General features: G+C 40.1%; 6 protein-coding genes and 3 long non-coding RNA genes across 24 annotated transcripts; 4 read left to right on the forward strand and 5 right to left on the reverse strand.

Annotated features, from left to right (window-relative positions):
- Nucleotides 1-39,658: 39,658 nt before the first annotated feature.
- Nucleotides 39,659-63,165, reverse strand: LOC122876571. Of its 2 annotated transcripts, XM_044197082.1 has the most exons (6): nt 63,070-63,165; nt 45,668-45,738; nt 44,764-44,894; nt 44,071-44,143; nt 43,224-43,338; nt 39,659-40,185 (listed from the first exon to the last, which is right to left on the reverse strand). In XM_044197082.1, exons 2-6 carry the CDS (start codon nt 45,717-45,719, stop codon nt 40,146-40,148), a joined length of 411 nt encoding a protein of 136 aa, XP_044053017.1. In that variant the 5' UTR covers nt 45,720-45,738; nt 63,070-63,165; the 3' UTR covers nt 39,659-40,145. The 2 variants fall into 2 exon arrangements, 1 of the variants encoding a protein (XP_044053017.1); XR_006378095.1 differs by lacking the exons at nt 39,659-40,185; nt 44,764-44,894; nt 45,668-45,738; nt 63,070-63,165 and adding exons at nt 41,717-42,795; nt 44,399-44,635.
- Nucleotides 63,166-74,455: 11,290 nt separating this feature from the next.
- Nucleotides 74,456-75,627, forward strand: LOC122877811. Its single transcript, XR_006378355.1, has 3 exons — nt 74,456-74,581; nt 74,876-75,082; nt 75,462-75,627. It is a non-coding gene; the product is annotated as an uncharacterized LOC122877811 (long non-coding RNA).
- A 62,756-nt stretch (nt 75,628-138,383) lies between these two features.
- On the reverse strand, nt 138,384-141,056 carry LOC122871190. Its single transcript, XR_006376816.1, has 3 exons — nt 140,942-141,056; nt 140,634-140,670; nt 138,384-140,391 (listed from the first exon to the last, which is right to left on the reverse strand). It is a non-coding gene; the product is annotated as an uncharacterized LOC122871190 (long non-coding RNA).
- Nucleotides 141,057-148,567: 7,511 nt separating this feature from the next.
- Nucleotides 148,568-159,651, reverse strand: ccne1 (cyclin E1). Of its 2 annotated transcripts, none has more exons than XM_044186194.1 (12): nt 159,490-159,651; nt 158,894-158,944; nt 158,584-158,671; nt 158,025-158,087; nt 157,493-157,659; nt 156,942-157,077; nt 154,756-154,902; nt 154,485-154,580; nt 153,983-154,117; nt 150,180-150,291; nt 149,847-150,004; nt 148,568-149,639 (listed from the first exon to the last, which is right to left on the reverse strand). In XM_044186194.1, the coding sequence occupies exons 2-12, from the start codon at nt 158,905-158,907 to the stop codon at nt 149,409-149,411; spliced, it is 1,347 nt and encodes a 448-aa protein (XP_044042129.1). In that variant the 5' UTR covers nt 158,908-158,944; nt 159,490-159,651; the 3' UTR covers nt 148,568-149,408. The 2 variants fall into 2 exon arrangements, with proteins under 2 accessions (XP_044042129.1, XP_044042041.1); XM_044186106.1 differs by lacking the exon at nt 159,490-159,651 and adding an exon at nt 159,100-159,185.
- zgc:162297 (uncharacterized protein LOC555865 homolog) lies at nt 159,087-168,458 on the forward strand. 3 transcript variants are annotated; one of them, XM_044186490.1, is made up of 6 exons: nt 159,087-159,107; nt 161,144-161,226; nt 161,316-161,496; nt 162,197-162,347; nt 164,584-164,711; nt 168,155-168,458. In XM_044186490.1, exons 2-6 carry the CDS (start codon nt 161,161-161,163, stop codon nt 168,343-168,345), a joined length of 717 nt encoding a protein of 238 aa, XP_044042425.1. In that variant the 5' UTR covers nt 159,087-159,107; nt 161,144-161,160; the 3' UTR covers nt 168,346-168,458. The 3 variants fall into 3 exon arrangements, with proteins under 3 accessions (XP_044042425.1, XP_044042253.1, XP_044042337.1); XM_044186318.1 differs by lacking the exon at nt 159,087-159,107 and adding an exon at nt 159,962-160,465; XM_044186402.1 differs by lacking the exon at nt 159,087-159,107 and adding an exon at nt 159,962-160,465 and having other exon boundaries at nt 162,239-162,347.
- On the reverse strand, nt 168,447-175,620 carry si:ch211-260e23.9 (uncharacterized protein LOC555795 homolog). Of its 3 annotated transcripts, XM_044186760.1 has the most exons (5): nt 173,510-173,651; nt 173,222-173,366; nt 172,714-172,767; nt 171,097-171,202; nt 168,447-169,643 (listed from the first exon to the last, which is right to left on the reverse strand). In XM_044186760.1, exons 2-5 carry the CDS (start codon nt 173,238-173,240, stop codon nt 169,415-169,417), a joined length of 408 nt encoding a protein of 135 aa, XP_044042695.1. In that variant the 5' UTR covers nt 173,241-173,366; nt 173,510-173,651; the 3' UTR covers nt 168,447-169,414. The 3 variants fall into 3 exon arrangements, with proteins under 3 accessions (XP_044042695.1, XP_044042550.1, XP_044042625.1); XM_044186615.1 differs by lacking the exons at nt 171,097-171,202; nt 172,714-172,767 and adding an exon at nt 175,470-175,620 and having other exon boundaries at nt 173,510-173,653; XM_044186690.1 differs by lacking the exons at nt 171,097-171,202; nt 172,714-172,767; nt 173,222-173,366; nt 173,510-173,651 and adding an exon at nt 170,457-171,089.
- Nucleotides 175,621-175,654: 34 nt separating this feature from the next.
- Nucleotides 175,655-193,579, forward strand: LOC122871571 (protein C19orf12 homolog). Of its 5 annotated transcripts, XM_044187086.1 has the most exons (5): nt 175,655-175,792; nt 176,026-176,106; nt 182,094-182,123; nt 184,088-184,261; nt 193,048-193,579. In XM_044187086.1, exons 4-5 carry the CDS (start codon nt 184,102-184,104, stop codon nt 193,311-193,313), a joined length of 426 nt encoding a protein of 141 aa, XP_044043021.1. In that variant the 5' UTR covers nt 175,655-175,792; nt 176,026-176,106; nt 182,094-182,123; nt 184,088-184,101; the 3' UTR covers nt 193,314-193,579. The 5 variants fall into 5 exon arrangements, with proteins under 5 accessions (XP_044043021.1, XP_044043109.1, XP_044042996.1 ...); XM_044187174.1 differs by lacking the exons at nt 175,655-175,792; nt 176,026-176,106 and adding an exon at nt 179,794-180,152; XM_044187061.1 differs by lacking the exons at nt 175,655-175,792; nt 176,026-176,106 and adding an exon at nt 179,794-180,137 and having other exon boundaries at nt 184,041-184,261.
- Nucleotides 193,580-196,794: 3,215 nt separating this feature from the next.
- Nucleotides 196,795-206,640, forward strand: LOC122872085. The gene is made up of 2 exons (XR_006377019.1): nt 196,795-196,983; nt 201,974-206,640. It is a non-coding gene; the product is annotated as an uncharacterized LOC122872085 (long non-coding RNA).
- LOC122871833 (AP-2 complex subunit alpha-2) lies at nt 203,825-243,524 on the reverse strand. 6 transcript variants are annotated; one of them, XM_044187488.1, is made up of 23 exons: nt 243,373-243,523; nt 241,255-241,323; nt 240,438-240,580; nt 240,069-240,262; nt 238,923-239,052; nt 238,222-238,323; nt 238,009-238,117; nt 235,096-235,246; nt 234,581-234,749; nt 223,326-223,463; nt 223,046-223,228; nt 221,962-222,059; nt 219,406-219,637; nt 214,710-214,874; nt 214,312-214,398; nt 211,983-212,116; nt 211,150-211,232; nt 210,804-210,893; nt 210,084-210,207; nt 209,887-210,003; nt 208,560-208,629; nt 207,249-207,383; nt 203,825-207,163 (listed from the first exon to the last, which is right to left on the reverse strand). In XM_044187488.1, the coding sequence occupies exons 3-23, from the start codon at nt 240,486-240,488 to the stop codon at nt 207,086-207,088; spliced, it is 2,640 nt and encodes an 879-aa protein (XP_044043423.1). In that variant the 5' UTR covers nt 240,489-240,580; nt 241,255-241,323; nt 243,373-243,523; the 3' UTR covers nt 203,825-207,085. The 6 variants fall into 6 exon arrangements, with proteins under 6 accessions (XP_044043423.1, XP_044043511.1, XP_044043240.1 ...); XM_044187576.1 differs by having other exon boundaries at nt 241,251-241,323; XM_044187305.1 differs by lacking the exon at nt 243,373-243,523 and adding an exon at nt 242,596-242,835.
- Between the last annotated feature and the right edge of the window lie 269 nt (nt 243,525-243,793).

A 243,793-nucleotide genomic window follows, 5' to 3' on the forward strand; every position in this document is an offset into this window, starting at 1 on the left:
CGAACCCAAATTGATAACTGAGGGCTCTGGCTCCCATTCTACTTTTGGAGACTCTAGGAACCACAAGTAACCCTACATTCTGGGAGCGCAGTGTTCTGGTCGGATGATATGGTATTGTGAGATCTTTTAGATATGATGGTGCCTGACCATTAAGAGTGTAAGACCATTAATTTTACAGGGAGCCAGTGCAGAGAAGATAATATTGGAGAAACTCTTTTCCTAGTTCTTGTCAGTACATGTGCTGCAGCGTTCTGGATAAACTGGAGAGTCTTAAGGGACTTATTTGGGCAGCCGGATAATAAGGAATTGCAATAATCACACCTAGACGTAGCAAATGCATGCATTAGTTTTTAGGCATAATTTTGAGACAAGATGTGCCTGATTTTTACAATGTTACATAGGTGAAAGAAGGCGGTCCTTGAAGTTTGTTTCATTTGGGAATTAAAGGACAAATCCTGATCAAAGATAACTCCGAGGTTCCTTATGGTGGTGCTGGAGGCCAGGGCAATGCCATCTAGAGTAACAATGTCTTTAGATAACGTGTCTCGGTGGTGTTTAGGGCCAAGTACAATAACTTCAGCTTTGTCTGAGTTTAACATCAGAAAATTGCAGGTCATCCAGATTTGTATGTCCTTAATGCATGCCTGAAGTCTAGCTAACTGGTTAGTTTCATCTGGCTTGATAGATAGATATAATTATGTATTATCCGCATAGCAAGAAAGTTTATGGAGTGCTTCCTAATAATATTGCCTAAAGGAAGCATATATAAGGTGAATAGAATCGATCCAAGCACAGAACCTTGTGGAACTCCGTGACTAACTAGCATGCACAGAGGACTCACCATTAACATGTACAAACTGAGATCGATCTGATAGATAGGATTTAAACCAGCTTAGTGTGGTTCCTGTAATACCAATTACATGTACCAGTCTCTGTAATAACACTAAGATCTAACAAGACAAGTACAGAGACAAGTCCATTGTCTGATGCAATTAAAAAGTCATTTGTAATTTTCACCAGTGCTGTCTCTGTGCTATGATGCACTCTAAACTCTGACTGAAAATCCTCAAATAAACTATTGTTATTTAGAAAGTCACACAACTGATTGGCGACTGCTTTCTCAAGGATCTTAGAAAGAAAGGGAAGGTTAGCTATAGGCCTATAGTTGGCTAAAACCCCTGGATCAAGAGTGGGCTTTTTAAGAAGCGGTTTAATTACAGTTACTTTAAAGGATTGTGGTACATAATAAAGACAGATTGATCATATCAAAGTGTTAACTAAGGATAAAACGTCTTTAAACAGCAGCCTAGTTGGAATGGGGTCTAAGAGACAGGTTGATGGCTTAGATGAATTAATTGTCGAAGTTAGTTGAAGAAGGTCGATAGGATCAAAGCAGTCAAAATATATATCAGGTTTTACAGTTGTTTCTAAGGTTCCTGTGTTTGAAGATAAATTGGTACCGGTTGAGGGCAGGACATGATTAATTTTGTCTCTAATAGTTAAAATTTAATTATTAAAGAAACTAATGAAGAAACTCATGAAGTCGTTACTACTGAGGGCTATAGGAGTCCTCAATTCAATTAAATTTTATTTATATAGCGCCAATTCATAACAGAAGTTATCACTTCCTTGAATTTAGCCACAGCACTGTCAGATAGACATCTAGAGTAGGAGTTTTTGCCTAATGGCATGTAGTCCAGTGATAGCAGTTCAAAAGTTAGTAAATAATGGTCCAATAATGAAGGTGAGTGGCTTCATGTACACTCTGCAACGCCACCTCCTCGGCCAGTGTCTCGAGGAATGTGAGTATTAATATGACTAGGCGGAGTGGATTCATTTAGGCTAACATATTCTTCATGACCCAGCCAGGTTTCAGTAAGACAGAATAAGTCAATATGATACTCTGATATTAAATCGTTCACTATTACAGCTTTAGATGACAGAGATCTAATGTGTAAGAGTCCACATTTAATTTGCCTATTTTGTTGTGCTATTTCAGAGTTTTTGTTTAGGTTTTTATGTATAACTCCTCTTCTGTAAAACTTTTGATTTGATTAATTTAAGTGGTCAGGGGGCAGACACCGTCACTAAGGAGTTTGGGGTGGGTAACTGCTCTGGAAGCGCAGAGAAGCGTGTAGGACTGCAACTCTGTTCACACTCGACACTGCATGCGTCTAGGACTGTGGGGGCTCTCTCCGGCTCTGCAGGTAGATGATATTGAGAAAGCTGCAAGCAGCAATACCGGAACCCAATCAATCGGCCCGTTACACACAGGCACGTTTTGAACGGGCACTGTACTAGTTCCTATAATTTTGGAAACAAATCACTCTTCCTACTGTTTGTCTACATTGATAACAAAGGGAATAAAGCAAGACTGAATAAAAAGATCAGTGGTCAGTTTGTCACCACTGGGCTGAAACAGATGTGTCAACAAACACAGCAGGACGCATCACATAAATACAGTAATCTTGTTTCCCTGTTTTGATTAACAGATTACTTATTTCAAATATGTTCAATGCTGAGAATGCATGAACCAGCATTGTCTCAAGTGTATTACTTTAAATAAATCAGGTTTTCTAACACATAAATGTTATCTATTTCTGACACACGCCAACTTATTATCTTGTTTCCACTGAGTGAAGGGAGCTTTCAAAGTCATAGAGATGATTGGACGTGACATTTTAGATCATGCTTAATTTTGAAGTAATACATGTTGAGTTTGTGGAAGATAAAAGGGAAACAAATCAGAATCAATCATTTTGCAGCAAAGGAGTTCAACATCTAAATATTTGTTATACAAATTAGGACATATGGAAAATGTGGAGCTCTTAAAAATGAATGCCAGCGACCCATAGTGTTTTTGAAAACCTTTTATGCTAAATAAAATCCATGACAGTTCTGTTCCAAATTCACACTAGGCTCCTCTCTCGAAACCCATGCACACACTGTGTTTTTTAATCTATGTTGTAACAAGGGCATGCATGGCTATTTCTAAACACCTTTCAATGTCACTTGAGTGCTTTATCCAGTAGAAAATAATCAGATTAACTTTTTAATTGTGTTTCAGATAATTGTCATTCTGTTCCTCTCTTCATTGGTAAAGGGGAGGTGTACGCGACACACACGGGCTGAGACAGAGAGGAACAGGGGAGGAGAGGGGAGGAGAGGAAAGAAAGGCAAGGATGGGATAGCAGTGTAAGAGAAAGAGATGAGAGAGAGGTACGGTACAGTGTAGAAAAGATAGAAAAGTCAAAGAGCTGTGTGAGGTAAATACTGAGAGATAAAGAGATGGCAGATCTGCTATCTTGAGATACTGTACTGTACTGAGTGTACAACAACCAGAATTCCACAAGATCCTTTTATTTTGTTTCCATCTGTGGTGTTTGTGGCACTCGTTGCTGAGCTATTTCTGCACTGCATTTCCCAGAAATCACTTGTCAATCAAATCATTCCAGCGCTGTTTGACATTCTGTGTATGGCCTCTATTTCTAACATGTTTAAAACAGCATACTTATGTTCTCAAATAAATTACTGAGGGTGTGGCCCAGCCTAAGGGTGTGGCTGGGTCAAATAAAAGCTAGATGATGTTGCTTTTTCTTTTCCATCAGTTTTAAGATACTGCCAACAAAACTGAACACTTTCTGTAGCAGTTTCACATTAAAAACTTACTAGCAAAGTTACAAGCCAATATCTGTGCAAGAACTATTGGGTTTCATTTACAGTACCTTATAAGGAAAAATGGAAAAGTAGAACAACTGCAATAAATTAGTAAATGAAAATGGTCATCAATGGTTATCAAACAGAGAAGCTCAGAGCAACAGAGTGGTCAGTATAACAACAGTCATACTGACCACTCTGTTGCTCTGAGATTTTTGATACTTGGATTTTTACTATTAGATTCAATTAGATTCACTTGACTTTAGATTCAATTGGCTTTTGTCAGAGTGTACATGAAGCCACTCACTGTTTTAACCACACCTTCGACCTTGTTCTGGTATATGGCATTGAAATTGAACATTTAATAGTCTTTCCACAAAATCCTTCATTATCGGACCATTATTTAACAACTTTTGTACTGCTATTGCTGGACTACACGCCATTAGGCAAAAATTCTTACTCTAGATGTCTATCTGATATTGCTGTGGCTAGATTCAAGGAAGTGATCCCATCTGCATTTAACTCAATGTTATGTCTCAATATAACAGAGGACTCCTATGCAAATCGCAGCCCCTCCCAAATTGACCATCTAGTTGATAGCGCTGTAGGCTCACTGCGAACGACACTTGATTCTATCTTGTCCTCTAAAAAAGAAAATAATAAAACAAAGAAGGGTAGTTCCATGGTATAACCCCAGAACCCGCAAATTAAAGCAAACATCATGAAAACCTGAAAGGAAATGGCGATCCAACAACCTGGAAGAATCCCGTTTAGTCTGGCAAGATAGGCTTAAAACATATAGGAAGGCCCTCTGTAATGCCAGAGCAGCTTACTACTCATCATTAACAGAGGAAAATAAAAACAACCCCAGGTTTCTTTTCAGCACTGTAGCCAGGCTGACAGAGAATAATAGCTCTATTTAACCATGTATTCCTATAGCGCTCAGTAGTAACGACTTCATGAGCTCCTGCCTTCAACCGGTGCCGACTTGTCTTCAAACACAGGAGCCTTGGAAACAGCTGTAGAGCCTGATGTGTGTTTTGGCAGCTTTGCTCCTGTCGATCTTCTTCAGCTGACTTTGACGATTAATTCATCTAAGCCATCAACCCGTCTCTTAGACCCCATTACAACCATTCAATTCAATTCACTTTTATTTATATAGCGACAATTCATAACCTATAGAGCAGGTCTAGACTGTACTCTTCATAGTATTAATTACAGAGACTCTACAAAACCCACCATGAGCGAGCATTTGGCGACAGTGGCAAGGAAAAACTTCCTTTAAGAGGCAGAAACCTTGGACAGAACCAGACTCAATGGTGGGCGGCCATAGGGGATAGGGTTTGGGAGGCACAATGCAAAGACCACGTAGAAGTTTTTTTTATATATATAGTAGAATAGTAATTGTAGTGTTAATATTAATAAATTAGTAATAATAGGAATGACAGCTATAGGAAGAATAATGCCAGCATCAGTAACAGAGCCAATAACAACAACTGTAGCAGCAGTTGTTGAGCAGGAACACGGGAGCAGCAGGTGGCCCACAACCACAGATCCAGACTCTGCAGCTCCGGAGGCAGAAATACCTGTTGAAAGCGACAGAAGGAGAGAGGAGAGAAACAAGAAAGCACAAAACTACGGGAGAGAGAAGATATTGAGTTAGTAACATGCAGTAATGAGATAAAAATGCATACAGATGGAGAGGGAGAGAAGGAGAGAGGAAAGAGGCGCATCAAGTCTCCCAGCAGTCTAGGCCTATAGCAGCATAACTAAGGGATGGTTCAGGACTCACCCAAGCCAGCCCTAGTTATAAGCTTTATCAAAGAGGAAAGTCTTTAGCCTACTCTTAAATGTGGAGATAGTGTCTGCCTCCCGAACCCAAACTGGGACCTGATTACACAGAAGAGGAGCTTGATAACTGAAGGTTCTGGATCCCAATCTACTTTTGGAGACTCTAGGAACCACAAGTAACCCTGCAACCTGGGAGTGCAGTGTTCTAGTCAGATGATATGGTGTTATGAGATCTTTGAGATATGATGGTGCAAGACCATTAGGAGCTTTGTAGGTGAGGAGAAGGATTTTAAATTCTAAATTTTATAGGGAGCCAGTGCAGAGAAGCTAATATTGGAGAGATATGATCTCTTTTCCTAGTTTTTGTCAGTACACGTGCCGCAGCATTCTGGATAAACAGGAGGGTCTTATGGGACTTATTCAGGCAGCCGGATAATAAGGAATTGTAGTAGTCCAACCTAGAAGTAACAAATGCATGCACTAATTTTTCGGCATCATTTTGCGACAGGATGTGCCTGATTTTTGCAAAATTACATAGGTGAAAGAAGGCAGTCCTTGAAGGTTGTTTCATGTGGGAGTTAAAGGATAAGTCCTGATCAAAGATAACTCCGAGGTTCCTTATGGTGCTACTGGAAGCCAGGGCAATGCCATCTAGAGTAACTGTATCTTTAGATAATTTGTCTCAGAGATGTTTGGGACCAAGTACAATAGCTTCAGTTTTGTGAGAGTTTAACATCAGAAAGTTGCAGGTCATCCAGGTCTTCATGTCCTTAAGGCATGCCTGAAGTTTAGTTAACTGGTTCGTTTCAGTTTTAGATATAATTGGGTATCATCTGCATAGCAATGAAAGTTTATGGAGTGCTTCCTAATAATACTGCCTATATAAGGTGAATAGAATTGGTCCAAGCACAGAACCTTGTGGAACTCCGTGACTAACTTTGGCGTGCACGGAGGACTCACCATTAACATGTACAAACTGAGATCAATCTGATAGATAGGATTTAAACCTCCTGTTCTGAACTCTGAGTTGTCATGGTTTTGGTCCACTGATAAAAGATATCGTAATACCATATTATCCGACTAGAACACTGCGCTCCCACAATGCAGGGTTACTTGTGGTTCCTAGAGTCTCCAAAAGTAGAATGGGAGCCAAAGCCTTCAGTTATCAAGCTCCTCTCCTGTGGAATCAGATCCCAGTTTGGGCTCGGGGGCATGCACCATCTCCACATTTAAGAGTAAGCTAAAGACTTTCCTCTTTGATAAAGCTTATAATTAAGGCTGGCTTGGGTGAGTCCTGAACCATCCCTTAGTTATGCTGCTATAGGCCTAGACTGCCAGGAGACTTCCCATGATGCACCTCTTTCCTCTCTCCTTCTCTCCCTCTCCATCTGTATGCATTTTTATTCCATTACTGGATGTTACTAACCCAACATCTTCTCTCTCCCGTAGTTTTGTGTTATCTCGTTTTTCTCCTCTCTCTCCTTCTGTCACTTTCAGCATGTATTTCTGCCTACGGAGCTGCAGAGACTGGATCTGTGGTTGTGGGCCACTTGCTGCTCCCGTGTTCCTGCTCGACAACTGCTACTACAGTTGTTGTTATTGGCTCTGTTACTAATACTGACATTATTTTTCCTATACCTGTCATTCCTATTATTACTAATTTATTAATATTAACACTACAATTACTATTCTACTATTTAAAAAATAAAATTGTGCCTCCCTCTCCCCCCACAACCTCTCCCCCAAACCCCTCCCGTCTCTCTCTCTCTCTCTCTCTCTCTCTCTCTCTCTCTCTCTCTCTCTTTCTCTCAAAACCTAACACGGCAGCGGCGGATGCCCGCCCACCATTGAGTCTGGTTCTGATCAAGGTTTCTGCCTCTTAAAGGAAGTTTTTCCTTGCCGCTGTCGCCAAATGCTTGCTCATGGTGGGATTTGTTGGGTCTCTGTAATTAATATTATAAAGAGTACGGTCTAGACCTGCTCTATAGGAAAAGTGCAATGAGATAACTTCTGTTATGAATTGACGCTATATAAATAAAATTTAATTGAATTTAATTGAATATTACTATTATTTTTATAATATATGAGTCAAACTTATTCTCGTATTATGTCATACCTCAGAAAGTCACATACCCCTTTACCTATGGTATTGGTTTCTTCCAGAAGTTGCTGAATGAAATCGGTTTGCAGCAAGTAGGCATGCACACAGCACTCTATGGCGCATCACTGCTGGAGGAGATGTAGGCCACAGATTACAGTCCCCCCTCTCTAGTTATATCAGTGTGTGTAGGTGTGGTTACAGGTTATATGTTTGTTTATATGTTATAATTTAGTTGTGATGATGGATCTTTCAAGGGGGTGGAGCAGTTTGGAAAATAGGTTATTACTGTTCAGTCAGTTTTTATTGGCAATGGAGCATCTGTACTCATGCTGCTCCTTATGCATTGTGTTTGAAAATACAGCTATTACCATGTTGGCAGATTCCTTTCATCTGTTGCTTTATTGTATGTTCTCTAAATTAATTTGCATTGTGGATATAGTCTTTTTATGTGAAATGTGCCCCTTAAAATTTTTTGGGTGAAGCAGAAAAGATTTAGCTCTTCTTCATGAACAGTGGCAGCAGTGTTAGTGTAGCTAGTGTAGAAGTGAGTGAATGAGTGAGTGTCATTTTCAATAACCATAACAGCACAAATAATTGACATGAAAATCTCTAAATAAATATACAGTCTTTACCCTAATATAAAGTGGGAGATTACTGAGCTAGAAAAACTGATTTAGTGAAGTTTTAAAATAATCTCCCCAAAGTCATTGAATATATATGTCAAATTGCAGAAAATTGCATCATTATTTTCTTTTTCTTCTGGGGAAGAACCTCCCATGCCCCCCTCTGTAAGTGTGGCTTGCATGACGCCCCTTTATACTGATGATTTTAATGCTGTTATTATCATTATTATTATTATTATTATTATTATTATTATTATGCTGAATTTATCGAGTGTTGACATTGCAACAGTTAATTGTCTTTATAAGCCTATTTTAAATAAAGCAGTTGTTTGGGTTGAGGTAAATAATGCCCCCGGCTACTATTTGAGAATTTATGGTAAGTAAACTGTCTATAGGTCTCATCACTAACCATTTATATCAAGTGAGTATAGACAATATTAAACATATTATCACTTGATTATTCAACCTGGGTAGCCAGATAGATAGGAAACGTCCAAAATCCAGGTGTAAACACACACGAAATCCATGGAAGATCCAATCATCAAGTGATAGATGCTTGAGTCTGTTTTGAAATTAATGAAATGAAATCCAGTTCCAATGTGTAGACAGCATCTTTAAATGTAAAGTGTACTATAAATGTAATCCATCCTGTTACAAGACAGGTTATCCTTGGATATAAAAGGCCGCTGAGAGACGGCAGGAGGGAAATGAAGAGGATCTCTGGGTCCATACAGAGTCTGCATCTGGTGGAAGGAATCTTTGCAGGAGGACAAGGAGGAAGGTTTGTCGAAGAGCAGGCCGATTCATGACAGGAGGTCACCACACTCAATCACTTCATATCAACCTCACATTACACACCTAATTTACCTCCCGCTCCCCTCCCACTCCTCCTTTCCCCATTGCCCCTGAACTTCCCCTTTTCTCCTTTCCACACTGCTTTCTCTTCTTCTTCTCACCCTTCTCTTTTTCCCTCTCTTCACCTCCTCGTCTCCTCCACTGTCTTTCTGGTCAGACTGCCCTGAAAGTGGAAAGTTCAGGTTGCACTCAGAACTTTGTATTCTACTCTTAACAGGAAAACAATTTGTTTTAGGTCTTGACCCTTAGCTAAGTAATTTAATACGCCTAAAATTATCTTTTAGCTATTCATTTCACTTGACATATTTTTGAGACAGTGTTGTTTGTTTCAGTAATTGACCTTTCGCTACCTTTAGAATTCTCCACATGACGAAGTGGTATGCTGTAGTGTGAACGATACTCTGTACCTTTGGGGGGTTGTGTCTTTTTTATCGGCTTTCCAAAGCCAAAAATATAAGAGCAAAGTGTTAAGAGTGAATTAAAGTCTGTTACTTCCAAAGCCAGGGAACATGTCATTAGTTAACTACATTAGCATGTGGGATTACAGGTTACGTTACAAAATGCACAGCTGACACATCCACAGTGTGGGAGCACAAATGCGTCATTATTAGACTTTAGAGTAACATTAGCAGCTCTGTCCTGCTCTCTCTTTGGTTTAGGAAAGTTTACTCTCCAATAACCGGCATGCAAACATATCAATTAGTCTTCAACCGCTAAACCCCTTATTGTATAAGTGAAACATATTTTTTGAAAATACGAACAGTAAAGCATAAATCGAACCTCTCAGTTGCTTGTAAGAGGGTTATATGTGCTATGCTAGAATGGAAAGCTTGACAGGTGTAGCAGCAGTAACTAAGGGGATATGGGGCACAGTTGGGTCAAGTTTCTACTACTTTATTATAAGGCACAATTATAATTACCTAATGAATTATGCTAGTACTTCTTTTTCGTAGCACTCAAAAAATATCAACTCAGCAATATGGTTGGTGTAAGAAAACTTTTCAGCCTCCGGTGAAGCATATGAAAAACTGTGACTCAAGAGGGCAACTTACAACACTTTTGTTTGGTTTTTACTCCTCATGCACTACTTTTCAGACAGTATTTAGACTTAGCTTAGGTAGGTTTGTTATGCATTTGCTGCTTGCTATTATGCATGGTATGCTTTGTTTGGCTTCACTTTGTTATATTGTATTTTGAGCCATACTATGTTACTTCATATTGTTTATGATTGATTATTATCAGAGTTGGATGATTTTATGTTTCAACCACTGTGCTAAGGTTTCTGTTAGCTTGGAAATGTATGAATGGATTTGCAGGGAATTTTGTCAAAAAGGCTGGCCAAAGAACAAGGAAAAACTTGCACTATAGTGGATATGGTTTCTCACTGATTTGATTATAGAGTACAATCAAACTTGAGAGGAGGCAAACCTTCCATTATTGGCCCAACATGGGGATACTGGAGAGTTCATTTTTATATTAGATATTACCACCGTGCTACATTTTTGCAAATGTGTTACAGTGGTAGAAGGGCAGCCCTATTAACTACTGAGCTAATGCACAGCTGACTGACCACTCGGTGTTGTGAATAATAGGCTGAAGTACTGTGGCCAGAAGTGGCCAGAATATGAATAGGTATACAGGCGGGTGACAAATTAAGGGAAAGGAAAGGAAAACCTGAATATGAATGGAGAAACATAACAAATGTAGATAATTTGATACAGTGCATGAGAGTTCACTGAATGATGTATTGAGTATGAAAATTATGTGAATCATATGCTTTGGTCTTCACAGTCCCCTGATCTCAACCCAACTGAACACATACAGGAGATTTTGGAGTGACATGTTAGGCAGCACTCTCACCACCAAACGACATCAACACCAAATGAGAGAATATCTTTTGGAAGAATGCTGTTCATACCTCCATTAGCATTCCAAAATCTTAAAGAATATATGACAAGCAGCACTGAAGCTGGTTTGGAGTTTTGTGGTGGAACACCTTACAAAAAAATTTTATGTTGGTTTTTCCTTTAATTTGTAACCCATCTAGGTCCTGTGCCCTTACATTGCACATAAAATTCCTGTGACTTTGTGACCTCTGATGTCTTCTGTGTGTATCAGAGATAATCCTATATTGTCAGCCTGACGTGACTATATTGCAGCTCCTGTGTGGGTTAAACTGAAAACAATATTGAACTTTTAGGAAACAGCAGTCAAATATTGACATTTCACAAGCCCAGTGAAACCCCACAGATATTATTAAGGTATGTACTGAGAAAAGAAAAAGAGCCTTCATATATACTGCTCCTGACTGGAATATGTTTCAGCCGGACATAAAACTTCAAGTACCTTGCCGGTTTTTAAATCTATTCTCTTGAATTGAAGGCAGGATAATCTAGTTGTTAGTGTTTCTAAACTATTTATTTAGTTGGAATATTAGGGTATATTGTGTTTATCAGTGTTATCTGTTTTGTGATTATATTAATCCATTTTATGTGTTTATTTTTAAAGAGTTTTAATCTACTGTGCATCTGTTTTTATATTACTTGTTATGGTATATTCATTGCTGTTATTTTATAATCTTACTTTTGATGTGTTTTGTGATCCTTGAATATTCTTTATCTAATTCATTATAAGTCTGTGTTATACGTTTTGGAATTATGGTCTATGTGGTGGGGCTATTTTGGCCAGGGTACTGTAAATCTCAATGAGACCCTTTAAGTTTGTTTTGTGTATGTAAAAAATCTTGGACCTTATTATTGTCTTGTACCAACCTACTTGCCTTCTTGCAAACAGTGCTACTTTTAAAAACAGTCTTATGGCAGTGTGGAAAACCAACTTTGTGCTACAGGGTGAAATATCGGCCTACAGAAACATAACACAAACCATTGTCCCCATCAGTCCTCCTCTCTTCCTGCACACTGAGTATGGGAAACTTGGTAAATGTAGACAAAGGCCATATTGTGATGAGTTGACGCATTGTTTCTGAGTGGAGGACAAGAGAGAAAGAAACAATGGCACAATGAATCCCCATTTTCTCAAAGCTTAAAAAGACCCAGGAAAAGGAAAGTTCTGGGGAAAAAAGATGTTCAAATTTAAAAATGGGGCACTGCATATAGGCAATTAACACCATTCTTTTACTTTCCCTTTGAATCCTTGAAGAAAATACTGTTGAAGAAAGGATACCAACGGTAAATTTGGTGGTAGAGAGAGGTGACCTTGTTAGGTAATTAACATCTTATTCTGAGTTTAATTAGACAAACTAAATCAATTCAACCTAAGTATGAAAGGAGGGCGCCTCTGAAAACAGGAAAGGGAGAAGGAAGGTAGATTCTGTTTTAATTGTATGAAAGCATTAAAAATGCACCTGTTCGCCGGCAAATTGCCTCACTCATGGAAATCCACAGGGAGATGCAGCCCCTATTCAAAATAGCATCAAGTTGTTAAGATAGCTATTTATGTGCTTGGGTACATGGAAAAAGGAAAACAGAGGAGGGGGGAGGAAATCTAAATTATGTTACTTGTTGTTCACAGTCCCCCTTGTTAGGGATTCTAAACAATGCCTGAGAAACTTTTTAGATTTAGCGCTTTGTGTCTCTGTTGGCTTGTCTTCGCCAGCCAAACCCTGTCTTAACCCCCTTTGGTGTGCAGCGAACAGACTCAACCTCCCCACAATCATTTCCTTGATGTTTTCATCCTCTCTCTTCTCCATCTTTCTTCTCCCTCTCCTCTCTTCTCTTGAATCCCTGAGCTATTGCTTTATTTGCATCTGGTCCAAAAATAAAATAAAAAGGGCCCAGTTTCTCGTCATGATGTGTTGAATGACAGGGCAGTGACGGGAGACTGTATCTGAATCATATTCATCAGAAATTTAATTGAGATTGGGTCCAGAGGTCACAAAGTTAACGTAGCGGGGAAGCGCTGGCCTCGTAACCATGATTGATAACATGACAGTAGCAGCTTGACATTACACCAGCACTTTTACACGTGTGCATACATTTTGAGTGTGCGTGTGTATGTGTGCTGGTGTATGAAATAGAACTTGAAGGTGTACTTCTGTGATTTTAGTATTGCACTACCATAAAGTTGGGTTACTCAAAAGAGACAGATTTCTTTAAAAGAATGATCAAAATCAAAGCAGCAGGGGCCAAGCTATCCCTCCCTGCCTCCTAAATGCCTCAACTTCTTTCAAACCCCACAAATCCAATTTGTAATGCTGGCTTTCTGTTAAACATTCTAAGTCTGAAGTCGAGATTAGAGAGGTTATTTTCTAAGACTTTCATACCCCAGTAGAGCCACAAAAAACATTACACAACTGTTTTCACAGGCTGTGTAGTAGGCTACTCCTCCTGACGAGTACACTGAACTTAATTTTTTTAACCAGTGGTATGACTCAAGGTCCACTTGGTCCACTGGGCGGCTGTGGCTTAGTGGTAGAGCGGGTTGTCCACCAATCGGAAGGTCGGTTTGATCCCGGCTTCCCCCAGCGCACATGTCCTTGGGCAAGACACTGAACCCCAAATTGCTCAAGAGGGCTGTGCCTTCGGTGTGTGAGTGTGTGTGAATGATTAGTTACTTTCTTTGGACTGATGAGCAGTTAACATCACATCAATGTGATATGTAGTGTGTGAAGCGCTTTGAGTGGTTGGAAGACTAGAAAGGTATAGAAGTACAGTCACTCCAACTGATTTAGGTGTAGTCTCATCTGTTGTGTTATGTTTTCATTTATTTAAGTTTTATTATTATTCACTTTTATTCAGTCTTATTTTATTTCTTATTTTTCTGTCTTATAGATCTTCTCACAGGTGTATAGGCGCAATTGTTTTCCTGTTGATTGCATATGTCCTTCAAAAAGAGAGCTCGCGGGTATTCGAAGGCTTCTTCACGCCAAAAAGCATCAGGGGTTTTGTCTATTGGTGTGCTTAATTTGTTTTGGGGAAACAAACCCTTTGAGACTACAGTATATTAGTGATTAAGGGACACAACAAATATGTAGATTTGATTCATACTTTTTAGTTTACAGTTAGTGTTAAGGCATTAGTCAGCAACTGGAAGTTATAGTTTCCTCTTTATCATATTTACAACCATATCTATGTACCCTGAACAAATCTCAGTGTCACCACTGAGCATGTCTTCATTACTCCACAAAGGCAGCGTGTTATCACAGAGCAGACTTTAGTGTTTGCTCTCGGCTTGATACAACAGGATAAAGAAGAAAGAACCTGTTTTTCATTCAGCTGAATGCAGATAAGGACAAATACAGTAGCTAAGCAAACAAACAGCAGATGCAGAGAGTGTATTGTTGGTCTGCAGTGAAAACATGCAGTTGCTGAGGTGGCGATGCCTGCTGGTGATTGGAGCCCACTGCTGGTTTCCCACAGCCAAACCGCATGCAGCAGGTACTGAACATGCACTTGCACAACTGTAATTGGCCACAATTGATGCTCTAATAACACAACTCTCACCTCCTGGCTCTCTCATGTAGAGCCTTTTCTCTGCTTTTCAAAAAACGGACAAGCACAAAGCTAAGAGAGAGCAGGGGTAGAGACAGACAGAGACAGAGAGAAATAAAGAGAGGCCAGGCCACCATGAAAAGACAGCCAGTGAACAAAACCACTCCACCTTGCATGAGACAAGCCCAGATTGGCAGCGCTTCATCCGTCCTCAATTATACAGACTAATTAGAGTTTCACAATTTTCTTGTTTGAAGTATAAAGAAACGACAATGGAGGTCATGTGAAAAACTCTAATGCATAGCGTAATGGCGTAAAAAATCCAAGACCTTAATCCAACACTACCATGTGCCCTCTACGATAACATGGAAGAGTGTAAAGAACAGAAGACGATATAGTGGCAAAAAAAACACTAAATTATATCGCCCTCTACTCCACCCCTCTTTCCATAACTCCTCTCCTCCCTCTATCCAAGTGTTCCTCTCTTTTTTATTTCCAGCCTTTTTTTTTTAATTTTATGCCATCTGGCCCTCTCATCTCCCACCGTAAAAAAAAAGAAAACTAATTCATGTTCCGAGTCATCCACATGATGAATAGTGCAGGTCCAGGTGCTACTGGTGTAAAAAAGGAAAGAGAATGAGAGAGAAAGAGGGAGGGATGGTGAAAGAGAGATACAGACAGAGAAACATAGTCAGAGAAAAGCAAAATTACATATGTATTCTAATTATGTGTGTAAGCCATATGTAGGCCTCATTTTACAGGGTACTCTGATATTTTTTCAAGTCTTTATATGATGCTCACGTGCTCATATGTACAATGAGAGGATCACTGGTCTCTATAATCATTCCTCCTGTCCATACTGGCCTTTGTAATGCGACTACTCTGTAAAAGATGGGGAACAAAAATGCATTTTGGGGGCTCCTGGTGAACCATGTAAACATAATGTCGCTGATTAGACAAACAGAGATATTTGTTGTTGTCAGGCCCCCTCTTTCTCTACCCTCAATTCCTATCAGATTTCCTATCAGCTCTACATGCTATCTAAAGAAGGCAAAGATGCCCAAAAATAATGTTTAAAATGCTCTAAGTTCAGTCAAAGCTAATATTAGCCTTAGCTCAATATGTCACCTCAGCTCTTCATACACTCCATGACACAGTTACACAGGCTTCTAAGTATGCATCTTCCAAGCTATAAAATATAGAAATACTGGATTGAAATGTTGATTTTGCCCAAGGCAAAGATGTTCTCATCCCAGGCAGACAGTAAACACCTGTGCATTCACGAAAATACAGCTGCCAGATAACAGGTAAAAAAATAACGTTGGTATTTCCCCCATAACGTTTGAGGCCTGTGTGACCGAGTCACAGAGTGTACAGAGTACACCATAGCTTATTATGTTCACCATGTTAGTTTGGCATGTTAGCATGCTTAAGTTTTCTAATTAGCACTAAAGACAAAGTATAGCCGAGGCTGATGCCATTAGTTTTGCAGGTATTTTATCATAAACCAAAGTATTGGCCAAAAAAAAATTTGACCTGATGATGGCACTGTATGGAAAGGGATCATGAATGTTATTACAATTCATCCTGAGGGGATGATTGTGAATGTCTGTACCAAATTTTAATGGTAAATGGTGACGTCCCCCAGATAGTGATGTCCTGGCCACAAATCTACATGCCAGGAAATATCACCCAGTGTTTCCACTGGGTGTGCTAACCTAACTTGTTAAAAAACATAATTACGGAGCGCGTTGATAGCTGAATGGTTACAGTGCATTCCACAGGGCTCCATGGTCATAGCCGTTGCCGGTTCGATTCCAGCTCGTGACCTTTGTTGCATGTTATACTCCTCTCTCTTCCTGTTTGCCTCTACCTGTCACTATCCAATAAAAGGCAAAAAATTAAAAAAAATGGCAATAAATTATCAAAAGAAACATAGTTATTAAACGTAGTCACTGAAAAATATCTATTACCATTAATTCTCAAATAGTGGTCGGGGCCTTTATTTACCTCAACTACAGTGGGTAGCAGGCCTTTATTTGAAGAAAGCTTATATTAGAGACAGGCCTTTATGTCTAATTCACTCTGTTTGACAAGTATATTTGGTCATATTTTAGTATGAAACTTCCGTGTTTTCTAATGTGCTCCCGTTTGCCCTGTAAAATTTTTGTTCGCCGCTTCAAATTCAAAGCACTGCAGCGTTTCAGTGGACAGAATCCTTTTATTTCCTAACAAGGCTTTTATTGTGAAACATTTGCAGGACCGTGTTGTGGAAAATTCAGTGACTTGCATGGTCCCATACAGTACTTTAAATGTAGCTATTGCCATCTTGTGGCACTTGTACATTACTACAAAATACAGTTTGGCTGGGACATTAACACACATATACTCGCAGAGACTGAAATATGGCAATAACACAATAAAGTGTTGAAAATAGCATGATTATATTGTTGAATTTATGAAAGAGATTGACATTTTGGACATTATGCTTAGTTGGCATGCACATTATATGACAGGCCCCAGGAGTTTATCCACCCTGTTGTTTTAAAGTTAGCAAGGCTTTGTACAATAGCCGTTGGCGCTAAACTTTATTGCAGAGATCTAATAGACCTTCGCAGCGCTGCTGTAGATCAGGAGAGTTTGGTCTGCTGCGTGCTTCTGGTGAACAGATTGCTTCCAGGAGGAAAAGAGCGAAGAAAAGAGTTCAGTTGGGTGTCTGCTGGTGAGCAGGCCACACTGAGAGGGACACAGCCACACCTGTCTGCCACGGTGAAGGATTCCAGGAGAAAGAGGGTGAACAATGGTCGTTGACACCTTACCTGGTGACATCCGGGTCACAGGTCAGACTGGCCACTAGTGGCTGGGATGCTGCTTTAATGCTCTCAGGATTTTGCAATACAGAAGAGCATGCAGTCTCCTAATGAAAGTTCAGTTAAAAATCACACAAATGAATGAATTCATCTGTGGAGTCCCAACAAGGGGACTGCATTTGTAATATTGCATTTGATCCTAGAAAAAACCAGGAAGACATACCACAAGTAAAAAGCTGAAAATTAAGATGGAAGTAGAGGGGTGAGAGGAGGGTGGAGGTTAAAAATACTGCATTTCTGTTTCTTAGCACCTAGATGAGCTTTTACTCCTGTTGCCTTCAGTTTTCAGTCAGGCAAGACAGACTGCTCACTCTCTTTACCACTTCAGATCTCTGATTGTCTCACTCTCTTTCTTTATGTTTTCTCTCTTTATGTCTGTCTCTCTCTCTCTCCCTCATTCAGTTTCTTACTCTTTCCCTCCCTCCCTCCCTCCCTCCCTCTCTCTCTCACTCTCTCGCTAAAAAGTTATCTATTGAAGGGAATTTAATCCTCATAATGAATATGAGGCCAGGCAGCAATCTTCTTTACATGAAGAAATTCTAAGAGGTTATGGAATTTGTAAAATGAATAGCTTGGAGGAGGTAAATGGCTACGTGTGGCAAATGTACAGTATGTGCCTAGCTGTGGGAGTGTGTGTGCATGGGCTTTGTGGATATGTGCATATAAGTATATTTGCTACATACATGTACACATCTCGTATTTGTTCTGCAATTCAAATAGAGAGCTGAAGTGAAACCAGAACTTCTGGGTTCTGTTCCAAAAGTAAGAAAACCTCATCTAAAATTGCAAATGCAAATAATTAGAAATCCTGCTTGGAACATAAACTTGCTCTAACTGTTGTGTGGTTCACTCCACATGTTTAGATAACAACAGTCATTTAATCTTGATTAAATGATATATTTATTTGTTGTTTATTCAATATTTCTGAGGCCTTTATCGACCATCACTTCCCATGAGCCCTAGACCAGTGCGGATTAAACGGTTAAACATCACAGCTCGACAACACAGACGAGTCCATGTATGAGTTGAGGTGTTGTGGGGAGTTCAGAAATGTCTGTAAAAATGGAAGGAAAATTGACTTTAGAACAGACCGTTGTTTTGAATTTTCGTGAATGACGAAAAAGTTACAGTGATGTAAGTACCCGTGCTGCCGTGCCTAGTAAATTTTCATGGGAGCTGTAGTCTTTTGTAGGCCCACAAAGTGATCGTTGTTTAATTTTGTTAAAATCACAAAGGTTTAATGGAAAGTGCAGTAGTGGATTCTGATTTGTCTCAGGCAATGCAAAGTAAACCCCGGGAACACGCTTCACACTATCTATCTTTTTGAAAAAAGATAGATGAAAGAATGAGGACATCATCTTCTGATATAGCTAGCTAGCTAGATAGCTAGCTATATCTAGCTACAATCATGAAAAATAGCAACAGACAAAAATGATGACAAGCATGATCAACAACTTAAACAACTCTAACAACTCTTAAATTAACATATTTATTTAAACAATGTGAAAAACATTCACTGCTATCATCATACTATCAACCATTACCACAACTGTTTGCCACTCACTACTGCAAAACAAAATCCCCCCCAACTAGAAATTGGCTAACATGAAGACAATGTCAGACTGAATGAATGAAATAAAACAAAATGTCAATTCAACCTGATTATCAGGCTATGGTAGCAAGCCAGTGACAAGGGGCAGGGGGTCTCAAGTAAACATAGTTCAGTTTTGTTGCAAGTCAAAAATGTTGGGAACCACAGTCTTACCTTGTTCCACATGTTTAGGGTGGGTTACAGGAGTGATCAGGAATTTAATGCACACTTCTTTTTCATCTTTGTCAACTGACCAATGGAGTAATTTATAGTAGCTTATGGTCATTTCTTAAAAACACCACAGAAATGGGCACCAAAGATGGAAACAAAGTAAAGATCCCATGAACCCTTAGGACCACCACTTTCATTTAAGACTCAATGACAGTGACACCGCTCAGAGCGGGTGAATAAGAAGAGTAAAAGTTTAACAGTATGAGGATGAGAATATTTAAATTCCATGACATGATGTCAGTGAAATGCAGCTCACCCACAGGTAGATCCTTATAGGCAATCCCAAGTTATTTGACCAAGAAGGGAACCTTAACATTTTCACAACGTGAAAAATCCAATATCGTTTATAATTCTAAACCTTCACGACTTTACATCCCCTGCTAACATCACACTGTGTGCCATTATGCTACAACAATGGCTGGCTCTTTACCACCTGAACATTCTGGTCAATAAAACCACAGAGAGACTGTGGAGCTGCAATAGAGATGCCAGGACAGGCTGTGGCTGTAATGAACTCTTAAGACCAGGAAGTACTGGCTGTGTGTGTGTGTGTGTGTGCACGCGCATGTGTGTGTGTGTGTGTGACCATGTAATGCATGAGTTTGTATGTATGTAAGTGCATTCGTCAGTGCAGGAGTATAGACACACATGTACATTTACGTCTGACAGTGTGTCTGTCTGTATGTGTGTGTGTGTGTGATCGAGCCCAGTAGCTCATCAGTGTCAGGGCTGAAAAGGTTGTGGGATGAATGAGAGCAGAGAATCAAAGAGAGATTACACGTCTGACCATGTATCATCCTCGATATATTGAACGCAGCCTTTGTGGAGATGGGGGCCGCTTATAAAAAGTGGCATTGTGCGGCCGCTGAAAGAGCGTGTGGGCTCAACTCCATGACTAATCTGTCCCCCCGCATTATTTTATTCAATCTTCCCCCGACTTTATGTCTTCGACATTTTTGCTACACTCAGTAACTTTGAGTTGAATGGACAATTTTAAAGATTTTTAAAAGGCATTTGCTCGGGCCCGTACGCTGAGAGAACAAAAAAAGCGACTATCTCTTTGTTTCAGTGCATAATTTATGACTAAAAATGGTCCTCCGACTAATTCTAGCGGGCAGGGTAAAGTCTTGAGCACATTCTTTTTAGACTCAATATTGAAAAGAGTGTTGAATTTCTAAAGGGAAACATTTGATAATGCATAAAGGATTCCCTTTCTCTTTCTTGCCTCTATAACCCACTTCACCCTACGAACTCACTTAGACAAAAAAAAAATGCTCACACATGCATATGAACACACATTCACTGGTACAATTCACTCTCTCCATCTCTCTTCCTCTTTCTGTACACCGTGATTGATCCTAACTGGAAAAGGATGTCACATACCCATATGACTCTGAATGACAAAACTCACCAGTGTTACAACAAAGAATTGCATACAGCATGAGGAGAAGATTTAATTGCAGTGAGCACATGGAAAACCAACATGCTTTTTTTTAAGCACAGCATATCTACCCCTGCCATTTACTGAGCTCATTCTAAAACTGAGAGTGAAACACTGAAATACCAAAACCCTAGCACACTTATCTGAATCTATAGCTGAAAAGTTATGATATGATAGAGACACTATGTTACTTTATTAAACAACCATATACCACACATGGCATACAATATTCCACAGCATAGTACAACTTTAGTGTGTATTTATTTAATATTCCCCACATATGCAGAGATATATAAATATCTGTCACACCAATTTGCATGTTTCATGTCAGTGACATATAATTGCTAAACTGTTAAAGAAAGAGTCATGGGGGAGACAAAAAGTACTCATGGATAAAATGCCTGGAGTCGTTGGTCAAAACTTAACCTATAACCCTCTAGGGCTTAAGCATTGCAGGATGTTGCTTTGGTTGGTCATGTGTTAGTCTCAGCCATCTACCCTGATGCCACATGTTTGCATCACTCTCATCAGTCTGAAGCAAATTTTCAACCACTGTAGAAAAAATTAAAATGGCATTCCAGTGTATTTCCTGACTGGATTATAGAATCCTCCTATGGAAAACATTTTCACCCTAAAGTGAGACTATGTAACTTTTGAAAGAAAAAATAACACGATGCTAATCAATGAGAGGATGAAGTGTGAAAACCACACTTACAAATAAAAAGTTAATTCATATGCAATAAAATTAACCCTTGCTAAATTCAATACACTAAAGGGTTTTACTGCTACAGCTTACAAACAGTAAGGAAAAGGGGAAGAAAACAGGTTTTACAGTTTCAACTGTTCTTGGCTATGACCTAATTTTAAGCACACTGTCATCTGAAGATGAAATAAATAAATGCACTTTCAAGTATTATAAGGAAATGGAGCATAGCGTTAGTTCAGGCAGAGCGCTGAAGTTGTGTTTGCGTTAGCTGATTTGCATCAGCTGTTTCATTCATGCTTCACAATCACTGGCTCATTCACTACCTCCACCCACCCCAACCTCCTCCTCATGTGCTATATTTTTGCCATAGTTGATTTAACTAAGATACATGCTCATACATGTGTTTATTAAGAGGGATTAGTTCTCAATGCTAATTTCTGCTGAGATTATTTGAAAGCTCCCTCAAAGAGCAGAGCCTTTTCTGTCAAATCTAACTGTACAACCATTTGCTATAAGTGGTCATTTCCTTTACCTAAAGTTACCCTGTGGAGTTTTTGACCACTATAAGCACAAATGAGCAATGTTTTTGCAAGTGGGTCCCTGTTTTCTTTGTATTGCGAGCAGACGGGGACGCAATACATATTCCTGCCACAAGTGTCACGCTATTCCGCTAATCAACAATAGCTGGCAGTAACAAAGAAGAATAGCAATACACCCACAAAGGAAATGAAGAAGAAGACTGCAAGCTGGTAAACATGGATGTAAACAATGAACAGTATAACATTATTTAAATAAATTGGCATATGGTTTAAGAGGAAGAAAATGCAATCAAAGTAGATACACACAATGCATTTTGGTGAGAAACACTGAATGTATACATAACTCTTGTTTCTAAGAACACCTTTAAGCATCTCTGACTTAACTCTTAGGGCGAGAGAGTGAAATTGATTTCAGTTTAAAGAATTTCATAAATATGCAGCCTACATATAAGCAGACAAAGCTTACTTATAGGTTGTGTACCACCACTCAAATGTTTATGTTGATTTTGTCTACAAGTGAGTGCCTGAGATGCCTAAATCAGGACAGCAATTACCCATGGAATCCAACGTTCTACCATGCTTTGATACCTAAGGCAGGAAATCAGCATTACTATGCAGTTTTAGCAAAAAAGTTGTTAACTGAGTTAACCAAGTAACAAATGAAAGAGTCTTGGTCTTTTTGTTGAACAAAGTTGTTGGTGAGCTAAATCTGGTAACAATTAATGGGTTTTCTAAGCAAAGTTGTGTAGTCTACAATGATGATTACAGTGCCAAAAGGAATTGTGTATGCATATATGCTTCTGATTAAAATAACCCATGTATTAGTTTACAGACTTGAGAGTGGAGGATACGGTCAGAAATGGAAGCAAGAACCAGACAACAGTAAGTAGGGAAAAGTCTAATGGTATAGGTTCTGAGAACTAAGTTTTGTAGTTAAAAACTTGAAAAAAAAATTATAACAGAATTCAATTAAATAATGGTAATTTCACTTAGTACTTAGTTACTTGTACCAACAGAGAATTAGCTCATTGTTCTACGACACATTTACTGCTTGGTTCAGTCTTGCGCTCATCAACCCTATTTCAAACAGACAACAGTTAGCCGTTTTCAGCTCTCAAAATGTCTGATAAACCCACTGTACACTACGTGACAAGCACCAAAAAAGTAAACTACTAGCTGGTGAAGAAAGTCAACCATCTAGTAGTAGTAGCTATATTTTATTATCACAAGTGTGTGTGTGTGTACCACATTTAGGAGGACCCAAAGCCAACTTTTGTACAGTTCTAAAATAAAATCAAACCAAGCCTACAGTATTATTTTTCTGTCCAGTACATCACTGTTGATATTTAGTGCATAATTTCTTAATTGAACAAAACTGTAAACATAACATAAAAAAGTGTAAAAACTTATGAAACTTCAATAAAGATGGCAAATCACTTCAATTGTTTTCACCTGCAAAACTCTTTTTCCAAGGCAAGAGACCACTGATTAAATGGCAAAAACTTCACCACTAAGATAATCTATCACACTATCATCTTAGTTGATCTCTATCTTTCTCTTTTTCTTCCTCTCTTTACCTTATAAACATGCAAAGAGACAGACACATATAAAAACACACACACACAAAACACACCTCTTTACCTTCAAAAAGCCAGGGGAAGGCAGTCGGCATGAATAAATAGTCTAAGTGCTTATATTTCTATTCCTGCTTACCCAACTGCTAACAAGACCCAGTTCACAGTCAATGAGCTACTTCGGCATTCATGAGGATCACTGACAGTCACTTTGCATTCAACGCCAATCACAAACAGCAGAAGCAGGAGCACACGCACACTAACACACATAAAGAAATTTGATTACAAGAGGCATTCTGTGGTGCTTCAGCATTCCCCAGTGTTTTACCAAAATAAAACAGGCAATCCAGTTGGTTTGAAGCACACACATACATGAGTATAGCAACAAGCAGGAAAACATGATTACCCTCCACGCATTTAGAGGTCACTGGCATTAGGAGATTAGGTAAAGTAAGCAATCATCATTTGGATATTTGATGATGAAACTATCCTGTTAAATTGATTATAGTGGTGCACAGGGCAGGAGAGGGTGACAGCCACACCTGGCGACATATGGAGCGTGTGTGTGTATGTGTGTGCGTGTGTGTGTGAATGATTTCCTATCACATGTCATAATGGGCCATACCCGTTCTCCATTGCTCTGCTCCTCTGTCCATCCTCTGTATGCACAAGTTTTTGGTGTAAGGGTGCATTTGTGTATGTCTGTAACTTCACAATATATACCATGGAAGATAACTCTCTATTTACTTATATCAAATTCACCCTCAGTAGGGAAAACAGTATGCATATGCATGCACGCACACAAGGGAGAGAGGACTCTGTCATGTGGATAAAGAGGTGATGAGCTTGCCATAAAACATGTCACAGTGTAGCACAACAATGTGTGTGTGTGTGTTTCATGTTCTTATATCCCGGTGGGGACTTTAACCTGAATGCACTCTAACCCATGGGGACTTTTGTCACTGTGGGGACAAAAATTGTCTGTGTGTGTGTGTGTGTGTGTGTGTGTGTGTGTGTGTGTGTGTGTGTGTGCATGCGTGCGTGTGTACTTGTACTTGCTACATAGTGAGGACTGAAACATGTATTTTACTTACAGAGACATTTGTAGAAAGTAAGGACATTTTGGCCAGTCCTCACAACTTCAAAGAGCTGTTTTAAGACTTGGTTTTAAGGGTTAGGTTAGAATTAGGTTATGGTTAGGGTTAGGGTAAGGATTGGGGTTAAGCATTTAGTTGTGATGGTTAAGGTTAGGGTAAGCGGCTAGGGAATGCGTTATGTCAATGACGGTCCTCACAAAGATAGAAGTAAGTCAAGGATGTGTGTGTGTGTTTGTGTTTGCGTGTTCTTCACAGTTTATTTTTGTTTTAGTCATATGAAAGCTCATACTGGGACAGACTGATTTATTACCTTACTTCTTAGACTGATCAACTGATCACTCAACCGACTGACCAATGGATAGATTACTTAAGTAAAAGAGGCATGTTATATATTCTATTATTGGATTGTTATTACTGATACATTAATGTGTAAACAGATTTTTACTGTTGTAGCTGGTGAAGGTGGAGCTAATTTGAACTACTTGATAGACTGTTAGGTAGTTTAACCTATAGCAGTGCATTGTGTTTTATAAGCCTGTCATAGGTTTTGTATGTAAAATCATAATATGCAAATGAATTAGTAATGATAGTCAAATAAATATAGTAAGATACAAACCAACATTTGACTCTGAAATGTAGTGGCGTATAAATATAAAGTACAAGTGACTGTACTTATTTACAGCACCTGAGTTAATGTACTTAGTTACATTCCACCACTGTTAACACTATCAACATTAATTTCAACTCCTCAAAAGTGTCTGTGAGGTTCCACAAGACCTGTGAAGTGTTGGTATTTTTACTATATAATGGACTACTACTGACTCTTTGTGTAGTTTTAATTTAATACTCCTTGACACTAACCAGTGTGCATTGTTAGAAATGAACTCTCTCATAATGTCATTGTTAAGAAGGTACAAGGTACAAGGTAATATATTCATCATTTTACAACACAAGGTTGTAAAATGAAATGAGTTTGTAGTCTCTTCATGCTACATACATAACAGATACATAACAGATAATTAAATTAATATTATAATAGGGTAATATAAATAACAATAAAATAAAACAATATATGCAGTTATTTATATACATATGTACATACACATAAGCAAATAATTCTGCAGCGCATTTTTTTGAATTTGCATCTGGTGGAATGGAAACAGCAGATAGAGATAGTGATGATAATATGGTTTTCATCGTCACATACAAAGCTCAACATTTGGGAAACAGTGTCCGTCCACTTTGCCTACGTTTGAGCACCAAGCATCATCAATGTAAACACAGAGTCCTCCTCCTTTCATCTTGCAGGAGACTTGCGCTCTGTCAGCTCGGTACATGGTTGACTATACAGGTGTTGCCTCCATATTAACACTGTAAAGTGTAAATTGTTATACAGTAATTTCTTTAAAATCCCCTAATGCAATAAACAGTGAACAGACAGTAAACTATAGTAAAGGTTAGAGAATGTTTGCTTTACAACACATTTTATTAAAACCTGCATGTCACGTAGCAATCATGTAGCAAATCCAGTCATTACATACAGACAAATCCTATATTTTTGTTAAGTGTATTCCATGTCCATGAGTTTAGTTAGATGGTTGTTACATTAACATAAAATATCCTTAGCGAGCGTCTCCTGTCTGCATTCAAGCAAATTTAAGTTAGCTTTCTGAGACCATACTACAGAAAATACAAATTAAAAAGAGTGAGCCAATATAATATCTTTCTCACAAGAAATTTCGTACCATAGGAGTTGCAAGGGGGAAATGTTATTGCCTCTCCTGAATTGTTCCAGAAACCTAGAATAAAAAGAATAGAACAAGTACTATTGTTATTTCTACATGCTCAAGAGACAGTTGAGAGAACATTGGTTTTCTTTCTAACTGATTCAACAGGTTAACTGACAAAGTTGTCATGTCAAAATGCTAAATCTAGAGTTCAAATGTATATGTGTATGTGTGTATGTAGCTTTACACAGCAATAAATCCTGAAAATAGAAAGAAATAAAAAAAATGCAATTGTTGCAATTTTGAAGATAAAGATTTTACATGGAAAATATGAAAATCACAAAATATGTGAATTTAGTTAACTTAGCAACAGAGCTATTCAGCCATTTGTTATTTGTAACACAATATGGCCCTCTGTGTGTCACATTAACCTAAGCTAGTCAGTGTTAGACAACTACAAGCTCCAAGATATCGCATACAACCTGATGAAAACATTTTTAACCATTACTTATCAGAATCAGAATCAGAATCAGAAATACTTGATTGATCCCCAAGGGGAAATTCTTTTGTTACAGCTGCTCACTATCACATCAGTGCACACAGGAATAGAAGTACTATTGAAGTACTTTGATTTGCTCAAAATATAATACACTATAATACAAGCAAGATAAATTAAGTACAAAGTGAATATAAGTATGAATTAAAATAAGTGTAAAGTACAAAGTGGATTTACCAGTTGATGATAAGTATGTACGGTATAATAATACAATGTAATAATATAAGTAATAAGTGATAGTGCATGTACTGTCACTTATTAAGATGATTATGAGACAGTGGATATTGCACAGTAGTAATAGAAGTATGAATAAATATCAATAAATAGGAAATTTTAAACTGAAAAGAGTATGTTGCACAGCAGTATTAAACAGAGAATATTGCACAATTGCAGTGATGTTAATGGTCCAATGTCTTAATGACTTAGGGTCATGTAGACTGACACTTAGAGGGAGGAGTTAAAGGGTTTGATGGCCACAGGCAGGAATGACTTCCTGTGGTGCTCTGTGGTGCATTTTGGGGGGATGAGTCTTTCGCTGAAGGTACTCCTTTGTTTGACCAGCACATCATGGAGTGGGTGGGAGACACTGTCCAAGATGTCATGTAGTTTGGCCAGCATCCTCCTCTCTGACACCACTGGCAGAGTGTCCAGCTCCACCCCCACAATGTCACTGGCCTTACGGATCGGTTTGTTGAGTCTGTTAGCATCCGCTACCCTCAGCCTGCTGCCCCAGAATGCAATAGCATACAGGATAGCACTGGCCACCACAGACTCATAAAACATCCTGTGTATTGTCGGGCAGATGTTGAAGGACCTCAGCCTACTCAGGAAATAGAGGCGGCTCTGGCCCTTCCTGTAAAGAGCTTGAGTGTTCTTAACTCAGTCCAGTTTATTGTCCATATGTAGTCAAAGGTACTTGTAGTCATCAACAATGTCCACACTTACCCTCTGGATGGAAAACCTTGGTCACTGATGCCTTGGCCCTTTGTAGGTCTACAACCAGCTCCTTAGAAAATAGAGGCGGCTCTGGCCCTTCCTGTAACGAGCCACCACAGCAGAGTCAGCAGAAAACTTCTGAAGGTGGCAGGACTCTGTGTGGTAGCTGAACTCTGTGGTGTAGATGGTGAAGAGGAAGGGAGAGAGGACCCCTGAGGGGCCCCAGTGTTGCTGACCATGCTGTCCGACACACAGTGCTGCAGACGCACATGCTGTGGTCTGCCAGTCTGGTAGTTAACAATCCAGGACACGAGGGGGGCATCCACCTGCATCGCTGCCAGCTTCTCACCAAGCAGGGCTCACCGGATGGTGTTGAAAGCACTGGAAAAGTCAAAAGGCATGATCCTCTCCATGCTTGCCAGCTTGTTTAGGTGGGTGTGGATGCAGTTCAGCAGAAAGATGATGGCATCCTCAACTCCCAGCCGGGGCTGGTAGGCGAACTGAAGGGGGTCCAGGAGGGGTCTGACCATGGGCCGCAGCTGTTCCAGCACCAGTCTCTCCAGGATCTTCATTATGTGGGAGTCAGCCTGGATTGCCCTCACCTCCTCCCTTTTACCATCAGCCCTCCTCTTGGCATTCAGGATGTCTTTGATGTTCTTTGTTACCCACGGTTTGTTATTTGGATAACAATGGACCATCTTAGTTGGCACATTGCAGTCCACACAGAAGTCAATGTAGCCAGTGATGCACTCAGTGAGCCCGTTAATGTCCTCTCCATGAGGCTCACAGAGTTCATCAGCAGTTTGTCACCTCAAAACATTCCTGCAGTGTCCCATAGGCGTCCTCTGACCATCTCCTCACTGTCCTTGAGGTCGCAGGCTGCCTTTTAACCAGAGGCACATAGCAGGGTTTGTGGTGAACCAGGTTCTGGTCTGACCTACCCAGGGTGGGAGGGGGGAAGAGCTGTATGCATCCTTAACGTTAGCATACAGCAGATCCAGTGTCCTCTCCTTTCTAGTAGGACAACTCACATACTGGGTGAAATTAGTCAGTATTGTTTAAACACTGACATGGTTGAAGTCACCCGAGATTAATATGAGTGCACTCGGGTGTTGAGTCTGGAGTTGTGCTATGCCGGTGTGAATGGCGTTGTAATGTTAATGTGAATGTAAACAGCCACAACAATGGCATATGAGAATTCACGTGGCAGATAATATGGCCAGAGTCCCACAGCTAACAGTTCAATGTCCGGGCTACAGATACACCATCTGTTGTTGACCAACACAGCAAGCCCGCTGCCTTTCTGCTTACCGCTCCCGGTGTGATCCCTGTCGGCCCAAACAGTCTGAAAGCCGTCGATGGATCCCCCCTCCCCCCCGGGTAGGTCAGACCACAACCTGGTTCACCTCAAACCCTGTTATGTGCCTCTGGTTAAAAGGCAGCCTGCAACCACAAGGACAGTGAGGAGATATCCTGGTGTAGCCATGTCTCTGAGAAGCACATGAAACTACACTCACGGAACTCCGTCTGACTCGAGGCTAACGCCGTTAGCTTGTCCATTTTATTCACCAGTGAAGGCAGACATGGCTTAAATCTCTTGTTCTTAAGTCTCTTTTGTCTGAACCCCTCTCTCTTCCCTCGCCGCTTCGTTCCACCTCTGCATCCTCATTGTGTCCTCCTCCAGATCTCAGTGGGGACATCGGTTGTCCTGGGCGCCATGCCCCTCAGCTTCAGCGCGATCAGCTGTTCCCTGGTGTAAACAATGCGGGCAAACAGCTGATCTGCAACGGTGCCCTGATCAAGGAGAAGAAGTTCCATGGCGAAAAAAAGTACCTCTTAGAACTTTCTACTCTCATTTTCGTAAAAAGTGTAGTTTAAATTATACTATTTAAACTACACTCTTTACGAAAATGAGAGTTCCAAACTTGAGTAACTTGTAAGTATATACAAGTGTAAGGAAAAGTAAAGCTAAAAGTTGGAAAAAGTAAGACGACGAGACAGAGCTACGGCAACAGGCAGCATGCACGTTGGCGCATGCACACTATAACAATAGTACTATTATATTATTCTGTGTCATTTTTATTAAACTATTATTTAATACTCTAAAAAGGGACACTGTTCGTAATAAGTAATATTTTTTTTATGAAGACTTTGCTTGTAATTAAGTTTTTTTACACTGTGCTAATGCAACTTTTACTTAAAGCTCCATTAATCAAGTTTTAGCCACTAGGAGGCAAAAAACATCAAAACAAGCTGACTGGCTCAAGTTCTTTGAAGAGCTTTGAGTAGTCAGAAAGACTAGAAAGGCACTATATATATACAGTCCATTTACCGTTTACCATTCTGACATTATTCTAACTTATAAGGTTGTTATGGTGAACCTATCAGCAAACAGTTGCCTGCTTACACATCCAGCAGACATAAAGCAACATTAGCATTAATTTGGTCTTGTTATGTTTTGTTACAATAAGTGTTAAATAGCTCTACATTCCAACAGCCATCACTGAAATAGAGTGTTTGATCAGTAACACGGGTCTCCAGGTCCCTCTGCTGTGCAGTAAACAGAAAATACATTTCCTGGTATCCCTTTCCCACTTTATCCAATCAGGAGATAGAGCTCTCTGTGCGTTCACGGGCAGGCAGCAGAGGAGCTACACTTTGACTGACCACGGCTGAACAGGCAAAGCTACCTATTCCAGCGCTCCCAGGAATGGCTTACACCACCGTATGCAAAGCTGATTGTGGCAGAATAGAGCTTTATCATATTCTGGTCTAGTCTAAGTAAGCTTGTATGGTTTTGCTTTCTTAATCACTGAACTATTACTAGCCAATCAGTGCAGGTGGGTTTTCTATAAAGGCAGGTAGTTGTCCTCTCTCTCTCCCTCTCTCTCTCTCTGATGCACCCCACTTTCGGTGTGCCCACTTCCGAAGTTGTCGCAGGTATGAGATTGGTTTCTGCATTGTTTGTGCTCTAGTCCATCATGTTTTATATTGTTTATATTAGTCACTTATGATTTTGTAGATCTTCCTATCGTGGATCTCCCTCCACACGTGACCCCGGTGCGGATCACTGTTGGTTTGGTTTTAATCACAGAATAAGGACCCTAGGCTCTTCTCTCCCTCTTGCTGTTTAGCAGCTGTACTGGGGAGCTGCAGTGGCTACTCTTGCTCATGCTGCGACGCCGCTGCTGCTTTGCCTATAGTTGGTTTGTGTTATTGTTTGTTATTTTTCTGAACTGTCGCGCACTGACATAACTGTCAGTAGTCCCTTCTTAGCCAGGCCGTTTTATTGGAGTGAATGTGGATTGTGAGTGGGGCTTAAGGTCGTTGCATTTACTTTGTCCCTGATTGTAATTCACGTGCCTGTATTCCACGTAGCCTAGTTGATGTTGACGTTTGGGATGGTATAGTTTTCATTTTGTGTATTTTGTTAATTTATCCCACACCATTAGTACTACTTTGGGTAGTTTATTTGGTTATTTACCTAACTTACAACTAAGTGGCTGTTTATTTCATGCAAATAGCCTAATCCTGCTTCTGTGTAGTTATTTTGTTTATTTTGCCTGACATGTGGTTGTTCATTCCATACAATTAATATTGTTTTGGACTGTCTCTTTTGTCATTTTGTTTCTAACTTGGATGTTAAGTGTTGGATTATCTAACAATTGGTATTGTTTTGAGGAGTGTTTTGTTAGTTCTGGTGTGGTTTCCTTTTCTCGTTTTCTTTTTTTTGTTTGTTTATTACACCACTGTCAGGAGGCCCCCTTGTTGGCTGCCTTTAGTGTTCAGCATTTGGTCACTGCAGTATGGTGTCTTGTTTATTTGTTTGAGTAACCAAGTGGTTTTTGTGCCTAAACCTAACACGTACAGATTTAACGTTTGAAATAATGTACACATTCAATGTATCTGGGGTTTGCAGAGGGTTCCTTTACAAATGGCACCATTGTAGACAAAAAATGCTGATGTTCATTGTGTTTTTAAACAATTCTTATCTGCCATGTAACTTAGCTTTGCTTTCTTTTTTTTACTGCTTTCCTTCATCAGAGTCACAGATGTAATAATTTGTTAAATATTCTATAAACATAATATAGCCGCAACTTTTAAATGATTTTAAAATGGATTAGGTATTTTTTCTCTGTAGAGCCTGTAACTGGTGTTTTCTCCATTTCACACCCAGATTTTCTTTTATTTTTGCCTTGTCCCAATATTGCTTGCTTAAATTGGAGGCTAGGGGTGAGACATAAACTCCTTTCACACATGCAGTCTATCCCTGAAATGTTCAGGAACATTTTCTGCATGGGGTCATGTGTGTATGGGAACAGGGATCAATATTCAGGGAAGTCTGTACCTCCAATTTCCCACCTCAAGACCTAATTACAGTTCAGGGAAAATACTTGGCCACGTGAGCGAACCAATCACAAGACTCCGCTAATGTTCCTTTTAATGTATCAAATGTGTGTTTCTGATTCAAGTAGATCATGAAAAAAACATTACTTATCTTGCAGACTTGTTGAATATTAAATACATTACAAGAGCACCGGACAAAAGCAGCTCCTCGCCTGCCATGTTTCTGAAAATAATGAGACGACTTCCAGTATCACCGTTGCCGCGTACACATACTGTGGGTACGGAAAGTATTCAGACCCCTTTAAATTTTTCACTCTTTGTTTCATTGCAGCCATTTGCTAAAAACGAAAAGTTCATTTTATTTCTCATTAATGTACACTCAGCACCCCATCTTGACAGAAAAAAACTGAAATGTAGAAATTTTTGCAAATTTATTAAAAAAGAAAAACTGAAATATCACATGGTCATAAGCATTCAGACCCTTTGCTGTGACACTCATATTTAACTCACATGCTGTCCATTTCTTCTGATCCTCCTTGAGATGGTTCTACTCCTTCATTGGAGTCCAGCTGTCTTGATTAGGAAAGGCACACACCTGTCTAAATAAGACCTTGCAGCTCACAGTGCATGTCAAAGCAAATGAGAATCATGAGGTCGAAGGAACTGCCCAAGGAGCTCAGAGACAGAATTGTGGCAAGAAACGGATCTGGCCAAGGTTACAAAAGAATTTCTGCAGCACTCAAGGTTCCTAAGAGCACAGCGGCCTCCATAATCCTTAAATGGAAGAAGTTTGGGACGACCAGAACTCTTCCTAGACCTGGCCGTCCGGCCAAACTGAGCAATCGTGGGAGAAGAGGCTTGGTGAGAGAGGTAAAGAAGAGCCCTAAGATCACTGTGGCTGAGCTCCAGAGATGCAGTAGGGAGATAGGAGAAAGTTCCAGAAAGTCAACTACCACTGTAGACCTCCACCAGTCGGGGCTTTATGGCAGAGTGGCCCGACGGAAGCCTCTCCTCAGTGCAAGACGTATGAAAGCCTAGAGCTTGCCAAAAAACACATGACTATGAGAAATAAGATCCTCCAGTCTGATGAGACCAAGATTGAACTTTTTGGCGTTAATTCTAAGCAGTATGTGTGGAGAAAACCAGGCGCTGCTCATCACCTGCCCAATACAATCCCAACAGTGAAACATGGTGGTGGCAGCATCATGCTATGGGGGTGTTTTTCAGCTGCAGGGACAGGACGACTGGTTGCAATTGAAGGAAAGATGAATGCGGCCAAGTACAGAGATATCCTGGAAGAAAACCTCTTCCAGAGTGCTCAGGACCTCAGATTGGGCCGAAGGTTCACCTTCCAACAAGATAATGACCCTAAGCACACAGCTAAAATAACAAAGGAGTGGCTTCGGAACAACTCTGTGACCATTCTTGACTGGCCTAGCCAGAGCCCTGACCTAAACCCAACTAAGCATCTCTGGAGAGACCTGAAAATGGCTGTCCACCAACATTCACCATCCAACCTGACGGAACTGGAAAGGATCTGCAAGGAAGAATGGCAGAGGGTCCCCAAATCCAGGTGTGAAAAACTTGTTGCATCATTCCCAAGAAGACTCATGGCTGTACTAGCGCAAAAGGGTGCTTCTACTCTATACTGAGCAAAGGGTCTGAATACTTATGACCATGTGATATTTCAGTTTTTCTTTTTTAATAAATTTGCATAAATTTCTACATTTCTGTTTTTTTCTGTCGAGATGGGGTGCTGAGTGTACATTAATGAGAAATAAAATTAACTTTTTTGATTTTAGCAAATGGCTTCAATGAAACAAAGACTGAAAAATTTACAGGGGTCTGAATACTTTCCGTACCCACTGTATATCCGGCCTTCCCCCATCTTCTTCTTCTGTTGAGTTTTATGACGGTTTGCAGCCATTAGTGTTGCATTACCACCATCTGCTGGACTGTCCCTTGCCCCATCTATTACAGCATTTCCATGGCATGTGTGAAAAGGCGCAAGACTGAAATGTTTCTGAATGAAGCTGCATCAGAATCAGAATCAGAAATACTTTATTGATCTGAGGGGAAACTCTTTTAAAGATGGAGCTACGGCAACAAGCAGCATGCACATTGGTGCATGCGCATTTAATCAGCTTAATGTGTGAATAGTGAAAATCACTAGCTATACCTGAAAGGTTATCCCAGTAATTTAATGGGAACTATGTGTGAAAAAGACTAGAATGTTTTGAATATTCATTTTCAATCTAAGAATTAGAGCAGGTGATAATGAAAGTTAAAAACATATTTTTCAACTGTAATACTATTGCTTAAATATGAAGAGGTAAGTGGTTGAAGTGTGCTTTTCCTGTGGAAAGTAATAAAACATTCTCACCTACGTGTCAAAACTAGTGTTGCTATATCCGTCAGTAGCTTGAGATCTCAGTTAAAGCCCAGGAGGAGGCAGAGAGAAAACATGCTGGAAATACCCCGTGTTTAAAGTGCTAAAGTGAGGACTAAAACACAGATTTATTCAGCAGAAGCCAAAGACCAAGGGAGAGTTTTAACACATTTACACCAAAGAGCCCTCTGAGGAGAGACGCACCAGTGGGTGGTTGTGTGAGAGCTTATTTGAGTATGTAGTGTGTGTCTGTGTGTGTGTACTCCCATCTCTCTCTCCCATTTCTCTTATCCGTACACCCACCTTTTTCTTGGTTTCGAGACAATCTCCCAGGATGCCTATTCCACATTAAACAGTGCTTTGAAGACAATTGAGCTGAGACCCAGGCTGATCAAGACTCCCTTATCCCTCCCAGCACATCTATTATCAAAGCCTTCGTACCATTACCGTCATTATACACTATGTATTATTATTATTATTTTGAAAATGCAGCGCTTAGAGCAGGCGAGAGACGGAGGACCCCGTAAACAAATCTATTATTGGTGATGAATTGCATAATAACACAGGCATAATGCCGTTCTCTCACAAAACTGGTGAAGGTGCTGAACTGGAAAAAGTACCCCGTCTGTAAAATTTGAATAAACAATGGGCGAGAGAGGGAGGGTGACAAAGATGGAGTGGTCGTTAGATGGTGTGTTTTTACTTGAAAGCTAAAGACTGTAGTTTGCTCAGCGCATACTGGTGCTGTGCTGTCATCTCTTTGTTTGTTATCAGCCATCACTTACATGTCAATGTAGATTTAAAAGGAACCATCATTTAAGAATAGTACATAACTCTGGCTTCTTTGATGATATTTGTATGTGTAAGAGTTTATCTGCATCTGTATGGGAAATGGTGGAAAGTAACTAAGTACATTTACTCAAGTATTGTCCTTTGTAAGACATTTCCCCTCCAAACTTCTCAGATGGTTTCATTTAAATAATTGTTTGAGGCCCAAAGAGGTCGAAATATTTCAGCAAAAAGCAAAACAATCTCTAAGTCCAACACAATGGCTGTTTTTCTGTTCGACCACAAGTCACTTCTTCTTTTACATTGTTACTTAAGTAAGATAAGTCTTTATTGGCCACCAGAGTGGAAATTCAGGTGTTGCAGCAGCACAAGGACAGAAATAAGTACAGATAAATAGAGAAAGGTAATATATATACTGTATATATTATATTTTCCTATAGAGCTGGTCTAGACCGTACTCTTTATAATACTAATTACAGAGACCCAACAAATTCCACAATGAGCAAGCATTTGGTGACAGTGGCAAGGAAAAACATCCTTTAAGAGGCAGAAACCTTGGACAGAACCAGACTCAATGGTGGGTGCCATGTTAGGTTTTGAGGGGGGGGGGTGCACAATGCAAAGACCACGTAGAATTTTTTATTTTTTTTTTTAAATAGTAGAAGTAGAAGTAATTGTAGTGTTAATATTAATAAATTAGTAAGGAACACGGGGGCAGCAGGTGGCCCACAACCACAGATCCAGTCTCTGCAGCTCCGGAGGCAGAAATACCTGCTGAAAGCGACAGAAGGAGAGAGGAGAGAAACGAGAGAGAGAAGATGTCGAGTTAGTAACATGCAGTAATGGGATAAAAATACATACAGATTGAGAGGGAGTGAAGCAGGGAGGAAAGACGCGCATCATGGGAAGTCTAGGCCTATAGTAGCATAACTAAGGGATGGTTCAGGACTCACCCAAGCCAGCCCTAACTATAAGTTTTATCAAAGAGGAAAGTCTTAAGCCTACTCTTAAATGTGGAGATGGTGTCTGCCTCCCTAACCCAAACTGGGATATGATTCCACAGGAGAGGAGCTTCATAACTGAAGGCTCTGGCTCCCATTCTACTTTTGGAGACTCTAGGAACCACAAGTAACCCTGCATTCTGGGAGCACAGTATTCTAGGATCCCCAGGATCAAGAGTTGGCTTTTTAAGAAGCGGTTTAATTACAGCTACTTTAAAGGATTGTGGTACATAGCCTGTTAATAAAGACAGATTGATCATATCCAGTTAAGAAGTGCTAACTAAGGGTAAAATATCTTTAAGCAGCCTAGTTGGAATGGGGTCTAAGAGACAGGTTGATGGCTTAGATGAATTAATCATCAAAGTTCGTTATCATTAAAGAAGCTCATGAAGTTGTTACTACTGAGAGCTAACTGATGGTTTCAATAGAGCTATGATTCTCTGTCAACCTGGCTACAGTGCTGAAAAGAAACCTGGGGTTGTTTTTATTTCTCTCTATTAATGATGAGTAGTAAGCTCCTCTGGCATTACGGAGGGCCTTCCTATTTGTTTTAAGCCTATCTTGCCAGACTAAACGGGATTCTTTCAGGTTGTTAGAACACCAATTCCTTTCAAGTTTTCGTGATGTTTGCTTTAATTTGCAGGTTTGGGGGTTATACCATGGAACTAACCTTCTTTGTTTTATTCTGTTTTAGAGGACAAGATAGAATCAAGTGTTGTTTGCAGTGACCTTGCAACACTTTCAACTAGATGGTCAATTTGGGAGGGGCTGCGATTTGCATAGGAGTCCTCTGTTATATTGAGACATAACATTGAGTTAAATGCAGAATTCCACATAGAATTTTTAAATAGTAATAATGTAATGGTAGTGGTAATATTAATATTAATAAAATGATAATAGTATTAATAATGATAATGATAGGAAAACAAAGTATAATAATCATAGATCAAGACTGCAGCTCTGGAGGCAAAAATACCTGCTGAAAGTGACAGAAGGAGAGAGGAGAGAGATGAGATAGCACAAAACTACGGGAGAGAGTAGATGACGAGTTAGTAACATGCATTAATTGAATAAGAATGCATTCAGATGGAGAGCAAGAGGATGAGTGAGGTGCATCATGGAAAGTCTCCCGGGCGGTGTAGGCCTATAGCAGCATAACTAAAAGGGATGGTTCAGGACTCACCTGAGTCAGCCCTAACTATAAGCTTTATTAAAGAGGAAAGTCTTAAGCCTACTCTTAAATGTGGACATAGTGATCTGATTCCACAGGAGTGGAGCTTGATAACTGAAGGCTCTGGCTCCCATTCTAATCTTGGAGATTCTAGAAACCATAAGTAACCCTGCATACTGGGAGTGCAGTGTTCTAGTGGGGTAATAAAGTATTATGAGCTCTTTAAGATACGATGGTGCCTGACCATTAAGGGCTTTGTAGGTGAGGCGAAGGATTTTAAATTCTATTCTGGATTTTATAGGGAGCCAGTGCAGAGAAGCTAATACTGGAGAAATATGATCTCTTTTCCTAATTCGTGTCAGTACATGTGCTGCAGCATTCTGGGTCAACTGAAGAGTCTTAAGGGACTTATTTGGGCAGCCAGATAATAAGGAATTGCAATAATCCAGCCTAGATGCATGGACTAGTTTTTCTGCATCATTTGAGACAGGATGTGTCTGATTTTTGCAATGTTATGCAGGTGAAAAAAGGCAGTCCTTGAAGTTTGTGTCATGTGGGATTTAAAGGACAAATCCTGAAAGATAACTCACAGATTCTTTACGGTGGTGCTGGAGGCCAGGGCAATGCCATCTAGAGTAACTATGTCTTTAGATAATGTGTCTCTGAGGTGTTTGGGGTCAAGTACAATAACTTTAGTTTTTTCAGAGTTTAATGTCAGAAAATTGCAGTTCAACCAGGTTTTTAAGTCCTTAAGGCATGCTTGAAGTTTAGCTAACTGATTAGTTTCATCTGGCTTGATCAAGCGATTTAATTGGGTATCATCCACATAACAATGTAAATGGACTGTACTTGTATAGCGCCTTTCTAGTCTTCAGACTACTCAAAGCACTTCACACTACACGCTACATATCACATTCACCCCATTCACACACATTCATACACTGATGGCAGATGCTAACTGCTCATCAGTTCAACGAAACTAACTAATCATTCACACACACCAAAGGCACAGTCTTCTCTTTATTTCCTCCATCGTTGGTGCAGAGTTTTCATTGCTGTGGTCAGATCAGCTGTCACTCATTGTCTCTTTGGAATTTCTGATGATTAAGTTTGTGCTTCCAAAGGTAGTGCTCTTTTGTGTGTTCAGCTGGTGGCTATTACTGCTCATGCTAAATAACCAGTTCAGTCCACATAACCTCCTGTGCTCAGAATGCAAAGGCTTTAAAGAATTGGATTGTTGTGTTAAAGCAATTGTTGATTCAAAGTACCAAATCTAATTTACAGGACAATGTTGCAGATTACCCCACTACCAGGCGATAAATGATCCAAAATGTTCATGCTTTTCAACTTTTGTCTCATTTTCATAGTTTTGGCCATCATTCCTGTCTGTTATAGTAACATTACTCCTTAAGTTAATTGATGAGATCTCGGAACACACTAAAAAGAAGTCCGACAGGGCAAGAAGCAACAAGCAGTAAGACAATTGATACAATTATTAATAGTCATAATTCCAATAGTACCAAATCCGATAAGATTAATGGCCAAAGCTACATAAATAAGACTAAAGTTGTAAAGTTCAATTCAATTAAATTTTATTTCTATAGCGCCAATTCATGATAGAAGTTATCTCATTGCACTTTTCCTATAGAGCAGTTCTAGACCGTACTCTTTATAATAGTATTTACAGAGACCCAACAAATCCCACCATGAGCAAGCATTTGGCAACAGTGGCCATATAAGTTGTAAGCCTTACTAGCGACATGGCCATAGGGATGGCAAGGTTGGTCAGTCAGTTGCACTACCACTATATTCAAGACTGAAAAAATATGGACTGCTGTGAAATGATGTTTATTTATGGTTCCCAGACAATGAATCCTAAAAACTTTGGTTACCCCCCAACTTTTCCTCTAGCACAACCACTTTGTTGACATTTGTGATTCAGAGCGAAATGTCTCAAGACCATTGGATGGATTGCCATGAAATTTGGTACACACATTCATGCTAAGGGTGAATTGTAATAATGTTGGTGACTGACTTTTCATCTAGGCTAAAATTTAATTTTTTCCAATACCTTGGTTTATGACTAAATACCTAACGACCAGTGCTCATTAGCCAATTTTTGCATGCTAACATGTTGACAATGGAAACATTATACCTGCTAAACATCAGCATGTTAGCATTCTCATTGTGAGCATGTTTGCATGCATTTAGCACAAAGCACCACTGTTCCTAGGTGCCGCCCATAGACTGTATATACAGAGTGACGACATGACAGTTCCCCAAAAGTGAAGCCACATAAAATGTTCAACATCTGGAAACAGTGTCCATCCACTTTGACTGCGCTTGAGTACCAAGCACCATTGACGTAACCACAGAGCCCGCCTTTCCTCATCCCACCGAGCTGAAGGAGCGCAATACTCCTTCAGCTCTGTAAACGGTCTGCCCGTTGTGTGCTTGATCCGGGTTGTTGGTGGAGCAGTTCTCTGCAAAGATTTGGGCACAACAGTCTTAGATTTCCTGTTGCCTGGCCAGTCCCATTTCCTCCAGACAATACATTAGCTAGGAGCAGCCTTAAGTCCAAACTGGGCCAGCTTGGCTCCTATCCGGGCTCTTCCTCTCCTCCCGGGGTGATCACACAGCACCAGCCGTGGTGTCTGGTCCGGTTGATCTGGCTGGGTGGATCGTCTCAAGACCTGCTGCTCTTTAATCCAAACCATAAGTAATACGTGTTTCAGCAATAAATCTGAAAAAATAAGATAACAGATAAAAACAAAAGTTTGAAGGAGCTAGCCTACAGGCCACAGGATGTCTGTTGCCACAGTCAAAATCTCCGGATCCAGTTGATTTGAAAAATTTTGGCTTTAAATCAAATCCAATCAGACATCATTCAATGATGTTTCAGCAAAAAAAAGCTGGGGAAAAAATAACAATTTAAAACAAAAATGTAGCAAGTTCGATAGCCATTACAAACTGTGCTTTCAAGCCAATCAAGATTGCTGTCAGTTTATGAGTTGCTTGAAATCTCTGACGGTACATTGGTATCCTAGTCTAGTTACAATAGTAAAGTAGCCTGTGGAGTGTACAGCATGTCAGTGAAGCCTCTGTCTTGGCCCAGCTCCATTTCACATACAGAATAATGACAGCTGTTACACTGCATATATTCTCTTTCTCTTTTTCTATTACTTTTTTCTTCTTCTTATCTCTTCTTTCTCTCTCTTGTGGGTCAAAGAAGAACAAGAGAGTGAACAAATGTGTCCATGTGCCGCCCCCCCCCCTTGTGCAGACACTGTTTAGCTATGCTAATTTGAATATATTTTTGGGTCAATTGTGCGCTCACCAGCGACGGCCTCCATGCCTACCCTTTGCCGAACAATTTTAATTTTTAATATTCCATTTAATTTATATGGGCCACCACCAAGACAATCTGACAATGCCAAAAAGCCGTCTTGATTTCTTTTCTTTTATTTTTGTAGAAAGAGACATTTCTTTAACAAAAATTCCATCGCCCTGGTTTCTGCCCTTCTCTTACCTGCCTCCCTGTTCTTATCTTAAAACCATTTCACCTTAAGAAATAATCAATAAAAACAATTATGAGATCCAAGTCTAGCATCAATGCTCTCTCCTCTTCCTCTCCTCTTCCCCGTCTTTTGTTTTTTCTTTCTCTTTCCCTCTCTATCTCTTTCTCTCCCCACTCCCTGCTTTTTTCCTCGTCTCTTCTCCCACCACCCTCTCTCCTTGGTGATTCACCGGGTATAATATTTAATTATACTCTATAATTTATGCAGGTTATCAAACTCTGAGCGCATCATTTTATGTACATTGTGTAAATTGCTTTTTTCTCTCTCCCTCCCTGTCTCTCTGTCTCTTTCTGTCTTTCTTTTACAGGCATTTTTTTCCTCTTGGATGGGAGGAGGGTAAATTCTTTGCAGGCATATAGAGAGATATTGAAGCCCGGGTGTAAATGTGAAATGAATAAACAGGCTGGATCTCTTCTTCAAGGGTCTAAATGAGATCTGCACAAAATAATTTAAACTAGGCCCATTCATCAAGCCCAGCCAGGGAATGTGTGTAGCAGTGGCCTGTGTATGTTGTCCATACTGTATGTGTGCGTGTGTGTGTGTGTGTGTGTGTGTGTGTGTATTCTGTGCCCCTGGCAGAGGCCATATTAGTATCCTTCTGTAGAGAGAATGACAAAAATTAAGAATGAAAGACAACCAAACACTGTAAATACTGAAAATGAAGGTTTTATAGACAAGTTTAAAAAACATCTGGAAGTGAGCCACTTAATGCATACACTTTTGCTCTTGCTCATAATGATATACCTGCAAAGCATTAGTAAGCTCAAGAAAATACAGTATAAAAGGTTGCCAGAGCACCAGTATATCTCCATTTGTTTACAGTGCCACTCGAATAATGTCAGATTTTTCTTTAACCAAGTGTCAATATCAAAATCATGGCAGAATTAGTTGGATCTTTGTACTAACTATGAAGAAAATAATTATTGAGCCTATAAAACTCTTAAATCATGTTATTTACATTGAAAACAATTGCAATGATGTCATAAGGACAAATATAATAATCCAAAATTCTTGGCAAATTAAGCTATTCAAACTAACAGAATAATCAGATTAGACTGAAAAACATTCTAATATTAAGTGAAAACACTGATGCACAAATACTTAAAAACAGTATAATTTGCAGTGGAAATACCAAGAAGTGCCTGTAATTAGTTCTTCTGATTTCTCTGAAAATGTCACCAAAACATTAGGATTTTAGAATTGTGACTTGAAAGGATCATTCTTGATATTTTTGGAGACTGAAGACTGAATACTAAACTTAATAAGTAAGTAATAATAAACAACTTATGCCAAAACCTTGATTATATTCAACATTAGGAATGTTAATCTAGCACCATCGAGTCAAAAGTTTAATTTGTCCAATACTTTGGTTTAATATTAGCATTAACATGCTAAACTAAAGGCCAATTCATGGTTTCCACATCCACATGGCCACGATGGTCCACTTGATGTAAATTTCATCATCTGCCCAAGTCCTGCCCAAAATCTGCGACCACGCAGAAAGTGCACATGTATGTGCTGTATTCTCCAAACAATAGTCCTATTATTGAGATAGGTAGTTGTGAACACTTTTTTCTTTTTTTGACTTTTCATGTTCTACAGCCAAATACAACAAAGGAGCTCCTTTTCTTGCTGTCAGGAGGTCACAATCATGTTTTCTAGTGTGCATCTGTGGAATGTGTCTGCATGCAGATGTGCGTATGCAGACACGTAGCATCAGATGGTAGTATACATAGAAGCACATGTGCGTCTGCTGTCCACATCTGTCGTGGAGTCTGATCAAGGATAAAATAGTTACCATGGTTAACGTTGCACCTTCAGTATGTTAGCATTGTAATTATTTAGATTTATTATCTAAATATTACTTATAAATGTATAATATTATATTCTTTGCGCCTAACTACTAATAACTGCAGTAATATTAAACATGTTCATGGGAAATGAAAAGGAGATTGAGTAACACAATAAGACTAATCAAGAAGACACAAAATAAATACAAGCAACCACAACCCAAGAGGGAGAGAAAGAGAGACGGAGCAGCAGGTCCAGCAGTTGAGAGCAGAGCAGGTGAAAATGGTGTTAATATGGCAGATGTTAATAGATAAATGCAGCCAAACACTCTTTTAAATATCAAAAGAAAGAAGAGTGCAATTTGCCAACGTGTAGGCACACAATATTATATATGATATTATATTTAACTTACCCCACACACACAGACACACACACCAACTTTGTGTTAATCCCATCTGCGCTATGTTTACACATCTTCAGAGTTGGAAACTTCTCCCCACAAAAGTGGCTGCTGCAAATTCCGTGACCTGAGTAAATCCAACGGAATACATAATCAACTTCTGTTAACATGTCTCCTGCTATTATTTGGATGATCCTCCCCTTAAAACATATGCAAGAGAGAGAGAGAGATGCAACTTTCAACACTTTAATAAACACACCACATGCATTTGGGGCATATACCACACCTGCACCAGAAAAACAGGTGCCAAGGTTTTATAAATCTGCCCCTTAGTCTTGTTATCAATCAATAGTAATATGACATTTTAGAAATTTGCTTCAAAGGTATGCAAAATTCCTATGGAAACATACCAAATAATACAATACAATTACTAATTACTAAGAATTTTTTCTACTGAAAAATATCAAATAAATCACTGCCAGTAGTAACTGTAATCCCTGGAACAGTATAGCTGCGACCAGATTACTCACATGCAGTAGCATTCATTTGTTCTTTGGTTGTCTATTAAGGTTATAGTAACCTGATTCTAACTACCACATAACCTTATACTGTTGCAGTTAGTGGCAGTGGCAGGGTGGGCCTCCAGCCTGAATGGGTCTATGGGAATATACACACACATCTACACCCTACTTCTCTCTTTCACTCTCCAGTGTTTTAAATGTCATTGACCTGAGAGTAAAGCACATACCATCTCAAGTACACATCAGTCTTCCACTAGGACACATACACACACCAACACACTTATCAAGTCTCAATGGGCTTCTTCACTCCCTTGTCTCCTACCCTTCTCCCTTCTTACCTTCCTTTTCTTTCTGTAGAAGTGGATTGGTGGAGACCTCATGCAGGGAAAATCCATTAGGATGGTACTTCCACTAGAAAAAAGGTTAAAGGGACGGTTGACATCAATCAGTCAGACATTCACACCTCACATTTTACCACTTACATCAGTCACTGCTAGTTGCTGTCATATGATTGTCAGGCCTGACAGTGTGATGTAAAGTTAGAATGTTTAGGTCATGCTCAGGATGATAGTACAAGTGTTGGACTTGCATTTTTTTGTGGGTGGATGCCACATAATTTATGTATTATTTATCTGAATGGACATTACTGGACACTTTTTGACTTACCTGTGATCTCTAGGAAGCATCATGCAGAAAAACCACAGCAATGAGTACTTAGACAGTGCTCCATGATCTACGCTAACATCTGTTTTTTCTAACACACATCACCCTTTAACATATACACACTCTACAGAAAGATAATGGCAGTAATGCCAGGTGCTGGTCTTGGACTAATTTAACAGTTGGCCTACTGAGAAAATATGATAACTAACTGTTGAGTAGCTATGTGGAGGTGGGCATGGGTAGCTGTCAGCTACAGAGGGATAGGTGGGGGAGTGGCTCAGGTGAGCAGTGTCAGGGAGAGGTAATTGTCACAGCTGAAACTGGTTGATTAATTATGCTCTCCCTAAATACACAGTAGCATGCTAGACCTGAGAGACACCCGAGCCATGACAGCCAGCCAGGGAGCCTGGGCTTTCTTTGCACAGATTCGCAGACGAGGAAGCAGCTGAACCAGCGCCATAGCCGGGCCAGCAGAAGTGGTCAGGAGGAACTGCTGATGCTGGGTGAAAACCAGAAGAAAACAATAAAGCACGTTACCTACCAGCGTTGTCTCAACGTGTGTCTCAGAACCAAGGGAACTCACAGGAGCACGATTCTGCTACAAACTACAACAGAACAGATGTTATTATACGATAAACTTAGTAAACTATCTCTTTCTATGTTTCAGCACTGGTTGAAAGCATTTTTCCATCCGCATCGCTTTAATGATATATGCAGTCCTGCTGAGTAATAGGCTTTAACACATCATGCTCCCTTAATGACACAGAAACATATTAGGCATAATCAATAACAAACTTCATGTTTAGCCTTGTTATTTTTATGCACACAGCACACAGACTTAGAAATGGATTAAATAAGCCACTTAAATGGATGAAGGCAGTGTGATGGGAACATTTCTTTATCTTATATGATGCTACAATTCTTAATGAGTGATTGTGTCTCCTCAGATTTCTATCAACAGGTGTGTGTGTGTGTGTGTGTGTGTGTGTGTGTGTGTGTCGGGGGCTACCTCTCTCAGTGCAGTTGAGAATGGTAGTCCCCCCACCCTCTTATTCCCAATATACCCCCATCCTGCCTTCATAGCCACATGTCAAGTGCATAGGGAGTGGTATGTAGGGAGCTGTGTGTGTTGTGCATAAGCAGCTACAAAAAGGTGACATGCATGGTAGCAAATGCATGTACTTTAGGACTTTGAAGAGAGGAGAGGAGAAGAAGCCAGCATGTCGCTGTTGGAAATGACATCATAGCAGGGGTTAAACAGCCACCGTTTACCTTGATTTATAATCCTCCTTCTCTCCCTCCTTTTTTTCTCCATCCTCCCCATGCGGAGGGGTTAGGCCTGACTGCTGGGGAGGGGAGAGAGCAAAAAGAGAGATGGGAATCATGAGCAAAAGAATGGAAATGAATTAGACCATGAAAAATAAAGCATAAGTTAAAGGATGAATGAGTGAATCAATTCAGGAGTGCTTTTCTGTTGTCAAGCAGAAACTTTGTGACTCCAGTTTTGGCAATTTCAGGTTTAGATTATGTATTGTGTTCATACTGGAAAAGAGACAAAATTATGTATACTCAATCCACGCAGTATACAGTACATACTAAATACAGTAAATTTTTCAGCATGCTGTTGATGGACACTGTTTTCCCACAATGCAGTGCACAAAAGAAATGGAGAGGCTGCTCACAGCTGTAAAAGTTCAAACAAATTATTGGTAGTGGTGACACAGTTCCAGAGAGATTTTGGTATTTAAGTATTAAAGAAGTATTAAATCTTAAGAATGACATTTTCTTTGTGAAGAAAAATTGACAGTGACCCAAGTCGCAATTTGATTGACATGGGATGCTGCACGTATTGAATCATTTCCTGTTAGAATAAAATGGTAAAGTATGTTGTTTTTTGGTAAACTAACTGCTAAACCAGTACACTATGATTGTGGGAGAAATTCATGGGTATGAAGGAGTGTTTACGTTATGCGATGACATGACAGTTAAACTAAGAATCAGCGCTGCCTCCTTCAGACTTGGCATGCTTTATGCTGGGAGGCTTTGGATGCACAGAGGTAAAAGATAAGCTGAAGACCTTGGAGATGCTTCACCTTCATAATAAGCATGGATGAGAACTGGTCTTGGCCATCAGTCACAGACACTATCGTCAGTCACAGACACTATGTCTACCCCTCCCTTAATAGGGTGACTTCTTCAAGGCTTTGGTACCATATAAAGCTATATAGCATATAAAGTGTATGAAGAGTTTAAGTTTTTTGTATTAGTCCATGTATGCAAGCTGTGCCAAGATCTTCTCTGATATCAGATTTGTGTTGTAATAAACTCATATAAGGACAGCTGAGGTTCATAGAGTTTATTCTTCTATTCATCAATGCGAAGATTGACCAGTTTTTCCACATCAATGATGATTAGCTTGTAGTACACACTGTATATAATTAGTATGTAGTATGAATTTGGGACAAGCTGTAAGAGTCTACAGCCATGCTAGGCTCTATGAGGTTGTACTTAGGCACAGAGGTGCTTTAAGCTTAATGTCTGCATGCTAGCTGACTCATGATGACAATGTAACATGTTGCTGCAGTTATATTGTTTACTCCGTTTACCATCACAGTTTAGCGTGTTAGCATGCTAACATTTGCTAATTAGCAAAAACACAGTACAGCCGAGGCCGATGGGAATGTCAGTTTTGTAGGTATTTGTTTATAAAAGAAGGTATAATAATGAAAAGTGAAGGGATCAAAATCACAAATGTGAATATCATGGTAAATGGACTGTACCAATGCCTTTCTAGTCTTCCGACATGTGGTAACCAGGATCGCATGTTAACTTCACCATGGTTTGGTATATAAATTATGTCTCTGATGTATATTACAGCAATAATGTCATGATAGCTTCCATTTCCACTGTGCAAGTCATGTTCAATGTCATTTAATAGCATAAATAATGACAGTTTTGAGCAAACTACTCTCAAATTTATATCTAGTACAACAAATTTGAATATGGTGATATCTGTTAATAGAGGTGTAATCTTAGGGTTCGCGGCAGGACAAGGGTCAATTCGACTGATGGTCACCCCTCCAACCCAAAACTATAACTGATTTGGATATCACTGTCCACTCTCTCTCTCTGCTCTTCTATGACCCTCTTACTGCCCAAACTATGTCAGCCTGCATGGTTGTCTTTTCTCCTGAACTGAAGAATTGGAGATGGAGTAGTGAAATACCAAAGACTTGTTGTAACTTCTCAAGCTTGTACCATGCCGGCCCCTGGAAGCTTGGCAAAACGAACCAGGACACCCGACACTGAGTAATCTAGAGTAGAGACCCAGACTCTCACTCTCACCTCCTGCATGAGCCCACTCACCCTTACACATGCTGTGGTTGCCCCAGCAATCGACCTAAACAATCAAGGTCTGAGCAGTGTGGAATCATCAACTCTACCTCAACTAAATGTTGTGTTTGCCGTTACATAATCAACGTCATCAATTATGGAAATACGTCAATTTGCATAATGTGTGTCAGCAACTTTATAAAACATAGTGCTTCCGAAGAAAGTCAACAGCGCAGACACATACGGGGAGAGAGTTACAGAAAGAGTCAGGCGGGGCAAGCCAGTATGTGTGTGCAGAGACCAGAGGTGTAGGTGTGTGCGTGTGTGGGGAAAAGATAACTGAAGGGAAAAGCAAGGTGAGCAGATTAAAGTAGTGAGTAAAGAGAGTGAGCGTTGTGAGTAAACACTAAAATAAGGTGGATAATTAAGTAGAATTAAAATGGTAACATAAGAAAAAACCTACTAGAAATAGTGTAATATATTAATGTATTCTTTCAAATATTATATTTACAATAGACAAATATATTTTTTTGTTGCAGAATGCCCTGCAGTGCATACTTTGTTTCTTGTTACATTTGTTTGTTTTTAAGAAAAAATGATTGAATAAAATATTGAAATATTATTGAGACAAGTTGTTGATATTTATTTTGGGTAAATTAAGTCCACAGATTTCAGCTACCACACAGAGTCCTGCCACCTTCAGAAGTTTTCTGATGACTGCTGTGGTGGGATATATCAGCGGTGGTGATGAGACTGAGTACAGGGCTGTGGTGGGGAACTTTGTCTCATGGTGTGAGCAGAACCATCTGCAGCTCAATGCGACAAAGCTGGTTGTAGACCTACGAAGGGCCAAGGCACCAGTGACCCCGTTTTCCATCCAGAGGGTAAGTGTGGACATTGTTGAGGACTACAAGTACCTTTGACTACATATGGACAATAAACTGGTCTGGGCTAAGAACACTCAAGCTCTTTACAGGAAGGGCCAGAGCCGCCTCTATTTCCTGAGGAGGCTGAGGTCCTTCAACATCTGCCAGACAATGCTGAGGATGTTTTATGAGTCTGCAGTGGCCAGTGCTATCCTGTATGCTGTTGCATGCTGGGGCAGCAGGCTGAGGATAGCGGATGCTAACAGGCACAACAAACCGATCCGTAAGGCCAGTGACATTGTGGGGGTGGAGCTGGACTCTCTGGCGGTGGTGTTAGAGAGGAGGATGCTGGCCAAACTACATGACATCTTGGACAGTGTCAAACAAAGGAGTACCTTCAGCGAAAGACTCATCCCCCCAAAATGCACAACAGAGCGCCACAGGAAGTCATTCCTGCCTGTGGCCATCAAACTCTTCAACTCCTCCCTCTAAGTGTCAGTCTATATGACCCTAGGTCACTAAACTGGACATTGGATCATTAACATCACTGCAATAATTGTGCAATATTCTCTGTTTAATACTCCGGTGCAATATACTCTGTTTTCAGTTTAATTTACTGATATTTATTCATACTTCTATTACTACTGTGCAATATCCACCGTCTCATAATCATCCAATAAGTTACACATAACTTGACAGTGCTCATTATTGCACTATTACTTATTACTTATATTATTACATTGTATTATACCGTACATACTTATCAACTTCTAAATCCACTTTGGTACTTACACTTATTTTAGCTTTTATACTTTATATCCATTTGTACTTAATTTATCTTACCTGAATTATAGTGTATTAAATTTTGATTTGCTTAGTACTTCTATTCCTTCTATTCTCAAGTGTGCATTGATGTGATAGTGAGCAGCTTTAACGAAACAGTTTCCCCTCGGGGAACAATAAAGTATTTCTGATTCTGATTCTGATAATTGTTATATTAATCGAGTAATACAAAAAAATTGTTAGAATAATAGATAATTAGGTGTTAGATTAATCAACTAATTAAAGAAATAATCATGAGAATAATCAATAAAAAAGAATCATTAGATGCAGGCCTATTTGCCATATAGCTGCATTACAAGCTAGATCCACCATCTACCTCTGAACGTTGAACACTCCACTGTTCATGGCCTACTGAGGGCTACGATGGACCACCAAGCTTCATGTTTTCAGCTGACTGGCATGATGGACCCCTGCCTGAGCGGGAGATGGCACACTACCATGGCTACTGTCCAATCACCATATTATGTATATGGGGCGTTCCAAACTCCAAACCGACCTTTGGTATTAATAATCAGTCCTAGTGTCATGACTAATCCAGCCAACATATTATGATAATCAAATTCATAATTTATTATTAGACATGGTATATTTGTAAATATTGTTATAAAGTACCCTTTATCTGAGAGAAATTGTCATGATTCTTTGGTGTGTGTAAATCTTTTAATATCGGAGTCCCTGAAGTTCCTAAAAACTAGAAGAGCAACTTAGTGTTCATGTTTGCTGTGAATACTATGTTCACTACAATTTAGATGTTGAGATATTTCACAGGAATATTTCTTGCGCTGGTCATCAGGATTCCTCTTCTGGCCACTGGCCACCATGGATCCCTTTACGAAATTTCATAGCAATAATATCCAATAGTTGTTGAGCCATTTCAGTAAAAACCAAAAATGTAAATACCAGCACCACTGGAGGAAATGTCAGGGAATCACCAAGTAGGATTCGCGATTGTCTGTAGAATTCTATGGCAATCCATCCAATGGTTGTTGAAATATTTCTGACTGACCAACTGACATTGCAATCCCGAGAGCTACACTGTTGGCATAGACTGAAACCTTTTCTACGATTCTTTCCCAGAAATCATTTAAATAAAGGAATTGATGAATGCATGAATGTATGTTCAAAGAATGGGGAGATTACAACATAGTATAGTTGCCTGAGGGTTGACTGAAGCTCAAGCCTAAATTCCTCACATCTACCATAAAACAGTCCAGCATTCCACTACTTTTTGACACACACACATAGAGACACACACACTCAGTCACACACCCTCCCTTCACAGCGGTGGCAGCTCTTCACAAAGAAACTATTGAAGGGGCTCCTTCAGTTTAAAAGTTGAAGAGTATGTCTAATTTTGGTCAGAGTTCATTAGGCAATACAAAAGTGGGAGCTTGCAGAGAACATGAGGACAGTGGCAGAAGCGAGTGCTTCATGCCAGGACTGATAAGAGCAGACAGAAACTACAAAGGCGCCTTTCCTTCAGAAGGAAAGGATGAAGAAGGAAGAGAGGGAGGAGAGAAGCAGGAGAGAGAAAGAAATAAAGCAAATGGCAAGCAAAAGTCTTGGCCCAGAATGTTGTATGGTTTTAATACATGCATGTCAGTGTTTGTTAATGTGACCCAGCCAGCCTGCAACACACCAGTGTTCAACTTTAATATTTAGCTGTGAGAAAAAAAAAGATGATCACAAATGTAATGGGAAGCAAATGAAAATGAAATACTTTAAGTATGACTACTATATTGGGGGTATTAAATTGTCATCACTTCTAAGTGAAAGCTACATCAGAAACAGTACACGACTTTATGTCAAATGCAAATCCACACTCAAGTCAAATTACATCCCCTCATTATGAGGAAGAAATGAAGACTTTATAAAATAAAAATATAAAAGCAACAACAGCAAAGAAGAAAATTGCTTTAAGTACATGGCCTCAGAATCACCAACACTGTTGAGGAAAGAGTGTAAAGATGAATGTGGACAGTGATCTGCCCATGAGATCTGTGTTTTTGCTGTACTGGGATGTAGTGTTGCTGCTTTAGTGCAAGGCCCTGAGCTGAAAATGGATATTGGAGATTAGATCTTTCATCTGAAGAGAGCCATGTCATTTTCCTATTTTTCTCTCTTATTGATTCTGGCCACTCTCAGCTCCACATGAACAAACCCTTTCAGAGTGAGAGAGGCCAATCCAGAACTGTTCATATTCCCTACTTATAGATCTTTCTATATTATAAGAGATGTTACAGCAGATGAGGATAATATTTGATAGATAAATGTGTATATGTGTTGAGAGATGGATATGCATTATCAAATCAGATGTTTTATTCTATGGCACAACTCATATATTACCATCTATTCTACACTGCATGTACCAAGAGTCTTATGATGATATGAATGAATGAACTACTTTACACAGCCATCCACAGACTATTGTGGTAGCCAGTGGTTGTTAGATGTAAGAAATGGATGAGTTTAAATGCAGTCTTATTGCATTGATCTCTTTCTGTTTCTCAAACACACACAAGCACCCCCATCACTATATCCCTACTGCATTATTGTCATATATCAGTGATACTCCCAGATATTGTGAGGTCAACATTTAATGTGCATGCTGGCTCCAGTGTGTATGTAGCAACAGGTCTTTCAAACTAAATTACAAAATATGTTGTTTTTCGTTGCCTTGTAAAACCACCCATGTAGTGTTGTCTGAGCTGGTGCAAGACAACATAATTTGTAATGCATTCCAAAACACAAATGACCAATGCAAAATCAATTCTGACCATTTTCTAATGTGGTAGAAGTGCCAGATTTGATTAGGTTTAGACACAAAAGATAATCGGTTAAGGTTATAGGGAAAGATTGTGGTTAGGGTTTAAACAAGACTAAGGGCTCTATTTTCCTGGGCAAAGCCACAAGAAAACTTGTTATGCAGTTTTCCTCGGGCGAAAGTCTATTTTTTACGTCTGCACCTGTTTAGTTTTTTCCTGGCACCAAACGAATGTGTTTGTGTTGAGGTGGGGTTAGGCTGTGTGTAATTTTACACATGGCACAGTAGCAGCAACTCCATTAATTATTTAAATCTCCGGACACAGCGATAGGATTGGTCAGGATCTAATGGTAAATAATGTTATGTGTTTTTACTCACACGTTCCAAGTTTAATAGTCAAATCCAGTTAGATTTTAAGATTTTACTGATCACCTTTAAAGCACTTCATGGTTCAGCTCCCATGCAACATTGCTGAATTGCTGCTCCCCTTTGAGCCAGGGTTCTGCCTCAGATCCTCAGGGAGTGCTCTGCTGGCTGTTCCTGAGTCCCGGCTCAAGACTAAAGGTGACCAGGCTTTTGCAGTTAATGTCCCAGAGCTCTGGAACTTACTGCCTGAGAATCTGAGGCTTGCTGAATCATTGTCAACTTTTAAATCACTTCTCAAAATGCATCTTTTCAAAAAAGCCTTTTATTAACTCTAGCACACTGTTTTATTGCGAACATCTATATCTGTTTTATTATTAGTATTTTTCTTTATTGTTGAGGGGGTTTATTTCATTTAATTTCTGTCTTATTTTAATTGCCTGATTTTATTTGCCTCAGTTGTGAAATGTTTTAAACCTACAACCATGTAAAGCATTTGTAACTTTGTTTTTGAAAAGTGCTGTATAAATAAAGTTTATTATTATATACTACTGCTCAATAGGCATGCGTGTTAATGTAATTAGAGAAAGTAAATTTATTCTTTCATTCATGAACAGTTACTGTAGGCTAATCTGTACTCTGTACTATACCACAGAGGAGTTTCACTGAGGAAAAGGAGACATCTCCAAAGGCGGAATTACAGATGTGCAGTTGAATCTACCTCATAAAGCTAACGTGCTGTATTTGTTTGAGAAGCAACAAAAGCAACAAACAAGAAGGTGACTGAAATGCTGCAAACAGTCTGTGGTTCTATCACAGAAAGAGTAGACAACACTGAACCACTTGCAGAGATACATCAGGAATGCAGACCAACACAAGTTGGAAAGCTTTTTGCATTTTTGCACAGGGTCCTCTGCTCTTTGCACAAAACAAATTACAGTGACTTTCAATGCTGAAACAGGTTTTGGTAGAAGGTCTGTTTCTATAAGTGTGGAGCAATAATTGATGTTCCTTATACGTACAGCTCCTAACCAGAAGTTATTAATAGATAATTTTCTATCTGTTAACTTATTTGCAATGGACATCATATAAGGTGAGGTGTCCATAAACAATGCTAAATGCACTAACTTGAGAATCTCCACACTACCTTCCATTCCAAATAGACATATTGCCCAGAAGGAATGGAAGAAGAAACACACTGCGAGGTAACGCAAAAGTATTGCGAGAGAACGTAAAATTTATTGTGAGAGAACACAAAATATTGCGGCTAAACTCAACACGAACACTTCTGTTACCTGCAATTATCACTAAATCAAGTCCGGACTCGACCGTTAAGATAAGACCTGACTCATCATTAGATAGGCTCAGAGCTGCTGCTGTACAGTGAAGGCAAAAGCTTGGGGTGCTGATCAGGATTTATCCTTTAACTCCCGCATGAAACATACTTTAAGGACTGTCTTCTTTACCTATGTAACATTGCAAAAATCAGGCACATCCTGTCTCAAAATGATGCAGAAAAAATAGTCCATGCATTTGTTACTTCTAGGCTGAATTATTGCAATTCCTTATTATCAGGCTGCCCGAATAAGTCCCTTAAGACTCTCCAGTTGATCGAGAATGCTGCAGCATGTGTACTGCCAAGAACTAGGAAAAGAGATCATATTTCTCCAATATTAGCTTCTCTGCACTGGCTACTTGTAAAATCCAGAAGAGAATTTAAAATTCTCTAAAATGGTCTGGCACCATCGTATCTTAAAGAGCTCACAATACCTTATTACCCCATTAGAACACTGCGCTCCCAGAATGCAGGGTTACTTCCTAGAGTCTCCAAAAGTAGAATGGGAGCCAGAGCCTTCAGTTAGGCTGGCTTGGGTGAGTCCTGAACCATCCCTTAGTTAGGCTGCTATAGGCCTAGACTGCCGGGAGACATCCCATGATGCACTGAGCTCCTCTCCCTCTCCCGTAGTTTTGTGCTTTCTCATCTCTTGCCTCTCTCCTTCTGTTGCTTTTTGCAGGTATCCAGTCCGGATCTGTGATTGTGGGCCACCTGCTGCCCCCATTTTCCTGCTCGACAACTGCTACTACAGTTGTTGTTATTATTAGTCTTATTACTATTATCATTATTATTCCTATTATTATTACTTTATTAATATTACCACTACCATTACATTTTTTTTTTTTTTAAATGTCTCTACATCTGTTCATCTGATTGACTTCACACTTGGCAGGGGTATTGCTGAGGACCAAAGGAAGTCCAGTGTTGAGTACGAGCTCTTGAGATCTACTGGACATATTTATTAGTAGTGTGTTAGAAATACACACTGTGTAGTGTACTGAGAGGCAACCCCTATTAACTGTTACACCGCCAGAGGGTATGCTGGCACAGCTCGATCGCCATCACACAGTACATTCAAGAACAGATGAAGAAAGAGAGCATGGAGACCTGGAGATATTACATTGTAGCAAAATCTCACGTTCGCTATTAAGATGAACACTATTTTTGCTTGAAATGCCCATCCCTAATTGTCTCGAGAAATTTCACTGAACCACAAATATAAGTGTCATGGTGGTGCTAGAGGAAAAGTCAGAGGATCATCAAAATCATGGATCAGGATTCATCATCTGGGAATCATGAATTTTGTGCCAATCCACTTGTAGATATAAAGATATTTCACTGGTTAAGTGAAAATTTTAACTTGCCAGTGTCACTATATGGAAAGTCATCACCATATAGTCAGAATCACCAAAGTCATTAGGCTTTAATGTCTGGGCATCATGGATATCTGTAACAAATCTTATGGCAATCCATCCCATAGTTGTTTATATAATTCATTCTGGACCTAAGTGGTGGACTGACTGACCAACATCGTCATCCCTAGAGCAACTTCACTAGCGTGGCCACAAAATTCTATTTATGACCTGTTCAGGGTGTAGAATATTGCATATAATGCATGGATGGATGGGCTTCCATTTATTACTCATCACAGATAAAAGAGTATGTCAACAGCATTAACTTGAAAAATCTGCCCACATCTCCATTTTTTCAGCAATTCAGAATTGACTAGTAAATTGAAATGAAATGGTACTTCAGTCTGATTATCAATTCAGTCTTGTGTCTCCATTGGCTCTAGAGCATACTGTATTTACACTTTGAGGGTAGGGAAAGATATCGGTTTGGGTTAAAAAACCACTTAGTTGAGGATAAGGGGAAAATTTTGTTCATGGTTAAAAGAAACAAACCTTAACAGCTTGTACAAAAAGGGATCAAAAAGTGGTATCCGGTAGTAATGTGCGAGTCATGAGTCAATCGTTCGAAACGAATAACTCTTTTTACTGACTCGGGAGTCACAAGTCCTCATCTCCACTAACTCGTTCACTGACCCCCCTACCTGCTACTAGCTAGTGCAAACTAGTCTCTTTGTGATGGTGTAGAAAGCATTCACAATATACTTCACGTTCCTCTTGCAAAGGTAATTATTTTGTCATTAAATTAAAAAATACTTGCAACCGCTGACTTTTTAAAAGATGAACTACAACTCTAGTGTGTGTGTGCTATAGATTGTTGGGTGCTGCCTATTATTTTATTTAAATTTTGCACTATTGTTGGGCCTCGCCTAGCCTCACCACATGTGGGGGCGACTGTGGCTTAGTGGTAGAGGTGGTCGTCCACCAATTGGAAGGTCGGCGGTTCCCCCAGCCCACATGTCGAAGTGTCCTTGGGCAAGACACTGAACCCCAAATTGCTCATGAGGGCTATGCCTTCGGTGTGTGAGTGTGCGTGAATGAGTTACTTTCTTTGAACTGATGAGCATTTGGCACCTGCCATCAGTGTATAAATGTATGTGAATAGGGTGAATGTAATATGTAGTTGAAGTGCTTTGACTAGTCGGAAAAGACTAGAAAGGTGCTATATAAGTACAGCACTTACCATTTACCATGTGAGGGACAAAAGACTTCACTAAGAGACTTGAACAAAGAAAAGACAGTAGAAAGGCACCAAGCCGACACAGCCGTTAATTCACACCTAGATGCAATATTGAGACAAAATTTCGTTTGAAGCCAACATGAGATCACAATTGAATCCAAACACTGGATTCCCATTGGATGGGACGTGCAACGTGAACTTTAACTCCCTAGGAAAAGTATTAACTCGCTGGACGAGAAACAGACTGCTTTGTGTTTGCCGAAACACTTTTTTTGGATCCCAATCATTATACTTCACATAAAAATCTTTGCCTGCAGAAGGAAAACATGGATTCACCGTTTTCTTCAAGGAGTGAAAGACCGCTGGAGAGCCTCTCTTCCTCCCTGCTAAAGTCGACTGCTGCTTTCCTTTGCTGCCCCTTGAAGAAACAGTTTCGCCATTGGACCTACCGACAGTATGGACCCACGCTTCGTCAGCGTCCGAACCTGAGAGAAACTCCACCGGACAAACTGACGCATCAATCGCTAGCCAAGAATGATTTAAAGTAAGAGGCTTGTATCTGGGCAGAGATATTTCATTACTGTGTGTAATTTAATCTAAGTGTCATTGTTGTGAATTGTGCTTTGCTTATTTTGGAAAGGGACAGACCACTGCGTCCAAGTTGCTGTGTGTTTTTCTTTGTATTATGCACGTTCCATTTTGTATCGGTACCATGCCATGGGGCCATTTTAGCTTTAGCCACTGTGGGAGCTAATAACTGTGCTTTACCAGACCAAGGTCCAGTAACACAGCCGTTGGACGAAAGTCTGCTGCCAGATTACTGTGTGATAAAGGGACAGCTATTACGCTTTGCCATGGCATTTGAGATTCCTTGTGCCTTACTCTGTGTTCTTACCTCTCTCTCCACTAATCCACGCACCTTTGCATGTACATTTACACGCTTACACACATCTGAAATGGCCGAGATAACATGGTAGCTTATCCCTTTGATTGAGATTCGCGGGCCTGCCCTGCTTTGTGCATGAAGACCACCACGTGGCCCCCACCTTCCTTGCACCCCCCTCTCTATTGCCACACACACAGACACACACACACACATATTAATAATTTTATTAATATTCAACATATTAATATACAACTTCCTGGTCTGCCAGGGGCCCAAAAAGCATTCTTCCTGCACACAATCATGGCAAAAGGAGCAAAACAGTGGATAGTGGCGTCAAACTAAATGACTTGTTTCACTATCAGAATTTGATCCATTCGGTCCAATAACATTTGGAAGGTCTGGAAGAGCCGAATTATAATTGTTTTTTATCCCATTTAAGTTAGCAGAGGGCTAAACTGGAAGTTAGCCGGCTCGGCCAGCATAAGTCTCTGGTGCACATGCTCTATGGGTGCTGGGGCCGGGGGATTCACCAAGCTCTGGGTGACTGACTCGATGACTGAAGTGACGGCAGTGGCGGATGGCCGCCCTGCGTGTAAGTATAATTTAAACTACGCCCTTTTACGAAAATTAGAGTAGAAAGTGTTTTGGTACTTTTTTTCACAGTGGAACTTCTTCTCCTGCTACTCTGTTGTTTGGCCGCACTGTTTACACCAGGGAACAGCTAATCGCGCTGAAGCCGAGCAGCATGGCACCCAGGACAACCGATGTCCCCACTGAGATCTGGAGGAGGACACACCGAGGATGCAGAGGTGGAACGAAGCGGCGAGGGAAGAGAGAGGGGTGCAGACAAAAGAGATTTAAGAACAAGAGATTTAAGCCGTGTCTGCCTTCTGTCGTCATGGACAATGTGAGATCACTGGCAAATAAAATGGACGAGCTAACGGCGTTAGCCGTCAGACGGAGTTCCGTGAGCGTAGTTTGATGTGCTTTTCCGAGACATGACTACACCAGGATATCGCGGATCATAACGTTTCCATCAACGGCTTTCAGACTGTTTGGGCCGACAGGAATCACACCGGGAGCGGTAAGCGGGCTTGCTGTTCTGGTCAACAACAGATGATGTAACCCTGGTCATGTTACTATCAAGCAGAGTATCTGTAGCCCGGACATTGAACTGTTAGCTGTGGGACTCCGGCCATATTATCTGCCACATGAATTCTCACATGCCATTGTTGTGGCTGTTTACATCCCCCCCTCTACTAATCCGGCATCGGCGTGCAACGCCATTCACACCGCCATAACTCCAGACTCAATACCCGAGTGCACTCATATTAATCTTGGGTGACTTCAACCATGTCAGTGTTTCAACAAAACTGACTAATTTCAGTATGTGAGTTGTCCTACTAGAGAGGAGAGGACACTGGACCTGCTGTATGCTAACGTTAAGGACGCATACACTCTCTTCCCCCCTCCCCCCCTGGGTAGGTCAGACCACAATCTGGTTCACCACAAACCCTGCTATGTGCCTCTGGTTAAAAGGCAGCCTGCGACCACAAGGACAGTGAGGAGATGGTCAGAGGACGCCTATTGGACACTGCAGGAATGTTTTGAGGTGACAAACTGCTGATGAACTCTGTGAGCCTCATGGAGAGGACATTAACGGGCTCACTGAGTGCATCACTGGCTACATTAACTTCTGTGTGGACTGCAATGTCCCAACTAAGATGGTCCATTGTTATCCAAATAACAAAACCGTGGGTAACAAAGAACATCAAAGACATCCTGAATGCCAAGAGGAGGGCCTTTACTGATGGTAATAGGGAGGAAGTGAGGGCAATCCAGGCTGACTCCCACATAATGAAGACCCTGGAGAGACTGGTGCTGGAACAGCTGCGGCCCATGGTCAGACCCCTCCTGGACCCCCTTCAGTTCGCCTACCAGCCCCAGCTGGGAGTTGAGGATGCCATAATCTTCCTGCTGAACCGCGTCCACACCCACCTGGACAAGCTGGAGAGCACGGTGATGATCATGTTTTTTGACTTCTCCAGTGCTTTCAACACCATCCGGCCAGCTCTGCTGGGTGAGAAGCTGGCAGCGATGCAGGTGGATGCCCCCCTCATGTCCTGGATTGTTGACTACTTGACTGGCAGACCACAGCATGTGCGTCTGCAGCACTGTGTGTCGGACAGCATGGTCAGCAACACTGGGACCCCTCAGGGGACTGTCCTTTCTCCCTTCCTCTTCACCATCTACACCATGAACTTCAGCCACCGCACAGAGTCGTGCCACCTTCAGAAGTTTTCTGATGACTCTGCTGTGGTGGCTCTTTACAGGAAGGGTCAGAGCCGCCTCTATTTTCTGAGGAGGCTGAGGTCCTTCAACATCTGCTAGACAATGCTAAGGATGTTTTATGAGTCTGTGGTGGCCAGTGCTATCCTGTATGCTGTTGCATGCTGGGGCAGCAGGCTGAGGGCAGCGGACGCTAACAGACTCAACAAACTGATCGGTAAGGCCAGTGACATTGTGGGGGTAGAGCTGGACTCTCTGGTGGTGGTGTCAGAGAGGAGGATGCTGGCCAAACTACATGCCATCTTGGACAATATCTCCCACCCACTCCATGATGTGCTGGTCAAACAAAGGAGTACCTTCAGCGGAAAACTCATCCCCCCAAAAAGCACCTCAGAGTGCTACAGGAAGTCATTCCTGCCTGTGGCCATCAAACTCTTTAACTCCTCCCTCTAAGTCTATATGACCCTAAGTCATTATACTGGACATTAATCATTAACATCTCTGCAATAATTGTGCAATATTCTGTGTTAATACTGCTGTGCAATATACTCTGTTTTCAGTTTAAAATTCCCTATTTATTGATATTTATTCATTTTTCTATTACTGCTGTGCAATATCCTCCATCTCATTATAATCTTAATAAGCCTGACTTGACAGTTCATGCACTATTACTTTATAGTGTATTATTATCATCAACCGGAAAACCAACTTTGCACTTCACACTTATTTTAATTTTATACTTATACCCACTTGGTACTTAATTTATTTTCTGACCTGTATTATAGTGTATTATATTTTTTGCTTAGTACTTCTATTCCTGTGTGCACTGACGTGATAGTGAGCTGCTGTAACAAAAGAGTTTCCCCTCGGGGATCAATAAAGTATTTCTGATTCTGACCATTGAGTCTGGTTCTGTCCAAGGTTTCTGCCTGTTAAAAGGACATTTTTTCTTGCCACTGTCACCAAATGCTTGCTCATGGTGGGATTTGTTGGGTAATAATATTATAAAGAATACGGTCTAGACCTGCTCTATAGGAAAACTGCAATGAGATAACTTCTCTTAGCGCTATAGAAATAAAACTGAATTGAATTAAATTGGAAAACCCGACTCTTTTTAGTGAGTGACTCAAGTCACTCACTACAAACTCAAGTCGGTAAAAAAAGTCAAATCTCCCATCACTAGTCTCCGGTGTCAAAGACACATGCTTTGTATGGACCACCTCCCTAAGGGGCTTTACAGCACTATAACAATGTTACGGTATTTCCACCTTTGCTTTTGAGAGACAAAAGTCATAACTTAAAGAGCCACAGGAGGTTTCTTGTCAGCAAAATTTAAGTTGGCATTTGAACAGACAACCAATGCTGTAGTTTTTCTGGTGAGGACAGTGCCATTTGTTGTCGTAACACAGAGCCAGTGGAGTGATGGCCTTGTTTCACCCACCTCCATGTCACTCGGCCCTGGACAGGAGCTCCAACAGGCTGCAGGTACAAGAACCAACACAGCTTTGGGCAAATTCTTTTAGCTAGCGAGGTCCATCCCATAATGACTATCCTTAGCATAAGCTTCAGCCACCCACCCTCTTCCCCCAGACTTACCCTAGCACTGGGAGCTAATGAAAACAAATGGCTTTTCAATGGGCAGACAAACCTATTTCAAACATTCATCATCAGCCTCATAGATTTCTAAAATCCCATCAAGTCTGTCCCTGGTCTACACCTCACTTTGTCTCTAGCTTTCTCTCTTTGTCTGTCTGTCTCTCTCCCCTCTAAATGCCTCTCATAGACTGCAATCACAAACTTTGTAACTTTTCAGCATCATTTATACAAGATAGAATAATCAGTTATTCACTCACCCAATCTCCATTGACAGAAACAAGTGGACAGGACAGTATTATCTAGAGATGGCAGAATGAATGGAAACTTGCTAATTTCCATGAGCAGTGTACAGCACACCTCTGAGCTTCTACAAAACTTTCACATTTTCCACAGCAAATAAACAAACATTTGATTAGATAAGATCAGACTTAAATGATCCCTGTGAGGAAATTGGGTTTTTGCAGCACAGAGAAGAATATTCTGCAGATAAGATTTGGACTGATATAGATTATTTGAAGAAAATACAACAAATATCAAGTTAACAATGCAGGAACATAATGACAATAATACTACAGATAAATATGTGAAGACAAAGCATCTTCAGAGGTAAAGGGATATAATGTAGGTAGGTCATGTGCATGACAGAAGATCAGATTATGCATGTCTGACAGAGGTTCAGAGTAGTGTTGAGCATAGAAAATTAAGTTTGGATAGAAGCATTTTTGTTAGTCTGAAATCAGCCCTTGAACTGTTAGCCAGAAGTGGTTTTAATATCTGTCCAGCAAAAAAAAAGGAAGAGAAATGTACTGAGTCCAATCAGTATCTTCTCAGAGGCAAAAGTTGCACATACCTTTAGGGCTGAAGTGATCCTTCTGCTACTGCCGTTCTTAAGACTTACAAATTGATAAGAAAAAGTGCTGTAGCTGTTAATAATACAGTAAGATCCTTCCTCATAATAATGCAAACCACTGTGCAATGTTTTGCCATTTGATAAGGCTTCAAACTCTGGATCTATGGATCTATTTCTTCAGCTGGACATCCTGGATCAGTACCTGAAAAAACATGCCCCCTAAGTGTGTCACGCCCACTAAGGCAAGACTATTTTTCACCTTTTAAATGTTGATTTATATACAGGTACATGCAGGCCTCAATTACTTGTAGTGGGTATAATATTAGCATACTAAAAGTTACATTATATAAACAAAACTTGTAGACATTGTAGATTTTACACAAGGTTCAATTAATTGTTCATTAGGAGTACTACTCAGCCTGTAACAGTTGTATGATGTAACAGTTGTATAATGTCTTCTGTGGCTCTAGGTAAATTCTGAGAAAATAACCCTGATGATGTTGTCAGGCTTGAGACTTCAAATTTATAACAGAAAGCCTGCGTGAGGGCAGGGAGTTTGAAAGATGTGGGCATTTACAAAATATTATACAACAAATAGTCATTTTAGATGATGAGTATTGAAGTTATCGAGTTAAAGGGGCCCTGTTGACTTTTCTTGTAAACAAACAAAAGTTATGTTTACAATCAGTGTTACTGTTAATTACTCTTATAGGCCATTTACAACATACTACACTTGAGATCATTAAGTCATTCAACCTTCTTGTATTATAATGTGTGTCAACTGGCATTGGCCTGATGGCAGATATGACCAACAAATATTCGCTGTGGGTTTCAAGACAGTCCACTTGAATGACTTTAGAGCCCTAACTGGCCTTAAAGCAACTGTAAATTAATGTGTGATGTGAGTGAGCTGCGGGACTCACTTACAAACTAGTGACATGAATGAGCATGGGACTCACCAATGATTGAGTTGAATGCAAGCACGGCAGGGACACTGGATCAGAGACAAAAGAGCAGACGCTGCATTCGTGTTTTGGAGCATTTGCTGCTGCGGCTCGTCACTGTTTTAGGAGGGAGGGTGACATTCGCAGCTTTTTAAACTAGGAGCGTGAAGTCATCACAGCACGTGGGCGTGCCACGTGCACCTCCGGATTTTTATGACTAGGCGCCCACTGAGCGTGCTGTGCTTTTCATTTCATCATTCACAATGAGGACTCTCAGTTTGGAGCAGTAGTTGCGGACATGCTGGCTCAATTAAAACTGGAGCATAAAACAGAGGTTAAATTGAAAATACACCAGATGCTATTTTAGGCAGTGAGGGGCTTCCCAAAAAAATGTAAATAAAAGACAGCTGCTTTTTTGTATATAGTTTTGTTTTTATTTTAAATTTACAAAACGTGTGTCAACAATATTCAAAATAATGTAAATAAAATGTTTTTGTGTTCACAATTTTTGTGTCTATGGCTTATCTCTGCACATTGCATATATTCTTTGTACTGTTAACATTTGCATACAATTTTTTTTCAAACACTCTCTATGCGATGCATCAAAACGCAGACATACGGAAGTAGCCGAAGTCCATTTCTTCATCGATAGCACACATCTGCCTCACAAGACGGCTATACAAACAGACCATCTCCTCTTCTGTTGCTTTTGTCTTTTCAAAAGCCATAAACAGATCAACTCTTCCGCAACATTGAAGAGCTGTTGGGCAGCGCGCGTAGCCATGATTGGTTTATGACGTTGTGACGATGTCTGGTAACACTAGTTGACTTCTTTCTTCTTCACAGAATGTTATGTTTTTAATCCCCCTGGTGTTTCAGAGCTAGAGTATATATAAAGCTTTACATGTAGGAAGATAGCTAGAGAAGCTGGTTAGTTTTGTTCCAGTGTTTGACGGGAAGGTCTGCTGCCTCCTGTAGACAGTCAGGGCTTGGGATGTGGTAGAGTGCAGTAGCCGCCACCAGTTGGTTCATGCTGTCTTGTGCAACACTAACACCTGGCCAAGTCTTGTCCACGCAACCGGGTGAGTAAAGTACATCTTTTAAACTGTTTATGACTTTTAGTGGCAGTGTTTTAAAACCTACATTTATTACAACAGAAAAAAACTTCTCAATGTACAAACAACACATACTAGACTTATCCAAAAAACACATTTTCTCATACTGTCCATTGCTGCAGTACCTCTGTTCATCCTCTGTCTGAAACTATCCGTTTTAGCGCCTGTCTCTTTAAGGTCCCCCTCAAAAAGCCCAGTCAGGCTTTTGTCAAGCCGGTCAGGTCTGTGCAGTAGTGATGGGCAAAGCAGTTATTTTCAGTATACTAGAATCATTAGAATCGTTAATTAAAAAGAATTGTTCAGTGCTTGACCGGAGCTACGACTGCATAGTCCCACTCACTGAACTGAAACACAACTGAACGTTCAGTTCAGCTCGTTAACAAGTGAACTGAGAATGGTTGTTCGTGAACGATAAGCTGCTGAGCTGAGAATATAGTTGGAAAAAGATACCATTTGCAAACTATTATGCGCAGCACGTAAATTTTTGTAACACCTGAGGTGCATCATAGGAAGTCTAGGCCTATAGCAGCATAACTAAGGGATGGTTCAGGACTCACCCAAGCCAGCCCTAACTATAAGCTTTATCAATGAGGAAAGTCTTAAGCCTACTCTTAAATGTGGAGATGGTGTCTGCCTCCCGAACCCATACTAGGTTTGATAACTGAAGGCTCTGGCTCCCATTCTACTTTTGACTCTAGGAACCCCAAGTAAGCCAGCATTCTGGGAGTGCAATGTTCTAGTGGGGTAATAAGATATTATGAGCTCTTTAAGATGTGATGGTGCCTGACCATTAAGAGCTTTGTAGGTGAGGAGATGGATTTTAAATTCTATTCTGGATTTTACAGGGAGCCAGCGCAGAGAAGCTAATATTGGAGAAATATCATCTATTTTCCTAGTTGTTGTCAGTACACGAGCCACAGCATTCAATTCAATTCAGTTATATTTATATAGCACCGATTCATACCAGAAGTTATCTCATTGTACTTTTCCTATAGAGCAGGTATAGACCATAGTATTTATAATATTATTTACAGAGACCTAACAAATGCCACCATGAGCAAGCATTTGGCGACAGTGGCAAGAAAAACTTCCTTTTAACAGACAGAAACCTTGGACAGAACCAGACGCAATGGTGGGCGGTCATCCGCTGCTGCCGTGTTTTAAGAGAGAGAGAGAGAGAGAGAGGTTTTGGAGTGGGGGAGGGGAAGGCACAATGCAAATACCACCTAGAATTATTTAAATAGTAATAATGTAATTGTAGTGGTAATGTTAATAAATTAATAATAATAATAATAGTAATGACAGCTATAGGAATAATAATGACAGTATTAGTAACAAAGCCAATAACAACAACTGTAGTAGCAGTTGTCGAGCAGGAATACTGGGGCAGCAAGTGCCCACAACTACAGATCCAGTCTCTGCAGCTCCAGAGGTAGAAATACCTGCTGAAAGTGACAGAAGACGAGAGGAGAGAAACAAGAAAGCACACAACTACAGGAGAGAGAAGATGTCGAGTTAGTAACATGTAGTAATGGGATAAAAATACATATAGTACACGTGCCGCAGCATTCTGGATCAACTGGAGTCTTAAGGGACTTATTTGAGCAGCCTGATAATAAGGAATTGCAATATTATAAAGAGTATGGTCTAGACCTGCTCTATAGGAAAAGTGCAATCAGATAACTTCTGTTATGAATTGGCACTATATAAATAAAATTGAATTGAATAGTCCAACCTAGAAGTAACAAATGCATGGACTAGTTTTTCATTTCATTTTTCATTCATTTCATTAGTTTTTCATTTAGAGACATTTTGTTTCATGAGGGAGTTAAAGAATAAATCCTGATCAAAGATAACTCAGAGGTTCCTTATGGTGGTGCTGGAGGCCAGGGCAATGCCATCTAGAGCAACTATATCTTTAGATAACGTGTCTCAGAGGTGCTTGGGGCCAAGTACAATAACTTCAGTTCTTTCAGGCACGCTTGAAGTTTAGCTAACTGGTTAGTTTCATCTGGCTTGATCGATAGATATAATTGGGGATCATCGGCATAACAATTAAAGTTTATGGAGTGCGTCCTAATAATATTGCCTAAAGGAAGCATATATAAGGTAATAGAATCAGTCCAAACACAGAACCTTGTGGAACTCCGTGACTAACTTTGGTGTGAACAGAGGACTCACCGTTATCATGTACAAACTGAGATCGATCTGATAGATAGGATTTAAACCAGCTTAGTGCAGTTCCCTAAATGCCAATTAATGTTCAAGTCTCTGTAATAGGATGTGATGGTCAGTGGTGTCAAATGCAGCACTAAGATCTAACTAGACAAGTACAGAGACAAGTCCATTGTCTGATGCAATTAGAAAGTCATTTGTAATTTTCACCAGTGCTGTCTCTGTGCTACGAAGCACTCTAAAACCTGACTGAAAATCCTCAAATAAACTATTGTTATTTAGAAAGTCACACAACTGATTGGCAACTGCTTTCTCAAGGATCTTAGAGAGAAAAGGAAGGTTAGATATAGGTCTATATTTGGCTAAAACCACTGGATCAAGAGTGGGCTTTTTAAGCAGAGGTTTAATTACAGCTACTTTAAAGGAGTGTGGTACATAGCCTGTTAATAAAGACAGATTGATCATATCCAGTAAAGAAGTGCTAAGGGTAAAACTTCTTTAAGTTGGAATGGGTTCTAAGAGACAGGTTGATGGCTTGGATGAATTAATCATTGAAGTTAGTTGAAGAAGGTTGATAGAAGCAAAGCAGTCTGAATATATATCAGGTTTTACAGTTGTTTCTAAGGTTCCTGTGTTTGAAGATAAATCGGTACCGGTTGAGGGCAGGACGTGATTAATTTTTTCTCTAATAGTTCAAATGTTATCATTAAAGAAGCTCATTAAGTCATTACTACTGAGGGCTATAGGAATACATGTCTCAATAGAGCTGTTATTCTCTGTCAGCCTGGCTACAGTGCTGAAAAGAAACCTGGGGTTGTTTTTATTTTCCTCTATTAATGATGAGTAGTAGACTGCTCTGCCAGGTTTCACCACGCATTGTAAACTGCAGCGATACACACACCCACAGGTCGGTGTTTATACCGGAAAAGGTCTCCAAGAGGTAACAAAAATGTGCACAGACACACACACACACACATATACGCTCCATTCAGTGAGTGTATCCTTCTCACTGTCCTCTTTTCAAAACAGCAGGGTTGTGTGTGTGGGTGTGTGTGTGTAACATTAAATGTTAGCCTATGCATATAATATGAATCTAGATAATGTTATATATTGCAGTCCAAGACCAATGTTGTTGAATTATTGCAGCTAAATGTTAGCAACCCAAATTAGGTGCGTGTTAGCTGTCATGAACACACCCCATTTCTCCTGCAACAGATGACTTGAATCACTCACTCACTCTGAGTGTGTCCCTGCACATTCGCTCGCATGACTGAGAGCTTAACTGAACTGACTGAGAGAACAGATCGTTTTAGGAAGTCATTCGATACACGTTTTCCTGACGTTTGCCTCAAGTAAATACTGCTACTTATATGTCTCTGTCACATAATGTTAGTATTTATGCATCAACTCTCTAACCTACACGCTGTTCTACGTTTGTCTACACATTTGTGAGAAATTAACTACAGAGCCCAGTGAAATAGAAAGCATTTGTTGTGAAGAGATCCAGAGCTAACATGTTAGCATGTCCAATGTAGCACAGTATGTACTATAATGTAAACGTAAATGCAACAAAAGATGTGAAACGTTAGTCAAGTACTGAAGTTGTGTCCTCTGGTGCTGGAGCTAACAGTGGTCATCCTGACGTGTCTTCCTGTACATACAAAGATTTTCTGATGCTGCTGGCCACTGTGTTGTCTTCAGGCCTTTGCTTGACTGAAGCATGACACCTGCCCAGCAATAACTTCCTCCTCTGATGGTTTCTCATACTGTGAGGAGACTCTGGTGGGTCCAGGAACACCTCATCAAACACAAGCTTCATCAGGTCACTCAGATGATCTGTAAAATATGGCAGATTCAGTATTACTACTTTATACAGGGCCAATCACAACTGCAGGTAAATCTGGTCTTGAATGAAGATCACTGTGCTAATGTCAAGGTGATTACAGTATGACAATAGAAAACCAAAATGACAACTACATTTTTAATCCCATAAAGTGACCAGTGAAGTGACCCACCCATTGTAACTGTGTACTTCCTGAATCTAGCTTTTTATAGCATACTATGTATTCATTTCTAGGTGATCCGACCATTTTCTTTTTTGATTTGTATTTTCTAAAAGGGTCACTGCCAGTGTAGCCTGATAAATGTGATAAAGGTTTTTTTAGCATGTTTATTTTAGTATTTCTAGTGATTCTAGCAGGCATGATCTTTTACATGTGTATTATGACAATATTTTTTTTTTAATTTTCATTTTCGCTGTTTCTGTGACTATTCTCAGTAATTGCACCTACCATGCTCTTTATGTAGAACCATAGAAAGGAAGGCATTAGTGGTGATGGCTCAGCTTCTCCACATCACTGAAAACTGCACTTAGCCTGGAATAACATTACAGAAAAGGTTCACACACTGAATTAGACTGCATTAGTTTCAGCTAATAAACTTGCAACTGATATATATTTATATACAGACACACACATTCTCACTTAGGGATATTTGAGCAACACACAATTGTCTGTCATCTCTGTCAAAGCTATGACCGAGTCTGCAGGGTCATAGGTAGCTTCTAGCCCTTGTGAAGTCACCACTGAAAAGCTGCCGTCAAATAGATCCTCCTCCTCCTCAATGTCCAGACAGGTCTCTTTGATGGTCTCTTTGGTGTGGATGTTAGAGAGGGCTGAGGAGTTGCATAGGGAACAGTGGATGTGCCAACACAACATTTTTTTGCAGGACACAATAGCCTGGACAGCTGTAGCAGATTTTTTTTTTATCAAACCCATTATGACATAAGAAAAATAAATAGCAATATTACATTATAACTACTAAAAGCTGTAACACCTAATTGTGAAACACAAAAGTAGTCGTAATATATCAGGCTACAAACTTGTACTTCTGATGTGAGGCTGAAGAGTCCTCAAAGACAATTGTGTGCCAATGGTATATGTGTCTGTGGCGGTTTGGTCTGGTAGGCAACATTCCTTGTTGCAGGTAACTGTAGTGATGTGCCGGCCTGTATGCAAGACACAGTTATAGTTTATTCCAACATTATCTCATTATCTTAATTTGTGATTATGGCAACAGCATTGCAGTAACGCTAAGTGTATCTGTGAATCAGAATGCTCATATTGGCCTCAGCGTGACTTTACACACACTGTCCAGCGGGCCACTACAGCTTTCGCATATGAGCAAGTTGCGAATTGGTGCTAATCAAAGTTGACCATTTCTTTGTGTGTACCTTCAGGGTATGTCTATCAAGCCAGTTTATCTTGGATATTCTGACTGAAAGGAAGTTTTTCCTTGCCACTGTCGCCAAATGCTTGCTCATGGTGGGATTTGTTGGGTCTCTGTAATTAATATTATAAAGAGTACAGTCTAGACCTGCTCTATAGGAAAAGCGCAATGAGATAACTTCTGTTATGAATTGGCGCTATATAAATATAATTGAATTGAATTGAATTGAATTGACTGTTCCTCAATATTCCATACTTGCTCCAGCATATGGGCGTACAATTGAAGCTAGCCACATTAGCCGTGCAACATGCTAACACTAAGTGCAACAGGCTAACCTGCAAAATAAACAGTAAAACAACATAAAAAATTGCAAAACTTGCAGATTCGAAGTTTGAACTTGGGTCACTGACAGTCCATCATCCTTGAGTTTCAGTTTTGAAGAGAATCCTGCTTTGTACCGGTTTCTCGTTGATAAAGCAGTCCAAAGTCAAAGGGTTTGCACACACATATAACAAGAGTTTTCCAGTTGTTGGCACATTTCTGTCAAAAATAAATTGAATCCACTGGGTCTTCATGGGAGTACATGAAGACTTTTGTGTTGGTTCTTGCAGCCAACAACATAACAATTTGTGTGCTCGTACCCTTGGACATTTTCGTGTTATCATCGGTGATAGCAAAGTAGATTAACTAGGTATTCTGTGGGTAGGGATGGTCACCTAACTATAGCTGGTGCTATGTTAAACAAGTCCCATAGGACTTCACATGGAGAGGCAAATCTGACACCGGAACACACCAGGAACACATATTTATGTTGAAAAGCCATGAAAATGTGCATTTTGCTTGTCACCTGTAAGACATTTTACACTGTCTCATTTTAAATATTAATTGTAGTAAGAAGTAAGTTGTAAGTAAGAAAGATGTGGGTTTACATAAAAATTTAGATTAAACCTAATTTTTACATGGAAGAAAAAAATGAGTGGAAATGAATTTGTCTTAGAATTGTTAAAATGGATTGTCTTTTGTTGTTTCTTTACAGTAAGATGATGATTGATTGGAGGTCATAGTTTGTTCACCTTTTATTTGCATCAGTGCCTGAAACCCCCCATTGCTTGGCTGACATGTGGCATACAGAGGAACACTCATTGTAACAGCGGCTGACTGATGGGCACTGATGATGTCATTGAGTGCCAATCCTGATCAGGGTGGTGGATCAGTGCCAGGCTGCGGGTGGCCGTAGCAACTAGATGCCAAAGCAACAATGCCACTCAACGAGGGGAGGAATGATGGAACATGGCAGGTGCACCCTAGAGGGAGCTGTGGAGTTTTGAGCATTTGCAACCATCTTAAACATTGTTTGTCTCATTATTCCTCTAATGCCTGTGTGTTTAAGGAAAATCCATCTTAAGACACTCATACTGTTAGACTAATCAATTTGTCATGTTCAGTGCATTTCAGGAGTCAATTTGTCATGCAATGTTAGTAATAATTTTTTGGCAGCCTCAACCTGCATTTCTGTCTGTGGTATACATGTAGGCAGTAAGAGTGACTGTAATACATTGTACATGTTCTAAATGAGAGAAAAGTTGAGAGTGATAAGATAAAAATCTTTCACTCTCAACTTTTCAAGCCGCAAGCTGCATCGTGGTTTACTAAGGTTGCTTGTACAAATGTGAAGTAACACTTTTAACAGTGTTAGTTTGCTTTCAGACCTGTAGTTTGATTAATTTGGTCCAGATCAAGGAAAAGATCAATTCTTGCCTTTTTCATGTTCAAACAGACATAGTATAAATGAACCACAAGGAGAAAACATGAAGTCATATGGACTGACTGACATATGGTAACTCATTGATTGGACAGTGTTGGTAACTCTCATCCTGCATCATCAGCGCTACATGGACCCACATGGCGAAATCAAATTCTGCTGACTGACAGCAAGTCATGCTGCAGTTTACTGAACCTTACATGTTAATTTTTTCCCCTGGTGGTCATGAAGAGCTCATGAAGTAATTGTGAGTCAATCAATGAGTCAGACACCAGCACACATGTAAAGGATAGATAGACTACAGCTGTGGCGAATTGGAATAATTAGAGGACCATTCGGCGTCTTCTACAAATGACTACCGGTGTTTCCAGTGAGGAGTTCCAGAGCAAGCGAGGCTAAGGCTCCACGACATTCTCATATGTGGTATTGTAGTCCCAGGGCAAAATTCTGATTTGATTGCGGGATACTGAGTCATTTGTGCTTCTGATACTAAGTGAATAGGGGATACTGAGTAGCAAAGAGTCCTTCTGCATTTTTAGATAGTATTTCTGCTGTGTTGAGTCCCTCCAGCCTCGCTTCTCTGGGACACTCTTTCACTGTGTGCATGCGTTTTAATGACTTTTCAGAAATAGGGGTAGAGTAGGAGTCCATTTCTGTCCCCCAAGCTACAATCTACACTAATGCACCCCCTAGGGCTAATTATTGGACCTCAAGGTAACTAGGTGTACCTTTTTGAGGGCCAGAAAGGTACATATATGTTCTCATGCAGTAAAAGGTACCGTTTCGTCTAAGTGTTAAGGTACAAAATCAGGAGACAGTGTGTGTTAGGCCAAAACAAAATAAAGTTAGGTAAAATATTAATCGTACTTTTAAATTTGAAGGTTTTACTGTTTCCTTATTTATTTGAGGTAGATTTTAACTTGTAGGCTAAGGTTGAGTAGCTTTGAAATAAAATAAAGTTTTGTAAGTAGATTTATGCTGCTATAGGCCTAGACTGCCGGGAGACTTCACATGATGCGCCTCTTTTCTCTCTCCTTCTCTCCCTCTCCATCTGTATGCATTTTTATCCCATTACTGCATGTTACTAACTCAGCATCTTCTCTCTCCCGTAGTTCTGTGCTTTTTCATTTCTCTCCTCTCTCCTTCTGTTGCTTTCAGCAGGTATTTCTGCCTCCAGTTGTTGTTATTAGCTCTGTTACTGATGCTTATATTATTCTTCCTATAGCTTTCATTCCCATTATTACTAATTTATTAATATTAACACTATAATTACTATTCTACTAAATAAAAAAAATTCTACGTGGTATTTGCATTGTGCCTCCCCCACTCCAAAACCTCTGTCTCTTTCTCTCTCTCTTAAAACCTAACACGGCAGCAGCGGATGGCCACCCACCATTGAGTCTGGTTCTGTCTAAGGTTTCTGCCCTCTTAAAGGAAGTTTTTCCTTGTCACTGTCGCCAAATGCTTGCTCATGGTGGGATTTGTTGGGTAATTAACATTATAAAGCGTACAGTCTAGACCTGCTCTATAGGAAAAGTGCAATCAGATAACTTCTGTTATGAATTGGCGCTTTATAAATAAAATTGAATTGAATTGAATTGAACAGATTTGTGTATATGGAAAATTGCTAACACAATTATTCAGTCAATATTGTCATTATGATATAATATTGACTGTAAGTAAATGAAAAACAATACACAAACACACACACACAAGGGGCCAGGTGCTGAATCTTGAGTACAGATATATGACGAACAAATAGGAGAAAGTGAGTTTGTTCACACCCTTTTGTGTCTCAGATAGCTGCTATCTGTCAGCCCTGCTTGCTGCAGAGGCATTGCAAGGCAGGAAAAAGCCATAGTGGCGTATTCCATTGTCTTATTATTGGAGAGAGTGCACGGAGATCGCAAATGTGTCAAACATGCGGAGCCAGCAATGATTGGCTGTTTCAAGTTCACAAAACTTGGTGGTTTGTCTTTCTTTTGGTCTGTGCTGCAGACAACTCGCCGTCATGGTGCTCGCAGGCTTTTCAACTGAGAACCTCTTAAAAAATATAACTGAAGCAGGCATAGAGGTGACAGAAATCAAAGCCCAGAAATTCAGAGGTAAATTTAATTTAAACTGGATTACAGCTAACCTAATCCAGCAGCCCCACGTTAGCGTTAGTACGCTAGCTATTGTAAAATAGCGCCTGTAGCTCGCTGGCTAAAGTTTTTCCTCTACTAGCTAATGTAAAATCGCACATATAACTTACCAAGTTGGCTAACGTTGGCATAAAATGGCTCCTGTAGCTCGCCGGCTAAAGTTTTTGTCTAATTTTGATAGCTAGTGTATAATTGCACATACAGCTCGCTAAGTACGGCTGATGTAAAATGCTGCTTGTAGACTTTTAGACTTAGTAAAGCAATAGAATGATTTGTAACATTTAAATATCACTGACGTATCAACTATCTATCTTAGGAGCAGTAAAAGCATCTACTTGTGGAAGGAGATGTCACCTAGACTTGCGACAGTTGAGCTGCGGCTAAACTAACGTTTCCATCCGTTCAAACTGCATCTATGAGTTAATCTGATTCTAGGAAACTACAGAAAATAGAAATTACCAAGAAAATAACTTTTTTTTGAGGTCTTAATTAGAAGATTTATTTTTTTTATGTTAAAGTCTTTGAAAACCATATTTGCCTCTAATAGCCTACAGTATTTGTCCTGGTGCTTGAGTCTTTTGGGGCAGGTGACCTTCAATTGATTTACATTTCTTTTCCTGTCATAGGTATCCCACAAATTCGGGAAACGTGCAAGCTGCAAAGACATTGATAGTAAAATATCCTTTCCTCAAGGATCTCAAGGGAAATGGTTTTGTAAGTGAAACTGCAAATAATTATACACAGTATATTTAACACTAGAGATATTACAAGTGTCTAATGTTATGTGCATACTAAGTGTCCGTCATAAAAAAACATGCTAATCAATGTTCTTTAGCATTATGTCCTATCCAGACAGGAATAACACATGATCAGTGTATCACTCTCAAAAGTTGTTAGTGCAAACGAAAATGTTGTCTTTTGGTAATTGATGTTTCTGTTTCAACTAGCATACATGGCACATGTCTCTGAAGCGTAAATTCAAATCAGAGCGTGCACCCCTGGTTGACAACAACAAACTGAGATGTAGTAAGGAGAAGTTTGGCCACAACAAATTAAAGTGACCTGTATAAACTGCAAGCACCAGTCAGAGAAATGTGTCCAAGGTCAGTGGTGCACATCTTGGTGAGTTACAAAAAAAATAAAGCAGCTGTGTCAAGCCTCGTGCCTCCTTTAATTTTGCTCAGTAGAATGTAAGACTCTTATAAGTCAATTGTGATGTGTCTGTTGTATTTTCTTTTTCACATTTTTGTAGTTATCAGGTCCGTCAAGTTAGTTCATATTCAATAAAAAATGGAATTACACAAGACAACTTAGTATTCAGTTTTGGGTCAGATGTGTGTTTGTAAGCATTCTTCTCTCTCTCTCTCTCTCTCTCTCTCTCTCTCAATTCCCGTAAGGCACCAAGCATTCTTGGTGAGGATCCATCCTCCATTGAGGCTCACGTGAAGGTCTTGCACAGCCAGTACCAGAAGATGCAACCAGACACCATGATTGTATGAGACCAAATGCAGCAAACCTTTGCATGACGGCAAAAGGAGATTGCAGATGGCATGACTGTGAAGGACACAATTAAGAAGTACCCTTTCTTAAGGACACTCACCGGGGTATGTGAAAATGTACCCGTTTAGTGGTATTTGCTGCTCTATGCGAGTGTAATACATCCACCAAGATTGGTTAATGAAAAATTGCTTTGAAGGATGCACAACAACACATGCTTGTATTACTTTCACTCTGAGGGCTCTTGTCAGCCAGCTGGTTTCCAAAATGGTGGAAACCAAAATAAACGTGTGTTGCTGTGCACCCTTCAAAACAATTTTTCAGCTTTGTGACATGGCTATGTGAATTATAATGAAAAGTAACATGTAGCCTGCAGACCAATGTTTCAACAAACTTCCATATGCCTTTAATGAACTACCGATTAGTTCAGAATCAATCTGCATGAAATCTGATACTGAATAAAGCTTAATATTTTTTCATCTGTAGTTGTTTGATGAGTTGGAAGGTATCCATCCAGCAAGGGGAAACGTGTGTCAGTGATTCAATGAAGGCTTCAACTGTATTGTACCAAAGGTGCTTGATCTGGCTCAAGGGGAATCCCCGCTATCCCAACTCTACCTGGAGGCAAGAGAAGAGGCTCTCACTGAGGATCTACCAGGTACTGATTAAATGATTTTGCCTGTACCACAATGTTTCCAGGTCCTTTAAAGTCTTTAATGTCATTCAATTTTTCATTTATGAACCATTTTCCTGCGGGGTGGCCTTATCTCTGTGGTAAATTCCTGTGATCGCAGAATCCTGAAGGGTCTAATAAAGTCTAGGTAGACCCTCCCAAGAGTCCACAAATCTGAAATTGTGGAATTTACCATGGAAATGGGCCATCCAATGGAAAAATTGTTAATGTGCGGAAAATGCAATCCACTGTTAAAAACAGGAATTTTTCAAGCTTACAATTAAATGTCACTAGGCCACAAATGTAGCAGGTCCCACTGAATGATGGAGTGTTAATTATTTTCCTCAGATATGAATCAGTCCAAATTAAGAAACATCACTGTCGCTAAACAATCTTTCTTTGACATAATTCTAAAGATACTTTACAACTCGATTGCTAACTTGATGAATAAATGTTTTGCAGAATATTAAATTAAAGCTGCAGAATTTGGGAAATTTTATTTTCCTCTCTGCTGTGGAATACTGAAGGGGGTGCTTCATACTGACCTGTTACACTTGCTGCAAGGAGAATGACTTTAATCACTTTATACTTACAAATCTTAATTACTTCAGAAAACCAAGAAAATCCTTGAACTCACCAGTCCTGTTAAGCTAACAGTTCCTACAATCATCTGTCTATATAACCAAGCATATTCCAATCTCTAACCAAAAACTGACATCTGCACTGGACCAAATATATAGTACTTAACCTTTTATACTTACCTGCACTGCTTTTGAATTAGAAAAAAATGTGGTGTAAATATGAAGTATATCTTTATATATGTCTTGTAGATATTGACTTTAGAGCAGCCCTCATCTTTCTGCCCTACATCTTCAAGGAGAACATTGATCGCTTTATTACATTTGGAGAGGAATCTCTAACTTGCATCTCTTTTGTTCACCTCACAACACCAAATACACTTGACAAACCTACTAATAGAAGCATCCTTATAGTTTCTAGGAAGGAAATGACTTATTAAAACCAAACATATCTCCACTTAAAGGGATACTTTACCCACTTTGAAATATTTCATTTCACTTACCCTAAGTGGTATGTAGGGTGGTAATGATGCCAACCACCTCATCATTCTTGCTGAGCTGAATACTGGCAGGATGGTCCCAATGCTAACTGTTAGCTCTCAATCATTGTTAAATTACTTATTTTGATTTAACACAAAGTGTAAATTTGTTTTCCAAATGCCATCAAGTTATAGGAGCAGTCAAATTGACCACTGGCGACACTTAATGTTAAACCTTGTTTTGGTAGATTTAGCTGGCATTTTAATTTTTATCTACCCAATAACAGGAGTCTAATAATTTGCATTGTAACAACCCTATCAATATCCATCACAGCAAGAACAATGAACAGCATCACAACAGCCTTTCATACCTCCTTAGAGAGCAAGTAAATTAATGTCAAAATGGGCGAACTGTCCTTTTATGCCAGACTTCTTCTTGTGTGTGTATATAAGAAAAAGATCATAACATTTGGTAAGGGTGTCATGTTAATTTGCTTTGTCTTTTTATATTTTGGTTTTGAATAGTGTGATCCTGACACACCATACCCAACTATTCAGTTGACTGATCAAGACTGGAAAATCGCCTTCACCAGGAGAGCTCCAAACATTGTTAAAGTGGACGGCATCAAGGTGTGCCACAGCTGAGGAATTGTTGAAGGGATCATCTCAGCCTTCTGCATGTACTTCGTCTTCAATCTTGCATATCCACATTTACTAAATATGAGTGTTTTAGATGACATGTGTATCGGAAACATAGACAATGTTTTATGTCCTGACAAAGACTACAATGGAAATGGAAATGATAATGAGGTAGCCTACGAGGATTCTGATGAGCCTAGGACAGACACGGTTATTGAAAATCCTCCATCTATGGATGACCTGTTGAAAATCTTTTCAAGTTCATTCTGAAATGTAGAGAGAAAAATCACCTACCAGGCTCTGTTCAACAAGAAATTGTTGATGATGTTAATTTAAAAATGTGTTTTTTTTAAGGTGAACTATGATACGTTTATAGCTTACCACCTGCAGAAAAGTGGTTTTGATATATCAGAAAGTCCAGAGCTGAAAAAGGTCATACAGTCTATTATTTTTTGATGAGGCATCAAAGGCTATTCGATCTCCATATATGATAAAAGAGCATTGTAAATCCAAGCTTAACATGACAGAACCTGTCCATTATAAGTTACGGGACTCTGTAGGACATACAGTGGGCTCCTATTCATATGTACCCATTGATAAGGTGCTGAAAAATGACTGTTCTCATGAGGACATCTAGGATCAAATCCTGTCTGAGAATAATCCAGAAACAGATAGCGAATTTCTAACAGACTTTAAATTTTCAAACAACACCAATTTTTTAAAGATCTCCAAAATGTGCTGCGGCTGCATTTTTATGAAGATGAATTCGAAGTAGTTCATTCTTTGGGGTCAAAAAGAAGCCAAACACAAGCTGTGTGCATTTTATTACTGTTGGCAATTTGAACAAAAAGTATAGATCTCAGCAGAGACATACAGTATTCATTTAGCGTTGTTGGTACACTATTCATATGTCAAACAGTGTAGTTTGAAATTCATCTTAAAACCTATGCTAGAGGGCCTTAAAAAACTTGCTACTGATGGTTTCACAGTAGCTGTTGATGAAACTGAGCACACAGTTCATGCTGCTCTTGCAACTTTATCTGGTGACAACTTATCAGCTCACATGATTGGTGGATTTACCATGTCATTTAACTCTGGTAGAATTTGTCGCTATTGCATGGCTACTTATGGAGATATAAAACACTTGTTCAAGGAAGACAGCTTTGTTTTAAGAATATATGAGGTTCATCAGTGTCATCTTGCCCGCATCCAACAAATTCCTGATGATAAAGCGACTCATGGTGTATACAGTTCTTTGCCTTTTGAGGAATTGCATTATTTTGATGTAACAAAAGCTTTACCCCCAGACATAATGCACAATCTATTAGAGGGTGTAATTTCACTAGTTATGTAACTAGTTATCAGCAAAGCTCATACAGAGAAACACATAAAAATAAAAGAGATACATGGAGAACAAAATGACAAGGCAAACAAACCAGTACAGTTATCAGAAACACTGCAGAATGTTGGTGTTACTGGATCTGCTTCTCAGAAGTGGTGCCTTTTCAGGCTGCTGCCTTTTCTAATGGCACACCGTGTGCCACCTAATTGTAACTATTGGCATGTTTTTCTGTTATGTCGAGAGATTACTGAGATTGTGATGGCTCCAAAGGTGAGAAGAGAGAATCTTTTGTTGTTAAATGTACTTGTTCAAGAGTTCCTGACAGAAATGAAGGATGTATTTGAGGGTGTTATTACACCCAAGTGTCATTACTTAATCCATTATGCAAGACTGATAGAACTGTATGGGCCTCTGCGTTTGTTATGGTGCATGAGATTTGAGGGCAAGCACCAACATTTTAAAATGGTTGCCCATAACTGCCAAAATTTTGTGAACATAGCTACAACTCTGAGCAACAGACACCAGTTCAGACAGTGCTGGCAGTTTGCTTTTTTATTCAATTTTTTTTATTAATAGTAGTTATTTATTTTTCTGATTATATATTTATTTAAGAGAATATCTAGTAATTATGCTGCTGTTTTATTACTAGACCTGTGTGTGATGTTTGAACCGTAACAAACAGGTTAGGTGTGAAAGCACCTGAGTGTGTTGGGTGGATTTAGTATGAGGAACAATAACTTCAGGAAAAGTAGGATTAGAGAAACTACAAGCTCAGTATACACAGCTTTGTCATCTCTGTGTTCCTTTTTCTTGTTCACTTCTTCCTCCTCTATTTCTTTGTGCTGTGGGAATCAACACCTGTGTAATTACATGAAAGGGGTCAATGTGTAGTCAGGATGGAAAAGTCCCCCCTGGTCTCTCCTCGAAGTGATATCAAGAATGGCTGGATGAGTATGTAGATGGATAGACAAGTGGATCATACATCTATGATACCTGAATAAGATACCTGAATGAATGGCTATACAGTATTAATCATAGATCTCTGATGAGAGACTGTTGGGATTTACAATGGTTAAAGGTGCACCAAATTGTGTAGGTGTAATCGATTAAATTTGGCTATCAAAATTATCAAAGATAATCAAAAATAATAACTTTAATTAATAAAGTCCTCGGTGGCACCACTCTTCTTAAAGAAGAGAAATGATAGCCAGTCACTTGATTGAGTCTTATATATATATACTATACTATACTAAACTATCAGTTTGGAACCCAGATTAATAATTAATAACTTAAATAAATTAATAACTATAACCAGAATTACCATCAATAGCTAATAGGTTGAAGGATTTGGAGTTCAACATAGAAGAGGTTGGCAAATTACTCAACTCTTGTGCAACATTAAAGAAACCAGCATAAATATACACAAACATTTATTAAAAGATAATAAAAGCAAAAACACACAATATGAAGTCTCTTTGCACTAAACTATAGAACAAAGGGTGTGTGTGTGTGTGTGTGAGTGTGTGTGTGTGTGTGTGTGTGTGTGTGTGTGTGTGTCCAAAATGGCAGTGAACACATCACAACAATAAAAACTCAATGAACCAAATCAATACATATACATTCACAAAAGTAACACAGTCCTGTGCTTAGCCGTCTACTCTGCTGCTATGTTATACCCAGTTACATGTTCAGTGTTTACGTTTACGTTACCAGTCCGTAAAGGAAGAAATTGCTTTGAAGTTGCTGTCAGTATCTGGCGGTTCCATTGGAATGAGCCAGGCAGGGAAGAATGTTGGTTCCGATTTAAGAAAGTCCTTGCTGTGCAGTCCATTTGTGCAGATGTAGGAACCAGTCGCTCCATCTGTTGTTCTCATTACAGTTAGCTCGGCGCTAACTTCCTTAGTTGCTTCTTAAAGTTAGCTGGCAGGCTTTGTGTAGTAGCCATTCGCGCTAAGCTTTGTTGCAGAAATCTTACGCAGGCCCTCCCATCGCTGCTGTAATATAGAGTTTTGAGCTTTGTTCTGTGCCTGTTCCAAGTAGATACACTGAGAGGGAGACAGCAGCTGATGAGCAGCAATGATGTAGATGAAGTCAGGACGAAAGAGAAAGAACAATGACCGCTGAGCCCCTTTATTGACCAGGTGACATCCAGGTCAAAGCAATGGTAGCTGGAAGCTGGTCCCATGGGAGGAGTGCACGCCTCCAGGGATTCTGGGAGTTCAATGGCGCTCCTTTGTTTACAGAACAAAAGAGCATGCTGCCTCCTAATAGAGTTCAGTTAAAATCCCACAAATTAATGAATTCAACTGGTGGAGTGCCAGTGGTCCCAAAAGAAACCAACAGCCAGATATTTTTAGGAAATCATGTTTGTAGTTGCAATGAAAAACTAAACTAATGTGAAACATTTTGCCATCAGTAACTCAAAGTAACTGACTCATGAACTGCTTTCATTATTCTTGTAACTCCTATCCCAAACCAACTTACAGTACTAAGCTGATTCGTCTATCTCTGTCAATCAGACAATTGCCTATTAGACATAATTATGTCGCTGCATTTTAGTGCAGTGTACCATTTTAAACCACATCTTCGGCTGCAATTCTGACCACCATGTTTTTAAAACAAGAACACATTTATAAAGCCAGCCTAGTGCACAAATTAAATATTTCTCTCCATGCAATGTAATATACACCAGATCTTTGCGGAGGATTGTAATATGATACAGTAGTATGAAAATGCACAACAGAAAATATAACATCAAAATAGCAATTTTATACTTAAATTAATCATTTTTCTCTGTATCACTCTGACAATGTGTTCAATTTGCTTTTTTTTGTGTTTTCTCTCTCACACTAGGTAGGAGCCCTCAGCAGCAGAAGCAGGAGTGGTGAACAGTTTAATAGTGGCGCTGCAATAACAATAAAATGTCATCAATCTGTGGGCGCCTCCTGCCTCTGTCACACCAAGTTTGTACAGAGTAATGACATTAGGCCTGGAGTAGCTGGTACACTGCTCTCTTAAAGGCACCGCACCTCCCAAACAAACAAACATTACACCCAGAGAGAGAAATGTGGGGGTTGAAATAAGGAGAAAAAAGGATAGAGAGATGGATGGAAGAAAAGAGAGGGAGGAGGTCGAACAAGGAATGAAGGAACAGAGGCAGAAAAATAATAATTCCTGCTGCAGCCATTTTGAATTTTTATTGCACACAACTATACCAGAAACTGCATATACAGCTCAGTTACAGTATGTCTTACTGTTCTGTGTATGCCATGTAAATTTCAGTTATCAGATAGATATCTGATTTTTTGCTGCAGGAATATATATATTGGAAGAAGATTGATCCAAGAAAATTTTAAGGTGATGTTTCTCTGACTAATGTTAGCCAATGCAAAAACAAAGCTTCAATATATAAACAGCAGTTCAATAGCCTATCAGGATAGTAATGTAATTATAGCTAACCATAAACTAGTAAACTACAGGACGTATGACTAGCAGTTTATGTAGCTAGCATTCTTGCCAGCTCACAACACATACCTAGCAACCTTTTTTTGGTAACGTCAATACTGGTGGATGCTAATACCCAAACATCACTGGAGATGGCATTGATACTGAACACTAAAGATGCTACTAATTTTTCTGCATGAGGCTGTTCAATTTCAATAATTGTAAATAATTCAATCAGTATAACTGTTCAAACTATGAAATAATTGATAACGCATACCAGCTATTGACAATATCAGTATCAGCACTAGTCCTGTAAAACCCAACTCAGGTCAAACCATAAAACATCATATCATTACATCTTAATTTGGACATGTTTGTTTATTTCCTGTGTGTTTGTGCGAGCGCCTGTTTTAAATATGTATAGGTGTGTATGGGTTTTTGTGTGTATGTGTGTGTGCATGCTTTTGTATTGGTTTGTTGGTGTTTATGTGTGCCAACGTGTTCTCAGTGGGGTGTGTTGACTAGCATCCATCTGCATGCCCGCTGGTGTCACATCAGCCAAGAGCCTCCATCAGTGACACATACACTTGGGGGATGGGGGCTGGAGGGGGGCAGAGTGTGAGAGAGAGACAAAAGTGTGTGTATGTGTGTGTTAGTGTAAGAGAACGAGGGAGGCAGAATGAGAGAGAGGGGAGGGTCTGGCCAGGCGGCATTAACCCTGCGTTGCCTGAGGCCAAGCCATGCCACTGATCCTGTTTCTAATTCACCGCTGCTGGCAGTGCTAATGCCAGCCCCTACCAGTTACCACACAATCTGCTCAGGGGACTGCCCAGCCCTGCTCAGCCCTACACCCACATATACAGTAATATGGGCTGGGCTATGCATAATAATTGGCATCCTGTTCAGACCTTATATCTCCTCGCACTGAGATGAAAAATGTATAAAATATATTTATTGTATAAAATAAAATGCTCTTGCTTGAAGCTTAAAATACAACTCTAATTCATTTTGTTTTTATCTCAAGCTTAATCTTGTTTTGTATTGTTCTTATCTTCCAGCGTTACCAGGATTCACCTAATCATTTGATTAAATAAAAACAGTAAGCGTTCCTCTTATTTTGTACTATACTTTTACGGCATCGTAGAAAAGGTTTCAGTCGTAGTCATCTGGACACTGTTTTCAGAATCAAGACGTTTCGGCTCCCATCTGGAAGTCATTCTCAATTGTGAATTTTTACGGCATGTATCATTCCAAAAATTAATGTATTAATGTAAAATGTTTAATCTAAACATTTTACATAACTGATTCTTGTTTGACAGTTCAATTCAATTAAATTTTATTTATATAGCGCCAATCCATAACCAAAGTTATCTCATTGTACTTTTGATATAGAGCAGGTCTAGACCATTATTATTTACACATACCCAATAATTCCCACCATGAGCAAGCACTTGGCGACAGACGCAAAGAAACACTTCCTTTTAACAGGCAGAAACCTTGAGCAGAACCTAGGCTCAGGGTGGGCGGCTATCTGCCTCGACCGGTTGGGTTTAGAGAGAGGGGGAGAGAGGGCAACACATGTTGTTTGATTGTGTATAAAACAGTTATTTGTATCATGTCCTATTTTATAAATTGCTTTCACCTTGTCTTAATTTGTTCCTATTACCCCTCGTCTGAGCCGTCACCAACCTGCCTGTTAGCAAATTCATATATCTCTTAATTTTCCTCCCTCCCCTGCTGCTTCTCACTTGCTCTCCTTCAGTCTGTTTTGACACATAGTGAAACACAGTGCTTTTTTTAAAAGACCATTAATGACCATAAAGAACATTTAATGATGATGAGAGCTGATTGTTGTTGTAAAGGCAAAGGAAAATGGCTAGTAAGGTTAAACCTTTTTGTGATTTTCTTGAAAAAATTCAATTTGGATTTTTGACAGGCCAACAGCCAAAGAGTATGAGCCCCATAAAAGTGGGTGCGCACAAACCGCTGTCCTCTGCCACTTGAGGGCTATGAGGTGGAGAATGGACATGGTTCTGGTAAGGCTGGTCCATCTACCCCTGTCTGTTTTTCCCCAACTCTTTCCAAAACTGTACCCTAACTGAGAGCTGACTTCCTTGTAGAGATGATTGGCATCGTCATGCAACACCCCTAGGAGGTGTGATGTTCTATGTGTCATGCGCAAATGCTTGAGCAGGTATGGGTGGATTTGTCTGACACAAACAGTACATGGAACATCAAAATTGCAACATTAGCAGAACAACCAGTGCCCCCATGGCATGGAGATTATTTACATGTTAGTCCCACCCTGGCCAATCTCCTACAGGTGGGGTGTGATAATGCAGGTGCGCAACAGCACAACTGCTGTGTTGTTCAGCCTGAGTTAGCCACTCATTGCTTGGAAGCCAAAAAAGTCAGGCTGCTTAATCCAGGACTGACTGCTGGCATGGTAAAGATGATCCAGATTTCACATGCATCCTCCACCACCAAGGTCTACAGGGACAAATGGCTGTTTTTTAACCTGATGTGAAGACACAGGTTTTAGAGAGGACAGTCTTCAGTCATCATCTCCTCAAATGGGGGGGTTGGGGTGGGGGAGAAGGAGGCACAATGCAAATACCACCTAGAATTTTTTTTTAAATAGTAGAATTGTAATTGTAGTATTAATAGTAATAAATTAATAATAATAGGAATGATAGCTATAGGAATAATAATGACAGTATTAGTAACAGAGCCAATAACAACAACTGTAATAGCAGTTGTTGAGCAGGCACACAGGGGCAGCAGGTGGCCCACAACCGCAAATCCAGTCTCTGCATCTCCAGAGGCAGAAATACCTGCTGAAAGCGACAGAAGGAGAAAGGAGAGAAACAAGAAAGCACAGAACTATGGGAGAAAGATGTCGAGTTAGTAACATGCAGTAATGGGATAAAAATGCCTACAGTTGGAGAGGGAGAGAAGGAGAGAGGAAAGAGATGCGTCATGGGAAGCCTCCCGGCAGTCTAGGCCTATAGCAGTATAACTAAGGGATAGTTCAGGGCTCACCCAAGCCAACCCTAACTATAAGCTTTATCAAAGAGGAAAGTCTTAAGCCTACTCTTAAATGTGGAGATGGTGTCTGCCTCCCGAACCCAAACTGGGATCTGATTGCACAGGAGAGGAGCTTGATAACTGAAGGCTCTGGCTCCCATTTTACTTTTGGAGACTCTAGGAACCACAAGTGACTCTGCATTCTGGGAGTGTTGTAGTCGGGTAATAAGGTATTATGAGATCTTTAAAATACAATGGTGCCTGACCATTAAGAGCTTTGTAGGTGAGGAGAAGGATTTTAAATTCTATTCTGGATTCTGGGACTTCGGGCAGCCTGATAATAAGGAACTGCAATAGTCCAACCTAGAAGTAACAAATGCATGGACTAGTTTTTCAGCATCATTTTGAAACAGGATGTGCCTGATCTTTGCAATGTTACGTAGGTGAGAGAAGGCGGTCCTTGATGTTTGTTTCCTGTGGGAGTTAAAGGATAAATCCTGATCAAAGATAACTCTGAGGTTCCTTGCGGTGGTACTGGCGACCAGGCAATGCCATCTAGAGCAACTATATCTTTAGATAACGTGTCTCGGAGGTGGGGCCAAGTACAATAACTTCAGTTTTGTCTGAGTTTAACATCAGATCAGGTCATCCAGGTTTTTATGTCCTTTAGGCATGCTTGAAGTTTAGCTAACTGGTTAGTTTCATCTGGCTTGATCGATAGATATAATTGGGTATCATCTGCATAACAATGGAAGCCCGAACCTAGGAGCCTGCATTCTGGGAGTGCAGTGTTCTAGTCAGATAATAAGGTATTATGAGATCTTTAAGATATGATGGTGCCTGACCATTAAGAGCTTGTAGGTGAGGAAAAGGATTTTAAATTCTATTCTGGATTTTACAGGGAGCCAGTGCAGAGAAGCTAATGTTGGAGAAATATGATCTCTTTTCCTAGTTCTTGTCAGTATATGTGCTGCAGCATTCTGGATCAACTGGAGAGTCTTAAGGGACTTATTTGGGCAGCCGGAAAATAAGGAATTGCAGAAGTCCGCCCAGCAGTTCGGCAACTCCACTACCGTCTCCAGTCCCAGCGCCGCGGCAGCCTCCAGTCCTCCGCGGCCTCTGGTCCCAGCAATCATCACTCCCTGCTGGATCGCAGCAGACAGCACTCCCTGTTGGATAGCAGCAGATAGCACTCCCTGTTAGATGGCAGCAGACAGAACCCCCTGCTGGGTGGCAGCAGCTCCTCCTTCCCGGACTCTCTGCCGGACAGCAGCAGCTCCTCGCTCCCCGAACTCCCTGCTGGATCGCAGTCGCCTCCTTTCCCAGCTGGATCGCAGCAGTTCCCTGGACTCCCTGTCGGTTCACAGCAGCATCCTGCTCCCAGATTCTCTGCTGGATCGCAGTCGCCTCCTTTCCCGGCTGGATCGCAGCAGCTCCCTGGACTCCCTGCTGGATTGCAGTACACCGCGGAACCGTCTGCTGGTTCGCAGCACGCCGCTGAACCATCGGCTGGATCACAGCAGCAGCAGTACCCTCCTTCTCTGCCGGAGTGGCAGGCTCCAGGTTCCCGGACGCCACTGGTCCAGCCTGCTCCTCTACCAATCTTCCCGTCGTCAGCTTCCTGTCCTGCTGTCCCGTCGCTGGCTTCCTGTCCTGCATCCTCGTCGTCGGCTTCCTGTCCTGCTGCCCCGTCGCCGGCTCTCTGTCCGGCTCTTATGCTGCCAGCTCCTGATCTGGTTCGCCAGCCTCCAGAGGGTTCCCACCTTCACCGCTGGTCTCCAGAGGGTTCCCGCCTTTGTCTCCGGCCTCCAGAGAGTCCCCGCCTTCGCCTCAGGCCTCCAAAGGGTACCAGCCTTCGCCACCGACTTTCCGTCGGGCCTCTAGATGACAATCTTTCTCACGGATCTCATGTGGTGAGATCCACACAAGGCCAGCCCTCGGGTCATCTGCCCAAGGTCCTCAGCTCCGCGCCATGCCAGTCCCGGGTCATCTGCCCGAGATCCTCCACAACACCCAGGTCCAGGCTCCGGGTCATCCGTCCGAGGCTCCCAGTTCCATATTAGGCTTTATCCTAATAAACAACAATCTGTCTCCATATTGGTGTTCCCTGCCTGTCTCCTCGTAACATCTGTAATAGGATGTGATGGTCAATGGTGTCAAATGCAGCACTAAGATCTAACTAGACAAGTACAGAGACAAGTCCATTGTCTGATGCAATTAAAAGGTAATTTGTAATTTTCACCAGTGCTGTCTCTGTGCTATGATGCACTCTAAATCCTGACTGAAAATCCTCAAATAAACTATTGTTATTTAGAAAGTCGCACAACTGATTGGTGACTGCTTTCTCAAGGATCTTAGAAAGAAAGGGAAGGTTAGATATAGGTCTATAGTTGGCTAAAACCCCAGGATCAAGAGTGGGCTTTTTAAGAAGCGGATTAATTACAGCTTCTTTAAAGGATTGTGATACATAGCCTGTTAATAAAGACAGATTGATCATATCCAGTCAAGAGGTGCTAACTAAGGGTAAAACATCTTTAAGCAGCCTAGTTGGAATGGGGTCTAAGAGACAGGTTGATGGCTTAGATGAATTAATCGTCAAAGTCAGCTGAAGAAGGTTGACAGGAGCAAAGCAGCCAAAACACACATCATGCTCTACAGCTGTTTCCAAAGTTCCTGTGTTTGAAGATAAATCGATACCTCTCTCTCGCTCTCTCTTAAAACCTAACACGACAGCAGCGGATGGCCGCCCACCATTGAATCTGGATCCGCCTTAGGTTTCTGCCTGTTAAAAGGAAGTTTTTTCTTGCCACTGTCGCCAAGTGCTCATGGTGGGATTTGTTGGGTCTCTGTAAATAATATTATAAAGAGTACGGTCTAGACCTGCTCTATAGGAAAAGTGCAATGAGATAACTTCTGTTATGAACTTGCACTATATAAATAAAACTGAATTGAATTTAATTGAACATGGGAAGTCTCCCGGTAGTCTAGGCCTATGGCAGTATAACAAAGGGATGGTTCGGGACATACCTGAGCCAGCCCTAACTATAAGCTTTATCAATGAGGAAAGTCTTCAGTCTACTCTTAAATGTGGAGATGGTGTCTGCCTCCCGAACCCAAACTAGGACGTAATTCCACAGGAGAGGAGCTTGATAGCTGCTGCTTTACAGTGGGCAGTTAAATTAACTCTAAATCTAAGCTTAGCAATGAAGTGTTTCAGAAGCCGACTCAGACAGGTCTAAAGAAATACAGTATGAAGTAGAACAATGTGTCATTTTACCAACAAAGTTAACAACTTCAAATTTACTGTATCGTTCTACTCTGGTGTAATACAATAACGTATGTATCTTCTTAGCATACGGAAATATATGCAGTGCTACAAAGCATATACTGATACAGGTACACATGAACCCTGTATCAAACACAAGCTTATCTGTATGCATGACATACCAAAAATAGTGTATACAGCCTTCAGATTTTCAGATTGTTTTCCCTAAATAATAACGACCTTCATTTAAAAACTGCATTTTGTGTTTACTTGTGTTATCTTTGACTAATGTTTAAATTAGTATGATGATCTGAAACATTTAAGTGTGACAAAAATGCAAAAGAATAAGAAATCAGGAAGGGGCAAACACTTTTTCACACCACTGTATATTGTGTGTGCGCGTTTCTTGCAGGAGCTGGCTAAACTAGTTGTGACTGGCAGGTAAATCTTGCAGTCTCTCATATATCATATATAATATTTATATATAACAGACTCGTATATAGTATCTATACTAAATACAGAGAATACGTTGTATGAATATTTTAAGTGATATTAGAATGTATGTACAAGAATGTGGTATTTTAAGTACTACAGAATTTTAAGCTCATTGTAAATCACTCAACTGTAATGTTCTAATTCCCAACAAAGATATTATGGAAATATTATAGTAATATTATACAGGGCTTAAAATGATCAACTGTGAACTAGTAGGCATTACTATGTTTATAAACAATATTACTGATTATATTATTCAGTGACTGGGGAAGAGGGGTCCACAAAGAGGGTCCCATCCACTTTCCACCAGTAGGCCTGTCCAGCCCCTGGCCGGTGGTCATCTGCTGTCACACCACAGTGATTGCTAGTTCAGCCAGGGTGGCAAAAGAGGGAGACGGAGCACCACAAACATAATTTATGGCAGGCTAAAGCTAGATATGTATATCTGTAAGTAGCGATCCAACTGGACAATAGATTTTTCCACATCACACCTTGACAAAAATCATGAAACACATACACATCTTAAGGAAAGTATTTTGTGGCTTTCCTTCTAATAAGGAGCTTTATGATATTTCCAGTGTAGGCTTGCTGTTATTTGATATTTACCTAGAAGCAAGTTGGTGGTTTTATAAATTATATAATGTTCACATTGAGTGTTCCACAGTACAGTGACAATGAGAGGTGACAGGGACAGGGGGAGAACGAGCTGAGGGAGGCAGCAAAGAGGAAGTAGTTGTTTGGAAACCTGGTTTCAAAGCAGCAGCCAGCCAACAGGTAAGTCATTACTGAAATATCTACTATCCAGTTCTTATATACTTTATCTCAATTAAAGTATGTTTGTCTCCATATCTTAAAGTTGGAAGTAGTTCTAAATGTATTTAATTTATTTTTAGGTGCATTTTTAACATAATTAAATTGGCACTTGCTATTCTGTGTGCTCATAAGTGAAATCTTAATTGAATTTAAGATGTGACCGTGGATACATAAGTAAGAGAGACAGAAAAATGGTTTCTTTCTGTTTTTCTTAAAAGATTGCTAAGCATGATCACGTGAAATCCCTATAAAAGAAGGCCAATAGAAACTGCCTTTGAAAAGGCTGATCATGACATGCAGACTGCCAAAGACAGAGAAAGGCAAAAGAACTGAGAGATTATCGCTCGTTTAATTGACATTACATTGTACTTAGCAAAAGAAGGAATGCCCTTCAGAGGTTGTGATGAAAGCATCTCAAGTTCAAACAGAAGAAACTTCCTAGATTTGGTGAAATTGTTTAGCCAATATGACAGTATTTTGTCTTGATACAATTAAGGCAAAGCAAGCCTCACACAAAAAAACAGGTGTCTCTGCTTTCCAACAGAACTTAAAATGACTTGAAAAAAGCTTTGTCTACTTATGTGAAATGGGTCATACAAAAAGAAGTTTACTTGGGGAGACCACTGATATGTTGCACATTGAACAGGCATCCTTTATTGTGCATTACGTGCATGGCATTTCCATAAAGGAGCACTGCATCCAGCTGTGTAATGTACAGTGAACAACATGGGAGGAGATTTAAAACTTACTGATGAATATACTGCAGGAAAACCATCTGAAAGTAGAAGACTGTGGTAGTTTTGGTGTTGACACTTCCTGTTTTATTTTGTAGTAGTCTCCTTCCCTTGTGTGTCTTGTGTTTTTACTTCCTGTCTGTGTTTTCCCTCCAGTTTTGATTGTTGGTCCTCCCTTGATTGTTTGCACCTGTGTCTCGTTGTCTCACCTCCCCTTGGGTATTTAGTCTGGGTCTTTTCTTTGTTCTGTGTTGGATCATTGTTGTACACATGGTGTTGTTCCTTGCCAAGCCCTTGACTGAGTTTCTTCAGTCCAAAATCCAAAGGCAAATGAAAAAGAACTATGTGTGTTGCCAGCCACATTGCTTGAATCTTGTTTGAATTGAAAGTGCTCAAGTCAAGTGTGCAATTTGTGAATTTTTTACAGTGGGACTTGTTCAAAAACTTTACACCTTCATCGCCAACTCTCCTAAACAACATGTAGTAAACACAGCAAGCCATGAATCCAGGTCAGCGCATCCTTGAGCTGCATAAACTCTCAGACACCTAATGAAGCTGTAGGGAACAGCCCCTAAAAACTAAAAGGTATTCCCTGCTATTGTGCTTTTCCTGGAGGATTTGAACACAAGTAAGCCCTCCTGATTTGGCTACAGGATAAGCAAAGATGCTACTACAGTGTCTCAACTTTGATTTCATCCTATTCTAAGAAATCACATCACCTGTGCTCATGGAAACTGTAGCCTCAAATGCCCTCAATCAGCAAAATCTGGACTTGGAAGCTTACACTGTTGATGATCATGTCCTGAGAAGAATGAGGCAACTAAGGAAGAAGAGGAATTCAAAGAGATATTCCAAAATGCCACCACTCAAGCTGAGACAGTAGACATTGAGGTGTCTGGTGTGATCCCTGGGCAGGCAAGATGCTGAAAAGTTCTAGCAAAGTTAAAGTACTGCTCAACACTCACAAAAGAAAACCACCAGCCACAGCCCTTGGAGGAGTATTACAGAGGATTTCAATTGTCACTGCACTGCTTGACTGATCCAACAAGGTGGAAAGACTGCTCGAATGCCCAAGCAAAGAATGTTGCCGATACTCTCTGTGAGTTTTATGGATTTGAAGAGGAGGAGGACCAGCTAAAGACCGTATTCCACTCTGAATATACTGTATATGCCCAAAGAGTGTGCATACAATGCTGGGAATTTTCAAAGACAATGATGCTTCAGAAAATTATGCAACATTACCTCTGTCCACAGCCTCTGTTGAGCATTCACTCTCAAAACTAAAGTTGGTGAAAACCAAACTCCAGAACCTGGCGTGACGATACAATGGGTGTGAGGGGTGCCCTTTTTTAAAAATTGAGTCACTGCCCCTCCAATGTCTATGCACATTTCTGTTGTGCACTGTCAGATATTATAAAACAAGTAGCAGGACTCATGTATTATTGGATTCGCTATGAGAAAAGGGAGAGAGCGTTGCTCATGGTCAAGACAGTCAAAACGGCAAAATAAGTTTTAAATTCTTCAGTGATGCAGCCTGTGAGAGACCAGAAAACCTTCCTCTTCCTTGCCGTGATAATGTAATGCTGGTTACTCTTAGCGTCAACTATAAACTTGATAGTTACTGAATCAAAACTACTTCTTCTGTGTAAATGTGCATTCACAGGTTTATTCCGGCTGGCTGAGCCTACATTATACAAATTTTCCGTGCATGGTATGCACAAGGATGAAAGGTTCAACCCATCGATCCCAGTTACAGGGCTCTGCCTGTGTTCATAGAACTAGAATTATAATGAATAATCACAGTGTCCTCTACTTACTTCCCTGTATTTAGCAGTAGTATTGTAATTAGTAATTGCGTGTGACACTTTCAAGGGAATCAAAGTATATATTTAAGAGAGATGGAGAGTCGAATGGAAGTTCCTCAGGCACTGTTAAGGAAATAACATAATCCGTTATTTAATCAAGCATAGACCTTGACAAAAAATACACTAGGAGTTATCCTTCAAGGAGTACAGGCAAGGTGATTTAATGACAGCAAAATTTGAAATAAAAAGGTGACATTGAATAACTTGAGATACTGCTGTTCTCAAATCATACTTCAAATCTATTAGATAAGAATTCAAATGTCGTTCACATGTTTTTTCCTGTCTTTGTTCCTGGATAATTACTTTACTGAAGGATCAAAGCAGAATGCAAACTATTCTCTGTGATCTTAAACAAGCAGGTTTTTAACAAAAACCTTCTCAAAACTAAAAGTTAATTATTTATTTACTGTGAACAGACAGGCCGCAGGAGAGTATGATATAAAGTCACTGTTTGTGTGTGTGTTTGTGTGTGTTGTGGGCGGGGGGGGGGGCTAAGCTAAGCTCAGTAGCAAGGCCCCATGCCTCCCTCATTTCACCATGTCAAGCAATGCACACACACACTCACAAACACATTCCCTCTCTCCATTTAAGGGGGTGGGGGGTATGTTGGTTGCCTTGGAAACACTTCAGTCCAGATAATTATTACTGTAACTGTCACTGCACGCCCCACCTATAATAGAAATGGATCATAAATTATAATCACTGAGTGGCAGCCTTCTGTTAGGGCTGCCCGCTTGCTGCTGCCACCCACTGGGAAACAGAAGAAATGCAGCAACATTAAGCTGTGTGGAGCTGCTGTTAACTCGTGCTACACAGCTTAACTTCTGTATGTCACTTCACTGCCCTTGCCTGAACTGACACAGAAAAAAAACCTATGTCTACTTTTTTGTTTTGTTTTCTCTATTTTAGTAAAACATTTTCACTGTGAAAGTCAAATCCAGATGACAATAACAATCATTTAAAAACATTAATGGCAGAAGGGAAATATGGCATCATGCTGAATCTGTTTAAATATTTACAAAGGCCTATTCCCATGGCCCATTCCTAAGTAATCAAAAAACAATTAAATATTCTTCCCAGTTGAAAGTCGTTTTTTGTTTGTTTGTTTTTAAAACAAAATAATTCAGTGCCTTATGAAGAAGTAGTCTGGGGTTCAGTAGTAATTGCAAAGTGAGCGCCCTACTTTTTCTCTCCCCCTTTGTGAGAACTGGGAAGGAACAACCAAAAAATGAAAAACAAGGGGAAAAATGAATAAACAACCAAAAAATAGATTAAAGTAGCAGTAAGAATATAAACTAGCAGCCAAAGAAAATAAGATAATTGCCTGGCTGTGTATTTATCATGTCCTTTGTTTAGCAATCATATTCCACAAATATTATGAGTTTCTGACCTTCAGTTTGATAGCTATAGCATGCAGTTTTGTGTGGCACAAGACTTTTACTAGCAGAAGACTCCGTCACTTTCTTTTACTCCCTTTCTCTGTCTCCCCCTTTGCATTTCAAACTTGAAACTATTCATATCCTCATATCAGAAACCTGCCTTTACAATAGCTGCTAAACAGCTGATTTTAATTCAGCTTTTTCCTATGAAGTGTTTTCTGATAGGAGACAAGTCTGCAACAGAGGTCTTCACCACACCGCCAATTACTGGCAAAACGCAACCACCTTAAATCAGCTTCCATTTATAAACATAACTTCAACCTCAGCGGTCAGATTACTGTAAAACACCAGGTTTAAAAGCCAAACCTCAACAGAAATTCAGGTTTCATATCCCGTGTCAGCTCTGCTCACTTCTTCTGTTTTAAAATGAGATGCCACAGCATTTTACTTCCTGCAGCCACACATGGATGAGCAGCAAAGTTTCAAGTTGTTCAAATGACCTCAGCATTATGATTGTAACTCTGCAGAAAGCTTGGCAATAAAACCTTTTAATCATCAATTGTTTTCTGCTGAAATCCCAGTCCATCTCTTTTCAAAGGACAGACAGTGTCACACAGAGACAAACACACAGACACCAACACAATCATGCACACCGAATCTCTTTCAAAATAAAGAAAAAGGAAACATCTTCTATTCAGTTACTGAACAACTTTAAATTACACCATCTCACAACTTCATTTCAAAAGAGAAGATGTGGCTGTTTCAGGAGGGAGGACCTTTGAAAAGTTGATGGCACCTCATGTTAGCAGTTTACGGCCAGGGGTTTTGCTCACTGCTCAACACAAATCACAGGTGGGTTTCCTCATTAGGTGCTATTGACAAGCCACATAAAACAGAATCTGTCGCTCCTCCAAAAGGCTCGACAGCCACCATCTAGCAGGCCCTTTTGGTCTCCCCCCTTCCACTCCCTCTCCTCCTCATCCTCTCGCCTCTCTTCTTTTCTCCACCATGCATATTTCAGATCAGGGATAGATGTCAGGCGGTGTGTGGGAATTATTAATTTCAGGTTCTGTACTTGTGGTGAGCTGTTTAAGGATTCATACTAACAAAGGGCAGTGGAGTCACACAACAGGGCTGACAAGGCCTGTCTTTCTATCTCCATACCTCCACCTGTCTACTGCCTCTCCTTCTACTACCCTCTGAAACGGCCGCACACACACATTCACACACTTTTTTGTCTGTTTCTCTCTCACTCCTTGCCTCTGTCTCTCTCTCCAGCTGACCTTTGGAGCCGCTTAGGTTCACAAAACACCTCCAAACAGCTCCTCTCTAATGGCCCACTACTCAAACAATCGGTAGCACGACCTGACGAAGATGATTGATCTCTGACAAGCGGCTCGATGCATTCCTATGAGTCATTAGATCAGCCTGGACGGAGAGAGAGAGAGAGAGACAGAGGGATAGAAAGAGAGAGAGAGACCTATCGGAGAATTGGTACAGCTGTGTGTACAACCAGACCAGGCATTTATCTAATGTCAAGACGTGCAGACAACCTTTAGTCTGAGTTTGATGTTGGAGGAGCTTTGGAATGACAACAGCATTCATATCCACACTGGCATGCACAAGCTCAGGCCTATGTACACACATACACACTTATTTCTTGCAGAATTAAAAGCACTCATATATGTCCTCAAATGAAATTAATCTGTAAGAAGAGAAATGACAGCACACACTCACACAGACACATACGCACGAGCAGTCAGCACTTAAACAGCAGCAGAACAGCTCAGCGCTGTGGAAAAGAGAAATGTCTTCTTTAAAGATCCTCTTGTTGTGTTGTCGCACTGGGAGATAAGAACGGATTAGGCTGAGAGACGCTCTGAGCTGAGACACGCAAACATGCTGTTGAACATGGAAGGGAAGCACCAGAAACTCTCTCCCCAACCCACCAACACACACACACAGAGTGCTGTACAGTACAGAAGCTCATTTTTAGATGGGTGAGCACCAGGTGTGAAATGGGAAGACTTCTGTAGATGCGGATGTGAAATACCTTTGTGTGTTTGGAGTTTCATTTGGAGGCTTCATCTGCTTACACACAATCACCTTAAGAGCACGAAACAAACAGTGATGTGCAGGGTTGGTTTTAGAATTTTCAAAGATTTGGATCTTCGTAAATCTATACAGTGAAGAATGCATTGAAATTGTAAATTGTTGTGAAGACAGGAAATGGAGGAAATGAGTGAAAATATCCTAAATTATCCTTTAAAGCAGATTCAATAAAATTTGGACAAAAAAGGTCTCTAATCAATAGAAAGTAGAGGTCAATACACATTAATAGAAATCATTTTAAACAACTGCTGCACAGCCCTCTTCTGTGGCTATGAAAAAATGTTCCAAGTGTTTCCAGTTATCTACTGATTCAGGTATCTTGTCTTCAGTGGCAGGGGACCTTTTTTATCATTTCGAGTTGAACAGTGTTTAACAGTGGCATAATATCTGCAACAGGAGCCATGGATGCAGCCTCAGAAAAACAGTCAAGTTTAGTAGGCCCCTCACACATTGGGACATCATTTTTGACCAGCAGGCCTATTAATGTGAAAGCTAGTAAAAAAGTCCAAAGCCAGTGTTTTTTACTGGCCATCTTATTTTTGACAGGGATGGAGTGGAGGTAAAACTCCACACATAACTAAATGTTATTTACACATTTTTTTACTTGTTGGTTGGTTAAATGTTGGTTAAATGTTGTTTGGTTTACTGGTTTATCCATCTTTTTTGGCTGACAGCAGGGCCATATCTAGGATTTTAGAAATTACTACTTGTTAATTTATACTCTATAAATTGTATTTCCCAAAATGAAGTTCTAAACGCTGTCCATATTGTTCGATTCAGCACCTCATAATTTCCGTTCAATGTCAACATTCAATACCAACACAGAAAGTAGTGTGTCCTTTATATTGCGAGTCAAAAAGTAAAGGTATGGAGGTTTGGATTGATGGGCATGTAGCTTTTTCTGACTTTAGTGCAGGAGACCGATGATCACCTCCCATCACAGACATACAATTAACATTTGTATGCTATTTTAACCACACCCTCGACCTTGTTCTGGTACGTATTCCTATCGCCCTAGGTAGTAACGGCTTCATAAGCTTCTTTAAAAATAAAATTTTAATTATTAGAGAAAAAAATCATCACGTCCTGCCCTCAACCGGTACTGATTTATCTTCAAACGCAGGAACATTAGAAACAACTGTAAAACCTGATATATATTTTGACTGCTTTGCTCCTATCGACCTTCTTCAACTAACTTCAACGATTAATTCATCTATGCCATCAACCTGTCTCTTAGACCCCATTCCAACTAGGCTGCTTAAAGACGTTTTACCCTGAGTTAGAACTTCTTTACTGGATATGATCAATCTGTCTTTATTAACAGGCTATGTACCACACTACTTTAAAGTAGCTGTAATTAAACCTCTGCTTAAAAAGCTCACCCTTAATCCAGGGGTTTTAGCCAAATGTAGACCTATATCTAACCTTCCCTTTCTTTCTAAGATCCTCGAGAAAGCAGTTGCCAATCAGTTGTGTGACTTTCTTAACAACAATAGTTTATTTGAGGATTTTCAGTCAGGTTTTAGAGTGCATCACAGCACAGAGACAGCACTGGTGAAAATTACAAATGACTTTCTAATTGCATCAGACAATGGACTTGTCTCTGTACTTGTCTTGTTAGATATTAGTGCTGCATTCAACACCATTGACCCTCATCTCCTATTACAGTGACTGGAACATTCAATAGGCATTAAAGGAACCGCACTAAGATGGTTTAAATCCTATCTAATAGGTTAATCTCAGTTTGAAAATGTTAACGGTGAGTCCTCCGTGCACACCAAAGTTAGTCACAGAGTTCCACAAGGTTCTGTGTTTGGACTGATTCTATTCACCGTATATATGCTTCCTTTAGCCAATATTATTAGGAAACACTTCATAAACTTCCATTGTTATGCAGATGATACCCAATTATATCTATCGATCAAGCCAGATGAAACTAACCAGGTAGCTAAACTTCAAGCATGCCTAAAGGACATAAAAACCTGGATGACCTGATCTGATGTTAAACTCAGACAAAACTGAAGTTATTGTACTTGGCCCCACCTCCGAGACACGTTATCTAAAGATATAGTTGCTCTAGATGGCATTGCCTGGTCGCCAGTACCACCGCAAGGAACCTCAGAGTTATCTTTGATCAGGATTTATCCTTTAACTCCCACATGAAACAAACTTCAAGGACTGCCTTCTCTCACCTACGTAACATTGCAAAGATCAGGCACATCCTGTTTCAAAATGATGCCGAAAAACTAGTCCATGCATTTGTTACTTCTAGGTTGGACTATTGCAGTTCCTTATTATCAGGCTGCCCGAAGTCCCAGAATCCAGAATAGAATTTAAAATCCTTCTCCTCACCTACAAAGCTCTTAATGGTCAGGCACCATCGTATTTTAAAGATCTCATAATACCTTATTACCCGACTACAACACTCCCAGAATGCAGTCACTTGTGGTTCCTAGAGTCTCCAAAAGTAAAATGGGAGCCAGAGCCTTCAGTTATCAAGCTCCTCTCCTGTGCAATCAGATCCCAGTTTGGGTTCGGGAGGCAGACACCATCTCCACATTTAAGAGTAGGCTTAAGACTTTCCTCTTTGATAAAGCTTATAGTTAGGGTTGGCTTGGGTGAGCCCTGAACCATCCCTTAGTTATGCTGCCATAGGCCTAGACTGCCAGGAGACTTCCCATGATGCACCTCTTTCCTCTCTCCTTCTCTCCCTCTCCATCTGTATGCATTTTTATCCCATTACTGCATGTTACTAACTCCACATCTTCTCTCTCCCGAAGTTTTGTGCTTTCTTGTTTCTCTCCTCTCTCCTTCTATCGCTTTCAGCAGGAATTTCTGCCTCCGGAGAGACTGGATCTTTGGTTGTGGGCCACCTGCTGCCCCCGTGTTCCTGCTCGACAACTGCTACTACAGTTGTTGTTATGGGCTCTGTTATTATTATTGTAATTAGTAATTATTTTTCCTATGACTGTCATGTCTATTATTATTAATTTATTAATATTACCACTACCATTACATTATTACTGTTTTAAAATTCTAGGTATTTGCATTGTGCTTCCCTCTACCCTCCCCCACCCCTCCCCACCCCCCTTCTCTCTCTCTTTCTCTCTCTCTCTCTCTCTCTCAAAACCTCTTTCTCGGTCTCTCTCTCTCTTTGTCACTCTCTCTCATTGAACTAGGGATGTCCAAATCAAGTTTTTTTGGCCCTGATCTGAGTCCTTTAATATTGGATATCTGCCAATACAGAGCCCAATGCGATACTTTCATTTACTTAAATGTTGATTAAATATGTATTGACACATTGAAATAACAGCATAGCCAACTGACTTTTTTATGCTACTTGATCCAAATACTGGCTGTCCTGGTTCAAAAATATTCTGTTTATAAGCTTAAATTATTAAAATGATATGAATGAAAGATTAACTGGGAGAATGTGACTCCTGAAATTGACGTGCAGCCAAGTCAACAGCCAGGTTTAATTTTGGCCTGTCATCAAGTTACACACGGAGTTAACATTAATTAATTACAGCTGATATGACTTACCACCGCCAACTTTTGTCATTTTAACCGGTGAAAGTGAGCACCAGCTAAAAAGGAGAAGCTGTGAATGTTTTGTACTTGCGAATTAGTGTACTTAGTGTATTTTGCTAACTCATGTGTCAGAACAGACAAAAGGTGGACAAAACACAGTAGAGTAAAGAAAAGATCAGATTTTGATCGGCTTTATTTTAGAAGATACCGATCCATTAAAATATGCCTGGATTGGCCCTGATAACGATCCTTAGGGAAATCGATAACAATGAACATAATCTGGGCTTTCACAGAATGGTCCAATATGAAGGTTCTTTTCTAGCAATAGGATTGGACCTCAGTGTCGTCAATGGTAACTATGGCCCAGGCTAACACACAACAGAGCAATACATAAAATTGTAGAATCAAAGCCAGTAGTGTCGAACTTGTCTACGTTTTAATCAAATAATAATTGCTCATTTGGATGTCATGTTTTACCTACCTGTATTTTTATCAGTACTTCACAGTTAATTGGAAATTTAAAAAGCTGAGTAAATCTAAAAAAATAGATGACATAAAAAAATTACTTCAGATACAAATCTAATTAGAAAGTTTGTTCCAGCTGTCTTGAGTGCTTTGTATTAATATCAGACACTGCAAAGTTCACATCTTTATGTGGTTCTGCTCTAGGCATCATTAGACAGCAAGTACCTTTCACAAAATAGCAACAATGAAAACCATTTCTACTGAGAAACATGTGAGACACAAAGAAACACATGGACAGTGTGCATTCTGACTTCTGCGGGTAACATGCTTCAAGACTGCTAGAATTAGGCTGAGTATATTTACTTTTCAAATAGCCATTTCTCTGATTGACTGTGTTCTATCTGCTGTGTTGGTTAACAATTTTAGTCTTTAGTCTAATTGTGTGCAGTTCTTGTGGTGTTAGTAGACTTTAATCTGATTGTAGGCTGTTCTAGTGGTGTTAGTAGACTTTAAAGGACCAGTGTGAAAGATTTAGGGGAATGTTTTGATAGAATATGGCAGAAATGGAATATAATATCCATAAGTATGTTTTCATTTATGTGTAATCACCTGAAAAATCACCTGTTTTTGTTACCTTAGAATCAGGGATAAAAGTAGATTGAAGTTCTTGCCGGTACTACTACCCCAACCTTCATCGCTTCAAATTGTTTTCACCCAGCTTCATGCATCCCTCAACACAAGCATTCAATTTTTTAACACCTGAATGTTAAAGAAATGAATTAGAAACACTTGACATCATGTATAGCAAATTATTTATTTAAATAGTGTAAGTGCCACAGAATAATGAAACAAATGAAATCAATAAAGTGCGTGGTTTGGGAAAAAATCTAAAGTACAGGAACAATAAATCAAACGCACCCTTCCAAGCACAGTGTGTGTTTAGGAAGTATAGATGTGCATGCTTGTTTGACCTGCTGTCCATGATGCTGGAATAAAACTGAACATCGTCATTTTACTTGGGAAATTTTTGCAAGAAACAACTGCCTGCAAAAACCCCACAGCACTCGATATCAAACAGTCAGCTGCAGTATAAGTTGATGTTAGCCAGCAGTAACTAACAGTTTTGGAAAGGCAGCAGGGTTCCCTTCAGCACAGATTAAAAACCCACAGGTCTGTGCTGGGCACAAACCACTGTATATAAAGTGTATGGAACAAACACAATGGAACAATTTAGAAGCAATTTATAAGAAAACTAACTTGTTTATGTTGACCAAACGTTAGCAGATTCAGTTTTCTTGTTGGAAATGCAATTGTGACGTGTTGTTGTATGTGGGTTTTGGCAGGCAGCTGCTGTCCCCACTTCCTGTTACTGCGTACCGGCACTGAATCTTTTAATGGTACAGAGTGACACCCCTGCTTAGAATGAGCCCTTTATATCTACAGAGGGAGCGGGTCCTCTTCCATGAACTCCGCCATGTTGCATTGCCATGTTTCTACAGTAGCCCAGAACAGACAAACCAAACACTGGCTCTACAGAGGGCCTTTCACATTTTTCGTGAGTTTTGCGGCCACCATAGGTTCTCCTACATATTTGGAAGGGGAGGGTGAGGCGAGGGGTATTCAGTTGGTTACAATATGCAACCTCAGATGAACCCCTAGATGCCACTAAATCCTATACACTGGTCCTTAAATCTGATTGCAGACTGTTCATGTGCTTTTTCTGTTTTATTGAATTTTAACCATTGATATTAATAAATTGTGCTGTGCCATGTAACTATCAGTTAGTCTATTCTTATATTCTTGGTATATGCATTATATTCTGTTTTGGTCTAGGGTTTGTGCAAGCTTCACCTAGGGTTGAGGTGAACAAATCTGAAACCATTGTAGGGTTAAGAGACCTTATTCGTCAAACTGTTTAGGATTTTTAGAAAGCACACCTCTTCCCTGATCTGTATAACTGATTGGTTGTTGAGCTGCAAGTGGAAATAAGTTTCTATTGCCAGACCATCACCACTAGGGTCATTGTATTGCTAATTAACAGGGGGTGTGGTTAGCACTTTGGTAGGCCAATTGAGCAATCAGCACTTGTGTTTCAAAAGTCACTCCTTGTTTGAAGCAGCATCTTCAGTGGCAGCCTCATCATGCGAAGACTCAGGCATACAAAGGTGAAGGAGTCTTTCACAGAAGGCCTTCATGGAAGGACAAGTGATGACACGTTAACAATGTCAGGGCTAAGTTACTCTAGATGGCATTGCCCTGGCCTCCAGTACCACCGTAAGGAACCTCTGAGTTATCTTTGATCAGGACTCCCACATGAAACAAACTTCAAGGACTGCCCTTTTTTCACATATGTAACATTGCAAAAATCCTATCAAAATCAAAATGATGCAGAAAAACTAGTCCATGCATTTATTACTTTGAGGCTGAACTACTATACTGCTATTCCTTATTATCAGGCTCTCCGAATAAGTCCCTCCAGCTGATCCAGAATGTTGCACCACATGTACTGATAAGAACTAGGAAAAGAGATCATATTTGTCCCATATTAGTTTCTCTGCACTGGCTTCCTGTGAAATCCAGAATAGAATTTAAAATCCTGCTCCTCACCTACAAAGCTCTTAATGGTCAGACACCATCATATCTTAAAGAGCTCATAGTACCCTATTACCTGACTAGAACACTGTGCTCCCAGAATGCAGGGTTACTTGTGGTTAGAATGTGTACAGATGGAGAGGAAGAGGAGGAGAGAGGAGCTCAGTGCATCATGGGAAGTCTCCCGGCAGTCTAGGCCTATGGCAGCATAACTAAGGGATGGTTCAGGACTCACCTGAGCCAGCCCTAACTATAAGTTTTATCAAAGAGGAAAGTCTTAAGTCTACTCTTAAATGTAGACATGGTGTCTGCCTCCCAAACCCAAACTGGGATCTGATTGCACAGGAGAGGAGCTTGATAACTGAAGGCTCTGGATCCCATTCTACTTTTGGAGACTCTAGGAACCACAAGTAACCCTGCGTTCTGGGAGTGCAGTGTTCTAGTAGGGTACTAGGGTACTATGAGCTCTTTAAGATACAATGGTGCCTGACCATTAAGAGCTTTGTAGGTGAGGAGCAGGATTTTAAATTCTATTCTGGATTTTACAGGGATCCAGTGCACAGAAGCTAATATGGGAGAAATATGATCTCTTTTCCTAGTTCTTGTCAGTACACATGCCGCAGCATTCTGGATCAACTGGACAGTCAACTATAATTCCTTCCATCTTTCCATTAGCGATCTCTAAAAGTTGATCTGAAGGGACAGGGTGTATCGTGGCTCTCTGGTCCTGATCCAGCCACTTTCCCCTTCATCTTTTCCACAGATGGCTATCATCACGACTCACACACTTTACCACATGACCACAGTGACATGAAATAAAAAGGGACAGCTGGATACACCAACAATGTACAGAAAATCTGAAATATGTCTGATCCAGGCCAGGTGAGTGATTAGTGGTGGGGTGGAGGATGGGGATAATGAACACACACACACACGCACGCACTATATCCAGAGCAAACACCCTCCTCTACTGTAATGTCAGTTCCATTTTTAAAGACAACATTAATTTCTTTACTCCTTATAGATACACTTATAGACACACCAAAACAATCACACATACACAAAGAATAGCATGCCTCACACTTGGCCACCATCGCAGCAAAGCAAAGCAGATGTGGGTCAGAGGTCAGCCAATAGTATTGAGGCTCATTTACTGGTGGCTTGTTTTTCACCCTGGGTCTGTGATATGTGGCCCATTCAAACCGCTATGGCTATAGCCCGACTAAACACTCAACAACTTCCTGCTATCATTGCCGTCATCAGGCTCCATAATCCACAGCACATGTGGTGGAAAAACATATTAACGACAGTCGCCGGTGGATAAAAACAGCTGGGACAGGGATGAATGAGCAAGGAATAAGACACTCGATTAAAACAAATACAGTGGAGCATGTGGAGGATCCAAATAGACTGCAGACTAGACTAGACTAGACTATACTAGATAGATAGATAGATAGATAGATAGATAGATAGATAGATAGATAGATAGATAGATAGATAGATAGATAGATAGATAGATAGATAGATAGATAGATAGGGGATAGAAGGGACGTTTCAAGGAGAGGAGGCTCAAAAGAGCAGAAGGAGAGAGCAACAGACAGGGGGAAGAAGGATAAATGAGGGTGAATAAAAGAGTGAATAATGGAGAGAAGGGGAGAAAAATTAGGTGGAAAAAGAGGGGGAGGCCAGATTGAGAGGAGGAGTAGAGGGAGAAGGGGGAGAGAAAATGTGTCTGGAAAGGGGAGAAAGACAGAAGTAACAGAGACAATGTGAAAAAAGAGATCTCTTTGTATCTATCATTGTCTGTATCAGATTATGATGAAATTCACACTTCCTTGATCGTGTGTGTCTCTTCAGCAAGACCCAGGCGAGAGTAAATTTAAGTACAACAAAATTAATCTGTGCGAAATATTTTGTTCAAGTAGCTTGGTGAAGTAGTGACTACTCGCAACTATTGTAGCTAGCGAGCTAACACCCTAGCAAGCTGGGAATATGCTAGGGCTACTCTGCTACAATAGTTGTCCATGCTTCTTTCTCTTGTACTGAGTCAGTTACTCGCCCAGTATTTTGTTCTCAGGACAGTACATTATTTCATTGCATAAAGAGTTTTATTGAAGAGGGAAGAAAAGCTTCCTGAGCTACCTAGTTTGCTAACTGTCAATTAGCAATTGATGAAAAGAACTACAGAAGTGTCAACAAACCATTGGCAAAATGGCTCCATCACTGGTAGGTAGATCTAGATAAACAATATATAACACTAACCCTCTTAGGGTAATGGTTGGGAGGCATTTTGTTCTGATGTTTAAGGTTAGTGTTAGGGACTTGAAAATGCATTATGTCAGTGAGGGTCCTCATGAGTATAGAAAGCCAAACGTGTGTGTGTGTGTGTTTGTGTGTGTGTGCACACAGTGAGGTGAGGGGTTGTTGAGAGGTGAAAAGGGGTGGCCCTCAGCCCCCTGAACCTTCAACACACAAACCCTTACACACACACACACACACACATATACCCCATCCACCTCCATCCACCACAACCACAATCCAGTCCAGTGCCAAGGCAGCACAGATGCAAACTCCCCCCTGACCAGGCGGCTGCCAAGGCACCGCTTCCGAAGCCTCTCCACCAGCTGGAGACTCTCTGATGAGGCCAACACATCCATTTCCCTGGTAACCGACGAGACCAGCCACACACATAAGCATACACACACGTGCATATAAACATGTATATGCACCCATGTGAATATGTATATGCCACACACACACTGTGTTCCGCTGACGCCCTCCTATCCCCCTCCTTGCCCTGTTTGCTGCCAGGTCTATTATCACACAGGATGCGTTGCAGGGCCATAACACAACAGCTAGACACATTTACACCCAGTTACCAGACATATGCAGTGAACAGCCACTGTTCTGATTAACAGGACCCAAGATGGCACCTTTGCTTTTGCATGAAAGCAATGAGATGTACCTCAAAATGTCAGATAGAATTTGAGACATAAAATTTGAGACATAAGATATTCAAGATGTGTATTTATTAAATCTTGTCTAATATGAAAAATATGTAAAAATTGAGATTGGGAAATTGTTTAAGATGAGGGAAGATGTCCCTGTTAAGAAAATGTTTATTAAATTAGGTGTTTGAATGTGATTTCAGTATGTACGGTATGACTCAGCATACACAATTGCAGTTTGGGGGTGTGTTGTGTTGGTAGCGTATTAAATGTAGTTGTTACAGCAAATCCAAAGAAAACATTTAAAGCTCCATCTTGCCCAATCATATTACAAGCTAAGTGTGCCACATCCCGTGTTTTTCCCAGCATTTTTCTTGACAATACGCCGTTTTGGACTCACTAAACGCTGTTAATTCAATGGGATGCGTCGTCCAGTTTCCAATAACACTGGAGCTTACACAAGAGCTTATAACTCGTCAGACACGTTACTTCAACACCATGCACCGTCCGTCGTCCAATACCGTCGCCCAGCGTCTAAACATCACCTAGCGTTTCATAAGCAAATTACATGTTTCTTTCTTCTCAAAAAGTCCTGTAGTCAATCAGAACATGCTTCAGTGTCTGCCTTGTCACAGCTGCATATCATGGCCTAACTCTCATGTGCAGCTTGTACTTAACCTAAGCATTTCCAGTTTATTCAAGCTTCTCATAATTATGAGTAGCATAATGAGTAGCCTACTACTCCTAACAAGTACTTTTAATACTTCACTATTTCTTGTTCACTTGTTTCATGTACATTTCTCAACTTGGGGTGGACTTATCTTAATGGACCTTCTCTTAAGCAATACAATATATTTAATTGGTGATAAACTAACAAACTGAATGCAAAGTTTGGCTACATGCGTAGTTACACTTAGAACAAAAATTTTGCCATCCTTTCCAACAGTAACAAGACTTTTAAGAAAAACACACACATTTTGCTGCAAACTCAAGACAATAATCCACACAGTGATCTGCCATAGTTCACCAGGCCTGCGATCTAATGAACAACCATAACATGAACACAAAATTCAAATTACTTTTACTAATCCTTATTGTTCTTATCATTTTTGTCATATTTATTGCATTTAATTATCTATTATAACTACACTCAGTTGCCATTTTATTAGGTAAATCTAGCTAAAACTAATGCAGTCTAATACAACAGTCTTATAATAAATCCTACCTTAATGAATGTTCAGTTTTTGTTGAAACTGTTTTAGAGAGGTGTTGATTCAACTTTTCATTTTCAATCATTTTGGAAGCTGCAGTTTGTGGTGCTAAAATAATAGAATCACCTGTGGTTGCTAGTCTTCATGGGGTCGATTACAGTAAAAACAAAGAACAATTTGAAATCACATTGATTAATAAAACATGCCAAATAGAAAGATCAGAAAATTATTATAAATATTATGTTAACTCTTATTAGGAGTAAGGCACAAGCTGCACATGATAGTTGGGATGTGATAAACATGCAGCTGTGGAGAGGCAGACACTGAAGCATGTTCTGATTGACTAAAGGACTTTAGAGAAGAAAAAAACATAAAATTAGCTTAAGAAACACCAGGTGACGCATAGACGGTGCATAACGTTGAAGTAACGAGGACTAGTTGTAGTTGTATTTGACCAGTGTCATTGGCCGCCAGACGGCCATGTCATTTAATTAAAGTTGTTTGACAATTATTGTCATGAAAAACATCAATTAAAATCCACACCTTTCTCTATGACTAAATTACGGTTTATCAATTTTTTTTTACCTGAAAGCTAATTGTAGTTGCAAATAATCTAGAAGCAATATCAGTGTATAAATTGATTTCCTATCCTCTCATGGTCCTAACAGGCTAATGATATAATGTCTTAACTTTTTCAGAGATCATGGTATTTGTATCTTTTTTTCACATCAACAAACATCAGAAGATGCCCCCAGGGTATTTTGCTCCAAACCACTAAGGGGCATCTTGCCCCAGATTTCAATTTTTGACAATTTTATAATTATCAGAAAAATGTATTTTATTTGCTTTTATTTTACTCCAAACTTATGAATGGTTCCTCACATGTATCTCCTCATTGGACTAAGAAAATGTTTTAAAAATACACAGATCCTGAAAAACCAAAGTGCAGAAGTTTGACCAATTTACCTTCAAATCTGTTGTACAGAATTGCAAAAGAGAAGCAAGTAAGATGGACATTTACATGTAAAATATAAGATTAAAATCTAGTCCTAATAAAAATCTTTGTAATCGAGGACAGAGGGAAAGATAGAAAGAAAGAAGTGGAGAGAGGAGAGGATATGGGAACAGTGTTTATCAGCAAGAGGGGAGGAGGCTGCTAAATATATAGTCTCTTCAAAGAGTCAAGGTCAGACAAACAGCACCTGTTTGTGTCAGGCCGACAACGAATGGCAAGGAATAGCATGGCATGGCATGGCATGGAATGGCACAGAATGAGACACAAAGAAGGAGAGGAGGAACGTCGCTGCTGGAAGGGGATCAGTGGCTGAGCTTTAACCTTGGGCTCTTTCTGTTGGAAAAGGAGAGGGCCCTTAGCCTCCTCTGTTGCATTAACACACAAAGAGCCAAAGGGGGTCTGAGGCTTTCACCACCACCCCACCCCCCACCCCTCCTTACATACAGCAACTCCACTCGCCGTCTGAGGGACAAGGAAGGTTCAGCGATGTTCATGTCGACAGAGCCCGGCAAAAGTCTTTTGATTTCCCTCTCCTTTTTGAGAGGACTGCAGAAAGGCTGGAGGACTTTTGAATGTGGTGCCAAGAACAACAAGCGAGGAGGCAGCTGTGTGCAAGAGGAGGCGGATCGGCCCAGGAATCAAAGATGGCTAGCGAAGAAAGGAATAGTGTATCAAAGGTCCCACGTAATTGGAGTTAGTCAGTGTCTTTAAATAAATTGACTTGGGTGGAGGCCACCAAAAGAACATACACACACAAGCAAAACGTCTGCCATGAGCAAGTGCTTATCAAAAACTTTCATTTAATTAATAAAATTAATGAACTTTAGAGCTGGAAAAATAATCATTTTGACTTCAGCCTCTTAAAGGAGCGGTCCATCAATTTTACAAACACAGATCAGTTTACCAGTCATTAAAGCTGCTATTTGCAATGTTTTTGGATTAATAATTGATCAGTTCACTGTGTGTAATGTGAAAGATGTTGCTCGTAATGACTCCACAAAGAACTATCACCCAGCTCTACTTTGTTCTGTGATGTTCTTTTTTCTAACCTCTTAAAGCCCATTGGGTTGCCCTCACAAGTATATAAAGGCAAGCTAGTTCTAAGCTGATTAGATCGCGAATACAAATATAAATGTTTAAACTTTTGTCAATATGGACATGCTACACATCATTAGATTGGGTAAATTCTCCACAATTCAATCATTCAGTTCATTTTACAAAAACCATGAGCACCAAAGTATAATTACTTCAGATTTACCGGCATGGTAAACAAAAGAGAAGGGGAAAAACGTGCTGACTCCCTAACTTTGCAGTGGTCATAAAGACCAAATATGTGTCCGTTCCTCGATTACTTATATTCCTTTAGTCCGTAATGGTCCACCAATCAAAGAAATCAAAATGGTTTTTCATAAAACTTAATCCAAGTTGAAATAACTACGGTAATCTTCGGTATGCTACCAGTATTTTGATATGCGTCTCTTTAGCTCTCTCTCTCTCTCTCTCTCTCTCTCTCTCTCTCTCTCTCTGTGCATCTAAGCTAGATCAAATGAATGATTCATAATGGATGTGTCATTTGATAGCCTAATTTATATACTAATAATAAGAAATATTCATAGTGGTTTAAATAAACAATTTGATAGTATTTTCCACCTTTGCTGGGCAAGAGTTTTGTGTGAAAGGAATTAATATAGTCCCATATAGTTGCCTGTCCCAAATATAGGCTGGTTGAGTTCAGTGATTGAAGCAAATAAAAGCCCTGGCTTTTAATTGAAGTTTTATGGTAACCCAACTTTACAGCTTGTTTCCGCAAGTGGCCAAAAAAATCAGTTAATGCAGGTTTAAAAGAGCACAACTCAGTGTGTCAAAATATTTTATAATGGCCCCTGTGGCTCTGGACGAGATTTGTCAAATCCGAGAAAATAACCCTATTGATGTCATCACCATGAACTTTGGTTTGGAGACTACAAATTATAATAAGCCTGTGTTAAAAACTGGGGGTTTGGATTTAAAAGAAGAGGCAGGTTCCACATGAATATATTATTGGTTGGATTATGGAAAATGTAGAATCCAATGTTTTTGGTCCTTTGTTGGTGTGCCCCTTTAAAGTTAAAAAATGTGAATCAGAATCAGCTTTATTGGCCATGTATGTGTACACAAGGAGTATGACTCTGGTTTTAATTTGCTCTCAAGGTGCACAGAACAATTTATAGAAAGATACAAATAGACATACAGCTAAAACAAGCACAACAAAGCTGAACAGAACTACAAACAAGTAAGTGAAAAATATGTGTATATATAAATATAAATATAAAAAGCAACAATGACCAATAACATACAGTATAATTATCTATATATAAGTCAAGTGTTGTGCAGGTTGTAAACAAATGCAAACAGTGCAAGGAATAAATATTGAATGGGTAAAGTACTAGATTACTTTACCAAAAACAATCCAGTGCTCATCTGTCAGCAGCTAAGCCTAAATCCGAAAATGATGGTCATATGAAATTTAGCATGTAAATTAATTTTTGGCATTATTTTTAATTTGTTCAATAACTGATTAGCTGATGAAAGAAAATTAATCAACTTACTCTGATTTACTCATCAAGCACGTAAATATGAAGAATTTGAGGATATCACTTTAGTAACTTGATGTTCTTTTGTTATTATTTACTCATAATATATATTATTTCTTCGACTAAACAATTAAGTTAAGTGAAATATTAAATGAAAATATTAATTCATAGATTAATCAATAATGAAAATAATAATTATATGTTTCATATCATCCTTTGACTATGATAATTATAATGTACTCACAATGTGTATATGTTTTGCTTCTGATGCCATAAAGTGCCTTTAGAGCAATACTTTAAGCCTAGTGTGTAAACCCAGTATCTCCCCTCCTTATCTCTCCTGATCCACACAGTTAAGTGATCATAAAGTGAACTATGCTACAAATACACAGTTTTTCTATGTTCCACGCTCCATTACAGCTGGGGGGAAACAGCCTCTTAAGAAATATCCAGACATTTCCCGAGGCTTTGTGCCCCTAGGGCCTCCCTTCTCTTCGCCCGTGGCAGGAAGAAATCAACAGCTAAAGCAACAGCATCTCCTTTCCCTGCGGCTACTCCAACCATACACATGTACCGCTAATGCCTGGAAATCACATTTTCCCATCACTTTACCACCATCACTTCTTAAAAGCATGCCTTTTTCCACCAGTTTAGGGCAAGTAAAGAGATAAAAAGGATAATGCAGGAGAAAGATAAAGGAAGCGTCCTAGAGAAAAGAAATGTGTTTGTTATGCTTCTGAAAAATGGAAGAAATAATCACTGGAATGATTTAGAAAACATAAAAAATATGTTTAAAAATAAATACATATTTACAATAATATAAACAAACATATGTACAGGAAACAAATGTGTTACAGGAGAATACATACCTTTTTTAAGTTACACTCAAATGCATTATTTCCCTGAGACATTTCACAATTAAAATTTTCTTAGCTAGTACTGGCAATCATTGCTTTAATTTAAAAAATTCAACAATATGGTCGTGCTATTTTCAGCACTCACAGAGGGCTTTTAATTTGAAACAGATACAGGGAGTGTTGAGTTTGTATTAACAGCATAAGACAGTAACAAACTTTAACAGGACAAATGGGAGTGGATCAGAAAACAAGGAGGCGTCATACCAAATATGCTTATCAAACAGAGGGAATTAGAAACAAAGGCCTGTCTCTAATATAAGCCTGCATCAAATAAAGGCCTGGTACCCTCTGCAGTAGACAGAATTAAAGGCATCCTAACTATTTAGAATTTTAACCCTTTTTAAACGTGACAGATTTTAACTGTTTTTAACAAATTATTATGGATGTAGTCAACTTGTGAATGCTTGATCTTATTAATCTTCTCACAGAATATTAACCTTATTACAGACCATGAATTTACTGTTTTTAACAGACTTATATTATCTTTCAACTTATCACACAATCTTTCACTTCTGTTTACCTGTAGGTTTTTGGATTTTTTGTGGGTTTTTTACTGGGATGGTAGGAAATCACTGACTAAGTGAGTGACTGAGAGGATACACAGTGACTGTGGTTTAAAACATCACAGACAAGCCTGGTCAGTAAACATGACTAGTTTACTAAAATCAGGCTAGAGTTCTGGGTAGTAGTTAGACTGTTGTCTCTTATGGCTACTTTGCAATGAGAGTGAACAAAGTTGTCAAATAGTTTAAATGCTCTGTTACAAAGACATTTTTTCAGTAGAGATGGCATGGTAAAGGCGTTGAGAGGTTGAAGGTGTGGATGTGTGAAAGATGATTCTGAATACGCAATATTTGAGTCAGAGGAGAAAGAGGTGTGGAGAGAGGATTCAGATGATTTTTCAGGGGTGGTAGATGAAGGAAGGACTTGTTGAAGAGGGGATAAAAAGGGAAAAGGATGAAAGTAGGAGGCAGGAGAGGAGAGGGGACAAGACATCTACCCTACAGCCACGTGTTATGATCAACTGTCAAGTATTCACCTCCTCTTCTTGTTTCCGCTGATCTAAATTGCCTTTTATTTTACTTTGCTGTCATCTGTTTTTCTCACCTTTCTTTGATGTTTACCCTCACCTCCTCTACCCTTTGCCTGTTCTCTGCGAATGTTACACTGCCTTCCATCTTCATATCTTCTTGTCTGAGATCAGTTCACATTGTGAATCGCTTCACAAATAAAACCCTTGAGTTGTAGTGGTGGAGTAATGTTGCTGGTGTTTGAAGGTGTCTCATTTAGAAAGATTTTTTGTGATTCAGTAAGTGGTTGATGAGCGAAAAGTATTTAACCAGATACTGAAAATTGGTGGTGTTATGCTTTGTGTTTATGGTTTGTGTGTCTGGCACAACAAAAATGGGATCAATTCTATTTTTGCTCAGATGCAAACTCAGAAAGCTGTCACAATCACAACATGTTGTCATGTTAAGACATTTACTTTCAGCAGTTTCTCCACTAGCTCATCACATAAGTAACTCCTGACTGATTTACAAGTGAGGAGAATTGGGCAACAAAAAAATACTGCTTTAGCACTTTTTGTGCTTACAAAGCCTGGTGAGGAATGGAATGGAGAGAGTATACAAAAGTGATAATGAGTCCCCTTTTCAGGGATGAAAAACTCATTTGAAACTGCCCATATTTCTCCTACAAAGAGACACGACACCAAGGCTGCATGTTCGCGCTGTCTCCTCAGAAATGTGCTTTCACAGTCTCAAAATCATTCCCGCAGAAAAAAAAGTGATTTTCTCCTCTGTCTCTCTGTGGGTAATTCTTGCTGCTGTGTCCATCCACCGGCGTCCATCTCCAACTGAATCATCTTCAGTCGTCTTCTGGACGTCTTCATGGAGGATCTCTCAGAATTATAAACACACAAATACAGATGTATGTCTGTTCATGCAACAGTCAGTGGAGTCGGGGTGTCGGTCCGATGGATTTTCATAAAGAAATCATATTTGAAATTAAATCTGTCGAGGGCTGCTTGTGGTAAACACTGTCATGTCAGGGAGACAGCTAAGCTCTACAAGGCTTTTCCGCCTAAAGGCTCCACTTAAAGCAAATTATCATTTACCTTTCGACGCGTGCCAGATCATTAGGCAGGGACATTAAAACCAGCCACCACAGCACCAGAGGGGGCCCGAGTGAACCGCTGCCCGGTATATAGCTGTATGAGAGTGTGCGTGTGTGTGTGTGTGTGTGTGTGTGTGTGTATTGGTGGGAGTACGTGAAAGGATGTGTGGGCGCATGCAGAAGGGCTTGTGTGAGTATTTTCAAGAAAGCGTGTGTGCGTGTTCAGTGACATCAAAGGACCAGCAGCCCTGGGTTTCGCCATGTGCCCAGAATCATTTGACACAAGCAGATGCATCATTAAAACACTGCCACACTTGCTGGCCAGGCGAGAGACCAGGCATGTCTCTCATACTCATGCACATTCGCATTTTTTGTCCCCATGCTTTCCAAACACACCCAAATTCCACAAAGACATGAAAATGCAGAAAGGTTGATGCATCCAGGTTGAGCCTTTTCTTTTCCATTTTCATATTTTCACCGTGACTTTCCAGGAGAGCTGTGTGAGTTTCGACAAGCGCATGTGATTTTGGAGGGGAGTGACGTGTAGCATTGGGGAATTGGCTGGGCTTGTCGAGCGGTGTGTGTGTGAGAAACAGACAGTGCCTGCCCTAGCCATGGCAACCCAGCCCTTCTCATTAAATCAGCCAGAGCAGCTCATATCTGGGGTCAACGCTGGCCACATAATGCACACACACACGTACACAAACACACACTCACACACACACACAGAGACAGCGGGGCGGACACTGGGCCAACGGTGGGCCTGTGATGTGTGGCCAGAGGATAGATGTGGACAGACCTCACCTTCTTCTGCTGCTGCTGCTGCTGATGGGGAACACACAACAGATGGCTGAACCACAACCGCCTTTCTCCTTACCCCTTTTTCACTTTCTTCTCTTTCTCTTCCCCTCTGCTCTCAAATTCATCCTTCCTCCCCTATCCATCCATTCTTCCACTCTCACTCATCTTTCCAAATCTGTCCTGCCTGACATAAGGAGTAGCTATCGAGCGTTGGACAAATGGCAACATAAGAGTGACACAAAGTCTGACATTAATCTAAAAAAAGGCAAATGTATTCAATATATGAGATGATGACACATTAAACTAATAATCAGGATAATTCAATCCTGACTTTAAAAAATAACACAAGCAGCAGCTGAGGACAAACATTGTGGTTTTCTCAACTTTCATTTTTGCACTTTGTTTAGTGGGTTTTTTGGTGCATGCTGTTAAAGTTTCAGAAAATAATTATTGGGTTTTTCGTTACCTTTTGCCTTTTAAATGCCTGACTGCCAGGGCTTTCACTGTACCTCCAACTGTATAAAAGCCTAACTCAAATCACAGACACATAAACTGCCCTCTAACAATCCAGCTCCAAACTTTCTTAGTTAAGTTTAGTGAATTAATGCAATATTAACCTGACATCTTAACATCATTATGTTGCTTTATAGATGTAAGACGGTTTTCTGCCCAAATAAATGGACTGTACTTGGGAGCAATTTGGGGTTCAGTGTCTTGCGTCTTCGACATGTGGACTGGGGGGAAGCCGGGATCGAACCACCGCCCTTCGGATTGGGGGACGACCCGCTCTACCACTAAGCCACAGTATCCTTTATAGATGTACCAATGTATTTAATTCCAACAGTACTTTTTTATTTAAAGTAAATTAAAATTAGCTTGTGTAGCATTAGCTTGAAGCTGAACATGTTTTGAATGTTGGTGACATTGGAGCAATGCAAATGCAGCTGAATGGTTTTCACGGGATAGCCTATATCGTTAGCTTTTTGTACATCACCTACATTAATGCTTTAAAACTTGATAAGCAGTGTTGATCTGTACAGATTATTGAACAGAAGAAAATTTATGAATATTATAAACATGCAATGTTATTCAATGGAACCACATTGAAAAAAACATAAAAGTTGTTAAATTGGGTTGAATCTAAATTCTGGGTAGGTCTACAAAATAAATGTCTTCATTGGACTTCTTTATGAGAACACACAACAGAAATTGAGACAGATTTTTTTTTAAATGAAGGATTTGATGAAGGTTAAAAAATGATAAAAGGTAACACAAATGTGTGGTCCCACTGAGGAACCTGTGGTTGGATTAACAACAAATAAGAGTGTCTCTCACAAACACACACAAACCAAAACTGTGTTAAGAAGAGACACAAAACATGTCAGAGTCAACATTTTGCAGTTCTGGTCTCTGCGATTTCCAGAGAGGAAGAGGATGTTTGGTCTTGGGTCTCAGGTCTGCTGTCTAAGGAACTATAAATACACACCTAGACACTTCCAGGTGAAAGGACGGGGCAATGCAAACACACAAACACCACAGCTAGCCAGAGGTAAAGAGTATGGGAGAGTGCAGGAGCATGGGTGTGTGCAGGGGGGGGAGGCAAAGCAGCCAAATAAAAATCTATTGAGCTTAACAATGGTGTTATAAAAACGTACAGAGGTAGTGTTTAACAATGTGGTAGGAAGAGACGGGGGTAAATACCTCTGGGAACGATGGGACTTGGCTCAGCATCAAAGCCTTGGCAAGCACACAGCATTGTCTTTAAATTCACACCATTGTCTCACACACACACACACATACACACCTCTATACATCTAAAATGATGATGTAGAGGGATATTTTGGGGGCTAAAACCCTTTTTGTCTTGCAACTCTGGATTCTGAGTCAGAGATGCTGCTATAAAGCAGGAGGATAAGCTACTGAAGAGAAGGTTGATATTAGACATATGTAAAATATCGGAGAAGGGTATTAAGTTTAGCACAGGCTGTCTATGCAATCAGATGTTGTGGAATTGGTATTTAATGTTAAGAGAACAGTTGTATATATTTGCTTACTTGCTGAGAGTTGAATGAGAAGATCAAAGAAGATCTCTTTTAAATTATTATATTAAATATGGAGCCAAAACCAGTAGACAGTTAGCTTAGCTTAGCAAAAGGACTGAAACAGGGGGAAACAGCTAGCCTGGCTTTGTCCAAAGGTAAAAACAAATATGTCTACCAGCACCTCTAAAGCTCTCTAATTAACATATTGTATCTCGTTTGTTTAATCTTTGCAAAAAAACTGTAAAAACAACAAGGTGTGGTTTTATGGGGGTTATGTGCCAGACTATTTATTGGCCGGGCGGAGAATAGCAGACTAAACTTGTCACATGTACACTTTTTATATGGATTAAATGGTTGAAGGCTGCTTTTTTGACCTTTGGACAGAGCCAGGCTAGCAGTTTTCCTTTGCTTCTATTTTTTATGCTAAGCTAGGTTAACCGTCCCCTGGCACTTCATATTTAACACACAAGTATAGGAATGGTATCAATCTTCTCATCTAAAGTAAATGGACTGGACTTATACAGCGCCTTTCTGACTGCTCAAAGCGCTGCAAATACATATCACATTCATCCCACTCACAGACATTCATACACCGATGCCAGAACTGCTCATCGAAGTAACTAATCATTCACACACCTAATTTGGGGTTAAGTGTCTTGCCCAAGGACACTTTGACATGTGGGCTGGGGAAGCCGGGATCGAACTGCCGACCTTCCGACTGGTGGACGACCAGCTATACCACTAAACCACAATCGCCTCTGTAAAGCAAGTAGGCATATTTCCAAAAATGTCTTTCTTCAAACTTCAAAGAAATCAACCTCCGCTTAGAAAATGCTCCACAAACATGCAGTTGAGCACCTGCAAAATCCAGTTCATACAGTAAGTAGTCATCAAGAATACAGGACATGGTCCCAAAAGCCTTAATGAAAGAGGATTACATGCTAACATCCACAGAACCCTTGCGTCTGTGATTCTCTAGCTGACTTACCACCATCAGACTTTGCAGAGATGAGCTTCCAGCTTAAATAAAATTGATAAGTGCACAAATATCCCCTGCATAAAAAGACATTTGGCAGTAAATAAGGCACATGAATATTTTCTCTCAGCCATTCTGCAAACCATACACAAAATGCTCACAACATACTTACCGAGACTGACGAGGTGTTGCCACGAATCCTTCAATAGTACAAGCAATAAAGTGCAGATTTATTGCAAATGTTTTCATCGTTTCGCCTCTATCAGTGCCCCTGCTTCAAAATTAATTATTGATTAATCACTTTGCTTTTAAAGCAAAAATGCAGACCAGCAATATCAAACTATCACAAAAAAATTATTATGCCCCCAAATCGTATTTATTTGACCCATTCATTACTATTGTATTGACAAGGACGAAGTTGCTAATCGCCAAAGCAAAAGAAATAAAAGCTGTCAGCATTTCTGTTGATCGTGTTAAACCATATATAAACAACAGGATGTAAGTTAGTGGATTGATCAGAGCAGGAGGCAGAGATGGCGAGGCTAACTGTGCAGAGGAAGGTGCATATGCATAATCATCAGTTTGCTTTAGTCTTAAGTCTACAGCGAAACAGCACTGAGACATGATGACACAGATACTGTGTGAGTGTGTGGGCATGTGCATGTGTGCCTACATATTGAAACTGCAGCTCAATTGCCAGTGCAGGCGGCCAGCAGTAAAAGGTCAAGGCAAAGTTTAGATGGCATGTACCAGGGGCCTTAAGATATTCATAGCCAGCATTTTAGCCTGAAACATAATGAGATGGAACTGGTAAATATTTGCTGATGGCCTGAAAAATTCCAACCATGCTGGGAACCTATTTTGAATACAAAAGATGTCAGGGGAGGATGATAAAGAAAGATGTGGGAGGGTGGGGGGGGTTACCTGATAGCTAATTAGTACATTTGCCCAAATAATTAGAATGAGCGCTCATGGCTGATATCACACAGGAGAGTGTTGTGTGTAGCATTCTGAATGGGGGAATCTGCATTTCATAGGCTGCTGGCTGCTTATAATCCCGCCCCTGGGGGCCTTTAATGGACATATTTACCTTTGCTGCATATTGGTTATCTGTGATTAAGATTGGCAGTTTGATGCACCAATGAGTGTGCACTTCCTAACCCAGATGATTCCCCAACAAGATCTGCTCCAGTTCCAAGTTCCAGCTGCTAGAAGGGGATCCTCAGGCTGTTTAGTGGAAGTGAATGGGGGTAAAAAATAACACTAAAAAACACAGCTCTGCGTGATTCTCCACCTCACTCTCACCAGGGCTGAAAGAGAGAGGTCTACGTGTCTTTAAACAGCGTCTGGAGACACACACATTACGCTGTACAAATAGATACTCCGTCTCATTATCCTGTCCTTTAAGGAAAAGCCGAACATGGCTGTTTGTGGTGCCCCTATTATTATTTCCCCTTCACTAAAATATGAACAGTCAGGAAATAGAGGAAGACGGAGACGTGAGGATAGAGGGAAGGGAAAAGAGGATTTAAGAGAAGAAGAAGAAGAATCAGAGGCACTTCATTACAGCTTTACAGCGTATACAGACACATGTTAAAAGAACACATCATAATGTAGTGGAAGTTTTTCTCTTGCCCCATCCATAGTGAGGTTAGAGGTAAGAGGTCAGGGTAGTGATTCAGTTTCTGTCTTAAAGACAGAGTAGATGCTTGGCAACATCAGGGCTTGAACCAGGATTGTCTATACAATGGGTGAGCAATATATCATAAACATACGAAAAAAAACATTGGAATGGGAGTTTAAATCTGAATTAATGACAAGCTACACAGGTCAGTCATGTTAAAGCCATGCTAAAACTCCACTCAGTCCAACTGTCTCTGCTGTTTAGGACACTGTTTGGATTGCAATCATTGTTTTGACTCCACACTTACTGTGTGGAAAAGATTTTCCACCATATGACCACATGTGATACTGGAATTTTGATTGGATATGGGAATGGAACGCTCTCTTCTGTTGCAGCCCTTAGTTTGTGATATATAAAAACAGCTGGCAGTATTTGTATTTATTGTACAGTATTTATTGGCAGACTTTTCAAAGCAACACAAGTAAACAAACTAAACTCTATAGTAAGAGACCTTGGACGGATTTTGAATGAATGGGCCCCTTGGTGCAGACACATAAAGGGCCCCCCTTTCGTACATACTGTAGCAGCAGCCCCCTTGTTTTACATCCTGTATTTTTTGTGACATTTTACAGGTTAACCCTCACTCTGAAGTTCTGCTGTTGGTTGAAAACTGCACTTGAACTTCAGTAGTTCACGCTGAAGAGAAAGACTGCCTAAATATTCTACAAAGCTGCCACAGTAGATCCACACTGACACTCCTCTCTATATATTGTGAAAATAAAATTTAAATATATATATATTGAATTAAATAAAACATCAGGCTCGCCATGGGCAGGTACTCGGATTGGAATCAGGAGGAAAGAATGTGATCAGGACTTCCCTACTTTTGACTGAGCTCTTTGACTTTCCAACAGTTATTTCATACATACTCCTGACCCCTTAGGGCCAGAGCCCGTGCCTGCTTAACCCATTCAGTAATCCATACCTGCCTGAGTTGCATGTGCATCATTAAACCACTGATGATCCCACAACTGTTTTATGTGGGATGGGGACATGATAGCTCCTGGTGCTGCTGCAAACTCTGGCATCAAACCATACCAGATAATTAAAGCTGCCCTGGGTGCAAAGGGTGGTTCTACTACTTAGAAGATAACTGATAACCATACACTGTGTATTATTTAGTTTTTCAGTTATTTTGTTCACCCCTTCTTTACTCAGAAAATCAGAAAGCAGGAAGCAGAGAAAGACAGATGAATGATGTCTTGCATGCCAAATATAAATGGTGGGTCTGTGGAGAAGAGTAACAGAGAGAACCAGAGATGTGAGGTGAGGAGATGAGAAGGAGAGAAAAGTGAGGAGCAGGAGGAAGAGGAGGGTGCATCTAAAACTGTAAGAAAGAGTTCTTATTGGGTTACAGTAACTTAGACCTGGAAAGGTCCTTTGCGAATCTAGCTTAGAAAGTCTTCACCACATTGTAGAAGTCATCAGGCACAATTTTTTCTGCCTCTTCTCATCTGGCCAAGACAGGCACACAAGAGGAGGAGAGGATATGGGGAGTCAACATAACTGAAATAGAAATCTGAATTGGAAGCAAGGATACAGATCAAAATGTAATCCTGCTTATGGCTCGGTCAAGCTGAGGAGAGAGGGAGAGAGGGCAGGAGAGAGATTATGTGATACTGCAATACCTTACACTATCTTCACAATTAGTTTCCTACAGATTCAGCACACTCCAAAATCACATTGAACAACTTCTCTAACAGGGTCAAGGAAAAGATGATTTAAGCCTCTACTATATTTACGTGCAGGGCTACAACAGCATGCTGCAATTTGTCTCTGTCTTGCTGTGTTTTAGCAACATCTGGCGCCCAGAGATTTAGGTTAGACAGGTAATTAGTGGCACATATTTGTCCTAAAGACAGGTGTATTTTCATTTAAGAAACACTCCATCACTTCTCCGGATGTTACACTCAATCTGAAGGATGCGCACGAGCTCTGCAGCCCACACTGGACACAGAACGCACCTATACAGGTCTTTAATTTTATTTTCATTTAAGTTGTTTTTAGGTTTTGAATTAGTTTGATGATGGCAGAGACACTTATGCAATATCCCCATGGGTCCGTTGTGACATGCCACCCATGCACTGGCAAAGCCCTGCTTTCATTACACAACCCTTGCATGATTGCAAGGTTTGGCACCGACTACCCCAAAATGTTTTCCTGCTTAAGTATGAGGCATTACTCTATATTAACAACTTCACACAGGATTAAATATCTAACATCAATGTCCCGTCAAAAAAACATATTTTTCTCCATCTCTAAATCGTTTACTTTCTTTCTTTCTGCATTGCAATTACCCCTTCTTCCTAAGCAACTGTATTCCCATGCTAGCTTTAGGAATGTAAAATAAAATATCTAATTTTAGTGCATGTAAATATGTTTTTATAATATCTCTCAAATTGGATACACTAAAAACTTACTTTCTGTATCTATTTTCTCTCTTCTATTCTCCAGTCATTCCTGTCTTTGTGATTATTGCAGCTCAGCAGTCTGCTCCGCTCTCATCAGCCCATTCTCTTCGTGCTTCTCCATCCTTTAACTTTCTTCCTCTCTCTCCAGATGAAGCTGTATAGTCTTTTAAAATGGAAATGCACTTCATCATGGTCACTTGGCTTATGGTTCTAATAAATCAAGGGCCGTCCACCATTGCTGCTCCTCTCTGGAAAACAAACTGCCCCTGGATGGATCTCCTCAGCTGCTCCTAATGGAGGTCACATTCACGGAGACACATTTACCCACATGCCTGTAGGAAAAAAAAGAGCATACACAAACATATTCATGACTCCTGACTGAAAGCAATGCCTTTGCATCTAAGCATAAAGTAGAGGAAGTGTAATTTTAATTATCCCACCATGAGAAAATCACTATGGTACAATGCACTAAAAAATACACTATTACTTTAATCTTAACATGAACAAATTGGTGTGATTGAGTAGCACTAATAAAAGCCTCTGTTATTAATGGTATAGGATTGGCTAGGTAAAAAGGCCTATTATTGTGAACTACATTATCATCATCCTGATTAATTTTCTGTCATAAACAAATCAATGTATTGTTTCACCTCTGATTTTAACAACACATTTCACTGCCATGTTTCATGTTTTTATTTATGTTTTCCCCTCAGATCATACTGACCAGGAATTATCCATATCTGCAATAGCCACATTTAGATTCCTGCTATCCCATGTGTTGTGCAAGAGAAATGTTAAAATGCAGTTGATGCTTTTGTATGGCGGTAAAGTTCAACTTGAAGCTTACATTTGTAAAGCAGCACAGTGCGTTACAGTAATATATAACCAATTAGAAGATCTTATTTCATGAAATTAATTAGAAAGTGCTCCGTCGCAGTCCTCACCTACATGCTGATATAGGTCATTGTGAGGCATTAAAGGTCATTACAGTAATCCTCACGATATCTTGTTTTAAGTCAGGTTGCCTATATATTGCCCATATATTGTACATACATACAGTAGTTGATGATTTAATGCCACTGTCTTCATTATAGAAACATTTTTCTTCTGAAGTCTATATTGAAGTCAAACTGCTAAATGTGCTGGCCTGCACAAACCAATACCCTCTGTAGCCACTTTATCTATAGAAATATATTCCTCCACATTTAATTGTAAGTGGAGAAAAAAGAAAACAACAAGATCAATTGTGATTCAACTCATTCCCCCGAATGGAATTATCTGCACACAAAAAGAAATTCAAAATGTCTCTGCTGCACAGGCTCAATCAAAATATTCTGATCCTAGTTACAGAAACTGAATATGTATGAACAGCTCAAATATGCTGAATTTATTTTGAATATTTAATGAGATATAAAATATAAGTCTATTTCAGCAACTAATAAAATCAGTCTTGTATGAATGTGCCATAGATTGAAAATGAATGGTGAGAGAGGGTGAGACAAGAGGGAAGAGGGGAGGAGGAGTAGGAGGGTGGAGAGACGAGAGAGAAAAACAAAGGGTGTCAGCGCTTCATCAACATGCTATAACTGAGTGGCACGGCCATATTTTCCAGCATCAAGCTCAGTCAAAATACCAATGTGCAAATCTGAGCACCTCCTCCCCTCCATCTCTCCATATTCTTCCACCCACTCCTCCGCCTATCCCTCTTTCTCTCTCTTTCCCTCTATCTCTCTGTGTGTCCAATCACAAGGCAGTCCTTCTCAATAAAACAAATTAACTGATTAGACATTTTAATCTCAGTTGTCTTTGACCTTGTAGAATATATTACTGATGTCTACATCGCTGAGAGCAGATAATGCGGCAGGCAGCTGCTTTTCTTAAAGACAAAACTGCCCTTTTTAAAGAGGAGCCAGACACACAAGCTAACAGGTTGGGGGCAAAAATAACCCTCCTCCTCCTCCACTGCCTCCTCCTCGTTGCCACCCTCCCTCACCCAATACACACCCCCCTACTTCACCATACACACACACTCACACTCTCCTCCCCTCCCTGCAGGCAGCCAGCGGGGAAGGGGTTAAGACGGAATGCATTAACAAAAGAAAATTATAGCGTAAACAGTTCATAAAATCTCACAGCCCCTGATGTCGGGGCTAGATCATTAAATTTCTGCAACAATTAGACCTTTTCTCACGGCGGCAAATTGGAGCCGTTGCCATGGCAAATCCGAGCCCTTAAGTCATATATCTTTGATTGCAGAAAGGTCAGGCGCAGACAGCCTAATAACTCAGGGAGCTGTTTGACAGATTTCATCCAAGCATGATCACATAACAGAGCCAAACTATGTCGGCAGTTGTTAAAAGCAAAGGAGGGGTCAGCGAGAAGGTTGGGGTTATGGAATGTTTCTGCTCGGCTGGGCCCAGCCTGATAATGTTCCTGACTGACTTTAAATCCACTGGAATAAAAAAAATGAAAAAGCTATTTCTTTAACTGTGGATCAGTGGGAGTTGTTCTTTTTTCATTTGACCATACCCGGATTAGGCTGTAAAGAGGGTGATGGGTGATTCACTGCCTACATGATGTTATAAATGTATTTTAATAATAGAATAGAATCAAATTAAGCAGAGCAGAGAAAACAGAAAAACGTGATGAGCAGGAGTGACTGACAGTGTTTTGAGACACCAATGATGAACGATGATTTATTTCCCATTCAAACACATATGTTGAGGGTATTGAGATAGATGTGAGCTCCTGGTACGGTATGGGATCGAGCGGCAGGCTGCAGATGAAATCCCTGTCATCGACTCGTTTAACGACCCTGACACACAGAACTTTGAATAACAATCAGCTTCTTCTGACTCTGTTAAGACTACATGTCTGATACTGTTGGGTTGTTTAGAACCCCCCTCTCCGTGCCACCCCTCCTCTTTCCTTCTGTCTCTGTAGGCAGTGCTGGCATTTCAGCAGTCTATCCCAAAAGGCCCCAGCTGAGAAACAAGTGCTAATACCACCCCCTGCTGGAGGATAGGGGCTACTAGCTCAAGCTCTGTCCCAGGTAACGAAGACAGAAGGGCGCAGTGGGTGGACAAAATAATGTGAACACCTTACATTACAATGAAATCTCTAAAAACAACACAAACTAAATCTCTCTGAACTATAACTATTGTTCAACAAAACTGAGTATTATAAGCTTAACAAAAATTGTATTTATTGCAGGACTGCTGCATTAGATTGGTTTGGTACTGCTCTCATTGTGTCAACCCCCTGTAGGTATATGTGCTGTACAATACCAGAAAAGCAAGGCAAGTGAACCTACCATGGCCAGATTAACCCACTATGTCGTTGGGCTCCCACTGACGCTCCATTTCTCACACTCTCTGTGCATTGTGTATGTGCCCTGTCGCCTCCAAATACCCACGAGCAAACTCCAGACTACATAGGGCAACATTATATTTTACCTAGATACCCAGTAAACAAACAGGGTTACCTATACCTGCCCCAGGTTTAATATGTGTCAATTAGTTTTTGTTAATTTAATTCTTTTTTAAAAACTTTATTTAGAAATTTTGAAAACTTATATGTAAACATATACAAATTTTTCCCAGGTGTTATTTGTCTCTATGAATTTTAGTGAGTACAAGTGATAAACAGTGTGCAGGATTTTTTGGTTCTTTCAGAGTATTTCTCCTTTCTATAAGACTTCCTGATATGGAAAAACTTTGTTGTATGCCAAAATTAATACTCCAAAATTTAGAAAACCAATGAGTAGTCATTTTACATTAAAAGCAATGGCCATGCAGTGAACCCCTGGTAATTCAGCCTTGGAACCTCTTATGATTTATCACAGAATCTACAAAACATAAAAACACTGACAAAATTCTGGAGATATATTGGTGCAAGTATTCATGACTGATTAAATAGATTATATGCAGGTGACCAAAATATGAGTTTAGAAGAGAAACAGTGGTTCTAAAGGCTCCTGTAATACTTTTAATACTCATTTAAGACTTTATTCAAATTAGGTTTATAACCATTTTTGCTGAATGATTTCACTCTGGATAATAACAAAAGCCACAGAGATGTAAGATACTGAATAGACAATAAGGGTTGTTTGAATTCTATCCACATCAGATGAAATAGAAAACATACTTTCAAATAAGTTCAAAGAAATAGTAATGTCTGCAATGAGGTTTAAGTATGTAAAGCAATTATCAATTGTTTAATAGACTATTAGAAACAAATGCGCCACAACTAAAAGCAGTAAAATAAGGTACATTTTTGTACAAATCTGTCTATGGTCTGTTACATATTAGTGTGGGCCAATGTGAGTATTTATTTTTCCTCATATTATGACAGTGACACTTTTTTTCTTTTTTTTTGGCTCTCTACCCCAGCAATTTGGCTTTGAATTGAAACAAGGATTCTATCTTTCAGCCCTAAGGGCAACTGGGGGCAAAGAAGGACTCGTAGCCTTTTTTACACATTATCCCCACAACTTTTGAACAGCACATGACAGGGCTACCGTTAAATGTTGTTTGTACCAGTATGGAAGTAAATTGCTCAAATTAAAGATTTAATCTCATTATAATCTCATGATTTCAGATCTAATGTTCTGGAATCCAGTGCCAACGCAACAAAAAAAAGGTGTCACTGTCCAAACATATACAGATTATGCCCGTATATACCAAATTTATATTTAAAAAATGAGAGTATCTCAGGCTGTGGTTTTGCAACTCTTCTCCAAAACCAACTCACACTCCCTTTGTTAAGTGTTTAAGGACAGCCAGCAAAAGCGTAAGGATCCATGTCTGTCAGCAACAACACAACTCCCCTCTCCCTTCCCTCAATGGGGACTGGAAGAGCAAAGGCCACTGGGACTTGTAGGACAAAGAGGAGGGGAGATGCTGGAGGCTAATGGGGAGGAGGGCTCAGCTGTGACACAGATGTCTCTCTGGCAATGAAGTCTTTAATATCTTCTCCCCGAGTCCCACCATGAGTCAAAGATCTCCTAGAGCGCCTCACAGCTTCTCTCCCCCCTGGAATTCTGGTCCCAAAGTGGATACCCAAGCCCCCACCCCCAGCACAGACAGTACTGACACATCTACACACAGTTTGGTGGGAACATTTCACTGTGTATTCCTTACCTGCACCCAACATACTATTTCAAGTCTGATGGCTTTACAAAACCAATACACCAGGGCCAGCCTTTGGCATGAACTAGGTAATCAGCTCCTCTCCTTGGGTCCTCACTCATAAAGCTTAGCTCTTGTTGCTTTTTGGTTGCTTTTCCAAAGCTGAAACCAAGTTCAAGCAAAATCTCACCCAGGGCCCCAAAAAGAATAACATCGATCCAGCAAAACATTTTTAAAATGGCATTTTCTGTTGATATGCTAACCAAGGCAACTGTGCATTTTAGAAACAGGCACTGTATGAGTTTTTACATTCTGAAGGCCTATAGTACCTAGAAAATAAATACAATAAAAAATAATCAGTCACTAACTGTTGGTTTTGCATTTTTCTTTGAAGCTGTGATTCATCACTTTCTATGTACAGAGCAAGTTTCCATTTAAAATCCATTTTTGACACTTTTCAAGACTCTCCTCCCAAGCATCACTAACTTTTTTAAATGCCTAAAAACGACAGGTTTTAGTTTTAATGAATTGTGTTTCTTGTCTGTCAGGAACAAAGGCGAAAGCATTTTATAGACATTATAAAGCCAAAACCCTCATTCATTTGAATGGGACCACTGCACTGGCAGGGCACAAATGGCTCTGGCATAAACACTCGCAATTGGCATGTGGTAGCACACATTCATGGTAGATTGCTTTGTAACATGAATGCCATCTTTCGACTGTTAAAGGGATAGTTTGTGTTTTTTTAAGTGAGGCTGTATTGAGGTACTTATCCATAGTCAGTGTATTACCTGCAGTAGATGGGGGTCGGCACATTCCCAGTTTGGAGAAGCAGAGAGTTGTGCCGGCACAGAAGCTAAGCAATGTACTGCTGTGGACAGGGTCAGCAGCTAAACGTATTTTAGCCACCTAAAAGAAGGCCCACCGAAAATAATCAATATCAGTTGTGTCACAAGTGTATGCTATATTTTAAATATTTTCAGCGCTTAACATTGCCGTCAGACAGCCATTTCCTCTTAACTGTAGAACTTCTGTATTCCTACGCATAAGCAGAACTTGGCCATGCACAGTATAAACAGCTGGAAATCAGCTGTTTGGATCAGAAAGTGCTGTTGCGCGATCTGCGAGACTGAAATCAAACTTTTCTTTCATTCGTTGTCTTTTCCATAAACTGCTGAAAGTCTGAAAAAAGCAACAGTTAGCGAGTACCAGTGGGCCTGGCTAAAATATGTAATGAGACATGATGTATTTTGTCATCTAGTTTCAAGGACTTGAACTTTTCATTTGATTAAATAGGGTGAATCTGTAGCAACTAAATTACTGGGAATGGAACACTGGTTTCTATTTTAACTATACTTCATGTACGTGACTGTTAATGTGGTGTATTTTTTATTTAAAAATCTTTCTCAGTGCAGCTTTCAACTGTATAACAAATTATGATTAGTATATAAATACCTATACTGCCCATACCCACAGAAGAAGCTGATATAACATGGTGGGTGAATCATTGGCTGTCTTTTTAAATTTTGGTATTCAAAAATACGGTGTCATTCATAACATGTTAATACAGAAAAATTCCCTTGGGTGAACAAAAATCCATTTTTGTCACTCCATGACCTCACAAATCTTGGCACTCTTCTTTTAAGTTTGCAACAAATAAGTTGCAAATAGCCATAGCGCTGTCTCGTATTCTGATTGACAAGCAATTATATATAATAGGTTTGGAATTAGTTTCAAGGCCCAAGGCCCTAAGCATAACCATTTTTAGTGCACACAGTTTCTCAATCATATAGTGAGTTTCCTGGTGGTATTCTTTAAGAGGCTGTAGTATTTGGCACCAAATTAGTTGAGCTGATTCACACTTTACATTTAATGGCATAACAAGTAGATTACATTTGGTGCCTCAAAGAAGTTATATAACATTTCAGACAGCCTATTCAGCCACAAGTATTTTGATAAGTGATGGTCATAAGTCATACACCATAAGGAGGTAAATTGGACTGAGAAGGGAGTACTCTTCAGGTAGTGCTCCTGCTTCCAGAGTATCACTCAGTAAAACTACTCAACTTGCTTGTTGAACAAAACCAAAACAGCCAGTTAGGGACTTAAGGACTTAAGACATGTTGTGTAAGACCTCTTACAATAGGGTGAAAGGTTGGGCTGAAGTGGAGGGGGGGGGCAGTTAATTAATAGAGGAATTTTAAAGCGAGCACATATCGCTCCCACGTACTCTGAAACAGCAGGAATCCATGATAAGCAGCTCATCACACACACTTAACCAGGAGAGGAATGTGTGTGTGTGTGTGTGTGATTGAGAGAGAGAGAGAGAGAGAGAGAGAGAGAGAGAGAACGAAAAAGAGTAGTGGAGAGTAGGATCATGTGAGAGTAAGAAAAGGAGCAGAAAACCTGTGCACATGTGTGTGTTGCTCCTCCACTGGCAGCCAGCAGCTCTCTTCGATGAATGTTGCCTGAGGTTTGCCGGGCCTCCCGCTGCTCCCCGGCACTCCAGGCGTCGGTGAGCAGGGAAGTAATTCGCTGACACTGTGTCACTTGTGATAATTGGGGAACGTCAGTGCGCTTGCTCACCTGTCTCTGTGCAGGTGCTGAGATGTCATCGCCCCCGGAGAGGAACAGCTCCTCTTCCTCATCTTCCTCCTCCTCTTTTATTTCTCACCACCCAAATAGCTGCTGTTTATGTGATTGAGAGAGGAACAGGATGGAAAAAACTCATTTAAAGCTGTGTTTAGTAATTGATTATCTTTACCTCTGTCTGTGACTAGTAGGTATTGCAACAATGGAATTTAAGGTTGATTTATAGTTGTGCATTAAAGGATTACAGCAAAGCTACAGAGCCTACGTACGTAGCCACTGTAGTAATGCCGTAGCTGACATGCATCTCCTCAAATATGTAACTACACGTCGGGGCTACAACAGCCACAAAGATACCGTGTGGGGGCTGCAAGAACTGTGACTGGCTGCTTGTGTTTTCTACTACAGGTTTGGTAAATGGACTGTACAGCACTTTTCTACCACTCAAAGTGCTTCACACACTACATATCACATTCACCCCATTCACACACTGATGGCAGGTGCCAACTGCTCATCAGTCGAAAGAAACAAATCATTTATTCACACACACTCACACACCGAAGGCCCTCGGAACAATTTGGGGTTCAGAGTCTTGCCCAAGGATGTACATGTGGGGTGGAGGAAGCCGGGATCGAACCACCAACCTTCTGATTGGAGGACAACCCGCTCGCTATTAGATGCTATTAGAGACTGCTGAGAGTGAAGACAACACTGGCAAGTTAAAGAAAAGCTCAGTTATGTTCTTCTTTTCAGCAACACACATCTAGCATCTGCCATCTTCACTGCAAACCTTCTGCTTACCAAAATTGCTGGTCTCTATTACAATTAATGAAAGAATGTAAATACGGACATTGTACAGAATCGTCTCTGTTGCTGAGGGGAATACAATTGCATGATACAGCCTTATTAGACACGATACATTGATCTAATGTTGCAGTGGTTATATCAACAGGAGATATTCAACGTTGAACTATAAATCAAAACCTACACTGTAGGTATCTACATAGGAGCTAGCTAGCTATTTCAGGAGTAGTAATAGTAGTAGTGGTGGTTATTTGAAAACGATCATTAACGTTAAAGAATAAGTCTGGTTTATTTAACACAGATTCTTACTTCTGTAGCTTCAGCTATCGTTTCTATCATTTATGATAGCATTGTACAAACCAAAATAATTGCTGACACCTGGGAATACCAACAGTTTAGTCAAATTAACTAAGCCACTATATTTGGAGGTAAAACAGAATGTGAGCACTCTAGAAATGTTGCTAATGTTGCTAATGTTGTTCTGTGCGTAGGCAAACTGCAAGTACAGTAGGTCAAAGTTGGACCATGAAGTTGGTCTGTGATGGATGTTTACAACGGAAAGTTTGGGTAATAATTTTACCAAGCTGAAAAACAAGAATTATTGTTTAAGTAATTGTAATAGGGGAGTTCCGGCTCATTTCTTGTATTTAATTCTTACATTTACTTAAGGAATAATATTTTTTTAAAGCAGTTTTGACAGGCCTCTTAGGCCATAGCCATAGCTGATGTTGATTCACTCATCAGCACTGTCAGCATAGATACGACAGTTGGCAGATGGACAAATCAACCAATCAAATTAAGAAAAGGATGGAAACTGATTCATACCTTCACAAAATACGACACTAAATAGATGAAAGACATAATGGGGTGTTGAGGATGAAAAAGAAGAAAGAGACATAAATTCCTGTGAGTATGAGCAATGTGTGCTATGTCATGGCTTGATTAGATGTTTTTGTACAAATACTGAAACCAGTCCAGAGCTATAGGGTTAGTTTGATCTGTCAGGAAAAAGACAAAAGTTAGGACAAAAAAAAAATGTCAGATTAAGCAAGAAGTGAAACAGTAGGTGAGGGGGCCACCCACAGAACAAGACAAGAAGGAGCAACAGCCAAACCACTTGGGAGTAATGGTCTGTGAGGCTAATATTTTCTCTGTCTCTGCTGAACCCTGAAGGAGAGGGGGGTGGGGGCTCACTTGTTGTCGGTGTGAAGTTGGAGAGAGGAGGCGAGCAGGAGTGGGTCACCTGTAATGGTGGAGTGTTACATTGTGGCCATTCCACACTCATTACACCATTTACAATTACTGCTACCAACCAACACCCCCCCCCCCTCCAACCACCACCACCATTACCACCATGACTCAAATGAAGTGGATAATTGTGTCTCTCTGTGGCATAGCATGAGACAAGAGAGGAGGGGGGAGAAGAGAGGGACCAAATGAGAGAGACGGGGCGAGAGAAATGTTGAGACAAAGAGATGTACAAAATTAAAAAAGGGAGATGTGTTGTAATCACAGTCCCTTAGACTTTAGCAGCCAATAGCTGTTATACAACACTGTACAGAAATGTATTTTGCGTTAAGGTACACTGCAATGGTAACAGCTGTAACACTTTGAAAATCAGTGATAATCATCTTGCAGCCTTCAGTCAAATACAGAATGAAAATGCTGGTCTTATGATTAATGGTATTCCCAAATAACACAACTTTTCCTTAAATGTAAATCTAAAACTTTCATTTCTGTTGCAGAATTAGGCTCTCTACGCACAGTGCCACATCAGTGGCAGAATTCCATTGCCTTAATATGAGACATGATTCTCTTATGGAGAGAGCAAAGATGCTGAACTTCATCGAAGTACTACCTTTGGCACCTGCTCAGGTGCCATGCCTTGACTGTTATCAACCTCTATCTGTTGACCTTGTTCATCTGTGACCTTTCAGTAACTTCCAATGCCTTCTTTTGTTTGAAACTGAAATACATACTTTACAATCAGTTTACACAGTTACAATTTTTATGTATACAACTCCGTGCAACACAAGAAATTAGTTTCAGGAGAGCCTGTCTGAAAGTAAATGGACTGTACTTATACACTGTATACTGTACTTTTCCAGCTACTCAAAGCACATCAACTACATATCACATTCACCCCGTTCGCACACTGATGGCAGGTGCCAACAGTTTAAAGAAAGTTAATTATTCACACACACTCACAAGGCACAGCTCTCGGGAGCAATTTGGGGTTCAATGTCTTGCCCAAGGACACTTTGACATGTGGGCTGGCCACTGCAGATCTTCCAATTGGAGGACGACCCGCTCTACCACTAAGCAACAGTCACCGATGGAAAGTATGCCCTATTTGTACAATTTGTCACGTCCTTCTTTCTGTGACAGCATGCTTTGTGCCCCGCCTTTGCGTGTTGCTCTTCAGAACAGGTATTGACGTTTTTGCTTTTAGCCTTAGTCAGACAACATATTATACAAACTTGTTCCTTTTAAGCATACTTAGACCTTAGAAGCGATTAAAATGATTATTGGCAGAGCTAAGATCAGATCAGTGCCATATTATCTAACAGTGTTACCAAACTACAAATACAAATACAAAGATTAGAAAATGCTGCAAAGAAAGGCAAATCAATCAGTTGCTACTATATGCTGATAACAGGCTGATATTCATTGCTAAAGCACAATAGACACTGAAGGCCCAGGATATGCTGGGCTGGCAGAGTGTACCTCAAGCACCACAGAAGAAAGGTGGAGTGCTTGCCATCGACCTGATGCATCTTGTCTCTGAAGATTTCCAAGTCTCTTCAGGATCTAAGTGTTAAGGACTGATGTGGATCCCAAGAGCAGCTTCCAGATCCCCCCAAAGGGTAAGCTCACCACTGTGCATTTTCATTCAAAATGGAACACTTCTTCTATTTTGCACATAGGATGGGAAAGAAGAATTCATGAATAGGAAAGTGAACAAAAATAGAGATTCATCTCATGGCGTCTCTTGAAGGCTAAATATAAGATGAAGGCCAATGATTTTCGAGCAAGCCCAGACAGACTTGTCAAACTTTGTGCCATTACTATCCTTTGTCTTAGCACAGTTGTCATGTACAGCCTGTACCCATATTAAATATTAATTTTGCATAATAACTTTCAAAGGGGAATAAAGAACAGAGTTAATTATTAATAGCATGTGTATTCAAGGCATCTCTCTTTTTTCAGATGCACCAAAATATTCCCTGACAGTTGCCACTCGAAGGAAGAGAATCCCCATAATGCTGTGCTAAAGCAGAAATGACAATCACTAAACACTGATGCAAGTTCCACGAAACATTTCACAAGTATCATTGCGAAATTCACCAGCACTCTGCATTTTCTTGTCTTGTCTGCCTCAGCTAAGAAAACTGAAGTCCCACCTGCTCTTCACATTTATAGACATTGTTGAACTGATACAAATGTAACAGCAGTTTTAGGATAGGCCAGACTCCTGGACACATATGAAACTAGCTTTACATGGGACAATTCACACAAAGTAGAAGTACATTATTTCTTCTTTTCTTTATTAAAAGCTTAAAGAGTTTCCCCTCGGGGATCAATAAAGTATTTCTGATTCTGATAAAGATTTTTTTACCACTTTTGGGCAGTGGAACTTACTGAAAACACAACATCAACATATTATCATTATGAGGTTGTTATGGCTAACATGTTAGCAACATTAGCATTCATTAGGAGTAGTGTTTCTGGCCACCTGATGAATGCAAGTTCAATGTTCACTCTTCTTTTAGCTCTGTATTGGTCTCCACCAACTCTTGAGAAAAACATCTGGCTCTTTAGCAGCTAAGTGCTATACTATGCTCATTTGCTAACTTGTTAGTTGCTAACTTTGTCTGCTGTTTATTGGTGTGTGTGTGTGCATGTGTGTGTGTGTGTGTGTGTAGACAGCAAGGCCAAGGTCAGTTAATATGGAGTGGCTACGTCATAAACCCATCAGGCATCAGTAGGGGAGGAAATCAAGCAAGCCACTCTGATGAGGGGAAATGCTATCTGCTAGACAATGGATATCTCATTTACTGCATTTCTGTCCCATTTCAGCACACTTTGCTCAGAGCCCGTTAATATGCACGTTATCCGACTGCACTGAGGGGGCACATGCAGCCGGTGAGAGGGGGAAGTTAAAGGGAGGGTGGCTGAGGCGAGACAGACCATTTCAGTGTCAATTTACAGCAATTCCCGCCGTCAAAAATGAGAAGGAAAAAGTGAGAGTACTTTCCATTTTCTTCTTTTAGTTTAATTCAATTGGACCTTTCAATGCCTTATTTATGACACACAGGAAGCATTCTTCCTATTGCATTATGGGGAGTGGGGGAAGAGATAAAGATGCTGATTCTTTAAAGCTCTACGGCACAAAAGGAGATAAAAGCTGAGTTGAAAGTGTGTTTTTCATTGTGTTCTGTTCTGTAAGGGAGGAGAGGATTAAGTCACTTCATAATGCTGCCTGTCTGTGTTCAGGAGACAAAACACAAGCTAATACATTTAACTAAACTCAGACCAGGGCTATATTCGACTTCTCTTCATGCTCTCAAAGTGACGACACACCAAACTTACACCTAGAGGTTATCAGGTCCTTCCATCAGCCTTCTCCTCAACTCATTCTTTAATCTTAGAGAATGTAATAGACACGTTTTGATAATCACAAACAAATGAAAGTGATCATTTCAGTACATTGATGAGTGTGAATCCCTAAAAACATAAAACTCTAGCCCACCACAAATGAATAATAGGTCAGATGTTATTGAACAGCTCCATCTCCAGCGATGGCGAGCCAGCATATCTCTTCTTTTCCAGGAATCTCAATCAATAAGAAGTCACTAATGTGTTTGACTGAGTGAGACGCCTGAATCCATATTTAAATGATGGGGGGGGGATTTGCACACATCATCTCCCTCAAGTTATATGAGGCACGACTGCATTCACATTTGAACATATTTGCTGTTAATTATTCACTTTTTCCTCAGAGATTCATAATGATTCCTAGTGTCTTTACCCCAGTCTTCCAGGACCACAACCCCTGTGCACTCCCTACACAGTCCTTCCACACAGCAAAGCACAGAGGGAGGTTGCCAGATGAAACATAATAAAATGACACATTGCCTTACTGAGTAGCACTGCCATGATGGCTCCAGGCGCTACCTTTGTCTCCATCACAGCGATGACTAAAATCAAGCATTGTAACACGACATCCCTGATTTCATGCAATGTGGTGGATTATGGATATGAATTGAACGCTCAGCTTTTTTTTTGTGTTCCAATTTCCAAATTAGGATTTTCTGCCTTCATAATGACAAAGCGTTCTCTTAGTCAAATCAGTGGCAGCTATTTATATGAGCAGTAATCCCTTACCAAACATTGAACTGCCTTTTAAAGTAATGCTGCAAAACAAAAGGAGTGCCTAAATTAATGTGAATTGGCTTCTCTGTCTTTCTGAATGTCCATCTCTAAGAACACGGTTCAGTTGGTCAGGAAGAGGAAACCAAACAGCTGTTTAAGACAGCTAATTTGGGAAATAACCCATAACGCCATTTTCACTACCAGTTAAGCTTAGAATAAAATGTTCAAATAAGTACCCCTCCCCTCCACTAACAGCAGAAGCTCATTCCTCTCTGTCTTGCATTTCAACAGAACAGGGCATGAATGCCTGACAAGTAGGCTATCATCCAAGAGATCATTAAGCACAAGGGTTGAAGTGCCATCTTCAGTGCCATGGCAACAGGGTTGAGAGATGAGATAAAAACAATGCGAGGCAGGAGGCGCTCAACGATCGCCACTGATCGATGGTTCCCCCTCCCCCTTAGAGGCCAGACAGGAAGGGGAGGTTGGAACGGTGAGGACAGTGAGAGAGAGGAGGGGGGAGAAAGGGCAATCAGCTTTAGGACTTCATAGGTGCACTAACAGTGGGAACTGTCTCTCTTCAAAGGGCCGATCGTTTTCTTCACAAGGGTCTAATTGAACATGTCAAACAGTGCATTTGCATGGGAATGATTATTTTTACTTTGTAGCGAGGCTGAGCCAGAGGTCTCACATCTGTACCAAAGAACAGCAGTTCAGCACTCACACAGAGCAGAATAGACAATACAGTGTGGATGTGTGAACGCTCCTGAATGAAGTCACAGATTCTGTATCAAACCAATATGGCTGATTATTTTATGGCTGTTTATAAAAATGGTTCATGACCTCACAAATCTGGGTGTATCAGATGCTCTTTGTGTTGCAATCCAAACAGATCAGCCACACTGTGCTATAGGTTTGTAAAGCTTAAGCACTTTTTTGTGAGTGTGTGTATGAACACAGTATCTACCTCTTCTCTTCCTACATAACAGCCGTTTTGAGTATGATAGAGGTGAGCTGAGAGGAGCGAGTGTATTATCTTTTGCAGTTGTCAGCACTGTTTGCGGTTTTGTGCCGAAGCTCCACGGGGCTCCCACTAAATGCCATCAGGTTACAACTGTGGTTGTTTGCTTTTTTAATTATAGCAGGAATGCTTTTTGAAGCGTGCGATAAGCACTCCACGACTCCCCCTCATGCTCTGATGTTGCATGCACACACAGCACCACCACCGTGCACCCACAGACACACATGCAGACATACAAAATGCACACAAACCCAGTTTGGGTAGTTGTCTCTCTCACAACATGTGCTAATCAATCTGTTGAGAGCAATCTGTCAGGAAATCTTTAGCTTTAAACAACCCAGTGTGAATAGGGATGAGGCCCTTTCCACGGGGCAGGGCACTGCAGGGACTTAGCAATAGCTGTCTTTACGCATCCCAGAGTGTCAATAAGGATTATGAGAGCAAGCTTTTATCTCTTCAAACACACAGACCAGTCACTCATTTAAATGGATGAACAATTCAGGTCTGCTCAATAAATAAAAAAAGAATATACTTCTATAAATACATTCAAATCCCAACACTATTCAAATTCCAGCACCATATGCTTAATTTAAGATTATAATCTCCCTTTTTCTATTTCCACCAATTCACAGAAGGCAAATCTTTGTACACATAGTTGTTTAAGACCTCAAAGGATAAACACAGACTACCTATTGTTGATGGCAATGCACCTTTATCCTCAACTTAAGACCCACAGTTCCTTTGAGAGTGCTCCTGGCAGATGCCGTATGCAAAGCAGGTGCACTGAGGGAAACATGCCCAACAAAAGAGACATTATTGCATTTCACAACCTCCCAAAAAGACGAGCGGAATATTAAAGGTGACACAACTGTATTTACACATCATTTCAATAGACCTAAAATAACCTCATTTCTATCTTGCTCTATCAAATAAAAGAAGGCAATAAAATCTGCCAAGAGAAGAACAAATAAAAGCAAATTTTGACATTTTGCTTTTTGACGCCTTCCATTTATAGGTCAGAGGAAACACCAGCCGACCTCTCATTGTTTTTAAATGCCATTTTGTAAGGCTGGGAAGCAGGAATTAATTAATGCGTGGGTTGCTGCCACTGTCAAGAGGCAGCACATTAAAATCAATGATTAATAAATTCAAAACACACAACAAACTCAGCTGGGAGATGAAAATAGTATTGTGTGCTCCATAGGAAGCAGCCCCAGTGCGGGTCCTCCCACTGAACGAGGCGTCCACTCAGATGGCTAATGGAAAGTAGCCGGTGCCAGCTGTGTGCCTGTGAATAAAATCACTTTAATTAAAGGAATTACAATGGAAAAGGAACTGGGGATGTGTGGAGTAGTATCGACAGGAAACTGCCTCTCATGTGTGACACAGACACATATACACTCACATCAACACACACAAACACACATTATGAAATCCCATAAAGACTTAAAAGAACAGTGCCTTTGTCCTCGCATTATTAAATAGGCCTAAACCACACATGCTCTATTGTACTATACAGCTCTAAGATTTACTCCAAATACGTCCCCTTCAATCTAAATTATAGGGGAAGATACAGATACTTTAGTAATGTCTAGGAAAGTGACACCCACTGAAGAACAAAAACAAATGTGTCTTGAACAAATAACAAATCCTTAAATACAATTTAATAAGGTATTTGTTTACTTAAGCAAGGATAACAAAATGAATGAACAAATACTAGATCTTGCTGGTTTGTCTGGAGGAGAATGGTAATAAGAGTGGTTTCATTTAACCTTTTATCAAGCCTGATATGAAAATAAAGCATTTTGCCAAGGACTTTTAGAAGTTCTGGGTCTGCAACGGACCCATTTCCAGATCTAGATGCAATTCACAAATGGTTCTTAGGTGAACATTATTGAAAAAGCAAAACATTTTGCACCATTGGCACCCCAGAAACAATGTCATACAGTATGCATTTGCGTGTCTTTCCTAGCAGTGGGTGGCTGTTGACTGACTGAGTAAAATGACAACAAAGTATGAGTCAGTGTTCTATACTTTTTATGTCCCTCCATTTTGGTACGTGGAGGAAGCTAGTAGTCAGTGGTTTAGATGTTGCTGATATCATGTACAATGAAACAAAACTAAAAGTTGGTTCTGTGAGGCTCTATTTGGACACATCAGTGCTTTGAGCTAATGTCAGCATGCTAACATGTTCACAATGACTATGTTAACATGCTAATGTTTAGCAGGTATAATTTTTTACTATGTTCACCATCTTAGGTTAGCTGTTAACATGATAACATTTGCTAAGTAGCACTAAACACAAAGTACAGCTGAGGATGATGGGACTGCATTAGTTTTCTAGGTATTTGGTCATAAACATTAAGTATTGGACAAATTAAAATGTTGACCGGATGATGGTGCTAGATGAAATTTTAAGGGATAAACAAAGTTATTATAATTGATCCTGTGGGAACCATGGATGTTTGTACACAGGTGCGGATGGCAGCTGCCAACCCTAAAAAATGCCTTGCCACCCCAGCTGCCACCCCAGTTTTGGACAATCTAATTAAAAAATATATATGTGAAAAGTTGTGGCTAGTCCTAAATTTGTAAGACTCCGATGTCCGAGTGCAAGTGAATACAGGAAGAGATGCCGCTCCAAATAGACGCCTAGGTTCTACCCCTCCCTCAACAGGAGCTGTTTGCGACTTCACGTACATTCACGAGGGACGGAGATGTGGGATAGACAGAATTTAAAAAACAGATTTTATCCCCATAAAATAAGAAACAAGCACACAGCCTTGCCTCAGTGTGGTGCCAGGAGCCACGAGAGGACACAGGCCGATTTCAGCCAGCTGCCACTAGCCGTCCCTGCAGTGGGCAGCAGCTCCGTTTTTTTCCAGCTCCGTAAGCTTTCTGTGCTGCCTCTCCCAGTCCCAGTCACAAAATATAAGCGACATAATTGGTGCATATCATTTTCATATGTAGGTTTCTACCTAGGAGCCAATTTAAAGGGACAGTTCACCCCGAAATCAAAAATACATATTTTCCTTTTACCTCTAGTGCTATTTATCCATCTAGATTGTTTTGGTGTGAGTTGGCAAGTTTTAGAGATATCGGCTGTAAACATGTCTGCATTTTTTAAATATAATGGGACTATAAGGCACTCAGCCTCTTCATGTCTCTTTCCAGAAATCATGACCCGGTTACTCAAGATAATCCACAGACCTTGTTGTGAGCAATTTCATGTAGAAACTATCGGTAGAAAGAAAATAGTTCCTCATGATATGAAGTCTCATCGTTGTTTGAAATTCAGATTGTCTTTGATATGCTGGAGAACCAGTTTGTCAAAGCACTTCATTAGAATGGGGGTGAGTGCTACAGGGCGGTAGTCATTTAGGCACTGCAGACTTTTAAGGAACAATCTCCTGTGACAGTGATATGTTAAAAATGTCAGTAATAACATCAACTAGCTGGTTGGCATATGTTTTTAGTACACGGCCAGGGATGTTATCAGGCCCAGCAGCTTTACTCATATTTACTCTCAGAAGGATTCTTCTGATTCTTCTTCTCTCATCAGCTACAATAAAAACACCATCCGGTTGTTTTGTCATGTGACTGCTGATGACCTCATATAGTTCCTGAAGTGCATTCTGGGGTAATGTAAACAGTAGCAACAAAAACACTGGTGAATTCTCTGGGCAGATGATATGGTTGGCATCTCTAAAAATTCGACATCTGGGGAACAATGTCCATCTACTACGTTTGAGCACCAAGCATCATTGATAAACACAGAGTCCACCTCCCCTCGTCTTACCGGAGTCTTGCGTTCTGTGGGCGCAATCATCAGGTGCAATAGCTTGATCCGGGATGTTGTGGTGGAGCCAAGTCTCTGTAAAGATGTGGGACGGGGTCATTCCTATGTTCCCAGGGTCCTATGCTCCCCAGATTTATATGGCACATAATGGGAATATGACAAAGGGTCCTATGTTCCCAGGGTCCTATGTTCCCCAGTTCTAGAGTTAGGATTGGGGGTCAGGGAACATAGGACCCTGGGAACATAGATACTCTACCAATGTGGGCACAACAGTCTCTGATTTCCTGTTGCTGGGTTAGCCTGAGTCTTATTTTGTCAACCGGACATTAGCCAGGAGTAGACAGGGTAGTGGTATAGCCTTAGGTCCAATCTGGTTTAGCTTGACTTTTAGCCCGGCTCTCTTCCCCTTCTTCCTGGGGTGGTCGCACTGCTTACAGTGGCATTTGGTCCGGCTGATCTGGCTGGGTGGCCGGAAGATGTTGTGGGCAGTCATCGCCTCACGGTCCGCTGCACTTAATCCAGTGTCTGCGCTTCCTTTCCGATGTTGATGAGTGTTTTTCTGTCATTATGTGCTTCAATAATAAAGGTGAAAAAATAACAAATAAAAACAAAAATGTAGGAAGGTTTAAGGTTAGTTTTCATTCAGTGTTAATATAAAAATATTGCTTAATACAACTTTAAATGTTATACCTTTCACACAGTATTTTTGTTTATATTGTATTTATTGATATTTGATGAAATATTTTCTCAACATTGAAATAATTTTTATCACTTAATTTTTAATACACTTGCAATATTTACATTATTATCTCACCTTTTCAACATCGGATGCTCCTGAACAACTCTTGAACCTATAGAGTGATAAACACTACGTTTTTTTATAATGCAAACAAAATATATACAATAATTTAAAAACACTAGAAAATTTTAAAAATGTGTGGATTAAAAAGTGATAATATTTACATAAACAAAGAGATAAATTTACAGGTACAGTGAATGATTTTGTCACAGGGTTATTGCACAGGGATTGTTCCTAACACTATGTGACTGGTGTTAACTGTTCATCAGAGTGATGGCCTGTGGGTAGAAACTGTTCTTGTGTCCGGTTGTTTTAGCACCTACCAGAGGAGAGAAGTTGGAACAGGTTGTGACCAGGGTTTAATGGATCTGCAGTGATGTTTCCTGCCCGTTTCCTGACTCTGGACGTGTTTAAGTCCTGAATGGAGGGCAAGTTGGCACCATAGGTTGGCACCAATGATCTTTTCTGCAGTCCTGACAGTCCATTGTAGCCTGTTCCTGTCCTGTTTGGTGGTTGATCCAAACCAGACAATGATGGATATGCACAATAGCAAAAAAAAAAAAAAAAACACATTTTTTTGTTTTATTGATTTCAAAAGGCATTTGATTTTGTTGATCGTGACCTCTTGAAATATAAGCTTTACCAAATAAGGGTAATGGTAAATTCTATCAAGCTGTCAACTCAATATATAGCACCTATTGCCCATGTAAAAGTGAATGACTATTTCACAGAATGGTTTTCCCCGCCTTCTGGAAGGTGATGTTTTATCACCAACATTATTTGCTGTATTTATTAATAATCTGTTAAGAGAGGTAAAGCAGTTGGGGAAACGTACTTGTAAATATTCCTCTTGATGCTGATGATATTATTTTGCAGTCGGAAAATGAGAAGGATTTACAAATTTTGAAACGTGTTGCTGAATGGTGTAAATAGTTGTTGTTGGTGAAAAACAGCTTGAGTTTACAGATAAATACAAAACAAGGGACCTCTGAAATCAAAGGAAACACATTATCACATTATGATACCTTCCCTTCTTCAAAGAGAGGTTATCATCATTTTGATGTACTGCACCTTCTTATTTAAGGGTAAACAACTCAGGAGCAACTACAGTTTTTTACGATTGTTTAGACACAAAAACTAGTACTTGTGGCACAATTACTGAAGCCTCTAACTCATGTAGCCTATCTATTGACCTGGTATGCTAAATCATAAGCACATTCTCTGCTTAACACTTATTTAGCAATTCTAAAACACCCTTTTTGCAAAACACTAAACACAGTTCTCTACATTAGACACATTATTCAAAACTTAAATCCTAAAAATGTGTTTCTTTTGGAAGACACTGCCATTCAAATGCCACAAACATTTACTGACTACCCAAACCCAGTCCCCACGGGTTCTATTCAATTCAATTCAGTTTTATTTATATAGCGCCAATTCATAACAGAAGTTATCTCATTGCGCTTTTCCTATAGAGCAGGTCTAGACCGTACTCTTTATAATATTATTTACAGAGACCCAACAAATCCCACCATGAGCAAGCATTTGGCGACAGTGGCGAGAAAAAACTTCCTTTTAATAGGCAGAAACCTTGGACAGAACCAGGCCACAGGTTAGAAGTCTCAGTTTGGACAACAATGGAGGCCAGTGTTGGAGAGAGAAGAAGAGGATGTGAATGTGAATGTGAATGTGAATGAGGACGAGGACGAGGGCGAGGACGAGTAAGAGCAACTATTACGGATGAGATCGGGCCACTTTGATTGACCATGTGGTCAACCATGGGTTGTCTCTTAGGGAGGCTGGGCAGAGGGTCTAGCCTAATTTGAGCTGCTACACTGTAGCAGGCATCATTTGGACATTTTGAAATGAGAATAGGTAAATACACCTAACCTCTATACCATGCTACTGAACTCACAGAACTATACTGTGTACTACACTAGTATCGTTACATTCACAGTAGTTCACAGTAACAAGCCTATTTTTGTTCTCTTCTTTTACTGTATACAGCATGTGTTGTGTGTTACTGTTAAAAAAAATACAGTACGTAAAAAAACATTCCCTTTTTGTGTGTGTTGAATTTGCATTCATTATAAGTTTATGTATGTGTGAGTACTATGACAAACCTTTACAGCAGACACAAAAGACACAAACTACTAGTGTTTTCCATTTATCACATCAGTAGGTGTGTAGAAAAAGCTATTCATTTGATATTTGTGTGTAGAGTTTTGATGCAACTGTAAATGTAAAGCTAAGTACTTCAGACAGCTTTCAAGGGGGAAATTAGTGAAGCTCTATATGACCTTCATGTGTTTCTACTGCAAAACGTTCTCCCGCTCAGGTTCCCCAAAACAGTTTTTCTGGGGAAACTGGGAGCTGGTTCCACCATTGTGGAGCCAGGACTGCAAACAGTCGTGATTTTGTTGAGTGGTAGACTTGCCCAGCTGCAGAGGTCGACTGGCACACCCAGGAACACCAACCAGGAGCAAGTTGCAGTAGTCAAGGTGCAAAATGACAAGGGCCTTGACCTGAACCTGTGCCGCTGTTGTAGAGGATGAAGCTGCAGGAGCGGGAGGTCACAGCACTATTGGCAGAGAAGACAGTTGGTCATCCAGTATCACACCCAGGTTCCTTGCAGTCCGAGCCATGGACACCAGAGTTCACAATGAAAATAGACAGTTTGTGGACGGGAGATGCCTTCCAATCTTATCAATGTTGAGCTTCAGGTGGTGAGAAGACATGCACTGAGTGATGTCAGCCAGACACGCAGAGATTTGTGCTGCTACCTGAGTTTCAGACCGGGGAAAAGACAGAATTAATTGAGTTGAGAAAATCAACCAACATGAGTATGATTCCAAAATGACTCATCTTGTGCATAAACAGCCTCAATCAATGCAATTAAATACATTCTCAGAGGAGGGGGCATGAGGCTCCTGTGGTCCTGCATTTAATTAGAGTAGCCACAAGAGGGAGGCAGACACACATTTAAAACGACATGACAGGAAGACTGGCATGTACATCAAGAGTCTGAGCTTTTCACAGACATGTTTCTCCCAGTCTAAGGGCACATCAGGGTTTTTGGAGGCCCTTAAACAATCACTGACCCTTCAAATTGATCATATGGAAATCATACAGGATTTTCATAGTATGTGCTGCTGCCATGTTTGTAAATACCATACACCATAAGATAAACTTAGTCCTTTGAGTTTTCTTTAAAATCAGTAGTCATAGCCTTCTGTTGTGAATTATAAGTTAATAAAATATTTAAGAGTAAGAGAAGAGAAACTGAGTCAGCTGGTGACATCAAAGTGTCTGCTAATATACACTGGAGCAACTTGTTTACATGGGGTGGTGGCAAGGCCCTGGGGGAAGTCTGGCCTGATTCTAACTCTGCTCAGCTAGAGCAAACAACACCATTGGCAGCGTCAACATACAGAGAAGAAACTAACCACTTGAGACAAACAAATCTAGATCTATGCCGGTGGTTAACAAGAACCTTAGTGTGGTTGCTGGTATAGTTTCTGTGTGGCTATTCACAGTCTCCAGTGCTCGATTGCAGAGCTTGTTTTCGTGTGCCAGTTGACAAAGACCAAAGGGGTGTTTCATAAAGGTTGCTGAACCGTGATTGATCTATTTCATAAAGCCAACACGGAGCTAATGTGAGCAGACAAAGTCACGTCTGGTTTATTTCATAACTTTGAAATGCAGACCCGAGACATCAAGCACTGATCACAGCAATTCACAGAGAAGAAAACTAACATGTAAAGACAAAACAAAAAGACAAACAAAAAATATGTAAAGACAAAGCAGCACATATTAAACATATAATATGAAGAGTAGTATATTAAAGCAAAAACAAAACAAAACCACTGCAATAAACAAAGCAAACGTGAACTTTTAGTGCAAGCTGTAGACAAGTGATGAGGTCAGACTTTGACACAAGAGAAGATGAACTCAACCCCACTAATATAGTTCAGTCTGTTGCGGTCCTCAGCTTCCATAGGTGGCAGGACTATTTAAATAACTTCAGATACAGCCAATCACACAATATACTGTGTTTTTATTTAAATGTAACAACATGGGTCTTAATGTGTCTACAGTCTATTCTTAATTGAAACCGACGACATTCAAAACGTCTGGCAGACAGACAGCAGGCAGCTGATGTAGGCTATATTGGTGCAGCTGCTGGCATGCCAGCACTGCCAGTTATAGTTGTGCAAATATAGACTAAAGCCCCATTTGCACTGGATTTATTTCTCTAGGGAAGGTGATTGGAACATTACCTGCGCTGGTCAGTCTTTATTATCCTGTCCGGAGCGCATATGTGCATAATTTTTCACCCCCACACTAGTAGTTAATAATTACAAACGCAATTAGCCTACCTACGGTTTCTCGACGAACTTCCATCCCATCCGGAACGACGTCCTTATTTGGATCTCTGAGTTTTTTTCTGCTGCAAGAGCTGCTTGGTCCTTGACTTCCTTTTCTTTTTCAGTGTGAAATTTGACTTTAGTGTGAAAATGAAGTAAGTCAAAAATGTTTTTGCTAATCTGATAGATGGACACATGCAAACACCAACATGTAGGCCTATTTGGGAACCAATGTGATGACAGTAAAGGTTAAAACTCATCAAATGGACTGTTGTAGGTAATGGTATTCTCTTTTTGAGCCCCATTTTTTGAGCCTATATTTGTTTACATTTGGGCAAACTGGCACCATTAAAACTATGCCGAATTAGCTTTTAGCAGTTCCTGTTTGTAATGGACCCATGGATGTACAGACAACTATCACTGCACTTTGATACTGAAGAAAACTTAAAAATGTAATAATTCTCAGGCAAGTTCTGAAGCCTCGTTTTCTATGATTTTTGAACGGATTTAAGGACGTTTATTCTATGGAGTCACGTTTATAAAGTTTTTTTACGTTTCTTTTCAGTGATTTAGTGAGTCAGTGAGTTATTTTCAGTTTCATTTCTCTGTCACCGTTATGGTGTGGAGAGGGGGGGTTGAGGGCAGGGGGCACTCTGAACTCAATGTCTGCTCTGAAGCCTCACACTTAGGGCAATGGCTTCCACGAGTTCAACTGGAGCTCCCACACCGCAAGTATCTTAAGTCTGTTTCTCTCTGCCGTTGTTTTTTCACATAGAACCGGGTTGGGTTCATTTTTAAGTTTTAACTGACGTTATGCTGGTTTGGCAGAGGTCCGCTGGAACAAGCGCTAACTTTAGCTGTCAGCTAGCTAACATTAGGTTCATTACACTTAAGGTTAAGGTTAGGGAAAGAGGTTACTGTAAAGTCTAATTTCCAGTCTGAGGTGATATCGTCATACTGGAAATCAGGCCGCTGATACTATGCTGACGCTCTGCTGCCCTCTAGTGTCCCCTCTTCTAATACACACATTGCAGCAAAGTGCCTCACGGCAGCAAGGTGGCGGGATGAAATGATTGACGACTGTACCATTCTTTTAGTTAAAATTATGTGTGGCATACAGATGAGTATGAAAAATGTGAAATCTGCATTCATATGCAGATATGTTTATAGAGATAGTATACTGTGTGATATCGGCTATCGTCTGACTACGATTTATCATTTTTATCAATCTTGGAACCCTAGAGACTAGGTTTTTATTAGCTTTTTTATTTATTTGAATTCAAATCATCGTCAGATGATAGCCGATGGGTTCTGCGATTGGTAACCGGACTTTAAACAATGACCAGCGCACGGAAGAGAAAGAAAGACTTGGTCCAGATATCCGTTATCCGGATATCCGCTGGCTACACCGGAAGCCCCGAAATATTGTATATATATAAATATATTGGGCCGTTGTCCCGTTGTTCCCAGATTGACTTATAATGACTGTATAGTATTGCTGACTAATCTTGATTAAACTCTTAACTGTTTTGTGAAATGTTGTTCTGTTTGCTGTTTTGTTATGTTTTCTGTTTTTTCTGTTTTCTTAAATCTTGTTATATACTTTGCTAATGTGTTTTCTAAAATGTTTTTGTTTTCTGATTTGTTGTGTTTTGTGAAATGTTGTGTTTTGTGAAATGGTGCATTTTCCAATTTGGTCAGGAGAGAAGAGCGGGACAAGAACATTGAAATCCTGGTTGGATATCATTACCACTTCTATAATCAATCAGTCATCAATATAAGGACAGAGACAGCGATCTCTTTACCAGGGGCATGTCAAGGCAATGGCTTGGAGTGGCACGGGCCACCCCTGAAATCTGATGTGTTGCAAGAGGCAGCTTGTAGCTTTTGTGGCAATTTACTGTAGCACATTTTCTGTACGAGATTTGAATTGTAGATTTGAAGTTTTGCACAATTTTGTCAATACAAACTTTTGTCCACACAGGCTTATTTATTTCAATTTTGTTGGTACATTATACTGTGACTGTATTTTTGAATGTGTATTGTTTTCTTTTGTATGTAGCCTACTTTTAGAGGTATAATTTCTTTTTGAGGACTTAAAGAATAAAGTATGGAAGCTTTATACTAAATTTGTATGGTGCCACTCTGTTGTGATTGGTAGGTCTAGTTATCTTTTAAATTTAAATTTTAAACACAGGAATGTAAGAAACTGTAAGATACTGTAATGTTAGAAATTGAAGTAGATAAGAGAAATGGTAAATGAATGCTATTCCGACGTGTGTGCGCATGCACGTAACCAGTCAAAGTACTCTGGATTCACCACTGCTCTGTCCATATATTGATGACTTACATTAAAATATTAAACATTGTGGATTCATCCCCAGCTCAGAATAAAGTTTATACATTGTTCTTTTTTTGTTGTTGTTGAAATTCAAGTCTGGTAAATGATGAACGAGTGGACTGCGCCGAATAAAATGTAATACTGTTAACTTATTTACTCTTTTCTCCAGTCTAACTCAGGTTCTTTCAGTACTGCTGTTATGTTAAGTTAAATGGGCATATTCTACACTGGCACGCATTAATATTACTTGCTCCACTGGATTATGGAGGTTCTGCTCTTTATTTATTCGTGGTCATGATGAATCGTAGTATTGGAGCTGATGATGGCTTTCTTTTTTTTTTTCCATTCACCACTCTTAACGCCGAGTGGAGACTTGTAGGCCTCAATATTTGACCTAATAAAATCCCCAAACAATAAAAGGTTGTTGCAACAGGCAGGTTTTACACAGGCACGCAACTTAATTAAGGCTACATGTATGCACTGAAAGGACTTTTCTTCTGTCTAATCTGTATATGTACTGTATATGTATATCTGTACCTATTGTATGACTGTCCTGAAAGAGGGAATCCTCCTCTGTTCTTCCTTAGGTTAAAGGGTTATTTTGTGGAGTTTTTCCTTGTCTGCATTGGCAGTCTAAGGATAGACTGGACAGACCTTGTATCTCTTATCAATTTATCATACATTTCAAAAATAAAGACAGTGTCTAGCCACTGTCTGTGCTGCTCCCTTTTAATGAACTGAAGATACCTCTGGAGCTCTCTGACCAAATCTTAACACATGGTTTCTGCATGGCACTTCTTTTTCACTCTAAGAAAAAGACCAAATTATTTCATACTTAGAATTTTGACTCACTTAAGACTTACTCTAAATGGTTTTATTCATATCAGCCCAGAAAAACTTCACTTGGAACCGTCTTTAATGACTTGAGAGCTCTGCCATTAAAATAATGTCAATTAAAAGTTTGTGATATCTCATCTGTTGATCTAATCATTGTACTATGTTACTTTAGTGATGGTATATTTGCATGTTTCTGGTGACAATAGAATGCATTCAAACTGACAGTATTACACTGACATCTAGTGGAATAAAGCCTGTGTGCATCTGGGATTTCGTAAGGCGTAAAGGAGAGGAGAAGGAGAGAATCACATTCTACATGAAAACATTTGTCAGAATGTTTTGTGTACTGCAATTTCAAAAAGGCAACAACAAGAGATTTAATTAAAAAGACTCCTCAGAAACTGTCTTTAATGGAAAATATGTAGCAGCATTTTATTTTAAAAAGTAAAATAGAAATCTTACATTTTGGTGGTGGGGAAACAAACCGCAGGTTGGGATAAAAATAAAAAGTTAAATACAATCAATATTTTAGCTTCTGAAGCCTGGCTGGTTCACTTGTCCATTTAGGTAGCCAAGCTACTGGTCCCTAAGCAAAACATGGCCATGTTTTGTCCAATAAAATGACAAGAGTAGAAACAAAAAACACACTACCTCTCTCTCTCTCTCTCTCTCACACACACACACACACACACACACACACACTCCATCATGCAAAGCCCACTTTTATAGCAGCACATAGAGCCAAACATGACCCTAGGAATAGTTTTTGGGCAAATGAGGCCACTAATAGATTAAAAACAAACAAACACTACGTCAAGTAGAAACTCCACAAAATGTCCATTCAATTTGGCCTCTGCATAGAAAATAAAAAATGACAACCACTAAATGTAGGTGTGGTTGAAAATTAATGCAAGCATTTGGGTGCAATGCTATTCAAAAACAAAAATTTCCTCTTGAGCTGTCCCATCCCTAACAACCCTTTGCTTTGTGTTTTCATCCAAACTGGAGGGTTAAATAGATAAGATTCCAGTGGGGAAACTATTTGCTCATTGTGTATCAGCGTTTAGCAAATTTAGTCAGTGTGTGCACCCACAACAGACATTTAAAAAGCATCTGGGTCCAAGTAATCAGCATGACTTTGAAAGGAGAAAATACAATTTCCAATAATGTTTCCCCACTGAAACTCTATTGTTCATGTGTACTGGTCAACACAGTTGTTTTTCCTTTCAGCTATAATGTAAAAGTCTAATTAGGATTTACTGTTGTCTTGTCAGTTTCAGTGTTTGCTTCGCTTCTTTGGAAAGTACTGCTGTGGTGGTGAGTACGCATCCTCTGTCTGATTTTCAGCACAGCTGCATCCACTCGGACCAACTCTTCAGTTTTCTCACTGCTCAGGGGTGGAGTCAGGACGCCTGAAGGGACAGGACAGTTGCTGTGATGCTCCAACTCCACATCATGGTAAGAGTAGGCCTTGTCCTGTACACAGCAAAAATACACCGATTAAATGTGCTGTCACTAGAAATGTGTTTAGCTGTAGGTTAAATGCACACATTTTTAAGCTCACTGCCTAAGTCTGTAGATCGCTACAAATTTTAGATTTGATTTTAAATAATTACTTTCATAGGTAGCTGATTTTATTTTTTTAAGATTCTGTTGTCTTCTCATTACAATACTTTAACTTACCAGCCATGCAAGGTAGGGGACATGGGTCTGGATGTTGTGCATGTCATCTGCAGGGATTCCTGTGAATGTTTTCATAGGCGACCCACCAACCTCCCGCAGCACCATGGCGAATGGTACCATCCATCTCACGCATTCCTCTACCTCCACCCTCTTCAGAGCTGCACGGACAAAAGGATGAGTGAACAAAGTGATAAGTCAAGGCAACACAACCAGGGTAACCCCAGCAGGAAAAAACAACATTACAAATAAAAAACTGAAGTATACTAATATGTTTTAATAAAACTTCTGCTCAAGAAGAGTAAATCTCCAATTAAAAGAGTTTGTTTTATTTACCTGAGACGTTTTCCACCAGCTCCAGAGAGGAGAAGTGAAACAGGGCTGAAGCAGCAAGGATGCCATTGGAAAACTCAAGGCAACGCACATCTAGCATACACAGGTCCAACAACTAGAAAAACAAATAACAAAAACTGTAATTAAAACATCAGAGCATACCTCAAAAAGTAGCACTGCAAAGGAGGAGCATGATTTAAGATCAAATACTCCTAATAAGCCACAACAGAATCATCTGTGGTATTTTACGTAAATGCTGTGGGGCAAATTCACAAGAAAATGGATTGCAGCCACTGATAGCACCAACAGCGCATCACTTGCCCCGTCTTAAGGTCACAAAGAATGATATTACAGCGCAAACACGCCCAAAATTTAGCAACAATTTGCCATTGTTTTGCATCTGTTAAATGTTCATCTGCAATTTTCTGTAGTGGTCCCAGTATTTGTTCTAAGGAGTACTGAAGTTGCATATCACATGACATGGTTGAGCAACATTTGAGTCACATTTTTTTAGAAATGCAGTTGCAAGAACAATACTTTTCACTCATATCTTAAGATGTTTGATTTGAAAGAGAACTTATTCTAATTATAACTATTCTAATCATCCATTAATTCCCCCTGCTTTTTCATTCATTTCTATCTGCAGGATGTCTTGTTTTTCTATGACTCACTCTGTATGGAGCGTTTTGTCAGAATGATTGTTATTTGTGGTGCTTTAACTGCGTTCTCCCTCATGCCTCTGGGCGCACGGAGAGCTGTTTTCTCTCCTACTCTGCTCTTTGCTGGACTGTTAAAGTGCGTAACCATCGTCTCCACTTTTCACAGCAGCAGGTTTTATGTTGTTTTACAGTTTCTTACCCTCATGGTGAATATCAGGTAGCCTATTGTACTGTCTGTGCGCATATAATGTACTGTGATGCGCTATTGCTTTGCCTGGCTACAATCACTGCTGCCATGATCACTGTAAAGTCTGGGCATGACACCCTTTTATAAATGCACTTCAGTTACCACAAACTCTCTGAAGACGCAAATAATTTTCACACTGTGTGTGGCTATTAGCACTGGTGTTTGTGAATTGGACTTGCAATCAGGCTCATTTGCATAGAAAGGGGCAAAATGTGCGCCAAATGTATGCATATTACCTAATTTACATACCTGCAATTAGCACCAGAGCACCGAGACGCTATTTGCTTGGCAGCGCAGTTAGGGGTGCGTTTCACCCTTGGCGGGTGCTTTAAGAAATACACTGTTCCTTTTTGTCTTATTTGTGCAGGTTTAGCGGCCACAAAAACTTTGCAGTCCTTTTGTGAATTCACCTGTGTGTATCAAATTTCTTTGAAGGATTAACATTTCTGAATTAAGAGTACAGTTTTTGCTCCTCAACGCTACACTGCACAATTGGTGACTCTGTAGGGCAGCAACAAGTAGAATGACAACATCTTAGTAGAGTTATAGTATTTAGTGGTGCACGTAAAAGCTTGACTGGTGGTAATGTGTAATCCAGAGATCGCTTAAAGTGACTCATGCATGTGTTAACCATCCCTGCAGGTCGGTGATGCCTTAAAACCAATGGCTGAGAGATTAAGACCTAAAAAACTGTCTCTCTGAATAAAGTCCTCTCTCAAAAAAGGTGTTTAGGAGACTGTATTTCTAAAGTTTAACTTTTATGACTTCCATGGGGGAAAAAGCTTGCAAACCAGACATGAGGACGTCAAAAACTTCAATTGGGCAAATTAGGTAATTTTACAGTGTCTTAAATGCTGCTGATTGGATAATGTTTTCAAATGCAGCTCCACTTTGTGGTTTATAGAAACTAGAGCTGGATTTTTACACAAAAATGTAGCGTCTGTAGTTTTAATGCAGTGTTTTTTTTTTTGATTCCAATGAATCAAAACTTGTTCCCGATCATACAGAAAACATTTAAACTGAGCTGAACTCATTTTCCAGAGCCACATCAACAGCAGAGTTAAACCGGATTTTATCATTTAAGAAATATTGCAAAGTTAAGGAGCTTTTTCCCCCCCAAGAGGACGCTGAAAAGAAAAGAAAAAACGAGAAAACGTTCATGCTTTTATTTCCAGTTGACTAGACTACTGTAATGCTCTGCTCACAGGAATTTTCTAACACCTTGTTCGACTACAGTTACTCCAAAATGCAGCTGCAGGAGTTTTAACTAGACAAAGAAAATACGACCATATAAACGCCTGTGCTGAGGTCGTTACACTAGCTCCCAGTAAGCTTTAGAACTAATTTTAATTTAATTTTAATGCTCGTTTTAAAAAGGCCCTACATGGTCTGGCACCTGAATCTCTCTGCGACATGCTTGTGAACTATGAACCAGCTAGACCGCTTAGGTCATCTGGAACAGGCCATCTGGTTATCCCCCGGGTCTCCACGAAAACTGGGGAAACTGCCTTTAGTTTTTAAGCTCCAAGCCGCTTAGTTTTAACTCACATGTCTTATTTTTATTGGTTCACGGTTGGTCTTAATTATTTGGTCTTTTTTTATTCTTAATGGTTTTAATTTTTTGTAATGTTTTTATTAACTCATGTATTATTATTCATGTGTCTGTTTTAACTGTGCTTTTTTATATCTAATGTTTTATCTTTACAATATTTTGTGGCTGCAACTTAGCTCACGCTCTGTGCAGCACATTGTGCTTCCACCTGGAATGAAATGTGCTATATAAAGCTTTGCTTGCTTGAACTGCATGGTGCTATCTGCACTTCTGTCCAACACCACTGATGTTAGAACTGAAGTAATAACTGAAGCTCTGAGAACAATGAAATTTGACAAGAGACAATTAAAACTGCTCAGTTAACTCTGCTGTGAAGCACAATTGTCATTGTTAGTGGTTGACCGATATGGATTTTTCCAATGGCCAATATATAATGCTGATATCAAAACAAAGATAATTCATGTACAATTCCATTATTCTATGTACAGTACTATCAAATATACATTGCTATCTTAGCCAGAAACATGTTGTTCTGGATGGAATTTATTCATTTATGAAATAGAAATATACATTGTTATGTGGTGTTATGTGGTTATGCAATGGATTTCAGAATGTGACTGGTATTTAAGGGAGTACAGCAGGGTACAGTATTTCAGAAACAACGTAATTTAATGGCATTCTGTATATTATAACATATATATTTAACGCTAGCCAGTGACAGTTTTAGATTAGATTTCCTGTTATTTAGGATGGGAGAAATGTGTTAACATTTTGAAAAGATGATAACGTTTACAGCAGGATGCAGGGCTCCAAACTAACTTTTTCACCACCTTCCCAAAACGCACGCTAGGGAGGGGGAAAGCTAACATCGTTCCACAGCAGCCACACTGACAAGCGATTAATCGGCCGACCGATTAATCCGTCTATCACTAGTCAGTGTCAATCATCACAGGTGAGAAAGTTGACCAGTATTGTTTAAACTCAGTCATACTGTATGAGATATGGAAAAGGACATCAGTCTGTGGTGGGAAAAAAATGTAGATTTCTCAAAGAAAGTTGGTAGGAGGGGATTCACCATTTCCAAGTGAATGTATCTAAAGACATAATGTAGTGTATATAGTCAATGCGAGACAAACACACACTCACTCCTGACAACTAACATGGTTGAAATGTTTATCAAATTAAACAGAACTGTGTAGACCTACTCAAAGCTTCACATTTCTGTCATTGTTCTGTAATAATGAACTACCTAATGGATATACCAATTTATTAGTAAGTAAGTAAATGGACTGTACTTATATAGCGCCTTTCTAGTCTTTCTGACTACTACAAAAACCACACAACATACCTCTGCAATCTGTGTGAAGGTAGCCTGGGGGTATCTGGGGATGAGCAACTCGTCTGTCTCTTTCAGGTAGGCCACCTGCATGTAAACATTGAGCCAGGAGATGGGAGTCTGTGGGCTGAGACTCCACTTCAGCTCCTGTGTTAGAAAAGAGTAAGAGCAGACAAGCTGCAGTGTTGGAGAAGTAAAACCATAAACATCAGCAATACGACTACTTGAAGCTAAATAAACTTAAGATTTTCCACAGTTGTGACAACAAAGCAACTACCTTTTTGGACAGATATGCATTTCTAAAATCATGTAATAAAATAAAATAAGAACACATGCTGTCCACCATTAATGATTTAGGCAACTAAGGGCCAATCATTACAGCCATACCATTTACATACTAAATTCTACCAAAACTCCATCAGTGGGGTGAGATTGGGTATGTGATACTTGGACAGATGAAGACTAGTTCATACTGATGTGTCATGTATCAATGAGTAATGTGTTTATTCTTTACCTTCATAATAATGACTTCCATACTGAGAATCTCATCTTCAGTGCAGGCTTCATCTGTAACATAGGCAAACTGGTGGACCTTGGGAGGATACATCTCCTGGGAGAAGCAAAAACATGGGTCGAGCATTTTAATAGTCAATCATGCCAAACAACATATTGTAAAATGTTGCAGAAGAAAGGGGCAATGCAATTAAGATGACGTACCTAAAAAGCAAACCCACAAGAAAGAACTACAGACTATTTAACCAGGGATTCTGATCATCCCTTCTTACCTCTACTTTGGCAGCGATGAAGAGACAGGTGATGCCTATTAGCTGCAGCGTTGATTTGAAGACGTTTCTCTGTGTGGCCATGAAGCGATCAAAGTAGTCCTGAGCGAGGTGGTATGTCTCCCTGTGCAGTTTGTACACCTCACTCACCTAAAAAAAGAACATCACTGCACTGATTGGCCCCCCATGACTTCAAACCATATCCACTAGTAGGTTTGCTTATGTGAGTGAACTATGGACATTAAATGGTATCAGGAAATTAACAATAATTATGGAACAACATGTATTCATCAGGATAAGCTTGTCTCATGGTAAGGCTTGGTGGTTTTAATTGGAACAGACCCATTTGTATCTTTTCTGATTAGTGTTAGTCCTATTATATATTCTTTTATTTCAACTCAAATTAAAATGGCAGTGAATGAGTGGTTTTTAAGTATATTTCCACACAATGTTTCCCAAAAACATGCAACCACGCGCTAAGATTCGGAAAGTGGGTAAAGGCACGAAATTGTGAAGGTGTTGCTTAATAGGTGTTATGTATGATGTCTTGCCATCAACTCTTAGAAATGTCACCAAATGCTGTCATGTTCATCATTTTTGGGGTTACTAAGTGGATCTGTGTATTGATATTCAGATTATTGATAATCTGTCAGTGTTCAGCAAAAACACACTTTTCATTTTGTTTCTTGTTGGGTTGAATTTGGTAAAGCTACTCTGTAGTGTTTTAAGTTTTGGTGGTTGAGGGCTCATCCCAGTCTAATATACAGTTTATAGCTGTGAGATTCCTCGGTTACCTTTACACTGTGTGTCATGTTTATGTATTACCATAGCAACCTACAACACAACACGAGGTTTTGTTGTTTCCGCGGGTGGTCATTGATTTTATTTGCATCCAACTGATGCCGTCCTGGCATCTGGACTTCCGAGAAAAATCAATGAAGATTTTTAGTGGTCATAACTTTAAATGCTTTGCACAGTATATTGCATGCAAGCTTCTACATTAAAGAGACAAAGACAAAAAGATCTATCTCTTGAAAAAGACCTCAGATCTTGCATCTGTCTGATGAGGTCCCACATTACTTCCATTCAGCCCTTATCGTTATTCATAACAATTTATCCTTTGATATGAAGAGGAACCAAAAATCAAAAGGCTAAAGCAGATAAGGTATTTTTTTAATGTGATTAGGCCGAATCAGATTGATTGATCTCTTTCAGAGACAGGAGAACTCATAAGTCATTGCAGCTCATTATTTACCGCCAGTACAATGATATTCAGAACTCAAAGTGGGTTTTTTTCCCCCACTGCCACACAAAATACTGTTGAGTATTACTTAACTGTTTGTGCCACAGGATGTTTACTGATAATTACCCACAAAACACGTGCATTTACATTTTCTCAATAACCAGATTATGAGTCCACCACAAAAGCAATAAGAGAGCCTAGTGTTGCCAATGTCCCACAGCATAGTTTCTGCTAGCAACAATACATTACTGTAAAGGCTCGAACATACTTTACGCGTTCCACGGACAGCTGCGGTACCAGATGCGCACATGGTTCCATTCATACTACAACTGAGGGTCTGCATCGGTCTGGCGCTCCATGCATGCCCATTTCCCGATCCACACTCCATTCCAGTTGGTGGCGCTAATGCACCATAACGTTGTTTGCCAACCGCCATACTAAGAAGACCTCACAACAGCATTTTGTATTCTTTCTACATGTATCCTTTCAAATACGAGTTATATAAATGTGGATAACGGCGGATCTTCTCGCACAACTTCTCTTCAAAACAAGCGTCCATTGTTATCTGGAGCATGCACATTCGGCGCACAGTCACAAATTATGGGCTGCGTGCGGACCATGGCGGATAATGACATTTACGTCACACAGACCAAAGCCCTTGCAGGCACTCGGAAAGTATGAATTTGGCTTAAGAGTTAATTCTACAGTCATATTCTGTAAGGTTTAAGCATTTTTACTTGTATGCTGTCTACAGCTGCAGTTAACAGAAAGCATGAGAGCCAATTTAAATCATACTGTCCAAGTAAGTAGATTGTTATAAATGCAACCTTTACTTTTTCCCCTACAAATAGCTGGTTTTATCAAAATGGAAGTCATTATATGCTTTGTTTACAATGGTGTTGACAAAAGGGTTGTTAAACTGGTCACTAAGAGACATGCTACAGACCTCCATGAGCCAGTCCAGGAGAACTGCCCTCATCTTGGGCTGCAGATGAGGATGCTTCTCCATCATGTGGACGTCCCTGGTGTAGGTCTTATCCTTCTCCAACATGTTGTTCCATACCACATCCTTACTGGCCCAGCTGATGACAAAACAGAGATGGACACAAGGGTAACTCGAATGTCCACCTTGTTGTGCAAAGCTGTATCACTTGCATTTAAAGTACGATTTTCCTTGGACAGACACAAAAAAACACACAAACAGAAAATACTGAGATAAAACTTTTCATTCTAGTTCCTACTGGGCTTCACAAGGCTGTATTTTAACCCCAGTTAGGGAGGTAGAGATTAAAGGTGAAGGAGAAATACAATTAGCCCCTACCACAGAAAAAGCAATATTTTGAAAGAAGACAAGCTTTCTAGGCCTGTTGCCTAGGCTTACCTTATACTGTATGTCTTTTATTTGAAACCCATCTGTGTGTGCTTAGATACAAGAGAAAGCACAGATGGTTGCAGGATATAACCTGAGATAATCAACCACACAACAACAGTACTCACCACAGCGCAGGAAGTGGGGTGCAATGCACAGGGGTTACAAATATGTTGTTAAAGTTGTAGTGGGGGAAGCATGTGTTTATCAGGGCAACTGGTTGGTCTTCTTCCTGATCAGGTGTGGGGATCCACCTGTGTGGACTTGTGTAACAAGCATCAGGACTCCAGCCCAGCTTCACAGGAAGGAGGGACAGCAGAGAGAGGACACAAGGAAAATGAGAGTGTAAGCTCAAGACACATGTTGTGGTAGGACAGCCTCTCCAATGACTGCAAACATTAATGCCTGAATAAAAGACTATAAAAACACACCTACTTCACTAGAGCAAAGTTCTAATTAAGACCAAATTAACAATAGATCAGCCGTTATGTACTTGAAGAATAAGCAGCCAAGCTCATATACCAGCAGTGTTGCATTTGACACAATATAGACCTAGTGGTGAGACTCAGTGACTGGGCCACGGATACACTAACAGAACTGAGACACAGGTTAGGACTGAAGCACATGTTTTGACAAGTGTGGAAAGATAACCAAGCCTACCTCACAGTCACGCTGCTTCTTCTTCGTCATCTCTGCTACCTCCTCATCCAGATCTTGCAAATACTGAGGATCAAAGGGTGGGGGGAGTATTATTATTTTTATATATATATATATATATATATATATATATATATATATATATATATATATATATATATAAAAAATATAACACACACACACATACATACATAATAATTATTATAAATGGGATTCACTTCACAAAGGGCACAGAGCTGGTTCGATCAGATCGATTTCCACAGCACATGAGTTTGTGAAAGGTTGAATCTGAATCCTGTCCCATGGGTGTTTTACTATGTAAGCCCAATAAAAAGCATTAATCAATGCAATCAATAGTCATATGCAGTACAATATTAGTCGCATCGATCAGTAATATTAAATGAAGCACAGGACACTTACTTGCCAGCAATGGTGAACATATGTGACACCAGTTTTACATTTGGGTTATTCAATTAGGCCTACATTTCTGCAACCTAGCTACAGATGAAAATGGGGTTACGGCCAGTTATAGGCTAGTCTCCAAGCCTTTCAGACTACTTACAATGGCAACATCTGCCTTCCTCTTTCTCGGCCGAACTGTATTTTCCTTGGGCGCCTCGGGAGCAACAGACTTTGGTTCTGTCTCTTCCCTATAACACAGAACAAAAACGCAGCTGTAAGTCTCCAGAGTCAACATAAAAAACATGTTAACAAGCTTGGACAAACACGTTAATATGGACAAAATAAGGTCCTATAGCAACAAGCTAACTAGCCGGATGGCTAAGGCTCCATCAACGCAACTTTTCTTTCTGTCGTCACAGACTTTGATTGACGCGCTTAGAGCCATAGTTTAAACTAAATATGAAACTCACCGTTTTCCTCGCATTATACTCAGAGGTGTATGTGTCAGTTTCAGAGTAAACCTGTGAATGAGAAATGTTTTATTTGGGGGATTAAGTAAACACATTCATACACTCCCAACCCCCACTCTCAACTCCCTCCTTCTGACAAAGCCCAACTCAGCCTGGCGCGGGGAAATGGAAACGGTACACAATGTTAAAAGTCGCCAAAAAAGTACCTCATAATGCAAGTATATTCATGGAATTAGTCGGTGGTAAACAACAGACACTATATTAATTGCTTAACATTGATTGTTTTTTGTATTTTAAGGGGAACCTGGTTATTTTCCCACACTAATTTAGGATAGCTGGTTTGCCACATAATGGCCGAACGACAGGCACAGCTAGGACGCCTATTTTCATACAATTTAACAGTAACAGCAACAACACCGAACACAAGCGACATTTAATACGAACCATAACGTTACATCCACACAAACTTTTCAAACATCATCCGCTTCCCAACTTGTTGCGGTTTAGGCATTTAAGTCGTCTTAGCTACAACATTTGCAGCTGAAACTATCTTAACTAACTCGATGCAATGATCAAGTTTCGTTTCATCCACTCACCTCAAGATTCTCCCCTTGAAGTTCACTCTTACCCACGTCTAAAATATAAATATGAATATTGTTTAACTTCAACGCCTGTTGTTCAGACTCGGAGGTGCTCTGTGTGTGCCAGGCCGGGCTAGTTCACTGAGCTGGCGCCTTGTAGGGAACAGATGACTTGATGCATCAACGTCAGGGAGGCGTAGATTTAACTTGGCGCTAAACCCCCAGTTTCGCCGCCTCTTTATAGTCTAATTTCAACTCCATTCACCACAACTTCATGCCTATGGCGTGTGCAGAGCACACGTATTTGATATAGTCGGTCTATATTGTGCTGAAGAAAAGGAAAAATAAGTTTATTATTTAGCCGGCAAACGGGAGGCGTGACTGCTGTTAGTGACAGCTGCAGGGGCGGCGCTTCCAAAGAGGAAGTGCCCAGGCACCGCGTGGCTAGTCTGTCAGATGTAAACAAAGCGGTAGTCCTTTGGATTAAGCCTAAAATAAAACATAACACGACCCAAGTATTATGGGGTAATTGAGCGTTTTTTTGTTCTGTTAACTCCACATAACGCTGTCACTCGCTATCACCCTGGACGCATCTATTATTTAGCCAATAATTAACTGTTAGCCTGCGGATTCTTCTGCCGGGGCGCCCATTTTCAGCACGAGTTGCCATACCTATCAACCCATTGCAACAACGCAACCCTATTTAAAGCGTTAATAATCCAGGTAGTGGGGTAATGTAAGATAACAACTGTTTTCTATGCTACCGGTTTGATATAGATTTTGAAAACGGTTAATTATTCAAATTTTGTTTGTTTTTAAACAAAATTGACCCTTGACCAGTGACGTGATCCCCATGCTTAGAAAGGCAAAAACAAGATTTGTTTCTCTGCTCTTTGGTTCCTGTACAAAAACGGGAACATGAAGTTTTTGGAGCTTTTTGGGCGCCTAAAATCTGTGGTTATTGGAATGATCCATGTCAAAGCCTTACCAGGTAAACTAAGACTGCACTGACCTGTGTTCTCCAATGTTCAAATGTAAAGTTTTAAGTGGTAGATAAAGTATTCAGTTTCTAGTAGTAGCAATACCACACTGTAAAATACTCCATTACAACTGCCCTGTATTGCGAATGTTACTTAAGTAAAAGTGCACTAATATTATTACCAAATGTACTTAAAGTTTTAAAAGTAAAAGTACTCAATACAGAACAATGGCCCCTGTGAATGTTAAACTGTTATATATTCCATTATGAGATTATTTTTGCCCATGCATTAATGCGTAAGTAGCATTTTGCTCTTGCAGTTGGTCTGGGTGAAGAAAATTTTAAATACTGTTACTGGTAGTTTAAGCTATAACAATGCATCATATTTTAATAAGCCGATCATATATTTTGTAAGAAAAATCTTACTTTGTAAAGTAACTAACTAGGAACTCTAACTGTCAAATTAACATTGTTAAGTAAAACGTACAATATTCTCTCTGAACTGTAGTGGAGTAGAAGCGTAAAATCAAAAGAAATGGAAATACCTAAGTAATGTACAAGTACTTCAAATGTGTACTTAAGTACAGTGCTTGAGTAAATGTACTTAGTTACATTTCACCACTGCAAATTTGGGAGCTACTATTTGTGATATCTCATACTATATGTAACCAAGTTTCTCGTCTATCTCAGGCACCCCCCTGAGTTGTATGAAAATGTCCCAAATCACTGAAGAAGCATGCAGGGAGGCAGCAATCTACCGTGATGCGGGGATTGTAAGTTATTGCACATTGTGTGAATTCCTCACACATTTGAAGTCTTTCCATGCAAACCTGTAACCATTGCTTGTAAACCCCTCTTTCAGGATGGTGTGATCATTGAAAACATGCATGATATTCCTTATTCCTTCTCTGTGGGCCCTGAGGTGTGTGCCTGTATGACTGCAGTATGCACCGCTGTGAGAAGCATCTGTCCATTCCTGCCACTCGGAGTGCAAATACTGTCTTCTGCTAACCAGCAGGCACTAGCCGTAGCTCTGGCTTCAGGTTCAGTCACTACATCAGTTCAATTATTGCTGTGCTGTATATGAGGCTATAATCATCTGCAGCTTTTAGAACAGAACAGAACAGAGGTCAACAGAGGTCAGATCATGTCCATCATGACCAAAATATGTGTAAACAGATTTTCCTACCAAACAATACAGCAGCTGATTTCACTGACTGGTCACCCTTCCTAATTTAAGGTGTATTTATCAGTGAAATAAGCTACTGTGTGTCAGACATAGCCAAAACGTACCCGTAAATAAGGCTACTGGTTAATTCAATTCAATTGTATTTACATAGCGCCAATTCATAACAGAAGTTATCTCATTGCACTTTTCCTATAGAGCAGGTCTAGACCGTACTCTTTATAATATTATTTACAGAGACCCAACAAATCCCACCATGAGCGAGCATTTGGCGACAGTGGCAAGGAAAAACTTCCTTTAAGAGGCAGAAACCTTGGACAGAACCAGACTCAATGGTGGGTGGCCATCCGCCGCTGCCGTGTTAGGTTTTGAGAGAGAGAGAAAGAGAGAGAGGTTTAGAGAGAGAGAGAGGTTTTGGGGGGGAGGAACAATGCAAATACCACCTAGAATTTTTTTTTTAAATAGTAGAATTGTAATTGTAGTGTTAATATTAATAAATTAATAATAATAGGAATGTTAGTCAACCATAGCATTATAATGTTACTGTATGGTCACAGGTCTGGATTTCATCAGGGCTGAGGGTTTTGTCTTTTCTCAAGTGGCTGATGAGGGCCTCCTGAATGCCTGCGCCGGGGACTTACTGAGATATCGCAAGCAGATTGGAGCTGAGCGTGTGCAGATCTTCACCGACATCAAAAAGAAGCACAGGTGAGATCACCATCTGTACAGTTTGATTAGTAAGTAGAACCTGATGAGCCACTAATATGCAAAAAGACCTGAAAGCATATTTGACACCATATCTCTGAATGCAACTGTAGTGGTTCACTTAGAACTACTTTTTCTCTGATGATACTGACATAATTACCAATGGCAGGACTAACTACTGATCCAGTCCCTTACTGCTAGAAGATTCCAACAAATAGTTTTGGGGTGACTAGACAAAAACTTTTAGGGATATTTAAGCCCTTTCAGTTTGTCGGTAGCCTCAAAATTAATTTGCTTGACCTTGGCTGCCAGTTGCTTCTGGTCGGGTTTAGGCAAATTTAAATTTGTAATTTTAAAATCAGGGCCCGTATTTATCAACCCTGTAACCACAACGTCCCCGGTTCGATTCCATCAGGGGCCCTTTGATGCATGTCATCAGGGGCCCTTTGATCCTTTGTAAAATATTCTCCAAACACACCTATAAAGTTACACTACTCTTTTTGCATTTCTCAAGGGTGCAAATAAAATAATGAAACTTGCGTTCATCTTGTTTTTAGTCACTTTCTGTGCATCCTCATTGTCTGCACTTGTCAGTGTGGTAGTAAATTCCCCTTATTATATGTTTTCTCTGAAATACGCCTGAATTTCTCCCTGCTTCAGTTTGGTTTTCTTTTTGTTTTCAGTTCAGCCAATTTCTTATTATTTTACCTCTATTTACAGTATATATTTATATATTATAAATATATAAGACTTCACCTGTTAATTGCTAACCGAAATTTACAGAAGGATGCATGTCATGTGCAGGATAACATATCACTCAACCCTTACAAAATGTAAGGATTTTTTTGTAAAAGAATTAACAATGCAGCAGATATAGGTTAAATCCTTGTCTCTGATTGGTTATTCCTTCTCTAATACATGTGATTAATCTTGTAATCAATTGAGAGCTGCATGTAAGGGTTACTCCTACACTTCGCTGTAAAAGAGAGATGCTTGATAAATCTCTTATTCTTCACTTTTAGTGAAAAAGTTGGTAACGCTTTAGATTATGTGACGTACAGCGTAATTCTTCCCAATTTACAGTGTACATTTTTGTACCAACAGTGTACAGTATGTACCGGTACATACCTTTAGGTACAAGGGAACAAGATGTGAAGTTAGGGAATAAGGAGGTAACAATCTGGGGACTTTCTGGGAAGAATTTATACTGTATGTATTATTTAACTACTGGGTACCTAGTCTGTTATTATGGGGTACAGTATGACCTACTGAGCAACAAAGCTAGAAGTTTGGGGGAAGATGGGGTAATGAGTCCTATGTAGCATTTTATAAATCTGCTGTGATTTATTTAAAAATGTTCATATACTTACATAACTTCATAGTTCCTAAATAACTATGGGGTACATTTGTGTTTTTTCTTTGGAACAAACAGATGTCCAGGGAAAAGAGTATTGTCAGGATCACACTGTAGGCCTATACCCTATATGTTACTACCTATAAGTAGGACTACTTACTGTATGGGTTACAACATTGTACTTACAGGGGACTTCAGAAGCCTGAGGTGGTACAGGTTTATATGGATTGACACTATTGTTACACAGGGTACTGTTCATTGTCGTTATCGAGTACAGGAAGTAGAAAAGCTTTTTTATGATGAGGTTTCTCAGTAAATACAGCTGAACTGAAAACCAGGGGTGTTCATCAGCCAAGGTAGTTGTAGAAGATGATCAATTTTATGTCCTGTCACAGTGTAAATGTCATGAACAGTAAAGGACACAAACACTATAGTCATTCAGAAACTTTGAGAGTCATTGCACAATATCAAAATTAAAAATATGATATGACGAGCTATGGGTCATTTCATATTTTTCAAAAACAGGCAATAGCTATACAAAACATCTCTATAGCATCCCTAAACAACAGTTCCATGGAAGACAGTCTCAGCTGCCACAAGTTCCTACATTGTTACCCCCTTATTCCCTAACTTCACATCTTGTACCCTTGTATTTTGAAATACAATACATAGTGGGTTTGGAAGTTTTGATGGACAATCAGGGTTTAGGGAATTGACACCCTGCTGTTATTCTTTGTCCCAGTCCCAAGTGAATTTTACAATGTATTTTAATTTAAATTAATTTAACTGTGCTTTTAGCCCAGTGTCCAGAGTTAGTCTCAGTTTTATCCCCAACTAGTTTTGTGTGCATGCTTGTGTATGTATACTGTATGTGTGTTTTCCCAGCTCCCATGCCCTAACATCAGATGTGAGCATTGAAGAGATGGCGCGTGCCGCTGAGTTCTTTCTCTCAGATGGACTCATCATCACAGGAGTGGCCACTGGCATGCGGGCTGACCCGCGGGAGCTCAGAGGTACTGCCATACTTCATATAACCAGGAGCCACATGGTGCTGCAATGAATGCTAGCTTTGATCATGCACTGTTTGACACTTTGGCATCATTTTGGATAGCAATATAGAGCTGCAACTCATAGCTATTTTCAATGTTGATTTTATTGATTCAACATTGACATTGATCATTTAGTCTATAAAATGTTAAATGTTAGTACCACAGCCTTATATGTAATTAATTTTAAGTCACTGTCTCGTCTGTCCAGCAGAGGACACCCTCACCTGTAGTGATACCCTATGAGAGTTCCTGACAGCAGTGTTCAGTATCCTCTATTGGTCAGGACAGTGTACATTTAGACCAGTGATCAGCAGTCACCCAATATGGCACCCATCTGAAGCCTGACTGCACTGTGGCTTAGTTTAGGAATATGCACTCTCACTCTGTCTCTGTCTCTCCCATACACCAGTAAAGTGTTAATGGACATTAAGTAATCTAAACTCAGAACTCCACTGGGTGGGAAAGTTTCCATCAGTCTGTAAATTGAGTTTTAAAAGGCAGAAGCCTCAGCACCTGACCATGCAAATGTTGGCTCACTGGTTGTGGTCACTACCCTTTGAACACTGACCAGTGTTCTGTATATCACTTTCATAATTGAAGGAATGGACTCATTTCCAGGGGACTGTACTAGACAGTCAATTTCATGAATCTAGTATACACATATACATTAATGAAAGTACCACTGAATCATGCTTTATTGGTTAGAGCCCTTAATGATGACTGGGTGTAAGGTAAATCCAGTGGTGGAAAGATACAAAGTAATTCATTTACCCAAATACTGTAATTAAGTACAGTTTTGAGGGACTTTACTTGTGCTGAGTGCTTTCATTTTGTGTTACTTTATATGTCTCCAGCTATGTCCAGCTGGATTAACTGCCACACTGCCATGGCTTACTGGGACACTTGAATATAACAGAGCCATTGTTGATATATGTTATTAATAACACCTAGTGCTGACTATAACAAGTCAAAATGTCTGCATTGAAAAAGGCCTATTAACAGTGACAAAAATGTGATGTTGTAGGATGTGTAATGTGAAAGGTATCGCTAGTAGTAACCAACCCACAGATAATTATCACCCAACTCTGCAATTCCCCTCAGCTCATTGTTTTTGTTTTACGGCCCGCAACTTAACTTTTTTGGTTCGGTCTCAACGTTCTCATCAACCCTGTCTGCGCTGTTTTCAGCAAAAGAGCTCTGTCTGTCTGCTGTTTGGTTCTGGGTAGGTAGCGTACAATGGTTTTATCAAAGTTAGTGACTAGCTGGTGAACATAGTGGCGTATTGAACAGTTTAACAAACAGATATTTTCCTCAGAAGTTGAAGGAGACCAAAACAGAGCTAAAAGGACAGTGAATGTTGGACTTATTTTCGAGGGTGGTCAGATAGGAATTTATGCTAATGTTGCTCCGTGTCTGCTCGATGTGTAAACTGTTTGCTAATACATTTATCATATCAACTTTATCAGGTGAAAATATGTAAAAGTTAGTTTACAGCTTGTTTGGGGGCAGTGAAACAAAAGATAATGCAGGTTTAATGGTTCAGTGTGTAAGATTTAGGGAGCTCCAGTTGCAGAATATAGCAATAATATTCATAAGGATGTTTTCATTAGTGTATAATCACCTGAAAATAAGAATCGTTGTGTTTTCACTACCTTAGAATAAGCCCTTTATATCTACAGAGGGAGCGGATCCCCTTCCATGTTGCACTGCCATGTTTCTACAGTAGCCCAGAACGGACAAACCAAACACTGGCTCTAGATAGGTAGGGCCTTTGCGTTTTTGGAAGGGGAGGGTGATGCAAGGAGTATTCAAATGGTTGGAAACTGCAATTTCATCGCTAGATGTCATTAAATCCTACACACTGCTCCTTTACGTAAGCTGCTTCAGTAACAACGAAATCCTTATGAACCTTGTGTGAAATGCCCCTTAAAGCTAGAAGCTATGATGATATGTTCTTTCATATGTGTCCTGGAGTGTGGCCCATGCCAAACCTAGTGTTACATTGTATCAGTTTTCAATTTGTATCAGTACACCAACTGCATACTACCTACCCTACACCAAACAGCAGACAGGCAAAGTTAGCTGGTGAACATAGTGGAACATTTTAGCAGATAAAGAGCCAGATATTTTTCTCAGAAATTGGTGGAGATCAAAACAGAGCTAAAAGGAGAGTGAATGGTGGACTTATATTTACCAGACAGACAGAAACATGACCAAAAAATCAATGTTAATGTTGCTCCTGGATGTGTAAATAAGCAGCTGTTTGCTAATAAGTTTGCCATATCAACTTTATAATATGTCAATATGTTTCCAGCCTGTTGTCTATTAAATATATTAATTCAGCTATAGTTACTAGTTATTTTGGAGATTAAGATTTACATACAAGTTAACACATATGATCATTTTACAAAACAATATTTGAAAATAAAAAACAAGTACTTTTACTTCTGATACTTTAAGTATATTTTGCTGATAATACTTCTGTGCCTTTACTTAAGTAAGATTTTCAATGCAGGACTAATTGAGTATTTTTAAATTGTTGTATTGCTACTTTCGCTTGAATATTTTTTTCACCACTGTAAATTTCAGAGGAAGTATTGTACTTGTTCTCCACTACATTTATTTGACAGCTTACTAATTACTATGCAGAATCAAATTTCACATGCAAAACGTGATCAGCTTAAAAAATATTCTGCAGTATATAATGTAGTTAAAATAAGCTCCGCCTCAACCAGCTACAACATTAAAATACTGCTTGTTATGTAAGCTACTTATATGTTACATGTATTGGTAATAATGATCCAATAATATAATAACACTCTGAAAGGGGCTAACTTGTATAATGAGTACCAGCGCTTGACTACATTTATCTGGTACTTCTCCTGTACTTTTACATAAGTAAAATATTGAATGGAGGATTTTTACTTGTAATGTAGTATTTTACATTGTGGTGGTTTACCAGAATTTGAATACTTTTTTCATCAGTGGCTTAATCTGTGGCCAAGGAGGCTGTGACGAAAGGCACCCTGGTTTGTATATGCTGACGGTCAGTGGGTCTGAAATCTGGACCATGTCTCTTATAGCTATACCAGGGCTGCTATTTTAAGCTGAGCCTCCAACACGACACGACACACAGCCTTGGATTCATACATGTGTCACACACTAGAACACACACTCCCCCCCTCTGTAACTCTGTATTATGTAGAGTTGGCTAGAAGTGGTGAGTGGTGGGCAAGAAATAAAGTTTTTGTATGCCTTAAAATACTTTATGTTCCTGCAACTTACATTAGTTATTAGATATTGTTTAATTCTTTTTAAATTTGTCTCATAGATTTGTGTAAACATAAACAGTGGGTATTTTTAAAACCTGTAGTTGCTACTGTTCTGCTGTTTCTTTGCTTTTGCAGAGGTTTCCCAATCTGTGAGAATCCCAGTGCTTATAGGTTCTGGAGTGACCTATGACAACATTGAACGCTACCTTGATGCAAATGGAATGATCATCGGTTCTCATTTCAAGGAGGGTGGCCACTGGGCCAATGCAGTTGACCCGGAGCAAGTGAAGAGGTTAATGGGAAAGATACGTGACTTTCGAAAATGAGAGGGAAGGTTTTCTGTCATCATCCCAGTGCCTTAAACATGTTTAATTCCATTGATCAATTGCTGTATGTACTGCTACAATAAACACATACAGCCACCACCTTAAGAAAACAATATTTATTTGCATGTTTTTGTCATTTCATAAATCCGTACAAATAAAAAAATACGATATTCAACTGTATTTACACTTGTGAGTCTAAAATGAAAAATTTGTGTAACATGAAAAAAGTGAGTACCCGCTGAAAAGTACAAAATGGTAGACTTAATACATAACATGAACAGTGGTTTTGTAAGTATTCCTTAAGACTCAATTAGAAACAAAAGGAACATTTATCATAGGAAATTCACAGAGTATTGTTATGTTTTCACACAACATGTATACTGTACAGGTCAATGTGATGTGAAATTTTTAATACACTTCTCACAAGAATGTCTAAAGCTAAGGCACAAACAGTAATATAATACATACTGAATACAACCCAGGAATAACAAATAAAAATGTGCTATAATCCAACTGCATCAAAATTTAGATCAAAATATTCTACATGTATGAAGTTTTCATATTTGGATCAATATCGCACACTGTAACAGTAACAACACCTTCAGAATAACTTTCACACACCTTCAACCTATAAGTCCTACCGCTACTTATATATAATCAATCTAAAGTCAGCAACTCAACTGTTCTCATTTGATAATATATAAAGGCTTTAATTTTAAAGTAACTGTGTTACCAATGTTTTCCAACCTGAGGGGCCAACTGTGTCATTCATGATGTTGATTGTCATGATGTTGTTGTCATTGGTTTCAGAAGTGAGGGTTGCAGTGTATGTTAAAATTAAAATAAAAACTTGTGTTGCAGTTGTTCATTTGGCGGATATTTGATCAGTTTATGACATCGAAAGTGGTGAATCTCACATGCTATGCCTTGGTGGATATGAAGAATTAACTGTGTGAGGTGAAACAATGGTGGAAAACCTGAGTAATTCAGTCTTGGCACTGTGCTGCACACTGGGCTATGGTGGAGGCAACTTGAGACACACTCTCACAAGCAGTTCCATCACTCCTGTTCAGTAGTTGCAGAGGCGCTGGCAGGGCTGCTTGAAGTGGCTGTAGCATTTCTCTGCCGGGGAGAATCTCATCTTAGCCAGGTTCTGCCTTTGGAGGGCGCTGCGGCTCAGCTTCTTCCGCTCAACCTGGGTCCTGGCCCTCTGGACAGCCAGCAGCTGGATGTTGCAAGGCAGAGGGATTCCCCAGGCAGCCAGATGCCAGGATATGTGCCGCCTTACTGCCACTGACCTGGACAGACACAGGTCAAGTGTTACAGTATGTGTTGATTAAATAGTAGGTGAAATACAATATGAAAGAGAAAGTATTACTATACACCAGCTCTGTATGAATGTTCTGGATCTTCTGAAAACCAATTTAAGATTTGGACCCCAAATGTGAGGACACTTTTGCAAAGTTTTGGATGGTCCTCACATTTCAAGAGGTTAGTTTTGGATAAATCTTGAAAATACAGTTAATATCAGCATTAGGCTTAACAGAGTCTTGATATTTGTGTGTCCACATAACACCCATTGACTTTAGTTGCTAGTCAGTCATCCCCAAAACAACTGAAGTGGCCCAAAATAGTTGTTAGCATGAAAGTTAATTCATGACCTTGAAATCCTTGACCTTGCCTAAGGACTTTTCATCCTTTAAAGGAATAATTTGGAAGCTAGTAAAAATTAATTAGTGAGGGGCAACTGCGGCTTAGTGGTAGAGCGGGTCGTCCACCAATCGGAAAGTTGGCAGTTCAATCCCGGATTCCCCCAGCCCATGTCGAAGTGTCCTTGGGCAAGACACTGAACCCCAAATTGCTCCCGAGGGCTGTGCCTTTGGTGTGTGAATGATTAGTTACTTTGATGAGCAGTTCTGCCATCGGTGTGTGAATGTGATATGTAGTTGCAGTGCTTTGAGTAGTCAGAAAGGCGCTATATAAGTACAGTCCATTTACCATAAAGTGTTTTTTGCTCTTTACAGGTTATTTCAACTGCTGTTTGGTCAATTAAAAGACACAGCGTAGATATATGACTATGATGATTTAATTTCATGCTGGAGTTTAAGTACCTGGATATAGCAGAGCAAAACGGAAGGATACCAGGAGTGTCAGGGCCTAGAGCATACTGGAGCACTGACATCAGAGAGGCCAAGGAGAACAAAGGGAATCTCGCTGTTCTGTGGCTTGACCTCACCGAAGCATATGGCTCCATTACACATAAACTATTCACTACAACAGTGCAGAGATACCACATGCCAAAGAAGATCCAGAAAATCCTCTAGCGGTACTTTGAAGGGTTTAAGATGAGGTTCACTGTTGGAGAGTACACCAAAGATTAGTAGTGGGGATTGTCCATGGGTGCATCATCCATCCTCTCCACCACATCATCCATTTCCTGGTCAAGTCAGCAGAAAGACTAAGCAGAGGGCCTGTTGCATTGTCTAATGTGCTGCAACCACCAATACAGGCCTTCGTGGACGACATGACCATTACAACTTGGTTGGCAATAGAAGGAAAATGGATGCAAGAACCCCTGGAGAACCTCGTCACATGGGCCAGAATAACCTTTAAACCCAGTAAATCAAGAAGCCTGGTGCAAAAGAGAGGCAAAGTGGTCAACAGCATACGGTTCAAAGTCGGAGGACAGTGGATTCCAACACTGACAGAGAAACCAGTTAAAGGTGTATGGAAATGGTTTTGATGACTCACTTTGCAACAAAGTGAGTATCAAAAGAACAACAGTGCAAGCCAACAACTGGATGCAGAGGTTGGAAACTTCTCTGGCCCCTCCTGGTGTATGAATTCTCTATGACAACTGTGGAAACAATGGAAAAAAATATCAACGGACAACTAAGGAGATGGCAAAGGGGACAAAGCTACAGTTGCCATTCTGAGGTCTGAATGAAGAATATCAGGTAACCAAGGCAAGGCAGATCATCATGCTGAGAGATTGCACAGATGTAAAGATCAGGGAAGCTGGAATTGAGATCTGCAATGGGAGGAAGTGGCCAGTAACATCAGCAGCAAAGGGGGCAGAGTCAAGGCTGCGCCTTAAGGACATTGTGGGAGCAGTAGTAGCAGGATGCCACGGCATTGGCTGTGTGATGCAGGTGTACTGGAGTAGAGCAAGCCCGTGGGAGAGAAGGAACCTCGTCCAGACAGTAATCAGACAGATGGCGGAGGAGGGGAGGCAAACCTGAGCAGTTGGAATGAAAAAGCAAAACAAATGGACACACGAAAAGAAGTCAGAGAGAGAACGATTTCGTGGGCTGACATGTGGGCAATGGAGGCCAGCAGGATAAAGTGCATCCTCTGTAGTGTCTGCGACCTTCACCCAAGTCCAACAAACCTTGTCCTGTGGGGACTAAAACAAGACCCAAGCTACACACTGTGTGGACAACTAGCCACTCTGGAACGCCATGTAAGAAAGAACTTACAGAGGGAAGGTACAGATGGAGGCACAACAAGGTCCTTGCAAGGTGACTGGAAGAGGAAGCCAAGAAGAACAGAACGAAACAAAAAGACATTCATCCACAGAGAGAGTGGCTGACAATAGTGGCTTGCTTGGAGCAGCAACAGACTGGGAGATGAGAGCAGACCTCAGAAGATGCTTAATCTTCCCCCAGGAAATTTACTACTCTGGTCCAAAAGCACAAGGAACATCATCATGCTTGAGCTGACTGTCCCGTGGGAAGAGAGGATGGAAGAAAGCTTACATCAAAAGCTCACAAAATACCAGGCACTGGTGGAAGACTGCACTGACAACAGATGGAAGGTTAAGTGTCTACCCGTGGAAGTCAGAACAAGAGGTTTTCCAAGCCAGTAACTGTGGAGAGCACTTAATATTAGGGCTGCTCTTTAAACACCGATGATTCAAATCATCAGTCTAGAAGCCCCTGAGTTGACTCACATTTTCAAATCACTGCACTTTTTTTTGCTGCGACATTGTACACAGAGTATTGCAGGATAACAGCATGGCAGTCTCTAAACTGTTGTTAAGGCTTGTCTCAAAATTACCTAACCAACCTTACCAAAGCTAACTGTGACGGAAACAGAGGGCAGCGCGAGGCAGAGCAGGGCGACTTGTTTCTGTTCGCTGCTCTGATGCTCTCAGCTTCAATGCCTTCTGACTCTGAGTTGACTCTGAATATCCTGATTTGGGTACAGCCCTACTTAATGTCCTTGGAAATAAAGAAGCACAAAGGAAAAAGATCTGCTACATGGCTGGACAGGAGGCTGAGCGAGATTAGCAATGACTGTGGCAGAAGAGAGAGGAGCAACAGCCAACCTGGCTTAGATTGGGCCTGATCAACCCGATTGGCGCACCTTCGGAGAGTGTAGTGAGAAGCGCTGAAACATTCGCTGAAGAGGGAACATCACCTGAGGAAGAGCCAGGAGCATACTTAAAGTAAATTTTACTGATAATACTTCTATGCTTTTACTTATAATGGAGTATTTTTACATTGTGGTACTGCTATTTTTGCTTAAATAAAGGAGAATTATACTTCTACCACTGCACATATGCAACAACTTTTAGGCAATTTGTTTCATCAGCTGCTGCAAATGTTCTCCTCTGTATTTGGAATCACTGGAATTGTGGAACTTTGCAGTCACCGGGTGTATGCCACATAAGCTATTTTGACTGCACTTTGGGACTCTTACTTGGTTTAGAGAAGGATGACATAGAGGTGTGGTAACTAATAGACATCTTACAAACTGAGTGGTGTGAATTGGTCAGTGGTTATTCATTTCTAGCTCAAGATCTAAGACAAATGTGTGTGTGTGTGTGTGTGTGTGTGTGTGTGTGATTTTGAGTGTGTAGATGGAAAGTAACCTGGAGGTGTCCTCTTCATCAGAGCCTAGCTCCTCCTCCTCCACTCGACTCATCCTGCATCTCATCTGGTAGACCGACATGCTGGGGTGCTCAATCAGCAGGTTCTCGAGGGGATCCACCTCAGGGGCTGATATCGGCCCGTTCTCTGTAGGGAACAAGGAACATCCCAGTTCAAACAGATCAGTTTTCATCCCAGTATAAGATGCACCCTCACTGAGCCAAGAACATTTTATATCATATGGATGTGAATAACATATTTATGTACCTCTAGCAGGGTCTATCACTGACCTGGGAGATTAACAATGACCCATCCTCCCTCCTCAAACTCCATCGGCTCCTCATAAGTGTTGTTTGCTGCCTCAAAGTCCTCTCCAGCGTTCCCAAGCAGATGAGAAAGAATCTTTCCGATCATCTTCATGCCTCTGTTGCAATCTGTTAATTAACAACAGCAAAAACAGGTGGATTGCAAGAATGCAGCAAAGACACAGTAGAGTACTTTGGAAAGTTTCATGTTAGTTGATGACATCAAATGAATCCATATTTTAAATGTGAAAGTGCGCACTGAGTTAATCCAAGTAACCTTTTCCACCTGAACCTCCTCCCTGCTTGTTCCTTTTGCAAATTAACAATGCAGATGGCTCCCCCTTGAGGCTGTCTCAATAAACACCCCAAAGACCTGTGTTCCATGGACACCTAATACCTGCTCTGTGTCAACAACTGCTTGTCAGAAAACTGAGCAGCCTGAGTTGTTACGTTGCTGTGATGTGGGGTCAATTTAGAACTGAAACAGCTGAAGGAACACGATGATATGAAATTACACTGACTGCAGCAATATTATATCAACAGTGATACGAAGAAGGAAAGTAACTTTTATTTGTGACCTCAGACTGCTACTGACTGACTTTTTGGCCTAAACCTGTAACCCTTATTCTAGCATTATTAGAAACTTAAACCATCCCTGTATGTGTTTGTTAGTCCCTGGTTCAGGTTGCCATGCCATTCTTGGGCAAAGATATTTTAGTCTCTTAATATTATGTATTACATTGGCTCTCTGTTTGTTTTAGGATTGATTTTAAGATCTTATTGATTACTTTTAAGGCTCTCCATGGCCTGGCTCCAGACTATATTTTCGACCTTGTAATCCCTTATGAACATTCACGTACTTTGAGATCTTCATGCAGGAGTCTTCTGTCTGTTCCTGAGTCCAGGATGAAAACTAAGGGGGACAGAGCTTTTGCTATCAGGGCCCCCAGGCTCTGGAACAACTTGCCCAAAGAAATGAGGTTGTCTGAGTCAGTGTCTTCTTTTAAGTCTCTTCTCAAAACACATTTTTATTGGAAAGCAGATCCTGATTTTACCTGAACTGGCTGTTTATTTTATTTCTTTTGTGTATTTTATGTATTTTATTTCTTTATATTTCATCATTCACTGTGGTATTTTATTTCTCTTGTTGTGAAGCACTTTGTACTTTGTTTTGATAAGTGCTCTATAAATAAAGTTTTGTTATTATTATTGTAATGCAGTCTTAATAACACTAAAACTGAGAAATCATACTGTCACAACAAGTGAAAGTACACAGTATGTGAAGGTTTTATGTAGGTACAATATTTACTTCTTCAAATCCTTATGTCAGCAGCTGATCGCAAAAACAGTGCAGAACAGGCTACCTTTTTTATCCTTAGCTGTTGAAAGTATCCTCAGGTAAATCCAAAAATATATTATGGCCATAATATACCATGAGATATTACACAGATATTACATGTATTGTATGTACATTTCTGCTGTTTCCCCCAGCTTCTGGACGCCTTCCTGTCTGCTTGTCAGTGTCTGCCCGGAATCTAATGTCGCCAGACCCCTCTCTATAAACACAGACAAACTCCAGAACACTGTCCGTTCACACAGATTAATGCCAAACCCTGTGGATGACATAACCTCAGCAGGCCTATTATAACCTGATATTCACAGAGCAAAACAGCTGACTGTTTGCTCAGAGCTCCTTGTTGCTTCATTTATTTTAATCACAGATGCTGGCATTGGGTGAGTTTTTCCAACTGGAGAATGTAGTCCCACTATAACGTACATTACAATTCCAACGATATTCAGTCCAAGTAACAAGCAAGCAAAGGCTGCAAAGACATCACATAGCCAATAGGTTTGTAATTAGATAACAAAAGACAAATGAAATCCAGGGCTCATAAAAGGACAGCATATTGCTCAGTAATGCAAAGAGATTTGCATTTTGACTTACCTGACCAAATAAAAAAAATGTCTTCGGGTGTGGCCGTTGTACAGAAAGGATCCAGCTATGTTGCTGTTCTTCGGAGATTGTTTTGATCTCAAAGTTGTTTATCGGCGAGAGTCCTAACTGTACTCTGAAACGTTACCAAATCCCGCCCATTGAGGCGGGGTGCGTGTGCGTCAGTCACTGTGTCATGCACATCCATTATGTCAACAAACCCGCTTCCTCTTCTGCGTGGATGTGACACTGAAACGGTATTGTGGATGGAAATATCATGTTTTGTTTTTCGAAAAGCTAGCTAACTGCATCAAGAGACCCTACTTAAGGGCCAGGTAATTCACTTCCTACTCTGAAGACCAGCCATTGCTTTGTGTGGTGCGCATGTCCACGCAAGTCTGGGCACAGCCTCACTGTCAAAGGGAAAAACATTCTAAAAATAAAACCCTCCTTGAATTAAGGGAGACAGTGAGTAGTGATGATATATGACACGGCTTTGATTTTCGTGCATCTATCTCCTAATAAAAATTTGATTAACCCACAGCAATTACCTCCTCTTTAAATTTAGGGTCGTATGATATCAATCAATCTGAAAACGGTTTGCTACGTTTTCCGGGTTTCCTCGAAACGGTGGACAACAGGCTTTGAGGTATGTTTTCTCATTTGCTGGGTGTGTCAGAGGTGTTAACCAATCAGCAGCAATATGTATATAATCACTGCCGTATTAAAAAGGCAGTGCAATGCAGTGCGCTTGCGTGGCGCTAAGTGCAGGAGTCGGAATCGAGTAGCGGGTAAATACAAAGAACTGTATCGTGAATGTAATAATCATGAACTTTGGGAGTGAGGACGAAGGATGGGACCGTGATGGTGTTTGCGGAAAAAGTCAAAGAGAAGTGATTTCAATGCACACAATAGTTTATGGGGAAGTGATCATTCTGATTAGAATGGTACAGTGATTGAAGAAGTGATAGATACCAGAAATCTTGTTTGTATAAACAATGGTAAAGGAACAAGATTAGATATAAATAGGAATAAGATGACATGTATTGATTTAACATCAAATACGTTTCTGCAAATATGGCTAGTCTGTGTGAATGGAAAATATTCAACAATAACATAGGTGACCATTTTCCCATTATATGTAATATAAATATAGATAGATGTACCCAAGAAAGTTCTTCTATATATAGATGGTGCTTTAAAAAGGCTCAATGGGACAAATTTAAAGAATGCTGCAGGGAATTAGCTAAGTAACATTAAAAAGAAATAGTGCTTTCAGTAACTTCAGAAACAACATGAATGTGGACAATTTGATGGAATATAAAAGGAAAAGAGCCATAGCACACAAAATAATTAAAACAGCTAAAAGGAATACCTGGAGACAATTTTGTTCTTCTATTGGAAGAGAGAGAGATGTGGGTCATGTATGGAATATGGTTAAAAAGATGAGCGGGAGAAGGATGAACAATAAAATATCAGTACGATCAGAGATGGAAACAAATTAGCAATAACAGATATGGAAAAAGCCAACCTCCTAGGAAGAGTATTTGCCAGCGTTCACAGTGGAAATCACCTTACTGATATACATAAACAAAGGAAAGAAGAAATCCTAAAAGATAAAGAAAAGGTGCTTGGTAAAAAGGTAAAAATCAGCTCAGCTTTGGATATGGAATTCACCTTGAGGGAAATGAGAAGGGGCATTAAAGGGCAGCAGATACAAGATCAGTTGAGTTATGCTATGTGCAGTCAATTACCAGAGGGAGCATTAGAAATAGTGTTAAAATTTTTCAATAAAATATGGACAGAAGGAAGACTACCTGGTAAGTGGAAGATGGCATTAATTTTACCATTTGCTAAACCAGGAAAATATACATCAAATGCTGAAAACTACAGACCAATAGCACTAACCTCACATTTATGTAAATAGGTGTAAAAAATTATTGTCTACAGGTTATCATATCTTTTAGAAAAAGGAAAATTTGGAAAGGAAGATCCATAGCAGATGTTCTAATTAAAGTAAGTAATGAAATTGAAAAGACCCTTAATATGAAGGAAATGATGGCTATAGTATTCTTTGACATTGAGAAAGCTTCCATGTGGAGAGAAGGTCTGTTAATTAAATTTAACAACTGTTAAATAACTGTTAGTAACTGTTGTACATGCTTTTATCTCCTCACGCCTTGATTATTGTAACAGCCTGTTCACTTTTCTTAATCAAAAAACTTTGACACGACTGCAGACTGTACAAAACTCAGCTGCTAGGCTGTTAACCAGGACCAAGAAGTACGACTACATAACACCTGTTTTAGCCTCTTTACATTGGCTCCCTGTTTGTTTTAGGATTGATTTTAAGATCGTGTTGATTACTTTTAAGGCTCTTCATGGCCTGGCCCCAGATTATATTTTAGACCTTGTAATCCTTTATGAACCTTCACGTAATTTGAGATCTTCGGGCAAGGGTCTCCTGTCTGTTCCTGAGTCCAGGATGAAAACTAAGGGGGACAGAGCTTTTGCTATCAGGGCACCGAGGCTCTGGAACAACTTACCCGAAGAAATTAGGTTGTCTGAGTCAATGTCTTCGTTTAAGTCTCGTCTCAAAACACATTTTTATCTGAAAGCAGATCCTGATTTTACCAGAACTGGCTGTTTATTTTATTGCTTTTGTGTATTTTATTTCTTTATATCTCGTCATTCACTGTGGTATTTTATTTCTCTTGTTGTGAAGCACTTTGTACTTTGTTTTGATAAGTGCTCTATAAATAAAGTTTTATTATTATTATTATTACTACATTTGAGGAGAACTAAGTTATCACTAACATACTGGATAAGAATACAGGGAGGAGAAGATGGGAATTTAGCATCAACTCTTCTGCAGAATTGTTGGGAATACACAACATTTTCTGGTTAAGGTTTTGGCTGGGACATTAAAAAGAAAGTGAAACAGTACAAATTAGATACTATACAACACAGTCCAGCAGTAAGTCATACTGTAGCAGCATTTCCCCATGGATATTGCCACAACCCAAAGTAAATCTTCAAATATTAGAAAAGAGGAGAGAGTGGACAGAGAGGAATAGTAACATTGGGTGCATGGTTCAAGAGTATTTGAAGAAAGGTTACTATAATTATCTTAATATTTTTACAGATGGATGAAAACACTCAAATAACAAACATTTAGGGGTGGGTATATATACATCCCAGAATTTGACAAAGGAATTGTTAAGAGAATCTCAAACAGGTTATCAGTATACACAGCAGAATTGACAGCAATAATCATCAGTCTTCAGTGGGTAGAAGAGGTTAAACTGTTTAAAGTAGTATAATCGGTTTAAAAATCAATTTGGTATAAAATCCAAAAATCTGTCAGAGTCAGAAATAATCATGGTAAATGTAGGAAAAAATCTGTTATCTTTTCTAGGCTAAGATTAGGAGGACTCAATGCTACTTTGTAAACCATGAAAACATCAGTGTCAGATAAATATGAAACTTATAATTGCAAGGAAGCCGTTGAACATATATGATGGGATGTAGGAAGTTCAATGTAGAAAGAGAAAGACTGAAGGGCAGAGTGGTAGAGATGGGCAGGGAGTGTAATATCAAAGGTCTGTTAGAAACAAGGAATAAACAGCTACAGGTTCAAAGGGCTTTATTATATATAAAATATGTAAAAGAAACAGGTATAATATCTAGAATATTAATTCTTCATAAAGTTGTTGTTTAATTAGTTTTATTTATTTAATTAATACTTTTCCCGTTTGTTAGTTTTGGTTAAAGTCATGATGTTACACACTCCGATACAGTAGGTGGCGGCATGCACCTTTAACGTTGGTTTGTAGCCCGCCAGTCAAATCGAAGAAGAAGAAGAAGAAGAAGAAGAAGAAGAAGAAGAAGTAGTGCGCTTGCATACACAACAGGGTGCTCAACGCACCACCATTTTTCCGCTTAAATAAACGTTTTGCTACATTTTGTCGGGGCTGAACACATTTTCTATGTGGGCTATATACTTATTCAATAAAGATGTCTTCCAAAGGCTAAAATCTGCCCGATCTTTCTCTGATTCTCTTCTCAGTTATAACAGTGGCATCTTTAAACAAATAAGACGTTTTGATATACAAACTTAGACCACTCCATCTTAATGGAAAAGTCTCTTCTGCTTCAACTTAATCAGCGATCAAAAACGCATACGCGATTTCTTCAGCCATAGTTATCCGAACGTGGTCTGCAAACTACAAGTAGCCTACAGATGGATCTAACAGGATGTAAATATTTCTGTAACTATATATTCTTTTGAAGGCTGGAAAGTGTCCGGCTTGACTGCAGCTTTTTGTCACCGCCCCCTGCTACGGCGCAGTTCATTTCAAACAAGCCTATTGTTTGTGTTAACTTTACTGCGCAGAATAACTTCAGTAGGAAGGGAAGTACTCTATCAGTATAGACAGTATATGATTTGTAGCGTTATAACAGATTGACTTATGTCTGTATATATTTTGTTGAAAATAATCATCTTGTTTCGATTGTCTGTTACATACGCTGTGATCTATTTTGGGAAGCAGGAAGTAGGGCGACTGCCAGTGAATGGTCCAATCATATGTCAAAGATCATTTGTTTTGAGGAAAGCCGAATGCATGTGAAGAGCAAAAACTAATGTTACCACTCTGCACATTTGGGACAGGACTGAAGGTAAGAAGACTTCAGGTAATTGTAACAATTAGTTAATTCTCGAGGGAAGGCTGGTGACAGATGTCTTTTTATCTCTTAGCTCAATTTAAACAGAGACGAAGTAATCCTTAGGTGCTCGAAGTCAGATTTTGTTCGGTATTAAAACAGATACGAAACTTTGTAGAATTGTGTTGGATTTTAATCAAACCATAGTTGAATAAACCTACTGTCTTCAATGTCATTAAGTTCGCTCAAATGATAAAAACACTAGACTTAGCCTAGTAGCTTATTATGACCTCTTAGTTTATATTAAGTCAGTTTATGTGGACCTTTGCAGTTTAGACCAGTAGGCTACTCGACTGCCAGTGTTCCTAACGAACCTGACACGCTAAACTCCATTCAGAAACCGGGTAATTTAAAATTAAGGACGGGTGTTGCTAAGCTTTTATAACACGTTCAATTTGACTTGAGATATTTTACTAATTGACAGCAGCCATGTTGATATTCAGCGTAGGCCTACATGCAGTGTAAAAGTTTTACATCATTTTAATAAAAATCAAGATTTGTTAAACATATATTTTGGTTAAAAAAAAAGTGTAAAATGTGGGGACATATCTTTTCCTTTCGGCTGTTCCCTTCCAGGGGTCGCCACAGCGAATCATGTGCCTCCATCTAACCCTGTCCTCTGCATCCTCTTCACTCACACCAATTAACTTCATGTCCTCTCTCACTACATCCATAAATCTCCTCTTTGGTCTTCCTCTAGACCTCCTGCCTGGCAGCTCCAACCTCAGCATCCTTCTACCAATATATTCACAGTCTCTCCTCTGAAAATGTCCAAACCACCTCAATCTGGCCTCTCTGACTTTATCTCCGAAACATCTAACATGAGCTGTCCCTCTGATGTACTCATTCCTGATCCTGTCCATCCTCGTCACTCCCAAAGAGAACCTCAACATCTTAAGCTCTGCTACCTCCAGCTCTGCCTCTTGTCTTTTCTTCAGTGCCACTGTCTCTAAGCTGTACAACATTGCTGGTCTCACCACGGTCTTGAACACCTTTCCTTTCATTCTTGCTGATACTCTTTTATCACACAACACACCTGACACTTTTCTCCACCCGTTCCAACCTGCTTGCACTCGCCTCTTCACCTCTTTTCCACAGTCTCCATTGCTCTGAACCGTTGACCCTAAGTACTTAAAGTCCTGCACCTTCTTCACCTCTGCTCCCTGTAACCTCACCGTTCCACCTGGGTCCCTCTCATTGACACACATGTATTCTGTCTTACTGCGGCTAAGCTTCATTCCTCTGTTTTCCAGAGCAGACCTCCATCTCTCTAGATTTTCCTCCACCTGCTCCCTGCTCTCACTACAAATCACAATGTCATCCACAAACATCATAGTCCATGGAGATTCCTGTCTAACCTCATCTGTCAGCCTGTCCATCACCAGAGCAAACAATAAGGGGCTCAGAGCCGATCCTTGATGCAGACCCACCTCCACCTTGAACTCCTCTGTCACACCTACAGCACACCTCACCACGGTCTTACAGCTCTCATACATGTCCTGCACCACTCTAATATACTTCTCTGCCACTCCAGACTTCCTCATACAGTACCACAGCTCCTCTCTCGGCACCCTGTCATACGCTTTCTCTAAATCTACGAAGACACAATGCAACTCCCGATGACCTTCTCTGTACTTCTCCATCAGCATCCTCAAAGCAAATACTGCATCTGTTGTACTCTTTCTAGGCATGAAACCATATTGCTGCTCCACACCAGTCACCTCTTCTACTCTTCGTTCCCTTTCATTTTCCTCATTCATCAACTCTTCAAAGTACTCCTTCCATCTTCATATATTTGTTATTTTATTATTCATTCCATTGATAATTTAGGCAATGTTGAACTTAATAGTAAAAGTGAAACCAAATTAGGACAATTATGTACCTGATGCATCCTTTGTTTCTTCTCCCTAGTTTGTCAGCATTCCAGTTCCTTTGAAGAAGGTGAGTCACCCAGGAGAAACAAGCACATAGTACTTGTATCTGTCTACTACAGTATCACTGTGGGATTTTCTGTGATTACTTTGAGCAATAGCATTTGCAGGGCTCTGTAATTTTTTTGCTGGCAATTTTCATCTAAAAGTGCATTGTGTGTAAGTCTGAGTGACAAGTGTCTGTCTTACATATATCTGAAAACAGATTAGTTCTTGAAAAGAGATTTGAACATTCTCTTTCAGTATGTGGACTACTGCATAAACAATAATATACAATATGTAAGCATTGGCCAGTGATGGCAAACTTGATTTCTTTGACCCCAAAGTTGCAGGACTGTTGGATTGAAAAAATGACCAAAGCTAGATTATAAACCGGGATGCAGACTGGATGCACTGCATGTCAATGCATTTTGGTAATTCTGTTTAATTGCAAATTTGTTATTGGAATTTACACAACTAAAGTACAATATCAACTAAGTTGGGTCTTGCATTACCACCTAATTTCGTGGCTGTCTTGTAGAGGGGCATTTATTTAAGAGCATTTATTTGCAGAAATTGACAACTGGTCAAAATAACTAAAAAGATGCAGTGTTGTCAGACCTCGAATAATGCAAAGAAAATAAGTTGTGTGGCATGGAGCATTATCCTGCTGAAAAAAACAATCCTCAGAGTTGGGGAACAACAGGAAGCAAGTTTTCTTCCAGGACAACCATGTACCTGGCTTGATTCATGCATCCTTCACAAAGACAAATTTCACAGTGGTTGCGAGACACTGTGGCTTGTAGGCCTCTTCAGGTCTCCGTCTAATCATTAGATGACCAGGTGTTTGGCAAAGCTGAAAATTGGACTCATCAGAGAAGATGACCTTACTCCATTCCTCTATGGTCCAATCCTAATGGTCTTTTGCAAACCTCAACCTGGCTCTTCTTTGCTTCTCATTGATGAAGGGCTTTTCTCTAGCTTTGCACGACTTCAGCCCTGCCCCTAAGAGCCTGTTTTGAACCGTCCTTGCTGTGCACTTCACCCCAGCTGCCGTTTGTCATTCTTTTTGTAGGTCACTTGATGTTATCCTACGGTTGTTGAGTGACATTCGAATGAGTTGGTGGTCATCCCGGTCAGTGGAGAGTCCGCCAGTCTGTAACTTTTTTTGTCCCCAATGTCTGCTGCTTGACCTTGTTCTTATGAACAGCCGTCTTTGACATTTTAAGGATGGAAGCAACCCAACGCTTATTGTATCCCTCTGCCAGCAAAGACAGAACTGAACCCTTCTTTTTCTCACTCACAACTTTTCAACTCTTTTGGTATGGTCAATAGGGTAGTTGTTTTTTGATACCAATTACTTTTGAGGTACTACCAGCACTGTTTTTGCCATCCAACTGGTCCTATTGCAAGAGTATAGTGATGACCACAGCAGTGGTTATTATACTTTTCCTCGTTGAATAAGATTTGCTTCAGGTGATCACCTGGTCAGTGTGTCTGTGTTGACAGACACTGGAATGGAAAAGTTTCAGTACAGGTTGTACTGAAAATGCCCTTTGTGTGGTCATGGGGCTAAATTTCATGAATTGACATGTCAGTTCAACCTTATTCTGTTTCATATTCATCACGGTTTCACGGTATTCAACACCTTATGCTTCCATCATTGTCTGAGGAAATCTGCATGATCCTTGTGCTCACTGTGAGATAATCAGGGAGTCTGTAGAGAAGCTATGTGAGGCAATAAAGTGTCTGTGTGAAGGAACAAGTTAAATTATACAAAGCGACTGGATTAGGTTAGGTTTGGTGGTTTGCTAGATGCTGTATCCTAACCCTGTCTCATCTGTGTGAATAGCTCAGAAGATGTGTTGTGTGCTGCAACTGTAGGGCAAAATTTAGTCTTCTTCTAGTCTGAACCAAGGCTTAAAGATGTGTCTTTATTATTTTTTAGGTAAGACACCAAAGTAGAGTTGACTGTCCTTGTTCCTATCATGCCAGTGTCTCAACGCGGGATGGCTCCACGAATGGATGATGTCATGCGTCTGTGCTGTGAAATATCGGCTCACGATCAGATCAAGGTCGCGGTGAAAAACTCCACCAAAGGAGCAATGGTGGCAGGAGGAACTGCCTTTGCAGGCGGGCTGCTCGGTGGACCTGTAGGGATTGCTGTTGGTAAGAATAAATTCTCAGACAAAAACTACTGAGTCTGACCTCTGAAGCCCACACTGACAGGGGCCTTTGAGATTGTGAGATTTGTAGGGTCTCATACCTTGAAGGAAAATACAAAACTTTCAATAGACTATCAGTCATAGACGCGACCTTTTGGAGATTGACTAATCCAAGAGGATATTTGAGGTACAACCAATGCTTTATACCCACCTCCTCTTCCTTCTTATTCAGTGCTAGGTGGCAGAAAATGAATCACCAGTGATTTGCTGCTTTTCTCAGTTTTATATAATGTTAAATTCAAAATCTTTTAAATTAGTTTTTTACTCTTGGTCAGACAAGCCAATCATTTTGGAGATGTCACCTTGGGCTCTGTGAACTTGTGATGGGCATTTTTCACACTTGATTGATTAGTATATGACTGAGAATACTTATACATAATTAATTGATTTTTTTTTTTTTTTTTTTGGCAACTTGGGGGCAGAACAAGAAACTGTAAGCACAACTTTGACACATCTAGCAGGCACCGGTCAACATTATCATTTATTTGGAGTTGTGTTTCTGGCCACCAGACAAATTTAAGTCCAATATTCACTCTCCTTTTAGATCATTTTGTCTCCACCAACTCCTGAGAAAAATATGTGGCTCTTTAGCTGCAAAATGCTCCACTATGTTCACCAGCTAGTCGCTAACATTTTTTGTTAATCAGAGGTTTTTCACTGAAAACAGCTGTCTGCTGCTGCTGGAAATGCTGATGAGAGGTGAGAGTGAGCCAAACATTAAAGTTGTGGGCTGTAAAACCAAAACAATGACCTGAAAGACACTATAAAGTTCTCTAGCGCTGAGGGGAACAGCAGAGTTGGATGATATTTCTCTTTCTTTTCTCTCTGGGTTGCTGTAATGCTGTAATCATTTGATCCATTGTTAATATAAAAATATAGATTATAGCAGCTTTAACTTCTGATGAATAAAATCATAAAAGCGAAATTGTTGTTGATTAATCAAAACTTAAAAAACACAGCTGTAGTATTGCATATTACCAGGTGGCCTTCCAAGGAAGGGCAGAAGAAGTATTAAGCCCTCGTCCCCCTCCTCCTGACAGGTAAAACGTGTCTGTTTTTAAAGAGGCCAAATTATGCTTTGGGGGTTTTCCCTTTCCTTTAGTGTATTATATAGTTTTTTGGTGCATGTAAAATGTCTGCAAGGTTACAAAGCCCAAAGTCCACACCAAAGGGATTATTCTCTCTGACAGAAAATACTGTTCCTGAACTGCCTGAAACGCCTCGTTTGTTCCATCCATCCATCCATCCATCCATCTTCTTCCGCTTATCCGGGGCCGGGTCGCGGGGGCAGCAGTCTAAGCAGGGACTCCCAGACTTCCTTCGCCCCAGACACTTCCTCCAGCTCCTCCGGGGGGATCCCGAGGCGTTCCCAGGCCAGCCGAGAGACATAGTCCCTCCAGCGTGTCCTGGGTCTTCCCCGGGGCCGCCTCCCGGTGGGACATGCCCAGAACACCTCCCGAGGGAGGCGTCCAGGAGGCATCCGGATCAGATGCCCTAGCCACCTCAGCTGGCTCCTCTCGGCGTGGAGGAGCAGCGGCTCTACTCGAGCTCCCCGTGTGACTGAGCTCCTCACCCTATCCCTAAGGGAGCGCCCAGCCACTCGGCGGAGGAAGCCCATTTCGGCCGCTTGTATCCGCGATCTTGTCCTTTCGGTCACTACCCAAAGCTCATGACCATAGGTGAGGGCAGGAGCGTAGATTGACCGGTAAATCGAGAGCTTTGTCTTTCGACTCAGCTCCTTCTTTACCACAACGGTCCGATACAGCGCCCGCATCACTGCAGACGCTGCACCGATCCGCCTGTCAATCTCACGCTCCATCCGTCCCTCACTCGTGAACAAGACCCCAAGATACTTAAACTCTTCCACTTGGGGCAAGGACTCCCCACCCACGCCAAGAGAGCAAACCACCTTTTTCCGGTCAAGAACCATGGCCTCAGATTTGGAAGAGCTGATTCTCATCCCAGCTGCTTCACACTCGGCTGCAAACCGTCCCAGTGCATGCTGCAGGTCCCGGCTTGAAGAAGCCATCAGAACGACATCATCTGCAAACAGCAGAGATGAGATCCTGTGGTTCCCAAACCGGACACCCTCCGGCCCCTGACTGCGCCTAGAAATTCTGTCCATATAAATTATGAACAGAACCGTGACAAAGGGCAGCCCTGGCGGAGTCCAACATGTACCGGGAACAGGTCTGACTTACTGCCGGCAATGCGAACACAGCTCCTGCTCCGGTTATACAGGGACCGGACAGCCCTTAGCAAAGGGCCCCGGACCCCATACTCCCAGAGCACTCCCCACAAAGCGCCCGGGGCACACGGTCGAATGCCTTCTCCAGATCCACAAAGCACATGTGGACTGGTTGGGCAAACTCCCATGAACCCTCGAGCACCCGATGGAGAGTATAGAGCTGGTCCAGTGTTCCACGACCGGGACGAAAACCACTCTGCTCCTCCTGAATCCGAGGTTCGACTATCGGACGAATTCTCCTCTCCAGTACCCTGGAATAGACCTTACCGGGGAGGCTGAGAAGTGTGATCCCTCTGTGATTGGAACACACCCTCCGGTCCCCCTTCTTATACAGAGGGACCACCACCCCGGTCTGCCAGTCCAGAGGCACTGTCCCAGACCGCCACGCGATGTTGCAGAGACGTGTCAGCCAAGACAGTCCCACAACATCCAGAGACAGACAGAGACTCAGGACGGATCTCATCCACCCCCGAAGCCTTGCCACCAAGGAGCTTGCCAACAACCTCAGTGACTTCGGCCAGGGTGATGGATGAGTCCGCCTCCGGGTCCCCAGCCTCCGCTTCCTCTTCGGAAGACGTGACAGCGGGATTGAGGAGATCCTCAAAGTATTCCTTCCACCGTCCGACAACATCCCCAGTCGAGGTCAACAGCTCTCCACCCGCACCGTACAAGGTGTTGGTGAAGCACTGCTTCCCCCTCCTGAGCCGTCGGACGGTTTGCCAGAATTTCTTTGAGACCGACCGATAGTCCTCCTCCATGGCCTCTCCGAACCTCTCCCAGTCCTGAGTTTTTGCCTCTGTGACCGCACGGGCTGCAGCACGCTTAGCCTGCCGGTACCTGTCAGCTGCCTCGGGAGTCCCACGAGCCAACAAGGCCCGATAGGACTCCTTCTTCAGCCTGACGGCATCCCTTACTTCCGGCGCCCACCACCGTGTTCGGGGGATTGCCGCGCGACAGGCACCAGAAACCTTGCGACCACAGCTACGAGCCGCCGCATCGACAATGGAGGTGGAAAACATGGTCCACTCGGACTCAATGTCCCCAACCTCCCGGGATCTGGGAGAAGCTCTCCCGGAGGTGTGAGTTGTAGACCCTGCTGACAGAGGGCTCCGCCAGACGCTTCCCAGCAGACCCTCACGATACGCTTGGGCCTGCCAAGTCTGTCCGGCTTCCTCCCCGCCAGCGGATCCAACTCACCACCAGGTGGTGATCGGTTGACAGCTCCGCCCCTCTCTTCACCCGAGTGTCCAAGACACGCGGCGGAGGTCAGATGATACGACAACAAAGTCGATCATCGACCTCCGCCTAGGGTGTCCTGGTGCCACGTGCACTGATGGACACCCTTGTGCTTGAACATGGTGTTAGTTATGGACAAACTGTAACTAGCACAGAAGTCCAACAACTGAACACCGCTCGGGTTCAGATCAGGGGCCGTTCCTTCCGATTACCCCTCTCCAGGTGTCACTGTCGTTGCCCACGTGGGCGTTGAAGTCCCCAGTAGAACAACGGAGTCCCGGGTGGTGCACTGTCTAGTACCCCTCCCAGGGACTCCAAGAAGGCCTGGTACTCTGCACTGCTGTTCGGCCCGTAGGCCGCCACAACAGTGAGAGACCTGTCCCCACCCGGAGGCGGAGGGGCGCGACCCTCTCGTTCACTGGGGTAAACTCCAACACGTGACGGCTGAGCTGTGGGGCTATGAGCAGGCCCACACCAGCCCGCCGCCTCTCCCCGCCGGCAACGCCAGAGAAATGGAGCGTCCAGCCCCTCTCGAGGAGACGGGTTCCAGAGCCCAGGCTGTGCGTGGAGGCGAGGCCGACTATATCTAGCCGGTAACGCTCAACCTCCCGCACAAGCTCAGGCTCCTTCCCCCCCAGCGAAGTGACATTCCATGTCCCTAGAGCCAGTTTCTGTGTCCGGAGATCTGGTCGCCGAAGCCCCTGCCTTCGACTGCCGCCCAGATCTCTCTGCACCGGCCCCACGGATCCTCCTGCGGGTGGTGGGTCCACGGGAGGACGGCCCCACGCCGCTCCTTCGGGCTGTGCCCGGCCGGGCCCCGTGGGGAAAGGCCCGGCCACCAGGCGCTCGCCGTCGGGCACCCACCCCAGGCCTGGCTCCAGGGTGGGGCCCCGGTAGCGCCAATCCGGGCGACGTAACTGGCCTTGATTTTAAGTAATCCATAAGGGGCTTCTGAACCGCTCTTGGTCTGACCCGTCACCCTGGACCTGTTTGCCATGGGTGACCCTACCAGGGGCATACAGCCCCAGGCAACATAGCTCCCAGGGTCATTCGTTGTTGTTGTCCAGCCTTTTCTTCCGTTATCTACGTCACTATGTAACACAGCACCACCTCCAGCTAGGTGACCTTCCCACCCACTGAAACCTAGTGAATCTACCTTGCTGTCTGCTGTTATTTCCTCGCTAACGCCGACTCCGGTAACACAAAGATATGGAAGGTCAAAGCATGGCAGTTGCTCTGTTATTGGCTGCGAGAACCCCAAAAAAAAGTCTTAATTTACTTCCACCATCTGAGGAAGTGAAGACCCAGTGGATTAACTTTATTATTATAACTAGGGCCAGTACAAAGCTAAGAGCTAAGCACGGGAACTGCTCTCTTGTTGGCTGCACAGACCGGCATAAATCGTTACATCGGCCCCCAGGCTCAGAGGACAGAAGAGCTGAGTGGATAAAGTTAATTTTGATGGCAACTTGTGTGTGCATTTTACTCTGGACTGCTTTTTCAACAAGGGCCGGTAACGGTTCAAGCTCAAGGATGGATCGATACTGGCTGTCCGTGACCTGACTTCAAACTTGGAAGCTGTAAGTTTTGCCATGTTTTATGTTGTTTTAGTGTTTATTTTGTAGGTTAGCTTGTTGAACTTGGCATTAGCATGTTGCGCGGCTAATCTGTCTAGTGTCTATTGTACTCCCACAGGCTGGGGTGATGTTGGACTAACGTTAATGTTGTAATATTAAGGGACAGTCAAGAGAAACTGTGTGAACGTTAAGCTAAGTAACCAGAGTAGGTTGGATGCCGGTAACTGTTTTTTCATGTTGTTTTTTGTGGAACTTTATACTGCAGCTTTAGCTCAGCTAGCGCTTTGTTGTTACACAGAAGCCCCTTCTGCTCCGTGATCCTCGCCGGTATGTGCGTCTGTTATGCTGTTGTATGTAAATGTACTTAATAGTTCACATGCCCTGAAGGTAACTTTGATTAGCACCCGGCAGCTAGCTTGCTCAGACCATAAAGCTGTGAGGCCGAGGCTAATACAACCATTCTGATCCACAGATACACTTAGCGTTACTGCAATACTAGTAATACTGACATATTAGTGCAGTTCCAGTGTAACACCTCAAGGTCATATAGTCTCGCATTGTATTATAAACAACACAGAGTCTCACTTGGAAAATGTCGCTTTTTTCTACCGGGACCTTATACTGTATTTACGAGCTTTCGGTATGTCACAACACAAGTTACACTCAAAGTCAAATGTTCTGTGTAATCAGTTTCTTGTCCAGTAATTAATTTAATATGATGTTGAAGTGGATCTGTTTATTTATGCTTTGTTGTTTATCATTGTTAAGTTTTCAGGAGCCCAAGCCAAATATTACTATTAGGTCAAAAGCTGTAAGCATGTCTGTTAAGGATTTGACTCCCTGTGGAGTTAGCACTGGGTTCTCCATCGTTTGGGGTTTGGGTCAATGCAAGTGCTATGGGTGGAAGGGGCAGGGTTGTTTGGTAACTCGGGCTGATCTGTCCGCAGGCGGTTTGTGTTAGTTTTTCTTTTCTTTTCCATCTTTTCTTCGTTTCTCTGTTTCGGAGGGCTGGGGGTGGGGCTCCATGTTAATTTGCTTTCTATATCTAACTACTTAATAAATGTCCTCTAATTCAGGAATTCCACATTTATTATTATGATTGTTAATATTATTATTATTGACTCTTCTGTGAGGTTTGTGAGCTGAAATATATGTATGGGGAGCCCTATTTAGAGATCGAGGGTATTTGCTCATTTGAAACGACTTAAAGCTAACCTAGTGTTTCTGCAGGAAACCCATATGTGCACCAAGGACCAGGTCAGACTAAAATGCCCCTGGGCTTCCGAGGTGTTTCATTCAAATTTCAACTCTAAAGCCAGAGGGGTTGCCATTTAAGTCAATTCAGTTTTCAGCTTCCGAAGTTACATCTGATAAAAACTGGAGATATTTAATCGTCTCAGGTACACTGTCTCATGTTCCCATTTTATTAGTTAATATTTATACCCCCAACTTTGATGACCCACACTTTATGAATAAGCTGTTTGAATGTCTCCCTTTGAATAACAACTTCCTTATATTTGGAGGGGATATGAATTGCGTAATTGATCATCTAGACTGCTCTAATCCCCGAACCCTGGCCCCATCGTTGATCAATTTCTGATTTCATGTCTAAGAATGGTTGCATTGAGATTCTATAACGGAATAGGAATATTCCTTCTTTTCACAGATGCATCAGTCTTTCTCTTGGATTGATTATTTCATTGATGCCAAACTAAATTCCAAAGTGTTGACCATTAATTACCATCCTATTGTTATCTCTGTTCATGCCCCTCTTTCTTTGATATTGAGTTTTCCCCACAACGCGTTTCGGCTTGTGGCCTTCATCAGGGTCATGATGGAACATATTACAAACAACATTTAAATAGGGTCGGTATGAAGCAGAAAAAAAAAACAATTCAAAAGGGTAAAATAGTATGAATGACAACCAATCATACATCCACACACATATCAGCCAATGGGGCACCTACAAAGGTGGGCTGGGTATATGGTCATGTGGCTACAGGCCAATCGTATTCCCAGACTGGCAGGGAGGGTCTAATAAGGGACATGGATGACACCATATTAGGTAGATTGTCACGTTGTTGGCAAGCGGGGAACAGGGGAAGGACCCAAATGCAGACAGAGGAGGCAGAACGATGACTTGAGTGGTTTATTAAGAGCTGGTAGGTAGGCAGACATAAGTCCAAAAGGCAGACAAGACAGAGCCAACATAGCAACAAGCACGAACTGACAAAGAACAAAGGAAACACAGAGACTATATACACAGGTGAGGGCAGGATAACAGGTGAAACTAATTAGGGTGGAGCAAACAATCAGAACTGGAGGGAAAAGCAAACAAAGACAGGAAGTAAAACTATACAAGATAGACAAGGCAGCACACTTACAAAATAAAACAGGAAGCAACAAAACCCAAAAAACTGTTTGGGACTTTGGAATGCTGACATGCTTTAACAACCCTGTCCCTTATGTTTCTACCTCTTTTAAAAGTTACCATAGGTAGATCTTTAAAGGTTTCTTGCAAAGATGGGTCATTTTGAAGAATATACCAATGTTTTAAAATTATATCCTTAATGTTCTTAGGATGAATGTAGTGCAGTAAATGAGGTGTGGCTTAGGTTTGGGGGATTTTTTAACATGCAGATAAGCTTCTCTGCTTTTTGAATCCACTTTATTTTCTGCACATACAAGCCAATCTTCTTAGTAATTTCTTTCTCTTTCTCTCATCACTTCTTTACTTTTATCGCATTTTTCTGGAACATAACATTCTTTTCAGTCTAGTTAGCTGATTTACAGGTAGACTGTTCTAGGAGTAGTCTGTGTAGGAGTGATGGGATGAAAACTTTCAGCATGAAGAAGTGTATTCCGATCTGTAGGTTTAGTGTAAAGAGAGGAAGAAAGGACATCATATTTTTTTGTTACATTAATATCAAGAAAATTAATATTTTCAAGGCTATAGTTAAGTGTGAATCTCAGGTCTGCAAAGTTACCATTTAGAAACTGTACAAACTCAAATAGAGTGGGGGTTCATCCTTTCCAAAGTAAAAACACATCATTGCTGGACATTGTTTTTCTTTGATTATACTATTATTATTATTATGTTTCTATGTTTTAACTGTTACTGTAACTCAGATTGTTAAACTGACATTGTTTTCCCTTTTCATGTGCCATATTTCTTAATAAAAAATATTAAACAAAAGAAAAAATGTGCAAGAGTATTTAATTGCAGCCAAGTTGAAGGTTAAGGCTTGTGTTATTCTATATTTTTTTCATTGTCAACAAATCCCATGAATAGACCAAAACCAACAATGTTTTAGTTTGTCTCACAAAACTTTCTGACTTAACTAGGCTTTAAAATGACTAAGACAGGAGGAAATAGTGCATTTGTTGGGGACACATTTGGTGCTCGAATTTTGTGACACAAAGGAATAAGATATATCGGGCTTCTTGCTAGTAGGATCCGTTCATTGTTGGTTTGGATCTTTTCATGGGATTTGTTAACAATAAAAAATATATCAAATATAACCAGACTTATCCTTTAAGATTCCTCATGAATTGTGTTTTCAGTTGTCTGTGATGCAGATTTACTTCATACTAGTGCATGCTTATGTTCGACTTATACTGAACCTGTAACTGACCCTTTATCTACACCCCTCTCTGTGTCTCTACCAGGTGGAGTAGTAGGCAGTCTCTTGGGCAGCTGGCTGACCAGCGGTCAGTTCAGGCCTCTGCCTCAGATCCTGATGGAGTTGCCACCTACCCAGCAACAGAAGCTCTATGATGACGTTGTGGCCGTCTTAGGCAACTTGGACTGGATGGATGCGGCCCAGCTCATTAGCCTTGTGATGGGCAACACTACTCTCCAGCAGCAGGTCACTGCTGCGTTGCTGAACTACATCAAAAAGGAACTCAGTGCAGAGGTGCGCTATCAATACTGAGTTATGGTTACACATGGACTTTTCAGGATGGTCAGGCCTGCCAACCACAACCAAAGTCCTTTATAACATATTTTTGTACATAATTGGAAAAACTGAATAATGGATGTTTCACTTTGATGACTGTGCCAAATTGAGCAATTAACATTTGCTATCTTCTGAGTGTCTATCCTAACAAGAAAAAAATTGTACAGTCACCATAGAAACCTATCTGTGTTACTCAATATTAAATGGATAGTGACCTTGAATAAATAACGTTTTGTACGACAGACTGATAAACATCAATTTTCCTCTCTGCTTTTTTACACTCTGTAAAATATTGTTATTGGGGAGTAGAATTAGAGATTAGAATATACAGCAGGTAAAATAAGTATTGAACACGTCACCATTTTTCTCTATTTGCTATTGACCTGAAATTTTCACCAGATGTTGGTAACAACTAATCTAACAACAAATCGAACCATAATGTCCATAAATTAAGTTATGTGTTATAATGTTAAATGACACAGGAAAAAGTATTGAACACGTGAAGAAAGGGAGGTGCAAAAAGGCATGGAAAGCCAAGACAATCAGTAATTAGAAAGCAATCCTGCCCCTTGTCAGTACAAATTAATGTCAGCTGCTTCAGTCCCAATTGATGGCCTATTAAAAGCTGTCTCATTACCAAGGTGTCACAGAAGAAACATCTCATGATGGGTAAAAGCAAAGAGCTCACTCAAGACCTTCGCAACCTTATTGTTGCAAAGCGTTCTGATGGCATTGGTTACAGAAGGATTTCAAAACTTCTGAATGTTCCAGTGAGCACTGTTGGGGCCATAATCCGGAAGTGGAAAGAACATCATTTCACCATAAACCGGCCACGACCAGGTGCTCCTCGCAAGATTTCTGACAGAGGAGTGAAAAGAATTATCAGAAGAGTTGTTCAAGAGCCAAGGACCACGTGTGGACAGCTTCAGAAGGACCTGGAATTAGCAGGTACAATTGTTTCAAAGAAAACGATAAGTAATGCACTCAACTGCCATGGCCTGTATGCACGCTCACCACGCAAGACTCCATTACTGAAGAAAAAGCATGTTGAAGCTCGTTTTAAAGTTTGCTGCACAACATTTGGACAAGCCTGTGACATACTGGGAGAATATAGTCTGGTCAGATGAGACCAAAATTGAATTCTTTAGATACCATAATACACACCATGTTTGGAAGAGAAATGGCACTGCACATCACCCTCAAAACACTATACCAACAGTGAAGTTTGGAGGTGGAAACATCATGGTGTGGGGCTGTTTTTCAGCATACGGTACTGGCAAACTTCATATAATGGAAGGAAGGATGAATGGAAAAATGTACAGAGACATTCTTGATTTAAAAAATCTGCTGCCATCTACCAGGACATCTACCACACAGCCAAGGAAACTCGCAATTGGTTTCAGAGAAAGAAAATAAAGCTAGAATGGCCCAGCCAATCACCTGACTTGAATCAAATTGGAAAATCTGTGCTGCAAGTTTCAAGTGAGGTAGAAGTCCTGTAAGAAATTGGCTCCAGTTCAAGTGTATTAACTAAAAGATTTCAGTTGAAGTGTTGGCTTTAGTATAAAATCATGAGGTGTGTAAATTGTGTTTAGTATGTCCAGCAGTGGATATTCATTTAGCCTTGAAGATGAAAAACCCCGATATAATACTGCTAATGGGAAAGTAATCAAATAAATTCCTCCCCAATCAAGTCAAAAAACAAATCTTAATTTGTTGTTCTGGTTTAAACATTGAAATTGATTGTAAACTATAAAGTTGTGACAAAAATGTCAGCTGTCACTCCTTCACCTTCCCTGTGGTGTAGCTTCTCTAAAACACAGGTGATACACAGTAGAAATGGAAACAGCTATCTTTGACTCAAAATCAAAACACACATCTGTCTTTACCCATTAGTGGGTGTTACTCAATCCAGGACTGAGTGCTTTGGAGTACTCAAGGCAAGCCAGCCAGCAGTAAGGCCTATATTAAAGACCCTTGCAGTCAAGTTTACACAAGTACAATGTGGAATTTTGAGAGTTGAGCTATATTGAACATAATACTGTATCATTAATCATGTTTTTTCATTAAAAAATAAGCAATGTGTTTTAATTTGTTTACAAAGGCTGATTATTTTTATTAGTAAAAACAACTTTGGGATGTGGATGTTGAAATTACATCACATTTAAATTGCAACAACATATCCAGCCTTTCTTCTTTTTCTAATGCAGCCTAATCCTGTATCTAGCACGGAGACTGAACACTTGTTAGAAGGTACAGCAACTGATAGTAAGCACCAAGTACACTGGATAGAGTACCAAGGACACAAACTAGGTTGTAATGTCATCGTTTAGGCCCAAATATCTACAATATAGTTTAGTTACACTTGAACACTGTTTAACATTAGAATCCAGTGAGCTCACAGAAATATGAGTCTCAGTGGCTTTTAGTCTGAACTATCAAAATCAGGTAGGCCTATTTGGAGCTGTAAGTGAAGATGAACAATAAAAGTAATTATTACCCCAATTAGGTTCACAACAGAAACCGTGAGGCTGGTAACTGAATTGACTGATTGGACTTGATGAAAAGCCATGTGCGGCTTGTATTTCGGTGGCCCCATTTGGACCCTAGTGTAAAGCTGTGGTCCAGCTGAGCACATGTCTGTGTTCTCTGTAACAGAGGTAAGTACAGTGCACTAAACCATAATGTGAGTATACTGGACAAAAATATGAAAACAAGACCCATGTTATAAAACAGAATTGCTTTAAATTGACTTCCTGACGCCACTGACAAGTCACAGTAACTTCACTCATTGCTAATTTTCTGAAGTTTTGAAAAAACTGTCAAACTATGCCACCAAAAAAACTCTAAACCTGAACAACAATCATCCAAGACACCTGTTCAAAACAACACAATTAGCATCGCCCCAATCAACATTGGCAATGTTGCTGATGAGGACCAGAATGAAGCTAGTGCTAGCGCACCTACAAACAGCAATATACTGGGTGCAATTCGTTCACTAAAGGAATATTTTGCCAAACAATCTATCGATATGGAAGCAATTAATGGCATTAAAGGAGATTTATTGTCGCACTTGTGGAGAATTGGCGAGGCGGAAGCAGAGGAAGATATAACTGCCCTCCAACAAAAGGTTAAACAACTGGAGTGAACGACTGCGATACCCAGAGGAAAGGAAAATTCAAAATAAGATCTCTATTTCTTCCAGCCTATTTCTCCTAGACATATCTGAGCTCATTTTAACATCAATATGAGATTTTGACTATTTTCTCATATTTCTTAAATTCAGCTCCTGAGAAATAGCCTTCCTTTTGTCTCAGTCTGATCCTAATTTAATCCTAATCCTTTTTTTCTCTCACTGCACTGATCATTATTTGTCTGAAGTAATCAGCTCCTGAGATAACAGTAAAAAGAAAACTTGATTGGCTTATAAATGAGCCTGCACAATATCAGAAATGTGTCTCAGTGATCAAATTCAAGTCTCAACTCTGTATATTTGATCTGTTCTCAGAGTTGTCTCACTTCAAAAACAAGATCTACATATAAACTTCAGTTTCTCTGATTTGTCACAAAACCGCCCACCAGATGTAGAAAAACCAAGCAGGAAGACACGCAGAAATAGTTTTGTTTCGCATCCTCGATATCAAGGGTAAGTCATTTTGAATATATATCTACATGAATGTGTTTAGTTCATTAGGATGAGTGATGATACAAGTTAGTTATCATTCCTTTTAGCCGTTTCTCAGTAGATTAGGTTACCCGAAAACATCAGTTTTGTCATTCACTAGTTTCACAGGTAACGTTAGCTTAGTTAACAAATATTATGATGCCTAACGTTAGGTGTCTTTGTTTACACTCCAGGTAACGTTACATTATCTGTGAAATATATTTGCGCTCCATTAAAACACTGTAGTTAACGCTGTAACAGTTAAGCTCGGACAGAAAATAAACTGCAACCAGCAGTTTCAATCATTTATTCTGTTAACATTAAAAAAGAGGCAACATTCAAGCACTGCTGCTGATTAAAACTGCATTTAAGCCTCAGTATTTTGTTCATGGAGAAGAGTGTTTGCTACATAGACTGTATAAAACAGTTTGCTACAGGTAAGGAGTGTTGGGTACCGGTGCTGTGCTCAAGCTAACGTTTGCAGCTCAGATTTGAGAGAGACACCCCCGCCCCCAGTGTGTGTGGAACTGCAGTGCCAGCTGAAGTCGTAGCCACGGTAAAATGCTTTCTTGATTAAAATGTTATGTTACTGATAGTCAGCCATACATGTCTATAGGATCTCGTGATGTAGCGCAGCAGCTATCAGTAATGGACTGTACTGGTATAGTCCATTACGACGGAGACTTTCCCGTTGGTCACCGCTGAGTTAGGCGTGGACAGATGACGATGTTTTTAGCCGAGAGTCTGGCTAAAAAAACTTCAAACCAAGTCTCATAACAGCGGTTCAGAGCAGCAGACTGCAGACTCCTCCCTCAGCAGGTATAATACAGCAAGTGCTGGCTCAAATAGTGGCAGCGGCAGCTAGTAGAGTGGCGGCAGCTGCTGCTGTTTGTGCTGCTGTTTGTGGCAGCTGCTAGGTGGTGCCGAAGTTTCTAGTTTATGAATGTGAACAGTCGTCAGTGTAGTATTAGATTCGCTAGGCGTAGCATTTCCATGAAGTCATTTTTTTTTTTCATTAATTTACAAGGTTTCCTTGATTAATCTTGTCAATATTTCTAAAGGTAATTATTAAAGGTTATTTTAAATTTTGGTTTTCAAATGGGAAGGTTAATTCAATTTATTTTATTTATATTGCACCAATTCATAAAAGAAGTTATCTCATTGCACTTCTCCTATAGAGCAGGTCTAGACTGTACTCTTTATATTATTTACAGAGACCACTAAATCTAATTAATTTAGATCAATGTATTATAAAAGAAAAACTCCAAATATTAGAAGAAACAATTAAAGACAACCAAAACCCCCTTGATTTCCCAATTGACCACACAGACAAAGTCTCTCCAGCCAAGAAGCTTGTGGTCCGGACACCATTAAAAACGAAATGCTCATATGCAGCACCCCAGAGATGCAGGGTGCAGTATTGAAGTTGTTTAATATCGTACTGCAGTCTGGATGTTTTCCCGACATCTGGTGCAAAGGGCAGTTGTCTAGGTAAACTATTCTGTAGTTTTCTAAATAAAAGAATACTAGATTTCCTTGAAGAACACTCCATCTTGAGTAAAAATCTAACTGGCTTCCTCCCAAAACACCACACTACCGACCATGTATACACCCATCATACTTTAATTAACAAACATCTACACCAAACAAAAAATGGTAAGATATTCACTTGTTTTACTGACTTCAAGAAAGCTTTAGACTCTATTTGGCATGAAGGGCTCTATTACAGACTTTTATATTGTGGTATAGGGGCAAAATAAATGATCTGGTTAAATCAATGTATTTGGAAAATAGATGTGCAGTAAAAATTGGAGACAAACAAACTGAATCCTTCACCAAGAAAAGAGGTGTTCGTCAGGGCTGCAACTAAAGCCTTACTTTATTGAATGTGTATAAATGAACTTGCTGTACAGTTGGATCAGTGTGCTGCTCCGGCCTCTCCCTCCTAGATAGAGAGGTGAAGTCTCTATTTTACGCTGATGACCTTGTTCTACTGCCTCCTACTGAACAAGGACTACAGCAACAGCTGGACATAGTAGAAAACTACTGTCAGAACTGGGCCCTGGCAGTAAATATGAAAAAAACAAATTTTTCAAAAATGCTGCAGATGCCTGGATAAGAAATACCAGTTTACCATTAAGAATCATATCGTTGAACGTAGTATGAGTTGTACCTACCTTGGTATAACCATAACAGCATCAGAGAGTTTCAACATGGCAGTGACTAAAAGAAAAAGCTTGAAGAGTTCTAAATGCAATTAAGAGAAAATTGCGCTATATTGTAGTGAAGTATGGGGTCCACTCAGTCATCATAGCTATACCCGTTGGGACAAACAGCCAACAGAATTTTTACATGCAGAATTCTGCAGATACATTTTACACATACACAGAAAAACACCAACAAATGCATGTGGAGCAGAATTAGGCAGATATCTACTGATAATTAACATTCAAAAGAGAGCGCTCAGTCTCACAACAGCACTACTTTCCAAATGCCAATCAGAGTAAATTATAATGCAATGTAAAGAAACCTATTTGGAACATTGGAAAGAAGAAACTAAAAGCCAAAGTAGATCAGAATGTTATCTGGCCCTTATTATGAATTGGCAGAATATATCTCTACTGTCAGAGACAGAAAGCAGAGACAGATCCTAACCAGGTACAGGCTCAGTGATCACCAACTGGCAATCGAAAAAGGAAGACACAAAAAATCGTGGCAAACAAAACCGAATATGTGGTCACTGTTTGACAGGTGAGGTTGAGACAGAGATGCACCTCCTACAATGTACAACATTCAATGAAATAAGGAATGTTTACTTTAACAAGTTCAACTCTGTTATCTCAGATTTTAAAGCGCAACCTTTTTGTACTTGTATTTTAACTGCAAGTCTACAATTTATTATCATTATTATTATTATCATTATTATTATCCTATCATAATTCTTCTGTTTATGTATGTTTTTATTTTACACATGCTTTGGCAATGTTAACATCTGTTTCCCATGCCAATAAAGCCTAATTGAATTGATTGAGAGAGAGAAAGAGAGAGAGATGAATAATCAATCCCAGGTGTCAAATTCACTGAAGTCAAAATGATATGTATAGTTTGTGTGAAATATATCTGTAGATCTGATGCTTACGTACACAAGTCTGACCTAAGTCTTCTGTCAGAAAAACTTCAGCAATCCAGGAGTTTAGTCAACAATCTTTAATAATGTTCCACAGGAGTAAAGGCAGATGTGTACATTGAATCCTGTATCCAGTATTGATAGACAGCTGATTATCAATTTGTAAAGTTGTGGTTATCTGAAGGAACATAAGCAAACAATAATTAGTGCAAACTGTTCTGAATAATCCAGGAAATAACCACAATAATAGCAGTTCTGCTGGAAACAGTTGGCTACACAGTATTATAAACAGTACTTCAAATGTCTGGAAAATATTCTGGAACACTATGCAAAATATTATAGAAAACCATCAAAGAAAAGATGTTTTGCATTTCTTAATGCAGACATATAAGGCTGTCAATTGAATTGAACATTAGGCTGTGCCATATTATGTAAGGGAAAATAAAAGCTAATGTAATGTGAAGAAGTGCTTTCAGTCTAACGTCAGATTATTCTCTGTCTCTTTCACAGTTATTGAGATCTGGATCTTTTTAATCAGGTGGAGTTGTGCATATTTTCTGCTCTTTGGGCATATACTGTAAGCAAAGGGTTAAACAATTGTGCGAGTCCTCACATTTTAGTGTGTTAATCTTAATACTCTTTCAATTCAATTCAGTTTTATTTATATAGCACCAATTCATAACAGAAGTTATCTCATTGCACTTTTCCTATATAGCAGGTCTAGACCGTACTCTTTATAATATTATTTACAGAGACCCAACAAATCCCACCATGAGCGAGCATTTGGCGACAGTGGCAAGGAAAAACTTCCTTTAAGAGGCAGAAACCTTGGACAGAAGCAGACTCAATGGTGGGCGGCCATCCGCCGCTGCCTTGTTAGGTTTTGAGAGAGAGAGAGAGAGAGAGGTTTTGGGGGAGGGGGAGAGGGAGGCATCTGTTCAAATCTGTTTGCAATCTGTTTTCAAAACCATGTCCAACATCTTGGATGTCACTCAATTCCTCACTGGAAAACTTCAGGCCACTTTTGACATGGTTCTTCTTAGATAGTGGTAATCTCTATTAACAGATATCGCCAAATGAATGCACAATCTGTAGGCAAGGGACCAAGATTTGGCAACAGAAGCGTTCTGGTTTCCAACTGCAGTCCAAGTAGTATTGACCTATCACGTTTGAGTGGGCTTTGGTCGCATGCAGGTAAACAGTCCGTGTGGAGAGCAAAAGAGGCGGAACACATTAGTCAAAATGCAGTCTCGGAACCCAACGGCTATCATCTGATGACAATTCTGCTTTTTTTAAACAATTAATCAACATTCATATGCATATATCTGTTTAAAGAGATTAGCAGAAATGTGTTTTTCTCGCGTATCAAGTTGCTAATCAAACTGCAGAGGAAGAATCCGTTTCCGGATATCCGCTGGCTACACCGGAAACCCAAAACATTGCAGAAAACTGGCCTGTGGGAGTGTGGCTACACAGGTACCATCACGGCCAGAGCTCTTGATGTGGCTGACTGATGTACCATCACTCTCAGCAGCTTAAGTCTGTAGCTCTTTCATAGTGTTTTGTCTCTTCTTCCTTCACTAGTCTCCCAGTGAATATAACATTGCTTAATGGGATGTCCAAACATTTAGATTTTACTTTTTACCATTTTATTTATAACTGCATCTGTATTTCTTCTTTACATGTCTAACGGGCCATTTCTGAATGTGCATTTTTCCAGAACACGTTAAATAATGTGCTAACTTCTGTTTTAACTGTCTTGTGTCCAGTCTCTAGTTCCACTTATCTTTTAAACTCGCATTGTATTCTTTTTTCATCGGGCCTCTGTTGTATTTTACCCAACAGAACACTGACTCTTAGGCCAACGGTTCCATGGAGCAATGTGTGATGTGGCGTGTATCATGTAGAGGGATGGTGAAGAGCCCAAGCCTGACCCAGAGGACACCGGTGTCCTGATGGGAAAAAATGGAGGTCTTCAGTGGAATGGGGAGCATTGTGTTCGCTTTCTTTGGACTCTTGATTTATTTGGTCTGATATGCACCAAAGCTCTGTAAAACAGTAGCATCAAAAACTGAACATTACAACCTTTATTAGAATCTTTACTGCAGTACTGACATAATAAACTGGGCAATGAGTTTATGTTTCATGCACTGAAAAGAATTTCGACCAACATGTAATATATTAAAAAGAAAGCTTGGAAGAACAGGAATGTTGGTATCTGTTGTTAATGCCAGATGTGAGATTTTCCTCTATTTGTTTAGATGGAATTTAGGTGTCATGATTAAATAAATTATTTATTTTGGGGGGGGGTTTAACATTTTCCAGATTGTAATTTCCAATAAAGATTTTGTGCATTACTTTCCCTTCACGTTTCATTTATATAAATATTTTCTCGTTTCTTAAATTACTGCCACCAAGCCATTTATCAGATAAGTCATACTTGATACCAAAGTTAGACAATATTGAGATCTGATTCATGCAAGCCTTAATTGTCTATTTATTGCTCCATAAGGTCGTTAAGAAGAAAACTCTGAGAAGCCTTTGAGCACAGCAAAAGAACTGCTGCTTTTCTTGTTTCTACTGTTATTCTCAAACTGGACTTAGATTGATTTATTCTTTTGCTCCTTATTGCATGAGATACAGGTCAGAATTCAGTAATCTCCAAATAAGAAGCTTATTTATTTTTGATGAGACAAAGAAAAGACTATTGTGAGCAGCAAACTTTTCCTCTGGATATTAAGCAATAAAGTCCAAGACCAAGAGGACAGAGTAAGACGCACTAACTTGAGATTAGTCGGTCTCCCTAAGAAAACCGAAGGTCCAGACATGTGCAACTTTTTGGAAAACTGGCTTCTTAAAGTATTGGGTGATGCTCTTACCCCCACCCCAGTCATTGAAAGAGCACATCAGATAGGCCAAGTTAGCTTCTTTCCAGATCTATCAGCTCAAACCCGCCAGTCTCAGCGACAATTCAATGGAATTAAGGCCCAGTTTTGGACCATGAATATCGCTACGGGCTACTCTACCCAGCTCATCTGGTAATCACTCATGACGGTCAGCATCTTATCTTCAAGTCCGTCAGAGGCAGAAGACTACCTCTGAAGGATAAAAACTACTTCAGATTGTATCCTTACTGCAGACTTTTTTTTTTCTCTCCTTACTTCATCTCTAAGGTATGTCTGAAAGTCACTATGGTGATAGACTGAGGTTAATGTGAACCTTTTCCCCCCCACTTTTAATTCACTGTATGTCGAGCTTACGGTCTGTCTTCAATTTGTTAGCGAGCCTATAAAACAACGTGTCAGTACGCAAATCATGTTGCTTCTCACAGTGTGGATCAAACGTTCTAGAAAACCAAAGTTAATTAGTCTTTGTGGGGGTTTCTGCGCTTTGTTTACAAGCCAAACGTGTAATTGAAGGATATTCAGAGACCTAATTCTAGTCAGTGGATTAACTCTTGCAGCCTGGCATTAGAAAAACTAACGTATGTAGTAAGAGGTTCAAAGAGGAAGTTGAGGATTTTTATAAAACGTGGCCACCTTTATTACATTTTATGAATGACCTGTGTAAATGCCTGTGATTAGACAGATTGGTGCTACCACCGTCACTCCAAGATAGCTTGTAATTTGAACCACAGCAAGCGTAGCATGGTTGTGAATAAGGAAAATAGGATTTTGACTGGATTGTATGCTTCAATTTTTGTGAATGTTTGTTCTGTTTATTCAAGATGAAAAAAAGAACATACTGAAAAAACAAATTGCTTTAAACCTGCATTAACTGATTTTTTGGAAACAAGCTGTAAACAAAATCAACTTACAAAGACCCAAACAAAGGCAAAATTGTTAGCACACAGTAGCGTAATTACACATCCAGCAAATTCTGAGCAACATTAGCATTTATTCGGAGTCTTTTTTCCTGCAACCTATCCTCAAAGTACATCACTTTCTGGTCTGTTCAGGTCTTCGTCAACTCTTGAGGGAAATATGTGGCTAAAATGATCCACCATGTGGCCAGCCAGCTAGTTAGCTAGCTAACTTTGTCTGTCGTTTGGTGCTCGGCAGGTAGTGTACAGTGGGCTTATGAGAGCTTTTTTTTGCTGATAACAGCTACCTGCTGCATCTCAAAATGACTCTGAGAGCAATCAGCCTGAGCCATAACACTTAAGTTGCAGATGTAACACCACAATAAGTTGAAAGATGCTAAAAAGCCCCATAGACTTAAGCCCGTTTCACAATGCTGCGCGGCAACCTTCCTGCCTACTTGCAAGAGAGTTCCCCCAAAAAGCAAAGCGTTTTTAAAAGTGGCTGCTGCCGCTATGGTCCACGGCTGCAATGAATGGCAGATGCTTCAGTGAACGTCATAGTGCAGTACAACCCACCCAAAAGTCCACAACAGGTACACTAGCTTGCAAATAAAATCAAAAACCACGCATTTGTCATAGTAGTAGCTGTGCAAGCTAGCCTGGCGCCGTGTAAATAATTGTTGTTAAATATGAGAGGACTTTGAAAGTCCTGTAGTTTACACAAGGCATAAGTAGCTGCATACTATAGCAAGACAATGGAAATTACTGAAATTACCAAAGATTTCTACTTATTTTGACAATTTACCAGTCATCTGAAGTCTGGTGGAAATGTTTTCCCAGGCCCAATTTTTCTTCTGGTTTTCCTTATAAATAGCTAGCGCTGTGTTGTACAACTCCAGGTATTCAGAGGCCAGCATTATCAGCTCCTCCATCGCTCTTCTTTCTGACCTGCGATGCCCACCCCCTTCTATTTGATTGGCCAAAGCCAGGCAGTTACCGCCAGAAGTTCAGCAGGGTGTTTCAAACAGCAGAGCAAAATTTGTGCACATTCACGTGGGTGCCAACGGTTTCATACCCCTACCGCCGTGATCTGCCGCCTTACCCTCACTGAAATAACTGGTGGTGTGAAAGCCCCTTTAAGAGGATTTTTGAAATTGGGTGCAATTTTTTTTGGCTTTGTCTCTCCAAGCGACACCTTTGACATTAAACATAAGAGTCTTTTGACATTTCCATGGTACTGTATCCAAAACAGGCTAGAAAGAACATTGATCACATTGTCAAGTGGTCATTTACAGCTATACTTTGTTTTGTTTTGTTTTTGTTGGGTATTTTTAAAGATAATTTTTTGGGCTTTTGGCCTTTATTTGATAGGAATGGCTAAAGAGAGACAGGAAATGTGTGAAAGAGAGAGGGGATGACATGCAGCAAAGGGCTGCGGGCTGGATTCCCACCCGTGCCACTGCGGTAAGGACCCACAGCTATACTTTGTTCTATTCATTATTAGCAAATATTAAATTTCACCCCTTGACATACATAAAAACAGCATAGCATTGAAGATGGGAAACAGAGGAAAGCAGCTAGCCTAGCCTCAGTCCAATGGTAAAAATAAATTCACCTACCAGCACCTCTAAAGCTCACTATATAACATGTTGAGAAACATGTTTAATACATATAAAAACAGCAGGGTAAAAATTATAAATTGCCATTTTATGGGGGGTTATGACTCTTTCTTGGCCGGGCACAATGACTTCCTCGAGACATAACCCCCTGTAAAAGATTCTTTTCACCTTTGGACAGAGCCAGTCTTTATGCTAAGCCATCAAACATGCCATCAAGGATTATGCAAAAAGTACATTTTATAAAACAGAAAATACACCATACATTATTGAAACTTAGGAATATTACCCATTTGGCAGTGCTCTATGAATAAATGCATTGAGGCGAAAGTAGTGTGACAGTGCTTTAGACTTTAAGAATATTATTATAAGTGGTGACTGTGGTTTAGTGGTAGAGCGGGTCATCCACCAATCGGAAGGTCGGTGGTTCGATCCCAGTCCACATGTCGAAGTGTCCTTGGGCAAGACACTGAACCCCAAATTGCTCCCGTGTGAATGACTAGTTACTTTGATGAGCAGTTTTACCATCAGTGTGTGAATGTGATATGTAGTTGAAGTACTTTGAGTAGTCAGAAAGACTAGAAAGTGTATATATAAGTACAGTCCATTTACCATATTCTTGTCTGTTCTTGAGTAACAAACGTTCACAGGCACAACTGTGTGGAGTAAAGTAGATATTCTGGAAACAAAATGAATTCCTTCACTATCAGAAATTGATTATCCATTTGCTACCTAATGCATTGACTTTTTGCCATTTTATTTGAGTGTTTGAATTCTTTATGTAAAAAATATGCACAATGTAGCTGAGAAAATTCACACAACAGAACCATAATTGTAGCATCCAAAGTCTATTTTTTGCTAAAAATACCACTATACAAAGCTTTGCTTTTCCTCCTGAGATGACAGGCATGTAAAATTGGTGAAATAAGTAAGAATTCTGACATCAAAATTCTCTTGTCTAAATCTGATCTACTTATGTGATAAAAATTTTTACCTAACAAGTGCAAAATGGGTGAGAAGTTGCAGAAAGCTTCCCAGTTCCGTGCAACATTTGTTTGAAACACTACAAGAATAAATGTCTCATAGAAACGCTATCAGAACAACTGAATTAATTGTTGAGATCATTGGTAATTTTACAATCCTATTGAGATTTTCAACTAACTCAGTCTCATTAATGCCTTCTAACCAACTCTTCAAAATGTTTGAATGAGAAAGGCAGTACCCAGGCAGCAAAAACACACAATTTCCAAACTGTTCAAAACTCTGGAGCTGTAGAACACTAGAGAGAAGCATTCAGAGCCTCTAGCACCATCAGCAACGTCAGCTAAGATGCTTACAGTGTGAGTACACACACAGAGTACAAGGCAGGTTTAACGCAGTGACATATTAGTAAAGATATGTGTGAAAAATACATTTCACTTAATTTACATGTACTGAAAGGAAAATAAAAAAAAGAATTTACACTGTACAATACATCAAGTCCAATCTAAAGTGAGACTAGGAGAGAAAAGGTATAAAAATGCTGGTGCTGTGTTAAGCCTAAAACTGTTCAAAGAGGAGATCACACAGTCTCTGAGACACAGAGTCCCTGCTGGTCCGGAGGGTGAGACGGTACATCTGAACAGAAAACACACACACACACACACAGTTACACAGGCTATACGATGGTACAATACATGGATGAGTCTGTGTGTGTCTTTACCTGTGCTTGTGTGTTGGGCTCCAGTCTGAGAAGGCAGCCCACCTGAGTGTTTTTAGTGTGAATAACTCCAGCTCCAACAAAGTTTGCAGGATTGGGATCCACCCCATCTAGCAGAGCTACACCAAAACCTAAGATCTACAAAAGAAGATACAGAAGAAACATTTTTAAAACCCATTATATGTACACAAAAAAGCAGAGTGATGTGAAAAAAACAGGTTTCAGCAGGAAATCAAAGACCAAGTCCCATACACTATAATCATTTAATTACCTTGACACATTAGTTTACAACAACAATTCGATTCTAGTCTATTCTATTCTAAGTTGGCAAATTTAGAATTTTTCCTGATAGTGCATATAGTATCAACAAGTCCTCCAACCCACACAATTATATGAATACGAAGTTAACTACGTTATGTAAGTCACGTACGTAACATTATGTAACTTAAAACTTTAAATAAGTCAACGTTGACTTTTGGTTTCACACAGGACACGAACCCTGGTCTACAGGGTTAAAGTCCTTTGTTTGTTTGTGCCATCATCCACTCCACCACCTCCATACGCAGATTTTCTAGCTCTTTATACTATGTCACCTGACTTCCTGGTTTGCACCCATCATAATTACCACGACCACTAGATGTTATCCTACAATAAACATAAACATGGGTCATAATAAGCTGCTTGCACAAATGACCTATATGGACATTTTTCTGGTGAGGACAGTATGTATAGTATACAGTAGTTATTGTTTTGCAAAAGACTTCTGTTAGTATTTCTCATCCATGTCTGCTTAAAATTTGAGCATGACAGTTCAGTCTTACTGGAAACAGAAGTTGACAAAACAATCTCAACTCAAGGTCCACTTGAGTTGAGAACACAATGTGGGCTTGCATGTATTTGATTGCTCAATGCAGCACCTTGCTGGATGATGTTGCATTCGCGTTGCAGCAAAAGTTTAACCTGGTTCAACTTTTTTGCCAGACAACCCTGCCTTGTTTTGCAAGAGCACCCTGCATTGGCACCCCCACTGCCCCGACGGACTGGCTACATTCAAATGGATTAGAGGCCATATCATAAATGTATCACTAATAAAATAAGTAGAAAAGTGCAAAAGTGAAGCAATAACCAAAGTCAGCACTACAAACCATCACATCATTCATGCAGATTTTAGCTATGATGTGAATGTTATATCAATGTCATATTTGAGTGGTTAAACAGCTCACACAAGAGAGAAATGAGTCCTGAATTTTCACACAAACAGCTGGTTGATGTCGACAGCTGAGCAGTTTCCCTTGATGAACTGATTTTTTTTACCTTGGCCTTGGTAACATCTGTGTCCATTGGGTGTTTGGCTTTGAAGATTTTCTGAACCTCTTGCTGAGGACTGATGACACAGAGAAATCAGAGAAGAGAATTACTTATCTCTGGGAGGGAGGCAGGACAAAATAACAGGAACATGTTACTATAGAATGCTATCCACTACAAAAACTGCAATATACACAACCTATTTGCAGTCTGTAAATGTTTTGTTGATACTTGCATTTATACATGACCTAAATGCCAAGAACAGTCCAAAACACTTTACAATGCTTCATGTTCCCACAAGGGTTCCCATGAGAGTTGGGGTTTGATAGCATTTTATTGAATCTGAAACCAGAAACAAATCCACTTATGGAATAAGTATGCTTCCAGCTAGATTTTTCCACTAGCTTAGACTTGCCACACTGCTGGCCTTGTTGAACTACAAAAACACACCGTCCATTCATATGAAGTGTGATGTTGCAGAGTGGTGCTTCCTTTACCTTACATATGATCTTTGGTCGAGTACAGACGGCAACTTGCAGGGAATCTTTTGGAAAGTTACTTAAGACTTTACTTACTTTGAATTAGTTACAACTAAAGCTAATATATGGCTGATATAATCTACCACTGACAAAACCAGCGAATGCGACAGTCAGCACTAGCTGAAGCCTGCTACCTGGATGTGTTGCACAATGCTAATAATAAGCAGGAGGAGAGACAAAAGATTCGCTATGAGATTTGGAGCTTGGATAATCTAGGTATTTTATCAACTTGGAACCAGATCCAAAACAGAACTGGCTATCTGAACCAAACAAAGGATGGAACTAAAATGTATTTATTACTGTTGAATGTGTTGATTTTTTTAAATTAATCGTTTGGTTCATAACTGTCAAAAAATAGTACAAAAATGCCCATTTCCCAATGCACAAGTTAACATATTCAAATTACTTGTTTTATCCAACCAACAGTAACCAAAAATATTTCGCTTAATATCATAGAAGACTAAGATAAATATTCACATTTTATTTTTTGGCATTGTTTAGCTTTTTTGTGGACATTACATTAACACTGACCATCTAATTAGATCAGCAATTGCTGACCTACTGTATGACAATACTTATTCAATATTGACTGGCCTTTAACACATAAAACAGACAAAATATACAGTGACATTCAGGCTGATGTTGATCCAATGAAATGGATCAGCATTTCAAACAGTTAAAGAAACCTGCCTCTGAAAACTGCAGTTTTTTCTAACAGAGACAAATGCAGGCACATCAGTTACTGCTGATAGGAACCATGGGACAGTGGTGCATTGAGAATGTAAAGTTAGCCTTACGATCCAAGCTGTTTCCAGCGTTGGAAGAAGTCTTGGGATGTCATCTCTGTGGGCTGAAAAAACTTATTCAGCATCACAGGGAGTTTCACTGCAATGTTCTGAAGAGTTCCACCATATCTGTTCACACACATATAGTCAGAAATTAGCATACAGGTAGCTAAGTACATCAAAAATAAAGTATCCATTTAGACACCAACCTGAACTGAATGTTGAGTACTGGTACATCTGTGAAATCTGACACACACTCAATGTTGAGGATCTGCTGGACCTGAGCCCCACCTTCTATTATGGGGTCTACTGTCTTAGCGTGGACATTAAGCTGTGGAGACGATGGTCAAGGATTCTACAAACACCTAAATGACACTAGCATACATCCCAGCACACCTATAGCAGCTTTGGAAAGTATTCACACCCATTCACATTGTCAATTTTGTTGTGCTGTAGGCCTAATTGAATAATGTTTTTGACAGTTTGAGTGTTATGCAGAGACAGCAGTCCTGAAGAACTGAAGTGCAAAATATTTTTCAGCTGGGTAGTAGTTGTTGATTTAGTTAAATGGTAAATGGACTGTACTTATATAGCGCCTTTCTAGTCTTTCTGACTACTCAAAACGCTTTAACTACATATCTCATTCACCCCATTCACACACATTCATACAGCGATGGCAGAACTGCTCATCAAAGTAACTAAGCATTCACACACCGAAAGCACAGCCCCCAATTTGGGGTTCAGTGTCTTGCCCAAGGACACTTCAACACGTGGGACAGGATCGAACCGCCGACATTGCGATTGGTGGACGACCCGGTCTACCACTAAGCCACAGTCGCCCCTGTTACTTGTATAAAGTAAACTCCAGTGCTCCATGTGGGCCGGAGTGGGACAATCAAGTCTGTAACAAGAAGCAGTTGAAAGGATATGAGTCTTGAGTGTGTTGTGAATGGTCAGTGATGAGGAGAAGCTGAGGAACTGGGTAGATGTCTTGTTGCCGTAGAACACATACATGCGACCTGTAGGACAACAGCAGGTAAACTATCTTTGAGTTCATTCTTTTTGAACTAATCACATCTGACCTGTAACTACTATATTAAAAATTATATATAATTACTAATCCCATTTTGCACCTGATTCTCTTCATTATTCTCTAACTCTAGCCTGTCAGAAGTATCCTTTAAAAATATCCTTAAAACTGATGAGGTCTGACAAGATTTCCCAAAAGTAAAAGTAAAACTCAAGCATACTGGAGAAAATTGTAAAGCTGCTCACCCAGGTTCTGCCTGTACTCAGACTTCAGTCCAATTTGCAAAAGCTGGTTCTCATAGATAACACCGTTGTTCTTACAAACAAACCTGGAATTTACAAGCACACAGTTACAAATTTACAACAAAGACTTTTGAGATCTTTAATTTTTGTTTAGTTTAAAACATTTTGAAAGTTTGCACTTCGTACACCCATTTGCTTGGTTTGCCAAAAAACTGGAACAGAATATTTTCTTAACATTTCAGCTAACTTGTTAGCTGATGTTGAAAGAAGGCGTAGAATAAGGCACAGGTTGGCTGGCTGCAACACTCACTTAAAGGTGGTGCCCCGAGGTGAATTTAATGCAATTAGTTTACTCAGTATAAATACTGTTAATATCTGATAGCCCAAAGTTGAGTGCAATCATTCTACTTCATCTTTTATCAAGTCATGTGTTTATGATACATATTTTAGTGCCCCTTCAGGCTTATTAATTATCACTATATATTTTGGTGAGGGAGTGGAGTTTGAAAGATAAGTGTTTACCAGGCAAAGAGGGTCTAATAAAAACACTATCCACTTCCATTATTGGAAATGCAAGATCCAGTGTTTTTGGAGTTTGACCCATACTAGCGATTAAAAGGATACCTTGGCCTCAGCAGCTTGGAATTTGAACATTCTTTTTTAAATCTGTTTATTGTGTGTCACCAAACTTTCTGAAAGTGCAATACTAAATCTCTGGTGTGCTCTAATATTTCATGGAATGTGGATTACCCTACAGTATGTATAACTATTTACAAATGGCTGTAACCTCTATTTCTCTGCTAATTTCATCAACCAAATTCACAGTATGGTCCCACCTGGGAAAATTTTCCTCAGACACATCTACAGATGCAGGAGTGGAGGTGTTGGAAAAGACATCAACTAGCAGACTGGCACCTGTTGAAGGGGTGGAATTTAGACTCAGCAGGTCAGTGAAGGCGTGGGTGGAACCCTGGGAGAGAAACATCAGCAAACATCATCTTTAACATACACTATCTACTAAGGATGAACTGATCACGTTTTTTTGCGCTGATACCGATTGCCAATCGTTTTTTTTGTTTTGTTATAGCAGCTGGTACAGCAATATTATAGGTCAGTTAGACAGCTTTGTAGTGTATTGGGATCTCCACCAGGTGGCAGCGTAACCTAGGCACGCCTGAGCAACCACATGCACAGCTGAGGTGGGAGGCGGGACTACACTACACACATACGCGGTTGTTGCTCTCAGCTGCATGCAAAAGTGTTTAACCACAGGTGTGTGGTACTCGTTTGGCTTCAGGACTTTCTGCCAGAAATGATTTTATTAAAGTTTTTTTGGCCCAGGTTTTTTTGAGCATACGCAGAGGTGTAGTGCTATTAGTAGCTCATCTAACAGGCTAGGCTATGAAAACATAGTTAAGCATGCTTTCATTTCCTGCAGGCATTGTGAATGCAGCACAAGCTGGCCAAGTTTTAACAGGCTGGCTTTGTAATGCTTCTTTGCAAATGCATCACAAATAAAGAAACCGTCAGAAGAGTGAATGATGAATGAAAATATGTTTTGCTGCTTTTTCATCTTTACTCGTTAAGGTTAGCTAGCTACAGACTGGAGAAAAAATTATTTAATTCACTGTGCCGCTCAAAGGCTACCGGCTGTTACCCGCAACTTTTAAGGTGGAATGTTTTCTGCCATGTTACTCAATGCATGAGCTGACGTTCAAGACATCAAACCACAATAAATCAACACACCTTAAATGTCAATATGACAACTTTGACCATTCTATTTGTTTTTATTGGCTCTCTTGCATGACATACGCTTTAGTGATGATTGGATCTTCAAGTGCTTAAGAAAATGTACATGAATTTCAACCAGATTATGCAAACTGCGAATATTCTATTTCCTCACTTGGAGAAAAAAGTGGCAGAGCACCAACTCTGCTGAGAATTGGCTCAAGTTTTTTGCGTCATTCAATCGGCGACTAGAAAGCATTAATCCCAATCTCCCGATCGCATATTTTTACTGAATATCGGCCGATAACGATCAGCGGCCGATCGATCTAGGTATCCCTAGTATCTTCATACAAAGCACACCACAATCTGAACAGAAGGGTAACAGAAGGGTATAGTTATGTATATATAAATATATATCTGTTCACTAATTAAATATGAGGCCACAGTGCCAGGCTAAATACATAATTAATCCCACTGGAATCTATTCATTTCGTTGCTTTCTAAGTCATGAACATTAAAGTCAAACTGAAACTTGAATTCTCCTCACTCTTTGTGTAAGGAAATATAAACTATAATGACACTACAGCTATTGTGTGTTTGGGCATTTTGTGCATTTCCCATGCTGTTGGTTGACTGTTAACTGAGAGCTGGCATTGTTAGTAGACAGGCTGTCAACCTCTGTGAGGCACTACTGACTGAAGAACATCATACTGTATAGCCTATGAACATTGATACTTTTTCACACATTGTTAGCTATCAACTGCAAGTTAAATTGTCCATCACTTTAAAACATTCAACGTCGTGCTGTTAAGCGACTTTTGACGTTTTATTTCAATACCTGCTGAGTCATCGGCGGCTTCAGCACACTCAAATGTTGTTTTCATCCCACATTATGGAGATGAGAGGGTTTAGCTACTGTTAGCTGTCTCTCTTCTATGGGACGTCTCCTTTTTGTGTCTTATTTATATGTTGAAAAAAGCAAGTCCAAAAAACATGCATAAACATGGATACCACTTGGACATGAGACAATAGCAGTGGCTATGCCAGGTTCTCATTCCTTTTTGTAAAAACAAATTAGTTATCACCGATATCCGATCAGCTGAATTTAACATTAATTAGTGATCAATATCTGCCCTTGAAAGTCTTGACCACAGAATCCTATCACAAAACCCAAACCTCTTCATTGCTGCATAGAGCAAGTGGAGAGATCATTGACGACTAGGGGAACTTCTAAGCAAAATACTGTAATATACAATAACATAAAAATCAATTGGTATAATAATGCAATTATGGTAACAGTGTGTCACATAGACACATATCCAAAAGATCGAACCACATAATTAGACAATATAGGAGGTAAAAGAAGCTACCACTTCAGTGGTAATGAATAATTATGCAATTCACTACACTATGTGTTGTTTCAAGCTATCATTATACCATTCTCCCAGCAGAGAACATGATGGGAGTGGAGGAGGCAGGGCGGGGTCTGTTGTCAGGGAGGTCTGCCATCAGTGAAGGAGAAGACTGATGGAGAAACAAAAGGAACAGAAAGAGGAGAAAAAGGATAGAGGTGTGAAGGAAGGAGAAAGGACAAGTGAAGGTGAAGATCAAAGAAATGCTAATAATGTTAGCTATAATAATGCTAATTTGTGTGATGCAGGCTTGTTTTGAAAATTCTTAAATATGCTGCTTTGTATGAGAAACTTCACTTGTTAAGAATCAAAGTTTTTTTCCTGGGTGGGGTCTGTATAAAAAAATCATTGGTAAAAAATAAAAACTCAAGCTGTACTGACCAGATTTTACCACTACCTATTACAGCACTACTATGGAGTTACCTTTTTTGTGGCTTCAGTGTTCTCGCTGTGCTCTGTGCTGCCGTTGACATTCCGCCGGGCATCGTCGATGGTGGGCAGGTTGCTTGGGCCCTTCTTTCTCTTCAGCTTGGCCAGGATTGAAGACTCTCTCTCTGGGAATGGAGGCATCTCTTCTAAGACTGTGGCCTGTGGAGGGAGAGAGAGCAAGACAATACTGTAAAGCTTTAGGCCTGGGCAATACAGACACCTACTACACCACTGCACAATTAAAAATTATGATTTTCAGTTATTTCACAGATCTAGAGTAATCGCATAAAGTCTTAGCCTTATTCACGTCAATTCAATTTTATTTATTTAGCGTCAATTCATAACAGAAGTTATCTCATTGCCCTTTACGGGGCTTTTAATCTGAAATGGATAGAGGAAGTGTTGTGTTTGTATTAACAGCATAATGCAGAAACAAAACTTGAACAGAGCAAACGGGAGCAGATCAGAAAACACGGAGGCTTCATACTAAAATATGAGCAAAAATACTTATCAAACAGAGGGAATTAGAAATAAAGGCCTGTCTCTAATATAAGCCTGCTTCTCGATCTGCTGCACATAGATTTATCAGATTTATTAATAGCTTGTTGAGGGACTACACCGTCTAATAGCTTGTTCTAAAACTGTTGTGTAGGCCTACCTAATGTAACGAAAAAGTGGTTCTAGACAGTTAATTAATGTAGAAGGACACTTGATTTTATTTTCAAAAGTTAATATGAAACAGGGAAACACAAAGCCATGTTTCCATCCAAGCATTTTTATGCAAATTATTTAATTAGAAAAGCTGGATGGAAGTGACAAAAATTGACAAAACTTTCACAATATCGCTAAAAAGATTTTACACTCACTTGAGGTGTTTTTTCCCCCCATTTGATTTGGTGTTCAACGTACAGTGGTGTGAAAAAGTGTTTGCCCCTTCCTGATTTCTTATTTTTTTTGCATGTTTGTCACACTTAAATGTTTCAGATCATCAAACAAATTTAAATATTAGTCAAGGATAACACAAGTAAACACAAAATGCAGTTTTTAAAAGAAGGTTGCTATTGTTAATCGGAATCAGAATCAGAAATACTTTATTGATCCCCGAGGGGAAACTCTTTTGTTACAGCAGCTCACTATCACGTCAGAACGTCTTTTCCTGTGTGCACTAAGTAAATCAGAATATAATACACTATAATACAGGTAAGATAAATTATGTACAAAGTGGATATAAGTATAAAATTAAAATAAGTGTAAAGTACAAAGTGGATTTACCGGTTGATGATAAGTATGTACGGTATAATAATACAATGTAATAATACAAGTAGTAAGTAATAGTGCATGAACTGTCAAGTATGAATAAATATCAATAAATAGGGAATTTTAAACTGAAAAGAGTATATTCCACAGCAGTAAGAGAAAACAAAATCCAAACCTACATGGCCCTCTGTGAAATAGTGATTGCCCCCTAAACCTAATAGTGGGTTGGGCCACCCTTAGCAGCAACAACTGCAATCAAGAGTTTGCGATGAGTCTTTTACAGCGCTGTGGAGGAATTTTGGCCCACTCATCTTTGCAGAATTGTTGTAATTCAGACACATTGGAGGGTTTTCGAGCATGAACTGCCTTTTTAAGGTCACGCCACAGCATCTCAATAGGATTTAGGTCAGGACTTTGACTAGGCCACTCCAAAGTCAATTCATTTTGTTCTTCTTCAGCCATTCAGAGTCCCCACAGCAACATCCAAAGAACTGCAGGCCTCACTTGCCTCAGTTAAGGTCAGTGTTTATGACTCCACCATCAGAAAAAGACTGGGCAAAAAAACAGCCCCAGACCATCACACTACCACCACCATATTTTACTGTTGGTATGATCTTTTTCTGAAATGCGGTGATACTTTTACACCACATGTAATGGGACACACACCTTCCAAAAAGTTTAATTTTTGTCTCGTCAGTCCACAGAGTATTTTCCCAAAAGTCTTAGGGATCATCAAGATGTTTTCTGGCAAAATTGATACGAGCCTTAATGTTCTTTTTGCTTAGCAGTGGTTTTCGTCTTGGAACTCTGCCATGCAGGCCATTTTTGCCCAGTCTCTTTCTTATGGTGGAGTCATGAACACTGACCTTAACACCTTAACTGTCTGTGTGAAGCACAATGTTAAATAACATCAACTTAGCATGTGGCTACCAAATCCTAACAGGGCACATCACAACAATAAAACTCGATGAACCAAATCAATACATATACATTCACAAAAGTAACACAGTCCTGTGCTTAGCCAAGTACACTGTTAAGCTATGTGAAGCTATGTAACGCCCAGTCACATTACCAGTCCATGGAGGGAAAGAAGGTTGCCTTGAAGTAATCCTTGTTAGCTGGTGGTCCGTCTGTTGTAGACGGGCCAAGCTGGAAAAATTGTGGTTTCCAGGGAAAGTCCTTGCTGTGCAGTATTACGATTGTGCAGATCGGAGGAAGTCGGGTGCTCCGTTCTTTGTTCTTCATACAGTTAGCTCGGCGCTAACTTCCATAGCTGCTTCTAAAAGTTAGCTGGCAGAGTTTGTGTAGCAGCTGTTGGCGCTAACTAAGCTTAGTTACAGAAATCTTACGCAGGCTCTCGCAACGCTGTTTTAGATTAGAGAGTTCAGTTCAGCTTTGTGTCTGCTCCAAGCAGGACACACTGGAGGATAACTATTGCTGTCCAGCTGCAGTGAAGAGACCAAGAGGAGAGAGAGCTTGCATACTCTCTGTTAGCGGTAAACTAACCAAAAAATCTTAAGACAAAGGCAAGTCCGTGTGTTGCAGCGGTAATCTTTTGTTCTTCGTCGGTGGGTTTGCTCAGTGCAGACCTCCCCGAGGTCTGGGCGTAGAGCGAGGAGAAAAAAAGAAAGAACAATAGCCCTTGAGCCTTTTATTGACCTGGAGACATCATGGGTCACAGGTCAGAATGACCAATGGTAGCTGGAAGCTGGGTCCATGGGGAGAGTTCACACCTACAGTAGGTGTGAATACCAATGGATTGTGAGAGACTGAGTTCAATGGCGCTCTTTTGTTTACAGAACAAACGACCATGCATGACCGTGTCCTAATAAGTTCAGTTAAAGTCACAAATGAACAAATTCATCTGTGGAGTCCCAGTGGTCCCAGCAATTGTGTAATCTAACGATTGTGCGAAATGATCGCAGTCAGCTTGTCAGGGTTGTCACGATACCAGAATTTTAAACTTCGATACTAGTATAAAAAAAACACAGTACAGTGGTCTCTGTGGGTTTCCCCTGTACCTACAGTAGATGGCTTTCACCACGCCCCCAGTTTGGAGAAGCAGACAGGAGTACCAGCACAGAAGCTAAGCATTGCACTGCTGTGGACCTGGACAGCAACAAAACATATTTTAGCCACAAAAAAAGTTAATATCAGTTTAGGGGAAGCTATATTTAGAATATTTTTGCTGTTTTACCTTGCCGTCAGACAGCCCTTTCCGACAGGAAACTGAAGCCGTTATAATCATATATGCCCTCTTCAAAGCCACCAGACCCCACTGACAAAAACAGTAATTTTACATTGCAGAACACAGGAGTTGCTGGTCCACCATTGCCTCGAACAGTTTGTCTGTTTGTTTTACTGTGTGACTGTTAGTTGCTGCGGGTCGAGGTGTTCTGCGATGTATAATTAAACAGTAGCTTTGGAGAGAGCAATATAAAGCTTCAGTTTCCTGTTGGAAAGGCTGTCTGACGGCAAGGTAAGGCAATGAAAATATTCTAAATATAACGTTCACAAACTGATATTGATTTTTTTTTTAGGTGGGCCTTTTTTAGGTTGCTAAAATGTTTTGTTGCCGTCAGGTCCACAGCAGTGCATTGCTTAACTTCCGTGCTGGTACTTCCATCTGCTTCTCCAAACTAGGGGTGTGCCAAACGCCACCTAGATCCCCTTTTTAATAGCTTTGGTACTTTTGATACTATCGAATGTATAATTAACGGAGATCATATCATTTTAAACATGCGGTATCGAAAAAGTATCAAAGTATCAATACTTTACACCTCAAATAATCGCGATCAGGTGATCATGCGATTGTACAATGTGATTGCTCAATCAATCACTGTCATCTGCTGAGTTTATTTAAGCAGCATGTGACGTATCTAGTCTGATGATCAATTTAATTACTAGATGACAGCATTAATTACCTCATTAAATATATGGCCTTTGCTGTGTGATATAGTGCTTCTGCTGTTTTTCCCTGAAGGTTTTATAAAAATTTTGTCATTTTTTAATTGATGTTAGCAATGGAGGTCTTTATTTCATGCAAGACTTTCTGCTATAATATGCTGAGGGATACCACGAGAGAATTGTTTAATGCTCATTGCAGATGTGAACTAATATTACAAATATCAAGTGATTCCAATCAAAATGTGAACAAAACTTCAGAAAAGATACGTGATGTTGCTTTTAATGTCATCATTGTGATGTTGTTGCTCACCATTTATTTTGTAAAACTATAAACAGCTTTGTAATAAATTCAGACAATACAGCAGATGTATTCTATATAGGGGGTTACAGTAAAGGGTGCGTGTGAGTTTATATGGGTATATGTTGGGAGGCAGTAGGGGGGCTAAAAAAATATCTTTATCTCCAAAAGGGAGCCTGACAGAAAAGTCAGTCAGTATTTTGTCAAATTCCTGCATAATTCACTAACCAGTATGTCAGTGCTGGCCATGCAGCTGAGCCTCAGGTACTCTACAGCTCTCTGTTGAAGCTCCACATCAGCGTTGCGTAGCTGGCTGTCTGAGCGCAGGACGCCTTGGATCGTGGCCTTCACTTCTGGAAACAAGTTAATTAACTTGATGTAGGCTGATAGCAACAGCGCCCGAGTTGGCACAGAGCATAGGTGGAACTTGGAGTGGAGAAGGTTGAACTGGACCAGAGGGCTGAAGGAAAAGACAACACAAAATAATAACAGTAAAACCTCAGTAAAAGTAAAAAGTCAATAATAAGAAGTCAATAATTCCCTTGTATATTAAGCAATACTGGTTTTCACTCTTGCTTTTCTGCTTGTTTCTGCGCCATGAGGAGGGAGGACATTATGCATTTATTTTGGTATTGTCCAGTTGTTGCATCCTTTTAGCAGCAGGTGACAGATTGGTTATCCAAACAAGCAATCTTTTTACCTTTATCCTCTCTTAATATTATTTGGGGTTTTCAAGATGATCAAAATACATTATTGAACACTGTTGTGTTGCTTGACAAAGTTTCTTCTATATAGATATGTTTACTGATTTTACAGAGCAAAACAACACATTACACTTTCAGGGCCAACTCCCAAAAAGAAAACCAAATAAAAATGAAAACAACATAGAAGCAAAACAAAACAACTCGGCTCGCAGATATGGACATCTATACAGAAAAGAGACTCATTACATAATGTAAGACAAACAAACTTAACAAAAAAGATTCCATACTATATAAACCCTCGAGTATGAATGGAAGAAATATCCAATCCAATATAGGACATAAAAGGCTTCCATGTTCTATGAAATACATTAGAATGTAGCATGTCAAGTAATCTAGCTAAACACATTCAAGTATGACCTTATGGCACTGTGTTATAGTTGGTACTTTGTTATCCAATTCAGAAATTATCATTTTCTTGCAGCTTGTAGCTAAGTTTACAAGAACTTGCCAAATTTTAAGATTCGTGTCAAACTAAGCTAAACAGTTAGACTATATACAGACAGCTTTGGTTTTAGCTTGTTTGTAACAATCCACTATTAGCCGAGCTAGCATGCTGTGCTTGTGTAAAACATGAGTCTGCAGACAGAGCAGATTAAAATATCGCTTTCTACATGACATGTTTATGCTGGTTGAACAAATATATTGATAAAGTATTGGATTTTTACTCGCGGAGGTTTTATTGCACTTACTTAGAGTAACAAGTGTAGTTGTTGTAAACTCGAGTAATCTCCACCGTAGCCTCTCTGATCTGCTGTTCGATAATTATGAAAGCTAGACTAAAAGGCTCAGATATAAATAAATGGGAGATCCAGAAAATATCAAAAACATGGGATACAGAGTTATGATTATTCTATGATATCATAACTTGATATCATAACTTTTTTTTTGTTTCCTGCTATATGAAGTATTTATATTGAGCTGGTGTGGAAGTGATTTATTTTTGTATTACAATATATATAATTGACATATAGGTGTAACAGAGTAGAATATACTTGGTAAAATTATGGCGAAGTAGTTACTGGCATGGCGGTAGTATATGTGGGTTGCAGTTGGATTTACCCAGAGAAATAAGGAATGCACTGTGACCGTTATCCTGAGACCATTGCTGACTTTCCTACGTCATTCCACTGTCATACTGTGTTGCAGAGCAATAAGGAATGCACTGTGGAGTGTACTGTGCAATAAAGAAACCCGTAATCCACCTGGTTGTCTGTGGTGTGTTGAGGCGAGAGTAGTGTAGAGCTGCATCTCATCACATATAGTTGTGTATGTATACATTATTAGAAATAGTATATTAGTTATATTGTAGAAAAGGTTTCAGTCGTAGTCATCTGGAAACTGTTTTCAGAATCAAGACGTTTCGGCTCCCATCCGGAAGTCATTCTCAATTGTGACAATCCACAAATGACTTCCGGATGGGAGCCGAAACATCTTGATTCTGAAAACAGTGTCCAGATGACTACCACTGAAACCTTTTCTACGATAGAACACTCCTGGACGAATGAGGGACTACACCGTCCTATATTTGTTATGTTAATGTTTGTGATGTAAATTATATACTACTACTATTTGTTTTCTGAAAGTTCTGTATATGTATTTTGTGGTTGTGTAAAAATAAATAAATAAAAACACAACACCATGTTCAGTTTTAAGACAACATATTGGTGTTTTCTCTGTTTGTTTAAAAGGTTTTGTTCACCCAAATTACAAAAAACACATATTTTTGCTCACTTAAGCCTGGTCATATCTAGCCATGCAGATAGCATTGGTTTCATTAAAACTACTTTATATGGACGATATACTCCTGATGAAAACTGTGACAGTGAGGTCAGAGTTTGAGAGCATTGCTGAGCATCTGCATGGGTGAATACCGTTTGAGGCCAGTGAGAAAATGTTTTTTTTTTGTTTGTAAATTGGGCGAACCAACCCTTTAAAGAATAAACAGGGAAGACCTTTGAACTCTTTGAAAAGTATATGATTTTCAGAACAGTGGACTGAACTATGTGGATGCTGCTTGTACCTGGAGCGCGAGTCCCCAGCAATTAGGTTACCGAACTCTCCCAAGATGTAACCCCCCACCTTAACCAGGTTCTCATGGCAGGCGGGAGCCTGTAGTGCCTACAAGTGTTCACAAAGACGGCATTGGGTTAGGAACAACATGGAAGAAACCACACACTGCTATCTACTGTAAGTAAGATTTTGAATGGAATAGGTGGTAACCATCCAGCCAACATTGTCCATGTGGACCTCACATAATCCAGCACCAAGGTCACAATCCCTCACTGGTTTCCCACATTGTAGGCTTCTTGGGGATTTCTTGGGAGTAAAGTGTAATCAGGCCAAAGGGTGTCTTTTGACTGCCACTAGTAAAACTTGATATTAGTCATTACTCTTTGGTTATTTGTCCTTTTTTTTTAAAAAAAAACAACAATATTGTTGTTTTTTAATTTTAGGCTGTGATGGATCAGTACTGCTACTAGGGATTAGCTGATTCAGCTGCACAGTCCATAATTACTTTAAAGCTGGCTAAAATTTGTAAAGCAATTTGTTTGACAGCTGATTAGCTCTGCATTAATTAAAAATGCATCACAGCTTTATATTGATGGCTTCCTACCATGTTCCTTGTATGGTTCAAGTATTTTAAAATTGTGGAAATTTGTGACAGCTGGTGCATCCAGAGCAATCCAGAGGATTGGAAATCGACTTATTTAGCGAATACCCATCCATTTTAAAAATGCCTGAAATGGTTCAGGACATTCATAGCTGCTGCACTGTACAGCAGGATGGTCTGAACACCTGTGGAGGGATTGGAAAAATACATTTTAGTTTTTAAATGTGCACCCAAAAAAGAAATAACAAAGCTCATGTGGGGCCTGGGGGTGATTGCTGAAATGGGCTTGCCATTTGCCACCCATATGAATGAACCCATATATGGATTCCCAAATAGTGTAAACATTTGTAACCAATTCCCACTTTTAGTCCCCTTCGTGCCCACATGAATATGTTTGCTAGGAAAGGTGGCCTTATAACACTGATGAGGCTGATGCTGAGGGTGCACAGTGACAGTAAATCTGATCTGTGATGGCATAAATCTTCATGCCTACCTCAAAGACGGTCTTGGCAGCATAGCCTTGGACATCATCTTGGTTTATGACAATCTGGATGACACGATACCACACCTCCTCGCTGACATAGTCACCGGCAATGCGGATGAGGTTGAGGATGGTATCCACGTACCAGGTGTAGTCTACAGCATATTTTTCTGCTAGGATAGCCACCTTGAGCACCTGGGGAAGAGAAGCAATTAGGCTAAGGGCAAAAGCAGCAGATTTACAAGAGAGAAAGAAGAACTACATGGTGTAAAGGCCTGTACTGATGACCCACTATCTCCTCTCTGATTGAGTAGTCAGCAGTCTCCAGGTAGCTCAGCATCTCTGCCACAATCTGCTTGGCATTGCTGCGGTCACACATGGCATAAAGCAGATCCACAGCCCGCTGGCGAACACTCACATCTCGCTCTGTCTGTATAGAAAAAATACATGAACAGAATATATGAAATGACAAATGTCTCTGGCAGATTTTTGACCAAACTACAAATCTAAATCCAGGCTGCCGCAAGTTGGGGTATGTTACTGGATGTTCAGACCACTGCCAGCAAGAGCCTCAACATTTTTGCCCTGCCGACAACGCTGTTGAAAGATTCTTGGACATTCTGATTTAGAGCGAATGCTTTGGTCTTGCAAACTTATTTTAAAAGGGTCCACAAAGCGGTATCTTTGTGAAGACTCATGAAATCTTTAAATGTGAAGGTGTTGTTTTAGGTATTGTTTTGCATGCTTGATTGCATGATTTCACTGAAGATAGCATGCAATTCTCTCCTATTTTCAGAAAATATATATATATATATATATATATATATAAAATATACCAGCTCACCAGGAACACCAACAATGTCAGACACCTTGGTCCATGCATAATTTTTATTTATTTACTTAATCCTGTACGCAAACAGGGACACGTAGATTATTGGGAAACCTGCCACAGCAATTATCAGCCTCTCCTCCATTTTGCTTGGGAACTAATGTTTGGTCGGAACCAAAGTTTACACGATTGTGTTCTCTGGATCTCTCTCGAGTGGAGGACTTTTAAATTCCGATTGGTTGCCGCCGAACCGCATCATAGCTCATTATCATAAAGTTGCCCGGACTTCAACTTTCCTTGTCGCCCACACTAGGGATGGGTTATACCAAACTTTTGTTTAAATAGATATGATACAGATACTTTTTGATACAATTTTAACGATACCAATACTGATCTTTTTTTTAATGTTTTTTGGCAGTTTGAAATAAAGACAAAAATTAAAAATGAAAAAAAGACTGTACGTAGCTGGGCACTTGGTTCTCATGTCACATAGGTTTCCACAGTCATGTGACACGGGCCAGCTAAATATGTAAGGGTTGTTTATTGGCACGAATATTATACAAAAGTACTGAAAACGTTTGGAAGTGATGCAGCCACCCACATTTTGTATTTATATAATTTTATTATCGATATTTTTTTAAAGGAATCAATACCAAATGAGTAGCTTATGAGAGTCAGTCTCAGTCAGTTAATATGGACAGCAACAAACACCCACACACTCTCTCTCTCTACCCACCCTATCTTCTACCACTTATCTACTTCTCCTTTGCACCTCTTCCTTCTTTCATTCACAATAAGACATACTTGAAGTGCTTTAAATGGTCAGAAGACTAGAAAGGTGCTATACAAGTACAGTCCATTTACCATTTAACATAAAATCATGCAAACTTGGTAACATGGAAAGTATGTGGTAACCGCACTCAGTCTAAAAGGATTAATGTCATCTTATCATCTTATCAAATTAAAGATAAGAAACACACTTAAACTCAGAACTACAATATCTCAAACAATATGATAAAATATTTTCATCAACATACAACAGTAAAAAAGAGGTGTTTCAATTTTAGTAAATAAAAGCATCATTAATGCATCTATTAACATTTACACTTGCCAACATTTATGGCTCAACAATGATGACCCATCTTTTTTTCACAACTTTTTCTCCTTACTATGTGACTCAACAAATATCATAATAGATTTCAATACTGTTATCAACCCCACAACTAACTGCTCAAGTACCTCTGGTAGCTCAAGAAACTGGCACTCCACTGACATAATAAAAAAATACATGGATGATTGTGGACTTGGCAACAGTTGGAGAATGAGAAACCCATCATTGAGAGATTATTCATATTTTTCCTCCCTTCATAAATCCTCCTCCAGAATTGACTTTTTTCTTGTAAGCAACTTGCTCACCGACATATCCTAGAAAACAATTCTTTCAATCATGATCAGTGATCACGCCCCCGTTTCCCTATCAATAAACACCCAAGCACATATTAAGCCTTGTACAAGATGGCACTTCAATACATCACTTTTAGAAGATCTGGATTTCAATTCATTGATGAAAATGTTTTTACCATCACTGTTACGGGAAACAGGCAAAGCAGTAATAACAGGTAAAATAAACAACAGCTAGAAAATAACTTAGAGCAAAGGATTAATATACCAATAACCCCAGTAAACAAATACAAAATTAAATGAGCACACAACAGCGTGTTCTTAGCTCAGTCCAGTTTATTGTCCATGTGTACTCCCAGGTACTTGTAATCCTCTACAATGTCCACACTGACCCCCTGGATGGAAACCGGGGTCACTAGTGTCTTGGCCCTTCGTAGATCCACAACCAGCTCCTTAGACTTTGTCGCATTGAGCTGCAGATGGTTCTGCTCACACCATGAGACAAAGTTCCCCACCACAGCCCTGTACTCAGACTCATCACCACCGCTGATACTTCCCACCACAGCGTCAGTCAGACTTCTGAAGGTGGCAGGACTCTGTGTGGTAGCTGAAGTCTGTGGTGTAGATGGTGAAGAGGAAGGGAGAGAGGACAGTTCCCTGAGGGGCCCCAGTGTTGCTGACCACGCTGTCCGACACACAGTGCTGCAGGCGCACATGCTGTGGTCTGCCAGTCAGATAGTCCACAATCCAGGACATGAGGGGGGCATCCACCTGCATCGCTGCCAGCTTCTCACCCAGCAGGGCTGGCCGGATGGTGTTGAAAGCACTGAAGAAGTCAAAAAACATGATCCTCACCGTGCTTGCCAGCTTGTCCAGGTGGGTGTGGATGCGGTTCAGCAGGAAGATGATGGCGTCCTCAACTCCCAGCCAGGGCTGGTAGACGAAGTGAAGGGGGTCCAGGAGGGGTCTGACCATGGGCCGCAGCTGTTCCAGCACTAGTCTCTACAGGGTCTCATTATGTGGGAGGTCAGTGCCACCGGTCTGTAGTCCCTGGAGCCACTGGGACGCGGCGTCTTCGGCACAGGAACGAGGCAAGATGTCTTCCACAGAACAGGGACCCTTTGAAGACTCACGCTCAGGTTGAAGACATGGTGAAGAACTCCACATAGCTAGGGGGCACAGGCTTTTAGCACCCCGGGGCTAACTCCATCGGGGCCTGCAGGCTTGTTTGAGTGGAGTTTCATCGGCTGTCTTCTCACCTGGTCAGCAGTCTGACACACAGCAGAGGTTACAGGCGGGGGAGGGGGGAAGTCGTCAGTCTTGAGAGGGCTGTTAGCCTGAGAGCCAGTTAAGGGGGGAGTAGGACTCAGAGGAGTGCTGCAACCACTCGCAGCAGCAATACGACAAAACAATAAAATTGAAGGAATTCAGGATGCTAATTCACAACATAAACTTAGCCTATATTCAGATGATTTATTATTATACTTACAGAACCATTCCGTGTCACTATGAGAAACGTTCAATATCATTAACAACTGCTCCACTCTCAATCTCAAACTACACAATAAACTGGAACAAATCAACTATACTGTCACTGTCTGAATACACTTGGGATTCTGCAACCCAAGATTTCCCCCTCCCATTTCACATTGGAAATATAAAATATTTAGGCATTAATATTTATCCTAGGCTGTCAGAGCTCTCTCTCCCAACCCTGATTTCTGGATTCAGATCAGCAAAAACATCTTCTCTATGACCACTAACACAAATTTGCAACTTATACAATATAAAACTATCCACAGAACCCACATCACCAAAGATAAAATGTTTACAATTGGATTGGCTGACACAGACATCTGTTCACAACACACTTTGGGTAGCACAGACGATTACTTTCATGCCACTTGGGCCTGACAACCAGTTCACTCTATGGATAAAAGTTACTGAGAAACTTTCCACTATCTTGGGCTGCAGAATCCCATTGTGCCCATCACTTTGCCTGCTGGGAGACATTACACAAGTCACCCTCCCAATTAAATAAAGAAACCCATAATAATTTCTCTATCACTAAGAAAATAATCTTTCAAAACTGGAAATCTAAAACATCTTCTCATATCTCTCATTGGGTCAACCTACTTACAGAACACATTTCAATAGAGAAAATAACAGCTTACAGAAAAAACAATATATCATCATTCATTCATTTTATGAAGCCTGGAATATTTATTTATTTGAATGCCCCCAACTCATGATGGATTATTAGTTTTTTTTCTTTCTGTCTCTTCATTTTCAGTTCCCCCCTTTTTATTATTTATTTATTGTTTTTCTTTATTATTATTCTTTATGCTTAAATTATAATTGTTGTTGTTATATTATTATTATTATTATTATTATTATCATTGTTAGTATTATTATTACTACGGCTGTTATTACTATTATTATTATCATAATGACAATAATATTCTAATTATTATAATGGTTATTATATTATACTGTATATAGTGACTATTATAAAATTATATTATTGTCATAGTATTTTATTATATTATTGTTATGTTATTGTCATTAATTTATTATCACTTAAATATTAGCACTATGTCCCTTATTTTTCTCACTTGCCATAAAAACACTAACCTGTCCAGGATCATTAAACACAGATACACCACCTCTCATACAAACATGCACACACACACACACATTACCAACACATACCATAACTTAATCTAACCTAATCTCTACTCCCTCTTATCATATCATCACATTCATCATTGTAGCTAATGGAAGCGTATACGGGACTATATTCAAATGATAATGTAAACTTGAAAATGAAAATGTAATAATAGAATTATAATTTTCCACATTTGTATGTGTTAGAGTAAAATGAAAATGAAAATAAAATAATCCAGTTTTCATTTTCACATACTTTCACGGGAATTCTATGACCATATTAAAATGAAAATAGAAAAGCTGTGTGACTTTTCATTTTCAGAGTTGTAACCCCTGTACAGTTGACAATATTTCAAATTTGAAACTGAAAATGCAATATAAACAATGTAGCCTGATTCTATCATTAATGCAAGCATTATTTAAGTCAAAATGAAAATGAAAATACAATTTTCTAACAATTTGAAAATGAAAACTACATTTGACATTTCATTTTCAAATACTTAACCAGCAGTACAGTGGACAATATTTAAATGCATTAAGTGAAATAGCGCCCCCAGTGTATTGCATTTACATTTACATGTCACTGTGCTCTTTTGGTGTCAACATGAAAATGTAATCTGTCAGTGCTCTCATTGAGGCAGGTCTTCAGTTAGAATGTCATTTGCTTGAACATCTGCTGCTTTGCTCATGTGCGTAGTCCACTTGTGGCAGAAAGTAGAGAAGGCGGCCGGGCCTCACTGTCTACTGAAATACTGTACAAAAAACACAACTTTATAAACGTATTCACTGATTTTGGTGAAACTAGCAATATAGTACTGTACCGGCAGTTCATGCTCGAAAACCCTCCAATGTGGTTAAATTACAACAATTCTGCAAACATGAGTGGGCCAAAATTTCTCCACAGCGCTGTAAAAGACTCATTGCAAGTTATCGCAAACACTTGATTGCAGTTGTTGCTGCTAAGGGTGGCCCAACCAGTTATTAGGTTTAGGGGGCAATAACTATTTCACGCAGGACCATGTAGATTTGGATTTTGTTTTCCCTTAATAATAACAACCTTCATTTAAAAACTGCATTTTATGTTTACTTGTGTTATCTTTGACTAATATTTAAATTTGTTTGATAATCTGAAACATTTAAGTGTGACAAACATGCAAAAAAATAAGAAATAAGGAAGGGGGCAAACACTTTCACACCACTGTACAGTCTTATCTATGGTAGATTAATGGAAAATCATGTAAATGTTTTGAACAATAAAAGGGAAAATGTCAACTTTCGCCAGATTAGGCCCACGGGCCACTATTTGCTTACCACTGCTGTAAAGTTTACTTTTGTTTTCTGAGGTTTTGTAATTTCTTGCAGTATTTGCTCAATGTCACATGGCAGATAAGAGTATTCTTTGGTGATACACCTTACTGTCATTCCTTGCCTCACCTCATCTGATGTGTTTAGTTGTCATTACAGGGTTAGTTGTAACACTTTAGTTAGCTACACACACATATACATATATATACACACACATACAGTGGTGTGAAAAAGTGTTTGCCCCCTTCTTGATTTCTTATTTTTTTGCATGTTTGTCACACTTGTGTTTCAGATCATCAAACAAATTTAAATATTAGTTAAAGAAAACACAAGTAAACACAAAATGCAGTTTTAAAATGAAGGTTGTTATTAAGGGAAAACAAAATCCAAACCTACATGGCCCTGTTAAAACATAACTTGACTGTGGTTTATCACACCTGAGTTCAATTTCTCTAGCCACACCCAGGCCTGATTACTGCCACACCTGTTCTCAATCAAGAAATCACTTAAACAGGACCTGCCTGACAAAGTGAAGTAGACCAAAAGATCTTCAAAAGCTAGAAATCATGCCGAGATCCAAAGAAATTCAGGAACAAATGAGAAAGAAAGTAATTGAGATCTATCAGTCTAGAAAAGGTTATAAAGCCATTTCTAAAGCTTTGGGACTCCAGCGAACCACAGTGAGAGCCATTATCCACAAATGGCGAAAACATGGAACAGTGGTGAACCTTCCCAGGAGTGGCCGGCCGACCAAAATTACCCCAAGAGCAAAGCGACGACTCATCCAAGAGGTCACAAAAGACCCCACAACAACATCCAAAGAACTGCAGGCCTCACTTGCCTCAGTTAAGGTCAGTGTTCATGACTCCACCATAAGAAAGAGACTAGGCAAAAATGGCCTGCATGGCAGAGTTCCAAGACGAAAACCACTGCTGAGCAAAAAGAACATTAAGGCTCGTCTCATTCTTGCCAGAAAACATATTGATGATCCCCAAGACTTTTGGGAAAATACTCTGTGGACTGACGAGACAAATGTTGAACTTTTTGGAAGGTGTGTGTCCCATTACATCTGGCGGAAAAGTAACACCACATTTCAGAAAAAGAACATCATACCAACAGTAAAATATGGTGGTGGTAGTGTGATGGTCTGGGGCTGTTTTGCAGCTTCAGGACCTGGAAGACTTGCTGTGATAAATGGAACCATGAATTCTGCTGTCTACCAAAAACTCCTTGAGGAAAATGTCATCCTTCGTGACCTCAAGCTGAAGAGAACTTGGGTCACGGGCACCACTACCTTCACCTTCCAAGCCTTCTCCAGTTCTTCTCTGAGCCCTTGGTATTTCTCTAGTTTCTCATGTTCCATTCTCCTGATGTTGCCATCACTTGGTATTGCCACGTCAACCACAACGGCTTTCCTCTGCTGTTTGTCCACCACCATGATGTCTGGCTGGTTCGCCATTACCATTCTGTCAGTCTGAACCTGGAAGTCCCACAGGATCTTGGCTCAGTCGTTCTCTACCACCCTTGGAGGTGTTTCCCACTTTGACCTCGGGGTTTCCAGTCCAAACTCCGTGCAGATGTTCCTGTAGATGTTCCTATGCCAGCTACTTGGTTATGTCGCTCCATGTATGCTTTCCCTGCCAGCATCTTACACCCTGCAGTTATGTGCTGGATTGTCTCAGGGGCCTCTTTGCACAGCCTACACCTTGGGTCTTGTCTGGTGTGGTAGATCTGGGCCTCTATTGCTCTGGTGCTCAGGGCCTGCTCCTGTGCAGCCATGATGAGTGCCTCTGTGAGTCATCTCTCGTGTATCTCTTTAGGCGGCTGGTCAAGGCTTGGAGCCTTTGTTTGGCAGTTTCGAGTGCTTCAGGTATGGGCATCTGGTTGTACTTCTTGGGTACTTGCTGTCTCATTGCACCTCTCTCAGCCTCTGTCAGTTGGCTTACTTCTTTCCGGGCCTCCTTGATTTTTGCCTCCAACCTTCGTTTCCATGGTGGGTACTGTCTCTCATGGCTCCCATGGTTGCTCTTGTAGCCAAGCATCTCTAGGATCACTGCTGCTGAGGATGCAAAAGCCTCTAAGTGCTGTCTGAAATTTCAGACGGCACTTAGAGGCTTTTGCATCTGAAGTCTTCATATTAAATAAATATAAATAATTACATTATAACATAATATGTACTATTGTATAGCATTACATATAGTATTTCCACTGTTTGCAATAATTTGTTTCAATATAGATACTCTTGTCTTCCCAAAGGTAAACCAGCATATGAGATGGACAAGTCTCATCCAGACCGGGCTCCAGCCCTGCACCTGGGTCACTGTGAAGTCACAGCCACAGTGTCAGATCGGCATGGCCGCAGACAACATAGACACTGTTTGAGAGAATCTGAGGGAGGAGGCCAAAGTGAACAAAACAACATGAATGAAGATGAGAGAGATGGAGTCCTAGAACATGCAGAAGCTGCAGAAGAAGAGGAATATGTGGATCAAGCAGAGGCAGGAGCTGTGGAAGAGGAGGAATATAGTGAACGGACAGAAACAGACAAACCAGCAGCTAAGAGACTTAGAGTAGAATGTCAGTTCTGTGAGCAAAGCAGTGCAGAACTAACCCATGTTTTGCAGGAAAATAGGGAGCTTAGGTCCGAGTTGAACAAGTTAAAGATGGATGAAGAATTTTTCAGAGATAATACAGAGAAGGTACGATATTATACAGGACTTCCATGTTTTGCAATTTTGTTGTCAATGTTTGCTACAGTTAAGCCCTTCCTGCCAGTTTCAAAGAAACGGTCACAATTTCAAATGGTTTTACTTGCACTCATTCGTCTAAGGCTCGATCTTCCAATCCAGCATCTTTCACACATATTTAATGTGTCACGTAGAACTCTTTCTGCTACATTTGCCGACACCATCGGTGTGCTGCATGCACGCCTTTCTCCGTTGTTGTACTGACCTGAGAGACACTGTTTACAAGCCACAATGCCACATCAATTTTTGGAAGCTTTTGGAAAGCGTGTTGCGATTATTGTCGACTGTTTTGAATTACGTACAGAGAGGCCGTCAAATTTAATGGCGCGCGCGCAATCCTTTTCCAACTACAAAGGTACACACACAATGAAATACTTGATCGGAATTACACCCCAAGGCCTAATTTAATTTATTTCAAAGGGATGGGGGGGACGAGCATCTGACAAGCACATAACTGAGAACTGTGGACTTCTTAAACTGTTGCCTGGCGATTTAGTGTTAGCGGACCGAGGCTTTGATATTAAAGACAGTGTGGGAATGATGTGCACGGAAGTTGAAACTCCTGCATTCACTAAAAGCAGATGTCAACTCGATGCTAAGGATGTGGAAGACACATGTGCTATAGCACACCTTAGGATACACGTAGAAAGGGTAATAGGTAGCTTGCACAATAAGTACACACTATTACATAACACAGTACCAATTAGTTTGTTGCTTCCCTGTAAGGATGAAGAATTTACCCTTCTTGATAAGATTATTAATGTTCGCTGTATCCTAGTTAACATGTGTCCAAGTGTTGTTGTAAGGCCAGATGAAACCGAAAAATGTGCATGCTGAATGGTAAAAAGACCCCAGGAGAAATGTTTGTTTTCTATTTGGTGTGTGTGAATGTGTGGTACCCTCCTGAGATTGAACATGTTTGTATTTTTTGTGGGGGTGTGTGCCTGCCTTAGAATGAACATGGTATGCTATTTGTACATGAAATACTTCAATGACAATTTGATAATTAAAAACTTATATTTTAATTAAAGAAAATCTCCTGCAAATTGCAATGTTTAGTTTCTTGTGCTTCTTGTGTTGAACTACTTTGAAACACTAAACTTCAAGTAACAAACTAATACTCTTTGAGTCAAGTATAACACTTTAAAAAAAACTCTTAACTGAGTAGGCCTAAGGGCAATTCTTTCATAAACAACAGCCACTTCTTTACTACTGCTCTTTTTCATTTGGAACATGAGGCTGCATGTCCTTTGAGTAATGTTTTGCCACAAGTTCTGGGACACATACAGACTAAATATACAAAAATATCTGGAAATGTCAGAGGAGGTAAATAGTCGGGGTCTCGACTACATTCTCTTGCAAGCACCTCATACAGATCCAGATTTCCGATCAATGCCATCTTTTCCAGGTACCGTTTTCTTGCGTCTGGTAGAAGTTTGTCTCTATATAGTACATTTTGTTCTTTTAATTGACTTTTCAACATATTTTTACAGATATGTTCATATTTTAATTCTCGCCCGATGTGGCCTCACAATATGGCGGCACACTTTTTACGTCCCAGAATGCACTGCGCAGTGACGTCGGTTGCCAAGCTCTATAACAGTGTGCAGACTGTGAGGTCGGGACTCTATAAAAACCTAGCGAGCAGGTTACATCACTGTCTCCATCTCTCTCTTCTACTGTCTGTGTCATAGATGCATCTCCAGCACTGGCACAGCGCTAAAATGAAGTGTGGAGATAGGTCAGGTCGGGTCTGAGCCCCCCACACGCACACACACACACACACACACACACACACACACCAGGGTATATGCAGGAATCCTGAAGTTAAATTTAATACCTTTTAAGACCTTTTTAAAAGACACTTTCCATACATTTTAAGACCTCATCACTACTTCGAGTTGAATGAATTGAGTGACTAACCCAATGCAAGGTTTATCAGTAATATTAGTAATCATGTGATTGGCAGAAGGCCAAAAAAGCAATAGAAAGTTATTTGACTAAAAGCTATACATTTTCCCATAATTTACATTAGCAAGAAAAAAAGTGAAACACATATGCTCACTGATGAAGTAAGCAGGATGTCCTGAAGTAATTCTTCACATTTTTGTGAGTGATCGCACTGTGTGCCATAACAAATAATAATCACAAAATAGCATTGGTTAAACAAGGCTTATAGTGAAGGGGTTTGAACTACAATTTGATCATCCTCCCAAAGGGTGAATCCATAACCAGCTGTAGGGGTGGGTATCGTTAGGATTGTATCTTTATCTTATCAATACTCTTATCAGCCTGGATATTTATCAATACTCTTACTGGAGAGTAAGAATGACTTTTCATGCTCCCTCAATAACTAAATAAACTAACAACTGTTTTTAGAGGCAACTATTAATAAAGCAATTATACAGTAAATAACCACTGAAAAGGTGCTTAACAATTAGAGTGGTACATTTCAGACTCCATAGCTACACAGGTCAGATTGTTAAAAAATGGTAGACCAACCACTAGGGTCTAAAAGAAGTTATCCAAGTTATACAAATCCTTTACACATTAACCTGCAAAAGCTTATCAAAGACACACAATTGATGAAGGACATACCTTTAGAGCGCTGATCACAGTTTCTATATGCGTCTTTACTGCCTCATGAGAAAACTCTGAGCTGGCCAGTGTGCACATGCTTTCCAAAGCCAAATAACGGAGGTTGGTTTCCCTGTGCTGCAGAAACTGGCCTAGCTGGTTGCAGGCTCGTACCAACAGGGTGGGCTCGCTAAGAGACCAGAAACAAGATACAATTAGCTGTAGAGTCCAAATACCAACACACCTTTCAACATCCAAACACTACACAACGCAGGAGTGTGAACTAATGACAGCTGTGTTTGCCCTGTGACCTTGACGTGAAGTTTAAAGATAAAGCATAACTTAGTTCTTGGTGTTTTTGATGCAGTGTTACAGTTCAGTGTCTGCTACAGTTGGACTGAAAACTAACATCTAATACATGTTGGTAGTAATATTACCACTACCATTACATTATTGCTATTTTAAAATTCTAGGTGGTATTTGCATTGTGCTTCCCTGTGACCAGCAGAAAGCTTGTCACAGTGAATATGACCAACCTGTCATGGTGGATGATGAGGGAGATGGCTTCAAATAGAACAGCATTCTTTGCATTGGAGTGCTGGACCTTTTTGGACTTTGGTGGCTCCTGGGCTTTATTGAGGATGGTCTCCAGACACTCTGTCAGGCGACTTCGCAGCGCTGCATCTTCTGCAACAACAAAGGCTATATTCTTAACATCTCCTAGCCTTTACTGTAACTTTTGTCAGCATTATTATTTCCACATTTTCTTAGTATAAGGGGTCCATTATACATTTATATTAACAATGAATCAAATCACTCTATGTAATGTCATATTACAAGGAGAGACATTACAGATTTCAACGGGAATCACATGTTGCTGGTTTTCTGATGGATGTCTAAGTAAACACACACAATATTTTTGCCACCTCATCCAAAAGAATGAGATAAAATGATACATTATATCAATGCTCATTGCTATGGGGTTTTTTTTCTGTATTCTCCTCTGGTGCCATCTGGTGTCAAAAATAACTTCATGCAACTTTATTCTATTTTTAAAGATGGGTTTTAAAGATGGAAATGTTAACCATTCAAAACATTCTAGTTTTATTGAAAACACTATGGGAATAAATATCTCAGAAACAATGCTTGCAGCCATTATGGTGAAAAGCGTTCGAACATTAGCATTGAGAACAACGGAGACTGGATTCAGAACGATGTGACGGCAAACAGTAGAGAGATAAATAATACAGTTACTATCATGGGTCATAGATGTGTCCTAAAAATTGTGATAATTAATTAAAAGAGAGAGTCCAGTGTTTCTTAGATTTCCATCCAATAAACCAAACCAACTAAAACTATAGGGCTTTTCATACTGCACTTAGCCCCAGGCTAAGAAAGCTTTCACACTGGCACAATCCTGGCACATTCCAAGTAAGCTAACTCTGACTTTAGCCTAGGGCTTGCTGGCCCTGCTCCGGAGCAGTTCAAGCCCCTAGTTTGCAGGTTATCCTCTGAAAATTGATTAAACACAGGGCTAAAGTGTGCGAGTGTGAAACGAGGCTAAAGTAAACAATGGAATTTGTGTCACGTTTTTGTTGACCAATCACACGACTTCTGTGTCACATCATTACAATACGCCTGCTGTCATTCTAGAATGTAAACATTAGTCGCATGTTCCAACGGACATTTAACCCAGGGCTAGTAGAAGTGCAGTGTGAATCATATAGCCCTGGGCTTAAGGTTAACCCTGGGTTAACAATATGGTAAACCCAGTTTTAACTGGTTATCCCAAGTTATCCCAGGGTCAACTCTTGCCCAGGGCTATTCTTAGCATATGCAGAGTGAAAAGCCTATATGGCTACATGTCAACAGATTTAAGTGCAACACACAACAGTGTTCACACAACTGATGCTGGTGGCACACCTGTTTCATGCAAAGAGAAGTCAATTTACGGTGGCTGGGATAAGCAGACAGCAAATGTGATAAAATGCTTGGGCAGAAAAGACAGTGGACGTAGTGTCTGTGATGTCACCCATAAGTTTCTGCAGAGCCATTGTGAAGCTCAAAGTGGATGGCTTCCAGCGGCTCCAGCCATCGCCGTCTTGACATCCCTGACTCCGGCTAATCCAAAAATGGGCAAAGAGGTGGAGCTGAGGCAGGCAGAATAAAGCCTGGTTGCTGAACCACCTAGCAGCAAGCCACATTGATAGGGCATCCACCTGTCACTTAAAGCGGCCACATCCTTAATAATGCATAACTTTAACCCTTAATATAAGAGGGTGAGTTATAAAATAAATTCACCCCCCTCACAGTTGTCATGAAGGGGGAAATTAGCTATAGAGACCAAAAGCATTTTTTGTACCAGGCTGTAAACATGTTTATTTCTGCTGTAAAGTAGGGCATTTTAACATGTGGGTTACTGGGGATTGACTCACTATTGGAGCCAGCCTCAAGTTGGCATTTGATGAACTGCAGTTTTTGGCACTTCCGGGTTTGCTTAATTTTTCAGGCCCGGAGGCTGCGGCTTGATTCTGACACATCGATGTGTGTCATCTTGGGCTGACATGTGAAGATGCCACTGGTATGTATTGCCCCTTTAGAGGTGTGGGTAGGTGCATTTTGTCATTTTGGACAGAGCCAGACCAGCTGTTCTCCCTGCCTCAAACATCTCTGCAAACCTAAGGAGAGAAGGTTGTTATGGGTAACCGTAGGTCTTAGAGGAGCAAACACACACACCTCCCAAATCTCAACTATGCGTTGAGTGGACATGTGTGTCAAGCAAGTTGATCGGATGATTCAACTCCTGACGGGAAGTGGGTTCGAAAAGGAGAAAAAAAAAACATTACTTACTACATATTACATACAAGTAAAAAAGAAACAACCACATGAACGTGGATAGGGGTCGCTTGAATACATGCAGCCCAGAGAAGCATAATTCCATCTTGTCAACTGTCAATCCAGGGAGTTCCACAAGACCTGGCAGCCCACTATATAGCGGAATACTGCACTGGTATTGGCAAGCTACGGTTTCACAAAGCCTAAGGGTGATGCTAGAGGAAAGGTAATGAGATAACCAAAGTCAATAGTTATATCCTATACCCACAGCAAATTTAATGAAAATGTGGGCATTAGTTACCTTGTGGAGAAAGCTCATAATTTGACCTGGCAGTAGAAGAAAGGGCAAATACAAGAAATAACAAAAACTGGAATAATCGAATCAGGAATGATCATCTGGGGACCATGGATATCCACACTAATTTAATTTTCAATCTGACTAGTGGTTGTTGAGATATTTTTCTGTGGACCAAAGTTTTGTAATACATAAAATATCCTTTGCAAAGTTATAGAGAAACTAGATTTTCAATTACATTTGACAATGGCATTTTTTTCCTTTAAACAGTCCACAGTGATGAAGTTCAACTAACTACTTGTCCTGTACTGTACCATACCAGGTGGAGGGTAGCACTGTAGCAGGCGCAGCAATTTGACAGACAACCATGGTGCAGCAACAAAGTAGTATGTATAGTCCTGTAGGTCGATGGATGCAGAAGTCACAATCTGGACAAGCAAGAACAAGACAACACATCAGAAAATGCTGAAATCAGATTTTATCTTTGACCTCAGTGGGATGAAGATATGTTAAGTTACAGAAAGACACCCACCCTACTGAGCCTGGCCACAGCCAGTGAGATGGATGTTTTGAAGTCGTTAGGACTCTTCTGGGCCAGAGTGGTAATAAGGCTGGTGGCTGCTGTTACCACTCCCTGAAAACAGGTAGACACACCTTTATACAAAAAATACAAACCAACTGACTGAATATTTCATCATCCTGGGCCTGTTTCAGGTGCCCAGACATTAGAGGGAGGGAGTGGGCCAAACAAAACAGTAGTTGCGACCCAAATCCATACTATATACTAATTTTATACAGTATGAACTACATACTAATCGTCATAGTATACTGATTTAGCAGTTATTATGGCGGGGGGAGAAAAATCAACATACCATTTTATTCTAACAGGAAATTATACAATACATACAATGCCGGACATCAATCAAACTAAAACTTTGGAAAGCTAGAGCCAAATAAACTTTATGAAGAGACGTTGAGATGTTTTTCCTAAGATTTATTTTCCAATATTGTTTGGGAGATGATTTTTTTTCCAGTTATGAGCAGCTCCACTTCTTTTGCGCATTGCATCGTAGGAGAATAGTGTGTATCTCAAAAATTGGCCGTATTTAGTCTGCATACTGTCTGCGTTGAGTATACTTTATTTGTCACTTTTCTAGTGTGAACACACTACATACTCAAAACCTGCTTAGAATCAGTATGTAGTATGGAATTGGGACATAGGTACAGTCCTACCAGGTGCTGATCATTAAGCAGATGGACCACTCGTGCTGTCCATTCACCCATGGGCACCAGGTCAGGAGACGTCCTGTTGAGTCGTAGCAGACATAGTGCTGCACTCTGCTTCACACTGTCCATGGTGTCCCTGATATAGGCAAGCACAATACAACTTCATGCATTATAATCCAATATATAAACAATATATAATTCAAATCGTGGTGGTTACTAGTGGCAATAGTAAGTGCATGTTAATAGTGTTATATAATAGTTAAATATAATACCCTTTCTACAGCAGAACAAATGCACATTAGGGCTGGGCAATATATTTTAAACCAATCACGATACTAATATGTATATTTTTCCAATATTGATATATATCTCCATATAACAAACACATGGAAAATCATAAAATTATCAAAGTACAATGATCAATGTTAATTGCAATGAATTGTGTTCCACTCTTATGCATTACATGAATCAAAACCCTTTCATACATCTAAAACAAAATCTTACATAACTAATTTTGCTTTGTTTGTTTGTTGCTTTAAATTACAATTTGCTTAGAATCCATAGGACAACAAAAATGTTTCCAAACGATTAAGTAATGAGCAATACTGTATCATTGCCCAGCCCTAACGCAAAGACAAACAGATAGGGCTGTCAACCCCACCCCACCCCTACCCCCAGTCTATGACTGAACACAGACAGGTCCAAGTCAAGAGTCCGAAGACTCCTGAGACAGAGTGAAGATCAAGGTCCACCAAAAGAGTCACATTCTATGGGCACAAACATAGTCCACGCAAGTACCAAGTAGGAAAGGCGGACTGCACCACTTACAATGAAAACTACTATATAAGAGGCAATTACAGAAATTGGGTCTGATGTTTGAAAATCTTAAGGATAATAACAAGTCAAGAGCTGATTTGAATGCCACCGTGTGTAATTGCTTTTGCTTCAAAAAACAAGACTTCATACTGGCAATTTCTTTTGTCAGATGCCTGTCAAATGTAACCAAGAGCTACTAGTGTCAAAGACTGACATTAAACCATTGACTACCATTTATCAAGTTGCGTTTTTTTCTAACTAAAAGTAACAACTTAGCTATTTGTTTAAGACTTAGAGCCAGTTAAAATCTCTATGCATTAATGTTTATTTACAAACCCTGCCACCAAGATGCTGGGAATTTCAGAAGCAAAAGCCTCAGCCATTTCTCTGCTGCCCACGTTAGCAATGCAGTGCAGGGCCAGGTTCATAAAAGTCGGGTTGCGGCTGGCCAGGTCATTCTTAATGCCGTTGTTGATTAGACGGATCAGGTCGCTGTTAGAGTTTACCAGCACTGAGATGAACAGGTAACCCTGAAAGGGGACATGGGAAAAATGTTTTTAGTGCAATTCCACCATATAAAGGAAACAATATCTGTCAAGTTATTTACACCCCTTAGTCCCCACCCCTTCACACAAACATATTTGCTGATAAATGATCAACAAGCACTCAACTTTAGACATTGGATGAACATGAGGACAAACTTACAATTTGTTTCTCTGTGTACTTGTTGGAGCTGAGGAGATTGACAGCCTCCATGTGTCCAAAGTCGATATCATGGCCAAGAAGAAAGATAAAGAGCAGCTTGCAGACATACTTTTTTTTACTGTAGCCATCTAGAGCCTTGTCTCCTATCCACACACGTGAAAATACAAACACACATCCACACCCACACACAAAGATGGATTTGAATGTCTACATGAAGTTACAAACACAGGGATTTCAATTGTCTGACTTTACACTGGGAGTAAGGTAGGTGCTAAAGAATGCATAAAGTCATTTTATACCAAACTGCTGAGTAATGGAGGAAAAGGCAGGGGGGAATTCAGCTGATCCTAATTTTGATAGCCAAATAATCCATGGGCGAAATGAACAAAGTATTGATTAGGATATTCAAAATCAGTCGAGGCATTATGGGCAGAGGAGGCAGCTTCATTATAGGCAGCGTGGAACAGGTGTCAGGAGAAACAACACAAACAGGAGATTAAGAGAGACTCATTCACAGTGAGGTGTGTGAACTTTTAACAGTACAGACACAGCAACAGCCAAAAAAAAACTGAAGAACCTAAAAGGGGCAAAGCCGATACACAGTCACGAGATGAGTTAGCGAAGCAGAATAACAGCAATAGGAAAACTTGTGTCATGGAAAGCAATGGATTTTGGATGGATTTTATTCCAATCAAAAAAGTGCAACGGGTGCTACAAATCAGTCTTTGGATGGAATGAGAACCTGTCGACTCATGGCCCTCCATCCCATATGCTTCCCTATCCCTGAAGTTTAGCCTGGTCAGAAATGTTCACCTACCTTTAAATTTGGAACGGATATTAGCCAGTTCTTTGTTTATCCTCTTAATCTCTGCCTCTTTACTTTTACCTGCAAACAGATCAAGATATTTTGCATGTTATGTAGTGCTGTGATCACTCTTGCTGTGATAATTTTGAATAAACCAAACTTCCTTGTTTACACTGCTTTGCTGAGAGGAATAAACTACACTTGCTGTGTTCATCATAATGAAAGAATATATCACTCAATGCAACATTATGACTCTTTTATGTGTTTTTTATGCAGGATAGTGAGGCTCCATGACACAGAGAAATATTAGCTACACTCAGTGGCCACTTTATTAGTTACACCTGTCTATTACTGCTTGAATTCTTCATGGCATGGATTAAACAAGGTGCTGGATTGTGGAAACATTCCTCAGAGATTTTGGTCCATATTATCATGATAGCATCAAGCAGTTGTGCAGATTTGTTGGCTGCACATTCATGGTGCAAATCTCCCATTCCACCATATGCCACAGGTGCTCTATTGGATTGAGATCTGGCCATTAGAGTACCCTGAACTCATTGTCATGTTTGTGGAGTGAGTTTATGATGAAGTGCTTTATGACATGGCACATTATTCTGCTGGAAGTAGCCATTAAAAGATAGGCTGAACCAATCTGACCATTCAGATGAGGAAGGAAGGAATAAGGAATTTTGGCCCTCAGAACTGCCACTCACTGGATGTTTTTTGTTTTTCAAACCATTCTATGTAAATTCTAGAAACTGTTGTGTGTGAAAATCCAATGAGATCAGCAGTTTTGGATATTCAAACATTGACAGCCAGTTTAAGCTCTATTTAGGCGGGTTTTAAGCCCACTGTAGGTTACTATATGTAATACACCAGAGCTGTTCATAATTTTAGTTCTGCACGTCCTTTTGACGTTACCTCAAATATCCAAAACAAAGTAAACTATGAGTTGCAACGTTTTAGAAAAAAATATGAATGGTTTAGTGAGAATTTGCTATATTTCTGGCAGGAAATTATTTGAAAACTAAAGTTATAACATACACAAACTTGGAACGCTGAAGACTTGTAAAAATGCCAGTTTGGCGTTATCTCCAGTTAGTGGTGTGGTCCTGGCCCACGCCCTTCGACGTGACGTTAGCAACTGGAAGCTAGCGGCTAGCGTTGATTAAGCCAGCTGCGTGGTTGTCTAAACACACTTTGATATGTTAAAGTTACCAACATTTTGGGTAGAAAGTGCAAAAGAGACACTTCTGACCACCCGTCAGATCGCTAATGTTGATCAACGTTACACCAGCTAGCTTGTTACTAGCCTAACCGAGAACTGTCTATGACTGTGATAAACAAACTTACAGTTCCTGATGTCAGAGATGAACACGGCCAGGCCACGCATCCCATCCCCTTTAGAGACTGCAGGCATTTTGTTAATTCCCTGTTAATGTGACGTTTTCTTTTCTGTATTCAAAACAGTGTAACTATATAGTGTAACTTTGTTTCAAAGTTTGCTAACCAGCTAGCAAGTGTTGTATAGTACAGGGAGCCCCGATAAGTGACGGAGACAGGAACCAGACAAGCTACGGCTGCGTTCGATACATCCCGAGCTACACCTACAACCTAAGCAAGGCTGCGTTCCATACACGTGTTAACAACAACAGCAAAAGGCTGCATTTCCTTCAGAGGTGTATTCCATCTAGCATATATATATATATAAATATATATATATATATATATACACACACACATAGTAGGCTACATACATCCTTATGGACATACTATATACATAGACATACACACACAAAAAAGACAAAATATATTATATACATTACAGGCAACATACCACTCTGGAAAATGTTTTTGTACTTAAGTTTTACTTATTGCCACATTCTTTTCTGGCTATTGAGATGGCTCCTGTTGAGATGCAACAGAGACTAATGAATATAGGTTACCGCATGTGCCTGCAAGATCTTGCAGAGCAAAACATTTTTTATCAGTAATATTTCTTCAATATTAGCTTCTCTGCACTGGCTCCCTCTAAAATCCAGAATATAATGTAAAATCCTTCTCCTCACCTATAAAGCTCTTAATGGTCAGGTACCATTGTATCTTAAAGAGCACATAATGCATTCTTACCCCATTAGAACAATGCACTCCCAGATTGCAGGGTTACTTGTGTTTCCTAGAGTGTCAAAAAGTAGAATTCCTTCAGTTATCAAGCTCCTCTCCTGTGGAATCAGGACCCAGTTTGGGTGTGGAAGGCAGACACCATCTCCACATTTAAGAGTAGGCTTAAGACTTTCCTCTTTGATAAAGCTTACAGTTAGGGCTGGCTTGGGTGAGTCCTGAACCATCCCTTAGTTATGCTGCTATAGGCCCAGACTGCCGTGAGACTTCCCATGATGCACTGAGCTGTGATTGTGATTGTGGGCCACCTGCTGCCCCCTTGTTCCTGCTCGACAGCTGCTACTACAATTGTTATTATTGGTCCTATTACTATTATTATCATTATTATTCCTATCACTATCATTCCTATTATTATTATTATTACTGTATT

Source organism: Siniperca chuatsi, linkage group LG1, assembly GCF_020085105.1.
Source record: "Siniperca chuatsi isolate FFG_IHB_CAS linkage group LG1, ASM2008510v1, whole genome shotgun sequence".
NCBI classification, from domain to species: Eukaryota; Metazoa; Chordata; class Actinopteri; order Centrarchiformes; family Sinipercidae; genus Siniperca; species Siniperca chuatsi.

Bases quoted from the DNA above. Each gene is read 5' to 3' on its own strand.
- LOC122876571 (XM_044197082.1), bottom strand. From the start codon at position 45,719: ATGGGGAGGATGGAGAAAAAAAGGAGGGAGAGAAGGAGGATTATAAAT. The intron at 44,144-44,763 runs GTCTAGCATGCT...CCTTTTTTCTAG, and splicing joins ATGGCTCGGGTGTCTCTCAG to TGGAAGTACCATCCTAATGG. The intron at 40,186-43,223 runs GTAAGTTAAATA...TTATTTTTTCAG, and splicing joins TGTGTGTCTGTGTGTGTGGG to ATTTATTGCTGAAACACGTA.
- LOC122871571 (XM_044187061.1), top strand. From the start codon at position 184,081: ATGCCAGTGTCTCAACGCGGGATGGCTCCACGAATGGATGATGTCATG. The intron at 184,262-193,047 runs GTAAGAATAAAT...TGTCTCTACCAG, and splicing joins ACCTGTAGGGATTGCTGTTG to GTGGAGTAGTAGGCAGTCTC.
- ccne1 (XM_044186106.1), bottom strand. The intron at 154,903-156,941 runs GTCTGTAGCATG...TTCTTTTTTTAG, and splicing joins TCCTGGACTGGCTCATGGAG to GTGAGTGAGGTGTACAAACT. The intron at 150,292-153,982 runs GTATGTTGTGTG...TTGTTTTTCTAG, and splicing joins CCTTCACACAGATTGCAGAG to TTGTTGGACCTGTGTATGCT.
- zgc:162297 (XM_044186318.1), top strand. From the start codon at position 160,393: ATGAAGTTTTTGGAGCTTTTTGGGCGCCTAAAATCTGTGGTTATTGGA. The intron at 161,497-162,196 runs GTTCAGTCACTA...GTATGGTCACAG, and splicing joins AGCCGTAGCTCTGGCTTCAG to GTCTGGATTTCATCAGGGCT. The intron at 164,712-168,154 runs GTACTGCCATAC...TTGCTTTTGCAG, and splicing joins TGACCCGCGGGAGCTCAGAG to AGGTTTCCCAATCTGTGAGA.
- si:ch211-260e23.9 (XM_044186615.1), bottom strand. From the start codon at position 173,639: ATGAAGATGATCGGAAAGATTCTTTCTCATCTGCTTGGGAACGCTGGA. The intron at 173,367-173,509 runs GTCAGTGATAGA...TGTTCCCTACAG, and splicing joins GGTCATTGTTAATCTCCCAG to AGAACGGGCCGATATCAGCC. The intron at 169,644-173,221 runs GTTACTTTCCAT...GTGTCTGTCCAG, and splicing joins GATGAAGAGGACACCTCCAG to GTCAGTGGCAGTAAGGCGGC.
- LOC122871833 (XM_044187305.1), bottom strand. From the start codon at position 242,662: ATGCCTGCAGTCTCTAAAGGGGATGGGATGCGTGGCCTGGCCGTGTTC. The intron at 223,464-234,580 runs GTATGTCCTTCA...TTTTCTATACAG, and splicing joins CTGTGATCAGCGCTCTAAAG to ACAGAGCGAGATGTGAGTGT. The intron at 223,229-223,325 runs GTGGGTCATCAG...TCTCTTCCCCAG, and splicing joins ACTCAATCAGAGAGGAGATA to GTGCTCAAGGTGGCTATCCT.